The 251322-nt window shown below is 37.4% G+C and overlaps 1 protein-coding gene, 1 long non-coding RNA gene and 1 pseudogene across 10 annotated transcripts; 2 read left to right on the forward strand and 1 right to left on the reverse strand.

The window, feature by feature from the left end:
- Window positions 1–44359: 44359 nt before the first annotated feature.
- LOC131912826 (nuclear receptor coactivator 3-like) lies at window positions 44360–47972 on the forward strand (annotated as a pseudogene).
- Window positions 47973–59326: 11354 nt separating this feature from the next.
- Bltp1 (bridge-like lipid transfer protein family member 1) lies at window positions 59327–239165 on the forward strand. Of its 7 annotated transcripts, none has more exons than XM_059265243.1 (88): window positions 59327–59499; window positions 60559–60641; window positions 66123–66249; window positions 70879–70995; window positions 72355–72433; window positions 73713–73777; window positions 78530–78716; window positions 80442–80523; window positions 80915–81108; window positions 82903–82982; window positions 85259–85409; window positions 91866–92022; window positions 92428–92506; window positions 96361–96452; window positions 98637–98754; window positions 102882–103037; window positions 103703–103800; window positions 105151–105329; window positions 105469–105575; window positions 106508–106716; window positions 113934–114161; window positions 115368–115505; window positions 118480–118659; window positions 119867–119995; window positions 122032–122151; window positions 123563–123843; window positions 124547–124797; window positions 129008–129266; window positions 130749–131586; window positions 133109–133179; window positions 133741–133914; window positions 135981–136101; window positions 137122–137268; window positions 139820–139947; window positions 140167–140366; window positions 142459–142656; window positions 143350–143561; window positions 145861–146012; window positions 146460–146610; window positions 146782–146934; window positions 149419–149659; window positions 150760–150902; window positions 154537–154756; window positions 155660–155818; window positions 157162–157337; window positions 159316–159491; window positions 161965–162671; window positions 163071–163316; window positions 165552–165645; window positions 168015–168065; window positions 170679–170885; window positions 171870–172108; window positions 174114–174358; window positions 177767–177872; window positions 180104–180201; window positions 181359–181544; window positions 182463–182631; window positions 184441–184652; window positions 185817–186015; window positions 189114–189173; window positions 190326–190552; window positions 191227–191427; window positions 191619–191749; window positions 193351–193474; window positions 200396–200505; window positions 201398–201488; window positions 202000–202062; window positions 204974–205227; window positions 209191–209406; window positions 211059–211239; window positions 211759–211960; window positions 213637–213798; window positions 214292–214431; window positions 215792–215993; window positions 217098–217298; window positions 217988–218167; window positions 218936–219073; window positions 219770–220027; window positions 221212–221362; window positions 221891–222048; window positions 222174–222366; window positions 222585–222802; window positions 225696–225947; window positions 227331–227534; window positions 229399–229593; window positions 230543–230677; window positions 234179–234344; window positions 238468–239165. In XM_059265243.1, exons 3-88 carry the CDS (start codon window positions 66153–66155, stop codon window positions 238682–238684), a joined length of 15282 nt encoding a protein of 5093 aa, XP_059121226.1. In that variant the 5' UTR covers window positions 59327–59499; window positions 60559–60641; window positions 66123–66152; the 3' UTR covers window positions 238685–239165. The 7 variants fall into 7 exon arrangements, with proteins under 7 accessions (XP_059121226.1, XP_059121227.1, XP_059121230.1 ...); XM_059265244.1 differs by having other exon boundaries at window positions 214295–214431; XM_059265247.1 differs by having other exon boundaries at window positions 211759–211855.
- LOC131912952 (uncharacterized) lies at window positions 61113–114869 on the reverse strand. Of its 3 annotated transcripts, XR_009379762.1 has the most exons (5): window positions 114752–114869; window positions 113898–114033; window positions 98721–98793; window positions 89403–89606; window positions 61113–61239 (listed from the first exon to the last, which is right to left on the reverse strand). It is a non-coding gene; the product is annotated as an uncharacterized LOC131912952 (long non-coding RNA). The 3 variants fall into 3 exon arrangements; XR_009379763.1 differs by lacking the exon at window positions 89403–89606; XR_009379764.1 differs by lacking the exons at window positions 61113–61239; window positions 89403–89606; window positions 98721–98793 and adding an exon at window positions 107091–107902.
- Window positions 239166–251322: the final 12157 nt, after the last annotated feature.

Below are 251322 nucleotides of genomic sequence, written 5' to 3' on the forward strand. Positions count from 1 at the left end.
TGCTCCAGAGGGCAGACAGACGTCAGCAGCCACGTAATTCATTTTATGAAACGTATTACTCACAAAAACAGCTCTCAGAGAAACAATAAGTTTATATTGTTGATGGATACAGATAAAAAAATATGTAATTGTTAGTAAGTATTAACTTATGAAGTGTTAAAAATAAGGTTATGTCTTTAAACAATTGAACAGGAAGAGTTTGCCTTGGGAATACCCTAGAAACCCTGTGACCCTGTAGAACTCCATCAAGAGACTGTGAATCTTTAGGTTGGTTCAAAAGGAGCTTAAAAATGGTTTATTAAATTCAATACCCATTTATGAAATAAACTCTTATGCAAGCAGAAACCACCTTTAATTTGGTAAAGATTGGCTCCACCGCTGGCATTAACACTGTACTTGATTATGAAACAAGCCATCAGAGTGAAGTCCTTACCTCCAACAGAATCCCAGGGACAGCTGGGTGTTGTGGCAGATGGAAGATGGAGCTGAGGCAGGAGGATCAGGAGTTCAAGGCTAGAGTGGGCTACAGAGTCAGGCCCTAAGCCAAAAAAAAAAAAAAAAAAAACCAACCAACCAAACAAAGCCCTTGACAAATAATATTTAACACAGTATTGTTTTAAAATCAACATTGATACATAAAACCCAAGATAGAATTAAAATATCACAACTTTAGATAAAGACATGTACCAGGTAAGCATACAAGCATACGGAAGCCTGAGCAAAAATAGAACTCTATGTTTCTGTTTAATACTCTTGGGTAGGTGCTTTTGTGCGTATGTGTATGTGTGTATATGTGTGTAAGCATTGTGGGTGTACATGTTGAGGTGCACGGCATATGTGTACACATGCATAGAGAGGTCTAAAGTTGGTGATGGATGCCTTATTTAATCACTCCCCACTTTATTTGTTGAGGCAAGGCCTCTCAGTTGAATCCAGAGCTCACTGATAAGCTTGACTAACTGGCCAGTTTACTTTAGGGACCCCTCATCTCTGTCTCTGAGTGCTGGGGTTGCAGGTGGCTGCCAGGGCTGTCTGGAATCCAAATTCTGGTCCTCATGCTTGCTCCACATACAACCTATCTGCTGACCCATCCCCCCAGTCCCTAATGCAAGCTACACATTTATATGTTTATATACAGAGAAATATCTGCATTTGTAATAAATTCGCACAACCTATTTTTAAAAATGAACAATCTGAATATGAACTTCATTCTGTCTTTATTCTACGGGTATGAGTTTGTGTGACAATATGCCCTTTCTTCCTTTCTTTCTTTTTGAAAAATGAGGTCTCACTATGCAGTCTTGGCTAATCTTGCAAAAATTCCACTTATAGAATTCATAAAGATCCATCTGCTTCTGCCTCCTGGGTGCTAGGATTAAAGGTATGTGCCACCACATCCAGCTAACTGTTATTTCTTTGGGAATTTTTTCTGATATTTCCTGAGACTTTGACTATCCAGATAAACAAAGTGGCTATATAAAGGTAATTTTCCGTATTTATATTTTCAGCATTTCATGATTACTCTGTGTACTAAGTGACATTTCTCCCACCTTCTTTCTCAGTGTGGGTTTCTAATCCAGCCACTAGTGGTGGTTTTCCAGATTTAGCAAATAAAAATATGGGATGGATGACCAAATAAACTCTAAAATATAGTAATATCAATTTTCATTTGCAAGATTTACAACAACCAGGAACTTTTCTAAGTACCTTCTCAGCATTGTTTCTCATTGCTAGAATTGAACAGGAATTACCAGGTAGGGATTACTATCATTATCCCAACTTTATACACCAAGGGAAGAGTGGAGGCCTAAATGTTAACTCGCTTGCTAGATCACAGATAAGAACAGTGGGGCCCAAATTCAAATAACTGTTAGCTCTTCTGCTCCAGAGCTACTAGCTGTGAAATCAATGGGCAGCACAGTGACACTTTGTCACACTAAGGGTTCACAGAGCATGAAGAAGCACGCTTGCCTCAGGCTGCCCTGCTTTCCTTTCCTCACATTATAGCCCAGGGAAATTGGGGTTCCATAGAGAATGGGTTCCCTGGGGACATGAGTGGGGTAGTAGGATAGAAAGTAGACTGGAAAGCCAAGAATTCTCTTTAAAAGCAAAGTGATCGGGATTGTATATATTAAAGGATAGAGTGTGACACGTCAACATACACATACACTGAACTGATTACTAGTTACGTTAGTATGTCTGTGTGTGTGTGTGTGTGTGTGTGTGTGTGTGTGTGTGTGTCGAGAGCACTTAAGCTCCCTCCTCTCTCACCTAGTAATTTTTTAGTAGAGTTTATATTGCTAATAAACCCTAATGCTGGTCATTGACCTCCAGAATGGCCTCATTCTGCACGACTTTGTGTCCTTTTGCCAAAACTTTTCTAAATTTGTGTTTCACACACTTAACAATATTTTTTAGTAAGTCACATGAAATCATGCAATATTGGGGACATATTTTTATTAAAGATTATTCACAGCCAGAAATGGCTCTTCGGTTAAGAGTGCTTGCTACTTTTCCAAAGGACCTGATTTTGGTTCCCAGTACCCTTGTTGGGCAGCTCACAGAATCCAAACGTTCTTCTGGCATGTGGCATATGCACACACATGTACACACACACAAAGAAAGGAAGTAAGAAGGAAAGAAAGATTAACAAAAGATTATTCATCATCAACAATTCTAAATTAACTAGGTATTCTGTATTTTATTTCCTAACCCTAGAGATAAGCTTAGCTTTTTTGTGGTTTTGGTTTTTGTTTGTTTTCAACTCTTGATGTAGAACCAGAGCTAGCCACAAAATGGAAGTCTTCCTATGCAAAGGAAATAGCTTTTGGCTATCACCCCTCCTTACACAAGAGGGCTAACATAACTAAGCTTTAGCAGTCCACATATAGACATTTTAAAATATAGATATGAGTCTGATAAAAATTTGGTTCTTGTTTATCAATTAGTAAACAGATCTATGACTTTAGCTACAAAAAGTAGATAGAATTTCATCAGAAACATTTCAGTCTGCATACCAATAACATGGCCCAAAGGACAGGAAGAGTTTCTTAAGGTACTTATCGAATATAAAATTTAAAATGTCCTTAGGTGATATAAAATGTTTATGTCTTAGCCATCAAGTTTTAACAGCTTGAGGGCCTTAGGATTCATTTAGAAATTTCAATAATCATTCATTTGGGGTGGGAGAGTCTTCCCTAAACATAAAATTAGCTCCGAATATATACTCCACGAGGGTTAAGGGAACGAGTATAAGTTTTCACTATATTAAGACCTAAATTCAGACCCATGTTCACTACTCCCTGATATGGTTTTCAATACATTTACTTTTTATTTTGCAAATTTTCAAATCCACTGGGAGGTTGAATGAATGCACAAAAAATTCAATACTCAGTTCTATTTACTGTATCTGCATCTTGCCACATATGTACTCATGAACACACACACACACACACACACACACACACACACACACACACACACAAACTTCCCTTTTGATTACAGACCACAGATGTCATAACGTTTCATCTCTAGACCAAAAACACCCTAGAAATCACAACACTGTCACTGCTTCTAAAATTTCAACATGCATTCAACAGCACCTCAGCTTATAGCACATAGTCAAATTTCCCTAATTATCTAAACCATGACCATTATAGCCCCATCCATTAAAACAGAACTTTTCTTTGGTTTTGTTACATTTCCACCATCTAGATGTTTTTCTCACTCTTTTGGTTTTTCATACACTTTTGAGTTCTTTAGAGTCCACACCAGCTGCCCTAGGAGGTTGTATCTCATCTTGGCTTCTGGTTCCTTATAGAAAAATTCTAGTGTAAGCAGTGTGGTAGTGATGTTCTGAGTTCCCCATGGAGCCATGAATCTTGGAATACTACACGTCAGCCTGCCTCCCACCACTGGAATCTTCATATAAAGATACATCTCCCTTTGGTAATTAGTAAATAATTTGTTGATGATCTGTAACCCACTGTTTAATCATTCACTAAAAATCCATTCCTGAATCAGTTATTGTAGTGCATGTTACAAAATGATGATTTGTGTAGCTGGAGTTTCCTCTATGGTCCTGCCAAACCCCGGCAGTCCGACAGCCCACTTATAAAATAAACACCAAATGACTCAACCTTCCACTTACCCGAATTCTTCTCCTCTTTGTCCTGCCTATACTTCCTCCTGCCTGGCTACTGGCCAATCAGTGTTTTATTTATTAACCAATCAGAGCAACACATTTGACATACAGAACATCCCACAGCAGATTTGGGCATCAAATCATTCCTTCTAGAGCTGTGAGCTGTCATTCTTGTGGAAAGACTAGGTTTCCTTTTCTCCCCATCCTTCTTTCCTCATGATTGTCTATTCAGTGTCTCATAATCCATTACCATCATTTTCCTTTAGATGATGAAATCATGCTGGCCCATGGACCCTTCAGATGCAGTCACTTTAATCTTTAAATAGTTCATTGTTTTCTGGTACAAGGTGTTCCAAGCTCACTTTGTACTTGAGCTTTCTTTGTCTCAGACCTCAGATCTCATGTTTCTTCTGAGGAGATAGATCTCCTAAGAAGAAAATGTTTCTTAGAAATCAAGATTTAGGTACAATTACTCCTGGAGCTGAACATCCTCTAGGCCCTGCTAAATCATGAGTTAATACCATTGTGTACAATTGACTCTCATATCATAGAATTTTCTTAGCCCCCTCTTTAGAATTAACTGAGGGTCCCAAAATGTTACCTTAAGCATTAATTCTACCCTAATAAATACACAAAACAGTTTTCAGAATTACAAGACCAATGCTTCTACCCTTTACAAACCTAGAAAATAACTGTAACATTATCTGTAATTCTGTGTATATACCATACACAGTTTATAGTTTAGAATGTTCTTAAACACTTTCTGAACCCATCTGTGTGGATGAGTTGCTAATTTCACATACTGTTGAAAAATTTTACATAAATTTTTTCTGATAAAAATCTTGTATGCTATTTATATATAAAAATCATACATATTAGGTCAGTCTTGCTTTAAATCCTCTCTACATTGTTCTTCTCACATCTGGAAATGCAGAAAGGTAAGTAAGCAGTATTTTTTGATGGTTATCTCTAGTTGGCTTTTTCTTGCACAGAGAATAGCATTTTATAAACTTTGTTTCCTTATCCCTGCTAACAATGTATCTTATAAATGAATATGTATTAGATATTGGTCTCATTCTTTTTATAGCTACTCTCACTCCATGATCAGCCAGCTATTTTCTAGATTGGTATTTAAATTGCAACCATGCATTGCTATACAATAGACAAACTTACTCATGGGTCATTTTTAATTGGTGGCTTTGCAAATTAAGGGTAGACTTCTAGTAGAATGTTCAGATTCTGAAGCAAATAGCTATATAGATTTCCAAATCCTCATTGATAAGAATCGTAACATTTCGCATTCATGGAAGCTCTGGACAGAAGCTTCCTCATTTCTCTAGTGCATGGCCAGTGGAGTATAGAGTCAAGTTGTCAAACTTACAGGCAAGCAGTAATACACTTCATAGTATTTTAAGTTTAGAAATACAATCACGAGCAACCCACTAAGTCTCTTTGTGCCTTCCTTCCCTAAAGATAAAAATGAACAGCTGGTTGTAGTGGCACACACTGGTAGGATATACTGAAGAAGCAGAGTCAAAGAATCATGAGGTTAAGCCTGGCCTACACCTTTTCCTTTATTTTTATTTTTTTACTTTTCCTCAGCTTATGAGGGGGTCTACCCAAACACAGACCCACAAACCTCATTGACTATGTTTACATCAACAACAATAGTCAGCATCCCCCCCAATGTACCCCACATGCCTCTCAACACGGCCTTCCCTGCTTCACTCTCCAGAACCAAGCCCTACTCACCCCTCAAATGCCCACCTTCAAAGGTTGCTTGGATGATCAAATATATACCATTTAAGGCATCTATTTAGTTTCATTCTGTTGCTATGAGAAATATCACCGCCTCAAGTAATTCAAGCGAGAAAAGATGTATTTGGCTTACATGTCCAGGTCACAGCCCAGCATTGAGGGAAGGAAGGGCAGGAACTGAAGCAGCCTTTAAACGAGATCTACTTAACACTCCTTGAAGAATTACCACTGGCCTAAGCAGGGATCATTCACAGCCAAGGAGGTGCATCAGGAACCATAGAGAAATGCTGCTTGCTGGCTCACTTTTTCATTCTTTGGTTGATTTAGTATCTATCCCAAGACTGCCTGCCTAGGAATGGTCCTGCTCAAAATGGGCTGGACCCTCTTTCATCAATTAATAAAGACAATCTCTCCCAGACATGTCCACAGGCAAATCTGATTTAGACAACTCCTCAGTTGAGGTTTTTCTTTCAAATGATTTGAGGCTGTACTGCATCCACAATTAGAGCTAGCTAGGACAGCTTCTCACTTGACATCCTTCTGCCCTATCCTCATGAGTACTGGGACTACAAGTGTACACCAGACCACTTGGTTTTGTGTGTGTGTGTGTGTGTGTGTGTGTGTGTGTGTGTGTGTGTGTGATGTAGTCCTCTTTGTCTAGAAGAAGTATTTAGTCTAACAAGCATATGGAGACAACAATGAAAATTGTAGCCAGAACAGATTAGCAAGGGGCTGCCTTGGGGTATTAAACTGTAGAGACAGCATTTGCATATTTCTGTGATTAGACGGCACAGTCCTTTATCAATTAAGTTCCTTTTTATAGAAGAAAGGTGAGCCTAGGGGCCAGAGAAGTAGAATAGTTTCTTGAGTTGAATTTAGATTTGGCTGATTTAATGAAAGTGGAAAATGGAGGAATAAATGGTTTTACAAATAGAGGGGGCAATCGCCAGGGTGTTACAGACATCTTATAGTCCACCAAAGTCATTGATTCTCTTGTTCTCAATGAGAGGGTTTGTGAGCAGAGCCCAGAAGCCAGTATTCACAGGATGGATAGCCACATCTCGGAAAGGGAAGGGTTACTGGAACAGCCCAGCTCAGAGGCAGAGTGAACAAACAACGTGGCAAGCATCCCTACAAAGCAATACATCAAGTGCAAATTAATAAACAGCTAGACTCATCGAGACATTACTTATCTGATGATCTCAACTCTGGACACAGCCTTAAATCATTGAATATGCAAATCAGTTTCTGAACAGTGAAAATACAAGTTAGAAAATATATGACTTTCCCAGATATAGTTTATTTATCACAATTCTGAATATTCTACAGACTTCAGCTTTTATTCTTGAGAGACAAGAGAAGGCATAGCAGAGTTCTGAGCAGAGGATTAATGGAAACCAGTTTGCATTCAAAGCATCCCCTTGTCACCATGTTGAGAACAGACAGAAACGGATAGCAAGGACAGCAACCAGAGGGTATTGCAACAACCCAGGCTGCAGATAATAGACATGCGGCTGAATGGAAGAGGTGGAGTCATCGAGAACTGGTGAGATTCTAGTGCATGCCTAAAGTAAATCCAAGAGGGTTTCCAATGAGAGAGAGAGAGAGAGAGAGAGAGAGAGAGAGAGAGAGAGAGAGAGAGAGCGAAAGAGGGGGGGCACAGACAGAGAGGGACACAGACAGAGAAAGAAGAGAGAGTTCAAACTTTTTGCTAGACAAGTGATATTTCTAAAAACTGAAATGGAAAAGATGATGAAATTAACAATTTGGACTGAAAGGCTGGTACTTTTAATGGCGATACAATGGCATCAAAAAGTTAGATTCAATGGACTTGGCTGTAAAAATCAGAACACATCAGCGACATATCATCACAGAAAATTTTCCTTTAAAATTAGTTTGTGTGACTAACCATTGACAACTCAAGAAAAAAGCTTAAAGATTTAAAATTTTCTATTTCATAGAACAGTTGTTGCCTCAAAAAGACAGAAAAAATAAGCATTAGGTTTCCTCAGGAGCTGAGGGGATGATTACTGGATAATGAGCTTTAATTTCAAGAGCTTGGGGAAGGTCTTCAGGAGTGGTTAAGTCTAATTCAGAAGAAAGGGTCGCTCGGGCGAGAGCAGAGCAGGCCTGTAGGGTCTTGTCTGGAATCTTAGAGATAAACAGATCACGGAGAACTCAGGAAGTCTCTAGTCAGTACTGTCTGTTGAATCAGTAGGTAGGAGAGACAGCAGAACTGTGGGGTGAACTGTGGGGTGAACTGTGGGGTCCTCCGAGAGAGGAGTTGAAATGAGCTGGAGAGTCCCAGGGTGAGAAGAGGAGTCACATTGAGATATCAGCAGCCCTGACTCTGCAGGGAAGTTGACCAGATTGTGTCAAAGGCACCTTTACGCCCCAGTTAAGATTCTAACTTCTAAGTGAGACTTCTTCTTCCAGCTTGGGAAGGGGCCATTGTTCAAAAGATATTAGCCAACTGTTCACCACCTCCAATAGGACCGAATGTGAGGACTGGATGTGGATCCGTTAATCCTATCAGAAGTTATTGACTGTTATGAAATCCCAGAGTGAGGTCTTGAGGACAATCTGCCACCAGATTAATCTCCTTAAAGACCAGGTTGATTGTGTCACTGGCCTTTGCCAAACTCCCACAGCTTTTTGTGGCTCCCAAATCTGGTCTCACCTACTTGGTGGTCTGTCTTCAAGGTGACTGGACAGAGTCACTGCTACCTTCCTATTCAGAGGCTTCATGGGGTGTTCACTGTCCTGTTTGTCCTTACCCCAACTCATTCAAAATCTTCAACGCCTTCCCAGATCACCACAGGCAAAGTGAACAGTTTAGTATTTGTCTGGCACTGCCATCATGCCATACAGCTGAGCAGTTGTGAACAAATGAGTGACCATCCCCCTCTCTCTTTAGAATGTGAGATAAGATGGCTTCATACAAGTTTAGAATCATATAAAGCCCTAGTTACAAAGGAAGACAAAGGTTAAAAATTGTCCATTTAATTGGTCTTCATCAGCTTCCACTTGTGCACTTTTGTTGGGTAGATTTAGGCTACCTGGAAACTATAGTTACTAAACTGCTACATTAACAATACACCATGTAAATAAAGATCATGCTGACTCATAAGTCATCTGAAACTAAGAAATGAGAGTCAAGGGGGAAGGAAAGACGAGGAGGAAAGGCATGGTGACAGAAAAAAAAAAACCAAGGAGCTTCTGGTAAAGTGAAGAAGTTTCGGTATCAGGTGATAAACACAAACCATGATTTGAAATATGAATGTATCCTTCAAATTTTAAGAGCTGTTGAATTAAGGTGTGAGAAACTGCTCTTATTTCACTCTGAGAAGCAAACATGCAAGAAGAACAGCCACAAAGCTGTCCTTCATTAGTGAATAGTTACCAAAGATGGAGATGTGGAATTTAAATCTGTCCCATAAGCAAAGTGATCCTGTTTATTGATTGTGGCAATATATGCCTCCATCTTCTCTGCAGTAAAGAATATTAAGTTAAATTCCATTTGCTGCAACTTTGGATCCCTACACGGAGAGATTTCTGGTCTCTACCCACTAGAACATTTGCATTTGGATGTTTTATGGCTCATTGCAGCCACTTACTTTTATGTTTCATTTATAATAATTCACTCAGGATGGATGGTTACTTGTTAAAATCTTCTCAAGAAAAAAAAATCCACTGTTATTAATGACCAGCTTCAATACCGTGGAGGAAACAATGCTACCATAAAATTCAAATCAGTGTTCCTCTCATTTGCCCAAGCTTAAAATCGCTGTTTAAAGGGCTCAGACCTTAGTTTTAGAAAAGTAGAGAGTGAAACACTCATACCTGACAGTTTTTAAAAAGTATTTTTTTCCAGCCTTTCTTTCTCGAACTGATTCAAAATAACTCTGATCAGGTCTGTTCCTTTGCAATAAAGTCTCACCCCACATTTAATGGTTCTCACATGGTCCCCCTTCAGTAGCAGCAGCACTTTGGAAACTCATCCTAAGGGCAAATTCTCAGGACTCATCCCAAATTCACTGAATGGCAGGTAGAGACGAAAGCTTTAATAAGGCTTTCAGATCACACTGAAATTGGCTAGTTGTGTCAATGGCATGTTCTCAGCAGTGTTTATTCTTTTGAAGTGTCACAGTGGTGACAAGGCATCCCTGACTACAGCGTTGGTAGTGGGTAGCTCTCAGGACAGGTCTAACTGGCCTAGCTACAGGGAAGAGCCTCAGGGTGTCCTGCAGAGTGAATAATATTGATTTTTTAAGTATAAGGTATTTAAACTGTATAAAGTATAGTTTTTAAATGCACAGAATAAAAAAGGTTCCAGCAATCATGGGCACAAACTCTTTAGATTTGGCCTAAATTAACCCAGATGTCTCTCTCTCTCTCTCTCTCTCTCTCTCTCTCTCTCTCTCTCTCTCTCTCTTTGAGTTTTTCTTGTGTTATTCTTAGACTCTGTGTTTTATCCTAGTAAGTTCTTAAAGCTCCTGGAGCTTAAGTGTGCTGCTCTAAAGCTCCCTGCCAAGACATTAGTACTAATGGCCATGCTGAAGAGTCTGTATTAAGATCACGTGCCTGACACTAGAGGCGTAGTCACCTTGCTCAAGATCCCTTAGCATGGGGCTCAGACAGAGGATGCTGAGATGGGAAAGTGCAGGAGTCTGAACTCTAACTTTCTAAACTGCTTTAGAATTTAGTCCAAATGGCCTATGCAGACAGCACACTGTGTTTTATGGGAACTGTTCAAAGTAAGTGCTATTGCCTGCTGGAGATTTATGTAGCACCTCCTAGAAGCATTCACACTGAAATTCTACCATCTGCAAAATTATAGAAATAAAATCACATTTCTTCACAGAGATGCCAAAAATCCCTAAGATCTTCTCAAAGACAAGTCACATCATTATATTCTTTTTGAAGTGTAACTTGGGTGCTCTTTTTAGGGTCTTCCCTTTGAGCTCCAATGAACCCTCCCAGGAAGCATGGCATAGGAAATTAGAGGGGCCAGAGGAAGCGAAACCCTCTCACAAAAAGAGTTCTGATTTGATAGAAACAGAAATGGTTCTGAACACAAACTTCCTGGTGGTTGGTGGGGTAGGCAGAATGGTGCTCCTGAAAAGATAGCCATTCTCAAATGTTAGGCAACATGGGACGAGGAGGGAAGATTGTTAACGAATGGGTTTAAATGAGAAACTAACACAGATTATCCAAATAGGCTCAAAGTAGTCACATGAATTCTTAAAATGGCAAGTTCTGGGGTGGAGGCAGGAGTATGAGCCGGCCAGCAGAAGGACTGCCTGAGGTTGCTGGCTCTGAAGATGTGTTGGGCCATCAGCCAATTAAGACAGGAAGCTTCTAGAAGCCATGGAAAAGAGAAAATGGAAAAGGAAGGCAGCTCACACACCTAAAGCGCAAATGAGATCGTTTTCAGATTTCAGCCTCTGGGACTATACAGTAGTAACTGTTGTTTGAAGCCAGCAAGTTTGTGGCAATTGGCTATCACAGCAACAAGACATGCGTAGGATGCTAACACTCTGCCTGGGAGGGAGAGGGATGTAATGTGGGGACCCCAGACTCTCTCAGGACCCCTCCTCTTTCTGCTGAGGCAGAGGCCTTAGAGGTCACTGTATCACGCTGGTCACATCCCTCTCATTTTCATCATGAAAAATTCAAGACAGAATTCTGGCCAAGGCCATACAGTCTGAACTTGGGCTTTGTCTGTGAAGGAGGCGACCATCCTGAAGGCCTCAAGAGAGGCGAAGTCTGTCTCTAAGTGCCCCGTGGAGGGAGAAGCATAAGCAGGTTTTGTCCCTGGCTCCTGGCACAGAGCTCCTAACTTTGGAATTTTTGATTCAAATTCCCACTTCTCCAGAAGTTAAGTGACAATCAAAGAGAACCTAGATGGCATGCACATGAGTGCTCACTATAAAACTGAGAAACTTGTGTTAAAATGTGGGAGGAAATTGAACTAAGGAGGTCACCACATTCCATCTGCTTTTAGAGAGTTTGTTATGACTGTTTTGTGGTTTGTTTGTGTTTGGGCCTACCCAGGTATCAACAGCTTGAGATGGCTTCAAATTCAGTCCTCCTGCCTCAGCCTCCCAAGTGCTGGGATCATAGGCATGCACCACCATGGCTAGCTCCTGGTCTGCCTAGTTTTCTATTGTGAAATGACTGGAAAAGTAAAAATTGCTAAAAGTAGGAGAGGTTGAAAGTGTGGTCCACTAAAACTTGCAGGGCTAGGACTGTGTGGGGCTAGCCAACTTTTCACTGTGTCTCATTGCCGGCTAGTGGCTCCGACTCGGCAAATTTTCCAAAGTCCCAGGGGCCCACAATTATTACAGAATGAATAATTGAATAAATGGGCAAACACAGTGGTTGTGTGTTCACATACTCCAGACCCACAGCCCAGTAGCTAGCTCTGCGTAGCCCATTGCCACACTGCTCATTGGTATTCCTTCACCTAAGCTTTTCCTGTCTTGGAGGGCAGGTAAAGTTGTCTTCAGGTGGGGGTGGGGTTGACTAAAATGTGTTTTGATGCAGAGAAATGGCTCAGCAGGTAAAGGTGCTTGCAACCAAACCTGATGACCTGAGTTTGATCCCTGGGACCCACATGGTGGAAATAAAACACTGACTCCAGCAAGGTTGTCTTTTGAGCTCTACATGTGCGCCATGCACTAATGAACCAACACACATACACACACATAGATAAATAAATAAACAAAAACATATTGCTTTGGCAGATTGTATCATGGGAAATGGAAAACTGGAAGTATATAATTTCAAACTTGTCTGTAACTTTCAGGATGGGGAGGGGGGACCCATTCAGATATTGCATTCTACCTGGGTAAGATAACCAAGTGAGCTTAACTGACCTAAGAGGTATAATATTTATACTGTATCTCACTGGACACACTCTGTGAATAACTTGTTCTTGTTTTAGGAGGGATGGGGTCCCATGCATCCAGGGTTAGCCTGGATTATATACCAGAGAAGGATCTTGAACTACTAACAATACTAGAAAGTATATTTAATATGTAATATTCACATCCATCCTGTAGAAGCAAAATTTTAAAATATGAGACAAATATAATTTCCATCCTCATGAATCAAACATCTAAAGTCCATGGACATTTCTAAAGAATAGCATAGATGGGGAGAAATAAACCAAATGAAAATGATGAAAATTAACAGCATAAAAGCATGATCTATACACATCTTACTCAAATCTTTTCTCACTAACTCATTTCCACTTAATCTGTTTGCGCAAGTATCCACGTTCTGGACATTGACTCGTGCCATGAATTTCTCTAAGTGGCATTTTGTTCAAGTGAATTGAGAGTGGATCTCTAAATATGCCGAAAACAAGAACAGACTCCATAACCTCTTCTTCTTCTAATTTCCCCACCATGTGGAACTAATGTGATATTTGAGCCTGACCTTGATGGAGCATTAGCAACAATGAGAAAACAGCCACATGGCTTCAGATGTGAGCTATTAGAGTATTTTTTTTTCATCTAACATCTTTCTTTATAAACAGAGCCTAGATAGGCTGGGGTGAATTGAAGCTCAGGGGTTGCATTGCGAGGCTCCAGGTTCAATTACCATCACTTAAAAATAATAATAATCAAGCCTGGAGATGTGGCTCAGGCTCGGCTGGTAGAATGTCTGCCTGACATGCACAAAGACCTGGGTTTCATCCCCAGCACCACACAAAACCTGGTGTGCCTTACACACATGTAATCACCCCACTTGGGAGATGGATGAGGAGCAGGTGGTTCAAGATCTTTCTCTGGTACATAAGAGTTTGAGGCTAGCCCTGGATGCATGGAACCCCATCCCTCCCAAAACAAAAACAAGTTATTCACAGAATGTGCCCAGTGAGATATAGTATAAATTTTATACCTCTTAGGTCAGTTAAGCTCACTTGGTTATCTTACCCAGGTAGAATGCAATATCTGAATGGGTCCCCCCTCCCCATCCTGAAAGTTACAGACAAGTTTGAAATTATATACTTCCAGCTTTCCATTTCCCATGATGCTGGAATATTACCCAGGAAACAAACATGACTGAGTCTGCTTATTTCCTAAAACCATGAGAAAAATGTGAACTGAATGCAGAGTCACACCCAGGGGACAAGGCTCATGCTGAGCTCTCTGACACTGTGGACGTGTCTGGTCACTTTTCTCAAGCGTCTGCTTCTCCTTGATGGCTTGGGAAGCCAGTGGTCTGCTGAGAACCAGCATCCTGTCCAAAGTCAACAGAATACAGGAAGGACTGAGTGCATTGGACCACACCAGTGTGCTACCATGGGGACCAAGATGCTGTACTCTACCTCTAGCTGTGACCTCCTGTGTAGGATCTGAGTTTAATATTTAAATACAATTTACTCTAGGACTTTCAACTTAATGGGAAAAAAACCCACAATGTCTTCTCCTACTCCCTAAACTGCCTTGTTTACAGCTGTGACCTCAGTTCTTGTAGAGAGCTTGGTTTAGCCTGTTTAGAGACAAGTTTATAAGTGGCAGACCCTCACAGGTTTGGGGCCAACTGCTATTGTGAGAAGGGGGGTTTGACAGACACCTGGAAGGGTGGGCAGCTCTGCTGGGTGGGAGGAAAGCAGGGGGAGGGAACCCCTAAAGGGAACCTGACAGGTGTGCAGCTCTTACAAGTGCCAGAACACAGAAGGCCCAGGGTGGGCCGGGAGACCAGCAGCTCCAACGGCCCGGATGCAGAGTTGCATGGCCCTTTCAGCTGGACGTCTTCCCATCTCATCTCACCGTTTCTCTCTCTCTCTCTCTCTCTCTCTCTCTCTCTCTCTCTCTCTCTCTCTCTCTCTCTCTCTCAGTTTTTCAAGACAGGATTTCTCTGTGTAGCTTTGGAGCCTATCCTGGAACTCACTCTGTAGCCCAGGCTGGCCTCAAACTCACAGAGATCCGCCTGCCTCTGCCTCCCAAGTCCTGGGAATAAAGGCGTGTGACACCACCGCCCTGCTCCGTGTCTCTTCTCTTGATCAGGTAGCCCCTGCCTGCCACATAGGATATTTCAGAGACTAAAGGTGAGATTAGGACAAATTGTGTCTGCTTAGCTTCCTTCAAGTTGCAATTATTCTGAACTTAATTTAGGGATCATTTATTAGTCAGCTCCTTGTAGCAACAGCTGGAAAGGCTAAGGCCCCAGCCTTCTAGACATCTAATTATTTATTTATCTATTTGTTTGTTTGTTTTTCATTTATTTATTTGCACAAGGTCTGTATGTCCCAGGATGGCCTCAGACTTGCCATGTGACTGAGAATGACCTTAAACTTCTAATTCTCCCACCTCTACCGTCCAAACACTGGGTTATAGGCTTGAACCACCATGCCTTGTTTATGCGATGCCAGGACTTGAACTCAGGCCTTCATTTGTGCTAGGCAGGCACTCTACCAACTGAGCCACATCTTCGGTCCCAGAGTTACAATTTAAAATTTTCAATAAAATGAAAGAGAAGGTGTCTAGCAGGTACTCTGATGGTGTGAAAATGATTTTGACCTAAAGGCATTTGAAAATGGGCTTTTTCCTCTGAAATCCCTCATATGACAGAACTCACCTGTCAGAACCTTTTCCTTGGGGACTTTAACCAGGAGGATTTATTCTTATCATTAGTGACCTAAACAGACCTTGTCACAGAGCTATCCTGTCTCCATCCATTCTCCTGAGGGCCCATTTACCCTTCTTAGGATAATCATCTGTTTTTCCCTAAATGTTCTGCTTTTTTCTTCTATTAAAATGATATACAGACCCAAATCCTACCACTTCCCGAGTTCCATCTTTCTGTAAATTCTTGTTTATTCCATATGTCTTCTTGCTAACTTGTTATTTTGATTTGCTGGATCCTAATCAGTCAACCTAAGAGGGTAGAGGAGAAGTTCCTCCTCTGAAAAGCAGGGAATTGATGAGTGTTCTGTATGCCTCCTCCCCACCAGACACCCTCAAGACACAGGTGGACTTTCCTCCTGCTTTTTCTTCTTGCAGACCCTTGCCTGGCTCCTTATTCGTGCTCCGTGTGTTCTTGTCAACTCTGGCTAGGAAACACAGTGTGTGTGTTAGCTCACAGCGTGTGTGTTAGCTCACAGCACAGGTGCAGAAGAGCACACACATGTGGGGCCAGGGTCAACATCACATGTCTTCCTCAGTCGCTTCTCCACACTAATTTCTGAGACGGATCTCTCATGAAACCTGGAGCTCGCAATAGCTGGCCAGCGAGCGCCAGGATCTCCCTATCTCCCCGGTGCTGGGAGAACGAGCATGAAGCTCCAGGTCGTGATTTTTATGCAGGTCCTGGAGATTGAACTCAGGTCCTCAGGATTGTGTGGCAAGCACTGTATCAGCTGAGCCATTTACCCAGCCTCCTATAATTTAAGCTCCTTGTAACTTAAGGTTTAGTACTGGGCTCTCTCCCCTCTCACGAGCTAGCAAATGCTGACAGTGAGACGTAACACCACTTTTCTGAGCACTTCACATGTTAGGCAGTGTTCCCAGTGCCCTGGGTTAGCAGTTACATAACTGGTGAAAGTCTATGTAGCCTGAGGGTAAGATGTCCAAGGCAGGCAACCTTAGGGCAGAGCTCATGCCCTTAATATCTACGCCTGGCTACACTTTCTCTCCCTTTCAGGGCCTATGTCTTTTTTTTTTTTTTAAACTTCCTTTTTATTTATTGTGTGGCTTTCACATCATGCAACTTGATCCCATTCATTTTCCTGTTCCTTCACATCTGTCCTCCACCCCTACAGTCTCCCTCTGCCCCAAATGAAACAAGAATTAAGTGAAAAAGAAAAAAAGGAGAAAAAGGAAACAAAATTTAAAATCTTATCATGGGAGCCATATGGACAAAGGAGTTTACTGTGTGACTCACTGTGTCACACTGCAGCTTCCATGACAGGGCCTATGTCTTAACAACACTAAATTACACATGTTTTGTGAGCCATGATTTACTGGTGAGAATGTACCCAACAAGAATCATTCACATTCAAATTTAAAAGCAGCATTTTTGCCAAATAAAACTATTAGTATATAAATTAGGAATCAGGACTGCTACAGGCTGCAAGTTTCAGTTTCTGGCTCACACTCAAAAGACCTGAATAAATACAGAATCAAGAGCTTCCTACAGCCTTTCTCTCCAGAGACCTAAAGCCAAAGAGCGGACGTGTGGTCTGACATTTCAAACCCTTAATTGTTCAAACTGAACTGAAATCCTGTGAACTCCCATGTCCTCAGAGTGAGCTGTCTTTCTGGTGTTCCTATCCCATTAAACTAATTTTTCCTTCTTTTTTTTTCCTGTCTATTCTGAATCAAATTTCTTTTTTAGCCTATCTCAAGCCATTTCCTCTCTCTATTGTAATAGACTAAGAGCTAGTCAGGTCTTATTCTTCCTGGCTAAACCATCCTTTTAAAACACACTGCTTCCAATTTCTGTCTTTCCCTAAAGTATAGTTTATCCTATCTGTATTAGTCAATCTTTTACTCCACTCCCCTGCTTTGAAACTTCAATTGTTCCTCTGCTAGATCTCATTCTAGAAGGTATTTTCTGGTGGCTGTAAAGCCTGGAAGGGCACCGTGTAATGACATAAGAGAGGATTTGAGCAAAGCCTATTAGAAGGGAATGGAGGTCAGCATGTCTCCGTGGCTGAGCTGACCTCTTCCTCCCTTTTCTACACGTCTCTGTCTCTTCGTGCCTTGGCCACATTGAACCCTGTTTCCTCAACAGCTGGGAATCTTATTCATAGCCTAAACTTATCCCAGACCAGGGTCACTTGATTGCCCAGGTTCAAGGCTCACCAGCACATGAAACAGCAGCAGTTTCACAACTTGAAAATCATGTCAATCTATTTATCTATTATTTCTTCCCAGCCTTTATATCCTATCTATCTATCTATCTATTGTAGTGGGTAGCCATTCCAGCTTTGTTCTGGAAGTTCCAACCCCCATTGAGACTTCGGCAACTGTCACGCCTACAAGGCGGGGCCAAGGGAGGCGCCTGGGGACCCGAGATCCGGATCGGCGAACGCTCTCTTGGTTCCAGGACGCTGGATGGTGGAGGTAGACAGAGGAGAGCTCCAGAGAACACCGCTGGACTGTGATACACCTTCCCCAGACCCCGCGACCTACCTATCCCTTAATTTGTAAGTTACGCCATTAAATAAATCTCCTTTTAACTACGTGGAGTGGCCTAAATAATTTCACCAATAATCTATCTATCTATCTATCTATCTATCTATCTATCTACCTACCTACTTACCTACCTACCTATCTAATCTATCTTCCCTTTTCTCCCCCTCCCCTTCTCTCTTTCTCTGTCTCTACCCCCCCCCCCCCCCGCCCCCTGCTTCTCTTTGTTTTTTTTTGCTCAGTAGTCCTGGATCTCCTAGAACTCACTACATAGACCAGGCTATTCTCAAACTCCCAACAATCTTGTCTCTCTCCTCCGAGTGCTGACACTGTAAATGTGCCCAGCTTCTTATGTCTTTAGGACATGTCCCTTTTTGCCTCCCTAAACTGGGAGCATATAGAAGTGAATACATCCAGATTTTTCTCTGTCCTTCACCTCCCCATTATCATGGGAGGCCTATACCCTGTCTCATTAGTGGGACCTGGCTTCCCTTAGCCATTTTGTCAATAGGAAGTATTAATGGGTTCCATAAACCATACGCAAACTCCCTTTTCTGTCTGCTCTCTTCCCCTTCCTCTTCCACTTTCTTTCCATTCCATTCTTCCTTCCTTCTCCCTCTTCTCTTTGGCTGCACTCAGGGATGTAGACTCACTTTATATCCAATTTCCGTGAAGTCAACATTCAAGCTCAGTTTCTACTCTTCAGATCCAGACTCCCATCAGAGGTGGTAATTCTCACTGTAGGCAAAGGTTCCCTCTGGCTTGAGATATAAGGACCTCTCTAACCCAGCTTCACAAGCAGCCTGGCTCTTGGAGAGTTACAGACCTCCACAGTAAAATGCTAATCTCATTGCATTTATTCTCAATTTATTAGAACACAGAGCAGAGAAGCCATTATGATTTTTCTCCCTTGCCTATAATGCAGTCCCTAGGCTAGCTAGCCCAGGATGTCCTTGAGCTGAGACAGCAGGTGTCTGGGTCATAATCTGGTGGCTGGGATGACCCTGCCTTCTGGCTTCCTGGGCAGAACCAGGTTTTGCCTCTTGACTTTCCACATCTATGACAACAGCCCTCTTCTCCTCAAAGTGGTATACCACTGGGAACAATATGGAGGCACTTTTCCATTAACAAGAGGTACTTGTCCTTAGATTCCACACAGGCAATTACCAATGTAAAATGTCTGCATTGCATTGTGTGCATGTGCGTGTGCGTTTATTTGAGACAAGGTCTCACTTTGTAGTCTAAACTGGCCTCAAACATGTGATCTCCCTGTCCTCACCTCTCCGGTGCATATGGCACCATACCTGCTTGATTTATAGCTCTCTCTGTTTGCCATTCAGGACCCTCCATAATGTCCTCCTAATTGCAGAACTCCATAACTCTTACACTTCAGCAAAGCTTATTTTTCTAGTACTGTGTGTAATTTCACTTCCTTCGTCTACCTACACAAACCATCAAGCACATGTGTGACCTGCCAAAGGTGTGCAGCTAGCTGGGCAGGCTCTCCTTGCTGAAGAGAACACACATCAGTGATAAGAACTCTGTGGTAGAGCAGTTACCCACCCAGGAGAGATCACCTCTCTCTACAATGTGGGTGTGGAGATGAAAGCCTGGATGGTGGAACTGGATACTTTGGTATAAGCCTTCATTTACTACCCAGATCAGGGCTTATCCATTGTGTTGCTATGATAAAACCTCATAGACTGGCTGATTATAAAGCACAGAATCTTTTTCCAGTTCTAGAGGAAAAGAAGTCAAGCATCTATGTGCCACCCTCCAGGGAGGGCCCCTTGCCATGCCTTCACTTGGCAGGAGGTAGAAGGTGGAGCTGACCAAAGGGCTCTCATTGACAGAGAATGAACAGTCACATGACCTGGTCACCTGTCACAGGTCCCTCCTCTTATACTAGTGCATGGACAGAAGGCACTTTCAAAGCAGAGCAGGGCTCAATCCTATTATTGAACTTCTCTGTGTTTCCATTTTGTCATATGAAAATCGTGTTAATAGTAATGCCTGCCTTCTTTGTGTTATTTACGCTTAAGTGAACCAGCACTTTAGAGAACTTAGCTTTGCTAATAAGCACCTAATGTTAAGCATCATGATCTTCATCTTCATAGATGATTTTAACTTTAGGACTTGAAAGTTTCCTAAAGTAGTCTTTACGAATTATCTTCCAGGAAGAAATTTCTGATTTATGGTATGATTCTTTTATAATGGTCTGTCCTCTCATCCAAGATATGGCAACTGTAGTGATGTGAAAGTGGACATTTTCTTTCACAGGGTACCATTCTATCAACTGACCCACCCAAACTTTACTATTTTATACTAGCCGTCTTTGCTCATAAGCGTCAGCTGTGCATGACATGTGTTCTGAAAGCAGCGGTGCTGACTGTTGCCATCAATTCTAAAAAAGCATTTTTGTGTCGCACAGTCATAGATATGTCCTGGATTCTGTAAACAAAAGGAAAGCTTTGATCTGGGATGAGAAAATACACCCGGTAAAAGTGTTGCATCGTGTATGCATTGAGCAGCATCTTGCACATACTTTCTCACTGATTACCACATGAAGTAAGAGAAGGAGGCCTTTCAAGTATGTTTCCAGACAAGGGTATTGGGGTACCACATCAGGGTTGGCTCCTCTGCTGTTTCAATGCAGCCTGCAAGCTAAGAAAGGTTTTCACATTTTTAATGGTTAAAGGGACAATCAAAATAGAATAATATTTCATGATGCAACAACTATATGAAATTCAAATTCAAGTTTTCATTGATGGAGTTTTATTGGAAGGCAGCTTTGTCCAATCCTGTAAGTATTGCCCATGGCTACTCTTATATTAAGATAGCATAGCTGAGTAGTTGCCCAATCCCGCAACACAGAAAGTATTTTCTAACTGGCTTTTTATAGCAAAGCTTTGCTGAGCCCTGCTCTAAGAGGTTAAATGACTTCTATAAATCACACTTGTAGGGGGAACTTTGAATCTCAAAGAACAGGCTCACAACTAGCTGTTCCTTTGTTTTATCGAAATAAAAAGCAATATTTTTATACTTTCGAAATCATTTTGGGGACTGGTGAGCTTTGAAGCCTCCATTTCAGTCATGAAAAGCTTCAATTATAGATGCATGAGAAGTCCCCTTCTGCAGATGTAACCTCTTGAGTGCAGCTGGCAGGAGCATCTCCTCTCAGCACTAATCAGAGAGTGTCATGCTTCTGCCCCAAGCCACCCTCAAAGCTGAAGTGTAACACCTGCACGAAACTCACTCGTCCCAATGGTGCACACTGAGATTTGCTCATGCCCTCCAAAATATCCACCAAGAGCAATACATCCCTTGGCAATCTAAGGACAATCAAAATAATACATCATCAGGAGAAAGGAAGATCTCTCTTACATAATGCCTTAGAAGTGGCTTCTTAACATCTTTTTGATGTTGAGTAACAATACCTTCTCTGTGTACTCAATATACAAAGAATGCTTTAAACACAAATACTGTGTCTGCTGCAAAATAGTTGGCTTACACTGAGCTCACAGTAATCTGGAAGACAGCCATCTATTCTCAACAGGGAGTGACTTGTCTGGAGGATTTAAACAGGAGCAAGATGGCCAATTTGGGCAGTTTCCCAAATATTATTTTGTTGACTGTTGATAGCCATTTTTTCTTATGAATTCTCAGAAAACTAAACAAATCTATATACGCACATAAATATTTTCAGATATGTAAAAATCCATATCATTTTTGAAACCCTTTAAATTTTGAAATAAGTGTTGGTGCTGAGAGCCAAGAATTGAATGTGTAATTTCTATCTAGAAAATACAGTTTTTAATGCTCTTCCCAATATTTCATACAGTAAATAGAAGACCAATTTTCCATTACCCATATGGCATTTAGGATGCCATATGCTATGATAGCTTATGTATATGACAGTGATTAATAAAAGTGTCAAGAAGGGTAAACCATACATATACTATAGTAAGAAAACTTCTTGGAAAAACAGTGGTAAGGTAGTTTACTTCATTCCTATTGACATTGTTACTAATAAAAACTATTGGAAATATATTAGGCTGTCAGGGTCACTTCAAACAGAGTGGTAATTAATATAGAACAGAAAGGGTGAGTAGGCAAAAGGGCTCTATTTGCCTTAGTTATATTTTTGCACTAGATAGGTAATAGCGACCACTGGATGCTCCAAAAGCAATTTGTAATTTATCCTGCTATTGCAGGGTTTAGCTTTTTTCAAGGTTTTAATGGTGAAATTATTTAAGATTTATAGAAAATTGCAAAAGTTTCCACAAACCCTTCACCCAGATTCTACAAAGTTAACATTTTATTGCTCCATCATTTTTGTAGATAGCTAAAGAGATAGATGAGGAGATGGGTGTAATCATGTTTTTGCACCACTTGAGAGTTTGTTAGAGGCATGATACTCAGGTATCATTCAATAACTCAGTACTTATTGCTGAAAACCAAGGTGTTCTCTTGCATAACCACAGCACAAATGGTCTAGGAATGTAGCTCAGTGACAGAGCACTCAACTAGCATGTGTAAAGCCCAGAATTCTATCCTCAGTAAAGAAAAAAATAAATTAATAACTGCTAATTGTCTGGGGAAGTATTTCAGATCCAGGATTCCATCTATGGTCACAAATTGCATTGAGTTTTCATTTATTTTTAGTTTGTTTTACTTTGGAATCTCCAACCTGGTGACCTTTGATAGTTTGGAAGAATCCAGGCCATTTATTTCAAAGAGCATATTTCTATTTGTAGCTTCTGACAGTTCATTGGCATTGATTCACCCTGTGTGCTGGGGATTTTGAGTGGATGTTTGACCCACTCTTAGTGCCTTGTATCAGAGGGACATGGCACCTCTTGGTTAGACCATGAATGATAATGGCCTTGCACATATGGTTAGGGTAGTGTCTGCAGGGCCTCTCTACTCCACAGATTCTAGATGTCGCTTTGTCATCAATACAAATCTTTTATGAGCTTCCATTGTGACTATATGACATTCCCTTTCTCTTCAAATTTTCAACCAGTAATTTTATCATATGTTGGTGGTTCTTGTACAGCTTGGGGATTAACCTAAGTGGTGTGGCCGAGAATGAAGAAACACACATACAGAAAAGCTGGAATTAGATGAGCCATGTACTTCGATTGAGACACATCAACAACAGCACCCAAAAACTCAGCTTATTTGTTTTACAGCTGACCAAGGAGGCAGGTTTAGCTAATCTCGGTAGAAGGTCTTTGCAGGGGAGCAATGCCAGGCTGTAAACACCCAAGAGGCAGCAGCTGTAACCAGCATTTTGCTCATGGGCCAGGGGAAGGTCTTACCATTTCCCTGAGCCTCATCTGAGGAAGGCATTGCCATTCCCATGTTCCTGAGGTACTGGGGTCCTTGGAATGGTTGTGCTCATGTCAACAACACACACTCACTCAGGACTCCATATGCTCCTCACACAAAGCAGTTATTATGAGAGAGGTTACCAGAGGTGATCTCTAATTGCATCACATCATCCATGTTCATTACTAAGGAAGTTTCCTTCTTGCTCACTCATTTATATATCTATTTATTTATGATAATACACTCACAAATATTTTATCAGGTGAATTTAAAACTAGAACTCTCCTTGTTTATTTTGATGTACACATAGTAGGAGTTTCATTGTGAATTTTTGAGTGGACAGAAAACAACCTGGACTGTTTTGTGGTGCCATTCTCATGGTAAAATGTATTTTACCAACAAAAGAAGTAAGATCTGGGACAACATCAGAGACGAGGAGAGCCTGGGCACAGGAAGGACCAAAGCAATTTTAGTGGCTGTAGGAAGGGGATAGCAATAGCATTAGTGTCTAAGGCTTTTTCTTTTGGGCCACCAACCAGCTCCCAAATCATGACATGGAGACTTACTATTAGTTATGAATGCTTGGCCTAGCTTAGGCTCGTTTCTGGCTTGCTCTTTTAACGTAAATGAACCTGTTTCTCTTTATCTACCTTTTGCCTCAGGGCCTTTTACTTTTCTTCCTTCTGCATATCTTACTTTCACTGCTTCTCATGTCTGGCTGGCGGCTGCCTGGCTTCTGGCTCCAGGTGTGTCCCTCTCGTTCTCCCTCATTCTCTTCTTCTTCTCTTCTTCTTTTTGAGCCTAGATTTCTCCTCCTATTTATTCTATCTGCCAGCCCTGCCAATCCCTCTCCAGCCCAGCTATTAGTCATTCAGAATTTTATTAGACCAATCAGGTGCCTCAGGCAGGCAAGGCAAAACAAATGCAACACATCTTTACATAATTAAACAAACGCTGGGTAAACAAAAGTAACACACCTTTACATCATTAACAAAGGCATGTTACATCGAAACAAATGTAACACGCCTTTGCCTAGTTAAAATAATATTCCACCACACATTGGCGTGAAGTATAAAGGTGAAGGAAGAAGAGGGTGGGCCTAAGGAACAGCTGCTGAAGAAGTGGAGAGCGCAGAGGCGGAGGGCAGAAGGCAAGGGAAGGCAAGGAGTCTATGTAGAGTGTCAGCACTTTAAAACAGACATGGAACTCAGAGAAAAACACAGCTAACAACTTGACTTGGGCATTGTCAAAGAATGAGGCTGTGGAACTGGGCAAACTTCCTTTGCAGGAGTGGAAAGACAAATGGAAGAGAACAGGACAACATCAGGGAATTTCTAAAATTAAAATGTCAGTTGCAGAGTAAGAGGAAGATGCTTACTCAATAATGGAATACCAAACTTTCTATCCAGGCATTGTGGTACATAACTGTAATCCCAGGTCCTGAGAGGCTGAGGCAGAAGGATTGCCATGAGTTCTGAGGCCAGTCTGGCCTACATAGTGAGTTTCAAGTCAGCCCTGAATAGAGAGTGAGATCTTGTCTCAAAAAAATAAAACAAAACCCATCCAATGGGTCAAACAAATAACACATACAAAGGAATAGTACATAGGACCTAATGACTTAGCTAGGAACCACCTAAGAAAGTGGGTTCACCTGAGATAACACACTCTTCCTTCCCAGAATTCCCACCTCCCAGTACAGTCCCTCCAAGCCACCACAGGGTTCTGTTGAGTCTGCCCATATTTCTGAGTCCTGACTTCAAATGATGTAACTTTTCATTCTTCTTCTCCTCTGTTGTTCTTCTGGGTGCTGACCAGAGCTGAAGTATGCTTTTTCTGGTGCTTTGGGTTTTCTTACTCTTTCTCTAAATATCCCCTTTTTCTCTGCTATGTGGTTAACCTCCATGTTGGCTTAACTCAATGGCATGGCTTTTTTCTTTCGATTCTTTCCATGAAGCTGCTGAGATTTACAGCTTGCCTGCCCTGTATGTTTTTCTTTTAAACTCTAGTGAAATTGTCTTCAAGCTTCCACTTGAAGTCCATCTTCAAATTCTTTTATGAACCCCAAGAAGGGACCCCAATGTCCCTAGAATCATGACACTGCTACTTCCACTAAATTAGCATATCTGTTGACTGGGTGTATGACTCATTGGAAGAATACATGCTCAACATGCATGATATTCTGAGATCAATATCCAGAATTACACATGTAATAATAATTACTAGAAACAAATGAGTCCACAGAAATAAATTATCCCTTCCATCAGCCTCCTCACAGCTTTCTTCCTGCATTACCCTCTGTCTCCCTATGTAAATTGGCTAATTCCAGGTCCTCAAAGCTGCTGTAATTTCATTTGATTAAGTTCCCACTATGCTCGCTTTCATCCAGTCTTCCATGGCCCATGGGTCTCTTCACACATCCATTTTACCCCAATGTTAGAACAGAATAGAGATCAGTTAATTCTTCCCAAGCCAACACTTTCAGAGCATTCAATGGGGACCCTTCCAAGAGAACCAGACTTTCAAAATTAGATTCATTACATGCTCACTATGGCAGCCACAGAAGCATGGCAAGTGACCAGCCATGAAGCAAATACTGTTAATAAGAACTCAAGGAAAACCTTGAAGCAGAAACCGTGGAGAAATGTTGTTTGCTGACTTTCAGGTTCATGCTAAGCTGGCTTTCTTATAAAGCTTAGGACCACCTTCGCATATAATGGTACAGCCCACAGTAGGGTGGGCCCTCTTACATCAGTTAAAAGTCAAGATACTCCTCCACAGACATGTTCACAGGCTATTTTGACCTGGGTCATCCTTTAGTTAAAACACCTCTCTCTGATAATTCTATATTGTATCAAATTGACAGTTAATGTGTCTCTGCTTGTGACCACTACTCAAAATCATTTCTACTCTTCCAAATTCTCAGTTCTCAACATTCCTAGTGCTGTGACACTTTAACACAGTTCCTCATGTTATGGTGACCACCAACCATAAATTATCTCCTTGATACTTCATAACTGTAATTTTGCTACTGTTATGAATTGTCATGTAAATATCTGATATGTAGGATATCTGATATGAGGCTCACAGGTTGAGAACCACTGCCTTAGAACTGACTCTTTCCCCTGTTCTCAGGCTCTTCTGAGAAGTCAGAGATGCTTAGCATGAACACAAGCTTCTCTTGTCAGCTGTTACTTTCCCTTCAGGACTCTTCTGTACTTGCACTGGTTCTTCTTTTCTGTATTCTAGGTAACATAGGATTTTCCGCCTTTGAATTCTTGATCTTGTCCCCATTTCTGTTCTTAGGCCAAAGCAATGGTTGAGTCCTCCATTCTAAGAAGAAAGCTTCTTTCAGAGCTTTGTTCTATCTTCATCTCACTGCTGAGCTTTGGAAAAGTGGAGACTGTATTCACTACATCACTCATCTCATCTTTCTTGTGGATAGATTTTGGTCTGTCAGTGGCCTGATCTGACCTGTTGAAAGGTTCTTGGAGTGAGGAGTGAGGAATGAAGAAGTATTAGGTAGAGATATAGATCTAGACAGAAAGACAGAGACACAAGATAGCTTTGGGACGGCCCTGGGTCAATACTCAGTCACCTCAACTTTATTCATGATGGGCTTTTTACACATCAGCAAGGGGAGGAGCAAAAGACCTCCCCTTTTCAAGGTCAAGGTATAAAGTACCAACAAGTGTAAATCCTTCAAAACACCTTATAACCATGCCCTTGGCCAAATCATTCCATTATGCAGTCCTGCTGGGCAAGGCAAGCTCAGACTTTCTGACCTTGAGTAAGGCCTTACTAGGGAGCCTCTTTGGGCCCCCACATCGGTCCACAGTACTTTATGGACATTGCTCTCTGAAAGACAATGCTGGCTTCTGACCTCTTTGCTGTCAAGCACTTGTTCACCCTTTGTCTTAAGGCAGCTTTAGGTTTACAGCAAAATTGAGAAGGATGTATGGAAAATCCCCCACATATGCCTTCCTCTGTAAGTATACAGACTCCCTCATTACCAATACCCCCTATGTGATACACCTGTTCACAATGAGAAACCTATATTAACCCATCATAACTCAAGCTTCACAGCTCACACTTGAGTTCACACTCAATGCCATGTATCTTGTGGGTTTGGACTTGTATGATAACATAGCTCCACCATTGGGGTTTCATATAGGCAGTTTCCTTGCCCTGAAGATTCTTTGTGCTCTGCCTTATTTTTTTTAATGCTTTCCAGCTTTTAATATTTCTTCACACTTTGGATGGCTTTGTGCTTTAAGTTAATAAGAGAAGTTGTATCCTGAGAGTTGACTAGAAATATTGACTAAAATATCCACAACCTCACTGAGTTCACATAAGTTTTAATACCAAATAGCATAATTATTGGAATCTTGCCAAAAAGTGGTCAGTTGGCAAGAGCTGCATGCAAAAGCCAGGCAGGAGGTAGACTAGGATGTTGCATATCCTTCCTTGCCTTGTTGGTCTTTCCAACAAAGTCTTGAAAACCTTACTTTAGGGTTTAGCTCAGTTTTTCCTTTATTTAAATGCTGCAAAAACAGTTCTGGCCAAGACACATGTGTTGTTAGAATTTTACTCTTTTTGGGGGGCCCACCACCCAGCTTTCAAATAAATCACACATGGAGACTTATTCTTAATTATGAATGCCCAGCCTTAGCTTGGCTTAGTTTCTAGCCAGCTTTTCTTGACTTTAAATTATCCCGACTACCTTTTGCCTCTGGGCTTTTCCCATTCTCTTACTTTTGTAAGTCCTTCTCTTACTCTGTGGCTTGCTGTGTAGTTGGGTGGCTGGCCTCTGGAATCCTCTTTCTCTAGCTCCTAGCTAGTTCTTTCCTCCCAGTTTTCTTCTATATATTCTCTCTACCTGCTGACCCTAACTATCCTTTCTCCTGCCTTGCTATTGGCCAGTTCTTTATTAGACCATCAGATGCTTTACACAGGCACAGTAACACAGCTTCACAGAGTTAAACAAATGCAACCTAAACAAAAGTAACACACCTTAAAATAATATTCTACTACACACATGCAATGGGGGAACACTGCCTGGAGTCTAGATACTTGATTGTGTTTCTATAATACAGGAAAACATTCACAGAGTTGTAGTTTGGTATGTCAAAGACCATTTTAATCGATGATTTCACCAGTGTACAGTAATCGTAAAAATAGCAGGTTTCATTGTGACATTTTTACATATATGTATCACATACTTTGTTCATAGTCCTGCCTTCCCCATTCACAGCTCTTACTTCTGTCCTTTCATACACCCCCTTGAACCCTTGTTCTTTCCTGTCATCCTCATTCCCCAGAGTCTGAGTGAAAGGAAACATGCAGCACTTTTCTGAGTATGGTTTATTTTTCTTCACACAATGAGCCAAAACTTGGTCAGTTCCTGTGGTGGTTTGAATAGGTATGGTCCCCATAGACTCATGTATTTGAACACTTGACCCATAAGGAGTGATACTATTAGGAGGTGTGGCCTTGTTGGAGGAAATGTGTCACTGTGGGTCAGGCTTTGAGGCATCCTATGCTCAAGCTATGCCCAGTGTGGCACACAATCTCCTTCTGCTGTCTGCGGGTCAAGATGTAGAACTCTCATCTCCTTCTCCAGCACCATGTCTGCCTGTATGCTGCCATGTTTCCTGCCATGCCTCTCACCATGACAATAATGGACTAAACCTCTGAAACTGTAAGCCAGCCTCAATTAAATGTTTTCCTTTATAAGACTTAATCATGGTGTCTCTTCACCACAATAGAAACCCAAACTAAGGCAGTTCCCAATTTTTCAGACTTACCATGTTGCCTAAGTAAAATTATTCATAAAGGTTGGAACTGACAAAGGACCATGATCCATTTTAGTACCATGTGTTCCAAATGGATGTGAAGACATGAGTTCAGTGACTAGCAGCAGTCTCCTGGGTCAGAACAATCTCAGCCTTGACTACATGCTACTCTGCTTCAAGGTACGAGCCATTGGGTAGGGCCAAGAGACCTCCATTTTTAGCTTATGAAATGTTGCTGTAGAAAAAAAATCTGTTTTGTTAACTCTGAGCTCCACAAAACCTTGCACTGGACTCATTTATTCTTATGTGCAGTGTTAATATGCTCAATAACTGAACAGCTCCCCATGGGAAAATGTCTCTATATGACCTTGTACCTACTGTGCACAGGGTTACATTCAAAGAGGCACTGCCCAGCAGTCACTTCTATGACCACTTTCCTTGGTGTCACACCTTTATGTTTTTAATAAGTGGGTTCAAACTCATTTGGTACTTTGTATTAGAAAAACATATTTTCCTTTAGAAAATTCAATTTTCAAATTTTTCAATTAGGTAGATAAATTTTTCAGATTTCAGATTATATATCATTTGGGTCATAAAATAGCATAACAATGGCAATGTTGATTTAGATCTGTTTTCAAAATTTTCCTTTTCAAAAGAGTTCTCTTCTCAGCCCTCTATATCATCTCTAGCATAGACAAGATTTTAAAAAATATTTTAAACGAATGATACCCTTGGGTATGACAAGTGTAGTTGTTTTAACCTTTTTAAGTGGCCAAAAATATGTTGTGCTAGGAGAAAGCAAAGGCGATCTCTTCTATATTCTTTTCATTTAGCCATGCTTTGGTTGTTTTGGTCTGGGGGAGCTGTAGTCAATCAGACACAGCTCCCTTGTGACCTGTTCCTGTGTGGCCTGAATTCATGTGACCCTGCTCTGGCCCTGTAGGCTCCTTCATGTTCAAACAGGTTGAATTTGGATATGCTGAAAGCAAGCAACTCATTGCTTCCATCTCCCCAGTGAGTCTTACTTTATGCTCAAGATACCAGGCCCAATAGGCCATCTCACAAACAGCATTCGGACACTCAAGCCAATCTCCACAGTAAATAGTTGTTTAGCTGATTTTCTTCATGCTTTCTTTGGACCCATCTTCATCCTGGAGACCTGTGTGAATTCCAACTATGAGTCACTCACTGCCTAACACATTAGGTGCTTCAAATCCGTCAGAGTGAATTCAAGTCAAGGCATTCAGATCCAAGATTCCCAGCTTTGCTTGCCAAGTCCTTGCACAGCCTCGGGATTGACCTGGCCTCAAGCAGATAAAGAATAGACAGGCTTACAGATACAGAAAAGCTGAGATAAGGTGGTCTGGGTTCTCTCACGGAGAAGCCACAGCACCTCGGAAGCTTAGCGTGTATCAAAGAGGCAGGTTTAGCAAATCTTGGTAGTGGGACTCTCTGTAGGGGTGTAGTTTCCAGGCTGTAAATATCTGGGGAAAGAGAGCTACAGCGGACATGTTCTGCACACTCTATTGGACATGTTCTGCACACTCTATTGACATTCACATTCAGAGTAGAGGAAGCCTTTGCCACCCTTCCAAGCCTCACTGCGGGAGAAGGCTTTTCCGATTTCCCATGTGTCAGAGGCTTTGGTCATGTCAGCAACACACATCCACTTAAGACTTCACATACTCAGCACTTCCTCTGCTCCCCACAATTTCTATCATTTCACAGCATGACTTTGAAGGATCATTTTGCTAATACATCCTCTGTCTCTTTATTGTACTGAATTCCAAACACTTCTCCATGGGCCAGGTATAGTGGTGCATGCATTTTTTTTGAATCCCAGCACTTGGTGGGCAGAAGCAGGCAGATCTCTGTGAGTTTAAAGCCAGTCAGGTCTACACAGTAAGTTCCAGGCTAGCCAAGCCTACATAGTGAAATGCTGTCTCAAAACACAAACAAAACCAAATGCTCTCCAATGAAGGAGAGGGTAGTAGGCAATAAGGCCTTAAAGAGAAGGGAAAAGAAAATTCTGTCCCACCACATTGTTGAGGTCTGGATTTCTCACATGCTCCTCATTTAGTTGTTATGGTGATCTGTTGCTGATCTTTTCCTGTGATTTCATAGACTGTTAGGTGCCACTTACTGTGTGCCATGCACATGCACTGACCCTTGCAAGGTTGACATTCTGTGCTTGATTCTAGGGTCTTGGTGAGAACCGCCTACCTTGGTCATTCCAAGATGATGTGCACATGCTCAAGTCTTCATTTGCCCCCATGTGAATGTGTCTGGCCCCCTCTTTGCTGGAACATAGTGGTAGCTTTAACTTATGAGACCAAAAGAGAGGAGATTTGTGAGGATTAGAAATAAACCACTCAAGGAAACCGATGGCACAGAAATGCTTCACACCATGAGAAGATGCAGCAATAGCGCTTGTGCTGTACACGATGCACACAGCTTGAGAGCAGCTATAAAAAACACCGGAGGAAAAAGTACATTTCTGAAAAACAGCTGAAAGGAAGCTCAAATTCCTCATGTGCAGAATAGAACTTCTGGAGAAGAGTCTCTGGGGCTAAGAGAAGGAACCCGCACTGCAGTTCAGACTTCGGATTCTGAACTAAGATTTCTGCAGGCCTCGTCCCTCTTACGGTATCCACAAAAGCTGTCTCAGTATAGCCAGTAGTTCCCTTGTCTGCCAGTTCCCACCAACTAGAGGGACAGGGAAAATGAGCAAGGCTCCCATGCCCATCCCCCAATCAGCTAATTACATAAAGCTGAATGCAGGCAATGAATAATCCAAATTCAGTCCTTAGTCTAAGATGCATATTTATGTCTTAACACAGCTCAAAGTAACTTGTGACTTATTGTGCATGTCTGTGATTAATCACAAACATTAAATTATCATATTGTCTTTGAAATATAAACCTACTTAAGACATGGCTATTTAGAATTAAGCAGAGTGAAAATAAAGTAATAAGCCCCTGCATTGATGCCAAGCAAGTTATCTGAGACAGTGTCATATTACCATTGGTAAGGTTAGAAACCCACATTTTACAGATAGGTTTACCTGACAGATTTAGAATTCCTCTTTGATATTGACAGAATAACCTTTCTTTATTGGGTCTATTAGTTACTTTCCATGTTGCTTTGATGAAATAGCTCACCAAAGCAACTAAAGACAGAAAATGGCTTACAGTTCCAGGGAATTTTTTTTTTCATTTTTCTTTATTAAGAAATCTTCCACTCACTCTATATACCACCCACAGATACCCACCTCCTCCCTCCTCCCACCCACCCCCAGCCCTCTCTCCCAAGCCGTCCCACATCCCCACATCTCCCAAATCAAGGTCTCTCATGGGGAGTCAGCAGAGCCCAGCACACTGAGCCTAGGCAGATCCAAGCCCCTTCCCACTGTACCAAGGCTGCACAAGGCATCACACCACAGGCACCAGATTCCCAAAAGCCTGCCCATGCACCAGGGATGGAGCCCAATCCCCCTGCCTGTGTGCCCCCAAAAAGTTCGAGCCAAACAACCATCCTCTGAATCCAGAGGGCCTAGTCCAGTCCCATGGGGGCTCCACAGCCACCAGTCTACAGTTCATGGGCTTCCAAAGGAATTATTTATGAGGTAGAAAGCATAGTGGCAGGAACAGGAAGCCAGCTGCTCACGTGGCATCCACACTCAGGAAGCAACAAGAGCGAATATGGAGTGGATGGGGCCATAAAATGTTAAGGCTCTCTCTCAGTGATCTGCTTCTTCCAGAGACTCCACCTCCTAAAGGTTTCATGACATTCCCACAGCACCACCAGATGGAGACCAAGGTTTCAAACATTGATTTGAAACATTTCACATTCCAATCACAGCATTCTTAGACTAATGTGAAACTTATTACACTCAGTCTCTTTTATAGTGGATATCTTGAGAGTATAAAGTCCTAGAGGGCAATGACTGCACATTTTTGTTGATTGATTGTATTAGTCCGGTTTCTATTGCTGCAATAAACATCATGACCAAAAGCAACTTTGAGAGGAAGGGTTTATTTCAGCTTACAGTTTATAGTCCATCATCCTGAGAAGTCAGGGCAGGACTTAAGAGCTGGAGGCAGACATTGATGGCACACCCACAGTGAGCTGAGCCCTCCCACATCAATCATCAACCAAGAAAATTGGCTTGCCTACAGGCCAATCTGATGGAGGCACTTGCTCAATTGAAGTTCCTCTACCTAAATAACTCTAGATTGTGTCAAGCTGACCAAAACTAACCAAGGCAGTGGTTTAAAATTTTGCCTAACTGGTATGGTATCACCAGGGATTTTTCTCTTTATCATTTATGATGCTTTCATCTGGAATTAACAGAAAATCCACTTCAAGCTGCCCAAGCAACTCATGATATGGCTTATACATGATATAGTAATAGACAAGTAACCCAGGCAGAGTTAGGGAATGTTGCCAAGGAGCTCACTACCATAACCAAAGTTTTTCCATCTTTCCAAAATGCTACTCATAGAATGTAACTTTGGCTAAGCGGACAACTTCTCCTGTGGATTAAAGACATGGCCTCCCATTCCAGACTTCATATGCTGATGTCTGGGTGTGATGAACACGCAGCTATTTTTTTTCCCCATGTATCTCTTTCTAGAGAGCAGCATTTTACAGGAACCCTTTGAGTTCTTTCTTGAGGAACAGAACAACACAACCACTGCAAAAACAATATCACTGGCAAAGCACGTATGATTAACAAAATCTGATTCTGAGGCTTAGCAGGGTAAGATGCACAACTATACCAATTAAGGTTCATTTGGCTGTTGTGTCACGGAGAATTAAACTAATTGAGGCTTAAAGAAGAAAGAAAATTTCCCACATGAAAATATGTCCTCTGTCATCCACAGATGACTCAAAACAGCAACCTTAGTTAGTTTGTAAATCTGAAGATAACTGAGGAACTCCTCTGAGCTAGACTTGCACGGTTAGTGGTTGACTCAGCTGCAGGTCATACTTCCTGGAAGTACTCAGTCTTTATCTACCCACACTCTCAATGGAGAGGCAGTCTGGTTCATTCTTATTCATACCTGAAGCTGACTAGGCTGAGGTCATTTTCAGAGAAGGGTCCTGAAGAGCAAGCAGAAACAAGCAGAACTTCCTGTTACTGAATAACAAGCCTCTCCATGTATCATTTGTCTGAGGAGGCAGATGTTAGCTTCTGTTTGCAGGTCACATTTTCACCTGCAGACAGGGAGCAGGTGAGTGACTGCTTCTGAGACTTGGCTGGCTCTCAGCTGGAGGAAGAGCGACAGAATTTTATACAGAGTAAAAACGTGACAAGAGATCAGAAGGTGACCCCTGGAGTCCTAATGCTCCCTGAGAGAGGACAGCCCCTTCTGGAACAGCCCTGCAGGACAGCACTGCGGTCTTCCTCTCCATATAGATGGTAAGAGTGCAAGTCCAAAAGCATCATGCTAGCACGTATGCCAAGGAGAGAGCACTGGGTGATTAACACCTTTGCTTCCTCTTCAGTCCTATCAATTTGACAGGAAATGGTTCTATTTATTTTATGTTAATGAGTGTCTTGCCTTTTTAATGTGTCTGTGAACTACCTTGATACAGTATCTTGGAGTACAGAAGAGGTTTTTGGAACTAGGGTTACAAATGGTTGTGACCTACCGTGTGAGTGCTGAGATTTGAACCCACCTTGTCTAGAAGAGCAGCCAGTGCTCTTAACTACTGAGTCATCTCTCCAGTCCTCAAATGGCTCTGTTCTTCAGTAAGCATTCTTGCCTTCTTCTCACCCAGAACTGCTTCTGCAGAGCCCACCCACTGTGAATAAGAACAACATAGCTTCTAAAGACACCTCTATACCCTACTCTCTTCAAGACCACGTGGCTTTGAATTTACCATTTGTTGAGTTTTATATTAATGCTTTTGCTCTTCTCTATGCCCATATGCAACTGACATGGACTCTAAACTCCAGCAGAGCAGAGAATGAGACTGAGTGTCTGTCACATCAAACATTCAGGTAAAGAAGTCATTGGGCACAATTACATACATCCTGGATTTAAAAGATAACTACAAAAAGACCCTGAAATTGGAAGCATAAAGTCATAATAAGTATTTCTATAAACCAGGATTCATTTGTGTTTAATACTTAAATATGGTTAAATTGACACATAGTAACTACACTTATTCATGGTGTGGGAATTGGGATTCTTTATCTGGGATTAATACATTTAGGTGTGAAATAATGACACATTTTTCCAAATTCCACCTGAAATTTAATAATTTCTTCAATTAATAATGCAAACAAGATAGAAATACATGGGGCTTTGTTATCAGTGAAGATTACTGACATTTCACAACATCTTTATTGTTTTAGAAAATGTAATGTTTTGATTCACCTATAATTCAAAATTACAGGGGATTTGGTATATAATTTATATAGCAACTGCTGGGCTAGTGTTTGACTAAATGCAGTGCTCCAGCCTAGCCACGCTGATACTGGAACCATCCCCTTCTCCCAGTGTGTTCTTGCTTTTCCTATTTCCTTAGCCTGAAAATCTCTACTTTCTGGTCCCTGCTTCTCATCATTCATCATTGAGGTATTTTTCAAAAATCTGCTAAATGAACAAAGCAGTGAATCTCCCAACTCAGGTGTCTCCAGTGCCCTGGACCTTGGCAAACCGAGGTAGCCGTGGCCTCCCAAATGTCCTAAAGTGCCGTATTAGGAGCTAAATTCATGTGCTCTTTCTGTGAACTGAGCAGGTTAGCCTTTCAGCCTTTTAGCCACTATAGGAGGAATCTCGGGGTATTCTCCCCCCTCTTTCACACTCTGGACTATGTGTAAAAGGTAGGGTAGGTTTGGAGTCTGACTGGGCTTCTCATAGCAGAATCATCTTTCCTGAAGAGCCAGTTCATACCACGAGGTTGTTTCTCTATCTGCATTCATTTACCACTTTTGGCTGAAGTTGGGGGAGGTGGGACTGGTTTTGTTCCCTTCTGTAGCTCCTGAACCTCAAACAGTATCTGTTGTACCATAGGAGCTTAATATCCACTGCCTGATGTTTGGACTAAATTTTTTTGTATATTTATTGCTATTATTTTTATATTTTCTTTTTATTTTAAGTGTGTAAGTATTCTGCCTGCTTGTATGTATATGCACCATGTTCAAGGTCAGGTCCTACAGAGTCCAGAAAACGTTGTCTGATCCCCTGGAAATGAGTTACCAGTGGTCGTAGCCACAATATAGATGCTGGGAACCAAATCCAAGTCCTCTACAAGAGCAGTAAGTGCTCTTAACCACTGAGCCATCTCTCCAGACCCAGGCTAAACTTTTGTTCATTCCATTAGCTGTTAGAGGAAGAAGATCTTATGATTCTGCTTTGTTCTACTATTTTTACTTCTCTTGCTTCCATATTCAGAAATGTAATTGCTAAAAGATGTGTTTTATTTTAAATTATGTATATGTGTGTCTCTGTGTAGTGCATACATGAGAATGCAGATGCCTGCAGAGGCCAGGTGCAGTGGATCCCCTCTGGAGCTGGAGTTATAAACAGTTATGAACCACCAAATGTGGTTACTGGGACCCAAATCACATTATATCGGTACACAAAGATGTTTTTAATCATCGTCATCCTTCTTCATCTTTTTCTTCTCTTCTTCCTCCTTCTCTGTCTTATTTTCGTCTGCTTTATGTATGTACTATGTGTATATACTATAGTTTATTTTATTAACCCATCATCTGTGATGGGCATTGAGATCTGCCCCCAATATTTTACCAGTACAAATAATGCTCCACAGAATTATTTGTTGTGTTTTTTCATATTTTTGCATCTTCAGGGTCAATTGCTTGGGTTGGGAATTCTTGATCTAAATACATGTGTGGTTTTTATAGGTACTCTATATCCCTTGATGGGAACTATGCCCTTCTTTACTTCCTCAGAGACTCTGAGAGCGCTTGTTTTTGCACAGTCCCACCAATCATGTGCCTTAATCAGTCTTTGGAATGTTTGATAATCTAATAAGACAGAAACAATCTAGTTAACTTGTTCTCAACTTGTAGATCATGACCCCTTAGGAGACAGCATATCAAATATTTACATTACAATTCATAACAGTAGCAAAATTACAGTTATGATGTAGCAATGGAAATAATTTTACCACAACATGAGGGACTGTATTAAATGTTCACATGTTGTGGAATATTACTTTAAGATGTGTTACATTCATTTATGCTGTGGAATATTTGTTTAATGATGTGAAGATAAAGATGTGTTGCCTTCTTTTATGTTGAATTTGCTTAACTTTGTAAAGCTGTGTTACTTTGTTTGTCTAAAACACCTGACTGGTCTAATAAAGAGCTGAATGGCCCATAGCTAGACAGAAGAAAGGATAGGCAGAGATGCCAAGCAGAGAGAATAAATAGGAGGAGAAATCTAGGCTCAGGGGAAGAAGAGTGAGGAGCGAGAAAAGGAGAAGAGGAGGATGCCAGGAGCCAGCCATCCAGCCACACAACCAATCACGGAGTAAGAAGGAAAGAAAGATATATAGAATAGAGAAAGGTAAAAAGCCCAGAGGCAAAATGTAGTTAAAGAGAAACAGAATAATTTGTTAGAAAATCTGGCTAGAAACAAGCCAAGCTAAGGCCGGACATTCATAAATAAGAATAAATCTCTGTATTTATTTGGGAGCTGGGTGGTGGGTCCCCAAGAGAACAACAACAACAAAAACCCAATTACAGCCACAGCGTTAGGAAGGCTGAGAACCTGGTCTAATGCTTAGTGAAGGTTTGCTCTCTTATTTGGCTCATCTGTCAGCTGTCACCTCTTCTGTGGATTCTTGCTTTGTATAATTACAGAAGATAAGTTGACCATTTTCACCTCTATATTCATTGCATATGGTGTTCCCACCAGCTCATCCCCTTCCTTCCACTGAGCTGTGATAATGTTGGCTTCTTGCTCCTTGAACTCCAGAAATCAGCTAGGCTTCTGCAAAGAAGCAGAGTCCATGCAATATTCATCTTGACAGCAACTACAAGATGGCCTTCAGAAGTAAATGTATTGCATGGGATCTATATAGATACATTGATCATTATATAAATATGGAACTTATTAATGTCAACATTTCTATATCTCTATAAATCTACATGCGTACTATAATATCTACATCTTTCATTCTATATTTATCAGTCAGTTGATTGGTAGATATATTCATAGACAAAAATTTTATTTTGAGAATTTGGTTTATGCTGCTGTGAGCTGGGAAGTCTGAAATCCCCAATCAGGCTTGCAGTTGGAAATTTCAGCAGGATCATTAATGCTGCAGTCTGGAGGCAGAATTTCATTTTCTTGAGAAAACCTGGCTTTGTTCTTATATAATAGCATGAGGCCCATCTACAGTATAAATGATAATCTTCAGTCATCTGATTAAGGGTGTTAATCTACAAGTACCACAAAATCCTAAGAGATACATGGAATAAAAAGGACAGATGAAGCCGGGCGGTGGTGGCGCATGCCTTTAATTCCAGCACTCGGGAGGCAGAGCCAGGTGGATCTCTGTGAGTTTGAGGCCAGCCTGGGCTACCAAGTGAGTTCCAGGAAAGGCGCAAAGCTACACAGAGAAACCCTGTCTCGAAAAACAAAAACAAAAACAAACAAACAAAAAAGGACAGATGAATATAAATAAAATGCTAACTTTTACATAAGAAAGAAGGGAGAATAAAAATGTGTGGTTATTAAAAAGCAGGAACTGAGAAAGGGATCTGGACAGAAGTATATTCTGCATTGAACCTGATCAGATCCAGATAGCATGTAGCATGTAGCATATACAAATAACCCAGCATCCCCCAGTACCCACCGTCATTGCCCATGCCGTGCCCCCCCACCCCACTTCCAGGGAGAGGGTAATGAAAAAGACTCTTCTTGGTTTATATACAGGTCGGCTGGAGTAAGCTGGGGTGGATGGCAGCTGCACACAGGCTCATTCAGAGGTAGTCTTATCAGTGATAAGGGACAAGTGTCTCAGGGGGCTGAGCCCTCAGAGATTGGGAGGTCTGGAACATACATGATGCACACTAAGTGACAATGCTTTTTTTTTTTTTTAAATCACTGGTTAGTGACCAATAGAGAGTATTTGGCGAAGAAGACAATCAGATAAACAGAGTGATTTGACCAGGAGTTGCCTCCTGGCCTTTTGTACCTTCTAGCTAAAACTGGTACAATAGCACAAACGTGTGTGTACAGTTATGATATAAAAATATGTTGGGGATGGGCACATAGCCCAGTGATAGAGAGCACATGCCTAGCATGTGTGAGACTCTGGGTTTGACCTATGGCACTAAAAAAATAGTTGAAGAATTATGAATGAAAATGTCTATTTCCTATTTACAATGACTGAAATTAGCTTTTAACTATCAACTTGACAACAACTTATCAACAGCCTCAAATCAACTGAAGAAATTTTACTTGAGTAATTGTCTTTATCAAGTTGGTCACTGAGCATTTATGTGAGGGACTGTCTGGTGGTTTGAATGAGAACGCCCCCATAGGCTTATATGTTTGAATACTTAGTCACCAGTGGGTGGAACTGTTTGGGGAGGATTAGGTGGTGTTGCTTTATTAGAGGAGGCATGTTGTGGAACAAAGCCACAAAGCAGGATGCAAGAGTAAGGCTTTAAAAGTTTCCTATGGTCCTTTGTGCACTCTGCTTCCTGTTTGGGGATCTAGACGTGAGTGCCCAGCCACTGCTCTGGCACCATACCTGTCTGCCTGCTGCCTGCTCTCTACCATGATGGTGATAGACTCCTATCTCTCTGTAATAGTAAGCCCCAAATAAATCTTTTCTTTTATAAGTTGCCTTGGTCATGGTGCTTTTTCATAGCAGTAGAAACGATATACTGTCATGATTGTTAAATGAAGGACAGTGCAATCCACTGGGGGTGGTGCCTGAGCAGATAGCCCTGGGCTGCATAAGAAAGCTAGTTAAGCATGAGGCCAAGTGAGCCATCAAAAGGTGTTCTTCCATGGTTTCTGCTTCAAGTTTCTACATGGATTCTTACTCCAACTTCCCTATATGATGGACTGCAACCTTTAAGATGAAATAAACTCTCCCCTAAGTTGCTTTTTGTCTAGAAGAAATTATGTTTCTGCAAGGAGCACACCTATTTCCCAGATTTTGATCTTTAAAATATAAATCTCCATTAGAAGGACCAGGGTTCCTTATGGAACTAGATGAGACTGAAACGAGATTTCTTTATTGCAAGAAAGAATTCAAAATATCATCTTTAAGGAGTTCCTACCAATCAACTTGGGACAATTTGAGTATCAAAATGAATATCAATACAAAAACATTACAGCACATTGAATAAAAAGACTTACTTACCCTCTATTAGCCTCCCTGAATACCCAAATACATCCCTCTGAAGTGCCTTGGCCATACGGTCACAGTGTCATTATTAGAAACTTAACTAACACATGTTTTTAACTCAGATACAATACTTAATTTTCTCTACTTCATATTCAAAACATATCTCTTGTTGCTTTACCTTGGCTTTCATCCAGGATCCCATGGAGGATAATGTATCACATGAGTTGGTAGTCACAGCTTTTTAGTCTGCTTTGTGCTCACGTGTATGAAGGAGAACATGTGAGTGTTCGCCTTTTGCCTGAGTTCAATACCCAGGACCTACGTTAAGCTAGACGTCTCTATATCACTTTCAATGAGGAAACACTATTATACAGATACCAAGATGACATCACATGATGCAGAAACATAAGATAAAAAAAAAGACAATCATATCTGGGTGTAGTAGCTCATACCTGTGATTCTAGAACTTAGGAGGCAGAGACAGGAGGATTGCTGTGACTTTGAAGCTAGCCTTGGCTACATAGTGAGTTTGAATCCAGATTGAGCTAAAGATTGAGGCCTTTCCTCAAATCACCACCATCACTGCCACCATCATCAATAGGTCCACTGCAGCCTTTAAAATAAAATGTGCATTATGTGGATGTGTGTACATGATGTGTGTGTGTGTGTGTGTGTGTGTGTGTGTGTGTGTGTGCGTGCATGTGTGTGTGTGTGTGTAGGGGGAGGGCTTGCACGTGTGCCCACAGCATGTGCCATCGCATGCGTGCCGAGACCAGAGAACAATTTGTGGAGTCCATTCTCCCCTCCCTTCGCGTGGGTTCTGAGGGTCAAACTCGGGGTGTCAGGCTTGTGTGGCAAGCGCCTCTTCCTGCTGTGCCACCTCACCCGCTCTGTAGAGGAATTCCAGCAGAGTGATACAGTAGAAGTGATAAACAGGAAAATTATCACTGCAGCCACTTACAGGTGAAACTCCTGAACATATGCTGAACAGTGGACACAGTGTTACTGGGGAAATCTGATATTCACTTAATTTCCAAACACCAGCTCACAGATCACTCATTTATTATAAAGGGATTTAGAAGCATGCGTTTTTATACTGGGGTGATCTGGTCGTCACCATCATAACCAAGTGACAAAACTTTCCCTCCTCAGTGACAGAGCATTGTTTTTGTTCTCTTCTCTTTTTTGTGATGAACTGGGGAGACACTACCTAGGCTATGCTCTTGCCAGAATGTTCAGGCTGAATCTACAATTAGGAAATGATAAGATAAGTGTAGATTATATGGTAAGTTTCACTATAATAAGCTTTCCAAAAAGTCATACAAAGTCAAATAAAAGATAAGGAAACTCTTCTAGATTAAAGAAGACTAAAGAGTTCTGGGGCGTGGATCAGTTGGTGAAGCACAAACATGACTGCCTGGGTTCAATACCCAGGACCTACGTAAAGCTAGACGTCTCTGTATCACTTTCAATGAGGAGACACTATTCTACAGATACCAAGATGACTTCACACGATGCAGAAATATAATAAAATCTTTTTAAAAAGACAGATTAAAACACTTCACAGAAATTCTGGCAAGAAAATGTGCACTTGTTACCCTAGACATGGGGAGGTAAAGACAGGAAACTTCTTGGGGCTCACTGGCTAGCCAGCCTAGCCTACTTAATAAGTTTTAGGTCCCAGTGAAAGACCATGTCTCAAATACCAAGATGGATGTCTTGAAAAGGACAAATGAGGTTGTTTTCTGCCCCTCTGCCCCACCCCCCTCACCTGTTCTCCTTCACACACGTGAGCACAAAGCAGACTAAAGAGCTGTGACCACCAACCCATGTGATACACCGTCCTCCATGGGATCCTGGATGAAAGCCAAGGTGAAGCAACAAGAGATACATTTTGAGTATGAAGTAGAGAAAATTAAGTATTGTATCTGAGTTAAAAACATGTGTTAGTTAAGTTTCTGTGTATAATAATGACATTACGACCATGTGGCCTAGGTACTTCAGAGGGATGTATTTGGGTATTCAGGGATGCTGATAGAGGGTATCAGGTTGAAGCATAGCTGGATTAATTAGGTATATAATTAATTTTAGTATTTCTCTAACTTTCTATAGATTTGAAGTTATTTCAAAGTAAGGGTTGTTGGCATAACATTTTCAGAAAGAATGCGCTATATTCACACGCATTGAAAAAGCAATTTTGTGCCAGCAGAACACAAAATAGAGCCATTTCAAAAGCCAAAATTAATTAGTTGTAGTGGGAAGACAAGACTGACAGATGACTGGCAGGCAAGAGAAGCTGACAATAACGCTGGTGAGTACACTGGGGTGGGAGTGGCAAGAAGCTGCACACTGGGGTGGGGGGAGGAATGCAATGTATAGAAATGGTCTCCATAGGGCTGTCTTCCCAGGAAAAACGGAAACTTTACTACAGTGGAGGGTGAGGGTTTCCGAAGGCGAAGGGAAGGAGCAGGCACAGGGAGGAGCGTTCAGTCATCCTATCAGCATTCTCTGTTTCTCCTACTAGTTTGTGTAACTGCAGGAAATAGGACACAATCATACCCTAACATAAATCCCATTGTGCTTCATTGGTAACAGGGCTGGATTCCAGAACACATCATTGTTTTGTCTTTTTTTTTTTCCCTGCTCCATAACTGATAGTTTCAACCACAGGGCCACCAGAGGGCATAGGATCACAGTTATTTTCCTTAGATTTATGACAAAGTCCTTCTTCCACAAGCCCCGAGGGAAAGCTCAGAGATATGAGCCGTGCATGAACTGAATGTTGAAATGCAGTATTTCCTGAACAGTGGGTGCATCATTTCCTAAGCAGAGGGTTAACTTTTACAAATGCGTAGGGCTTTGTGCAGACAGGAAAGTAAAGACACTGCTTTCAATGTCTCATTTGCTTTTCTTCCTGTTGCCCAAACATTTCCTCACCATCTGCATTTCCTAATAAACCAGGCTGAAGCCAGCAGCATAACCCTCTACATTTGCAAGCTCCAGGGGCCAGGGTTTAAGTCACTATTGCTGTTCTCTTCAGGGAATCACATGCTTTCATACAAAAGTGCAAAGCCCTTTATGGCTTCTCAACTGCCTCCCTAGTTTTCTATAGATATTTTTTTTGCATATTTACATGTTGACACGTGTACCCTCTTTTGGACTTCTTTATTGGAATTTAATGATGTTGCTTAATGTTTAAATCTTGTTATTGACGGTTTTCTCCAATATTACAAGAGGAGATATGCTGGCAAATCCTAAACACATGCAGCAGTCATGACTTATCTGGACCTATATCTTGAGGTAGTCTTCTTGATGTTTTTGGTTGTACCTGGGCTGACAATTCGTGCTGAACTTTGTTGTTCAAATTTTCTAAAGGTTTTATAAATAAAAGACCTGGTACCAGATATTGAGGTAAATGCTGAAAGATCAAAGAGACAAAGGAACAAGCCACAGCCACCATGTCTTACCCCACCAACTCCTCAGCCTGAAAAACCCTCTAGTTCCTATCTTCTCACACCTTATATACCTTTCTCTGCCCAGCCATCATGTCCTGGGGTTAAAGGCATGTGTGCTTCCCAAGCAAAGGCATGAGATCTCAAGTGCTGAGTTTAAAGGCGTGTGACCCCCAAGTATTGGGATTAAAGGTGTGTGCCACCACTGCCTGGCTCTGTTTCTTTCCTAGACTGAGTCAATCTCATGTAGTCCAGGATGGCTTTGAGTTCACTGAGATCCAGACGGATCTCTGCCTCCCAAGTGCTAAGATTAAAGGTGTGTGCCACCACTGCCTGGCCTCTATGTTTAGTCTAGTGGCTTGTTCTGTTCTCTGATCTTCCTACCAGAATAGCAGCTATGGGCTCAACATGAGCAGCTCCCCCAACCCCATGACAGTCCTGGTCTTGGCCCCGACCAACAAAACATCATGATTTCTCCTCATAATCATGGGCGCCCAAAGATAGCATCACATCAGTTCTCTCCTGTTGCAGGTGTGCACTCTCCCATGGGATCTGCTGGCACTGCAGGGGGTCACAACTTTTCCAGAAGTTCCCTCCAGTGTCTTACAAGCCATCAGTGAGGGTGTGGGCACTTCTTTCTTAACCACTATCTTTACCAGGCCCCAAACTGGATAACTGTTCCAATATGACTGGAAATCAGCCAAGTAAAGTGAGCAGGCAGGACTCTAAGAGCCCCCTAGGCTTGTACTGTGAACAGAATGCAGTGGAGAGTTCAGTGTGTCAGTCAAACAGCAGAGAGCACCCCGGTGACAAGGAGAGCAGTGGGGAGGGGCCGGAGACTCAGAGGGGTCCTGTAGCTAGATTTTTCCTGCCTGGCCCACAGTCAGGACAAATCTCTCTCACCTGCCAGTCCCACAGCCGCTCAGACCCGACCAAGTAAACACAGAGACTTATATTGGTTACAAACTGTATGGCCGTGGCAGGCTTCTTGTTAACTGTTCTTACAGCTTAAATTAATCCATTTCTGTAAATCTGTACCTTGCCACATGGCTCATGGCTTACCGGCATCTTCACATGCTGCTTGTCCTGGTGGCGGCTGGCAGTGTCTCTCTGCCTCAGCCTTCCACTTCCCAGCTTTATTCTCCTCCTTGTCCCGCCTATACTTCCTGCCTGGCCACTGGCCAATCAGTGATTTATTTATTGACCAATCAGCAACACACTTGACATACAGACCATCCCACAGCAGGGTCCCCTGGAAAGCAAAGGCCACAAGAAACTGCTGCAGCTACACACATGTTCCTCTGATGGCTGAGGCCATTCCTCCTTGACCAACTCCCCCTGGATTCAAATTGCAAAGACTCTTCCATTAGTGCCTCCAGCCCCTCTTGAGTGTCCCCCTCCACATCAGGAGCAGGGGCTCTGCTGCAAGAGAAGCACCGGATTTTGCACAAGCTGCTGCAGAATGGCAACTCACCAGCAGAAGCCACCAACATCACAGCAGAAGCCACTGGGAAAGACACTAGCAGTACTGCTTCCTGTGGAGAAGGGAGTGCCAGGCAGGAGCAGCTGAGTCCTAATAAGAAGGAGAACAATGCCCTTCTCAGATACCTGCTGGACAGGGACGACCTCAGTGTTGCCCTTGCCAAAGAGCTGCAGCCCCAAGCAGACCCAGCGACAGTAGGCTGAGTCAGTGCAGCAGCCCCACCAATCCCAGCTCCAGCCAAGACAAAGACTCCAAAGTTAAGACAGATGAGGGAGGAGGTATCTGGAGACCTGGATAATCTAGACACTATTCTTGATGATTTGACTAGTTCTGTGTTTTACAACAATCCTGAATCTATAAATGGCAGTCATCCAAGGACCAAACAGTAGATATTTGCAGGACCAAGTTCTCTGGGGTTGTGAAGTCCACAGCCTGTGCAGCCTGTTAGTCCTCCATATAACTGAGCCGTGTCTCTAGATAGCCCTGTTTCTGTTGGCTCAGGTCCTCCAGTGAAGAAGGGCAGTGCTTTCCCCGTGTTACCAAAACAGCCCACACTGCCTGGGAATCAAGAATGATGGATAGTCAGGAGAATTAAGGTGCCAATATGATATTTTATTTGTGCTCTAATAAATAAAGCTTACCTAGGGATCAAAGGAAAAAGCCAGTTACTATATTAAACATAGAGACCAAGCAGTGGCAGCATACACCTTTAATCCCAGCATTCAGGAGGCAGAGATTCATCCACATCTCTGTAAGTTCAAGGCCACACTGGGAACAGAGCCAGGCATGGTGGCACATGCCTTTAATCTCAGCACTAGTTAACCACAGAGGTCTGGAGGTCTGTACAGACAGACAGAAAGTGATATAGCTGGGCTGAGAGAGGAAGTAAGATGGCAGGGCACAGAAAGGTATATAAGGAGTGAGTATACAGGAAGTAGCTCTCTTGGGCTGATGATTTCCTGGTGGTAAGAACTTGTGGCTGGCTTGTTCTATTGCTCTGATCTCTCAGCTTTCACCCCAACATCTGGCTCCAGGTTTTTTTATTAATAAGACCATTGAGCAATTCATGTTACATGAGGACCCAACAAATGTTGCTGTGAATCAGACTTCTTCCTCAGGAGAGTGGGTATTAGCTAACACAAAGGCCAGCAGAATGGAACCTATGGGATCAAGTCCCTTGGGAAGAGCAGAAGATTACACTGCAACTTTGCCAAGACCTGCTATGGGGGACTCAGTGCCCACCTTGCCTCTTCATTCTAATAGAATACTAGGTGCAAGACCAACATTGCAACAGCAGCAGCAGCAGCAGCAGCAGCAGCAGCAGCAATAACAACAGCAGATGCTTCAAATGAGAGCTGTTGAGATTCCCATGGGAGTGCAAGTCAACCCCTATGGCCAAGCTGCACCATCTAATCAGCCAGGCTCCTGGCCCGAGGGTATGCTGTCTATGGAACAAGGTCTTCATGAGACTCAAAATAGAAATTCTCTAGATGGTCTGCTTGGGCTGCCTTCTAACCCAGAAGGCCAGAGTGATGAAAGAGCTCTGCTGGACCAGCCGTACACACTCCTGAGCAATACAGATGTCACAGGCCTGGAGGAAATTGACAGGGCCTTGGGCATCCCTGAGCTTGTGAATCAGGGGCAAGCTTTGGAGGCCAAATAAGACATTTTTCAAGGCCAAGAAGCAGCAGTGATGATGGACCAGAAAGCAGCACTATATGGACAGACGTTCCCAGGCCAGGGTCTTCCAATGCAAGGAGGCTTTAACCTTCAGGTACAGTCGCCATCTTTTAACTCTATGATGAATCAGATTAGCAAGGGAGCTCTCCTCTCCAAGGGAAGCATCCCAGAGCCAGCACCGTGAGACCAAGGACAAACACCCCAAAGCAGCTATGATTGCAGCTTCAGCAGAGGCTGCAGGGCCAGCGGGTTTTGAATCAGAGCCGGCAGGCACTTGAAATGAAAATGGAAAACCCTCCTGGTGGTGCTGCTGTCATGAGGTCCATGATGCAGTCCCAGCAGGCTTTCCTTAACGCTTAAATGGCTGCCCAGCAAAAAATGAGAGCTGATGAACCATCACCTGCAGCAGCAGAGAATGGCAATGATGATGTCACAGCCTCAGGCCTTCAGTCCACCTCCCAATGTCACCACTTCCCCTAGCATGGATGGGGTTTTGTTAGGATCAGCAATGCCACAAGCTGCCATCCCCCTCCCGCTCCCCACCCCCGCAGCAGTTTCTATATCTAACAAATTATGGAATGGGACAACCACCAGATCCAGCCTTTGGGCAAGTATCCAGTCCTCCCAATGCAATGATGTCATTGAGAATGGGGCTTTCCCAGAATTCCATGGTGCAGCATCCTCAGACTGCACCCCTGTAACAGTCCTCAGAAATGAAGGGGTGGCCATCAGGGAACCTGGCCAGAAGCCTTTCCCCAGCAGCGGTTTGCTCCCCAGGGGAACCCTGCAGCATGCAGCATGGTGCACATGAACAACAGGAGTTGACTGGTCTACACAGGTTTGGTGTATCAGTCTGCAGAGCTAAACATCCTTTTCCCCTTTCAATGCTTCTTTCTACTTTTTAACTTCTCCGTTACTCTTCTGTGAATTGAGAGACAAGTCAGAGCTTAGCAAGGTTAAATTATCTAGATTTTTTGATGAAATTGTCTTTGATGCCAGAAATACTATGAAAGTGTAAAAACAAGCCAGGTGATGAAGCACAGGTTTTCTTCCATATAAAAATAAAACACAATCAGGCAATCTTGAAAGTAAGCTTTCCCCCACTACATCAATCTGTTATCTATCTAGCTGCCTACTTATCTATTATATATCTATTTGTCATGTATGTATCTATCTATCCATCTATCTGCTTATTTATCATCTATCATGTATCACTCATTAATATATCTGCCTATTTATCATCTATTATATATCTATCAATCTGTTTCCTATCATATCTATCTATCCATCTGTCCACCCATCCGTCCATCTGTCTGTCTGTCATCTATCTTTCTATCCATCAATCAATCATCTACCAATCTATCTTTATCAATCATCTATCTAGTCATCTGTCAATCATCTATCTGGAGTATTCAATGTATATATATATATATTTATTTATTTATTTTTTTGGTTTTTCGAGACAGGGTTTCTCTGTGTAGCTTTGCGCCTTTTCTGGAACTCACTTGGTAGCCCAGGCTGGCCTCGAACTCACAGAGATCCGCCTGGCTCTGCCTCCCGAGTGCTGGGATTAAAGGCGTGCACCACCACCGCCCGGCTTCCAATGTATATTTTTTAATGGTGTGCATCTATCATGTTTTAGATATTCATTCCTCTGGTCTTAGCTCCTTATGATCAGTAGTGGTAATAATGAATTTTTTCACAGTCAATCAAGACCTGTAAAAACATTTTCCTGGAATAGAATCACTGTGTGACAGGGAAACACATACTAATTACTTTGAACATCATCAGGTGGTTTTTAGACTGGACGTCTCACAACCAGTGCACTATCATCCAAATTTGATATATTTATCCTTATAATTTTTGTCATCTGATAAGTTCATTTTTTGTTATGGTAAATTAGAGCATCTTATAGTATACTTATGGGACATTGGTCCTTCTTACCTTTGACTCTCTATTCACGTGTTATGCCTGTTTTTCAACTGTTTTCTTACTTCAATGATATCTCTGCTTTTACTTATATTTATTTGTTTTCTTTCAGGATATTTTGATGACTTGTTTTCTGGTGCTGGAAATGAATACAGATTCTTATCCATGATAAGCGTGTACTCTATTTTCCATGGAGTCGTGTCCCAGTTTTAATATGGAAGTATCTTCCTTCTCTTTCCAGTTACTTGTCTCATAATGCTACTGGTGATGTCTTACCCTGAGCAGAAATTATGGCTATTTTCACTTAATTTTTATGTAGTCAACATCCAGTTTTCATCTTCCAGCTTTGCCTTTAGGGTTTTGTTTAGAAAGCCTTTGCTTAACTATATAGTACAAACATACTCTTTTTTTATCATGTTTTATAGACTCTCTTGTTTACCTGTTGCCCACCTGTTTGTCTTGTTTATATGGTATTCGTTAGAGACATAATTAAGTGCCTCTAATGAGCCAATTAGATATTCGAACACCCTGACAATAGATCCTTTCAGTTTGCCATTGTTTGGGGCTGGAAACTTTAAATATCGGTTTTCAGCACATATCCATATACAACATCATTTTTTGTTTTTATATTTATCTATTCTTGCTTCAAAAAATAATATTGGTTTGTTTTTTCACTAACAGTTTCCCTACCTTCTTTCCTTCCTTTATTCCCTCCATCTCTCCCCCCCTTCCTTTTTTCTTCCTTCTTTTTGTTCATTGAAACAGGGCCACATGTAACCCATATTAGCCTAAAATTTGCTATATACTCCAGGATGGCCTTGAACTCCTGATTCTTGTACTGCCAACTGGAGAAATAGAATTATAGACTTTGTTTAATTTTTTTCTTAATACCTACTAAAGTAAGTCCCTTTTCTTTTGTTTACTGAAATAATTGACTTACTGCTTTTGAAGCAAGTTCTTTCATGTAATAAATTCAAATTTGCAAAAAAAAAAAGCCTTTTTAAAATCACAGCTTGTGGGTGCACCTGTCTCCACCGCTAGAAATCTCATGCCCAATTCTGTTTTATTGCATCCTCTCTGTTCAGAATCACCACTTCAGTTTGCCCTTCCCCACCACTAAAGACAGTGTATTGATTCTTCCAAGAGGCTTACCACCAGGGGGATAAAATGGATCCCTTGAAGAAAGAACTGAATAACTAGTGGTTTATCTACTCAATGCCTTTACTTCAGTTTCAAATCTAGGACGCAGAAGTAACATCAGGCCTTCACTGGTCATTTTCATACCAGCAACAGAGAAGCTGAGCACTGCCCATCCTGAATGAGATGCAGTGCAGCCTGCCAGAATCTTACACGTTCACAAGGGAAGGGCTTGAAGAGGTTGTTAAAGATGAGCAAGGAAATGTGAGCCTTGGAACTTCTCTGGAATAATCTCAGTTTTCTTACTTAAACTTAAGTTTTACTTCTAGCTCCTTTGTTTTATAAAATCCTCAGTATATGTACATGTTAAAAGAATGACTGTACATAGAGATAGTTCTAAAATGAAAAAAAAAATAAAAAAAAGAACTAAATAGATCATGCTGTTAGACTGGAGTGTAGCTCCATGGTAAAGTGCATGCTTAGAATGGGAAAGACTTTGGATTTGATCACCAAAACAAACACACACACACACACACACACACACACACACACACACACACACACACACCAAAAACAAAAACAACCCAACAACAATAACAACAAAAAACCACATACACAAAAAAAACCACAGGCTCTTCTTTGAGAACAAAAATGCTAAGCAATCTTGCATAACCATTATATATAGTCAAAGTTTAACTTTCCTTCAGAGTTTTCTCAAGTCTAATACTCTTTAACTCAAAATAAAAGGACTTTCAAGGTATTTTCAGGCCCAAAAGTACACAGACCGATTTTCAGAATTTTACCAATTCTGCTAAGGGGACAATTAGTTTATATAAAACAAGATGAATAATGTAATAGTTTGTTTTGATTTTGAATGAATTACAGTTTAAGTAAAAAATGGCAGTGGATTGTTTATGATTTCTGAATGAGTGAGGCAATAATTTAATTATATGTTATTGCAGTGTGAGTTTATGGAAGTGAAATACGATTACTTTTTAAAAAAGAGTTACACTAGGGAATTATATCCTTGTGTATACAGACAAATAAACACACTGTAATATTTTCTTTTGATGAAGACACCAAGATTTTGATTTAGGACACTGATATGATATTACTGGGTGCCATAAAAACTGCTGTAGAGAATTTTATCTATTGCTGAAAATCTTTAGCACTGGTTCAATGACAGCATGTCTAGCATTTGAAACAGTGGCAACATTTTAGTACTAGGGTATGTTTACTAACTGAAATTATATATATATATTTTTTTTTTCCGAGACAGGGTTTCTCTGTATAGCTTTGCGCCTTTCCTGGAACTCGCTTTGGAGACCAGGCTGGCCTCGAACTCACAGAGATCCACCTGCCTCTGCCTCCCGAGTGCTGGGATTAAAGGCGTGCGCCACCACCGCCCGGCTGAAATTATATTTTTGTGCCATTTGTACAGAAAAGAATGTTGGGAACCTTGATTGCTCCTTAACTCATCTTGATTTTGATAAGTAAAAATGATGGAATATCAAGTCAAATTTATGAGGTTTATAGTTCAGTTTTCACATTGACTAGTTCACTCCAAATAGAATCAATACTATGAATTTTTCTGTCTATATTAGCTATTTCCCAAAGTTCCTGCCTTCAAAATATCTATTTTGCCCAAAGTTACACTTTTACACAAATAAATCTTTTTCCTATTTCCTCTGTTTTATCAAGTTGTTGATGTTTGATGAAAAGTTTATCTTTTAGTTTTGATTGCAGTTTTTAGTTTTGACTATGGAGCATGGCTCCATGTTGAGGCTTTTTTTTTTTTCTTTTATGGCTTCAAAAATAAAATGACATCAAATAGTGAAAAGTATGTTTTAATTTAAATACACAAAGGATTGTAAATGAATTAAATTAAGAGAGGAAAAATTCTCATATGCACAGGTAGAAAACTGAATCTTTTTTTCCATGTGAGAACAATTTGTTACACAGTAGAGGGGCAAACAACACACTCACTGCAGACAGTTTTTTTTTTCTGGGATAAGGAGGAGTCATAACCATGTGAGATGTAAACCTTATCATTTTCCATTCAAAATATACATTTTTAGTACACACAAAGGGCCGTGCAATAATCAGCGTATTCTAATTTTAGCACATATTTTCCTTCTGTAAAAGAAATCCACACATGTCTTCAGTGAATCCCCAACTGTCTTAGTTTCTTTTCTACAGCTATGAAGAGACACAGTGACCAAGGCAACTTATAGAAGGAGTTTAATTGGGCTTGTGGTTTCAGAGGGTGAGTCCATGACCATCATGTTAGGGAGCTTGGCAGCAGGCATGGGAAGGGAGGGCGCTCTAACTGGGAATAGTGTGGGCTTTTGAAACATAAAAAGCTATTCCCAGTGACACACCTCCTCCAACAAAGACATGCCTCCCAATCCTCAAATGTTTCCACCACCTGGGGACCAAGCATTTAAACACATGAGTCTAAGGTGGTCATTCTTATTCAAACCACTACACTGACTCCTAAACCCAACTCTTTTCCCTGAGACCCAGGCAATTTGCTAATTCACTTTCTCTATCACTGAATTTTCTTATTCTAAATATTTCATATAAATGGAATTATGAAATATAAAGTCTTAAGATAAGCTTCTTTTACTTATAATATTTTCAAAGTTCACCCATGCATGTTCTCCCCTTGCTTTTTGAGACTGAACCTAGAGCTCACCAATTTGTCAGGACTAGCCAGCTAGCAAGACCCAGGGACTCCCTGCCCTCAATCTCCACCTCCCCAGTGCTGAGATTACAAGTGTTCTGCTATGGCCAGCTTTTGAAATGGGCGATAAACTTAGGTCCTGATACTGGTGTGGCAAGCCCTTTACCATCTCCTTGGCCTCATTTCATGTGTTTTTGTTTCTAAATAAGATGCCATGGAATGGACATGTGACATTTTGTTTATCACTCATGGATTGGTGCCTAACCGGATTGTCATCAGATCAATGGCGGTGATGGACGTTGAGTTGTTTCATTTTTTTGTTTGCTTTTTTTTGTTTATGTATGTGTGTATGTATGTATTTTTACAACCTGACCACAGTTTTCTCTCTCCTCTCCTCTCCTCTCAATCCTTCCCCTACACCTGCTCGCCCCCCCATCCACTCCTCCTCCTCCCTTTCTCTTCAGAAAAGGGTAGGCCTTCCATGGATATCAACCAGCCAGGGTATATCAAGTTGCAGTGAGTCTAGGCACCTCCTCTCTTATTAAGGCTGGATAAGGTAACCCAGTAGGAGGAAAGGGTCTCAAAAACAGGTAACAGAGTCAAAGGCAGCCCCTGCCTCCACTGTTAAGAGACTCACAAGACCAAGCTACACAACTGTAGCATAGATGCAGAGAGCCTAGGTCAGTCCCATGCAGGCTCCCTGGTTGTTGGTTCAGTCTCTGAGGCCCTATGAGCCCTGCTTAGTTGATTCTCTGGGTTTTCTTGTGGTGTCCTTGATCCCTCTGATCCTACAATTCTTCTTCTCCATCTTTTGCAGGAATCCCTGAGCTCTGAGCTCAACCTAATGTTTGGCTGTGGGTCTCTGTGTCTATTTTCACCAATTGCTGGATGATGCCTCTCTGATGACAATCAGGCTAGGCACCAATCTATGAGTATAGCAGAATATCATTAGGAATCACTTCATTGACTTTTTTTCCCCAGTAATATTTGGTTCTATCCTGGGTCTCTGGTCTATCCTGCCTCTGGGTCCTGGCCCTCTAGGCAGTGGCAGAGGTGAGCTCCCTTTCATGGTATGGGTCTCAAGCTGGGCCAACCATTGGTTTGCCACTCCCACAAATTCTGGGCCACCTTTACCCCAGCACATCCTGTAGGCAGGACAAATTGTTGACGGTTGTGTGGCTGGGTTGTTGCCTCAAACCCTGCACTGGAAGTCTTACCTTGTTATAGGAGATGGCCAGTTCAGGCTATGTATACCCTATTGCTAGGAATCTTACCTAGGGTCACCCTTGTAAAATTCTAGGAGTTTCCATTGCTCTAGATTTTTAGCTCATCCCAGATTGTCCTCTCATTCCAGGTGTTTCTCCCAGTACTCTCTCCTCCATCCTCCCCTCAGCCTGATCCCTCCTGCTCCTATCCCCACTCCCCCATCTAGATCTGTCCCCCACCATCCATACCAGCGATGTCTATCCTATTTCCCCTTCACAGTGAAATTCATGCATCCCCCTCTTGAGACCTCCTTGTTACTTACCCTCTCTGGGTCTGTGGATTGTAGCATGATTATCCTTTCCTTAACAGCTACTGTCCACTTATAAGTGAGTACATACCATGCTTGTCTGTTATATCCCCCTTTTCATTACAGATTTTATTAATTTAAATATTCTCTCTCTGCCTTTTGGTTAGTTTGGATAAGGGTTTGCCTATCTTGTTGATTTTCTCAAAGAACCAACTCTTTTGTTTCATTGATTCTTTACATTGTTCTCTTTGTTTCTATTTTATTGATTTCAGTTCTGAGTTTGATTATTTCCTGTGTTCTTGGGTGAGTTTGCTTCTTTTGGTTCTAGAGTTTTCAGGAATGCTGTCAAGTCACTATATGAAATCTCTCTAATTTCTTTATTAAGGCACTTAGTGCTATAAACTTTACTCTTAGCACCGCTTCATTGACTTCCATAGTTTTGCGTATGTTGTACATTCATTTTCATTGAATTCTGGGAAGTCTTTGACTTCCTTCCTTCCTTCCTTCCTTCCTTCCTTCCTTCCTTCCTTCCTTCTTTCCTTCCTTTTTTGACTCAGTGGTAATTCAGTAGAGTTAATTGTTCAACTTCCATGAGTTTGTAAGCTTTATGTTGTTTCTATAGTTGAAATACAACTTTAATCCTTGGTGATCTGATTAGATACAGGGGGTTATTTCAATTTTTTTTTTTTATATCCGTTAGAACTTGCTTTGTGACTGAGGATATGGTCAGTTTTGGAGAAGGTTTCATGATGTTCATTTTGTGTTTGGGTGAAATGTTCTGTAGATATCTGTTGGGTCCATTTGAGTCATAACATCTGTTAGTTCCATTATTTCTCTGTTCAGTTTCTGGCTGGATAACCTGTCCATTGATGAGAATGGGGTACTGAGGTCTCCCATAATCAATGTGTGGGGTTCAATGTGTGACTTAAGCTTTAGTAGTGTTTCTTTTACAAATGTGGGTACCCTTGCATTTGGAGCATAGATGTTCAGAATTGAGACTTCATCTTGGTGGATTTTTCCTTTAATGTCCTCCTTTATTGTCCTCCATCTCTTTTGATTAATTTTGGTTTGAAGTCTATTCTGTTAGATATTAGGATAGCTACACCAGCATATTTCTTAGGTCCATTTGATTGGAAAGTCTTTTCCCAACCCTTTACTCTGAGGTAATGTCTGTTCTTGAAGTTGAGGTGTGTTTCTAGTATGCAGGATCCTGTTGCATCCATCCTGTTAGCCTGTGTCTTTTTATAGGCGAATTGAGTTCATTGATATTAAGGGATATTAATGACCAGTGATTGTTAGTTTCTGTTATTTTGCTGCTGCTGCTGCTGCTGCTGCTGCTGCTGCTGGTGGTAGTGTATGTTGTGTGTGTGTGTGTGTGTGTGTGTGTGTGTGTGTGTGTGTGTGTTTGTATTTTGCTGGTGTGAGATTATCTATCGCCTGTTTTTGTGGGTGTAGTTAACTTCCTTGGATTGGAGTTTTCCTTCTAGTACCTTCTGTAGTGCTGGATCTGTGAATAGATATTGTTTAAATTTGACTTTGTCATGAAATATCTTGTTTTCTCCATCTATGGTGATTGAAAGTTTTTCTGGGTATAGTAGTCTAGGCTGGCACCCATGGTCTCTTACAGTCTGCAGCACATCTATCTGTACAAGCCCTTTTGGCTTTAGAGTCTCCTTTAAGGAGTTGAGTTTAATTCTAATATGTCTGTCTTTATATGCTACCTGGCCTTTTTTCTCTTGCAGCTTTTAATATTCTTTCTTTGTTCTGATGTTTAGTGTTTTGATTATTATGTGACATAGGGACTTCTTTTCTGATCCAACCCATTTGGTGTGCTGTAAGCTTCTTCTATCTTTATAGGCATGTCCTTTAGGTTAGGAAATTTTTCTTCTATGATTTTGTTAAATATATTTTCTAGGTTTTTGAGTTGGGATTCTTCTCCTTCTTCTATTCCTATTATTCTTAGGTTTGGTCTTTTCATAGTGTCCCAGATTTCCTGGATGGTTTGTGTCAGAAAATTTTTAGATTTAACATTTTCTTTGACTGATAATTCTATTTCTTCTATTGTATCTTCAATGGCTGAGATTATCTCTTCTGTCTCTTGTATTCTATTGGTGATGCTTTCACTGTAGTTTGTTCAATTACCTAGATTTTCCATTTCCAGAATTTCCTCAGTTTGTGTTTTCTTTATTGCTTCTATTTTGATTCTCCAGTCTTGAATAGTTTCCTTAACCTGCCCCCCCCCCACTTTCTTTGCATTCTTTAAGGGATTTATTGATTTCTTCCAATTTTTTGTTTTTTTCCTCAATTCCTTTAAGGGAATTTTAAATTTCCTCTTTAAGGGCTTCTATTATTTTCATAAAATCATTTTTAAGGTTGTTTTCTTGTGTGTTGGCTGCGTTGGGGTATTCAGGTCTTGCTGTTGTAGGATAGCTTGGCTCTGGTGGTGCCATATTGCCCTGGCTCTTGTTGATTCTATTCTTACACTGGCGTTTAGGCATCTGGGTTTGGGATGATTAGGACTAGGTCCTGATTTCTGAGTTTGTCCTTGTTGGGTGTATGTTTTGTTCCTTGGTTTTTGTTTCCTCTTTGGTCTTTTAGTCTTTGTTGCCTGGATTTCTGATGGCCAGTGTGACCTCTGTTCTGGTAGGGAGTCTCTTTCTAAGTTGTGAGCTGGCCTTCTGGTGCTTAGCTTGGCCTTTGGTGCAGCAATGGGGGATGGGGGGGCCTCTGTTCTTCTGACTGGTGTGGCCTGCACCTGTGGAGTTGGGGGGAAGGGCTGGCCACAGGGAAGATGATGAGGTGTGAGGGCTTGAGCACTGGAATGGGAGCTGTTTCACTTCTTAGGCTAGTGTGAACAAATAATGATACAGTGAATATTCATTCTATGTGAACATAGTGTTCTCAGTTCTCTTGGACATACACTTAAGAGTGGAATTGCTGGGTTACTTGACAGCTCTATGTTTAACACCATGAAGAAGTGTCAAACTGTTTTCCATGGTGGCTACATGGCTTTGCATTCCTACCAGCAACATAAGAAGCCAGTTTCTCCATATCCTCTCCAACATATATTTTTTTCCATAACCTTTTAAACCTATTGAATTGTGGTTTCTGGAAATGGGGTCTTGTCATGTTTCCCAGATCAGGCTAAACAATACTCTTGCTTCAGGTTCCCAAATGGCTGGGTTTACAGGCCTCTACCATTATTCTCAGATGTTTTTCTTCTATTAGAGTCACTAGAGTGGATGTGAAGAGACATTAACTGACATACTGATTTGTATTTCCCTGTTGATGAAAGATTTTAAACAACTTTTCTTGTGCATATTCATTTTTATAGACTTTTGACAAATATCTATTCAAATATCTTGTTTATATTTTCATATATCATTTCAAGCTTTATTATTAGGTAGAAATTTCTCACCCCCATTCCCATCCCTCATCTCTTCCTTCTTCTCTCTTTCCTTCCTTTAAAAATTTGTGTAGTTTACCAACTAGCAGGTTACCTGATGGTGTTTTCATCTTACTGAATTTTGATCAGCCCTGCTCTTGCATGGTGCCAGGTTTGGGTGGAGTGCAGAGACAGGATCTGACTTTGCAGTATAAACTAGTCTGAAGTTGACTTTGTAGCCCAGACTGACCTTGATCTCCCAACAATCATCCTGCCTCAAGCTTCTATTTAATAACAATTTGTTGCAGTACCTCATTTTGTTTTTGTTTTTCTTCATATCTGTTTAAGAGTAGACACTACTACCCTCTTGCAGAAATATTGAGATGACCTGTTCTCTCAGAACCAGAGGCTTAGATATTGACAAGTAGTATAAAGAATGAACAAGGCGGGGTGGTGGTGGCTCATGCCTTTAATCCCAGCACTCGGGAGGCAGAGGCAGGTGTATCTCTGTGAGTTCCAGGCCAGCCTGGGCTACAGAGTGAGTTCCAGGACAGGATCCAAAGCTACACAGAGAAACCCTGTCTTGAAAAACCAAAACCAAAACCAAACCAAACCAAAAACAAAACAAAACAAAACAAAAATGAACAGGAAACGATGGTGCTTGGGTTCAAATCCTAGCTCTCTAGACTGGCAATGTATTTCAACTCTCTAAGCCTTAGGTTTCCAATTTTTGAATTGGAGAAAAATGGCGATAAGACTATTCTTTGCAGAACTTAGGGAGGATAAACGAGCACATAAGTCCTGCTCAACAGTTCGCTCTTGCTGTTCCCATTTCAAGTTTTATGAGCACTTTTCCACTCTGCTCCAAGCACTCTGAAATCTTGCACTCACCCAAGGCTGTTTAACGTTTTGCTTTACACTATTTGTGCATAAGAAACACACAGGTTAATTGTGTGTCCTAACAGAAAGTTGTTAGCCTTGGCTCATTTGCTAAATCATATTCAGGGTGGCGAGCACAAACCACTTTCATTATTAGAATAATAATGTATTTGGTTGATTCGCTGTGTCAGTGTTTTACACAATCAAGTACATTTGGCCTCCTTTTCCTATGTTGACTATACCATCCACATTATCAGGACTTATCCCCATTTCCAATCTGGAGCAAGGTAGTTTCATATCTTCTGTGATTTGTGCCCCTCACACCAGGCTTCGCCCTGTGGACACGGCCAGGTCCCTTCACTCAGGCTGTGTCCCTTGTCGAGGCACAATTCCTTGGCCCTGGCCCCGCCCCTAGGCACAGGTTTCGCCTTGAGTCCACGGTTAGGTCCCACAGCTCAGGGCCCGCCCCTCGGCCTACGCCTTATCCCAGGAGCCTAAGCCCCGCCCCTCCACCCAGGGCCGAGTCCTAGGCCCATGCCCCGCCCCTCTGCCCAGGCCCGTGTTTTCGGCTCCGCCCCCGGCCCGTGAGGGGTGGGGCCCATTCGGTCCTTGGGCGGGGCCATTGTGGCGTGCCCTGAGGCGCTGACGCCCTGACGTGAGACGCTGCCGGTTGACGTAGCCGCAGTGCCGCTGGCCTCCGCTCCTGCCCGGGCTCTGCTCCTCCGCCCCATGGGCGTCCGAGGCTGCCGGCGGAGCTGGACCTGCGCAGGCTGAGGGTGTAGGCATCGACGGAGGTCCCGGCTTGGGGCTGCCGCGCTGTCAGGTGAGAGGAGCTCGTGAGGCTGCGTGCCGTGAGGGCTTGGGCGGTCGGGAGGTGGGCAGCGCCTTTCGGGGCGAGTCCGGGAGGTTTGCGGGGTCGCGGCTGTGGCGCGGGCCCGGGACGCGGGGTCGGAGGTCGGAGGTCGCGGTCGAGGCCTCGCGGGCGCTGACAGCCGGGGGCCGGGGTTCGTGGCGGGCGCGCCTCCGGCGGAGCGGGCCGGGCCGAGCCTCCCGGGATGGCCCGGCGTCGCTGACGCGGGAAGCCTCGTCCAGGAGGGCACACCTCACAGACACCTCTGCGGCCAGAGGAAGGTCCAGAACGGTTATCTTCCTTCCGGGGAGTGTTAGTTATCTTCCTTCTTCGCCCCGTGGGTTCCTGTGTTGACAGTCGGGTGTCTATTAAAGGGAACGGATTCTTGTAAATTTCCTCTGAGGAAGTCATGGGTTCTGGAACTGAGAGGTAGGTTTCAGCTGGTTTCGTGTTGCTCTTTTCATCCCATGCGTGACAATGGAGCACATTTAGTCTGACAAGTATAAAGGATGAATTAGAAAATTTGGCTTTATCAGCACTGACTCTAATTTGTACCAGTACTATTAAGTGAAGTCTGTTCACACTTTGTGGCTGAGAACCTTGAAACAGAACTGTTTCGAACCTGGCAGTCTTACTTCTTTATAGCCCCTCAGTCAACATGCCACCCAATAGTGTTTGCAAGGCGATTGTCATTTTATAAACAGTGTGCCAGATGTCCAGAGTAGAAAGGAAACTAAGGCACACTAAACTGTTTCAAGGGCGCACTTTGAAGTGTGTCTTACAGGTAGAACTTGACCGTCAGTGTCCTGACTCCTACCTCAATGACTCCTATGTCACATTCTTTTCATATGTAGAGTGGTTTTGAAAATTTTAGTTTTATTTGAGGTCTAGGAGTTCTTGTTACAAGGGAATGTAATATTGGACCAAAACCGAAGAGTTTTCTGGTATGTTTAAATAATTTAATTTGAAAGGGTTACCCTGCTAACAAAGTTAGGATACCTTTTATAATTGGTTATATGCTGTTCTTTTCAGACTTGTTAAGATGAAACGCTACAGAAGGGCCTTCAGCAGAGGAAAGGTAAACAACATTGAAGATTAAAAAAAAAATACCTTGTGTAAGTATTTTTGCCTAAGATTAAAAAAAAAAATTGAATTTTTTATTAAAGGCCAGATAGAGAAAAGTTGACTTTATGTTTCTTTGTGTTTCAGTACATCTGTGACCCCCAAATCATTTTGTCTGAATTTTGGACTGCTGATGCATGACTAATAATTAACTCAAGTGCTTAGCTTTTGCATTGGCAGAAGAAAGCCCAGAGAATCCCTTGCTTCATTACCAAGTTCTAGTATGCTTGTCTTTTGCTTGCTCTGTTATCTGCTCATGTTTATAAAAGGTTTAAAAAAGAATATTTATATGTCTGTTTGTTTGTTATCATTGTAGTAGTTTGTTTTTTGAGCCCAAATCTCCAAAGTCAAGGCTTGCCTAGAACTAGAGATCCTCTTGCCTCAGTTTCTTGGTATAGGCTTGCAAAAATTACCAAAACTTAGAGTGTTTTCTCCTCCCCCTCCCCCTCCTCCTCCTTCTCCTCCTCCTCTTCTTCTTCTTTCTTCTTCTTCTTCTTCTTCTTCTTCTTCTTCTTCTTCTTCTTCTTCTTCTTTTTGTGTTTTCTCTTCTTCCTCTTCCTCCTTCTCCTCTTCTTCTTCTAATTATAGGTTCTATAGAGAGTAATAAAAGATATGGGTAAACATGATTAAAAGCAATGTAATTCATTTAATAGGTATTTATAGACTACTATATAACAGGCATCATTTTGAGCTTCTGGTAAGAGGTTGAACTGTTCAGGATGGTAGAAGAAGAGGAAAGAGCCACTTTTGTTTCTCCCGAATCATTTACTGTATGAAGATTATGCAGTAGGTTCTTATATTAGCTTCTAGCTCCTCTTCATTAAGCAGTTGATGTACCATGAGATGTGGCTGAGCTGTAGATCCTAGTGGATACCCTGTTGCCTTGATCCTTATGCCAGAATACTTTGTTCTTACTCAAAGGTTGAATTAGTTTCTTTGCTGTTGTTATGATAAGACACTGTGACCAAGGCAACTTAATTTAGCTTATGGTTCCAAAGGGTTAGAGTCTGTGATGATAGAGTAAAGGCATGGTGCCAGATGACTGTAGCAACAAAGAGCTTACATCTTAATTCATAAGCAGGAGGCAGAGAGCAAACTAAGAATGGCACTAGTTTTTGAACCTTAAAGCCTGCCAATAGTGACATAACCTACTCCAAGCCATACCTCCTAATCCTTCCCAGTTTCACCAACTGGGACTAAATATTCAAACATGTGAGCCGATGGAGGTCATATTCTCATTCAAACCACCACATTTCACTCCCAGGCACCATTGACTTGTGCATCATCAGAATACAAATTTAGTTCAACTTCAAAAATCCCCATAGTCTTTCAGTCTCAATACTATTGAAAAATAAGAAGTTTAAAGTATCTCCTGAGACTCAAGACAATCTCTTCATTGTAGGCCCTTATAAAATGAAACAGCACATTAAATACTTTCAATATACAATGGTTTAGAATATGAATTACTATTCTAAAGGAGAAGAGTTGGGACATAGTAATGAAATACTGGCTTAAAAGAAGATGGAAACCCAACAGGAAAAAATCTCTGAGCTCCATATCTAATGTCAAAGGGCTTAGATGGCTCTTCCCTTTCAGCTCCTCTGCCTGCAACATACATCTCATTCTTGGGCTAATTCCACTCTGTATTCAGCTCTCCCTGGCAGATATCTTGTGTCTCTGACATCTCTAACAACTTGGGGTCTCCACACAACTCAGCTTCATTTCCACTATTGTCCTTAACCACTGAGGAAGATTCTATAACCTCTTTACTCTTTTATCCTCCATGACTCTAAAGCCAGAACCCTGTGGAAAACACTACGTTCTGCTGCTCACTTGGAATGGAGCCTGGTCTCACATTTACTGCATCTTTAGTTTGTTGTTGCTTTTAAATTCCTTAGGCCTTTTTTTTTTTTTTTTTTTTCAAGTTGGAGGCTTAGTTGGCTGGGGTCTTTCCCTTAGTGTACCCCTCCCTTTATTCCAGTACAGATCAGGCCTAGCCTTGATCTTACGTCTTTCAGAACAAGCCTTGATTCCAACACTAAATTTCCTGGTGTTCATTTTCTCTTCAAGCTGTACATTTTGTATTTCTATTTACCCTACTTGCTTTTATTCATTGTAGATGTACGTGCATAACAGTGATTACTAATAACTGGATGACAGAATCAATATTAGGCTGTCTTGAGATTTCCACTGCCAAAGAAATTTAGCCTCAGACAAAGTTTTAGGATAAGGGTAGAGGGCAGCTATATTCTTTGCCAAAATATCACGAAAATGGTGTGATAATATTGTTCCCACCTGAAACCTCTTGATCTTGGCCTTCATAGTCTACATTGCTCTCAGTCTTCTGTCTTCTAGGCCCTTACTAGGATGGCCTCTTAGGCTCAGCTTACAGCATCCAACTGCTTTTCTAGTCCAGAGTCCCAAAGTCTTCCACATTTTCCCAAAACAACAACAAAAACAGCATGGTCAGGTCTGTGACAGCAATAGTCCACTTCCTGATATCAACTATTGTATTAGTTTCTATTGCTGTGATAAAGATAAATATACTATGACCAAGGCAACTTATAAAAGAAAGTGTTTAATTTGACTTATGGTTCCAGAGCATTTTTTATGATGGCAGAGCAAAGGCATACTAACAAATGGCTGGAGCAGCAGCTGAGAGCATTGATCCACAAGTGGGAGGCAGAGAGGGACACACTGGCAATGATGAGTATTTTGAAACCACAAAGCCTTCCCCAGTAACATACTTCTTCCAACAAAGTCACACCTCATAATCTTTCACAAAGAATTCCACCAACTGGGAACCAAGTATTTAAACATATGAGCCTATGCACGTCCTTCTCATTCAAACTACCACAAAGTAGTTTCTTTCTTCTGTACTTGCTCAAGATGTGTTTTTAACATTGGGTTTTTGTCTGATGGTTTTTCTTAAATGTTTTGCATTCATCATTGGCGAGAATGTTGGTAGATACTGATCCTATAGATTTATGCAGCTTCAACACCCTCTTTCTTCATTCCTTTGATAAGAATAATAAGTTGTTATAGTGGTAAATGGTGGTGATTTTGGATGAGGAGTCTATTTTTTTTTTTTTTTTGTGGATGGGTCCCACTTTTTGGATTTGATTAGAAACATTATCTTTTTTGTGTGGAGACTGGAATGCCAGAACATATCCCTCAGTTAACCTTGTCTCCTTCAGTATATACTCATTGACATCTCTAAGATGATAAAAAATAAGCATAAGATAGGTACATGCCATTTTATCACATGTAATTTATTATAAATAAATTATAAATTACAAATAAATATATGTAGATATTTATTTGTATCTACTTTTTGATACGGATTTTACTGGGCTTAAATTTGTGATTTTCGCAAAATAAAAAAAAAAGAATAAAAAAAAATTTGTGATTTTCTAGGTTTAGCCCCTTGAGGAACTGAGATTATAGGAGTAATTATATTAATATTAATTATGTTAATATACTAATTACAGGAGTTACTCGGTCTGGCTAAGTATGTTCTTGGCATTCTTTGTCTCCTTCTGTCTTTTGGTATTGGGTATCAAATGTGTGTTCTCATATTTGTTTTTTTTAACTATGGGTCTTTTCAAAGTGTTTCTCCCATTGAAATAAAAAAATGGTGAACAAAAAAGGACAAAAGAGAATGTTCATGGGTTATAAAGTGATCCCTTCCTTCAAAAATTTAGGCTGGTGATTGATAGGTCTTTCAGTGCTTTGAGAAATATGAGAACCTGTCTTGCCTTACTCAGTTTGTAAACAATGGGAAAAAATGTAAAAGTAGAAACATTTTTCCATTTTTTTCTCTAGCTTTTTTGCTGTTTAATGGTATTGTTATTGTCTGTTGTTGCACATGCCCCCTTTTACTTTTAAGAGATGTTTTGTTTTCTTTTTCATGTTATACTAAGATTTCAGTGTGTGTGTGTGTGTGTGTGTGTGTGTGTGTATGTGTATATAAGAAAATTATGATCTATTATGATCCCCTAAGTGAGAGCCATGGCGAAAAAACAAAAATATATTTAGAAAGTTGACAAGTCATATTCATTGAATTTCAGTGAAAAACTTGTCATCATACATTCTTTGTGCATCCTGAAAAATTTACTGTTATTATTTTTTCTCCCCCAAAACTTATCTGTGCTACTTGATCAAAAGGAATATTAATGGTACAGTTCTCCATGTGATTCCTTACCCCTTTTTTGAGTTTTTTTTTTTAAATTTGTATTGTAACTGGATACTTTTTGTTGTAAATGGATTGGGTTAATTATATTAATACTGTACTAAAGGGAAATACTTTTTTAATTATAAGAACTTTATTTTTTATTTTTAATTAATTCTTTATATATAAAAATAACCATAATCATGTTACTTGTCTATCTGTGTATGTGTTATATATACTGTCTTGTCACTGTTCTATTGCTGTGAAGAGACACCGTGACCAAGGCAGCTCTTTATTAAAGAAAGCATTTAATTGGGGGCTTGCTTACAGTTTCAGAGGCTTAGTCTGTTGTCATCATGGTGGGGAGCATGGTGGAAGGCATGATGCTGGAAAAGTAGTTGAGAGCTACATCCTGATCCACAGGCAGAGAGGGAGGGAAGGAAGGAAGGAGACTGGGCCTGACATGGGTTTTTGACACCTCAAAGTCCACCCCCAGTGACATACTTCTTCAATAAGGCTACACCTCCTAATCCTTTTAATCCTATCAAAGAGTTCCACTCCTTGGTGACTAACCATTCAAATATATGAGCTTATGGGTCCATCTTATTCAAACCAGTACACATACATATCTATATACATATTTATCTATACAGTTGGCCATACTATTGACATTTTATTATAATTTATCCCGAACATGTGATGGCAAGAGATCATTTAACTTTTCACATGCTACCCAGAGTGGATTTGACTAGGAAGATTATTACCTTGTCGAATATTGGTGACTACATAGAGGTGATGGTAATTATGAAGATTTATTTAATATATAAATGTAATATGAAGTGCTAAATTTTGAGAAAAAAATCTAGGTGGATAATTATATAGATGATTAGAACTCCTTATTAAAATACATTTTCACTATGGTCTTTAATAGTAATCATGCTTCTCTTAGTAACTACTTTATTTTATTTTATTTTTATTTTTATTTTTTTATTTTTTTGAGACAGAGTATCCCTATTTAACCCTGGCTACCCTGGAACTTGCTATGTTGACCATATGTAGGCCTGGAACTCACAGAGATTTGACTACCTTGATTGATAAAATCATGACATTACTAATGTGAACCATGGCCTTCTATTTAGATAGAAATATGTATATATTTCATTTGTTGTTTACTTGCATTCCCAGTGAAAGATATAGAAAGTGACTTAAAAAACGTTGTTAATTCACCTTTTACTCCTTTACATGATTTCTATTGGAGTTTTATGAATCTTGGATTCTAAGTTTAACTGTTGATCTCTTTTAGGCCTTTAAATGTTCTGGAAAAATATCAGAAATGGATCAAAGGAAAAATGACAGCATTGTCCCCAGTATCACTCAATTAGAAGATTTTCTTACAGAACACAATTCCAATGTTGTTTGGCTTCTTGTTGGTAAGTAGGATATATTTTTTAAAAATATTTTGTTGTGATTTTTGCATGTATTAACTACTGTCAGATTTTAGGCAGTGGTTGACTTGACCTGGAATGCTCCAGTAGCATTCATTTATCTCTGGGAAAGGAGATTTTATACATGTCTTTTGAATATTTGCTCTGGAAACTGCTCTGTATTGTTTCTCTTTTTCTTAGGCAGCCTAGTTATTTGACTTATGAGATTGTGTATCTGACATAGATTGTATTGAGCTTATTTTTTCTATTTTAAATTACCTTCCTCACCCCTACTCCAACACATACACAAATATTTTTATTATAAACATAATAAATGTCCATGGTAAATATATTTTATAGTGAGATAACATTTATTTAATACTTTACTTTAATTTCTTTGTTTCCCAGTGAGGGAAAATGGTAGTGGTTTATGCTGTTTATAACTTTTTTGTATAATGGTCTAGAAGTTTTCTAGGTATATACAAATAGTTCAAAATAGTGCATAATTAAATGGTAGAGAAAGGAGAGGGAGGGGAGAAATGAGTGAATGAATATGAAGGATAAAAGGAAGAAGTGTAAAATAATACTAGTGAAAAGAGATTATTGAAACTGTTACTGCTGCACAAGTTGATGTGAAATTGTGCTGTTTGAGTTGGATTTTGTTGTAGGAACTTGAAATGTAGAAGGGAAATTAGGAAGGGTAGTAAGGAAAAGGGGACATACTGATATTTTTTCAACATATTTGGTATACAGAATACAATAGGAAGCTTGCATGTGTTGTTTCAGTGCTCAAAGGAGTTTTATGAAGATAGCCTTTAATTTTCCCATTTTGATAGTAGCATGGATTACATAGCAATTTTTCCTAAGTACTTGCTTTTGCCTCTTTTATTACTTGATGCCATATGCTATAAAGCAGGAATATGGGTAGAGGTGACGAGTATACAGTAGCCAGAGTTTTTCTGTGTCCCGCCTGGCCCACGGTCAGAACAAATCTCTCTCACCCGCTAGTCCTGCAGCCGCTTGGACCCAAATAAATACACAGAGGCTTATATTAATTAAAACTGTTCAGCCATTAGCTCAGGCCTACCACTGACCAGTTCTTACACTTAAACTCAGCCCATTTCTGTTAATCTATATGTCGCTGTGTGTTCAGTGGCTTTACCTGTGTGCCATTACATGCTGCTCCCTGGCAGCGGGCTGGCGTCTCCTGACTCAGCCCTCCTCTTCCCAGTTATTCTCCTTGTTTGCTTATCCTCAGCCTTCCTCTTCCCAGTATTCTCCTTGTTTGCTTATCCTGCCTATACTTCCTGCCTGGCTACTGGCCAATCAGTGTTTTATTAAACCAGTGTACAAAAGCATTATCCCACAGCAGTATACCAAAGGAATAACAATGCTTCATAATATATAGGTAGGATTGAATTACAATTTAGACTTGGAGTTCTATATTTACTCTTTGACAAAAGAAAACTACTATAAATTATTAATAAAAGCCCCCCTCCCCAAATGAAACAAAGCTACTGCTTTGTTTTTAAAAACTCTGTAGCATTATTTTGAACAAAGTGACGATTTTACTGTGATGTTGCTAGGTCACATCTTAACCTGCTGCACATTACTTTTTCCTTATTTAGAAAGTAGTTATACATTTAAAAGAAAAGGGAATTCATTATCAAAACAATGGTTTTTGTGTTTTTTCTTTTGTGTATTCATGAACAAGGTGTTTAAAAAATATAAATTTTGTAGATGACAACTTTTCATGACTATGATTTATTCTACCATAGTGACATTCTTCAAAAGTAGGTTATTGTCATAACAGTTACTACAAATATTTAGGAGAGGGCAGCGTCTTAGTTAGGGTTTCCATTGCTGTGAAGAGTCAGGGCAGCTCTCATAAAGGAAAACATTTAATTGGGGCTGGCTTACAGTCTTAAAGGTTTAGATTACTATCATCATGGCATGAAGCATGGCAGCATACAGGCAGACCTGGTGCTGGGGAAGGAGTTGAGAGTTCTACATCTTGATCTGAAGGCAGCATGAAGTGAACTAAGACACATTTCTTCCAGTAATGCCACACCTACTCCAACAAGGCTACACCTCCTAATAGTATTACTCCCTGTGAGCCTATGGGGAGCCAATTATATTCAGACTTCCACAGGTAGCCTATTTAATGTTCCTTTGACAAAATTTCCTTTTCTTTGTGTTTATGGACATGTTTGTGTTGGTGTATATATGTGTGATGTACATATGTTTGTGGAGACTAGAGGTTGATATTGGGTACCTTCCACAGTGTCTCTCCACCTTACATTTTGAGACAGTCTTTCAATAAACTTGGAGCTCATTGCTTCCATGAAGTTAACTGGCCAATGAACTCTGGGGATCCTCCTGTCTCTGGTTCCCTAGTTCTTTTTAATACTTGCATGTGCCATGCCTGTCTTTTATATGGGTGCTGGGGATCCAAATTCAGGTCTTCATGCAAGCACTGACTGTACCAACTGAGCCATTTCCCCAGCTCCTGTTACTTTTTAAAAAGTAGAGATTGTTGATTAAAAAACAATAATTTTTCTCTTTAAGTTGAAAAAAAAAATCATTCAGAGCCATGGCTGAGGTAGTAGCTCTGGTATCTGTGGCCTAACCAGGAATGATATGATTGTGGTGGCAGCAGCTCTTAAGCTGCTTACCCACCTGTCCTTAGACCTGAGCCACTTGTTCCTTAACTGGCTCATTGCACCAGACTTCCACTGGGCAGGGCAGTGCACGACTGGGAGGAGTGAAGCTGCGTAGACTTAGAATCTTTGGGGAATAAACTGGGTATAGATGGAATGCAGCTATCCAATAAGCTGGGGTAAGAGAACAACACTGGGTTCAATACTGAAGGGACAAAAGAAATTTGGAAACAGAAATCGTTGGGATTGTGCAGAGTGGGAGGTGGCACTGTGCTCTGGGCATTGTGAGTGACTGCCTAGGGGAAGATCAGGCTCTTGTGAGAAGCCACGCACAGACTTTGTACCCCACCTATTTCTCTTTCCTTCATGTTTATATTTCATTTAATTCAATCGAATTGGACCAGTTTTGTTGTGCTCTGTTCTTTTCCCTCTTATTTTTGGCTTTCTTTAAGAACACAGATTGGCCAGGATTTGTGGGTCTTCTTGCTTCAGTCTCTCAAGTGTTCGGGTGGTTTTAGGGTGTTTGTGTTTCTTTACATTTTTCTCTTTCCATTTTACTATTAAATGGAGCTGCCTTATCTCCTCCCTTTATCTTTACTGTTACATCCTTCTATTCATTTTTCCTTTCATTTTCTGTGTGCTACTCTAATACTAATCACTAGTTTTACTTTCTTTCCATCATTGTACTTAGTCACTAATACCTTGTTGCACACTGTGTGTTTGTATTTGTCCAAAATTATTAGGGTTGGGGCAGTTATTTTTATTGAAGATTATTCTGTTTTCATAATAGACTTGTCCCGAAGTTAGTAGTGGTTTGCTGTCAGAGATGAGTCAAGTCCATTGGGGGAAAATGACACCTTAACCATATTATAACTTAGTTCCACTTGAACACTGCATATATTTGCACTGAAAAAAAATATGGATGATTAAAAAAAAGTCTAGCCAGTGACTCATCCAAGATGCTTAAATCCCAACACAGAAATGCAAAAAAACCAAAAAACAAAAAAGCAAGGCTGCACTATGCACTTGAAAGTTCCTAATTCCGTAGTAATAATGAGAGCAAATTGGATGAAATATCATGGAAGTCAAAAGAATAATATAAGAATGTTCAATGAAAGAAAGAGGACATGAATAAAATGAATGAATTCAAAGAGAACAAACAGTTGAATGAAGTAAGTCAAACAGAGAGATAGAGGAATTCAATAGAGACATACAAGTGCTGAAAATAAATCAGTTTGAAATTTTGGAAATGAAAATGTCAATAAATAAAAATAAAAAAGTTAGAGAAAAACCTCATTAATAAAATAGATTAAGTGAAAATTGAATTCCAGGGCTTAAAGACATGATAGACAAATTAAAATATTCAGAGAATAATCAGGGTGAAATAGTAAAAACAGAACATGCAGGATTTGTGGAATACCATTGGAAGGACAAATTTGGGAATCATGATCAGAGAAGAGGGAGTAGAACAGTATATAGAACAAAGAAAGAATGTTGAAGGCTCTAGGAGTGAGGCACCAATTTACATGTAAGGGCAAAAAACTAGTTTTCTTAACCAAAACTGAAGGCAGAGGCATGGAGCAGCAATACCTTTCAAGTTCTTGAAGCATTGAACTTTATCTGATTAGAATCTACACTTTTAAATTTGATTTTAGGCAAGCTGGGCGGTGGTGGCGCACGCCTTTAATTCCAGCACTTGGGAGGCAGAGGCAGGTGGATCTCTGTGAGTTAGAGGCCAGCCTGGTCTACAGAGTGAGCTCCAGGAAAGGCGCCAAAGCTACACAGAGAAACCCTGTCTCGAAAAAACAAACAAACAAACAAACAAAAATTTTTATTTTAGGCAAATAACTGAAGAAAAAAGAAAGTTATATAAGAAAGGAAGAACCTATGATTTTAAAATTGCCAGTATTTAATTGTCAGAATATAGATTACTATATGGAAGTAAATCTTTGCTGATTTGTTTTCCTCTCACCAGCTACCATTTTGTCTTGTGGATGGATTATTTATCTCACATACTATAATTCTCGGAATGTTGGTCTTATTTTAACACTGGTCCTTAACAGATTGTATAAGCATGGCTATATCCATATTGGTAAGTCTGTGTAACACTATTTTTCTTTCTTTCACATTATCATGAGATACTATATTATGAATTTATATTTTGTAAACAGATAGTAGCTTTAGAACATCATTTTTGGTTCAAAAGTTTGAAGTAATCAATCTGTCTGGCCTTCCTTGTAACATTCCTTAGACAGTAATGAACTGCCATTTGGTTACTTTTACCCTATTCTCATTGCTGAAAGTGTTTCTATAGTAACTTTTTTGGCTTTTTTTTTCCTTAAAAAAGATGCTTATAAAAATATTTGAGAAACTTAAAATACTTAAATTGAATTTCCTTAGAGTTTGCCTTGAATTTGAATATTCAATATAGGCTTTCCCCCTTTTTATAAAGTTGATATTTTAAAAATCTGTAAGTTGAGATAATTTTGTGTATTTTGTTTTGTGGCCAGTTTTAGTCAGTTTCTTACTACCAGGAGAAATTTTGCAAGAGGATGGGAATTTACATTAGGAAACCTTGTTCCATGGGAAGCCCAATGGTTATTGGGTGGAATGGGAGGAGAGGTGGCTGGATAGAGCCACTCCAGCTTTCCTCATATTCAAATACTTCTTGATGAGTACAAGTAAATCTTCTCTGAAGCATAATGTGTAGCTAGAGTTTTCCTGCCTGGCCCACAGTCAGGACAAATCTCTCTCACCTGCCAGTCCCACAGCCGCTCAGACCCAACCAAGTAAACACAGAGACTTATATTGGTTATAAACTGTATGGCCGTGGCAGGCTTCTTGCTAACTGTTCTTACAGCTTAAATTAATCCATTTCCATAAATCTATACCTTGCCACATGGCTCGTGGCTTACCGGCATCTTCACATGCTGTTTCTCATCATGGTGGCTGGCAGTGTCTCTCTGCCTCAGCCTTCCACTTCCCAGCTTTATTCTCCTCCTTGTCCCGCCTACACTTCCTGCCTAGCCAATGGCCAATCAGTTATTTATTGACTAATCAGCAACACATTTGCCATACAGAACATCCCACAGCAATAATGTCTTCTATTAATTGGAGAAAATGACTGATGCAGACAAGGTAATGGAGAAAAAGGCTGAACTAGATATTGTTTGTGTATGTGTAGTGGCCCTTTGTAATTAAAGGATTTACCTAAATGGAGTACTTACATAAATGGTTATTTAGTAGTCCAGTCCATAGTGATATTTTGGCCCTTTTTATTTCATTGGGAAAGAGAAATGAGAGATTTATAAGACTTGCGAGTATATGGAGAAGAGAATAGAAAAAGATGAATTATTTATTAATTTAAAGGCTAAGATTAGTCTAAGCTCTAAATGCTTTACTATGCATTAAAAGAATTATTGTAGTTACCATTGTCTTTTCTCTGTAACAGGTTCCTTCTCTTTCTCTGTTCTTTCTGGCAAAGTCATGGTTCGTGAAATATATTACATTACAGAAGACATGTCTATTAGGTAACAAAAAATGAAGAGACCCAAACAAATATGAAATATTATAAAAATGTTCTTAATATGGTTTTATTTAATATGACGTGTTTATTCAGTAAGCCATAAATCAAAAGTTGTTTATTCAGTAATTTTTAAAATTGTTTATTTAGACCAGCAAAAAGTTTCTTAGCTATTAGTTTATAGAAATAAGTAATTTCATTTGATTTGTGGCTGGAAAATTGAACCATTGAGTTCACTGAGCATTTCAGTGGTTGTTACATGAAATAAGTGTTAGGGATATTGGTATTATCATTAATTCGCTCCTTATTCAAGGTAGCATGCAAGTATTGAACATGTGTTAGCAACTATTATTTTGCTGTGAGAATGTAAAACTAATATGAATATAAGAGGAAAAAATAACATGGTTAAAGTCTTTTCTGTAACCTTTGAAGAAAAACTATTTTTGTGTGTTTTTTCAAAATTTGTGACTTAGAAAAAATTTTGGATTAATTTAGAGCTACTATGAATTGGCATTGCTTGTACTTCATTTAAAACTGGGAAACAACTTCTGTGGTAGCCTATAATTATTTCTAAATCAAAGTAAAAATCATAATTATAAAGCTGAGAGTTGATCATTTTAAGGTATGAAGTCATAGATCATTAAAAGATAGGAAGGAACATCTTAGAAATTTTTCTCTGAGTTTATTAACACCTTCTTTAAGATTTGACTTTTTTCAAGACAGCGTTTCTCTGTGTAACAGTCCTGGTTGTCCTGGAACTTGCTTTGTAGACCAGGCTAGCCTCAAACTCACAGAGATTCACCTGCCTCTGCCTCCCATGTGCTAGGGTTAAAGGTGTGTGCCACCATAGCCTGGCAATATTTGACTTTTTAAATATAAATTTTATACTTAAAAATGTTATTTAAAATACAATTTTTTTCTGCACTTCATTTTCCTGTAAATATATTTTAGCATTATGTTTTACCTAATTAGAAAAGTTGAATAATTTTTATATGTTATACATAATAAATCTGTACAATTTTTATCAATTAAAAATAAACATTACTTCTTAATTTGGAGTTAGGCAATTTCTTTTTTCACTGAAAGATGCGGAAACAAGAATGAGTTAAGTAAAGCTGGGTGTGGTGGGGAATGCCCTAATCCCAACACCTGGAGGTGGAGACAGGATGATCTGAAAGAAGTTCAAGGTCGTCTTTGGCTTCACAGCAAGTTTGAGGTCAGCCTGGGTTTAAAAAATGAGTTCAGTAAATTGTTTTCTTGTTTTTTTGTAATCTGCCTTCCCTCAGGATTCAAGATGGATTTATTATTTTTCGGTGGTGGAAAATGTACAACCCAAAGCAGAAACAACATGGTAAGTTCTCCTTTTTATATGTTTCAAAGGTATTTAATCATATAATCAGATTTTCCTTTATATGTATTAAATATTTAACATAATAGTTTTTAATAACTTGGAATTTACAAAGCTCTTATTTTATCTGTTGCTTAATCCTTCATTTTGCCGTATTATCCAGTCATGTCCTCAGTATGCTCTCTCCCTGTTTCTATCATCTGTTGAATATGTGGACCTAATCATATAATCATAAAATGGCCTCCTAGCACTCTAATCTTTCTAAGACATCCACATTCTTCAACTTATCTTTATTCATACTTGCTGTTACCCAGCTTGGTCTCAACCTCGTGGATGCCAAGAGATCTTTGTGCTTCAGCTTTTCTAGTAACTGGGCCTATAAGTATGTGCCACCACGCTGCATATGATTAATGGTGTTAATTACATGTCTGTTAGCATTCGTATGGCTTCTTTTGAGAAATGTTAGCTCTCTTGTTCATTTCTAACTAGTTGTTTTCTTCCTGTAGAGTTGTTTGAGTTCCTTATATATTTTGTGTACAGTCTTTATCAAAGAACTTCTTTATCAGTTATGTGGTTTGAAAATATTTGCTCCCAATGAATAGTTTATACCTTGTTAATTATTTCCTTTGTTATGAATATACTTTTATTTTGACATAATCTCATTGGTTTTTGTTTGTTTGTCTTTGGGATCAAGTCTAAATATCAGTACCTGGACCCAGGGTGGTATTTAGTTATTACTTTGTTGACGTTATCATTTTTTTCTAGTAGTTTTATGATTTGGGGTTTTACAAGTCCTCAGGCCATTTTCAGTTGAATTTTGTATATGGTTTAAAGATGAGGTCCTGCATATGGATTTACAGTTATCAATACCATTTATTAAAGAGATTTGTTTTCCCATTGTATGTTTTTGTCACTTTTGTTGTACTGTAGGTTCTTGGGTTCATTAATAGACTCTTGTGTTCTGTTGGCCTATATGTCTCCTTTTACACCAGTATTGTGCTGTTTTAGTGGCGATCACTTTGTATATAGTTTAACATGGACTATTTGAGCCATCCCTAGCTTTGTTTTTGTGCTCATGATTTCCTTGGCAGTTTGAGTTCTTCTGTAGTTCCACATGAACTTTAGGATTATTTTCCCTTTAGCTGTTATCTTGATCAGTGTTCTATTGCTTTCAACATGACCACCATGACAACTCTTAAAAAGGGAAGCATTTAATTGGGGCTGGCTTACAGTTTCAGCGATTTAGACCATTGTCATCATGGTAGGAAGCATGGTGGCATGCAGGAAGACATAGTGCTAGAGTAGTAGCTGAGAGTTCTACATCCAGATCTGCAGGCAGCAGGAAGAGAGACCTGGGCTTGGAATGAGCTTTTTGAAACCTCAAAGCCAGTGATGTATTTTCTTCAACAAGGCCCACCTCCTAATCCTTTCAAATAGTGTTACTCCCTAGTGACCAAGTATTCAAATTTCTGAGCCTTTGGGGGCCATTCTCATTCAAACCATCACAGCTGTGAAAAATGATACTGGAATTTTGAGGCGATTACATCGACTCTGTAGATAGCTTTCATTAGTAAAATTTTAATAGTATTCTTCTTACCTATGAATATGGAATATGTTTTCTCTTGATACTCAACTTCTTTCTTTCATGTTTTACAGTTTTAAGTGTCTAGGACTTTAACTCCTTTGGTTAATTTAATCTTAAATACTTTATGTTTTTATTTCTGGTAATTTGTTGAGATTGTTCTCTTAAAAACTTGCTGTCAGTGTGAAGAAAAGTAAACGATTTTCATATGTTGATTATCTCCACTCTTGTAACTTTGCTGAGTTCTTTTTTGTCTTTTCAGCTTTAACAGTTTTTTGGTGAAATATTGAGGATTTTCTAACAAGACCATGTTGTTGGCAAGCAACAGTTCAATGTCTTCCTTTCCTATTGATATCTCGTTTATTTCTCTTGGATTATTGCTTGGACAAGGAACTACAACAATTTTGAAAAGACATGAGGGTGGATATTCTTGTGTTCATTGAATCTTAGAGGAAAGAGTTCCACTTTTCACTATTGAGTTAATGTTAGCTATGAGCTTATTATTCCTCGCACTTTTAAAGGGAATTCTCTATTATGGGAGTTGATGTTCTTAGCAGTGTGCTTATAATCATACCTGTCAAAAGTAAAGATGTGAAATAGCAAGGTAGAATGCACGGTTCAATCTATACGTATTGCTAGTCTTTCATGATTTGGGATCAGAGTTTTAGAATAAAGTACATAGAGTAGTGAATAGGCTGGAACTTAACACTGACAAAATCCAAGCGCTATTAGTAAATTATGTAATTATTTTTAACATATAATATTATAATAGTGAATTATATTCTCTAGTAGGACTTTATAGCTAATATATTATTTTTTGTTGATTTAAGGGCAGATTCATGTGCTTTGACAATTATCCAATCAGTATAGATGGTTGACATTCCTTGATGGAAATCTTAGAAGTCTAGCTGGAGTGTGGACCTGAAAACAGTAGAAGCTACACAGACTTCCAAGGAGGTGAATTAAAGACTACCTCTTGGTAGGGCCAAAATTTTCATTAGAAATTAGAGTTGTTTAATTCGAAGAGAAGAGTGGTGTTCAGGTCCACAAATTCTTTTTTATTTTTAACTTTCTTTTTATTTATTCTTTGTGTCTTTCATGTCATACATATCAGTCCCATTCACTTCCCCATCCCTTCGTATCCACCCTCTGCCCTTGCAACCCCCCCCCCCCCAATAAAGTAAGATAAAATTTAAGAGAAAAAAGAACACACACACAAAAAGAAAAAAATCAGTCTAGTCATGGAAGCTGTCGTGAGACACAGTGAGTCATGCAGTAAACCCTTTTACCCATATATTTACTTGCAAGTGTTCATTGCAAAGAGTCATTGGTCTGGTTTGAGGTTTCTGTTATTAATGCTGTGCCTTTATTGGGACTCTTGGATATCCTGTTATTGCCCTGTGTTGTGGCGATCCTTTGGGTCTGCAGGATCGGTCCTTTCATGTGTTCCAGCAGATCATAGACTCGGTGGATGTTGGGGTGGGCCAACTCATGACTCTTGTCTGGGCCTGGGTAGTTGCAGGGTTGGTCAGCAGCCCAGCTCTCCCCTGTCCTCACCACCAGAGTGAGCTCTCCAACATTGCCCTGGCTAATTCACTCCTTACAAGGGACAATACCACCACTAGACTAGTTTACTTGGAGTTGGGGTAGAAAGCAGGATTACCAGGTGACATTGTGGACTTTGTAGAACTTACATATTATTTTTCTGGATGAGATAGGAAGATTAGAAAATTTAGGAATAGAGGATGAGATGATCTTGAGATTTAAATAATCTGTTCACTATGTTAAGCACAGGCATGAGGAAGAACAGAACAAAAGCAGAGACTAGTTAGGAGACAGAAAAAGTGGAAAGAGATGGTGACTTGAGCCTGAGCATTCAAAAGTTTGGATTCTGAATGTTGTAAGAAAAGCTGTTAGGATTGTCTGATTATTTCTGGGACATGAAACAGCAGTCAAAACTTTTGAGCTTTAGCAATGGAAAAGACAGACTTTCTGTTGATGAGGAATATTGTATATTAGGTTTAGGTAGGGAAATCAGGTGTTGGTTAAGTCTTGTTTCAGAAAAGTTGGAGACATTGAGTGCATGCTGCCCACTTGCTCTTTGACCTTGGAGTCTGGGGTGCACCATTGTTGATTACTAAGCAAAGGTTTAATCCTGATGCATGATAAGAGTTTGATTTACTTGTTTAAAATGGGTAATTATACTTACTGGTTTCAAGAATTGTACTTTATGCATATGAATAAAAAATTACCTGTTTATCTGTCTGCTTTAAGAATTTGATATGCAGTAAGAAAGAATGATGGAATGATTGATGTAATAGGTATTGTCTTAGCTCTTAGTCATGTGGTAAAACTGGAGAAACAGCAGAGAATCTAGGTCAAAGAACTACATAAATGGCAGGAAAGATACAGCTCATAGCCATCAAGTATTTGGAGTTAATATTACTTTTCTTTATTTTTACTACCATAGATTTTGTTTTTTAAGAACTGAATTTACCCCCCTTCTACCAGTTGTCCTAGAAAATACCTTAATTGAAGTAACATGATTACTATGTGAAAAATATATGTTTATGATTTGTTTTCTTATTTTTTTTTAATGTGAGTGGCAGTGTATTTTGTTAGTTAAAAATCTATATTTGCTTACAGGTTTCAACATTACATTCTTTTTTTTTTGCAAGAAGCATGAAGAATTGGTGATATTTGGTGTCTTCATGAAGGGTAGATAGATACCTCTTGTTTAAATTATAGCTTCATCTACTAAGATGAAAGTTAATAAATTTTTTCACTCATTTTTAAAAGCTAAGGTTATTTTTTAAACTGATTATCTAATTTTAAAGAATATTCAATAGACTCTGTTAGATAGAAGTGAAAAAATAGACTAAGATTACAAAAAATGTTACAAAAATGTAACATTTTATTTTAGAACAAAAGAAATCAAAGGTAAATTTCTTCTGCTATGGTTAACATGAGATTGATGACTTGCAACTTCCTCTGTAGAAGCAAATGTCCTCTTTCTTCTAAGTAAGTTTGTTTTACTTTGTGAAACAAGACTGGACAAAAAAATATTTTGATTAAAATTCTTGAAAAGTTGACTGAAACCTTTCTTTTCATTACTCCCTTTCTTGCTTTTATTCATTCATTCAATTTTTTTTTTTTGTAACTTGTTTCTTTAGATCCAAAGGCAGAAACCAGATTATATATCACAGTTAATGACTTTGAATTTCATGTCTACAATCGTTCGGATCTTTATGGGCACCTTCAAGAGTTGTTTGGTTTGGAACCAACTATAATTCCACCCAAGAAAGATGATGATAAAACCCGGGAAAATGGAAGAACAAGAACTCAATCCAAAATTGAAAGGTTCAATGTCAAACTTGAATTTTAGTAATTTCTAATATTTAAACTTTTTAGTAGAATATTATTAACAGTGTTCACCTAAACAGAATCTAATCTCTTAGTTTTATATAGGTATATAATCTTTTAAAAATTAAAGTAATGTAAGATTAATTTATATAAAAAGTCCCATCTCTTAACTTGTCCATATTCATAGACTGTTATTAATTTGCCCTTTATCTTTTTAATATGTGTACATAAATGTACATCATGTTTATATATTCAAAATACACATGTAAATATTGTATTCTTTGTGTTTCTGAAAATCACCTGTGGCTTCTTGTTGTAATGTGACTTCTTTCTGTTGTTGTTTTTTTTCTTTTGGTGGTACTAGGGATTGAGCCCAGGCCTTGCCCATTCTAAGTGAGCACTCTACCACTGAGCTAATCCCCAACTCTGTAATCTGCTATTCATTTGGAAATATATGTTAAAATTTTTCTATATCTGTATACTTTAAATATATAACAATTTTGCAAAGGAAAATAGAATAAGCTCTTGCCATACAAATATGTATCACTGTCACTCATCTCTTTTTATATATGTTGTTGAAAGGCCAAGGGACAGAACAGGAACACATAAATAAAAGGAAATCTATTCTAGAAAGACAGAAATATTTTTAAGGAGGCACTTATAAAGTAATAGAGAGTCAGCTCGATGTTCAGTGCATAGTAATTTAGTATGAGTCTTGGAAAATAAGCCACAATTAGTGATTAGGAAATGAAATGACTCATGTACCCTTTCTAGAGAAATTAAAGTTACTTAAATTAATAATTTTATTCAGGAATTTTTTTTATCAAACTATTGTTTTCAAATGAAGCTTACTTTAATTTTAACTTACTGTTACATTTCAGACACAGCTTTTCCTTTTATTTATATTTTTCTTTTATCTGAAAATGGTTCCATTGGATGAAATATTATTCAGCTTTTTTAAAAAAGAAAATCTTGTTATTTGCAGCAAAATAGATAATATAAGATAAGCCAAACCAAGAAAGGCAAATATAACATAATTTTATTTATATGTGGAGTTTAAAAAAAATTGAACTCAGCTGGGCTTGAGGACAAATGTGATTTGAGATCAGCTACATAGTAAGACCTTTTCTCAAAAAAAAAAGGAAATTTTCAAAGAATTAATGAAAATACTCTTAAAAATAAGTTTAAAAAAATTAAAAGAAACCAACAACACAGGTCCCCTCTCCCACAATCTTAAACTCAAAGAAATAGAGTGGAATTGTGGTGACAAGGGGCTAGTGATGAGAGAATTGTGATGAGAATTTATATATATATATATATATATATATATATATATATATATATATATATATATCTGACTTATATACCTTGATGGCATAAATCACCTGGCTGATTAACTTTGTTGTATTATAAAGTGGGGTGATATAATGGGTATCACAGTACAATAATGATGTCATATTCTACTCAAGAGTTGTATTATAGATAGATGGTTTTTCATTATAGCTTGTTTAAAAAAAAAGAAAAAAATAGTATGAAAAAGTACATGCCAAGAGATACTTTTAGGAATATTACCATGTCTTCACATGATTGTTGTTTTATTTACTTGAATACTCATTAGATGTATTTGGAAAATGCAGCTGGCATTAATGATGTGATTTATGAAGAAGTTTAATTTTTATACCCTTAAGTTTTTCTTCATATCAGTTTTATTTTTCTCGTCAGAGTTAAAGTAAAAACAGAATCTCAAGACCCCACATCTTCATGGAGATCACTTATCCCAGTCATTAAGGTCAATGTGAGCACAGTAAGTAAATTATGTTCGAGGTAATGTTTGGCACATTAACCTATAGAACTTTTTTTTTTCAAATACAAAGTCCATGTAAGAAAAGAAAACAATTTTCTGCATATTTTAGTTCCTATTTCTGTAGGGTGTGAAATGAACTGTTTTAATACCAGCTCTGTATTTGGATGCTTATTAAAACTGAAAGGCTATTTACAAGTGCTTAAGTTACTCTAAACTTATCTTTAGATGTCTTTAAATACTGGTTTAAATAAATGATAATGATTTTAAATAATGATTTAGATAGCATATACAGCTAAAATAGAATCATTTAATTCTTGCTTGAAAATGTTGGTTATTAGGTCAGCTAAGGAAAAACAATGACTAAAACAATGTATCTCTTTTATGTTTTTAGGGACGTTTGGCCTTTGGGAATCATTACCAACCTCAGACTCTATGTATCAATTTTGATGATGCTTTCTTAACTTATACTACAAAACCACCTTCAAGTCATCTTGACCAATTCATGCACATTGTGAAAGGAAAGCTTGAAAATGTTCGAGTCATGCTTGTTCCTAGTCCAAGATATGTTGGTCTACAAAATGATGAGTAAGAAAACATAAAAATAGTAACTTCTCTATAGCTAATATAAGTACCAACTGGATGGAACCTGTAGCATCTTTCTCATTTCTATGGTAGAAGTTGTACAGCAATCACATATATTTTTCAGTCTGTTAAAGCCTTTGTGCTAAAAATGATAGGTATACTTTTCAATGTGTTTCTGTGTGATTATAATGATAATTTTTTTATATCCTCTTCTCACTTATTTTGGCTTAAATTAAGCTCTAATGTTATGTTAGGACTTGCCCATTAAAGGTGTATTTTTCTATCTGGAAGGCTAGGATAAGTAATAAATTGAAGTTGAAAGCCAATCAAACTTTCTCTTGGAAAAAATGCTTGAGTTAGAATAGTCCAATTTTGAGATAACTGCTTGATTTTTTTCTTTGAGCTCCAAAGAATTTTTCTATCTAGCATTCCAACTTTTCCCCCTGTGCTGAAATAGCTGTTTTATTTAGAAGATATGTTACATTAGACTCACCAGTATGATGAGGTGCTTGTGCAGGAATGGACCAGACCTGGAGGAGACAACCCTTATTAACTCCTGCCAGACACTAGGTCATGTATTTTTGGAATAAGAGTCCCTAATCTTTTTTCTTTTTCTTTTCTTTTCTCTCTCTCTCTTTTTTTTTTTTTTTTTTTTTTTGGTGAGGAAAAGGGTTTTTATTTGGCTGCTATATTCTGGGCCTCAGTCGTTTTGGAAAACCAAGGCAGGAACTCAAGGAAGTAATTAAAGCAGAAGCCATGGAGGATTCCTGCATACTGCTTGCTCTGCATAGTTTGCTCAGCCTGCTATCTTTCATTTTTCACTTATTTCATATACCAACCAGTTTCCCCTCCCTCTTTCCTCCTGTCCCCTCTCCCACCTCCCATCTATTTCTCCCTCCATCCACTCCTCCTCCCTTCAGAAAGGGGCAGGCCTCCCATGGCAGTCAACAAAGCATGTGATCTAACATTGAGGCAGGACCAATCTCCTCCTCCTGCATCAAGGCTGGGAAGTTTCAGGCCATAGGCTACATGAAATTATGTTTTTTTTTTTTTTAAAAAGCAGATTAGCTTAATTTTTGTGGTTTAAAACATATTTAGAAGAAAATTATTGCATTTTGGTATGCTGTTATCTAATGAGAAATATATTTTTATGTAGAAGACAGTGCTATATGGCAGAGAAGTTGTTAACTCTAAAGAGTAAGAGGATACATTGATGCCAGCTTTTAAGTTTAGGATGTTTGCTCTACATTTATTTTAAGTTAATTAATCAGCAAAATATTCTCAGAGGAAAAGTAAATTGTTACAGATAAAAATGACAATTCTTTTATTATTTCTGAATGATTATACTTTATTATGCTGGTAGATAGTAGTAATTAAATATTACTTAGGATTATAATAGAAATCATTTAAATTTGGTCATAAAAGCAAAATTTGATTATTATATTTCAGTAATTGTTGTTGTAGTTAACCTCTGTTTTAAATAGATTTATCTCATTCAAAACCTAAAGTGAGGACTATAAGCCATTTCTTTTCTTATTGAACTAATTTACCAGTAAAATTTCAGGGTCATTTTATCACTTAACCTGATATAATATAAAACTGGAGTAACTTGTTACATTTATTACTGTGTTTGTCTGTGTGAAAGATGTTCTTTTTTTTTTTTTTAAGATATAACCTGTCATGTGCTTTGTAGTTTTTTTCCCCTTTGTCTCTTCACTCTTTAACTACTGTTCACTAGAGTGCTGAGCATTTTGTAGTCTAAGATGTATTTATTGTGCCTCACACGTGTTCTCATAGACCACCAAGACTAATGGGAGAAGGTTTTGTGGTGATGCAGTCAAATGATGTTGACATCTACTATTACATGGATGAACCAGGTATGTCCTCTTTGAAAGTATGTCACACAGGAATGATTCTGTTTCTTCTATAAAATGCTATTGTCTCCATATTTCAAATCTTCTGAAAGTTAGCATCAGTAAGTGTTAAATGTTACTATGAGAGTATCTAATTTCTAAAACAAATAAAAGATGTCATGTCTTAAGAGTTGAGTATTACATTACTATTTTGTAGACTAATCTTTTCTGCAAATTGCATTTCGTAAGTGTGCCTCAAAAATTGAGGATGCAAATAATTCATCCATTTGCCTGCAAACCTCATGATGTCATTGTTTTTCTCTGCTTAGTAGTACTCCATTGTGTATATGTACCACATTTTGTTTATCCATTCTTCAGTTGAAGGGCATCTAGGTTGTTTCCAGGTTCTGGCTATTACAAACAATGCTGCTATGAACATAGCTGAGCATGTGTCCTTGTGGTATGATTGAGCATTCCTTGGGTATATGCCCAAGAGTGGTGTAGCTGGGTCTTGGGGGAGATTGATTCTCATTTTTCTAAGAAAGCGCCATATTGATTTCCAAAGTGGCTGTACAAGTTTGTGTTCCCACCACCAGTGGAGGAGAGTTCCTCTTGCTCCACATCCTCTCCAGCATAAGCTGTCTTCAGTGTTTTTGATCTTAGCCATTCTGACGAGTGTAAGGTGGTATCTCAGAGTCGTTTTGATTTGCATTTCCCTGATGATTAGGGACGTTGAGCAATTCCTTAAATACCTTTCAGCCATTTGAGCTTCCTAAGAAAAATCCTTAGGGTGCATGGTAACAGGGTGGTTTGTTTTAACTTAGAGGGGGAAAAAAATCACAATTTGTTGCACTTGAACTTCAAACTTAAAAATTGAGACTTAGCTATTTTCAGTGTTTGATAGCTTCCATTTGAGAAAAGTCACTAATATTGGATTGTTTCAGCTCTTTTATCATGCTTTGGTTCTTTTTGCCTCCTGGTGGTTTGTGTGGTCACAGTATTTTCAGTATAGGACCAGGATTTTACTTGTCTTTTTGTCATGACATTGTAGAAGCAGTAGTATTCAGGAGTCACTGCCACACATTTGTGGTTTAATAGAAAATGTCATATCTCAAAAGAATTCTTTGATGAAACCATAAGAATTTCAATTTTATCACCTTTTGAGGCATAAGTAGAGTCGTTGCATTTGGTATGATGAACTGGGAAGGAAGTACACATGGAACATGAACACTTGTGCTGTGAGCCAGAGTGCTCCAGTGAGTTCAGAAAAAGCACTCACTTGATTGAGTCACAAGCCTTTTTGCTTTTTTTCATGGAGCACTAATTTTACTTGAAGAATAATTCAAAACAAACCATATATTTTTGCATGTGAAAATTAGAATTTTGCAAATTTGGTGTTGTTTGACAGCATCTCAGTATTAACAGCTTTTCTAATGAAACTGTTAGTGATATTAATGTGGTTTTAGGAAAAGTTTAATAATAAATTTACCAGTATTTATAAAAATGAACATAACTCAATTAACCAGTGTTTTCCAAATGACCAGTACATAATACAGAGTCGTGCATGGATAAAAGATAGATTCAGAATACAAGAGAGAGCAGTGGATTTTAACATGAGAGAGTTTGAAAAATTGAGTAATGGGTTTCAGGGTCTACACTGTAATCTTTTTGAAGTGCCACTTGTTGAATTTTGCTCTAGTATCACAGAATATCATCCAACTTTATATATGAAAGGCTATTGAAATGTCTCTTCCCTTTCTATCTATACCTAAGGCCAGACTGCCTCAGATCCTTTAACAATAGATAAGTGCAGAGTAACTATGAGAATCTGCCTATTTTCTGTTTGGCTGGACACTGATACCTGTTGATTTAAAAAGCAATACAAACACTTCTCATTAAATTGTTTTGGAAAATATAGTTTTTCAAAAATTTTTTCTTGTGATGAAAACATAATTTTTATTAGTTACTTTTTATTTTATCTTATACTTTAAAAAAGTTTAAATAACTTTAAGTAAATAGTGTTTATTATTTAAATGAAACCTTTTTAAAATCATGGAATTTTAATTTGAACATAGTAAATTTGATGTATAACATACAAACAAAACAAAAACACCAATCTCTCTGGGACTCTTAAATTTTTAAGTGTAAGGTTACCTGAAACTGAAACATTTGAACTGCTAATATAAGGAAGTATATTTATTTACTATATATATTTATTTATATTTAAGTATATATATTTAGTAAAACCTCCTTCTTAATGGAGGTTTTAACTAATTGCCTTTCTATATTTTGAAATGTAGGACTTGTTCCAGAAGAAACAGAAGAGAGTGTAGAAGGAGAAGTAAGCAGTGAAGATTGCAAATTACAAGATTTACCTCCCTGCTGGGGACTAGATATCGTTTGTGGTAAAGGAACAGATTTTAATTATGGACCCTGGGCTGACAGGCAGAGGTACTTGAGTGAATTATATTTCTAATAGTCTTTCAAGTATTTTGAGATTTTATTTCTTATTGAATACTAGCTTAATATTTAAAAATATTTTTTATTATTTTCAATTATGTATATTCATGTGTATTTGTATTCATATGTATCCATATGTATTCAGGTATGTGCACCTGAGCTCAGGTACCCATGGAGGCCAGAGGATCTTCTGGAGTTATAATCAGTTGTGAGATGGAGTTATAATCAGTTGTGAGATGCCTGGTATGGATGCTGAGAACCAAACTCAGGTCCTCTGGAAGAGCAGCAAGTGCTCTTAATAGCTTAGCCATCATTCTAGCCCCCATTGCTTAATTTTAGTAAACTATTATGTTGTGGCAAAGTAAGTTTTCACTAAACACTTTGATCCAGATAGTAACTTGTTTGTGGAGAAACCACAGGCAAACTCCAATGAGCAGCCTACTTATTGGCTCCATTATTTTATTTTGTATTTAATTGATGATTTATTTACTGACCTTCTGTGAGTTGGGGATTTTGGGGATATATAGATTCAGAAATGAAAAGCTACAATAGCTTTAGTGAAGCCATAATAAATGGGGAAGGGTCTTGATGACAGGCTCAGAAAGACAGTAGTGGTTTCTGACTAAATAGCTAAGTATTGCTGAGATATAGCTTCAGCAGCAGAAACTTGTTTAATCAAGTTCTGGATTTCAAGAGTTTCACTTGGAAGTGTTAGCAATGTTGGTTCCTTGTGAGCATCATGAGAGGAGGATGTGTCCCAGGCCCCTTCTTGAAGCTAAGGCAACATGTATTGTCTCTTCTTTTGACATGCCCTGTCCTAGAGTATGTTGATTCCTTACTTAAGGAGAACACCAGCCATACAGGGCTAGGGTATACTCTGATGACCCTGTGCAAACTTTATCATCTCTAAAATCTGTGTCACCAAATACAGTCATGTACTAAAGGATTTAAACTTAAGATTTAAACATGAATTTTTAGGATACAGTTTAGCTTGTAACAAGCTACTTGCATTAAAGGTTAGTACAGTGAAAAAAGAAGGCCTTATTAGGCAGTGTGAGTATAGTTTATGAAAGATAAGTAGAGGTTTGCTAGGGGAAGAAAGGGGTGTGACTAATCAAGGAAAAATGAGTAAGGACAGTAGAAAATTGCCCTGAGGGTCTTGTAGGTAGTTCAGAGTTCTGTAATAAAGAAACATGGCCAGCCAGATACAGTGAATCATGCCTGTCATTTCAGCATTCCAGAGGGGGCCTATGTAGGAGAATTGTGAGGTAGGGGCCAGCCTGAGCTATGAAGTAAGACCCCCAACTCAGAAAGCCAGGGGCTGAGGCTTGCCTATCTAATGTGCAAGGCCTAAAGAAAAGAAATAAATTAGTAGTAAGTGCATGTATAGGAGTATCTGAATGGCTTTGTTTGCATGTGTGTTTGTTTTGAGGTGGGGCTCTTGTTCAACCTGGCCTTAAACTCTGGGTTCAAGTAATCCTTTTGCTTTAGTCTCCTGAGTATCTGGAACTACATGTAGTTTTGACTATCATACCTGTCTACCTGGAAGGTTTTTTTAAAACTAGGCTTATATTAATTTTAAAGTAACTTTTATTCATAATATATTATGACCAATTTCTTACTGCTGAAGATTTTAGGAGACATTTAGTACTGATGATTAGGAAGCGTTGAGAAATTAGAATAGATATTGCTTAAAATTAGTCTAGTTTTGTAGTCATGGTCTAGTTTTCTTGAAAATAGAGAGATAAGCCAACTTCTTCAGTGAATCAGGTGATATTAACCTGTTGATGAAGGAGTGGTGAAATTAACTCTTGATACATTGGCTCTTTTTATACTTTTTACTTTCAAAACTCCCTATTTTGCATTATTGGAATAATTACACACTGTCAAGTAATATGGTCTCTTTTTAAAAAATGTTATTAGAGATAAAACCAGGACCCTACATATTCTAGGCAAGTATTCTCAGTATTTTTTTGTTTATTTATTTTCCACTTTTATTGATTCTTTGTGGATTTCACATCCTATATTCCAGTTCCACCCATCTTCCCATCTCCTGGAATATGCTTTCTGCTCTTGCATACTTCCCCCAAAAACAAAACCAAATTTAGAAGAAAAACCAAAAATCAGACAAAACAAAGGAACAAAACAAAAACAAAAACAAAATAAAAAAAAAAGAGAAGAATCTTGTGGAAGCTGTAGTGTGGTCTGTTGAGTCACACAGTGTACCCTTTAGTCCATTGATCTTTACTTGCAAGTGTTTATTGCCAAGGGTCATTGGTCTGGCTTGAGGCCTCTGGCTTCTGCTATCTTACCGATAATGGGCTCTCACTGGGGCTCCTTTTGGATATTCTGTTGTTGTCCTGTGTCATGGAGATCCTTCTGTTCATCCCCTTCATATGTACCAGCAGTTCATAGATGAGGTGGATGTTGGCGTGGGCCAACTCATAGCTCTGGTTCTGGGCCTGGGTGGTAGCTCTGTTGGTGAGCTCGATAGCTTTCCCTCATCATCACTACCTGGGTGAGCTCTCTATCACTGCCTCAGCTAGCTCACCCAGTGTAGCCTTCATCAAGGAGCAGGGCCAGTTCTCCTCTTCTCAGGTTCCTCATATTCATCTCACCCACACTCACAGCACCAGGGCCAGCTCTACTGTTTGCCCAGGTGAAGGGCAGGGCACCTCAATTGCTGTAGAGGGTACACAAGGAGCGAGGTCAGCTCTTCTGCTCTCACGCCTTCAGGGTTGACTCACCTGCCTCCCAATTCCCAACAGCAGGGTCAACTCTAATGTGCTTCCCCAGGCTGGGTGCAGGGTCAGCTATCCCAGGGCCAGTGAAGAGTGGGGTTGGCTTAGCACAGCATGGTTCCAGGGACCCCCTGTGCTAATGTTGCCACGGACATTATTACAGACCCCAGCTGCAGCAGGACCATGGACTAAGACATGGCCCTTGGCAGCAACTTGGGCCCAGGTGTCACCGTGGCCCCAGTGGCAACACATGCCACCCTGATCAGTATGTCCCCAGCGGCAGCATGGCTATTGGGCACCAACATGATCTCAGGTGGCTGACTAGACCTTGGGCACTTGCAGAACCCTCAGTGGTAACAGAAGCCATGGACATCACCCTAGACCCTGATGCTATAGGGCCACAGGCCCACACATGGCCATAGGCAGTGGCCTGGGCCCAGATGCCTCTATGGCCCCAAGTTGCAGAACCAGCTACCCGGTATAGATAGCCCTGGCAGCGGCATGGTCCTGGGACATCGATATAGTCTAAGATGGCTGGCTAGCCCCCTGGCATTGGCATGGCCTTCAATGGCATCAGGAGCCACAGATATCAACTCAGACCATGTCTGCTGAAGAGCCACAGACCCAGACATGGCCCTCAGCAGCAACTCTGTCCTGGACAGTACCATGGCCCCAGGTGACAGCACTGGCCACTCAAATCAGCTTGGCCCTAGTGGCAGCACAGGCCTCAGACAGCAACATGGTTGCAGGTTTTGGCCTAGAACCTGGGTATCTGTGTGCCGTTTGATGGCAACATGGTGAGGAATATTAATACAGACACCAGCTGTGATAGGACCATAGATTCAGACATGGTCCTCAGAAGCAACCTGGACCAGGAAGTCACCATGGCCCCAGGTGGCAGCGCAGGCCACTTAGATTGGCATGGCTCCTGTGGCAGCATGCCTCTCAAATACCAAATGGCCCTAGGTGGCAGCCTAGACTATAGGCCTCTTCACGGCCTTCAGTGGTAACTGGAGCCACAGATACTAACAGGCCCCCTTCAAGCTGCTTCAGGGCCTCAGACTAAGACCTGGCCTTTGGTAATAGCCCAGGCCCAGATATCACCTTGGCCTTGGGTGGCTAACAGACCATTCATGTCAACCTGTTCCTCACCACCCTTACCTCTTTAGATTCATCTCTAACCATAGCCCATTGAACCGTTGTGCCTCTCCCTCTCTCTTCCATTTCCTCACCCTGTACCCACCATCCACTCTCTGCCAGTGCTCTTGGTTGGGTCACAGGTGGCGCTTGGTTGAGTCTTGCCCACCCCAGCCACAAGGCATGGTACGGAGCTGTTGCTTTTCTTCTCTCATGAACACAGGCGTAGAACCCTCGGGCAGTGCTTGGTATAATGGTACCTGACCAAGTAGTCTGGTGGGAGCCGTCTGTGTCCTCTGCCGGCTCAGGCCTGGAAAGGGCAGAACAGCTCCTGATTGATGTTCAGTATGTTCTTTTAATGTTAGTAGTTCAGGTATATTGAAATAACATGCCTCAATAAGTAATAGTTTAACAGTTGTTCAAAAACTGGAATAAGGTTTTTAAAAACCTTTGAAATATGTTATGACAATTACTAAGTTCTGTGTTTATTTATTAAGCTTGAACATGGAGCTTAAAATTTCAGGTTAAAAAGCAAAGATTCTGTATGTTAATTAGATTTTAATTTTCCTTTTATAGTATTTTTTTCTTTTTCTTTTTTAATTTAATGATGCTTATAGTCAATGGCATCAGTTGAAAAATGAGATGTTTCTACTAAGTAATGCAATAACTCCATTTGAACTGTATTCAGAAATCATAGTAGAAAATAGCCTTTGTTTTAGGGAAGGGGGTATACTGGTGAACAGTTATATTAAGAAAAAAAAAACATGAAATGGGTTTCTCTGTGAAAGAGTCCTGGTGCTCCTGGACTCGCTCTGTAGACAAGGCTGGCCTCGAACTCACAGACATCCACCTACCTCTATCTTCTGAGTGCTGAGATTAAAGGCATGCACCACCACTGCCCAGGTTCAAGTTAAATTTTTACAATAAGTTTTTGATTTTTGAGACAGGGTCTCTTTACACAGCCCTGACTGTCCTCCTGGACCTCACTATGTAGACTAGGTTGGCTTCAGACTTAAAAAGATCTACCTGTTCTTCCTAAGTGCTGGGATTAAAGGCATGCACCACCATGCCTGACACAAAAATCCATCCTAGAGACTGACCAATCTTAGTAGTAGTATTTTGAGAATTGATACTGCATTTCTGTGCATTAGAACTTCACTTTCACAACCCTCTCTATCAGCTTTTCCTCTGCTGAGAGAATACTCCAGTGTATTTTTTATTTAGATTTAGAACTTACTGAATAACAAGGTTTATTCAATCTCATTAAATCAAAAGTTTTATTTTTCAGTGTGCTTTGTTCATGTGGTTAGCGTTAGCTTCCTTACTCTCTTGGAAAGATGGCTGTGTGATTTTGGGAAGGTATTGAAACCACAGCAGTAAGAGCCAGGGTTCAGATCAGCCCTTCCTATCCAGTGTTCTTTCTATTACAGCCCATTCATTGCCTGTCCTGCCTGGTGTGCTGTATTTTTTGTCTTGTTTTAGTATGTTGTGAGTTTCAGATCATTTGCAGAATTTCTTTTGTGTATTTTCATTTAATGATGGCAAGTTGAACTCTGTGAACCTCAGTTTTCAGATTTTGTTCTGTTCATCTACTTTTTTTCCAAGTCTGTTTTAAGTAGTCTTTTCTGTCACTGTTGACTCTGTCTTCAACCCTATTATTTAAAAAACATGCACTGCTACCTTCTCTGAACATTATACTAAACTAATGTTTGCTCCTGTAGAAGACTCCGAGTTGAATATTTCTTAAGTTCTTTCATCCTTGTCAAATGATATTATAGGGAGACATACACTAGGCTCAGCAACTAAATACTTATTTACTTTTTAGAATATATTGCTCTTTGTCCTTTCATTGATATTATGCTGATTAAAAGTGATTGTGGGGAATTGAAGAGATGGTTTGGTGGTTAAGAGCACTGGTTAGTCTTGGTGGTTAAGAGCACTGGTTAGTCTTTGCAGAGTACATGGGAATACCAGCACCCAACTGGTGGCTTACAACTGTTTATAACTCTTATCTCGGGATCTTACACCCTCTTTTATCCCTCACACACATTGTATCCATGAAGTGCACAGATACAAGTGTAGGCAAAATACCCATACACATAAAATAAAAATAAAGGTTAATTTTTTGAGTGATTGTGAAAATAATACAAAAATTCTTCCATGTGTCACACACTGTTAAGTATTTTTATTTAATCCTCAGTGTCAGTCCCTGAGATTAATTATTCTTACAGACAAGGAAGCTGATCTTTCTTCAGAAAAATTTAATTCACTTGCTGAGGGAGAAATGATGAATTAAGATACTCTTTAAGTTCTTGGTCATTTGCACAATTGATGTACTTGTAGCATGTTTTTGGAACTCACATAACACTTAGATTGGGGCCTGCCCATGTCTCACTCGGTAATAGTGTATTAGGTGTTCAAAGCTTATTGATATCTAGAAGTATGAGATAATGGAAAAATAGTTTGTTAAGTGAGATAGCAATGATAGGTTAAATATGATTTTGGCCCCTTATTAAAGATGATTGATTGTGTTTGACTAACATGCCAACTCCTTTTCTTTATTATGTAGAGATTGTTTATGGAAGTTTTTCTTTCCACCTGATTATCAAGTTCTGAAAGTTTCTGAGGTTGCACAGCCTGGAAGACCAAGACAGATCCTTGCATTTGAACTACGAATGAATATTATTGCAGATGCTACCATTGACTTGCTGTTTACTAAAAACAGGGTATTTATTATAAGATAGTAGAAAATATTATTTAAAATTTGAAAATTAATTTTCAGAGTATTTTTGTGGGTCATAATTATATGCTTAGCTTTATTTCTCTGAGCTCCCTATACCTCCTTAAGTAATCTTGTACATTTTACATTTATAATACTTTATTAAATGCAAATAATGGAAAGAAATTAATAATGATTAATAGTAATAACAATGGACTTTTAAGTTACCTTCTGGTTTCTCCTTTGTATTTTGTTAAAATATTTTAATATAATTTTGGTACAAATTAGAATCTTGGTTTTTCCAAATTTTTAATACTTCATATTATTAATTATATTTCTTTGATAATTTAAAATAAAATGATATAACTAAATATAATAAATCTCATGTACATTAATCTTGTTCTTTTGGTAGGAAACAAATGCTGTACATGTAAATGTAGGGGCTGGCTCGTATTTAGAAATTAATATTCCAATGACAGTTGAAGAAAATGGTAAGTTATTATTTTGCCTGAAATGATTAGTGACATGATTAGTATGCTAATGTAGTTTGTTAGTCCTTTCAAATTAACATTAGTGATGCTTTAATTTTTTGTCTTTTAATTTAAATATAATTTAGTTTTTCACTGATACATAAAATTGTACCTATTAATGGGGTGCCATGAGATGTTTGAACCCATGTATGTAGACTTACAATGTTCAAGTCAAAATAAACATGTGTTTCTACATTTATAACTTCTATGTGGTAAAAGAATTTAAAATCCTTTTGTTTAGCTTTGCACTTAATTATTTTTTTGAGACAGCATGTCACTGTGTAGCCCATGCTGACCAAGGACTTGCTATGTAGCTTAATCTTGTCCCTCCCTTGAGATACTCTTGCTTCAGACTCCCAAGTGCTGTGATCACAGGTTGGAACCACCATGCTGTCAGGCTTTCCTTGAGCTTTTTGAAGTATACAACATGTTCTCATTATCTGAGGGTCAGCATATAATTCTTGTCTATATAACTTAGTAGTAATTGTTCACCTACTCCCAACCCTTCCTTTCTCCTTATTCTCCTCAGCCTGAGTAACTACTCATTCTACTCTCAACTTCTGTAAGCTCGGTATTTATTTTTTATTCTTTTAGGTTGCATACATTAATGAGATCACTAATAAGATCACATCATTTTTGTGTCTTGCTTATTTCCCTTGACATAATGACTTTCATTTTGAGCCGTTTTGTCACAGATGATAGGATTTCATCTTTTTTTTTTTAACATTTCACATATGTATCACATTTTTTTGTCCATTAATCAGTTAATGGATACCATATTTAGTTTGTTTTCATATCATGACTTTTGTGAATGGTGCTACAGTGAACATGGGCACTCAGATGGCTCTTCAGCATACGTATTTCATTGTCTTTGGAGATATACCCAATAATGGGGTTGCTGGATCATGTGATGGTTCTATTTGTAATTTTTTTTTGACGTATTCATGAGCAGATGAGAGCATAGTTTTAAATTTTAATGTACCTGTAGCTTAAGTTATTACATAATTATTTGAGTATCTAGACAGAACAATTTTTGACTTGTTAGATGTTGTAACTCTGTATTTTTATTGTGTTGTGTACATCTCTTGTAGGACTAAACATAATTTGCTTAATATTTTTCTAGTTAGATTTTGGTACTGTGAGAGTAGTAGATGCTGTATCATTCACAAGTCTAGTACTGACCTTGACTCCTGTGATTTCAACAGTAATTGTTTGATAAATAGGCTTAAATTTTTTAGGGTATAATGTTAGTAGATTTTTTTTTCATAGAATAAAATGAGTACTTAGAACAGTGTAATTGTGAGAAAGAAAAAAAAACAGTGCATACTGAAAATATTAAATAATTCTCTTACAGCTTCAATTTCTTCTGAGCTACTATAAATCATTGCATATTTGAAATCTGGGCAGTTAATCAGTAACATGAATAAATGCTTTTGGTTAAATTTTGCTTTTTTATTCCCATCTTAGTATATTTGTGACTGAGGAGAGTTAAGATAAAATTGTGGTGTACTTAGTCACTTTCTTGAGAGTAAGGAGAATAGTAATGTACTCTTATGTTAAGATTATTAAATGGCAATGATAACTGTCCTTAATTTTATTTATTCATATTTTATTTAGCTCTCCTATCTTGTTTCTGTCACCTTTATTGGTGCTACTATATAAAGAGAGAACAAGAGATTGACTTGTTTCTTATATTTACATAAACGTATCTGGACTTTCCTGTTTAAATAATTCATTGAAACAGTAACAGAGGATGGCATAATACATACCCCCGCCCAACTCTAGGTCCTTTTTTTGTGAAGATCTAACTATTACATTAGCTAGCTTTAAAATAATAATCATGTGAGGCCATGAAAGAGAGAGCTGAGATTCTCTAGCACTGCCTGATTCATAGGAGTTATTTCGTAAGAAAAGTCTGTTAGAAGTATCTTAATTACAATGTATCACAGGGGAGAAAGGAAGTTGGAGGTGGTACAAAATTAATAATGGTTCAAATATGGGAATGCTTCAGCCTTTTACATTGATATTACAGGGGCTAGAGAGATGGCTCCACAGTTAAAAGCACTTGTTGTCCCTGTTTTGGTTCCCAGTACCACATGGTGGCTTACAAGTATCTATAACACTCTCTCTGGCTTCTGAGGGCACCATGCACACTTGTGGTATGCATACATACAGACAGGCAAAATACTTCCAAAATAAAATCTTTAAGTTGATAGTCTTAGAGTTTCTATTGCTGCAATGAAACACGATGACCAGAAAGAAAACTGGGGAAGAAAGGGTTTAATTGGCTTACATTTCCATATTGCTAAGGAAGTCAGGACAGGAACTCAAACAGGGTAGGAATCTGGAGGCAGGAGCTTGATGGAGGGGCCTTGGAAGAGTGCTGCTTACTGGCTTGCTCCCTGTGGCTTTTGCTCAGCTTGCTTTCTTATAAGAACACAGGACCACAGCCCAGGGATGGCACCACCCACAGTGGGCTGGGCCCTCCCACATCAATTGCTAATTAAGAAAATACCTTACAGCTGGATCTTATGGAGGCATTTTTCTCAATTGGGGTTCTCCTTTCAGATAACTCTAGCTTGTGTCAAATTGACATAAGAGTAGCCTGCACAGTAATGCACATAGTAAGCATTCTTATGTAATTTTACAGTGCATAACTATTGTTCAAATGTTGGCACATTGAGATAAGTGGACCACCTGAGGACTGAGGAATCAGTATCCCAGGCACTCATATGGTAGAAAGAGAGAACTAATTCTCCCAGGTTATCCTCTGACCTCCACACAGGCATATACCCAAATGAATAAAATGTAATAAAATTTGTCAAAAGGATTTGGTGGATTTTAAGATGACTTTGTGGAGCTACAAATGGATTTATGCATCATGAAAAAAACAATGCATGACTCCAGACACACAGAAGCCTAAAATATTTTTCAAATTCAGATGTTTGGGATGGGAAAGAAAGCCTATAGCAGAGTGTGTGGTGGACTAGCTATAAAACCTTTAGAATAATAGCATACAGCTAGTGTTCTTACAAAAAGGAGCCCATTAAGAAAGGAAATGACATTTTAAACGTTCCTACTTGTGCTGAGAATGGTCTTTATTGATGTGAAAGTGTCATTCATTAAAGGAGAAATAGATGATATTTGGCAACTGTCCTTATACAGGGAGTAGTTGAAAAAAGTGATGAAAAAATACATACTTGAGTCAGTGGATAAATAAAAAGTATGGGACTTGTGTTAATAGTTGAAAAGCATTACTTAGAGCATAAGCATATGCAGCTAATCCTCATGTCCATGGGCTTTGCAGCCATAATCTCAAGCAACTGCTATATGAAAATATTTAAGTAAAGTTGAGTTTGTACTGTATACTTTTTCCTTGTCATTTCCTAAACAATACTATTTAATGGTTATTACATAGTGTTTACTTTGTATTAAATATTAATTATAAGTAATGTGGGATAATTTGACATATGTGGAGGATATATGAAATAATGTGAAATACTTTGACATTTCACATAAAGGTCTTGAGCTTCATAGATTTTGGTCTAAGTGTGGGATTTTGGAACCATCCCATATGGATACTGAGAGACCTCTGTGGGTTCACACTCAAAATCAAACCAGAGTAGATAACATATGGTGATCATGTTTACTCAAGGTTGCCTAATCTGAAAAGGATCCTTGTTATATTAGCAAGCTCTCTTTCACTGAAGTATACCTAAACTGTTTCTCAGGGATTTCTTTTTTGAGTAGTTCTACAAAAACCTAATTGTATAGTTTTTATTCTGGTTCTTATATTTTATATTTTTATTTACTAGGTTATACCCCTGCAATTAAAGGACAACTATTACATGTTGATGCTACTACCAGCATGCAATATCGGACCCTTCTAGAAGCAGAAATGTTAGCAGTAAGCCTAAATATATGATATGCATTCTTTTAGTAGATATAGATTTGGTTTTAATTTTCCAGTATAAAATTAAAAAATAATTATCTGTTTTCTTATTTAAGAACTGCCAAGTAAGTACTCTAGTGATACCATACTTGGGAAAAGAAGTAGATTCCCAATGGTGTGTACTGCCTGTGTGATTCCTTTATTGCTCTGCTTCTTTCTTTTTTTTTTTTCTCTTTCTTTTCTTTTCTTTTTTTTTTTTTTTGAGACAAGGTTTCTCTGTGTAACAGCCTTGGCTGTCCTGGAACTTGCTTTGTAGACCAGGCTGGCCTCGAACTCACAGAGAACCGCCTTCCTCTACCTCCCAAGTACTGGGATTAAAGGTGTGCGTCACCACTGCCCCCTGCCCAGCTTATTGCTCTGGTTCTAATATGTAGGAAGTAAGTAGAAGGCCCCAAAAGTTGTTAGAATGTTATTTTTAAACTACATGTGTTTTTCCTAAATTATAAGTAATAATTTGTGAGTGCATGTTCTGGCCCTATTGGATTTTCTTTCAGAGCTTAACTAATTTTGTCTTTTGTCTAAGTCAGTGACTCAAGTTTAAAGGAAAAAAAAATCTTGATGGTACCCTGGATTTCTTGACAGTGCTTATAGTTTAAATTTCAGATTAAGATACTCGTTAATCTGGCACTTAAAAACCAACAACAACAAAACCCACTATGTAGACTGGTTGGTAGTCACAGAAAATTCCTTTATATAAGATGATGTCATAAGGTTCTTAATTACTTGTCTTAAGTCAACATTGTACATATAACCTACAAGTAAATTAAGAAAATTTCACAATTACTAAGAAAAACCCATATATGTATATTGATTATAATCCTCTGTGACAGCATTCACAAATAGTCAGATATGTTGGTTTAGCCTGAGAGTCTCTGTGTAGTCTTTCCTGTTGGTATGAGTTAAGTTGATGCCATCATAGTTGGAAAAGAAACAAAACTTATTTTTTGGAGCATTCATATTTCATAACTAAAAATGTGAATAATATAAAAGTACTACAGAAAATTTTTTATTACATAAAATGTAGTACTAAAATCTATCAAAATCAGTATTACTTACAGTTCAGCACTCGTTAGAATTCTCAAGCTATTGCTGATAAATGAGGCCATGTTAAAACATTGCTGCTCCTAGGCAGACAGTTTTTTCCTTTGCAGAAATTCCAGGATCAGGTTGTATGATGGTATGCATGATATTTCACCCTCCTTCTATTATCAGAGGAGGAATTAGGTAGTTTGCTGGTGTGTGTTGCTGAAACTAAAGCATGAGTCTTTGTTCTCAGAGAATTTTGACCCTATCAAAGCTTAGTATTTCAAAGATCTGAGTATTGACCAGGAATACTGATATTTTGCTACAGCAGTTTTTTTTTTTAATTTACTTTTCATTTTCTCCCTCATATATTACATCCCATCCAAAGTTTCCACTCCCTCTTCTCCTCCAAGTTCCTTCCCTGCAACCCACATTTCCTCCATTTCCCTTCAGAAAAGGGCAAGCCTCCCAAGAACATCAACCAAACATGGTATAACAAGTTGCAATAAGAGTAGGCACATCCCCTCAATATTAAGGCTGGATGAGGCAACCCATTAGGAGGAAAAGGATTCCAAAAGCAGGCAAAAAAGTCAGAGACAGCTCCTGCTCCCATTGTTAGGAGTGCCATAAGAACAGCAAGCTACTCAACCTAACATATGCAGAGGACCTAGCTCAGACCCATATAGGCTCCCTGATTGTCATTTCAGTCTCAGTGAGCCCCTATAAGCCCTGTTTGGTTGATTCTGTGGGCTGTTTTCTTGTGTCTTGAATCTTCTGGCTTGTGCAATCCTTCTTTGCCCTGTTCTGCAGGATTCCCCAAGCTCCGCCTAAGGTTTGGCTGTGGGTCTCTGCATCTGCTCCCATCAGTTGCTGGATGAAGCGTCTCTGATGACAGTTTTGCTAGGCTCTGGTTTAGAAATATAGTAGAGTATCATTTGAATCATTTCATTGACTTTTTTTCTCATTTTTATTTTGCTGCTTGTGCTATAGCAGTATTAAGACACCTTCTGTTCAGCTCAGTGGGAAAATAAGTTTTAATTACTCATGAGTGTGTGTGACTTCATTTCCAATGCTGCTAGCATTATCACATTTTAAGCTCTAACATTTATTTTGCAGTTTCACATCAATGCCAGCTACCCCAGAATTTGGAACATGCCACAGACATGGCAGTGTGAATTAGAGGTTTATAAAGCCACCTACCACTTCATCTTTGCACAGAAGAACTTCTTTACAGGTATTTTCTGGACAGCTCTTGCTCCCATTGTTAGGAATCCTGCAAGTAGACCAAGTTACACAACTGTCACATATATGTAGAGGGCTTAGGTTGGTCCCATGTAGGCTCCTTGGTTGTCAGTTCAGACTCTGTGAGCTCCTGAATCCAGCAGTGATTCTTACACCTTTTATAACAAGATAAAATAGTTCTTCAGAGATTTAGATGTGGGGCAGAGCTTTATCATAAATACAATGCTCCAAGAGTAAAAGCTGACAAACAAAGGTGGAAACTGAAGCCTCTTGTAGAAATAATTAAATTGGCTTATATTGTTATGATGGGGGGAGAGGAAGACAATAATGGAATGATACAAAGCTCTAATACCAACTGATTGACATTTTATAGGATGTTACATAACAGCTTAGTTCCAAAGTAAGTTATTGATGTGTTTTTTCAGATTAATTTTTAACTTACTGTCTTTAAAATTTTTAAATTCCTTGCACAAATGAAGAAGGTTATAAAGAAAGTGCTTCATTTTTCTAATCACAGTATTTGATAAGACCATATCTGGTAATGTGAGCAGCTTTTGATCTAAGGAAAAAATGCTATTAAAATACAAGCGCTTGTTGCAGATATTAATAAAATATATTTGGCAATCACTATTGTACCATAGTCTTCTATAAGACAGAGTTGCTTCTTGCTGTGTGACTGCTAACATTCACAGTAGATCACTTGCTGTAGCAGTCTTCCTTGTCTGTCTTACAACCACTGTGGTGGTAGGTGATGTCATAGGGCCTTTTGAGTAAGTATTTAATTTTCATCTTTCGTGGATCCATTTGACCTCTCATTTGAACAGAGATTTCTGTTAAACAGTTTGAAGTTATTGTCTCTTGTAGTGGAAACTTAATAATTAAGTTTCTGTTATGTATGTAAAAATATTTTTCACCCCAATTCTTAATATTTATCAGTAAAGATATCATAGGAGCTGGTGTGGAGACAATATTACATGATATTATAAAATTTCAAGTAAGGTTTTAAAATCTAAGATTTATTAAAGTAGAAATGAGCTATTTGTACCATTTCAGTTACTACTGAAGAAAAACTTACAGTAAGATTTGTTAAAAATTGGCAAATTTATTTAGAAGCTACATTCATTTCCTGAGATATTAGACCATTCACATTTCTGTTTTATACCAATTTCATTTTAGGCTTTTAACCAATGTAAGTATATGATAGATAAATGCTTCTACTAGACATTCCAAGCCTCATAATAATTTAAAACTAATACTAAATATGATTTCTGCCCACAGAGCACTTATGGACATATCACTTATGGTTTTTGTCTTGTTTGGAATTACTAATCTCAAGTACATTGATAGACACACTAGACATAAAATGAAACAATGCCAAACAGTATTTATGTTCAGGTAGAGTAAACTGTGGTGCTAGCACTGCATCTAAGACGGAAGGACATCAGAAATCTAGTCCATCTGAAGCCATTCGGAGAAAATAAGGAAGGGTTATTAATGGTGGAAATGGCCTTTATAGAATGAGCCTTGGTGTAATATGTTCAGTATGAGTTACATAACATTTCGGCATGTACAAAGCACATTAATTTCTATCTTCTTCACACAACTATAAAAAGTAATAGTATTATTTGTCTCTGAGTTAACAATTAGAAACTTGTAGCATAGAATTATTGAAGCATATGTAGATGAGACATTTAAGATTAGTGTTTAGACTTCAGACTTCTTGTTTTCTGTAGTACCTGCCTTTAAAAATGGTTGTTTTCCTTCCACAGAAAGGATATGAATGACAGTTTAGTCATTACTTGATATCCATAGGTCATTGGTTTCTTGTGGATACAAAATCTGTAGATGCTCAATGCCTTCTATGAAATGGTATGGTTCTAGCATATAGATTGTATATCCTCCTGTGTACTTCCATTCATCTGCAAGTTCCTTAAAATACTTATCACAGTATGGATATTTCATAAAAAATGACTTGTATATTTAAAAAATAATAACAGGAAAATGTGTGCATGTTTAGTTCTTACACAAAGAAAAACATTTTTAACCCATGGTTGATTTAATCTATGGTTATGGAGACATGACTATATTAGTTTCAGACAGGATATGTAGTTTGAGTAGGAATGCTGAATTTATTAATGAGAAAAATGAAGTCAGCTTAGAAATGATGAATTATATTGTGAAATTGATTACTTTCAGGGATGAATTTTGAAGGAATAAAACTTAAAGAAAAGAACAGAGTCAGGCTCCTTCAAGAGGCTGGGATTTAGAACTGAAGTTTAAGTATCTCCTTGAATATTTTCCCTGCATAATTCTGTTTTTGAGGACAATATTTACTTTTGTAAAACAGGGAAGAAGAAAACTGTTTGGGAATGGGGATGGAAGTGGAGATGTTTGTATGTATCCAGCCACAATGAAGTTTGTGCATGGGATGTTTGCATCTGTAGTTTTGGTATAATCACTTCCTTTGTTAGAAAATAAAACATTGAGTGTATGTGTACGTTTTGATGGCAAGCATAGGTATGATAAGAGGTGGCTACCCACTGTAATGTTTAAATGAAATAAAGGTATATTTAAAGTAAATTTTATACACTAGAATTTTCTTTTTCTATTAATAGGAAAAGTTACTACTTATATACCTTTTATTTTATTTTTACATCTTATTAAGGAAATTACAGTTAAGATTGCCATTTATTAAGTCAGAATTTTATCTCTTTAATATATGTGGATTGCAGCTAATTTTTAAATGAACTTATATGCTACATTTATGACTGCTTTCTGTATTTATTCTGACTCATATTTTTTCAGTTTAAAGATCCTTTTTAAAAACAAAATGACATTAAATTTCCTTAGATTATCCTCAATGATAAATGCATTCTATGGAGTGTTTACTTAGTGTCATTTAGTTTTTAAAATGTCACATAAATCATCTCAATTCTCCTAAAAAGTTAGGCAAATTGTTTTACATTTAAATTATATTTTCAAAATCATATTGCTAATAAAATAAAACCAAAATTTAAAGTTATTATGATCTGATTTCAAAGTCAAACATGTATACCTAATTTCATATACGTGGTACCAGGCTTCTTTGTACTATAAATGTACATAGATGAATTTGACACCTCTAAGAAAGATGTTGATGGCTATATACATTGCAAACAAATAATAGGAAGACAAAAGAAAAAGTTGTGAGAACTACTGTACAACAGAGCTAGAATTATCATATAGAGAACATTTACTTCTTAAGTTTAAAAGAAAATTAAGATAACAGAGAGAAACAGACTAAATGTATAAACACAAACTTAAAAGCAGCAATTAGGGACTGATGCAGTGCTTCCACATGCTGCATAAGTTTGATAATCTGAGTTTGAATCCTGTAACCTGTGTAAAGGTGAGAGGAGAAAACTGACTCCACAAACTTATCCTCATATGTACACTACAGCATGCTTATGGCCTGACACCTATATCACACACAATAGTAATAATAAATAAAAAATTTTAAAGCACCTTTTAAAAGCAACAATTCAAGCATAACACATAAACAGTGACGATTGTTTCTAACTTTTAAGATGACTGCATCTGTTTATTTCATTGCAGTCCCATGGTCTAGAACAGAGACTGTCATCTAATAGGTACTCAGCAGATATTTATTTCATGAACAAATATGAAAAATGTTCATCTGTATTTAAAATTAGTGGTGTTTTTTTTCTTTTTTTCTTTCTGTTTATTTATTTATTTTTCCTATTTTTAAGACAAGGTCTCACTATGCACCTTGGCTGGCCTGGAACTCACCTGCCTTGACCTCCTGAAAAGGGGTTCACCACCGTGCTTAGCTGTATTTGTTATTAAGAAAGTTTATTAAAGTGAGATATTTTTCACTTATAGCAAGCCCCTCATGCCTCCCAATTAACAGATAGGTAGAAATAAACATAATAAGAAGAGGATTCAAAGAAGTAAGTTTGCAGATATAAAGATTCTTTTTTTTTTAATTTACAAAATAATTTATTTTTGATTAACTAGGATGTGTGTGTGTGTGTGTGTGTGTGTGTGTATGTATGTATGTATGTGTGTGTGTATACAATGTAATACATGTTAATTTTACTTTTTGTTCTCTATTTTTAGATCTGATTCAAGACTGGTCTAGTGATAATGCTCCAGATATTTTTTCATTTGTTCCATACACATGGAATTTTAAAATCATGTTTCATCAATTTGAAATGATTTGGGCTGCCAATCAACATAACTGGATTGATTGTTCCACTAAACAGCAGGAAAATGGTAAGAATACTACAAGTTTGGTCAATCTACTCACTAAGATGTGCCAACAAAAATAAATGTTAAAATACAGTGGATTTCCTCCCTCCCTTCTTTCCTGTTTACTAAAAATCAGGCAGTGTGCCTTTACAGTCTGTCTCTTAAGACAAAAATTTGATAGGTGTCTGTGGTGAGCACTCAAGCTTTTGCAGAAAAAGTAAGCTCCCTTCTAGCTACAAGATAAATTTATTGTCCCGTTAGTGCCTGCCTCCTCAGTAGGTAGGTCAGACCAAATTATATAAGTGGTGCAGAGGTTTCCTACCCCCTAAAAATTTATGAGTGAAAAACTCCCTTTGTTTTTAGTATTGAAAGCTCTTTTCTTCACCCTGATATACTCATCCCCATCCCAGTGCTACACATGGTGAATATTTCTCCTAGGGTAATTCTGTCTTCAGGTCCACAACTCCTAGTTATCTCATGACAACCCTTTATCCATGAATCTGCTTCTCTTTTCTTTCCCTTATAACAACTGGAGTTGATTTTCCTATATTATCTTCTGAGACGATTTCATAATTGCTTTTAGATTTTTATGTTTACATACAGTTCATTTTATTTAGGTATACGTTTGGTGTAGTTTTGCCATTTAAATTTCGTTGACATTAAAGTATATTTACTATTTCTTTTTATAGTATATTTGGCAGCCTGTGGGGAAACATTGAACATTGACTTTTCTTTGCCTTTTACGGACTTTGTTCCAGCTACATGCAATACCAGATTCTCCTTAAGAGTACGTATAATTGGATGTATTGTTTATTCCAGAGGTTTGATGTCCCAGAGCTTCTGTGGGTTCTTGTCCATCCCACTGCTCCCATGAGAGTGAAGCATCCTTCAGTGACTAGTAGTTTTAGTGTCAGTGTTCCTCCTCTGTCCATCTTGACAGCCCCAAGAAATTGACCCGAGAAAATGACAAATTATTTTCTTAGAATTCATTTCTAATCTCTTTAATCTTTTTTTTGTTTGAACTCCTTCCACCTGTAACATACAGTAAACATATTTTATGCTTTCTTGTACTTGATTCCTAGGTAAACCATAAACTCAGAGATTAGCCTTAAGTGCTTTCCTTCACTATATCTAAAAGGTAGCAATTACGTACTTCTAAGCTCAAAATTTTGTGATATATCTAATATTAAATTATGGGTAATCATTACCAATCATAATATTATTTGAATCATAGTAACAAGAATGGCAGTAATAAAAGGAGCAGCTAACACCTTTTAATCCCTTTTAAATGTACCGCTGTTTTGAGTGCTATATGCATAGTAACTCACTTAGTTCTCAAAAAGCCTTCTTGATGTAGTCACCTGCATTTGTATCTTAGAAAACTGAAATGTATTTGGGCATGATGCCTGTAATTCTAGTATTCAGGACCGAGAAGCAGGAAGATCAAAATTTGAGGAGAATCTGAGCTACTTAGACCCATCCCAGGGAAACTAGGAGGAAGGATGCAAAAGAATTGGGAAGCAGCTTATGTAAAATTTCATGTGGCTAGTGAATTGCCAAGTTGGATTTTGAACTCTGCCAATGTAGTTTTGGGTGCAGCATTTTTTTAACCACTGTATTCTACTATGTTATTTGCTGAGAAACTAAGCATTGAAATAAGTGAAGAATAGAGGATCCATACAAAAAAGTGAAACCCAACCAGTGTCTAGTGGTTAAGCTATTTTTAACAAGGGAATCTGTGGCTGATATGTAGAACTGAATTGTATTGCAAAATAAAAATTAAAAAAAAAAAGTTACAAAATTGTAGAAGCTATTCTCCTGATCCCGTATTAGAGTTTTGATTTTCTTAAATTGAGTATCATGTAATATCCATAAACAACTATTAAAGATAGTCTTTTTATTGTTACTTGGAAACTGTGCACTACTTTCTGTAATATCTGTTTTGTACTTTTCAATAAGGATTTAATTTTAGTCATTGTATAATCTTATTCCAGTTATCTGTCTGACTTTTCAGTGTGAAATACGCTATTTAAAATTTATCATTTTCAGTTTGTTTTTAAGATCGTATAAATAGATTTAAGTGTAGATAGTGTGCTAGCATATTTATGTACTGATTTTTATTATTATTTTTTTTTAGGGAGAAGATGTTGATCTTCATTTATTTCTACCAGATTGCCACCCTAGTAAATATTCATTATTTATGCTGGTAAAGAATTGTCACCCAAATAAAATGGTTCCTGAAACTGGTATTCCTGCTGAGTGTCAGAGTGGCCAGAAAACAGTTAAACCAAAATGGCGCAACATTACTCAGGAAAAGTAAGGCCATAAAATAGTGGTCTGAGTATTTTGTGCTTGTAGGTAGAGAAGTTACTTTCAAATAATAAGCATCTACTGTTTTTATACAATTAAAGATTAAGTGTTTAAACAGATTTTTTTTGTTGTTTATATTTGGAAGGGCTGGTTGGGTTGAATGCTGGACTGTCCCAAGTGTCATGCTTACCATTGATTATACCTGGCATCCAATTTATCCACAAAAAGCAGATGAACAGCTAAAACAGTCATGTAAGTGTCTTGAATATCATTTGGGTTTTGAAACAGCTGCTGTTTTAGTTGATACTTATCGAAGAAAGAAAAGATAAAATTAATCGACAGGCATATATTATCAAATACATATTAATTTTATTCTTTTAACTATTTTGGAATAATTATATAATTTTTATTGAGCATTTACTCTATATCAGAAACTGAATCAAGTTACTTTACCTTGATTACATACTTACATTACCCCATTTAATCCTTATTAGCACTCTGATACAGGTAATATACTTATATTTATTTTAGAGTTAAAGAGATATATTTTTTCCAAGGTCTACCAAAGTAAAAACAACAAAGCTGGACTACAAAGTACAGTGCGGTATATAGTGTATTTATGACACTAATTGAATGAAATGTTAGTTTTTAACGCAATTTTACAACTATCATGTATTCCTGGATTGTCAAAGCTAATTTGCTACATTTCTCAGTATGAAAAAGAACTCAAGAATTAAGTGATTTTACTTTTGTATTTTTCAATTTGTTACATATCAAAGAACAGTTTTCATAGTTATTCATACTTACAAAATCTAATGTCACACATATTTAAATAGCTATTTATGTGAAAACAACTTTAATGCCTTGATATAGTTAGTGCCTAAAAGTGACCTCAATTTATATTTTAGGGATTTATAATGTTTTATGTAATGGGAGCTTTTCATTTATTCTTCTCATAAATTTTAATTTATGCATTTCTTTCCATATCTCAGTGAAATTCTTTACTTTCTTCATTATTGGTCTTTCAGGTTTGTTTTTTGTTAAATATTGCAGATACAATATTATGATTATTTGATTTTTATATAAGCATAATGAAATTTCTTACGATTTTCTTGAACTTCTAAAAAGTCATTTTATTTTTTCCTGGCATACTTAACCTTACCACCTCGATCAATTTATTCCAGTGTCAGAAATGGAAGAAACAATGCTATCTGTATTAAGGCCGGCTCAGAAAACATCAGAGAGAGTTGTTTCTTCTCCATCTACTTCACCACGCCCTCCTGTTGATCCCTCAGAACTTCCACCTGATAAACTTCATGTAGAAATGGAACTGTCCCCAGATTCTCAGATAACTCTTTATGGACCTCTGTTAAATGCCTTTTTGTGTATAAAGGTATTAAGAAAAAATTTTAAACATGTGCTAAGCAGTGCTAATAGAAAATTAGGGCCATAAGAAACAGCTAGTTGGATGATTTAAATTGTTGTTGAGGTATTATGTTTGTTACTAGACTTTTTTCCCCAATCCTAGGTTTTTTATTAAAATATTTTTTCTATGTTTGCCCTCCCTGAACTCCTCCTAGATCCTTCCTACCTTCCTACAATCCCTACTTTATATTCTTTCTTTCTCTCTCTCTCTTTCAAAAAAAACAAATGAACAAAACTAGAAACAAACAACAACAACAAAAAAGACACACAGCTGACTACTATTCTGTTGTGTAAATTTATCAGATTTTTATTATTCATTCAACATTTTATGGATAGCTATGCTTTTCCAATTTCTTGCTTTTATTAATAGAGCAGCAGTGGCCATGAATGAACAAGTGTCTCTGTAGAAAGATGTTGAGCCCTTTGGGTATATGCTCAAGAGTAGTATAGCTGGATCTTGAGGTAGATCTGTTCACAGCTTATGAGTAACCACCATGCTGATTTCCATAGTGATTGTACAAATTTGCACTTCCACCAGCAATGGATGGTTGTTCCCCTTATCTCATATCCTCACCAGCATGAGCTGTTATTTGTTTTATTGATTTTGGTCATTCTGACTGCAATAAGATGAAATCTCAAATAATTTTAATTTGCATTTCCCTGATGGCTGAGAATGTTGAACATGTTTAAAGTGTTTCTCAGCCATTGTGTTTCATCCTGTGAAAATTGTTTAGTTTTGTACCTCATCTTTAAATTGAGTTGTTTTCTTGATTTACAGCTTTTATAGTTCTTTATAATCTAGACACTAAGCTTCTATCATGTTTATAATTGTTAAAGATCTTTTTCTATTCTCTTGCCTCCCAGTTTGTCTGAATGATGGTCTCCTTTGTCATACAGAAGCTTTTCAGTTTCATAAAGTTCCATTTATTAATTGTTGGTCTTAGTGCCTGTGCTACCAGTGTCCTGTTCAGAAAATTTTTTCCTTTAAAAATGAGTATCCTACTTTGTCTTCTATTAGATTCAGGATATCTGGCCTTATGTTGAGGTCCTTGATCATTTGGAGTTGAGTTTTGTGCAGAGTGGTAGATGTGAATCTATTTGCATTCTTCTACATGCAGCCATCCAGTTAGTAGTAGTTGCTAGAGGCATAGAAGCTAAAGGAATAAGTTGAAGGGGAGACAGATCTATGGATAGGTTTTAATATATTTAACTAATATAACAGAAGTATCACTCAATACTTAAGCACAATTGACTAAGATTTCTTTGGAGCTATATTCTATAAACAAACTAATTTATCTCAGAGTAAACAAAATAAGTTTTAAGTAAATGTACATTGTATTCTGGAAAGAAAAATAAATTCAGGGATGCTTCCTTTTGGCATAACTTTTTCACTAATGTTTAACTGCACAGTTGGATACCATTTCTAGATGCCTGTAGGATAATTATTCACATAATATTCCAGGGGCTATTTTTGGAAAAAAGTTATTTTTACTCTTTTTATATTCAGATCACGTTTTAAAAATGGCTCCTACAAGTCATAATCAAATCTAATTATCTCTAATAAATGCTATAACTTGTCAGATCCTATTGTACAACTAATAGTGTTGTTTATGATTAGAGCAGCTTTCTAACATCAGTTGTATGAATTCCATGAAACTGCTTTTTCTCAGGAGATTGCAACCTTGTTTTGCTCCCCTATCTCCCATTTATTTTTCTGTTGGATGTAAACTGTATCTGATAATCAAAGAGATATTCTCTTTAACAGCAGTAGCGTTACTTGGGACAAAGATATTTTGTGGATCTAATTTTATAGTGCTCCCCTCCCCCCTTTTCAGTTTTACAACTGCAGAGATTTGGTTATTGAATATTTAGTTAAATGGGAATTTCTTAAATGACTTTTTCTAGGGAGACAATGAAGCTATTGCCTTCAGATAGAAAGGGCACCAAAAGATCAAAGATTGCATCTAGCTCTGGCTTGGTGTATCAGTGTACTGGGATTACTTAACAGAAGCATGGGGAACTCAGAGGTAGCTACACCACTGTGAAGTCCCACCTCTAGCATTTTTAGTTATGAACAGCTACACTACTAACTGTTCCCCACTCTTAATCAACCTGCTACATCCTATATTCTATAGCACCCTCCAGAACCATGTGCAGCTGGGCCAGAGTCTTAGCCGAGGGTCTTGTAACGACCCTCACCCTTCCACTGTGAATGCTAGTAGCCTCATTACTATTACCACAGGCATATCTATGAACTGTATCCTGCTTATTTGGTTGCTTTGGCTATATGCCAAGATCTTTTGTAGGTCACTATAGCCACTCTGTCATGAGTGCATGCCTTCGTCAGGCCCAAAGAAGTAGCTGCACAGGCCACAGTTTCCTATGACACATTACTTCTAGTCAGTAAGCAGAGGGAGATGGATGCTACCCACATTCAGGGTAGGTCTTTTCTGTCCAGTTAAACTTTCCTGGAAATACCCTCATAGATGAACCCAAAGGTATATATTTCCATTATATTTATAAGTCTCATCAGGTAGAAATGAAGATTAACCATCACAGGTGGCTTCCAAAATTTTAAGGAGCTACTAGGAACGTCAGTGAGACCTGAGGTAGTTTCCAAGTTGCCTTAGATCTGATTGCAACTGATAAGATAAAACCATAGGTGACAAGGGTTGTGCATAGTGTTTAGATAAACAAAACAATACTGTAGAAAGTTTATAGTCCTGTTTGTGAAATGCCTATAAAATTAAAATTGCAGGTTTACTTATAGGAAATAAGTAAGGCAGTATATGCTTAGGCATCAAGCATAGAGAGAGCATTGCTCTATTAACATTCTTATTTGAAATATCTCTGTGTCAGGGAATGTTTCTATGTAGTTAATTGTGCTGGCATTCCTGACTCTCAGGTGAGAGGTTTCAGACACTCTCCAGGATGGTGGGTCCCCTTTTCCCTCCCTTGTCTCTGTAGTTTTCTCATTATTTGCTGCCTCAGTGTTTGAATATGACTAAAACAAACAAAAATACAGACAAATTAGTGTATGATTTAATATCATACTTTATAACTTCTCTAAAATTTTGTCCTGTTGCTATTTTGTGTTTTGATACAGATTTTTTTTTTTTGTGGTACCAAAAGTTTGTTTTGCACTAAAAATTGTTGTAGAATTTGAATTCATCTAATAACTTAGAGCTTGTTTTAAATATCTAAAAGAGATTATAAAATGCATAATTTGATATTAAATATACATTTAATATTTTAGGCAAAAATGTCTCTAGTCCAGTGAACTCAGTGCTTTTTTGTAGTAATTCTTTAAGTTTCTGTCTTTTGTGAACTAGAAAGCATAGTATCATGCTGATAAGATGATGTTCTGTCTTAATATCTTTACCTTATTTTTTTTAATGTGTAATCTGTTCTGTTGGTGTCTTGTCTATGTTAAAACTTTAAAACTTTTTAAATTATATATATATAAATGATACAGATATAAATTTTATCTATATCATTTATATATCAAACATCAAATTCACATATATAGATGAAAAGTATAAAGATTCATTTAACTGAGATTTTTTTCTTAGTTATACAAATTAACTATCAAAGAAATTATAAATAATATATACAAAAGCCTCTATATTTGATTATGTTTGAAAAGCTGATGTCACATCTACAAAAAACACTGGTCCTAGCTTTATCACATGACAAGGAAGTCTAAGAAGAACGTATAGGATGCATGCTTTAAAGTCTCTAAAGCTACTTAATAGAGTAAGGAAGTTGGAAAGCATAACTGCGTCAGCCCAAAGTTATTTTAATCATTGAATCTTCACATCTGTGTGAAGACTTAATTTCTTCTGTCAAGGCATAAGGTTGGCTAATAATACTAGTAATAAACTTAGCTTGATTTACTTTTTTGTTTTTCATTAATGAAGAAGACAGTCTTATTCTTTATAGTCATGTTAGTAGTAGCAAATAGTAATTGTGGATGAAAGTTTTATGTGATATATATGTTCCTTATTTAAAATATTTTTAATAGAATTGGGCAGAAGTTTGTGAATCACTTTTACCATTTGCTTGTTATCTTTGTTTTGGCAGGGGAGGGACTTTTGTTTGTTTTTGTGAGACAAAGCCTTCTGTAGCCCAGGCTGGCCTGGAACTCATCTTGTAGCCTAAGCTGTCTTTGAACTCACAGAAGTCCTCCTGCCTCAGTCTCCTAAGTACTTAAGATTACTAGATGAGCCAGCATAGCTGACTTTTCTCTCTGTCTCTCTCTCTCTTTTGAGATTATAATTACAACATTTGTACCTTTCCTTTTCTCTCTACAACCCCTTCTAGTACTACTCCTAGTTTTTCAAATTCGTGTCTTATTTCAACAATTGTTATTGTATGCATATATGTGTATGTATATACATATACATTCCTAAATATGACCAATTGGTGTGCCCTTCCCTGGAGAAGACTATTTCTTCTGTTCTTAGCATTCCTCAGTTGCCTGTAGATCTTTTTGTGAGGTTGAGGCCTCATGGGCTTTTTTTGTTTACTTTGGCCTGTTCATTGGTGTTGTCCTTGTTTAGCTCATGTTTAGGCAGTCAAGTTTGTGAGACTTCTTGGGTGTGGTTTCTGACATTACCAGGAGACACAGTCTCACAGCAGATTCCCTGATATTTTTCCCTTAACCTTAGGTGTGGTAATGTTTTGCAGATGTATTTATTGGGACTGGACTTCACAACTCTATATTTTGATCAGTTATGGTTTTCTGTAGTGGTCTCTATCTGTTGCAAAGTCAAGTTTCCTTGATGAAGGGTGAAGACTACACTTATCTCTGGGCATAAGGACAAATGTTTAGAATGTTAGGGATTATGTTGGTTTCATAGTGGTTGTAGATTTTCTTCTAATATCCATGACTTCACAACACTAAATAATTAGCTAGGTTTCCAGTACTAGGCATGGTTTTCCTCTTGTTGAGTAGGTCTTACGTCTAGTTAGAGTGCTCTTGGTTACCACTGAGATATACATGCCACTACTGCATCCTTAGAGTTACTGTGCCATGCTGGTAGTTTTTGTGGTTCATATGTGTCATAACTGGGTAAAATGGTTGGTTGTTGGTTTGTAGGAAGGTGGGCCTCAGATGTTTGGGTCAAAATACCATTTACAGATAAAATCACTTGAAGGAATTTTATCTGCTACATACTTGTCTGGATTCCATGCCTGCCACGTACCTGCTGAACCTGTCTCCAAGACTGGGATGGTATGTGTTTTAAAAACAGAAAAATAATGGTTTGAATTGAGTTTGATCAGTAAACACATTCAGTTTTTATAAATTTAATATTATAGAGCCCCGGAAAATGGCTCGGTGGGTGAAAGTACTTGCTATGCAAGCATGAGCACCTGAGTGGAACCTTGAGCATCATATAAAGAGCCATGTGCGATTGTATATGCCTGTAACACTAGCGTGTGGGTCAGAGACAAGTGGATCTGGGAAACATATTGGCCAACCAGCCTGGTTGAATGGTGATTCTGCAGTTCAGTGGGGTTGTGTTCTCAAAGGATAAGAAGAGCAGTTAAGGAAGACACCTGACATCCTCCTCTGGCCTCTGAATGTATATGCACCATATATTTATATACTACGCACATGTAGCATACATGCATACACAGGAAATTTAATGTTGAAATTAAGATATAACACAGTGTTTATCTTTTTATTTATGCTTCAGTTTGTTTCTGTTTTTGTTTTATAAGGACAGTTACCAAGGTTTTAGACTGTATCTGTATTATTTAGAGGTGGACAGCACTAGAAAATAGAGGGAAAGGTACTAGTTGAGTCAGTAGCAGTGGAATTTTAATTTTAGTCTTCCTATTTTATATGAGCTTAAAGAGTATCCTTTCCTGGGAAAAGGTGCTGTGGCAAAATACTGACTTGGTTCTCACATTTAACAATATAACTGTGATAATACTTAACAGCTTTTCTTTCATACTCACAGATCAAATAGGCAAAATGAAACTTTATAGTCGGAAAAAAGAACTTCATTCAAAACTAAATTTGTTTCTTAAGACAATTTTTATTTGCAAATGTAAGGAAATCAGAATAATAATGCTTGTGTATAAAATAAAAATCAATGAACTATGTGAAAAGAAATTGGTTAATTGTTGGTAAAGCATGTTTGCATTTCAATAACAGCACAAGCTAGATATATTTTTTTTAATTTAAGAAAATTTTGTTTTCACTTTACATGCCAATCATAGATCCCTCTCCTCTCTCCTCCTGCTCCTACCCCCACCCCATCTTCCCCCTCTCTGCCCACCCCTCATCCCCTCCTCCAAAAGGGTAAGGGCTCCCATGGGGAGTCAGTAAAGCCTGGTATATTCAGTTGAGAAAGGACCAAGGCCCTTCCCCCTACATGAAGACTGGGCAAGGCTTCCCACTGTAGGTAATGGGTTCCAGAGAGCCAGCTAATGCACCAGGTATAGATCCTAACCCCGTTGCCACCAGACTAAGCTACACAACTGTCCCTTATATGCAGAGAGCCTAGTCCGGTCCCATGCAGGTTCCAGAGCTGTCGGTCTAAAGTTCATGAGATCCTAGAGTTTGGTTCAGTTGTCTCTGTACATTTCCCCATCATGATCTTGACGCCTTTCCTTGCTCATAGAATCCCTCTTCCCTCTCTGACTGGACTCCTAGAGCTCGGCCTGGTGCTTGGCTGTGGATCTCTGCATCTACAAGCTGGATATTCTTAAGAGCTTTTGAATATTTCTGATAAATATTACAACTGGAATGTATAATTATATATTTATCTAATTGGACTTAGCCAAACTAATTTTCAGTGACTAGATCTGCCTTGCTCAAAACTTTTCCCTGGCATTGTCTCATAACTCTGAGAAGCAAAGATTGAAAACCATTGAGCCCTTCATACCTTCAGAGGTCTCTTTGAGGATGTACATTTTAGTTAGTTGTCAAAGAGCTTTACTATATTGCATATTTTGATGTAGAATATTTATTTACTAAAAGAAAAATACTTTTTCATATGCTGTAAGTAGACCTGATGCTTTTAATTAAATACAGCAGTTTAGAGAGATACATATTATCTAAAAGTAGGGCTCATAAGTATGTCTCTTATTAATGATAGCTTGTTTAAAAATATTTATAGAAAATTTATTACATACCTTTTAAGTGGTAGCTTGTTTTTAAAATATTTACAGGAAAACTACTTTGGAGAAGATGACATGTATATGGATTTTGAAGAGGTTATTTCAAGCCCTGTTTTGTCACTGTCAACATCCTCCAGTTCTGGGTGGACTGCTGTTGGAGTGGACAATGACAAAAAAGAAAATGAAAGTTCAGCCAAGTCCATTCATCCACTTGCCTTACGTCCCTGGGATATTACAGTTCTTGTTAATTTGTATAAAGTTCATGGGCGTCTTCCTGTGGTAAGTGTTTAATATTAAAATGATCTGGGGTATATTATGTTATCTGTGTATTACAGGAAACTGTATATTTGTGCTTTGGTATACCCACATAAGAAAAAACTTAAATTCAAAAGCTTCTGAAGTTATCTCTTTACGTTTTTCTTCATTATATAATTATTTGGTCATCAGTGATTTCATTTTTTTTTTTTTTTTGCTGTTTGTTTATTTTCTTTTAAGTTCTTCCTTCCTTGTGCTGTATAACTTTAGAATATTTTGCTATGACATGTGTTGTGGTAATCTAGTGGATATTCTAGAACTTTACATTGTCTTAGCTTTTATCATGAGTCCACAAACCAATTTAGGGCATTCTGGCTGCATAGGACCCCCACTCCCAAAGAAGGTTCAGGCTTGACTCTGGTGTTGTTGGTTGTTTTTTTGGTTCTTTTGAGGGGCCCACCACCCAGCTCCCAAATAAATCACACAGAGAGGCTTATTCTTAATTATAAATACCTGGCCTTATCTTGTCTTAGTTTCTAGCCAGCTTTTCTTAACTTATTCCATCTACCTTTTGACTTTGGACTTTTCTAGTATCTTAATTCTATAAATCTTACTCTTTTTCTGTAGCTGGGTGGCTGGCCCCTGGGTCCTCCTCCTTCTCTGGCTCCTTTCTCTTCTCTCTTCCCCTCCCAGATTTCTCCTTCTATTTTCTCTGCCTGCCAGCCTCGCCTGTTTCTCTCTCCTGCCTTGCTATTGGCCGTTCAGTTCTTTATTAGATCATCAGGTGTTTTAGACAGGCACAGTAACACAGCTTCATAGAGTTAAACAAATGCAACATAAACAAAATAACACACCTTAAAATAATATTCCCCAACACTCTGGAGGTGGAATTGTGTTGTAGGTTTGGTTCTGCTTCACTTGAAGCTTGTCCTTAAGCCTGTTGAAGCTGACTGGGCCTGACATACTATTCTGAGGAGCCATGGGCTTCAGACCAGGGCCATACAGGGAATAGGGGACTCTCGAGCATTGTGTTGCAGACTGACTCCAGGTCATATACCACCATTGCATAGCAGAAGTCACTTCTAGTTCTTACGTTGTTAAAAGAGGGGCAGAATAGCTAGCTTGGTTAGTAGTGCTGATTGTTCCTTTTGAAGAATCAAATTCTCTTAATCATGGTAAATGTTATTTTTGAAGTTTGTGTTTTGATGGTGATGTTTTGTTTAACTGTAGCATGGAACTACTGATGGTCCTGAGTGCCCAACAGCATTCTTGGAAAGACTGTGTTTTGAAATGAAAAAAGGATTCAGGGAGACCATGCTGCAACTTGTCTTGTCACCCCTGAATGTGTTTATCAGTGATAACTATCAGGTAATGTCAAAGTGACATATGGTAAAGACTTAAGAGATTTATTACTAATACTTATGGGATCAAAACAGTGTTGGCTTCCATATGTAGTTTTTTTTTTTTAAAGTTAGATTTTTATTTTCACTGTAGCAGTTTTGTATGAATGTGGACATTTAAGAGTTGTTTGAAGAGTCCGTATTTTTTCTTTTGTGCAATTCTCTATTTATGTGAACCTAATTATGTTTTACTTCTTTTGCTTTTAGAAATGGAGCGGAATAGTTCATGACTTTCTGATATGTTTATAGAAGGGAAATAAATTCTGTTAACCAGTACCATAAAATTTTAAAACACGTGTATATATCCCCTTCCACCCAAATTCTTTCATAGTATAAGACTTTTACATAATCGTATTTCAGTCTGAGACAGTACATAGGTATGTGCTCATAGTTTGGCATCATTTCATCACATGTGTATTCATGTGAACACCACCAAAAGGAAGAGACAGAACTGTCATCACAGAGATCTCATTTGCATAAAGCTTTAACTTGTCACAGAATTTGAAGAAAACATTGCCCCTCTTTTCTGTGATCAGTGGGTTACTACGGATGGTTTATTTATGGGGTAAGTCTGTGGAAAGGAAAGGAAGGCCATCTCAGTTTCTTGTTAGCCTTGAAGAAATTAATAAAAGGGGAAACAAATCTCTTAGGGTGAATTCTACGAATCTTAGATGAATTTCTAGTTTCTTTGGAGTACCAAATCATCCTTCAGCTTTTAATTATCTCATTCATAAAAGGCTTTATCAGATACAAAAAACCATTCTGGTGAGTTTATTATGAAGGTTTACATTTACCTGTATTATTGAAGTACAGCAAATTTATAGAGAAATGAAATTATAAAATATAATTTGAGAATTAGAAAAATAGTTCATGGGAAGGAGATGTGAAAGCAGTTGTAGAAGTCCTGTTGGTGTTCTGTTTTCTAAATTATTTGAACTTGCTCTTTCTTCCCAAAGGCAAGGGTGTCATGTACATCCTCTTGGAATTTACTTACCTATTTATCTTGTTCACATTCTGTTAGAGTAAGAAAGCTCTTTTTTGTTTGTCTAGACTGTTTAATGTGCTTTTGTGATAGGAAGCTTCACAATGTAACTCTCCCCAAGGCTCACAGATGAACCAGTCAAACTGCCATTATTTACTCCTGGTAACATTACTCTTAACTCAGTGCTTTCAAGTAAAGGATCTGAAGTGAAATACTGGTTGCTATGTACAATTATAAAGCAACACACCTTTTTACTTTATGGTAATTTCAGGGCTGTGAACCTATCTTTTTAGGAATTATGATTCAATTCAATACAGTGTAATGCAAAGCACAACATTCAAAATATAGTACTTATTTTGATGAATCAGATAAGTTGAAAATTCTGAAGTTTTTTGCAGAAGAGACTTTTATTGATTATTCTTTTGCATTTTTTTCTGATAAAAGGAGTTAAGGCATAGAGAATAGATACATTTTATATAAAGTCATACAGTTCATGTAAAATTGAGATTGTAGGAAAAAAGCATCTAGTTATTGCAGTCATAATTTGAAATTTCTTGTAGAAAACTTACAGATTTAGCCCTTGTCTTTAAATTTTTTTTTTTTTTTTTTTTTGGTTTTTTGAGAAAGGGTTTCTCTGTGTAGCTTTGCGCCTTTTCCTGGATCTCGCTCTGTAGACCTTGAACTCACAAAGATCCACCTGCCTCTGCCTCCCGAGTGCTGGGATTAAAGGCGTGCGCCACCACCGCCCGGCCTAAAAAATGTTTTAAAAAGTACATTTTCATAAATGTATTTCAAGGCAGGGACACTAAATTCATGATAGGACCTACACACATACACAAAAGTAAAACCATAGTAGTAATAGTTTACTAAATATTTGTGAACTGTCTTAACATATATTGATTGTTGAAGGCCCCAACAAAAGAGATCTGTCTAGCTAGTTAGTAGCTTCCACTTTTTGTGTTACATTGTTAAATAAAGTGAGGTTCTTAGGGAACAAAACAGACTTGATCATTATCCAAGTGATTTTGGTGGAGAAATAATATGGAAAATTTGAAATTAAAATAATTTCAAGTATAAAAAGTATACAGATGTATATAGTGCTTTGGTAGCATGTAATAAGTTCTGGAGGCAAGAATATGATCATATTTGCATTTTTGAAAGATAAGTTTGGTTATTGGTAGAGTAGGAGCAAAAAGATAAAATACATATTGGAAGGCTGTGTGAAGTTCTTACAGGAGGTAATAATAAATGAACAAAGATGATAGAAAAGATGGGAAAATGTCCATGTGTTTATGGACAGTGTGTGTGTGTGTGTGTGTGTGTGTTAGTAGGGATCAAACTGAGGGCTTTGTGTATGCTAGGCAAAATTCTGTCACTGGACTAGAATACATCTAGACCTATATGTATTCTTAATAATGTTTTTTGAAGCCAATGTATCAAAGAACACTTTGTTTTAGGATATATCCTTTGTTTTTCTAACTATATCTTAGACACTTAATCTTAGATAAAAGACTTATAAACAATTCTGAATGTCTTAGATTTCTCTCTGAAAGACTTGTGTTTGGTAGTAAGTCTATAAAGTCCTCAAAATCTGTGTAGATCTTGGTCCTCCTTCCATTCCCCATCTTCTTGATTATATAGTCTTTCCTCAGTTTTCTTCTTCGTTTGAGTATTTTAATATCATGATTCCTAGTCCACAAGATTGACCTCTTACATTTCATGTCAGAGTACTAAATTGTTATCATTCATGTACCAGCCTGAGAGCTGCATACTTTCAGGATTTAGTACCTTTCCTTGTGGTGGGCTCCATAGATGTGTAGATGCTGTACCATATCAGCTGAACACAAAATGCCCAAGGTTAATTTTGAAGTCAGCATAATTTTGTTAATATCTGGGGGGTGGGGATAAAGCAACTAGAAATTACAGTGTGTTTTCTTAGACTTCTTATTGTTGTTTTCAGCAGCGACCACCTGTGGATGAAGTACTCAGAGAAGGTCACATCAATTTGTCAGGTCTCCAGCTGAGAGCACATGCTATGTTCTCAGCGGAAGGTCTTCCCTTAGGAAGTGACTCTTTAGAATATGCATGGTTGATTGATGTGCAGGCTGGAAACCTTACAGCTAAAGTCACAGCACCACAGGTAGGTTCTCACACTGCCGTCTACATAGGTTCATTCTCACAGTACTGTCTTCTGCCATCTTCTTTGTTTTCTTACTCACCTTCTTAAGAATCACTGTATGCCAGCCTGATTCCAGTAATGCCGTTCTAATGGTAGTCATTCTTGACACTCAGAATTTAGCAGCAGATAAGTCATTGACAAGTTTTACTTTTCTGAGCCATATATAATTGACTAATATGAATTCTGTTTAATACATGAGTTTTAGACTTCATTTGGGGGGGGAAAGATGCTCCAGTATTGGAAGGCCAACTAATTTAGCTTTAGTAATACATTTCTTATAGAACAGTTCTCATCAACTTGTGTTTTTCTCATCTCATATGTTATATGGAACCATATTACTTTAACCCGTAGATAATTTTATGTTTATTGTATTCTTTGTTTTAAATGTAAAGTCCATATAGCCTAATTTCTGATATTATGTATTTTGGAATGATATGTTTGTAACCATCTCTCAATGTGTTTATTGTTAACAGCTCTTGTGAATTATAATATCAGGGGTATTTTTAGTCAGAATCTGAATAATTAATTCTATTCACTTAAGCTATTCAGTGCTTTATTTATTTATTTTATTGTATTTTAACTTTTGGTTTTTCGAGACACGGTTTCTCTGTGTAGCTTTGCGCCTTTCCTGGAACTCACTCTGTAGCCCATGCTGGCCTCAAACTCACGGAGATATGCCTGGCTCTGCCTCTCAAGTGCTGGGATTAAAGGCATGCACCACCACCGCCTGGCTCAATGCTTTAATCTTAAAAGTGCCTAGTTTTTTAAAACTGTAACTCAGTGTTATCATAGGCAATTAGATTTTTCAAGCTTAAATCTTAATTATAGGGTTTTAGGTACCTTTTTCTTCAGTTACCTATACAATGGATCTAGTTAGCTTTAGACAGATAAAGGTGTAACTCTTAATTTAAAAAGTATTTACTTTAGAAGTTGCTAGGGGAGAATTTCTAGTTGAAATTGGTTTTCGTTTAACAATGTATTGACATTCACAAATGAAAAGTAGCAAGCTTACAAATAATATTAAGATAGAAAATTATTGGCTAACCCGTATTTATTAAGTAGCAGTTACACACTTTTGAGTTCTTTCAGGTCATGTTAGACTTCATAAGCTTTTGAGTACTGAACACTTCTTTAGAATGCTAATAGTATTGTCACCTGTTATTTATAGTTGGCATGTCTCTTAGAATGGGGGCAGACGTTTGTTTTTCATGTGGTATGTCGGGAGTATGAACTGGAAAGACCAAAGTCAGTGATAATATGCCAGCATGGAATTGATCGTCGGCTCTGTGAATCCAAGGTATGTTAACAAGCATACTGGTGATGTTATTATCCATTCATGCCTTTTAAAAATGAAAGTTTGAGGCTTAGCTTTAAATCAAATGAACATAACCATGAAGTTAATAGCTCATTAATTTCAGTGAATGATTTTGTAAATTCTTAGCCAGTTGCTTAGTTGTATCTAAAATGAGGCCACATGAAAATAGTTCACAAATACAGATATTATAAGAGTTTTGTATTACTTTGCATTTTTACTGTTAAAAATTCCCATCTTACTGTACTATGATCCTATCCATTTGTAGTTTAACTGTGCATATATAGATTTAGAAATTGAAGCAATAAGGCCAAATAAATGCCTTGTGTAACTTGATTCACACACCATCCTGAAACTTACTTTTAGTATTGACATTTGTCAGATTTCTGACTCCACAGATTGTATGTTCTGTTCAGAATATGGAGCTACCTTCAGTTACGATTATTTTAGCACCTCCACAAGGGTCATAGAGTATAGATGGGAGCCTCTACAAACTGTTTACGTAGCCAGTGAAGTGCACAGTGTTACTGTCACTCCATGCCCTGTGTAGGTTTTAGAGGGCCATTTGCACCCTGTTTTGGAAGTATGCACACTTCAGAAAACTGAGAAATCATGGCAGTTTTCAAACCATAGTTTTGTGGCAGATAAGATGTTAACAGCTGAATCTTTCTTTTCCTAATAGTGCCTCCCTTTATGTTCTTTTGCCATGCAAATTGTATTTGTTACATCACTAAAATTTTATGTTAAAAAGGCATCAGTGCCCCTACAAAAATCAAACAGCAAAATGTTTGTGTTGTTGTTAAAGTTTTTATTAGTCAGGCTTATTGAGACATAATTTACATGTGATACATTTACTCTTTTTAAGTTGTACAATGTAAGTTTTACAAATGCTGTATACATGTGTATAGCCATTAGCACCAGTGCAGATACAGAACATTTTATACGTTGGAAAATTTGTTTTCTTATTTCAATCAGCTCTTGCCGTACACAACTACTGATCTGCCTCTTTTGTCACTTCATGTTGTTTTGCTTAGCTCTATTGTATACAGTTTATTATTATTGTATGTATGTGTATTGGATACATGTACATGGGTGCTCATGTGCCTCAGTACTTATGTAATGGTCAGAGGATGACTTTGTGGAGTCGGTTTCTCTCTTTCTTTTTTTTTTTTTTGGTTTTTTGAGACAGGGTTTCTCTGTGTAGCTTTGCGCCTTTTCCTGGATCTCGCTCTGTAGACCGGGCTGGCCTCGAACTCACAAAGATCCACCTGCCTCTGCCTCCCAAGTGCTGGGATTAAAGGTGTGTGCCACCACCGCCCGGCTCTCTTTCTATCTTAATGTGAGTACTGGAGAGTGAATTTATGTCAGGAGGCTTGCATTGACAAGTGCTCTTTCCTGCTGAGCCATCTTGAAAGCCCTTCCTTCTAATTTTTTTTAGAGGAAATCCATTAGTATAGGGCATTGATTGCCCTGAAAAGCAACTATTTCTTCTTGTGGCTATGCCATTAGTGTTCCTCATATGCTCTTCGGTTTGTCTGTATTATCCTAAGTATGAAAATATTCATAGTTTATTTACCCATATATGGTAGGAAAACATGCATATGTGACATGTGTGCCTGTGCATGTGATTTTCATAAGGAAACCTTACACCTGTAAAATGCTGTGCAGCTTTATATTAAGCTTGTGATGTATTTACTTCATCAATTTACTCTGACATATTTTTAGTCTCAATAATAAGTATTATATATACAATATAATATATGCTATATAATATATACATATGTATAATGTAGTCAGAGAAAGATTGAGAGATTTGCCACTTTTGAAATTGGTACATGGTTACATAAGACTGAGTTTCTAGTTGGTTAATTTGATTTCTGATTATTTCAGTTATCATTATAAAAGAATGAAACTTAATTGAGTAAAAAATGAGCATGTAAGAAGAATTTTACTTAAATAATGAGATTTGCTTAAGTGTCAAAATAATGAATTAATAGTTGGACTATCCTTTTTTATTTTAGTTAAGTTGTATTCCTGGGCCTTGTCCACCATCAGATGATTTAAAATATACCATGACTCGTTTAGCAGTAGATGGAGCTGATATTTATATTGTGGAACATGGTTGTGCTACAAATATAAAGGTAACCATTTGTTTATATCCTAGCCAAGGTAATTCTTTTGCTTTTTGCTAAATCAAGTCTCCATATCTTGAAACATTTGTACTGTGTCATCTCATAGACTATTCATACTGTTTGCTGTATGTTCTCTTGAAGTATTGTTTCTGTTAGTATGTCTACCACTTTCTCACTATGAATTACTATAACATTGATTCAAATAGCGGGTTGCAGTTATGCCCACGGTATAGTAATTTTTAAAAAGGATAATACTTTGAGTCACTTAAAAAGCTGGATGCCACGGCACACATCTATACTCCCAGTACTCCTATGGTAAGGTGGGAGGCAGAGACAGGAGGACTGCCTGGACACTTGCAAGCCAGTTAGAATTTCAGAGTGGTAGCAGAAACGGGAAACTCTGCTTCAACAGGTGGAAGGAGAGAACCAACTTCTGAAAGTTGTCTTCTAACTTCCACATGTATTTCACAACACAAGGTAGTAGTGTGTCTTCCCTCCCCTCCCTCCTTCCTTCCCTTCTTTCCTCCCTCTCTCTTTCCCTCCTTCTCTCCCTCTCCCCTTCTCTCTCTCACTCACTCACTCAATCAATAAATAATAATTATAAAAAGTTTGTTTTGAATATCTATTGGTTTTACCCATATATATTTTCTCTTTACCTTCTGAAAGCATTTGCTTACCCCCTCTGCTTTATGAATTGCTTTTATTTTTTTTTTAAATCATGCCCTGCTATGTTCCTGGGGTTTCATTACTTAATACACCCAATACTCTACCTTCTCTTGTTCTTTTGTAGTTATGCTCCTTTATGTGCATCTGCCCTTTAGAAATCACTTACCTATTTAGATGTGTGGGAGGCATATAAATGCTACGTGTGGAGGTCAGAGGAAAACTAGTAAGAGGTGTTCTCTTCTTTGACCATAGGGTTTCTGGGATCCAACTCCAGGCCTGCCAGCATGTGTTTCTTCCCCCACTTTGCCAGTCTTGCCAGTTCTGCTTTAAATAGCATTGTTCTTACATTCTATTATTTATTTATTTAGTGTGTGTGCTAGAGTGTACATACCTGTTGAGTGCCTAGTTGCTTATATTGAAAATCAGAGGACAACTTGGAGGATTTAGTTCTTTCCATATACCATTTGGTTGTAGGGATCCAACTCAGATGGTTATGATTGGTGACAAGCTCCCTTACCCATTGAACCACTTCACTGACCCTTCCTGCTTATTTTTTATTGCATGTCTACTTTTCATATATTATTGAGTTGTACTTTTCCTTTGCTAATTTCCCCTTTTCTCCCTTATTCTTTCTTTTTGTTTCTTCCTCCTATCTTTTACTTTATTTCAAGTAGTCACCTGTTCTGTAGTTTCTGCTAAGATGCTTAAAAATACTGAAATTACAGCTTTGTTTCATTTTCTAATTGAACTTTAGATGGGTGCAATTCGGGTTGCAAACTGTAACCTCCACAATCAGTCAGTTGGGGAAGGAATAAGTGCTGCAATTCAGGACTTTCAAGTGAGACAGTATATTGAACAATTAAATAACTGCAGAATTGGACTTCAACCAGCAGTGCTACGGAGAGCCTACTGGCTAGAAGCTGGGTCAGCTAACTTAGGTCTTATAACAGTTGATATTGCCTTAGCTGCTGATCATCATTCTAAACATGAGGCTCAAAGACATTTCTTGGAAACTCACGACGCCAGAACTAAAAGGTAGGTGAAAGTCTTTTAAGAGTGATGGTATCAGCTTCCATTGAAAATTACTTGATAATTTTAGAGGAAATTCTACAGTTGGAGTGGATTAAAAATATTTTAAATAAAGATTTACTGTGATTGTGTTCCTGTACTTTGGTTAATGCATGAAGACCTGATATTTATAAGTAAATGTATCATTTGAGGTTCTGTAGTGATGGTGTGGTTTTGGAAATAACACTATTTTTTTTTTATGTTTTCCAAGTCTATACTATGTATTTTAACATCAATACAATTTAAATTATGATTTCCAGATAACATTTTATGAGACACTACTCTTTCTCTCAGCTCTGTGCTTCTAATTCATCACCCCTAGAAAGCATCACACCATTATGTACTGCACAAAAGTCTTCTGGCAGGCCTTCAAAACTTGAAGGAGGAGTAGGAACAACTACACCTGGGTTCATTAGCTTTTAAGGAATGATTATACCTTTTCAAACAATTGCCAGAGCCCATTATTATTATTACTTACTTTCATCTTCCTTGCTGTAGTACAGCTGTGTTTTTTTTTGAAAGGTGAACTGATTAAATAGATATACTGCAGTATTAAGTGGTTGATTGTATTTACTTTGATTTTGATATATATATTAACAATTGAGTTATACTTGATTAATGAGTTTTCTTCTATGTTGTTTTTGTTTATTGTATTTTGGGTTCTGTTTAGGTTGTGGTTTTTGTGGCCAGATGATACCTTGAAGAATAAGAGGTGCAGAAACAAGTGTGGCTGTCTTGGTGGTTGCAGATTCTTTGGTGGCACAGTAACTGGCCTAGATTTTTTCAAACTTGAAGAGCTGACACCTTCCAGTAGCTCTGCATTTTCAAGCATAAGTGCGGAATCTGATATGTATTATGGCCAGTCTTTGCTACAGCCTGGAGAGTGGATCATTACTAAAGAAATCCCTAAAACTGTAGATGGTAATAAAAATGTGTCGTATGTCTGGAGCTAATCTCTTCCCTCTGTCCCTATGCCATTCTGAGAGAAATGTTGTTACTTTATTCAATATACTTGATTCTTTTGAGTAGTGTTAGAGATAGGGCTTAGAATAATCTATATTCATTTTGCAACTAACTTAAAGCCAGGTAAATGTAGTATTTTTTTTTTTTTTTGAGGGTGGTGACATGTGGTCAAATTAGGTGTACTATTCAGACTTCCTACTGTTGATAATGGGCAGCTTTCCCTGCAAAGCTTAGTCTAAGCCTGTCTTCATATATACCATTTCTCTGAAGCTCATTTTAGTTTGCTTTTACAGAATAACTTATCACCGGTAACATTTCATTAATGCCCTATCTTACCAACTAATTTTCCAAGATATTTTTCTTACCAGTAAAATTGAACATGTCAAGAGAGACATCTTACCTTCTCTGAGTGTATTTGGGATGGTGTTATAGATAAATAGGGTTGGCTTGAGCAGTGCAACTGTGACTTTTTGATGTGCTAGATTTAGATTTCATGGTGTTGTTTCTCCAAAGAACTCCAAATGAGTTTTCTTTTGGGCGTCTTAGTTCTACATTTCTACAGTTAAGTTTAATCTTTACTGCTTAAAGTTGCCACATTACATAGATATGAAATATAAAAAAAACTTGATGTTTTATCAATATCCAATATTTAGTATTTTCCCCTTAGGGCTACTTAAAAAAAGACTTAGTTCTTTTTTTTTTTTTTTTGGTATATTTTTAAAATAAAAGTAGTTTTAAGAGTTTTTATCAGATTGATTTTCTATACATAGAAGGTTTTGAAGGAGACAGCTAGGCTGCTGTGCTAAATCCTTGTTTAATGATAATGCAAACGTGTGTATTTGTTATTTAGGGACATTTTATTTCAGGAATGTTACTATCATATAAAACTTACAAGTAAGTTAAATTTCTTGGGCTTTAAAAAATAAAATGGATATTAGCATATGGCTGTTTTTTGTAACCTTCTAGGTGAATAATGTTTATTTCAGAGTGTTAATCCTGACATTATTCTCATTTCTTCCTCAAGCTATCATGTGCATTATATGTTATTCATTTAGTATTTTTGAAACATGCTCTTTCTATACAGTTGGCCTCAAAAATCACAATTCTCCTGCCATGAAGGTTATAAGCTTTTTTTGTGCCAACATACCTGGTTTATCCCTGCTCTACATGGTAGAAAATGAAGGGTTTTTTGAGACTAAGTTGTATCAAATCATACAGCTGCCAACTCTATGGCTGAGTAGAAGTTAGAATCCAGGTCACTAAAGATGCTTTGATGTTCTTTCCGCTATCCTAAAGTTGGCACTAACAGTGAGGACTGCTTGATTTTCGGACTTGCAGATTAAAACCTAACCATCACAAACTCAAGGAAGACTATGTATGGGAAATTTAAACATGGGGCAAAGAGGGGGAAAGATAGCAATTTCTAATGTAAACAGATCAAGGGCAAAGTTAATTATAATTTTTACAGCGTTTAATCTCCTTTGGGATTCCTGAGAGCAGGTTATAGATACTAAATTACCCAGGATTCATTTGTAAGGGACATCACAATTAGTGCCTACAGTATGTGGTTTCTGACTGTTGAGTCTTCCTGGAGCTAAGTGTAGATTTGTAGTGTCAGGATGGAATAAACAAGTTTATACTGGTAGAATTAAGGATTCACTTAGTGTCTGTCATGTGGAAATGAGTCAAACTTGATTTTCGTTTGACTTTCAATGTACTATTTTGCTTTGTTAAATCCATAAATCTTTTTTTTAACCTTTATTCTTTTATCATACATTATAGCCCAACTCATAATTCCCTCCCTCCAATCTTCCCAGTCCTTCCCTGTACCTCCCCTCCCCCAGATCAGTTCCTCCTGTTTCCACTCAAAAAAGAAAGAAAGGAAGGAAGGAGCGAGTGAGCAGCCCTCCCCAGAATATCCACCAAACATGGCCTAACAAGATACAATAAGACTGGGCACAAACTTATATCACAGCTGGATGAGGCCCTAGGAGGAAAAGGGTCCCAAGCACAGGCAGTAGAGTTAGAGACACCCCTGACTCCCATTTTTAGGAGTCCCACAAGAACACCAAGCTACATAACCATAACATATATGCAGAGGACCTAGCTCAGACTCAAACAGGGTCCATATTTGTCGCTTTAGTATCTGTGAGCTCTATAAGCTCTGCTTAGTTGACTCAGTGGTTTGTGTTCTTGTAGTGTCCTTGACCCCTCTGGCTCCTACAATCCTTCCTCTTCCTCTTCTGAGGCTTTCCCCTGGCTCAGCTTAGTGTTTGGCTGTGAGTCTCTGTATCTGCTCTCATCAGTTGCTGGATAACTCCTCTCTGATGATAATTTGGCTAGGCACCAATATATGAATAAAGCAGACTATCATTAGTAGTAATCATTCCATTGATTTTTTTTCTGTTCCCCCCCCCCCCAGTTGTGTTTGGTTCTATCCTGGGTCTCTTGACTGTCCTGCCTCTGGTTTATGGTCAACTGGCAATGTCAGGCATGGGCTTCCTCTCATGGCATGGGCTAGCTACAAGTTGGATCAGTTATGAGTTGGCCACTCCCATAGTTCTGTGCCCCATTGCCCCAGCAGTCTTGCAGGCAGGAAAGTTTATAGATCAAAGGTTTTGTGGCTATGTTGATGTCCTAGTCCTACTGCAAGGAGCCTTGCCTGGTTATAAAAAATGGCCAGTTCAGGGTCCATAGCTCCCATTACTAGGAGAGTTTGCTAGGGTCACTCTCATAGATTCCAGGAAGTTTCCATTGAACTAGGTTTCTACATCATCCCCCACCCCAGTTCCAGTCATCTCTCCCAGTACACTCTCCCTCTATCTCTCCCACTCCCCACCCTACCCCTCCTGTTCCCATCCCCACCTGTCTCCAGTCTACCCATAAAATCCGTTCTATTTCCCCTTGCCAGGGAGATCCATATGTCCCCTCTTGAGCCTGCCTTGTTACTTAGCCTCTCTGGGTTGTAGCGTGATTTTACATTACTTAACAGCTAATGTCCACATAAAAATTAGTATATACCATGTTTGTCTTTCTGGGTCTGGGTTACTTCACTCAGGATGATCTTTTCTAGTTCCTCCCATTTGTCTTCAAATTTTATGATGTCATTGTTTTTAACAGCTGAGTAATACTCCATTGTGTAAATGTCCCTCGTCGTCTTTATCTGTTCTTTGGTTGAGGGACATCTAGGGTGTTTTTTTTCCAGTTTCTGGCTATTATGAATAAAGCTGCTTTCAACATGGTTGAACAAATGTCCTTGTGGTAGGATGGAGTGTCCTTTGGGTATATGCCCAGGAGTGGTATAGTTGGGTCTTGAGGTAGATCAATTCTCAATTTTCTGAGGAACTGCCATACTGATTTCCATAGTGTCTCTGCTATCTTTGCCCTCCTTGAATTTCACCTGGAACTGTATTTTCTTAGAGAGTATGTTTTCTGTTTATCAGCAGAGGTCCCTTTTCTTGAGTAGTTCAGGAATGGGTGGTTGAAAGGGGAAATTGAGCAAATTTTATGATATAGGGGCTCTGGGCAGCTAAAGAGCTATCCTTTTATCTGTAAGTGCTTGCTCCTTAATTTTCGTAGCACATTAAAGGGCTCTTAGGAAACTGAGTAGGGTTGATGTATTCTAGCTGTGGATTCATTATTTATACATCCATTTATTGCTTTGTGTTTAAGGTTGTTCTAGACACTGAAAATATATTAGTGAATAGAAGATGATACAATCTCTGCTCCTATTCAACTTTTACAGCAAATATGGAAAAATGTTTAAAACAAATGAATTTAAATGGAATACATAATGCTTGTATATTAAAGTTGTCTGTTAAATATGAATTGTGTGCATAAGTGTGCACACATGCACATACATGCAGGGGATCGAACTGCTGGTTTCCATATCCTGAGCACATTCTCTACTACTGATCTACCTTAGTCTTCAAAATCTCTAAATGAAAGATTAAAGAAGAAAAAGCAAAAGTTTACATATTATAGAGTGTGGATCCAGAATTTTGTAGACAACTCTTTGTAGTGTGTAACATGTTACTATGTGAAGTTAAATACTTGTGCTTTTAAACAGAGGACAATACTTTTAATGTAGTTATATTAAATTGCCATATTTTCCATATATTCCTTCAAAAACATTTACAGTCACTTAACCCACATTTTATTTGTTTAGGTAATGTGAATGGTATGAAGAGGAAAGAATGGGAAAACAAATCAGTGGGAATAGAAGTAGAGAGAAAAACTCAGCACCTTAGTCTTCAGGTGCCCTTACGGTCTCACAGTTCATCCTCTTCCTCGGAGGAGAATAGCAGCTCCAGTGCTGCGCAGCCATTACTGGCTGGTGAGAAGGAAAGCCCCTCTTCTGTTGCTGATGACCACTTGGTTCAGAAAGATTTCTTACATGGTACCAAAAGAGATGATGGCCAAGCAAGGTCAGTATTCAGTTAGACTTAGAAACTTGATGATAACTGGATTATAATTACTTAAAATAGTAGCACAAGAAATTTCTTTCCATTCCTTCATTTTAGATTTATTCCTTGAACCTGAACATATATATCAATTTGTCTTTCCAAATGAAATTAATGTAATCTTTGCAGATATTAGAAAATGCAAAGATATATTTATAATGGATATATGTATCCTACCACTCAGTTAATTTTTGTTACTTTCATATACTATCCTACTTTGTTGAACATTTTTTTGGTCTTCTTAACATATTAACAGTTGAACACTCCCTTCTTTTGAATTACCCTTGCTTGACAAGATGTGACCCTTTTCACAGTTTGCTCCCACCTTCTTCTCTGTATCGTCTGTCTCCATTACCAGGCTCCACTTTGCTTTCTTTCCTTTTCCTCTTCCTATAGCCTGGCATTTGTTGAGTGGTGGCATTCCTTTGAATTATGTTCTGATCCTTTCTCCATTCATTCTATACAATTTCTCTAGCCAGTCTCAGTAGCTACTTAGCTTATTATGACTGTAGCTAACATCTTTCAAATGTAAAAACTACAGTCAAAACCTTTGTCCCTCCAGCCGAGGTACACGAAGACCTTCAATTCAGTGTCATTAAAATGATTGTTTTCGTATAGTTCTTTAGAGCAGTGGTTTTCAATTTTTCTAATGTTGTGACCCTTTAATACAGTTCTTCATGTTGTAGTGACCCTCAACTGCAAAATGCCACTTCATTACTATAATTTTGCACTGTTATGGATCGTAATGTAAATATTTTTGGAGATAGAGGTTTTCCAGAGGTTTGCAACCCACAGGTCGAGAACTACTGCTCTAGAGGAACAGAGCTGATAAAGTGGGCAGGTGTGTGTGTACGCGTGCGTGCGTACGTTGTATGTGTGTGTGTGTGTGTGTGTGTGTGTGTGTGTGTGTGTGTGTGTGTGTTTGCCTGTGTGAGTTTTTATGTACCATATCTGTGTAGTAGCCCCTGGAGTCCAGAAAAGGGCACCAAATCCTCTGAAACTTGAGTTACAGGCAATTGTTAGCTGCCAAGTGGGTGCTGGGTCCTCTGTAAGAGCAGTAAGTGTTCTTAACCCCTGAGCCATCTCTCTAGCCCTCAGTCCTTCACTTGTCCTTAGTCAAACACCGCAAGTGTATATTGCTAGATGAGCTTTTAGAGGATGTGGAAAGAAAAAACCATATAAATGTGCTAGTGTTCCTGAATTTCTTTAAATTTTTGTGATGTTTAAAATGATTGGTTTTTGTTTTGTGGTTCTTTTTTTTTTTTTAGCTTTATGGGTAATATGAACTCATGTAATGTTTTGCTATTTTGAATCAACATTATATTATAAAATTCTAGTTTTCTTTTATTTTAAGAAGATCAAATTACTAAAATGATTTTTATAAGTACTTTATGTTTAAATTATGTGATGTGCTGAAAATATAAACAGTTTTCCTCTCTGTTTTAGTGTTCCTACAGAAATTTCAGGAACCAGTCCTGTGTCTCCTAACACCCAAGACAAGTCAGTAGGACAGTCTCCTCTCAGATCTCCTTTGAAGCGGCAAGCCTCTGTGTGTTCCACCCGACTTGGTAGTACTAAGAGTCTCACTGCTGCTTTTTATGGAGACAAACAGCCTGTTACAGTTGGAGTCCAGTTTAGTAGTGATGTCTCTCGAAGTGATGAAAATGTACTAGACTCACCAAAACAGAGGAGAAGTTTTGGTTCATTCCCATACACACCATCAGCTGACTCTAATTCATTTCATCAGTATCGGTCAATGGATTCCAGTATGTCAATGGCTGATAGTGAAGCCTACTTCTCTGCAGCTGAAGAGTTTGAGCCCATTAGCAGTGATGAAGGCCCTGGAACTTATCCCGGTAGAAAAAAGAAGAAAAAGCAAATGCAACAGATTGACTACAGTAGGGGCTCCATATATCACAGTATAGAAGGACCCCTTACTGTCCATGGAGAAAGCATAACAGATCCCCGGACTCTTCCATTCAAAACTCATCCTTCCCAGGCATCCTTTGTTTCTGCATTAGGTGGTGAAGATGAAGTCATAGAACATCTGTATGTTGTGGAAGGCGAGAAAACAGTAGAGACTGAGCAGATCACCTCTCAACAGCCTGTGATGAGTTGCTATCAGACTTACCTTACTCAGTATCAGGTAATTAACTGGTCAGTTAAGCATCCTACCAACAAAAGAACCTCCAAGTCCTCATTGCATCGCCCCCTTGACCTAGATACTCCAACCAGTGAAGAAAGCTCTTCATCATTTGAACAGCTCTCTGTTCCAACATTTAAGGTATAAATCAAATCATTATTTTCCACTAAAATACTTATATAGTAAAACTGTTTTTTAAGTTGTTTTCTGAACTATGAGTCATTTTAGCTATCTTTCTGAAATAGAGACTTTGTATTGTATATGACTCCATGTACAACAGTTAGGTTATAGGGTTATTCATGAGTATTACAAATTTAAACAAATTGAATATGGCTTAAGGTTTCATTGTGTTACTGTAGTAAAGTAGCATGTAGCCTAATCTATATTTTTAGGACTCCTAAGTTTAGGATCAAATTTCCTTTGTGAGTTCAGGTTTCCTGTGTCTTAAAAATAAGATTTTGGAGGCTAGAGAGATGGTTTAGTGGTTAAGAGCACATAATGTTTTTCTAGAGGACTGGAGTTCCATTTTCATCACCCGTGGTTGGCTTACAACCACCTGTAACTCCAGCTCTTGGGGATTCAGGTCTCTCTTGGCCTCCATAGTCACCTGTACTCATGTACACATACCCACAGTCACTGGTATACACATAATTAAAAATAAAAAGATATTGGAATTATTTTGAATAAATAATTTTCTTTCTATTGGTCCTTAACTGCTTCCAGCATATCAAGTTCAACTCAGTTAATGAATGAACTATTATAATTTAATGTGAATGTGGTTTCTGTAAATGACTTTAGAAAAGCCAAAAACATTTCAGAATATATTTAGTGATAATAGCCAGTATGAGAATTCTTATCTTTAAAACAATGAATAAGACAAAGTTTTATCATGTCTTAATGTTTAACTTAAACATTAAGATATATAAAGTCTATGTACCTAATGAACAGTGTTTGGGAATCTTTTTCTAGAGTGTGTTTGTATGTATGTGTATTACATTACTCTCTATCTTATTTTTGATGGTGGAAGTTTCACTTGGAGATTGCTTTTCTGGATAGACTAGTTGGCCATTGAACTCCCAGGATCTACCTATCTTGTACTACCCTCATTATTAGGGTTATAAGCACATGATTTCATGCCCGTCTTTTACATGGGTGCTAGAGATACAAACTCAAGTCATTGTGTTTATACAAGCACTTTACCTACAGAACCATATTCCCCAGCCCAGGGTATAGTATTTAACTGAAAGTTGAAGAAGGAGGAGTCATTGAGGATAAGAATCAGACCTAGGGCCTCTGGATTACAGGTAAAGGCAATGGTCATCTAGGCTTTCATGTATATAGTTGATGCTTCTTTGTGGTTATACTAGGAGAAGACTGAAATCAGCTTCAGAAAAACTAACTCAGTGTGAAAAAGAACTCATGGAAGAAAGACATTTGAAATTCCTGTTTCATTCATGTGTTACTCTCATTCCACCCTCACAACTTTGTCACTTACTTGAATAAAGCATGGTTACCCATTGAATATTTTCTGTTAAATATTTTTTATTGAATGTATTAAGATCATAATAGCAAGGTTACTTTGGGTATTCACAAATATTGTTTATCATAACAATAAGAAATAATAAAAATTTTAGACCGTAAACAATATTTTATCCTATTCTAGGTCATCAAACAGGGACTCACTGCTAATTCTTTGCTAGACAGAGGGATGCAACTTTCAGGATCAACTTCAAAGTAAGAATTTACACTCTTATTTTTTATTTTTTAGACATAAGATCTTACTATGTTGCCGGGCTTGACCTTGAATTTTGGAGCTAAAAGAATCTTCCTGCCTCTGTCTTCAAAGCAGCTAGGGTAGAAGTGCCTTAAAATTGCATTTTTAAAGTTCAGAGTCATAGTCCTTCTTGATTATGGGATTCGTAGGGTTTATTCTGAGTAATAACCATTTTGTACTTGATTTTAGGCACTTATGTTAAGAATAAATTACCCCAAATAATTTTTTGTGTAGGAGTAGATAAACATGTTTGCACATTTTAAGACGGGCTTATCAAGTAAATAAATACATGAAAAATATTTTTTGTCATGTAATAAAATTGACATGTTTGACCAAATTGCATTTTAGTACCTCATTTGGCCTGGTTTTGAGAAGTGTTTAGACTTGAAGTGTTAGTTTCCGTGAGATTTTTTTCACTGAAATAATTGTAGTTTAAATTTTTAGTTACTTTAAGGAAGTTGCACCTTACTATTCTTGTTTATAGTCTTTTAAATACATGCTTTTCTGATTAAACTATATAGCACACCATATACTCCATTAGACAAGAAAATGGTTGATAATACAGATGATGAAACATTAACAGAAGAGTGGACCCTGGACCAGCCTGTTGCTCAGACCAAGACAACAGCCATTGTTGAAGTGAAAGGAACTGTTGATGTTGTTCTGACTCCACTGGTGGCTGAAGCCTTAGACAGGTATTAACTTTGTCTAAAAATATAACTACTTCTTTATAAAGTGACATGTTTTACATGACATAAGTAAATGTGAAAGAGTGTTCATTTAAGAGTTTATTAACTAGTTGTTTTGAGTAGAATTAGACATAGATTTTAAAGAGGTCATGTTACTTTTTCAAACTAAATATATTATAATGTTATAATAGTTATATTTTTGTCTTTTACATTTGGACTAACAAGCATAAAATGATCAAATACTTCGGAAGTAATTATTTCATATTCTTCCTAGCTAATTGAAGAGATAAATAGTTATTCTGTCCTGCAAGGTATATGTAATCTATTGAAGGAGATAAAATTGACATAAGTAAGAAGCCAAAGTGAAACAAAATGGAATGCAAATTGTGTAGAAAATGAAGAAATTCAGAAAAGACAAGACTCAATGAGGACCAGTTTTCATGAAAATATTCCTTTTACTGGAAGGGTACATAGTTTTTTTTCTGATAAACTGTCAAGATTCTTGTAAGGAATCATACTAATGAAGAATGTAGGAAATTGTCTTTAGGAGATTCTAAAAGACTTACTCATTTAAAAATCAACTTAAAAGCCAGATATGATGGCACATGTCTTTATGCCTAGCACTTGGGAGGCTGAAGGAGAGCCCTGAGCTTGATGTCAACCTGGGTTGCTACAAAGCAAGACCCTGTCTCAGAAAACAAAAATGTCAACTCAGAATGTATTAACAACTTAAGTAGAATACCTGCAATGTTAAACTACCACATGCACGGGCACACACACACAAAATGGACAGTGGAGACACTTCAGGACATTAAAATGTACAAGAATTCTTCATTTTTTTTGGAGGGATTGGGTGGGGATGTAAAATCATAGCAAAAAATAATTAGAATAGATAAATGGTATTCCAACAAATTAAAATTTTTAGCAGACACAAGACATAGTTCACAGGATGGGAGAAAATATTTTTAAACCAAACATTTGACAAAGGGTGGATATTTAAAATATATTAGGAATGCCAAAAATCTAATAGCAGATTTAAGTAGACATTTCTCATTATTGATGTACAAATGCTAACAGGTATATGAAAAAATTACTAATCACTGGGGAAATGCCAATTAAAACTATAGTGATATATTACCTCACCCCAGCAAGAATGACCATTATAAAAAGGGAAAGGGACTGTTGTGTATTGTCTATAGTAATGTAAGTTAATACAGCCCCATATTGAGTTTCTTCACAAAACAAAAGATATAACTACTATATTTCAGCAACCTTATTAGTGGGTATATATGCAAAGAAAATGAAAGTAGTATGTTGAAGAAACATCTTCCTTCCACGTGCACCAGCACTATTTACAGTAACTAAGAAATGGAATGACCCATGTCCACCAACTGACAAAATTGGATACATTTACCTGGTGGAATACCGTTTAGCCATATGACAATTAATCCTGTAATTTGTAACAATATGGATGGAACTGAAGGTCAGTCAGTAGGTTAAGTCAAATAAGGAAGGCACAGGTAAGTTGTACGTGAATCACTTCTTATGGAATCTGAAACAGTTTGATCTCAGAATTTTAATGGTAGAATAGTGATTACCAGAGTCCAGCAAGAGTCGGATAGAGAAAAGGCAGAAGAATGTTGATCGACTGGTACTGAGTTACAGTTAGAAGCTCTGATGTGCACAGAAGAAAGGGTTTTCAAAGTTTTCAACTTAAATAAATGACATTCATAATATCTACATGGTACTTTGTTAGTATGTACAATCCTAATGTTTTTATGTGTCAGGTAAAAATAAATTAAAAAACAAAGATTCAGTTATCAATGTAAGGTGGAAGTCTGTAGAAAATTTTGAAAATTATTCGTTTGTGGTAGGGGCAAATGTTCCTGCCCAATCTCAGGGTTTTAGGGGTGATAGTAGGTAATTTCAGTAATGTTTTCCCTGTAAAGTTTCTAAAGATGTAATTTAGGATTTTGCATTTCAGTATTGAAGAACTGTGAATATTGAGATGGTGGTAAGGACATAGTATTAAATGAAAATTTAATTTTTCATTTTCCTTTTTTTTTCATTAGATATATTGAAGCTATGGTTCACCGTGCTAGTACTCGGCACCCAGCTACAATTGTAGATGATCTTCACACTAAAGTCCTTAGAGAAGCAGTCCAGAATAGCAAGACTACCTTCTCAGAAAATGTAAGAAGTTTTTGGTTCAATGGCATAGCAAGTTGAGTATTCACCATGTGTAAGAACATCCAAACTTGAAAAACTCAAATGTATCAAAATTTTATCCATAAGTTAAATTGAAATCTAGCACAAATAACTACTGTGGATTAAGTAGTACTACTTAAAAATCATAGCTTTATTTTTTTCTTTTATTTTGAAAGTAGCTTAGGTCAAAGCCCTTTCTAACAAGCCTTGTCCTTAAGTGATGAAAACAACTTTAAAATTTATTTTATTTTAAATTTATGATACTCTGAAAGAGCAGTATATACTTTTAAATGCTGAGCGTTTCTTCATCCCTATAATGAACATTCTTTAGAATTACTATTTTAGTCTTTAAGAACCAAAGGTATACATATTTTTAACTTCCTTTTATTTTTATGTAGTTTCTTTTTCACCTCAGTGATTGAGTAACTCCCTTTCCTATAGCACAGTTGCTTAGCAGCCATAGTCTAGTGCTCTTTTGATTTTTCAAGTTTATCTGTATCACATTTAGATTAGTACCAAAGTAGAGGTGAAAAGAAGCCTGAGTCTTTCTGGTAAGCCAGTTATTAACTCATCCTGTGTTGACCTTTCATGTGCTACATTCAGGTAGTTAGAGTAGAGCAGTATGAAAAAAGGAAATTTGAATTATTCCCAGCCAATAAGAAGTCAGTTGTCAGAAATGAAGTCAGCCTTCAAGACTGTAGAGTCCAGTTTGCCTAAAATTAATAATAATAATAATAATAATAATAATAATAATATAATATCTTATAAAAGTATACTATTACCATCTTTTCTCTATAGGCAGATTTCATTTTAGTATATAGTACTTTTTCAGACTGGCAAGCTGGTCTATTTGCCAGCTTTTGCTTGAATTTCAAGGTTGAGTGTTAGGATAGTTGATGTCATGTAGACTTGGGGAGGGGTAACAATACAGTGAATACACATGGTGGTGTGGCTGATGTAGAACTTATGAAATGTCTGGAGAATAATTCCATTCAATCCTTTCAGTTGTCCCCTAAGCAAGATGTTCGAGGACCAAAAACTGAGCATCCTGTGATAGGAACAACTAACCAGGGACAAATTCAGACAAATGTCACAACGAAGCAAGATAATGTGACAATTAAAGGTCTACAGGCTAATGTGAGCATACCAAAGGTAATGTTAAACTTTTCAGAAACATTTTCCTGATACAGGAGAGCATATTTAGTTTGTTTTACCTTTTACATTCACCAAAGGGAATGTTAGTGAACAGTTTGCAATATCAAAAGATATATTCCATTCTCTTGATGATTTAATGTACATTTATTATAAGTAGCTCACTACAGCAGACTATTAGTAAATATTTAGTAAAATGTTACATATCCATTCAATAAAAGTTTAATTGTGCCCTTTTTCTGTTTGAGAATTTCCTGCATGCATATAGTGTGTTTTGATCAAGTCCTCCCCAATTCCGTCCTCTAAACTCCTCCCCTATCCCTCACTGCCACTTTTCCCTCCCAATTTCATGTGTGTACTCTTTTTTCTAAATCCACTGAGTCAAGAGTTAGTTCTGCCAGTGTGTGCTTGGCAATCAGGGGCTACATTCCTGAAGAAAACTGACTCCCATGGCAACCATCAATTAACTAGAGCCCCTTAGATGGGATTAGGACTTTGGTGAGCACCTGTTTATGCTGGGATTTTGGCTAGTTTGATTTTTGTTGTTGTTGTTTCTTAGTATTATTTTTTTATTGGAAAAATCTTTTTCATACATATCTTTTGATCACTTTTTTTTCATTTCCCCAATTTATCCCAGATTATTCCCACCACCCTAACTACCCAATTTTATGTCTCTTTTTTCTTCTCTCTCTTTAAGATATAAGGAAAGAAACATGTAAAAAGAAAAAAAAAGGAAATAAAAATAAACAAGCAAAGTCCAAAAAGTCAAAAAATGCCTAACCTAAAGCAAAATGAGTCAAAAAGTCCATAAACACACCATTGAGTACATTTTGTGTTGGCCAACTACTAGGCATGGAGCCTGACCTAAAATGTGGTTAATATACCCAGTGAAACTCCATTGGAGAAAACCGATTTTTCCTTTGCTAGTGGATATCAGTTACAGATAGCTTTTTAGTTACAGGTGGGAGCTCATGTCCACTTCCCCCTCTCAATGTTAGGACCACATCTGCTTCAACTTGTATGGGTCTTCTTGTGCATGGTGTCACTGTGAGTTCATATGTCCATCAATCTTGCTGTGCCTGGAAGACCATGTTTCCTTGGAGTCAACCATCACCTCTGGCTCTTACCATCTTTCCACCTCCTCCTTCACATAGAACCTTGATCCTTGAGGAGAAGGGGTCATTGAAGATATCCCATTTAGGACCTTGTGCTTCAAAGTCTCTTGACTCTTTACACATTGTCCAGTTTCAGGTTTCTGTGTTAATCACCATCAACTACAAGAAGCAGCTTCTCTGAGAGGGGTTAAGTGGCTCTGACCTATGGATATAGCAATATGTCATTAGGAATCATTTTCTTTTTGAAGCTCCAATTTATGGGCATAGCAGTATGTCATAAGGAGCTATTTTATTGCTATGTTCCTTTAGCAGAATAATAGTAGTAGGTTTTTCCTGTAGTCCCATGACTAGTCCTTTTCTAGTTTCAGGTTCTTGGTCCTTTTTACATTATCAGGTATGGGTTCTATCTCATGGAGTGGGCTTTAAATGCAATCAGAAAGTGGTTGGTTACTCCCATAACATGTGTGCCACTATTGTAGCAGTTCATCTTGCAGGCATATCATTGTTGTAGGTTGCCTAGAGATAATGATGATTGCCTTTCTCCAGTAGTGTGCAGAGTACCTGCCAGCATCATAAATGCTAGAGTTGACTTGGTCTTGTGCGAATCTTGTGCATGAAGTCATATCCTTTGTTAGTTGTGTGCAGTGTCTGGTTATATCTAGAAAACATAGTTTCACAACAGTTATCTACCATTTTGGGCTTTTTTTCCCTCATTGATTCCTAAGACTTGGGAATGAGAGTAAGATACAGATGTTCTATTTCTGAATGAGCACTCTTATTCTCTACATGCTGACAAATTGTGAGTTTCTTTATTGCCATCTACTACAAAAAGAAATGTCTCTGAATTTTTCTTTAAAAGTGTAGTTGTCCATACTCAGTGGGAGAACATTTATCCACTAGTATTTGAGCAGCACAGATTGGTCTTGAAGGATCTAAAAAAAAGGCACAAAATTGGGTGGTTAGGGAAGGAAAGGATGGATCTGGAAAGAGTTGGGGAAGAGGAAGAATATGATCAAAACTCTCAACTAATCAAAAAGCAAGAGAGAGAAACAGTTCTTTAATGAGTAAAACATTAGTACTGTGTCCATTTAGCAGAACAATATTAGTAGGTTTTTCCCAGATTCTGTGACCTACCCAGCCACTGGTTCTTGGCCCAGTTAACAATTCCAGGTATGAATTCTGACTTGATCAGGCCTTAAATCCAGTCAGAAAGTGTTGATTACTCCCATAACATTTTTGCCACTATTGCACTAGTGGGCATTTCTTTGGCAGGAATTATGACTATTTTGAGAACTTTTAAGTTTCTTCTTCATTACCCTCAGATATATCTATATACTCTTAATAGTAGGTTTTTTTTTTCATTTTTGTTTGTGATTTAGGTATAAAGTGCACCTTTTAACTTTTCAATTCTGAAATCTGTGACATTTGTGTCTTAGGTTAACTTATGCTTGTTACAAGCCTCAGTGGAAGAATCTCCAGCCACAGTTCCTAATAGAAGTGTGACTCATGTTTCCTTGGTGGCTTTGTGTTTTGACAGAATTGCTACGCAAGTTCGTATGAACAGGTAAAAAATTTTTAATAATTTAAGCCATGATTGTTCGTTGGATGTGAAAAGTCCTAATTACCTTAATTGTTCATAATTATTTTCAAGAAACACTTAGGTAATGTTATTAATATTGGTTTAGTTTAGACAGTGTTTCCTTTTAAACAACTTAGTTAAATGTTTTTATTGGACTGCATTATTTAAATGTTAACTATTGTGTATTTTTCTGTTTTAATTAAGAGGTGTGGTTGAAGAGACTTCAAATAATGTAGACCCTAGTAAAATATCAAATTTTGATAGATATGTTCATGCCAGCAAGATGCAGCCTCAGTCATCTGGGTCACTTAGATCAAATGCTGGAGCAGAGAAAGGCAAAGAAATTGCTGCCAAGTTAAATATCCATCGAGTCCATGGGCAACTTAGAGGTCTTGATACTACAGGTAGGCTTCAAAATATTTCTGTTTCTTTGGCATTTGTAAATGTGAAATTTTCCAAAATAGAACATTTTTCTTTGACTAGTACAGCAATTTGACATTATAAGGAAGAGAAAGTACTTGTACAGTGGGGCATTTAACTATCCCATACTTATATTCTGTACAGAATGGAAAATAAGTTTTAGGTCCCAAATTTGGAATTACTTCATCTGCTTTGGTTTTTTTTTTTTTTTTTTAATTTCTAGTTCTTGCTCATAGAACAGAGAACATCATATATAGAGCTTTTTAAAAAAGAAAATTGTGTTATTAAAAACTAATTGTAATATTAATCTAGATAGATGTTTTTTCTTTCTCTTTTTTTTAAATCAGAAAAATCCTTTTTTTTTTTGATATTTTTTCTTAATATCCCTAGTAAACTGAAAGAGAAAAGTAGAACTGTTAGATACCATTTTAGTATATGTGGTTTTGTTTTATTTTGGTTTGGTTTTGGTTTTTTTTTTTTTTTGTTGTTTCTGGAACTCTAGTGCTTTTTAGAAACTGAAAAGATCTCAGAATGTCAGATTGAATTTAAAAAATTTTGTTTGTTAGTCTTATTTGGGATGATTGTTCCCCAAAATCTGTATATTGAGCATGTAACCAATCCCAAATGAACAAATGGTTTTTTAATCTGCTCCCTGTCTTGTGGGTTCTGTAGGCATCATAGTTCCTAACTGTGCTCTAGGTCAGTGTAACTGCTGTGCCTATCTCAGGGTTTGTCTTAGTTAGGGTTTCTATTACTGTGATGAAGTACTATTGATGAAAAAGAAAATTAGGGAAGAAAGGGTTTATTTGCTTTACTTTTTCACATCACAGTTCATCATCAAAGGAAGCCAGAACAAGAACTCAAGCAGGGCAGAAACCTGGAGGCAGGAGCTGATGTAGAAGCCATGGAGGAGTACTGCTTACTGGCTTGCTCTTCATGACTCACCTACAACTGGTCTTATGGAGATATTTTCTTAATTGAGGTTCCCTCCTCTCAGATAACTTTAGCTTGTGTCAAGCTGGCATAAAAGTATCTAGCAAAGGGCTTATTTGTGTCTAACTTCACAGCATCCGACCTGTGGCTTTCAAGAGATGTTTTTTATAACTACCTGCAAACTATAGCCCTAAAACTGGGGCAAAACACGGTAGTTTGAGTTGTAAAATGTCTGTAGATTGCAGTGGTGACCAGTTTGCACTTAAGCATTATGCCAGATCATAAGCATTGTATCATATAACTTGAAACTCACTGTCCAGAATAAACACTCATTACAAACAAAACTCTCCATGAATTTCTAAGATATATTTGCATAATAATGCAGAACAAATGTAAATGTTTATACATATGTTTGAGATTCTCAGTCTCATGGCATTTGAGAGCCACAGACAGATGAGGTAGGTTTCTGAGTGCAGTGTTCTGGGCTTTCCATTGGGTATGCCTTCATATCTATGGGAGTAGATTACTCATGAAATTAAATGAATTTCTCACTGGGTGTAGATTACTCATGAAATTAAATAAATTTCTCCCCTTATACCCATATTAAAAGTAAGTTCAAGAAATTTAAAGAGAAATGCAAGTTATTAAATAATCATAAAAGTTTGGGAAAATAGAGGTACATTTTACTACATTGCATCTGTAAACAGTGGATTCATAACAATGTCTAATAAATTGCAATTATATAAAACGTTGTTATAAGGCAGTCTTTTAATAAAAGTTACACTTTTCCTAGGAAACAGTGTTTTTCCTTCAGCCACATAATTGAAATAATTTTATTGTAAATGATGAAAGCTTTTTAAAGTACTTTACCACAAAGCTGGATTATTTAGGAGTTCATTACCTTTGTTGACAGAATACTCTGATCTTTCAAAAACAAATTGATAAATTCATTGTTAACTTTGGAATTTTCTTTACTTCTTTGTAGACAGCATTTTTTTTAAGTGTTTTATTTATTTTATTTTTCTGTCTTTGCAGAATATTAAGATACTTTTTTTAGGACAACCATTGTGAGTGATTTATTTTCTCAAATATTAACATCTGGTTTTTTTCTTAAAAAAGTTCATTGTGCTCTCTTAATAATAGACATCGGGACCTGTGCCATCACTGCCATTCCCTTTGAGAAGTCCAAAGTTTTATTTACTCTTGAAGAGTTGGATGAATTTACTTTTGTAGATGAGACAGATCAGCAAACTATCCCAGATGTAACACGGATAGGTCCCAGTCAAGAAAAATGGGGCTGGATAATGTTTGAATGTGGACTTGAAAATTTAACTATAAAAGGTAAGCTTCTTTTTAACCCTGAGTTCTGCTTAAGTGGAGACAGTTCTGTCCAACATTGCTGAAATGTGTTTAACAGTTGTTACTTGTAGCAACCTGGATCAACATAATACAACAGAAATTGTGGTACCTGGTGGATAGCAATCCCAGTTATACCAGTGATATTTCCTTCCACATCTAGACAGTCCTTCCACATCTAGACAGTCCTTCTGTCCCAAACCTTGGGGCATCACAGAACAGCAGGGTTTAGAAATTCCTGAGTTCACTGGAGCATCCCATTCTTTTCAGAGTTTAGAGCTTTGCCATATAACAAGTAAATATTTCATGTAAATTATTCATTTAATGAAAACTACTTATTTATACTTATTTCTTATATAAGACAGAGGCGGGGAGAAAAGGAGGAAGGTAAGTCTTTTACCATTATGAGTAATACTTTAAAGTAGCAAATTTCAATTGTTATAAGGCTTTCAGGTTTAGTCTTACATGACTCGATTAAATACTTAAAATACTAGTGGCTGTCTGTATGTCTATATCTTTTGACCTAGTAAGTCAGACAGGCATAATGCTTTTAGATAAGGGCAAAAGCTAGTGACTAAAAACTTGGTCTTGATGAAGTTATATACAGATATTTTAGAGTACAGCAGTAAAACACATATCTACTCTTTTTCTAACAGATTACTCCTTTCATTTTAATAGGAGGAAGACAATCTGGTGCAGTTTTATATAACAGTTTTGGAATTATGGGTAAGGCTAGTGTCACAGAAAGGGGTGGAGTGCTGACATCCAATAATTCTTCTGATTCTCCTACGGGCAGCGGCTACAATACTGATGTCTCTGATGATAACCTTCCATGTGACCGAATCAGTCCTTCTTCTGACATAAATGGAAACTCAGTCTCAGATGAACAAGTTGGTGAATTTCTAATGATACTAATAGTTTGGAATTAGGAAACTACACAATTCAAAATGAGTTTCTAAGGCATATCTCCTTGTCATTTCCTCTTCGAGAGTTGTTGTAACTTATTGTTGAATATACTATGACTAGATATTTTCTGAATATGTATATGATGCATATTCCTGCCCAATATAGTATTTAGCATAATACCCTGCTTATGTATGCACTTAATAAATATTTGTTAAATAAATGAATTTATAGAACTTAAGAAAAGCAAGCTTGATTAATTAATTAGGTTTTGATTAATTTAGAAGTCATTAGTAATATTTTATGTAGATAATATTTTTATCAATATCTGCTTATTTTAGATACCATTTTAAGTAATACCTTATATTCAGTTAATTATTTTTTAATTTAATTTTATTTTACATACAATTCAGTTCTACATGTCAGCCACGGATTCCCTTGTTCTCCCCCCTCCCGCCCCAGTTAATTATTTTTATTGTAGTAGAATTTAATTGTGATGGATATGGTAACAGTAAAAATATTTAAAATTCTGTATTGTAGAGAAGTTGGGTCACTAACTGCTTGGTGACCTTGGACTAACAAGTTTTTTAGCTTTTTCTGTTTTTTTTTGTTTTTGTTTTTTTTTTCAGTTATAATAGTGTAGTAAGTAATGTCATTGTCTCTACAGAGTTTTGAAGACTGAAACAGATACCATATATGAAAAACTTTACTCAATGTCTAGTACAAGCAAGAATTTAGTGAATGTATATAGATACACTTAAACTTCTGAAAGTAAACAGAAAAAGCTTAAGAAAGCACCCTTTCATTAAGAAATACATTGTGGGCACCTAGTATTCATGGTTATACTCACCTCTGAACCCCATTTCCTGAGGATTATTGATTTTTATTTCTCTGTTGTGAGAAACAGATGTCAGTGTGTTGGTCTAGGTATGCTGTATGTAGCCTGTATGTGGAGATCAGAGACAGCCTCTGATTATTAGCCCTCACCTTCTCCTTGAGACAGGTTTCTTCAATGCTGTGTAAGCCAGATTGGCTGGTATTAGAGCATCCTGAGATTCTCCTTCACCACCTCTCATTCATTCCCCTGTTGGAACACACTGAAATTATAGACGTGTAGTACTGCCTGGGGAGTATTTGTTTGTTTGTTTGTTTTAATGTGGGTTCTGATGATTCGAACTCAGGTTGTCAGGCTTGCTGGGCAAATGCTGTTACCCATCAAGCCATATCCCCAGCCCCTGGGGATTTATTTTTATTTGGTCCATAGTTGTAGTGTTAATCAATCCAGAACAGCCTGATGGCTCAGCAGGTAGAACCAATTGCCAGGTAGCTTGCTTAGCAACCAAAATTTGATCTCCTGAATCTTCATAAAAATAGTAGGAGAAAACTGACTCTACAGAGTTGTCATCTGATCTTCATATTTGTACCATGGCACTCTTGTACCGACACTTACACTTAATATTCACACCTCTACACTATAGTAATAAATAACATTTTAAGTTAATCAGTTTCCTTATTAGTTCTTTAGAAGTGCTTGGAGGATTGAGTTAGAATTTTAATGAAGGGAATGAAGACAGACACATGTGGCTGTGAACTGAACAAGAGTTCTTTCAGTGTTCTTTCCCTCTCACCTATTGACCATGCATATTGCTGCAGTAATAATGCATAAGTCTCCCTCCTTTTTTTAAATGTCAAGTTCTGTGTTTTAATACACCCAAGTGCCTGGCTCATAGCTCCTTGAAAAAGCAACGTTTCAAATTTAATTATGTTTTGTGATGCTAAGGATTAAACTCAGGACCTTGTAACATGCTTTGCAAGAGCTAGCCCTACCACTTAGCTGCCTCCCCAGCCATAGAGGTTTCTTTTTTTTTGTTGCTGTTTTGTTTCTGTTTTTTCAGAGACAGTCTTGCTATGTTGCCTAGACTAGTATTGACCTCCTGGGCTTTTAAAAGATCCTCTTGTCTAAGCCTCCAGAATATCTAGGACTACAGGTTTAGATTTCTTTCTCAAAGAAAAGTATATGGGGTCTAGTAAGATGGCTCAGCAAGCAAAGGCATTTGCTGCGTTGTTGCCAAACCTGATGGATGCCCTGGGTTTAGATCTCAAGCAGAAGGTTACTTTGAGCAGTAGCCATAGTTCAAGGTTTTATGTAAAGGTATACTCTGTTGAACCTGATCAATGAAAAGGTTTTGTGCTTTAAGCCTGTGCTAGTAAGCCTGTGTTGTGGTTCTGCAAGATGAATACATTATTAAGTTGTTGGCTTTTTTTTTTTTTTTTTTTTTTAAATAGGATGAAGGAGTTGAATCTGATGATTTGAAAAAAGATCTACCTCTAATGCCACCACCTCCAGATTCATGTAGCATGAAGTTGACCATTAAAGAAATTTGGTTTAGTTTTGCAGCTCCCACCAATGTGAGATCTCCTACGCATGCATTTTCTAGGTAAAAAATTTCAAAATGTAGTTTTGTCCATTGACAGTTTGTCCTTATTTCAGACAGTATACTGTTCTTTTACATTTACTTCCTGAAATATTTTTCTGACATCTAATACTCTGTGAGTGCTAAGGTGGCTATTCTTCCTGTCTTTCTCATTGGATACTCTCTGTAGACATTACATATTTTCTACTTAGCCCAATTTCTTTCCAGTATTTTAGCTGTATTTACTTGTCTTGCTGTCGTAAAACTTTTGTTTTATTCTTCATTTCAGACATATTTGCCCCTGTTTCCTTTCCAAGTGTCCATTTCTTATTTATATGTTCATAATTTGTTAATGACCAAACAGAAAAATATTGCCTCAGTAAAATAATAGTAATTGCTATAGATATAGGAGATTGTTTGAAATACAAAGCTTAATCTTACATTTTTTTTTTTTTATTTTTATTTTAAAAGGCAACTGAACCTTTTAAGCACTGCAACCCCAGCTGTTGGTGCATGGCTGGTTCCCATTGATCAACTCAAGTCATCTTTAAACAAATTAGAGACTGAGGGAACCCTGAGAATTTGTGCTGTTATGGGATGTATAATGACAGAAGCATTAGAGGTGTGTCTTTTAATCATACAAGGTATCAGACACTGGTTACTGAAAATGATTCACTATTATAATAGTTATTGGAAGATACCAGATCTACAAGTTCTTAATTACTAGATATCTTTGATTATAGGATCTCTTATACATATAATTTTAAGTCTTTTGTTTTTATTTGGTTTTCAGAATAAAAGTGTACATTTTCCTCTAAGAAGTAAATACAATAGACTTACAAAAGTTGCTCGCTTTCTCCAAGAAAATCCTTCATGTTTACTATGTAATATTCTACATCACTACCTCCACCAAGCAAATTACTCCATCATTGATGATGCCACAATGGTTAGTACTAGATTTTTTTTTTTGTTTTTTGATAGAGGGTTTCTTTGTATAGCTCCTGAAACTCACTTTGTAGACTAGGCTGGCCTCGAACTCACAGATCCTACCTATCTCTGCCTCCTGATTGCTGGGATTAAAGGCCTTCACCACCACATGTGATTGGTAAGTATTAGCCTAAGGAAGCTGCTATTCTGTAGCAGTAGTACTGATGGACAGGATGAGAAATTTGGTCAGAAATACAGGTCAGTAGATAGCATTGTGCTCTGATTGACATTCTCAGAGTGACCTGTATAAAGGTGTTAGTAGAAGCTGTCAGCATAAATAGGATTTCTCAGCATGATAGATTAAATGAGAAACAGTCAAAGGTGAATTCTGAAAAAATGCCTAACTTCAAGAAGGTTAGAGAGGTTGGATAAAGCTAAACTGAATGCTAAGAAGGGAAGTAAAGAGATAGGAGAACTGAGACAGTTGTATCCTAGAAGCTAAAAGCGTGTAAGTTTCTTTTTTTTTTTTTTTTTTTTTTTTTGGTTTTTCGAGACAGGGTTTCTCTGTGTAGCTTTGCGCCTTTCCTGGAACTCACTTGGTAGACCAGGCTGGCCTCGAACTCACAGAGATCCGCCTGGCTCTGCCTCCCGAGTGCTGGGATTAAAGGCGTGCGCCACCACCGCCCAGCGCATGTAAGTTTCAAGCCAGGAAATAATCCCTGGAGTCATAATGGTTTAGTAAAATAAAGTGTGATTAATAGAGGGGAGACTATATAATTGCACAACTCATCCCTGCCCCTAGGAAAGCAAATAGCAAATTGTGATTGGAGTTTTAGAAGTTTGAGAACATTGCTTGTCTTCTCCAGGTTTCTGGGTAGTAGAGCATACACAACAATATTTAGTCAGATTAGGCACCTATGTATCAGTACTATTAATGGCCAACCATACCTTTCACTAGGCAAGTAAAGAGTCTATGATAAGTGGTGGGTTTTAAAAAGATGTTTATATCTAAGACTGAAATAGTTTTTACTTTCTGGAAATTTAAGACAAAGTTGTACATTGTAAGCCTGACATGCCCATCCTAGTTGTGGTCTGAGAAACTAGAACAGAGAAACTTGAGGCATTAACCCTGAGGGGATGTTCTACAAGATGTAAAAGGAAGAAAGAGGTACAGATGGCACTGTGTCGAGGCAGGAAAGAGAAGACCTGATGTTCCTTAGAAAGTGGGTGTGCTTTCCCACCCTGTTATAAATGGAGCTCTTTGGCCAAAGTGACCATTTATGTCATTGTGAGAAATTGCAGTAAAGAAGAGTTGAGGAGAATTCACAATTTTCTTTTTAGACTGAAATAGGAAAGTAACCAAAGTTTCTTCCTGTAATCATCTTCATTGTTAACTTTCAAGATAGTTACAAATCCATTTATACCCAGGATTTATTTAATTTGCAGCAATACATTTTAATATTTAAAAGTAGAGATACATGATAGATTACTAATCTTTGCAGTGAATAATTTTATTTCTTCTAAACTTAGTGAATCATCTAAGTAGCTCAAAAGTAATTTCGAATCTTCATTTGGGCCAAAAAAGTAAAGTCAATTAAATGGTTCTTAAAATAACGAAAACAAAGGCGACTTTGTACCCAGTGTTTAGTGTCATGTTTACCTGAAGTAGCTGTGGTGTTTTATGATGAAATTATATAATGCTGTATTTAGAGTTTGGGTTCTGTATCAGGTATTTTCTGTTACTCTAATCAAATACTTTGGGCTGGTAATTTATGAACAAAGGACATTTGTACAGTTCTCAAGTACCCAGAACATATCACTGGCATCAGTGTGGCTCTGCTGGGGACCAGAATCCCTTGGCAGTGGCTTCATGGTGTGTGTGTGTGTGTGTGTGTGTGTGTGTGTGTGTGTGTGTGTGAGAGAGAGAGAGAGAGAGAGAGAGAGAGAGAGAGAGAGAGAGAGAGAGAGGAGAGAGGGGGGGAGAGGGGGGGGGAGGGGGGGAGAGAGAGGGGGGAGAGGGGAGAGGGGGGAGAGAGAGAGGGGGAGAGGGGGGGAGAGAGAGAGGGGGGAGAGGGGAGAGAGGGGGGAGAGGGGGGGAGAGAGAAAAAAAAAAGAAAGGAGAGATATCACAATGCCAAGACAGGAAGCCAGAAGCAGGTGAAGTAGTGGCCTTGCTCTTTAATAACAGCCCATGTACAGACTAATCAGGTCTCACCATAACTGCTGTAATGACTTCTAAGACCACTGTCCTCAGTGATCTCCATTAGATTCCCTCTTAAAGATTCCTCCCCTTTCCAAAAACATAGCCACACTGGGACCCAAACTTTTAAAGTCCATAAACCCTCTAGGGACATTTGCAATGTATGTGTAGCTGTAGGAAGTTTTATTGTCAATTTGAAATCCTAGATATTGTTGAACAAATTATTTAAAATCTAAATTTTAGTTTCTTCATCTCGTAAGTGGGCATTTGGAGATTTAATTAAATTCTTCATTGTTACCGTAGAGTGATGGACTCCCTGCATTGGTAACTTTAAAGAAAGGATTAGTTGCTTTGGCACGGCAGTGGATGAAGTTCATTGTGGTGACACCTGCCTTCAAAGGAGTTAGCTTACACCGACCAGCTCAGCCACTGAAACCTCCAGCTGCTATGGACCAGGAGCATGAAGATGGACTTGGCCTGGATAATGGAGGTGGTCTTCAAAGTGATACCAGTGCTGATGGCGCAGAGTTTGAGTTTGATGCAGGTACCTTTAGACTAGGGTACTTTTCTGCTTCTCTTTTCTCAGTGTAATCTTTTTTTTTTTTTTTTTGGTAGTGTGGGGTTGGGTATGTGCCTCTTGTAGGAATAGCTTCATATTAATAATATACCTCTTTAAAAGATACCAATGAAGACCTTTTTCCTGTAGCTATTAGTGAATTATTAGAAGCAAATCCTAGCTGTTGCATAGTTGATCACATGGTATTCAATAATTTCAATTTTTTGTCTCAAATTCGAAAATGCTGTGGTTTAACTGTGCAGTTGTAAATTTTATAAATTCACATTCACAAATGACTTTGGAATCTTTTTATTGAACAAATTTTATAATTTGGCTTTGTGAAATACATTAGATTTCGGATCTATCCAGTAGAGACAATTTCTATAGCAAACTCATTTAAAAAAAAACAAAAAACCTGCCTTTTAAAATTGTATTTGCCCCATTTATCTATTTTTAAAGGAGTTTTATCTTGTCATCTGTTACATATATTTGATATTTAAGTAAATTTAGAAGCCTGAGCTTAGCATACAATTCTGTAAATAAAATGTGTTATATATGAAGTTTTTGAAATGTATGTTTGTACTTTAACTTTTTATTATGATGATAGACTATCTTAAAGTGTTTTGAAAAAGAATTAAAAGTAGGGGGAAAGGGTAGTCCTAAAATTACAGCTTTCAGAACATTTGTGTAGCATAATTTTTAAAACTTTACTTTTAATAAACATATTATTAAAAGTAGCCTGAATTTTATTGCTTATTATCCAGAATTTAGTATGCACAGAATTTAGTAATCACAGAGGTTGATTAGTTCAGTGACTTCCCTTCTAATTGTTCTTAGTACCTGTATTCATTTGTGGCACACTGCATATTCTAGAGGGTAATTGAATTGGATTTTGGTCACTATATTGGTAGATGATGTAAACTCAGATTAAGGTTGGAGAGTAAGGAAACAAAAATATGAAGATTATAAAAATTTATATTTTTCAGTTTGAAAAGATGAATTTTAATTATACAGATCAGAATGCTACTTGATTTGTCAAGAAAATATATAGTCATATATCTAACTTATACTTTTTTTAACAATTTTAGCCACAGTTAGTGAACACACAATGCTTCTAGAAGGAACAGCTAACCGGCCACCACCTGGTAGCTCTGGACCTGTCACTGGAGCTGAAATAATGAGGAAGCTTTCTAAAACTCACACCCATAGTGACTCTGCATTAAAAATAAAGGTATGGTATTACTGGTGGTTTTTTTTTTTTTTTTTTTTTTTTTTTGGTTTTTGGTTTTTTTCGAGACAGGGTTTCTCTGTGTAGCTTTGCGCCTTTCCTGGAACTGGCTTTGGAGGCCAGGCTGGCCTCGAACTCACAGAGATCCGCCTGCCTCTGCCTCCCAAGTGCTGGGATTAAAGGCGTGCGCCACCACCGCCCGGCTATTACTGGTTTTGATTAAAATTTAAAACTTACATTGTCGACCTAATTTTTTTTATTTCAATATTAAATGTATTAAATGCCTACTCTAAATATTCCACTAGTTTATATTGAAATTAATTTGGTTAATAACTTTTGGTGTATATATTTCCATGAAAATTGTATCATCAGTGATTAATAATTAAAGACTATTCAACCTTTGTGGGGTTTTTAAAATCTTATTGAATATTATATATAATAAAATTCAGTATTGAAAATGTTGATAATCTTGTCATTTCAGTTTTAGTGAGAAGCCTTTTAGGCTGTATGTTATCAATTACAAAGCTTAGGTTGGGATTTTATAAATTATGATCTTAATTTACACTCCATTATTTTAATAAGTTTAAAGAATGCTCGGTAAGAGGGACAGTATAGTCAGGTGAGTAGACTAGCATATAGAGCAATACCCTCATTTTAATCCTGCTCTGTAACTTGAAAAATTACTGACTAATTTGTGCATCCTTATTTGTAAGGTAGGTATTTTGATAGCAACCTCCTTTGGAGGATTATGGTGAGAAATAACTGAGTTAAGACATGTAAATGTATATATTACTTTGTATTATTATGGGTTTTTTGTTGTTAGTTTGCTTTCCTAAGAACTGAAAATATTAGTTAATAGTTTTATTTTCACTCGAAGTCTGCATGTAGATTTACAGTAATAGAATAATTTTGACATTAAAATATTAAATTTATAAATAAAACTTATAAATAAAATACACATGAAAAAGGGCTACCAAATAAACAACAGCAACAAAAGTTTTTTCCTAATCATTAAGAAAAAGACAAGATACTAAAAAGAAAAGTTAAAAAAATGGATAAAGGCATAAAATACGTCATAAAAACATGCATACACATATGCAGATGTGTTCTCTTATAAAGAAATATAAAATAAAATGACATTTCCATTTTTATCTAAAGGTTAGCATACTAAAACTTTTGGTATTTATAGATGTAACCAACCGTCTTATTAAATAAGAAACACAGAACCAATGCAAAGAAGAAAGTCAAGAGGTCAGAGCTAAGAGCTAAAACCTTGCCCTTCCTCCTGCAGTGGTCCTACCTCTCCGAAAGAGAGCTACTTCCTGTGTTAAAAGTCTCTATATAGACTTTCTGTTCTGCCTTCTCATTGGTTGTAAACCCAACCACATGACCGCCTCATCACTGCATGTCTGTATAGACTTCCAGGTCTTCTATGGTTGGTATTGAGATTAAGGCTTGTGTATCCAATGTTGACTGTATCCCTGAACACACAGAGACTTACCTAGCTCTGCCTACCAAATGCTGGGATTGCAAGTGTACACCACCACTGCCCGGCTTTACTATGGCTTGCTAATAGCTCTGACCCCTGGGCAACTTTATTTATTGACATACAAATAACATTTTAACACAAATAAAATATTACTATAGATATTATATATTATAGGTGAAGATTTAAGAAAACAGTCATTCTCCTACAATATTAGAATATTGTTATGTGATAAACCTTGTCCTGGGGAGATCCTACACACATGGCTACTCACCCCAAATAGAGAACGTATGACATACCAAAGTACAGATACTACCAGAGTCCAACCTGGAGAAGCAGTGAGTTTTATTGGGTTACTTTCAGGAATAAGAATGGAATGTTTCAATCTGGGAGGACACAGTTGCACAAGAAGTGAACACGGTCCTGACTTTCGAAGGACAGTATGGCAATTATATGTGAAAGTTAAAATCTTTTCATGTCAAGGACTACTCATTCTAGAAGTGACCATAATGATCAGATAGATTCTAGAACTTTCTTGGCAATACTAAATGGGAAAATAATGAACATGATATAAAATAATTAAACATTAGAGGGTTAATAAATTATGTACAATTATAAATGCCTACCACAAAGCCTTTCCAAAAAGGGGTTAGGTCTGTGTGCAGCTATGGATGTCATGAGTTACATGGATTGAATTAATAGCAGAATATAGGTGTGTGTGTGTGTGTGTGTGTGTGTGTGTGTGTGTGTGTGTGTATGTATGTATGTGTGTGTGTATGTTTTAGTTTTCTACTGCTGTGAAAAAACACCCTGACCAAGGCAACTTATAAAAGAAAGCATTTAAATGGGGACTTACAGTTTCAAAGGATTAGAATCTATGACTATCTTTGTGAAAAGTATGGAGGCAGGCAGGCATGGTAATGGAGCAGTAGCTGAGAGCTTACTTGTTAAGACAAATATGAGGCAGAAAAGAGAGCTAACTGGGAATGGCATGGGCTTTTGAAACTTCAAAGCCACCCCCAACACACCTCTTCCAACAAGGCCACACCTCCTAATCCTTCCCAAATTGTTCCACCAACTGCAGAACAAAGCAATCAAATATGTGAGCCTATGGTGGCTATTCTTATTCAAACCACCACAGTGTGTATGCTTTTATAGCACATAAATAATACAGAAAGATGAAAAACATTGGGAAAGGGATCTAGAAAATTAGAACACAGAACTTTCTACTAACGTTTCTTATGCTTTTAAAGTTTTTATTTTGTGTACATATTGCCTTTTAAATTAATTTATTTGTTAAAGTGGTAATTTTAAAACATACACAGTAATGGATTGATGCACTCTTTGTTATTATTAAAGTGCTAGAAGGGTGAGTATTCTCATTTCATTTTTGTTGCTATGACAGATGCTCTTAAGCAACACAGAAAGGAAAGGGTTTGTTTTTTTTGTTTTTTTGTTTTGTTTTTTACTTATAATTTACGTGATAGTCCATCACTTCAGAGAAGTCAGGACAGGAACTCAAGCACCTAGTCATATCTTATTGACTGTCAAGAAAGAAAAGAGAATATCCTTGCTTGTTTGCACTCAGCTAATCTTTGTCCTCTTTTATACTGTGCAGGACCCCTTTTCTAGGGAGTGGTGCCACTTGCAGCAGGCTGTGTTCCCATGTCTTTCAGCAGTTAAAACAGTCTTCCACAGATAGGGCCATAGGCCAGCCCAGTCTTGACAGTGCCCCATTAGACTGTCTTCCCAACTTGACTGTGTCAAGTTGACAGTCAAAACCAATAAGCAAAGACTTGCTTAAGTCCTGATGCTCTGATTACTGGCCCCTTAGATATTTACAAGCATTTTATTTCCTGTATTCTGTTTGAGATTCTGTTCTATGACTCTTGTTCAACTGTAGAAACTGATTAGTGATTCATTGTTAAAATACTTCAAGGAATATACTTGAATATGATGTGTAGCCCTTAGTATTGTACTGCAGAGTTATAGAAAATGCTTTTTTATATTTGACACTCAACAATCCTAGTAGACAGAATCACTATATTAAAGGGTAGGATAGCTAGCAGCAATAGCAACTGTCAGAGAGGTTGTAATTATCAGGAGTCAGTTTTACATATGTTAGAAAAAAATCCTGTGTTCATTTTTTAGGGCATTCATCCGTATCATTCTCTGAGTTACACCAGTGGAGACACTGCTACAGATTCTCCAGTCCATGTTGGACGCAGTGGGATGCCAGTAAAGGAGAGTCCAAGGAAGGAGAGCCTTCTCAGCTATCTGACTGGAAGCTTCCCAAGCCTGCACAACCTTCTGGAAGGCACTCCTCAGAGAAGTAGTGCAGCTGTGAAAAGTAGCTCCCTAACAAGAACAGGTATCTAGCTCCAGTGGATCCTGGTCTCACCTCTGGACTCACATATATGTGTGCGCACACACACACACACACACACACACACACAATTAAAAATAAAACAATTTTTTCGGCTGGGCAGTGGTGGCGCACGCCTTTAATCCCAGCACTCGGGAGGCAGAGCCAGGTGGATCTCTGTGAGTTCAAGACCAGCCTGGTCTACAGAGTGAGATCCAGGACAGGCACCAAAGCTACACAAAGAAACCCTGTCTTGAAAAAAAAAAAAAGAAAAACAAAAAACCAATTCTTTCAATTAATTTTCTAATGTGGAGAATTAGAAAAAAGTTTATGATATACTTTGGTTGCATGACTAATCTTTTTAGTATACTTTGTTTTTGAAAAAATATTTTAGAATAAAAGTATAACTTTCTCTTCATGCCTTTCACTTTTTGTTTTCAAATAAGTGCTGACTAATGCCAAACTACACATGCTGAGACTAAAGAATATAGAATCATCACCCTATGATAATAAAAATGAATTCTGTACTAATGCTTTAGAACCCACCTAACAACCTCATGAAGTGAGAGTTAAAAATGCCTGGAGAGATGGCTCAATAGTTAAGAGCACTAGCCGCTGTTGCAGAGGGACCCGTGTTTGCTCCCAGTGTCCACATGGCCGGTGACAACCATCGTAACTCCAGTTCCAGTGGATCCTGATGCCTTCCCTCTTCTGGCTCCCACAGGCACTGCATGCACTTCGTACACAGACACACTTAGGCAGAACACCTATATGCATAAAATAAAAGTAAAGGGATCTTTAAAAAAATATTTACAAAGACATTTTTATCTGACTTTCTGAAAATATGTAAGTGGCATTCTCTGTGTTATAGTATATGGTAATTTTATTCTCAGTAAACTTTGTTTTCAGGAAATACAGTGGCCACTGACATGTTGTCTGAACATCCTTTGTTATCTGAGCCATCGTCTGTGAGTTTTTATAATTGGATGTCAAATGCTGTGGGTAATCGTGGAAGTGTGGTACAGGAATCTCCTGTTACAAAGTCAGGACATAACAGTCTTCCAACAGGTATTACGATTGTTGTTTTTATCTTAACTGTCTTAAGTGGCACGCATAGTTATAGCAAAATCTTGTTTCTCAGAGGATAATTAAATTGTCAGATGTTTAAGTGATATTTGGTAGAAATTGGACTCTTTCAGAAAATGGTAAATTAAACTATCACTTGGTAATCTTGCTATATCAAATACAAGATTTAAAGAATTTAAAACTTCCATTTTATGTGGTTGGTTAAACATTCATAACACCAAAGGAGGCAGGTTAAAAAACATAAAGTGTAGTTACAACATGGTGTATCTATAGTATAGAAAATATTTTGAATTTGTCTAGCTCTCTCTGAGACGTCATAACTATTAATTCACATACTCTTTGTAGTTACTTAACAAATACATAATCAGATCTGTGGGAACAGTAAAGTAAGATTTTTTTCCCCAAGGAGAGAGATAAATGAGGCCCATTTATTAATTTTAAAAGAATGTGCATGTGTAGGAAGAAAACTGACAGGATGTTCCCCTAAGAAAGTAATGGCTATATCCAGTGTAAGTATATTAGCCTTCCTTTTCCTATATTTCCAAGTTAATAAATATTGAAGTAAACTTTGGTACTGATTACTAAAGGCCACTAAAATGAATCTTTAAAACAGCTGTCTGAACCATGTGAATTCTTTCCATATAGAAATTATTTTCTATAATAGTTGATTTGTGAGTGCTTACTGAGCTCTTTCTCTTGTTGGTGTGGCCCACCTCAGTCTTGAAGTCGTCTGATAGCTTCATGCTAGGTCTTTGCATTGACTCTAGACTGAAGACAATAGAAAGATGCCACCCTGCAGTTATTGGCATCTTTTCTGGTTCTCAATTTCACTATTGTTCTGAGTGGCTATAATTTAAATTACCAGAGAACTGGAATGGAACCGTTCTCTCTCTCTCAAGGGTCCTTTGTCTGGAAACTTACATGATAAAGAACATGAGGGGAGGGGGGAGCCTTAGTTCATTTGGTTTTGTTTATCCTCAGGAAAGCCTGGGTGTGGTTCTGTTAACTAACACTGTGGCTTTTGCCCTGCTACATTTACTTTTCAAAGATTTTTCCAGTCATAAAATTCTACATTTTGTACTGACTGGCTTGAGTACCTGGATAAAGATCACTAGTATTTTCTGAATATTTATTTTCATTTTTTAATTAATAAATTACATCTATAAAATTTTACTATTACATATTATTAGTTTTTCTTTTCCTTATCAATGGTCTAGTAAGGGTACTACAACATAGATTGTTTTTAAATTTGACTTGTTATGCTCTTTTATGGTTTTCCTGTTTCCAAATGGAGTCACATTTTACTCTTGAAATTTTGATGCTAGGAGTTGCACCCAATCTTCCTACAATACCGTCAGCCTCAGATTTCAACACCGTCTTGTCTAGTGATCAGAATACTCTGGATGGGACACATTCTCAGCACAGTACTAGTCAAGATGATGTAGCAGGTGTGGAAGAAGCAAACCAAGGTTTTCCTGCTGTTCAGCTTGCTGATGCACAGGTGAGCTTGCCTGTTTTACTTGATACTGATGTCACCTCCTGCAGCAGGGCTTAGAGCAGGAACCATTAAGCAGTAGGTACCTGAAGTTCAAATGAACTCTATTCTGTGCCGGTGGTAAAAGCCTTCATGCAGAACAGGAACAGCTTTTAAAAAGTAGACAGGTGGATCTATGTGAGTTCGAGGCCAGCCTGGGCTACCAAGTGAATTCCAGGAAAGGCGCAAAGCTACACAGAGAAACCCTGTCTCGAAAAACCAAAAAAAAAAAAAAAAAAAGTACATTGATTAATCATGAATGCAGATTAGCCAATAGGTTATCAAATTGATAGTCTGATTATGATATTCTTGTTATATGTTAAAAATTGTAACATGACTAGAAAGTTAAATTTTATCATATCCCACAGTCTTTATTAATAGGCATCTCAGCCATTTGTCCCAGGGTTTGACACTTATCATAGACAAATAGTGTGAAATCATTTAGAATATCTTTTTTAAGTTTGAATGAATAGAAGGCAAATTGGAGAGTAGGACATAGGGATTAAGAACTGTCAGAGTAAAAGAGGCTTGAATGTAAATATGTACTTATGAGGAGTTCAGAAGGCCACCCACAAAAGAAAGAAGGGTTGGGATGGAATGACATTTGTACACAAATGAGAAATAATGACATAATATGTATTTTTACTCTAAAAATTTTGGGGAAAGGAGATTTGTAAATTATTAGCTTCCTTTTCTTCTGTGTCACATATACCACATTTGCTTACTTTATGTGTTGGAGTAGTTTTTAGGACTTCTTTTTTAAATGGGAGAGTAGGGAAATCTTTTTAGCTCCTGATTCAAGTTCATTGTGCATATTTGAATCCACTGGGAAACACAAAGACTTAGACTCAATTCAAATGTAGATTCAGTGAATTTATTCTTACTGCTAGCAAAAGGACTGTAACCTTAGAGCCAAAGGGCATGCTGGAAGCAGGGTAAGGTGATTTTGAAGGCAGACATCAGAAAGGTGTGTATTAACAACTATCCATGGAATTGAATCCACAGAGGGGCGGTTGATAGAGTATTATGGTATTCTACTATTAGACATATATAGTTGCTTCTGTGACATTGAGTTAGCTGGAGATTTGACCAGAGTAATGCATATCTATAAGCATTTAGAGAAGGAATCTTTAAAATATATGTGCTAAAACATATTAAATAACTGAAATGGCCAAGTAATATCATTTAAAATGGGATAAATGTTCATAATACAACATGTAAACTATTTTTATGTTATTACAAGAAGTGTTAAACTTTATTAGTGAACCTTATATATTGGTTTTGGGTTGTTTTGTTTTTGTTTCCATTCCTGGAGATTGAACTCATAGCATCTCTCATGCTAGGCAAGTGTCTATTACTGAGCTATAGCCCCATCCCCCTTTAAAAAGTTATTTTGAGATAAGATCTCACTAAGTTGCCCAGCCTGGCCTTGAACTCACTCTGTAGCCCAGGCTTTGAATTCTCATTCATTTTGACTAGCTTCTCTATTAGCTGTGATAGTAGGCTTGTACCACAAGGCCTAGTACCAGTTTTGTTTAATAGAAACACACATAGAATTTTGTTTTGTTTTGTTTTGTTTTTTTGGTTTTTTTTTGTTTTTCGAGACAGGGTTTCTCTGTTTAGCTTTGCGCCTTTCCTGGAACTCACTTGGTAGTCTAGGCTGGCCTCGAACTCACAGAGATCCGCCTGGCTCTGCCTCCCGAGTGCTGGGATTAAAGGCGTGCGCCACCACCGCCCGGCAGAATTTTTAAAAAGCATGAGTGAGTGTAATTTAAATGATTTTACTTTCAGGAAAGTTATAGGTAATCTTTGTTTTCATTAAAACCATTATGATGTCCTTTGGTTTTGTTTCATTTAGTGATAATAGATGCTATGTGCTAGAATAAGAACAGAAGTAAACAATGAACAGTTAATTATGTTAATAAGGTTGTTTGATGCCTTCCAGGTTGTTTTTAAACCTCTTCTGAGTCATACTGGAATCCAGTCACAGGACACAATGCCCCTCTGTTACCGGATGTACTTTGGAGAACACCTTTCATTTTCAGGAACTTTGGACTGCCTCAGAGCAGATATTGTAGATTCAGACACAGCTAAAGACAGGAAAGGCAAAAGAGCAAGAAGGTATTTTTTCTAGTGTATAAAATTTTATTCGAGAATTATAATTAGTTTTAGTAACAAAACATAATTTCTACTTAGTAAATGCAGTAATCATATTTTGTTATAAATAATTTGTTGATTTTATTAATGAATCAAGCAGTCGATTTTAGGCATATTTTTGTAGCATGTACATGGGGTATTCTAAAGTATATCTATTGATAAATGCACTTAGCATTTATATGCTAAGCTTCAGTAGTAGAGATTTTTTGGTTCTTTGGTTTTAATCTTTGTAATTACAACTTATTCCTAACTTACCTTTTGAGTAGACTTTTAGCAGATTTGTGTAGTTATGGATATATCTATATATGTATGCATGTGTCTGTGTGATTGTATGCACACTTGTATGTTTAAGGGTGGAATGTATACGTGCACAGAGACCAGAAGATGTTGGGTATTGTAACAAGAGCCTCAGTGGTGTGTGTGTGTGTGTGTGTGTGTGTGTGTGTGTGTGTGTGTGTGTGTGTGTGTATATATATATATATATATATATATATATATATATTTACTAAGTATATATTTACTAAGGGGTTCTATGGGGAAAACAGACTCACTGATACACAGGATAAGGTAAATCCAATTACAGAGTCCTTGGAAAGCTGGAGACTGATAAACACGCTGCTTCACACTGCCTGATCTGGTCTTCACCACCCAAGATAGTGCAGCTCCCTTCCCCCCCCCCTTTTTTTTAGAAAGAGATTGCATTTATAATCAATCCCCTTTAAATAAAAACAAACATTCATAAACAGTGTTTTGGGAATTTGGGCATAGCTTTTCATACTACTTCCTGCTGATTGGGTTTATCTGGCTACAAGGTATTCTCTAACATTTTTTATCTGTTCATATGAGACAGAGTCTCTCCTCACCTGAGGATAATATTTTGTTGGCTAGGCTAGAAACTAGCAAGCCCTAGAAATTTTCCTATTTCCTAAACCCTTAGAGCTGGGTTTATAGGTGTTCATGGGATGCTTGGCTTGTTAAATGAATGCTGAAGTCTGGATGCCAGTCCTCATGCTTGCAGAGCATGCACTCTTAGTCAGAGCTACTCTCCAGCCCCTCAAACAGTATTTTGTATCAGGAATAGAGTAAAATTCATACTGAGAGCATAGCCATCAGAAACAAACATACAGGAAGACAAATTTTTTTTAGCATGTGTGCAGTAAAGGCAGGAGCTATCTGTTACTGCCATTCTGTATTTTCATGAGTACTTCTTCCATTTACTTACTGCTTGAGTAGGCAGTTTTTTTATCTACTAATAGGTTTTACTGTTCTTTTTTTATAAGTAGAAATTTTACTTTGGGTATACTCTTAATACCTTGTAAAACTACAAAGAAAACCTAAATATGTTACAAAAACATTATCAGAAATGCCACCTTTGACCTTATTGCCAGTCCTTAACTCACCTGGCTGCTTTTGTCCTAAGTGACTGTGTCAGCATGTATCCAGAATTCTTTTCTTCTTTTCTCAACTGTTTTTCCTTTTGGTCATCTTTATATATTTCAGATTTTTTGGTTTGTTGTTTATTTTTTTCTCAGAGATTTGTCATCCCCCCCTCAGTTTTGGATTATTTTCCTATTTTTTTAGTCTTCTGTTCTAGTTCTTAGTGTCCAGTGTTTCCTTTTGTAACCGCATGCAGAGCTTCTTGTGACTGCCTGCATTTTTACATAGTATAACTATAATGTGACATACTTTTTATTAATAAATGTTATTACTTAGTAAGGAATTACATGTTCTGGTTATCAGCTCATAGTTAAATTAGTTTCTGATTTTTTTTAAAATAGAAAATAGTCTCTGTTTAATTTGCCCTGTGTGGCAGTGTATGGAAAAAGAGAGGAAATGAGATTTATTGTTATTGTTGATAGAACTTGAATGGCTTTTAAAAATAAAATGTTTAAGATGACTGTAATTCTTACACAAAAGTTTTTAGACAAGTGAAGGATTTAACAATAATTTTTGTGTAAGACTTCAGGTATTTTTAGTGTGATTTTGTTTCAGTTAGTTTTCATTTCCACTTGCAATTTGGCAAACCAAGCTGTGAGGATTTTCTTTTCAATAACAAATAAAATTATGTTTGAAAATTCAATTCATCATTTAGTATTGAGGGACTGGTTCTAATTGATCTCTTTGTTAACTCTAAATTTTCATATTGTTGGGTATTGTTGGATGTGCTCTTGGATAGCAAGAAAAAGAGAGTTTCATTATTTTATTGAAACTTTTAAAATTGAAGAGTAAATTTTAGAGTAAAATAAACAAGAAAAACTAAAGGCTATCTGCTAGCTCCTGAAAAGACTAAACTAGTTCAAACACATAATGTATTGAATCTCTTGCTTAATGGTACATTTTACCTTGGAGGTTATGTTGTGTATAAAGCTGTAAGAATTTGCTGTGCTGGTCTTCAAAAAATGAAGTAGCAGCTTTGATTTTCTTTTGAACATTTTAGGCAAGGCCATGTGAATCTTCCCCCGCTTGAGTTCAAGCCAGCATTAATGTTGGAGACCTTCAGCATCAGTGCTGTTGTGATGGAAAAATCCGTGTGTACTCCTCAGAACTCCACTAGTGCCCTTTCCTTTCACGATCTCAATAAGCGCTATTACAATACCTTCCACTGCAACTTCACTATTTCCTGTCAGTCGATAAGTCAACATGTGGATATGGCTTTGGTTCGTCTTATCCATCAGTTCAGTACAATGATAGATGACATCAAAGCAACTCAGACAGACATTAAACTTAGTAGATACACAGCTGGATCAGCTTCCCCTACACCTACTTTCAAAACCAGAAAACACCGGGATTTCCGTTCATCTGACTTCAGCCGCAGTTCTAGAGGAAGTCTCAATGGTGGCAACAGAGTAAATAATGCCAAGAACAAACGGGCCAACAATGAGAACAACAAAAAAGAATCCCGAAACAAAAACTCACTAGGAAGATCTGAAAGAAGAACTTCAAAAGTATCTAGGAAAGGTTCAAAAGATGTGGTGGATCACATGACCATTCATATGGATGACTCTGATTCCATTACAGTGTCAGAACAAAGTGAGCCTTCTGCTGAGTGCTGGCAGAATATGTATAAATTGCTTAACTTCTATTCACTTATCTCAGATCCAACAGGAATATTGGAAAAATCTTCAGAAACATTTGGACCAGCAGGTAACACGCATTTTTATGATTTTAAAATTTCTGTTTAGGAATGCTAAAGTAGATGGTAAATTGTTTACCATATTAATGGTATAAATTATTGAAATGCAGAGAAGCTGGTAGTCACCAAGGAGAGAAAATCAAGCTGATATCCAAATATTCTATCAGCATACTTCCCATCTTCCCTGACTCTAACATGGACTACTCTTTAAAAGATTCAGACAGACTTAATTTCAAATATCCTTACTCCAGTAGATACTAGGGAAGATGTTGAAAAAAATAGCTACATCATTTAGAGAAGGAAGAGGTCTAGTTTAGAATTTGAAACCAAGAAAGCTAATACAGTATTTAGAATGTTCTTTATGTTGCATTTTTCAAATCTTGAACCATATACTTCTATTTAATAAAAAGGTGTTCGGAGTCCTACAGAGCCAACATGTAGAGTAGTGTTTGAGAATGAACAAGACAACAACAGTTTGACTAAAACACAGAGGAAACGAAGTCTGGTAACCTCTGAACCTCAGCATGTTACTTTAATCGTGTTTGGGATTGGCATGGTGAACCGCACACACCTAGAGGCAGATATTGGTGGGCTGACAATGGAATCAGAACTGAAGAGGATCCATGGCAGTTTCACTCTTAAGGAAAAAATGAAAGGTATAATGCTTTTCTAGTATGGTAATGTTGCTTTGCTGAAAAAAGTAAATGCCACCACATTGGAGAAATTCCCACTTATCAGGCTTTCTTCAGAAATTGAAACTTGCCAAAATTCTGCAAGTTAGTCAAGATTAGTGAGTAGAGGGAGCTTTGATACCTAGCAGAAGTCCTTGGGCATGGGCTCATTAATGTCTGATGCTGAGTGGTACCTATTCACTACCTTGTCTTTGAATGTCAACTACTAAAATGTTTCTGATGTCTGAAAATTCAAGAAAAAAATGAAATTCGTAAAATATTTGTTTTCTTTATTATTACTATAGAAATCTCATAATCTAAAACTCATTTTTAGTTTCTTTATAAAAGTTAAGAACTTTATAAAAATTCTGTTAGTGGATAGAAAAGTTCCCCTCTAGTAATGAAAATGTGCCATTCATCTAAAAATTGATCACAGAAAGTATAATACTTCATTAAATATAGGAGAACATCTGTTTAAATAATGCTCCAATAACTCTATCACAAAGAAAATAATTCCACCAGATGTAATCAGTTGTAAAATGTAGCTCAGTTTCAGAAATTGTTGTATTACATAAGAAAAGAAAATTATGAATGACCATATGTTTTATTTATTATTTAATGACTACCCAATAAATAGTCTAAATTTTGCATTAAATACTCGTCTTTAAATATTTTGTTTCATACCCTGATTATGAATCAAAAGTTAATCAAACACTGATTTTACATGAAAATTTATGAGATTAAAGAAAATTATTGAAGAAATGAAAGATTATAAATTGCTGAGAGACATGGAAACACATTAATTCTCAAATACAAGGTAAAGGATGTGTAGTGCATATACTTCAGATGGCTACATTAAAGTAAAAATTTTTTTAACTTTAGTGGTTTTCAAACTAGTTTCTTTATTGTTTTTTTTTTCTTTTTTTTTTTTATTTATCATTTTGCAATACAATTCAGTTCTACATATCAGCCACGGATTCCCTTGTTCTCCCCCCCATTCCACCTCCTCCAGGGCAAAGCCTCCCCCGAGGACTGAGATCAACCTGGTAGACTCAGTCCAGGCAGGTCCAGTCCCCTCCTCCCAGGCCGAGCCAAGTGACCCTGCATAGGTCCCAGGTTTCAAATAGCCAACTCATGCACTGAGCACAGGACCCGGTCCCAGTGCCTGGATGCCTCCCAAACAGATCAAGCCAATCAACTGTCTCACCCATTCAGAGGGCCTGATCCAGTTGGGGACCCCTCAGCCATTGGTTCATAGTTCATGTGTTTCCATTCGTTTGGCTATTTGTCCCTGTGCTTTATCCAACCTTGGTCTCAACAATTCTCGCTCATATAAACCCTCCTCATTCTCGCTAATTGGACTCCCAGAGCTCCATCCGTGGGCCTAGCCATGGATCTCTGCATCCAGATCCCTCAGTCTTTGAATGGGGTTTCTAGCACGACAATTAGGGTGTTTGGCCATCCCATCACCAGAGTAGGTCAGTTCAGGCTGTCTTTATTGTTTTAGTAAACATTAAGAGTTATATTGGTACTTTTGGTTAGAATCTGGGAAATGGACATTCACTTCTAAATCAATTGATTTAACTTTCCCAAAGTTTAATAGGTTTTATCAATAGTCTTTAAACTATATTTATTCTTTGGCCTAGCAATTCTAGTTCTTAGAAACCTAGAAAGAGCAAGAAATCATAATTGTGAGAAAATGACAGATGTTAAAGACTTGATTGTTATTTTTATAGACAGTTTAAGGTTTATCCATTACAAATTGTATGAACGGATTTATTTAAATGAAAACAAATGCTAAAATAGAAAATCAAGCAAAAAGACATGTTTGTTTTATTTCATTTTGTAAATAATAAATATATTAAAATCATAGGAATTACATGAAGCAAGAGTAGTAGTTTATTTGATTTCCTTTTTTTTCCTTTCAAAGTACATCTGTGATATAGACCATTTAATACCAGTACATTATTTAATTTATGAAGGCATGTTAAAGTACATTTTTATATAATTCCAGTTTTCATGTATACTCTGTATGCATATATGAATACAAAAAAGTAAGCTGAGGAAGTTTTCTTAAGGCATTTGACAATAATTGATCACATTTTATTATAATTTACAGTTATCATTTTTCACCAAATATATTGTGAATAAAATAATTTTAATATAAGATACAGTGATCTTATTTCCAGAATTCATATTACTTTTTTTCTCATATTTAAGATGTTTTACATCAAAAGATGACTGAGACATGTGCTACTGCTCACATTGGTGGGGTTAATATTGTGCTACTTGAAGGGATCACACCAAATATACAGTAAGTGTGTTTACTTTTACTGTTTTCTTATACTTCTTTGTTACAGTTTATAGAACACTTGGAATTCCTTGAATGAACTCATACTTGATGAATTTTGAGGTTTTTTTTTACAGTGTTTCTAGATACTGTCATTAAGAATATCACCTAATAGGATATGAGGGCAATCTGGCTGCAACATCTGTCACCCTGTTTGTCTACATAGTTGATTTGGCTGATTAGCTGGCTAAGCGGGCCCTTCTTCATTCACCTCTAATAGAGGAGGACCAGTTTTTAGTGTACAACTAGCTACGTTCCTCTACTAGAACCTCCAAACATGCTCCCAAGAGTATCACCTAATAAATTATTTTTGGAAAAAATAATTGATTTTGCTATCCCTTTCTACCTTAAATTCACCTCTGTTTAAAAATAAGAAAGAATGAAAAAGAAAAGCCCAATTTTTAGTACTTTGTGAGATTGTCTTGAAAAAATGATCACAGCACAGATTTCTGTTTAGCATGTAGATTGTAAATTTTCCTGTCATTTAAATAGTTAATTAAAATTACAAGAATACAAACTCTTAATTTTATATTAAGTAACCATTACTTACTTTTAAGTAACATTACTTTTATTAAGTAAGTAATCATTACTCATATTCACCTAGACTTCAAATTTGTAATTTTGCATTTAACAAACTAACAGTTAAATCTTTTGAAATCTGTTACAGTATAAATTAAAACTTTTTAAAAGAGCATATCAAGCCAGTGTGGTAGCTCACACTTATAATTACAGTACTTGGGAGATTGAGACAGGACAGTTACTACAAATTAGAGGCCAGCTTTGTATCCCAGGCTACCCTGGATTATGTGAGAACCTGTTTAAAGAAAAAGAAACAACAACAAAACCAAATAAAACCCATATTTTGCACTTTAACTCCTCTTTGTTTTTTTTTTGTTGTTGTTGTTTTTTTTTCCCTGTAAGTTCTGTTCTTGGGTCTGTTCAAAATTATTCTGATATTGGTAACATTTACTCATGGTTTGCTAACACTTGTTATGAAGAATGCATTTAACCATATGACATGTTTATATCTTTGGCAATATTTGCCTTAATTTCTAATTTGTTTTCAGTGGATCAGTTTTGCATTATAACTAAAAGTGTTTTAATAGCTAAGGTCATATTTTGAGAATTTGTTCTTCTTTGATGGTATAACTCGTGTTATGCTAATGTTGTCCTGCAATATAGTCCTCAGGCTAGATAATCACTAAATAGAAAATTTGGCTCCTACTGTAAAACTTATTAATAGATCAACTAGAAAAAATAATCAGTTACAGTTCTAGTCACAGTGTTTTGGAAATCTGGATAATGCAAAACCTGTCTTGGGCAGCATTTCAAGTAGATATTGATAAACAGGCCAGAGACTGGTAGAAGAGATCTCTTGCCCAAGTAGCTTAGACCTGTTACCTGGAATCATTGACAGTTTATTTCATAGGAGCTTCCCAGGGCCCAGATCCCATTTACTAAGCAGTCTTAAAAAAAAGAAGAAGAAGAAGAAGAAAAGAAGACGAGGAGGAGGAGGAGGAGGAGGAGGAGGAGGAGGAGGAGGAGGAAATTCCATGGTTAAAACAGATTTCTCTCCATTCATTGTAGAAGAGCAGCAGATGTAATATTTACTGTATTCTGTAACCCCTGCTGTGTGCCAGGAACCAAATATCAGTTCATTTTCTAATCCTCACTGTAATTCTGTGAGCTGAGGTGATTTTATCTCCACTTTATAGGGTAAAAAGAAGTTCAGATTTAGAAAGATCAAAATATCAGCATAAACTTTTTAAAATGGTCCAATCAGAAGAGCCCAGAGCTGCACTGCTTCTGTCTTCCTCACTCATCTGCAGCAAGTCATCACAGAAAGCACACTTCATGATTGTTATTGACTCTGAGCCATGTTTACTTTAGCCTCTTCCAAAAGCAAGCCAGGTTCTCTAAGATGTCCTGAGTTCCAGCTTTATCTGGGTCTCATTGTCTGTACTATCTCTCAAGAGAATGCCTTCAGTCTCTTCAGCTTGTAAAACTTAATATTTATAAAATAAGGTTCTTATCTGTCCCTTTATCAGTTTTATTTGAAATACAGAGGTTCCTTCATTTGTTACTGCCAACCTCTTAGAATTAAGACTTTTTGTTAACACTTTTTGAATTTATTCTTCAGCATTTCATTTTCAACTGCAATTGAAAGGAAATAGAATGGGAAAAAGTAGTTTCAAAAGTTATTTGAAGGAAAATTTTAAGAGCTGGACGTTAGTAAAGTTTCCTGATGTGCAGTCCTGTTGTAACTAACTTACATATGAATGCTGATTTGCTTCCTTTTGTTTTCCTGCTTTCTCTTGAATCTGCATCTGTAGATTGGAGGATTTTCCTACATCTCCTACAAGTACAGCCAAACAAGAGTTTCTGTATGTCATACTATTTTTCATGGCTTGTGATTAATATAATATTGTATAATGTTTATATTATCTTTGTGGGATGTGTATCGTTAGTTACCATTTCAGAGCTTTACCATAGACACCAATAGATTAAAACATGTTAATAGTCCATCACAGCCTAAGTGAGGGCTGTCTCCTAGGTAAGACAGACTTTGTTTTAGTGTGTATTGATTGTGCTTATGTAGACATGTTATTGTTTAGTGCTATAACAGAAACCAAAAAACTTAACTTGGTGTGTTTTTGTTGATTACAAAGTAATTTTTAAAAACTAACAGCACATCTGCATGTTTCAGCTTTATAATTGTGTTTTTAATAGGAAGATTTTAATTTCTGATTATCAAGTTTTATCTATGGCTGTTACTACGTATACATTTATGTTTTGAGTATCTTAATTTTAACCATTGTGTATATGATATTTTGTTTGCAGTCAGCTATATTTGAGGCATATGTATCAATGTTCATCACATGAGTCTGTCATCATGTTACCTAGTATTAGTTACGTCTTTGGACATTTTTTATAAATTTTAAATATGTTGAATAGGTAGGTAGGTGATCTATAAATTATGTTCCCTGCTGATAAGATTATCATATTTTATGAAATTTGTTTCATTATTGATAACAAGCCATAGACAAAACATCAGTTAAAAGTCATTTGTTAAGATTATTATGTTCTGTTTCACTTCATGGGCCATTTAAAGTATTAAAAAGTAAATTTTATTTCTGGAAAATATCTTGTGTAACATTAGTGTCTTTTATGTCTTTTGCTTTTACAGAAAAACAAACAGAACCACATTTAATTCCACTCAGACAGTACCTAGAGATTTTTTTCTTTTTATTCACTTTCTCTGGATATTTAACAACAACAAAAATCAATATTGACTTTGGAGATAATACTTTTTTAGTGGCCAAAGATCACATCTGTGAAGAAATTTTTTATGGACTTGGATATTATGTACTAGAAAGGCTCCAGGAAGGCAGTAATGGAAAAGCAAAAGGTGGTCTTTGTTGTGATATTATCACGTTAGGCCACCCTTTTCCATTCTCGGGTTTTCTGCTGAGAGAGACAATCATTTATAACCCAGTTTCTAAGTTGGAAAGACTTTCTGGCTTTAATCATTGACTAGATAGCATGTAGTCACTTCACACACTCCACATTTCTATTGTAGAAAATTGCAAGCAAACTGGTTTGAGATAGCACAGGCCGAGTTATGTAAAATAATATCCTCTGCCTTCCTTCCCTTTTTAAGTTTCAAGGAGGCAGGCCCTGGAGGGAGGTATAGAGATTAAGATAGAGCTACAAGGTTGGTGTAGGGCTGATAAGATTACAGTGTAAGAAAGACCCTTTACTGTTGAAGAAGACATATCTTCAAGTCTTTGACATCAAAATTTCCACTGAACACCTTAGTAGAGTCTGCAACCTCAGTCAGCCCTATGAGCTTTCTATTCTAAATCTTGGTTTAAATTAAGAATTAAATTTTGTATGTTTGCTTATAAAATCTTAAGTGATACTTAGGCAGGCTAATACAGATTATAAAGGTAGATATGAAAAACAATGAAGATACATTGATTTATTTTCAACTTTTACTGTATGGTAAAGAACTAATAAAAGTTCAGTGCACACTGGGCAAAGCTGTTGCTCTTAGATAAGCATCAGTAAGCTTTATGGTGGAGATAAAGGCATTCCACAGAGTTAAACAGCATGATGATCCTGCATTGATCAATTTAAACTGGACATTGTAAAGGATGCTCTTGTCAGCCTTGAAAGAGATGTAGAGAGACCTGGACTACAAGTTAGTTTATAGGTTGTTAATATGAGTCATCTGTTTGCAGTTTTGTTATTATTGAAAAGACTTACCACCTAGTTTAAGCTACACAACGAATATCTCTCAAGTTTTATTCAAGGAAGAAATGGTCAAGGTCTTCCTAAAAAATGACTCAAAATTTGTAGGATGCTTGGTATGCCCGCTATATCTATGAAAAGTTCCTAGCAGATGTCCAGAAAGACTGGTTAAAAATTCATGGATAGTGAAGTTTACAGAGTTCTGCCAGATCTATTACTCTTGGCCTCAACTACCTTTGTGCTTCATCACACCAGGGCCTATTCTTACTTCCTTTTCCTAAGTTCAAGCAGCAGGCCGCCTGCCTTTAATTTCTTTTAACAGAGAAGATGATTGTTAGATAATTTGTTTGTTCTCTGATAACATTTTAGAAGCATAGTAAGTATTTTTTCTTTTTGTATTCAGTGTCTTATCTCTTTAGATTCCAAAAGTAAATTGGAGGAAAAAAGAGAGTTCTGAGTGAGGAAAAAAAATCAAAGGGGGATTTTTTTTGTGTGTGTATACATAAGTTAACGGTGTGCTAATGTTTGTGCTTTTACTTACATGTTAGTATATAATAAAGAAATAATAGACTTTTCTATGCAGTATAAAATGAGTGTATTTTAATATCTTTTAAAATAACTTTTCAGACTGTTTTGACACATGAATGATCTCATTCTAACTCATTGAGTAAGAGTATATTATTGATATTTTTCTAAATTTTTCATTTGGCTATGTTTTAATAGTTTTTTTCATCTGTTGCTAGAACCGTGGTGAAATGTAGTATTGCCAAGTCCCAAGCCCTCTACAGTGCCCAGAGAGGGCTGAAGACAAACAATGCTGCTGTATTCAAAGTAGGAGCTATCAGCATCAACATCCCTCAGCATCCTGCTACCTTGCACAGCATGATGGTTCGAAGTTCTCACCAACTATCCAAACAAATCTCAGACCTTATTAGACAGCCTTCTACAGCGTGAGTTATTTCATTTTGTATATATTCTGTGACTACACAATTAAATATACCTTTTATTTTTGTTGTGATAACAAGTTTGTGGGAATACGAACAGTTCCTATAAATATTGACTACTTTTTGAGCTAGTGGCAAGTATTCAAATGACATCATGGGAGAATCATAGTGCATATCATTAAAGTATTACATCATAATGACCGTGTCATTGTCTCATGCTTAATAGGGAGCATAAACATAAAATTTGAGAGATCCTAGAGATTTTTATTGGCATCACAAGAAATACCAATAAAAAGCAAATTAATGAATTCTAGAACTGTTAACCCTTGTTTAATTTTAAGAAATTGCAGTGGTCATTTATACTATGCATGCTTTTGGGTGTTCCTTTATTATGAAATTACTGTTTATGATTGAAGACAGATTACAATGCCATATAGCATTTTAAAAAGCAGTGAAATCAGACCTTTTCACAGTAACTTTTATTCCCTTTGCATGTTGCCACTATTCATAGTATCTGCTTTTCTGATCTTTCTCTCTCTCACCTCTCCTCTCCGCTTCTCCCTCCTCTTCTCTTCTCTCCCATCCTCTCCTCTACCCTCTCCTACCCTCCGCACCCCTACCCTACCCTCCTCTCTGTTTGTGTGTGTGTGTGCATGTGCACATGCATGCTTACCTTTCCCTGTCCTATAAAGTCTGTGTGTATGTGTGTGTACACATGCATGTGTCTGTGCATGCATGCTTCTCCCCATCCTATAAAGTGATGAAATAGCATATCTTTTGATAGTCTCAATGGCTTTTTTCTACAACTTTTTTATCTAGGTCTTTAGTTCTCATGTTAATAAATAATGGCACAAGTTATTACTCTGTCTGCATTTGTAGATCTTAGTTCTTTATTAACTGTTTTTCTACTGAGAAATCCAGTAATTTTATTCAATAAAATAATAGCTGCTAATAGTTTTATTGGGGGGGGGGTTGTATTTTGGTTTATAGCCCACAGCCTATGAAAGAAGATATTGCAACCCCACTGCCTTCTGAAAAAACTCCAACAAGTGTTAATCAAACTCCTATTGAAACAAATGAATTTCCTCAACTCCCAGAAGGCTTAGAGAAGAAGCCTATTGTTCTCAAATTTAGTGCCATGTTAGATGGCATAGCCATTGGAGCAGCACTCTTACCATCACTGAAAGCAGAGTACAAGATGGGGAGAATGAGAAGCCATGGAATGACAGGTACCATTGAATTTTGAGTCTAACCATGTAAAACTGATTGTAATTTTGAAAAGAAAGTAATATTTTGATGAAAAGGTAAAATTCTTAAAAATATGATACTAAAAAATCTAAATAGCCAGGCATGGTGGTGCACCCTTTAATCTAAGCACTAGAGAATCAGGGACAAGTGGATATCTGTGAGTTTGAGACCAGCCTGGTCTAAGTAGTAAGTTCAGAGCAACATAGTTAGAGACTCTCTCAAAAAGCAAAAACCAAAACCAAAAATTAAATTATTGGATAATTTAAATTTCAATAATGGTATTTTTATTAACTTTCTTCATCTAGCCTTTTATAATTTCATTCATGATTACAGTGTATTTTGATCTTTCCCACTTCCCTCATCCCCAGCTTCTCCCAGAAACCTCCAAATCACCCTTCAACATCTTATCTTCTTTTTTCCCCGTTTATAAAACGTTTGAATCTTCTTTGTCGTTTTTGCCTTCTCTCAATTCCAGTTTTTAAGGTATAATAACACTTTACTAATGAGGCTGCTGTGTTTTTCATAGGTTTCCTTTGTCATTTTAACGAAAAGGATTTCTTTTCCTACTGTGCTATGAAATTTCTGTAAAGAATAATTGGTGACTATATACAGATACGTTATTCTGTGACATAAAAATGTCTCTTCCTTTTTTTCTTGTTTTAACATAATAAATTACCATTAACTTTTAAAGCACTAATAAATCGGTTTCAACATAGATAGGTTACATTAAGGATATCTATCTTACTACTCCTTATATTTTGGAGTTTGTCTGTTAAGAGAGTTTTCTGATCATTTCAACCTTTGTATTACCAAAAATAGAAGCCCTCTAAGGTGAGCACTTTTGGATTTGGCAAAGTTAGAAGGCATGGGCTTTCAACTGTCAGAGGCCAGTCCTCTCAGTAGTACATTGGCTTATTCGTTCATGTATTCATGTCATCTGGAATCCATAGGTTAAGTGGAAAGAGCAAGCCCGATAGGCAGTCTAGAACTTAAAAAGTAGAAATATTTAAGAACAGAGTGAACACCTTGAATATATCCATACAAGTAAGAACCTAGAATTCTGTAAGAGAAGAAAAAGGATAGAACCATTAAAAGAATGACACATTTGTGATTATAGATGTGTGATAACTGAGGCCTAGGGTTACTTTAATCTGCATGATTTTTATTTAGTGATGCTGGTTGGAGAGATAATAGGAGACAAACCCTACTTGTAGCTTGCAGAGCTAGTCAGAGATATACTTGGTTGTAGCAGTTGTATAAGAGGAGTCATGAACTGTGTAGTCATGAACTCTGTGGCCATCTCAAAGATACTGCAGTTGGAGAATGGCATTCTTCTGTTTATGAGAGGAACATGGGTGTGTATATACTACCTAAGTCCTGAGCAATGATAGAGTTGATGATGGCAATGCAGTTTCTACCAATTCTTCATGCCCACATAGACAACTAAACAGTATTGGCAAAATAATGGAATTGACTATACATTAATATTTTGCTTGAACAACTCTGCCAGACAGAAGACTTAAAAAATTTAACACAATATTGAACTAAAGTTTGTAGCTTATTATTCGACCTCTGAATAGTTGTTAAGGCTAAAGGAATATGTGCTTAACATTTCAGAATTTGGGACTTGTTTTTAGCTTGAGTTGTTGTAGTGTAGCTCCACTATGTGAAGGGCAGTGCCTTTCTGTTCTCCCTTTTATGATACGCAGAATTTGTAAGTGTCTCTCTGCATCAGATACAATGCTAAGTACCCAATAGGCTTCATAAATACTGCTGGCTTAAAGTACTTGCTGACTAATTCTTTAAAATGAGTGTACTTGTTTAAAGGTAGGGAGTATCTCATACACAAATTTTAAATACTACTTTTATGTATATCAGCATAAATTGTGGGATAACAAAACATTTTTCTTAGACACCATTTTTTTAAAAGTGAAAATATTAATGCATGCTTGTAATGACTATAATATAGTTCCTTACTTCTTACAGGTGCACAGACAAGGTTTACATTTGAGTTACCAAATCACAGATTGCGTTTTACTTCAAAAGTTTCTGCAACAGATATGTCAACTATTCCTCCTTCTGCAAGTCTTAACCTTCCACCTGTTACTATGTCAGGGAAATATATCATGGAAGAACATGATAGTTATTCAGATCAAGTGTGGAGTATTGATGAACTGCCTTCTAAACAGGGCTACTATTTACAAGGGAATTATCTACGTTGTGTGGCAGAAGTAAGTTTACTTTCAAAGTTACTTTTCTGCAGTTTTCAAGTTTTCATGATTTTGATACCAAAATATATAGTGATCCAAACTTTCAAGGTTAAATGTTAAATTGTTTGTTTCTACAGAAGAGCAATCTGTTGAATTTCAAGAGAATGGGGATGTGTCTGTCTCCGTCTCCTCTCCCGCCATGTTTTGTTGAAACATGCTTTTTAAAACAATATACTAGTCATCTATTAATTTATATTTTATATGTTAAATTTCACATCCATCATGGCAATATTTTTTTTAAAGCTGGAAATAATCATTCATTAATCAATAGTAATAATTAATAAATAATTGTCAATCACAGGTATGAATCATATGCTTATCATTTGACAGGTTCTAGACAGCCATTATTCATATTAAACAAGTCCAAAAGGCTTTACTTTTATGAAGCTACAAAACAACAGAAAATTAGTGTCTCCTCCTGGTGATCACTTTCACTCTTCTCTCTGGTGTATCTTGCAAACACACACACACACACACACACACACACACACACACACACATATCACATGTCATTTCCCACTTAAGACTCTCAATGGCTATCTATGTCCAAATCCATGACATAGATGTTCTTTTTTTCTGCCTGTTGTATAACTATTTCCTTTTTTTATTTTTATTTATTTATTTTTTATTTTGCAATACAGTTCAGTTCTACATATCAGCCATGGATTCCCTTGTTCTCCCCCCTCCCGCCCCCCTCACCTTCCCCCCAGCCCACCCCCCATTCCCACCTCCTCCAGGATAAAGCCTCCCCCGAGGACTGAGATCAACCTGGTAGACTCAGTCCAGGCAGGTCCAGTCCCCTCCTCCCAGGCCAAGCCAAGTGACCCTGCATAGGCCCCAGGTTTCAAACAGCCGACTCATGCACTGAGCACAGGACCCGGTCCCAGTGCCTGGATGCCTCCCAAACAGATCAAGCCAGTCAACTGTCTCACCCATTCTGAGGGCCTGATCCAGTTGGGGACCCCTCAGCCATTGGTTCATAGTTCATGTGTTTCCATTCGTTTGGCTATTTGTCCCTGTGCTTTATCTAACCTTGGTCTCAACAATTCTCGCTCATATAAACCCTCCTCTTTCCCGCATTGCGTTGGTGGTATAGTGGTGAGCATAGCTGCCTTCCATGGCAATATTTTTATGGCTTACTTGATTATAAAAAGAGAATAACAGCTAACATCAAAAGCTTTATATGTTGTAGCTGGAGTTTTCCTGGTCCTGCCTGGCCCACAGTCAGGACAAATCTCTCTCACCCGCCAGTCCCGCAGCTGCTCAGACCCAACCAAGTAAACACACAGAGACTTATATTACTTATAAACTGTATGGCCGTGGCAGGCTTCTTGCTATCTGCTCTTCTATCTTAAATTAACACATTTCTATTAGTCTATAAGTTGTCACGTGGCTCATGGCTTACTGGTATCTTAACATGTTGCTTCTCATCACAGCAACTGGCAGCGTCTCTCTGCCTCAGCCTTCCACTTTCCAGAATTCTCCTCTCTGCTTGTCCCGCCTATACTTCCTGCCTGGCTACTGGCCAATCAGTGTTTTATTTATTAACCAACCAGAACAACACATTTAACATACACAATATCCCACAGCAATATGTTAACTCCTGTGGTCCTTTAATTACCTTTGAGATAAACATACTTGTTCTCTTTTTTTAAGTTGGAGCAAAACTGATTTTTAATATTTGTTAGTTATATGATTTAAAACATAATTATTAAGTCATGATCTAAAGGTCATATGGAAAGGTAAAATAAATTAACAGACTCATGTATTATTTAAGATAATGTTAAAAGCTGGTACTCCTGACTACCTCATTATTTTTTTCACCTCTATATATTACTGTTAAAAACTTAAAAAGCATGACATACTTGTTTCATTTGTTTTGAAGATCTATAAAAAAACTCTTTGAGTTTTTTGATAGAAATACTATAATTGGAAAAGACACATTTAAGTCTGATATTCATTTTCTAAACTGGACCTTCGCACTTGAGAGTTGGGATTTCTTTTAGTTTTTAAGTGTGTGTGTGTGTGTGTGTGTGTGTGTGTGTGTGTGTGTCTGTCTATGATATGTGGTTGAAAGTGGGATGTCACAGTACACATATAGAGATCAGACGACACCTTTGTGGAGTCTGTTCTTTGCTTCTATTTCACCTAGGTTGTGGGGATAAAAGTCAGATCTCCAGTTTTTATGCCAAGCTCCTTTGCCCAATAATCCACCTACCCAGGGCAAGGGGCAAGAGTTGAGATATTTGTATTTGAAAAACAAATGTATCCAAACGTACACAGGATTCTAAGAAGCCACAGATTGAATTAGGAAATTTTATATGGCATGTATGCTTTTCACATAGAAAAATAAATGGCCCAAACTAGTTGAGCAGTGCTGTTAATAATGCTTCATTTCAAAGAAAGTAAATCTAAAGCATTGTATTGTATAATTCCATGTTAATGTTCGATACTAAAAAGAAAGAATTTAGGGAAAAAAAGTCACAATCCTAGATTTACCAAAAAGGAAAGGAAAATAAATTAATTTCAAAGCAACTCAAGTTGTACCTTATTTCAAAATTGCCTAATTTATTGTGGCCTAAAATAAACACACTGAAACTCATCTTTGTCCTATCTATACTATTTTGTGCAAGATAAAGTGCCTGGTGCACAGTTGGAGGGATACTCAGTGGTTAAGAACATGTACTGCTCTGCTAGAGGGCATGAATTCTGCTCACGACACTTACATCAAGCAGGTCCATAGGAATATCACCCCTCTGGCCTGTGTGAACACCTGAATTCATGTGCACAATCCCACATGCAGACAAGACATATAATTTAAAAATAAAAAAAATTAAGTGCCCCCGGTACACTTAAGCTTTTTGTGATTTCTCATCAAAGATGACAAATCTATTTTACTCTTTTAATTTTTGATCAAAATATAAACCATATCACAATGATAAAGTATTTGCTTTATTCATAAGAGTGCTTGAATCTGTGTTTTTTGTAATGGTCACTTAATTAGAAGCTGTTCTACTTCATCTGTTTATTGAATAACAGCTGTCAGAAACCAGTGCTTTGTACTAATCGCAAGACACATGTTAGTATGAGTAGATTAGGTATCTCTGATTGATAATTCACTCTCATATAATTCTGAGATCTATAGTATGCTGTTTTGGAGTTTTTGTTTTTAATCACTATATCTTTAGCATTTAATACAAATAGAGTTGATCGTTGGGACTGAATACTTTAAGCCCCTTTCCAGTGCATTGTTCTCATATAGTATGTAGATAATTATATAATTTTCCTAAGTTTTTTGGCTTCATGGAAAAGCAGTATAGAGCTCACATACTCAGTAGTACAGTCTCACACTCTGATTTTGTTTGGCAGGTTGGTTCCTTTGAGCACAATCTCACAACAGATCTTTTAAACCACTTGGTGTTTGTACAGAAAGTGTTCATGAAGGAAGTGAATGAAGTAATACAGAAGGTGTCTGGTAAGACTATCTGGGACCTACCAATGCAAGTTTCTGTTCTCATTTGTCATGTGAGACTTCAGGATCTGAAAACTGAAGTGGCAAAAATTATGTTGATAACTAGTGTGTGTGTGTGTTAGACAGACAGAGAGAAAGGTGAGAGAGAGGATACATACCTGGAGAACAAAAAGAGAGTGTCAGTTAGCTTCATTTACTTGTCTTCATCTTATTCCCTTAAGCTGGGGTCTTTCATTGAACCTGGAGCTCGCCCTTTGTTATTTGTGAGTGTAGAGACCTTTATTTCAAGAAAGAAAACCTGAAGGGGGAGTCTCTTTAAGAATCAAAGCCCACCATTCACTTACAAGCTTGGGCAGTTACAGAGTAGACATGAGGGGAAGCAGGAAAGGAGGATGAAAAGTTTCCTTTGGGATCAAAGATGGGCTCTTTCTGGGAGTGGCCAAAGAAATTTAGTGAGTGAAAGAAGGTCAGGTGATAGGTAGACATCTCTTATTATAGTTGTTAAGATCGGCAGAACTGTGTGTGGCAGAAATCTAGGTGATTATCGGGGGTAGAGGTAGGAGTTCAAAATGCCATGACCTTGATTAACATTCTTGACTTTTGTTTGTATGGATAGATGGAGAAGGGGCATATTTGTTGTTCATGTAGCTCTTTCCTGCTGTCAAGGTCAGCATCCTCATTGTGGTTTGAGGTTTCTGGTGTTGGGAACTTTGGAAGAGGATACCATAAGGGTAGAGTCCTTCCTCAGTGGCTTCCAAGCCTGCTAGTACCTACCTAGCTAGCTAACATTCTTACCTCATGAGTTGAGGTCCTGAAACCATTTAGAAGATGGATGTTAAATAAGTCTGACTGCTTCCAGCTAAAATTGGAAGAATACAGGGGTTTAGAGTCTTCATTCTTGCTGACTTTCAAGCACTGGAGAACAGCCAAAGGGACCCAGAGTCAGATTATCTTAGGACCTTCTGAACACAGAATAACTGTAAATGAGTGTAGACAAAATTAAGACACTGGTTGAATGTACAAAATCTAGAAAATAGCATTCCCATTAAGATTATAATAGATTTCAGCCGGGCGTTGGTGGCGCACGCCTTTAATCCCAGCACTCGGGAGGCAGAGCCAGGCGGATCTCTGTGAGTTCGAGGCCAGCCTGGGCTACCAAGTGAGTTCCAGGAAAAGGCGCGAAGCTACACAGAGAAACCCTGTCTCGATAAACCAAAAAAAAAAAAAAAAAAAAAAAAAAAAGATTATAATAGATTTAACCTGTTTTTACTATAAAGTTCCAGAGATCCAGTTGTAAAGCTAATCACCAATGAGTATTCACCTGGTAGTCTTTGGCATGGTTTTATAGATCTTGTAAAACAAAGGAAACATAAGCAGAATTATCAGAAATATATAAATAAAAGTATGTCCGTGGTATGGAGAAACATGTGAGTCCTTTAATTTGACTAAGGACTTTAATTTGATTAAAAACATTTGTTTTATATTATTATCAATTATTGGTTATACTTTCCTGCTGTGTGCTTAAGAATTTGCCGATGACCAAAATTAATTTTTTTTTTTTTTTTAACTGTCATGGACATTTAGGCTCTGGTCCTCAGGGATTACTTGCACTTGGGAGGAGCCTCTGGCTTCATTAGCCTTGCTTAGCTGTCCCATCTATTTGAGGATAAGTCAAAGGCCTTGCTTGACCATAACTTCATCTGGAAACATTTTTCCTCTGTGTTAACCTTCTTCTTTGTAGAATGGATATTAGTTGCTGTCTACCTGGTGAGGTCTTAATGGCATCCCTGAAAAACAGGCAGATTTGACTCACCAGGGCTACACTAGGAGTTGATCTTGGAAGGCAAAGAACAAAAATACTGTGCTTCTTAATCCCTCTGTCCACATTAGTTTAGCCATCCAAGTAGTAACTAAACACCCAGAAGATTTGTTAGCAACAGTTGAGTACTTTAACTACTGTGTAATAGATAAAGTTTGGGCAAAAACTAAGCACTTTTAAATAAACCTTGATTAGATACACATTTTGTTCTTTTAAGTCAGTGCTTATGTTACCAAGAACAGATAAATACGATAACACTTAGAAATGTATATGTATATATAAAATCTCTTAAGTCTCATCTTCTATATGTCTTAATTCTTTTTACTGGCTGTTTTCTTTTTAATGTACAAAATACAGTCTCATTTTTTTCTGATAAGGATGCTTCTCTAATTCTTCAGTATTTAACCTCTTCTAGGTGGGGAGCAGCCTATTCCTCTCTGGAATGAACATGATGGAACAACAGATGGTGATAAGCCAAAAATTCTCCTCTATTCCCTGAATTTACAGTTTAAGGTAAAATTTCCATAACAGAGATAACTTTTAGGACCATCTTTCTAATTAAGTAGTCTGTGTATGTTGTGGGATATTTGTATAGTACATAAATTACAAAATAGAAAGTAAAAATAAACTATAATCTTGTTTACTCAGGGAAAACCTTTTTCATTTTAACACTGCTTGGCTTTGAGCCTGGGGTCTTACAAATAGACAGCAGGCTCTCTCTCACTGAGTTGCAGCCTCAGTCCTTTTTTTAAGGGCAGGCACCAAGCTTCCTGGAGCTACCAGCTCGCTACCTTCCTTCCTTCCTTCCTTCCCTCCCTCCCCCCTCATTCCTTCTTTCCTTCCTTTCTTTCCTCCTTCCTTCTTTCCTTCCCTTTTTTTTCTTTTGACAGTCTCAATTATGTAGCCTGACTAGCCTGCTAGAACTTACCATATAGATTATTAGGCTGGCCTTGAACTCAGAGATCCACCTACCTCCAACTCATAAGTGGAGAGATTAAAGGTGTGTGCTACCATGCCTGGACCTTCTGTTATTATTATATATGCATGTATTTATCTATTTGGAGATACTTTTGTATCTTTCTATATCAGATTATTGCAGCTTTTTCTTCCTGAAAGCTGTATTATATTATATAGTTGAAACAGTTTATTTTGCTACATTCTGGTGAACATTTGATATTTCTAATTACTTCTTTTATAATTTACTCTGCAAGAATATGTTGGATATTTGCTCAGTTAATAATAATATTTTAGGGGCTGTGGTAGAGCACTTGCCCACATGTGCAGTTATCTGAATGAAACAGTCTATCCTCAGCACCAAAGGTGGGAGAACAGGGCATGGCTAAAAGCAAAGCAGAAAACTGTAATAATACTTTAAACCTTAATTATCTCCTATAAAAATACTATTGTTTATTAAAGTTCAAAATATTTACCTAGTGACCATTTAGTTATAATTAATATATTTAACCTATACTTTGAATTTTAAGTAAAAATATTAAAATGAAATTTATTAACTATAAAGTCCTATTAATATAACTGAATTAAATATTCCCCTCATATATATCCTACATATGTTTTAAACATGACTTTTTATCATATTTCAAAAGATTGCATTTGAGTGAGTCTATAATTGGTTTATTTTCTTATTTTCCTTATAATATGTAACCTGCTAGGGCATTCAGGTAACAGCCACCACCCCTTCAATGAGAGCTGTAAGATTTGAAACTGGACTGATTGAATTGGAACTTTCAAACCGACTTCAAACCAAAGCTTCACCAGGAAATAGCAGCTATCTGAAACTATTTGGTAAATGCCAAGTAGACTTAAATCTGGCATTAGGGCAAATTGTCAAACATCAGGTTTGTACAGAATATGTTGGTACTGTCACTATTGTCTTTAAATTAATTTATGTGTTACAATTTCAGAAATATTTAAGTTCCTAAAATGTATATTATAAATTCTGGTGAAAACTTACTTAGGCCTCTACAATGTTACTTTGCCATTTCATTACAATTTTTTATTGTATTCTGTCTACTACAGGTTAGTGCAATGGCAATCTCATGAGACTTTATCCAGAATCTGCATAAACATTTGCTTGTAATTTTTCAGTTTGTTATTATTTTTATTTCACTATCTCATGCTTTCATTAGTTAATATCTAAAGTGTTAAGTTTATATCTTCTCTGTAGAATATTTGAAAATTTCACATATAATGAATGTTAATTATTTAAAGTTTTAAGAAAAAGACAGTAGCTAGTATAGTTCCCCAATAAACAAAGTTTTACTGCTTATCAGAGATCTTTTTTGTTTGTTTTAATTTTGCTTATATGCCCCACCTAATTTTGATTTGAAGAGTCGTTTTTTAAATACCAGTTACAGTTTAAAAATTGATGGCTACATTAACTATTTTAAATTGTTACCTGTGGAAAAACTAATTTTTCAAATGGATACAAATTTTGAGAGTAAATAAATAAATCTTCTATATATTTTGAAAGATTTAATACATTGCCACGCTTACCTCTGTTGGGTTCACTCAGCTTGCTAGCTCTCTACCACAGAGCCACAGCCCAGCTCCAAGTTTACCTTTTATATAGTTCTTTACAGTTTATATTAATTTAACCATTTATGGTACAGAATGTAAGAAATACACCATTTAATCATTGAATTAGGAGACGTATACTATATGTAGGTCTTTTGTAGAACAATACTATTAATAATGTTTAAATTGTTCTGGAAAAAATTTTCCATTATTTGATTATGTTATGCTTTTTATTTTAGGTTTATGAGGAAGCTGGTTCTGATTTTCATCAAGTTGCCTATTTTAAAACTAGAATTGGATTAAGGAATGCCCTTCGAGAAGAAATCAGTGGTTCTTCAGATAGGGAAGCTGTGCTTATTACCTTGAATAGACCAATTGTTTATGCACAACCTGTGGCCTTTGATAGAGGTAAGATTCAATTGGCCATTACTTTCTTCTGGGTGGTGGGCATGCTCTGGATACATCTGTTTAGCTTTCTAGTGCAGATGTTTGACAGCTAAATGCCTCTTAAATCTGAAATGTGAGCACCTAAAACAAGTCTTGCTAACTCTAGTTTTTAAAATCATTTCATATTTTACAATTATTTTACTTTTGACATAAATATGATTATTTCATTCCAAATTTCAATCTAGATGCTAAATTTTTTGTTTGGATTATCTACCCATTTGTGGTTTTGCCATGGGTTGATTCATTTATTCTGAAAAGGTTTACTGTGTGCTGGCTAAATGTGGGATATAAAAATGAATAACAGGATCAGGATCCCTTCCCTCAAGGAATGTAGTCTGCTGAAAAAGAGTTCAGGTAGACTTCTAAATGGAGTCAGAAATATTTGTTCTAGATTTGAAAGAGTCTGTAACTTCCTGTTCTTTTTAGAGGAGAAACAAATTTTTCAGTTTCATCTTTGAATGTAAAGTTTAGCAAGGATATAAGCAGATGAGATCATCTGTTACTTACTTTTCCATCCTAGGGCCTAGAACAGTACTACATACTAACTAAACATTTGTCAAGTGAGAGAAGCAAGTGAGTGTTTATAAGCACATCAGCTTTCAGAAAAGAAGAGTGGTATAGAAGGCTGACTAGATGGGCAAACTAATGTTTAAATTATTTTTCAGAGGCAATATTTCTGAATCCCTGTAAAATTTCAGTCTGCAGTGGTCTTAGATCTGCCATTAAAAAAACTTCCCTCTTAGCAATGCTACCATAGCACTTTGTTTGCTGAACCCTTTGCTCCTGCTATGCATCTTCCATTTCACCAGCCTTTCATTGTTCTTCACTAGGCCCTTAAAACACTCCCAACTGGTGCATAACACCATTCTTGGTTTTCCTCTTCTGTTGTCTCTCCATTTTTATCTTCCTAAACTTCCACACTCTGTTATGAGATGAATATTTTCCTTGGGGGGAGTGTTTCTTACTAACAAACTCAAATGACTTTGACCTTTCCAAATCATCCTAAAATATATGCCTTACACTGTGTCTACATCCTTAAAAATATTTCAGAGCAGTAAGAGGGTATATTAGTTGAATTTCTTTTGGTATGATAAAATACTATGAACAAAGGCAACTTGTAGATGCGGAGTTTATTTGGGCTTAGGGATCCAGAGGGAAAATGTCTGTAGAAGCATGACAGTAGGTAGCCCGAGCAAGAAGTTAAGAAATATCTCAGCCACACAAAGGAAGTCCAGAGTAAACTATCATGGGCAGCGCTATAAACTCTCACCTACCTCCATTGCCTATTTTCTGCAGCAAGGCTCTGGTCCTAAAATTTCCATAACCTCCCAAATAACCATCAACTGGGAACCAAGTATTTAAATACATGGGCTTAAGGGGGACATTTCTTGGTCAAACCAACACAAAAGATAAACTGTACAGTTAAGGTCAAGGGTCATGTTTGTTTGCATTTATTATTCCACCCAGGACCAAATGTGTAATAGGAGTTCTACAATATTGAATGGATAAATGGACCTGTGTTTTCTTTCTGTTGCCATTAGGCAATTGCTTGCTTTCTGCTTCATTTTTTTTTTTACTTGTCCATGTAAAGTATTGACTATATCATTTAATTTCATTACAATTGTAGTATCATAATTTTCTAGGAGTAATTTTTATTCATAATTATTATTAATCATCAGGATTCTGTAGTAGTTGAAATTTACTAATTGCAATAAATCACTTACATTATTGACTTTAGTTTTCTTTCTGCCTGTTCTTAATTTGCAAAAGCTGTGCTGTTTTGGTTGAATTATAAGGCTGCCTATGACAACTGGAATGAGCAACGAATGGCTTTACATAAGGATATTCATATGGCTACAAAGGAAGTGGTAGACATGCTCCCTGGTATCCAGCAAACATCAGCCCAGGCCTTTGGGACTCTCTTCCTCCAGCTGACTGTGAATGATCTAGGAATTTGCCTTCCTATAACAAATACTGCACAGGTACAGAAAAATCAAGACATGGGAGTCTTTATTCCAAGATTAGAGTATAACAATTTTAAGTAGAACAGTTTATAACTTGAACAAGAACTCTTAATTCTTGCTTTTATGATTAAGCTTCAGAATCTTATTTTTTTTAAGCAAAGAAGTCTTTATATTAACCTTTGTATTAAAGTGGAAACGAAGGGATATTTCAGAATGCATTTTAATAATGCCATCTGTAATATGGCAGGGAATTTCAGTTTGCTTACAAACTGTATTAAGTATGAATGTTAAATAATGATAAGGAAACTTGCAAGTTATATATGTAATTGGATAGGCAAGGATGCTGTCTTCATAGTTTAGGCCCAGTTTTCAGGAAGGTATATGTACTTGAACATGTGGTTAAGCAAGAAAATGCTGTGAGCCCCTGTCAGACCAAGGAGAAATAGCCCTAACAATCACATGCTAAGATCTGTCTTGTTGTTACAGTTTCCCTTAAGTGTCACTTTTAATACTTTAAATGTTATGGCAGAGATAAGCCTGTGAATGGGATGAATTCATATTTAGGGTTCTATTTGGCAGAACACTGCTAAGAGAAACTTGGAGTTGAAGAGGGGCAGTGTTGTTTATATCTAAAGAGTTGAAACATGGAGGCTTTTTGATGACATGATGAGAGGCTTCAGGAAAGCTACACACACAAGAACTGGTTGTCATAGTGAGAGTGTTCCCCATTATTTAAACAGAGGCTAGAAAAACAGATAATTAGCCTTTTGCATATTAAAAAGGGAAACACACAAGCAAAATTTTTGTTTGAGTAATGTTTAAAACTTATTTTTCTAAGTTGCTTTGTTTTGAGAATTTCTAGATTTGACTTTTTCTAGATTCTTATTCTTATGAATGTGAAGATTTCTAAATTTCAGAAGTCATCTGGTCTAGAGAAATGGCTCTTGTTGTTCTTGCAGAGAACCTGATTTTAATTCTCAGCACCCATGTGATGGCTTGCAACCATCTGTAACTCTAGTTCAGTGTATCTGAAGTCCTCTTTTGACTTCTGTGGGCACCACACACTCATGTGATGCACATACTTAAGGACAGGCAAAACATTCATACACATAAATTAAGTCTTTTTTTAAAAAAAATGTTTAACTCACCTTTTGCCTCTATTTTCCTGTGGTATTTCTTCAGTCTAATCACACTGGAGACCTTGACACTGGCTCTGCTCTAGTGCTAACCATTGAAAGTACACTCATCACTGCATGTTCCTCAGAGTCTCTGGTTAGCAAAGGCCATTTCAAGAACTTTTGTATCCGTTTTGCTGATGGCTTTGAGACATCGTGGGATGACTGGAAACCAGAAATCCGTGGAGATCTAGTAATGAATGCTTGTGAGTTTTGTTTATTTTCTACTTATGAGGCTTATAATTATAAAAAATTAAAATGTCTGTTGATAACTAAAGGAAGTTCAGATATAGGAATGCTTTTAGAAATGAAGTAAGGGCTATTTATAGCCATTACTATTAAAGGTAACAAAATACATTTGTAAAAACCTATAACTTCTACCTTCTAGTGAGGCAGAGAAACTTCTATACATTTGAGGCTTTGATCTCTCCCTGTTTTTTCCTGTAGTCAAACCATGAATGACCAGATAAACCATCTTTGTTCCATAGATCCTGAAAGAAAGTAATAACTGCAAGATCCAATTCATTAAAAATAAGGAATCCGTAATTCTAGCTTTAATTACTGGTGATACAAGGAATAACCTAATAACATGGCCCAAGTTTCTAGGATTTGAGAATATCGTTGGATATTCTTCCAATTCTACTATTTTCATGTATGTGCTGATTTCAAAGTAGAAATGTTTGTTTGTATCACTTTTAATATCTTTAAGTATCAAAGCAGAGATACTACAGTATTATCATTCTTTATAATGAAGAAGTCCACGTATAGAAGCTAAAAGATGATGAAACTGAAATCTTCAGCCAATCCTATGATCCAAATACTCTTTAGAAGGCGGTTTGACATCATTTATGAAACTTCTCCTTTCTAAAAATTCACTGTAACTTAATATTTTTCCAAAGTAAGGGTAAAAACTAATTTAAACCTGATTTGTGTCAAATGTTATCTGTGCACTACTTAAAATAAATACACTGTGGATGGAAAGGAAATAAACCATTTTCCTAATAAATAAGGAATTTTATCTTATATAAGAAATAGACCTTAGGTTCAGAATCAAAAACATATTATTAAAATGAATACATAATTATTCAGTACCCCAGTAGGCTCAGAATTAAAAACATATTATTAAAATGAATACATAATTATTCAGTACCTCAGTATATATTCTTATAGCGATAAAGAACCTTTCCATTCTGATCTCTGTGGTATTCAAAATAACTGGATTTAGACTTTGGAGAGCATTTACTTTTGTAGCTCACTCATTTCTGGGGAAGAAAATTGGAGGGAGGGTGAACAGAGTAATTGTTTTATTGATATGTTATATGAATTCAAAATGATAAAATGATCAAATTGATTTAATAGTTTATAGTGGGAGGGATGCTATTATGTAATTTTTATATTTGTTGGAGAAAAGAAATGATGTTCAAGTTTTAAAGTTTTTATTGTGTAGTATTCTTGAATTTGAAAGGCTAGTAATATAGGCTTTGTTCTAACTTGTAACATTGACAAAAGGTAATCAGAGCACATCTTTATCTGAAGCCACATCTTGCCTTGTTTATCGTAATTCAGAACTGACAAGGTAGACATCCATACTTTATGGTTGAAAAGTATAAATTTTTTAACAGTTACTGCATTATCTTTTTAAGAAGATAATAGGGCTGGGGATTAGCTCAGTTGGTAGAGTACTTGCCTACTATCAGGATGCCCTGGGTCAGATAGATCTCTAGCACCACATAAAACAGGCCATGATAGACATGCCTGTGATCACAGACTTCCACACAAAGAGGCCAAAGGATCTTAACTTCAAGGTCAACCTACTAATCCTCAAGTATATAGCAAAAGTTTGAAGCCAGTGTGCAATGCACTACACCATGAGGCCCCGAGGATCTGTCTCAAAAAGAAGAAGAAAAAAAGAATTGATCCTTCCTCACAAAGGATAGTGTACCTAAGTTGGGAATATTTTTTTTCTCTTCTTTTCATTTCTTTTTTTCTTTTTTAGTTTTTCGAGACAGGGTTTCTCTGTGTAGCTTTGGTTCCTGTACTGAATCTCACTCTGTAGACCAGTCTGGCCTCGAACTTACAGAGATCTGCCTGGCTCTGCCTCCTGAGTGCAGGGATTAAAGGCGTGTGCTACCACCACCTGGTGAATATTTTTCTTTTTAGAAAATGTTCAAGGAAAGACAAACTTAATGTCAAAGTACCTAGAAAAGGGAAGTCACTCCAACTTTAAGTAACGTGAATACCAATTTAGGATTCACACAAAGTTATAAAAAGACATTTATTTCACTTAGTACTGTAATCAAATTTAGATTGATTGATATTTTATTTCCGTTAAGGTTTACTGAAGGTGACCTTAATTCTTTCTTTACAACTTACTCTGTTTAGAGATGATTTCAAAGATAGCATATTCTTCACTGATTAAGTTTAAGGTATCAAGTTAAAGCCAGATGGTAGTACCAGTTTGTAGTTAAAAGGAAATATGCTTCTAGGCTTAGATCCAAGATCATGAGATTGACAAATTGGAAAGGAGATGACAAAAGTGACAGATTATTTCTAACCTAATATGGTAATTCTAAATTGTCAGTTCTTTTTCAATGACTTCCATTCTTAAAATATTCATACATGGAGCTGTCCAGATGGCTCAGCCAGTAAAGGCACTTGCCACTAAGGTTAGTTCAATCTCCTGCACCCACAGGGTAGGAGGAGAGAGAACTAACTCCTGCTCTTTAATCATGTCATGGCACTTGCACATGCTCACACACATAATAAAGAAATGTAAATTTTTTTAATTAAAAAAATATTTTCACCAAAATTTAGTGCCTCCTCTGTAATCCTGGTACTCAGAAGCCTGAGACTGGATTGTGAGTTCAGGGTCAAGCCAAGCTGCATAACAAGAGCCTGTCATCAAAAACAAAACCAGCAACAACAATGTGTGTGCGTGTGTGTGTGTGTGTGTGTGTGTGTGTGTGTGTGTGTTGTGTATACACGAAGTCACAAATTATCATAGAATCCTAGAGGTTGGTAGAAAGCCATCTAGAAGTGACCAAGTAGTGTGATTCTAATAACTACATGCTATAAGTAAAGCCAAAACTCTAGGTAAGTTGTTAAAATCATAAAATAAAATGCTACACTTCGTAGAACAGGGCTGAGTCCAAAGATTCTCCTTTTGTGGGGAGGAATTGAAGCATAGCAGAACTAAAAATCCTGTTTACATTTAGGCGATTATCTTTGGGAGAAAACATGTGGTATTGCGTTTAATTACAAGCATACTTTTATTGATAATTGTATTGGGGTCATTCTTGTGCAGGTGTAGTTCCAGATGGCACCTATGAAGTTTGTTCAAGGACTACAGGGCAAGCTGCAGCTGGTAGGTTCACTGTTCATTTTGACTAAAACAGAGTTAGGTGAAAATAAGATAGGAAGTTTCAAATGCCAAATTCAGGAGTTGATTTGTTAATGAATAGGGAGGCTATTAAATATTTTTGAGCAACAAGTCAAATGGTGATACATCAAAGGAATACCTCAAGACAGTAAGGCATAGGAAACAGTTGGACAGTAACTTGTGGGAGTGTGGAGGTGTCGCAGCTAAAAAGATTACAGGGTCAACTATTAATTTCTCGAGTAATAAAAGTTATCAGGGTGCATAAAGTAGACATTTACTGAAAGGCCCTTGGGGTATTTAGAGGCATAGACTGATCGAAGCCAGTAATGTTTCTAGTGATCTTTTCTTTTCTCAATATTCCTTGACACTCTTCCAACTTTACCCTTAGTGTTCATCCTGAATAGCTATCTCAAGAGGCACCTGCCATCCCCAGCAACAAAGGATTAAAAAGTTAAGACAGTTTCCAGCAGCCCTGCTAGGAGGCTAGAGACTGAGCAAACATATCTTTTGTGAGAAGACACATGTCTTTACCAGGACTGTCTGTTTATACAACCTACTCAAGCCTGCTTAACAAGAAGCAAGGTCTTGTCCCAGAATATTTGAAGATGATGTTAAATTTAAGAATGGTGTGTCAGGGAAGGGAGGAGACAACTGGAACCAGTATCTGTCACCAGGGCCTGTTCAACTCTGGCTTTTGTTCCTCTCTCACTGCCTCTTCTATTTTGGATCCTTTTTTGTTTGTTTGCTTTGCTTTAATTGATGACATCACATGGATGGAAAGAGCCCATGGCCTCATTTCCACTCTCATTTAAAATAGACCAACCTTAATAGTACAGAGAAAGATTTTTGTTTTTATAGCTTTGATGTTTACTTTGACCAGTTATTTAGTTACTTGTAGCTGATGGATGAGTTTATAATGGTTCATTCTAGTCTCATGGGCAGGGAGATCTGTTGAGCTCAGAGGGAACATGTAGTCCTTGAGATACAGAAGAGGTAGATGCACACTGTACACTTGGAAACCAGTTCACTGTCTGGTGTTTCAGACAGCTCTTGCTGTGAAAGGCCATCATACAATTCAGAATTTCTTATACTCCTATTCCTAGGATTTTTTTTAATACCACTTCTTTATTTAAACAGAAAGTAGTAGTGCTGGAACATGGACTCTCAATGTATTGTGGAAAATGTGTGGGATTGATGTCCACATGGACCCTAACATTGGCAAAAGGCTTAATGCTCTGGGCAACACTCTTACAACACTGACAGGCGAGGAAGACATAGATGACATTGCTGACCTCAATTCAGTAAACATAGCTGACCTATCAGATGAAGATGAAGTTGATACTATGTCTCCCACAATCCATAATGTAAGTGCAGGAATTTCAAGACTGGTTTTCTTGAAACAAATACCTGATAATTCAATGTTATTTTGTGTGTTGTGGTTGCTATTTGTGGAGGAAGGGAAGAAGGTGGTGGTTTCTGGATCTGCATTTTACAGTGCTGTTGTGTATTTCATAATAATGCCATTATGAAATGTGCCTTACCTTAATGTAATGTAAAACATTGAAAGTGGAGTAAGATAAATCAAAACATAGAAAGTAGATCAGTGGGTCCTCAGTCTGGAGGGTGATGAGGTTTGAGAACAGAGATGGAAAGGCCTGCGACAAAGAAGGGTGCTTTCCTGGGTGATGCTGAGAGTGTGGTGGTGACTGTAGAGTTCTAGATAGCCCAAAACCATGGAGTGTACATGCTAAATAGATGGGTCTTATGGTCTGTAAACCATGGCTCAGGAAAGAGTTTTATAAATAAGTCTTTTAAAAGCAGAGTGCTTACACTGTGACATATACATTTAAAATGTGTCTTTCCAGCTATACTGCTTACTGTAGTATCAAGTTATTTAGTAGTCAAAAAGAAAGTGACTTTCAGATTTCATCCTGGTTTTGATTTGTAAAGAGATTTTTAAATATATTTATCTGTTGTATCATGAAATAGTTTTGTCTTTTAAAGTAATTTTAAATTAATAATACTGTTTATTATTTAGAGTTCAGATGGAAGTACAGTAAGTGGAGATGGCCACAAACTCACCTTTGGGCAGCGACTTGTAAATCACCTACTAGGCCTGGCTCCCCCAAATCAGCGCTATTCTGTTCCTGCAGAGTATCTGTGTGATTCAGAGATGCGGGGCTCCCCTCAGTCTAGCCAGTCCCATTTGAAAGCATGCAGAGCACACTCATGGGGAAACGTAGGTAGCAACTCAATAGGTTTCTTATGAAATGAGGGGATTTGAATCAGTGGAGACCTGCAATCATCTTACTTGCTGTAGATGGCTTTGATTCCTTGCATGCTTCCTTTGATCTGAGGCATTAATTTTGTAGTATAGATTGTCTGTATGAACTGAAAGTGGTATTAACATATATACTTTCAATTTTTTAGGAAGCTATAGATTATCGACGACAAGGAGCATCTTCTAGCCAGCCAGGAGAACCCAGAGGAAGAAAGATTGTGAAGCGTTTAGTGGACATCAGAGAACTGAATGAACAAGCCAAAGTAATAGATGATCTTAAGTATGTCATTGGTTTTTAACTTAATATAGCATTCTGTAGTAATAGAAAAATAGGATGCTAAAGATGAAGGAAACCTCTTAGTTTATCAATGAAGTAATCAGTGCTCCAAGAAGTACAGTAATTTTTCTGAGCTCATTAATAATAAAGTTAAGCTTGGAATCCTAGTTTTCTGTCTTTACAGCTCCTCATCTCTCTGAAGTGAATGGCTTACTTTATATCACATATACACAACTCTTTGTGCACGTCTATGTTTGCATGTATTCACATGCATAGTTGAGTATGTTTATTGGTTTGCTAACCTTGTTTCTGAAAGTGTTTTTGAGGAGTTAAGAATCAGCATTTATGGGTGCCTGTTCTGGTGTGACATGCTGTCTAACAGTAAACCTCACAGTATGGTTGTGAAGTTAAATAGCATTTTCCAAATGTACTGATGAGAAAACTATCTCAGAGTAAAAAACTGAGGTTTTTACTTGTATAAATATGAATTCAAAGTCTTGGGGCTTTTTGTTAAGTCTTGCCTGTTGATATTAACAGTTCTTTAGAACACAAATAGAGGTAAGGCAGTAAGCATCAGTAACCTTTTTTTTTTTTTTTTGCCTAATGTATTGTAATTTTACTTAGTACCTTCTGTGCAAGGATAAATATTGTTCTTGCTAAACTTTGAAACTTTGATTTTCTCAAAGTTGGTGGCCATGCTTCCTCTTTCCTAATCTTCAAATACTTGCACCTGTGGGGATTTTGTTGTTGTTCAATCAGGACTTCCCACAAATACAGGAATTTTGAAAAGTGAAAGACCTTAGAACTCGCCTATAAATTATTGTGTAATGATTCATATTTTCCATCAATTTGAGTTTTATCCTCAGGGAGAAAAATTACTTGAAGCAAAATATATTAGTCTTCCAAAATCATATATATATTTTTCTGCAGAGTGAGTGTTTGGTTTGCATGGGATTGCTAGCACCTTTTGCTACATCAATGGATAGAGAGTGTAAAGCCTTTCCTCAGATGTTAGTGGGTATAGATGGATTTTTTTGGGGGGCCGCCAGCTCACAAATAATGCCATGGAGACTTATTATTAATTGTGAAAGGTTGGCTTTAGCTTAGCTTTTCCCCAACTAGCTCTTATAATTTAATTAACCCATATTTTTTAATCTGCGTTCTGCCTAGTGGCTCAGTTACCTCTGTTCTGTACCATATATCCAACTTCTTTAGAGTCACACTGGCATCTCTCACTGGCCTCAATTTTTCCTCCTCTTTCTTTCTCTCCCTGGAAATCTAACCTATACTTCCTGCCTAGCTATTAGCTGTTCAGCTTTTTATTATACCATTCACAACAAATATATCTTCACACAGTGTACAAATATCCCACAACAAGTGGGTCTTTTTAACTTTCCAGATATTAGTGTTAAAGTTGCAGGTGTGCCCATCCAGATACTGTCCTTTGCTTCCCTACAAGTGAGAGAACTGAAAATGAGCAGTTAAAAATCAGTTTTACTTCCTTCTTTACAATAACCTCTCTTCACTTTGGTGGGATTTTGTTGTTGTTGTTATTGTTGTTTTGATTTTCTTTTTCTTTGGGGTTTTGTTTTGTTTTCCTTTAGAAAATTAGGTGCAAGTGAAGGAACCATAAACCAGGAAATTCAGCGTTACCAACAGCTGGAGTCTGTGGCTGTGAATGACATCCGAAGAGATGTTCGTAAAAAGTTACGGAGATCCAGTATGCGAGTGAGTACATCTTAAAAATTTCAGAAGATTATTTTTAAATGCTTACTTTTTGACACCTAACAGTGATAATATGTTCTTGTTTATGCTGGTAATAATACCACCTGGTTTCTGAAAAGCAGACCTGTGTACCAGAAACTCTTTTAAACACTTTACATTTAACCAACCATAAATGTCCACAATAATTCTCTGAAGTAGCCTTTTCTTCCATTTTAAAAATGAGAAAACAGGCCCAGAGAGGTCAAGTAATTGACCAAGTTTATATAGCCAGCAGTGCTGATGGAATCAAGTTTCAAAGCCAGGCAATGGAACTCTGCAGTTCAGCCCAAGCCACTGTGGTGTTTCTATCATTCATGAACTCACACTGGCTTTTTAACCTCTAATGTGTGCTCTCAGAAATGTGCAATCTTTTTTCATGTTTTTGCTTCCAATTTTTCAATATTTACCTCTAAGCTACAATTTCTCTCTTTCCTGCTTTATTTCTTTAATAAAACACAATTTTTAGAGCAACTTTAAGCTCCTAACAAAATTCTGAAGAATGTACAGAGATTTCCCTGCACACATATATTGTACCAGCCACTGTTAATATTCTCCTTGAGAGGATTGCACTTGCCACAGCTGATGCACCTACATGTACACAATTCCTAAGGCTGAGTGGTTTAGGACAAACTTATTCTTTGATGTAACGTATACAATAATTTCACTGCCCTAAAAACACACTATGCTCCCTTCTTATTCCTTATCCTTAAACAGTATTATACTTGACAATACTGAATGTCAAGAATCTCTCCAGTTTTTAAGTTCTGTGATTTCTGTCATCAGTTTTATAGTTTCTTCATATAATAGTTCTTGTACACATTTTATAAGATATATACTTAAATATTTTACTTTTGGTTGGACAAGTATAAATTACATTACATGGCCAGGCCCCAGGTGGAGCTCTGGGAGTCCAATTGGCAAGAAAGAGGAGGGTTTATATGAGCGAGAATTGTCGAGACCAAGGGACAAATAGCCAAATAAATGGAAACACATGAACTATGAACCAATGGCTGAGGGGCCCCCAAGTGGATCAGGCCCTCTGAATTGGTGAGACAGTTAATTGGCTTGATCTGTTTGGGAGGCATCCAGGCACTGGGACCGGGTCCTGTGCTCAGTGCATGAGTTGGCTGTTGGAAACCTGGGGTTTATACAGGGTCGCTTGGCTCGGCCTGGGAGGAGGGGACTGGACCTACCTGGACTGAGTCTACCAGGTTGATCTCAGTCCTCAGGGGAGCTTTGCCCTGGAGGAGGTGGGAATAGGGGTGGACTGGGGGGAAGGTAAGGGGGCGGGAGCGGGGAGAACGAGGGAATCCATGGCTGATATGTAGAATTAAATTATATTGTAAAATAAAATAAAATAAATATATTATGTTTCAAATTTCACATTTTCTTTGTTCATTGCAGGTATTTAGGAAAGCAAATTGACATTTATATATCAATTTTATAACCTGTAATCTTGATATATTTGTTTATAAGTTCAAGGACAATTTTTATCCATTCTGTATTTCCTACATAGACCATTGTATTATATCTTTGAGCAGAGGGAGCTTTAATTCTTCTTTCCTAATCTGTATTCCTTTTAGGGCAGTGTTGAAAAGAAGTGGTGAGAGGGAATTTGTTAGTTGACTTTCCTTTACTCTGATAAAATGCCTGAACTGATCAACAGAAGAAAAGGAAACATGGAACTTGGCTCATGGCTTCAGTCTATGACATGTGACCCTGTTCTGTGTTTATGGTGGTACTGTGATAGAAGAGGTATAGCAGAGACGGGTTCATTTCATGGTAGCCAGGAAGAGGTGAGAGAGGAAGAGAGATAGATTGGGTGGGAGGATCATGAAGGGTGGAAGAAAAGCAGAAACAGCCACATGAGGGTCTCAGTATCCATGTCATGTTCACAGTTACCTAACTTGCCAGCTATGCTTCACCTCTTAAAGTTTCAACTACCTCCTAGTTCTGTTGTGGGCTGGAACAAAGCCTTTCAACACATGCCTTTGGGGGATATTCTAGATTCAAAGGGGACTTCTTGTCTTGTTTCTGTCTTAATGGGTAAGTTTGGAGTTTTTGGCTACTTAATATGTTAGCTGTACAGTTTTCTGTATTTTTTTTTTCCATTACCCAATTAAAACCACTCCCCTTGGGGCTGGGGAGATGGTTTAGTGGATAAAGTGAATTTGCTATCCAAGCATAAACAACTGAGTTCAGGTCTCTACTACCCACTTACAAAAACAGGTATGGCACTGTGCTCCTGAACTTACCCCAACCACTGGGCAGGTGGAGACATGCTAGCCAGCCAGTCTACCCAGTTGGTGAAACAGGTTTCCTAAGGGACCCTGCCTCAGAAGTAAGAAAACACCTGACATTGACTTCTAGCCTACATGCACAAAAGAAAGCTCCTCTCACAGTCGGAGATTACTTATTTTTTGTTTTGTTTTGTTTTGTTTTTTTATTTAAGAAATTTTTTCATTTATTTTACATACCAACCACAGATCCCCTTTTCATCCCTTCTCCCGCTCCCCTCCAGCTTTCTCTCCCCCTCTACCCACCCCCCCCCCATCTTCTCCTCCAAAAGGGTAAGGTCTCCCATAAGGAGTCAGCAAAGCCTGATACATTCAGTTGAGACAGGACCAAGCCCCTCCCCTCTACATCAAGGCTGAGCAAGGCATCCCACCATAGGCAGTGGGTTCCAGAAAGCCAGCTCGTGCACCGGGGATAGATTCTAATTCCATTGCCAGGGGCCCCTCAAACAGACCAAGCAACTCTCCTGTATGCAGAGAGCCTAGTCCAGTCCCATGCAGGTTCCACAGCTGTTGGTCTAAAGTTCGTGAGTTCCTACATAGGGATTTTCTGTGTGTACTGGGTCTGTCCATTTCTGATAAAAGGTCTCCAACCATGATAGTGAAACCATCCATTTTACTTTGCAATTCTGTTACTTTTTGTCTTGCATAGTTTAAACCATTGATGTTCAAACTATTATTGATAATATTGGATTAAACATCTACCTGCTTTTGTTCTCTATTCATACCTTTGTCTTCTAGTTTTTGTTTTTGTTTTGTTTTGTTTTCTTTTATAGTTTTAACTGAACATTTTATATGATTCCATTTTCTCTTCTTTAAAAGTGGTTATAGTTTAATACAATTTTAGTGGTGGTTTTTAAGTCTACAATACACATGTACAACTAAATCCAAGTCTGCTTTCCGATAACACTCTACTACTTCATATGTAACATGAGTACTATAGCAATAAAGTAATCCCTCTTGCCATGATGGTCATTAATTTCTTATGTGTAAGCATGGGTTTGAGTGTGATGTATATATATACTTAAGATATGTAATATAAGTAAGTGTGTGTATAAGTACTATATAAGCATGTTTATATTGTAATACATGTAAGCACACATAACATAGCATTAGTGTTACTTATTTTGAACAAATTATCTGTTAGATCAATTAAGAATAGAAAAATGAGTTTTTATTTACCTTCACTTGATTCTTTGATGGTCTTCTTTATAGAGATCCATGTTTCTAGCCTGTATCATTTTCCATCTCTGTAGAACTCTTATACTTGCTTGCAAAGTAATTCTGTAGACAACAGTTCCTTATTTTTTGTTTGCTTGAGGAAGTTTTACTTTTCCTTCACCTATGAAGGGTAGTAGTTTCTTGTTTGGAGGTTTTGTTTTCTCAACACTTTAAGTATTTTCTTCACTTTCTATGTATTCCATTCCGACCACAGTTTCTCCTCCCTCCTATCCTCCCAGCCCCCACCCTCAGATCCACTCCTCCTCTGTTTCCCTTCAGAAAAGGAAAGGCCTCTCAGGGATATCAACCAAACATGGCATATCATGTTGCAATAAGACTAGGCACATCCCCTCATATTAAGGCTGAATAAGGCAACTAAGTAGGAGGGAAAGGGTCCCAACAGCAGGCAAAAGATTCAGAAACAGTCCCTGCTCCCACTGATAGGAATCCCATAAGAACACCATGCTGCACAACCATAACATATGTAGAGGACCTAGGTCAGACCCATGCAGGCCCCTGATTGCCAGTTCAGTGTCTATGGGCCCTGGTTAGTTGATTCTGTGGGCCATTTTCTTGCTCTTCACTCTTTTCTTACTGGTATGATTTTTTAGGAGAAACTGGGTGTCATTTTTATTCTTTGTTTCTCAATGATTGAGATACTCAGGTTTTTTTTAAGGGGATTTTTTTTTATATTGATCTTTTTGTTGCTTGAAAACAGTATGCTTATGTGTAGTTTTCTTGGTATTTATACTATTTGGTTCCTCAGTTTTTTGTATCTGTGGTTTGATATCTTACATTGCTAAAGAAATCTTAGTCACTGACAGTTCAGTTACAGAGTTAGAACCATTGAGTTGCTTGATGGCTAAGCAACAGGGAAGAGCACCCACTGGGAGTGTAGATCTGCCACTCATAATGGAGGAGATACTGGAATGAGGTCACCTCCCCTCAGGTGCCGTCCCTGACTGCCCCAGTCCACAGAGAACTCTGATTGTAGAGGCCAATGCTCTCTTTCCTCTCCCTCTGGTATTGCCATTGCACATCTCTATGCATTTTGTAGTTTTCCCTCAAGTCATAGATATTCTGTTGGGATCTTGTTTGAGTTTTTGTTTGTTTGGTTGCTTGGTTTGGTCTCTGTTGTCTTTACTTTTCACTTTCTGAAGTTTCTGTGAATCTACTTCAATCTCAGTGTGATTCTTTCCTCAGTATGTCCAGCCTGTTAATAAGCTCATCAAATGATCATTTCAGTTAGTGTATTTATCTCTACTGTTTTTTTGTTGTTGTTGTTGTTCCTTCTTAGAATGTCCACTTCTGGTTATATTGTCCAGCTGTTCTTACGATCTTTCTTTTTATCCATGAGGACCATAACATGCTAATTAAAACTGCCTTTAATACTCTGATCTGCTGGTTCCAGCACTCTTGTCATGCTTGCTTCTGACTTTTTTTTTTCTTTTTGGCTTCAGATCTTACTTCAGTTTTGCCTTTAGTATGTTTTGTAATTTTCTTTCTTGATAGCTACACATGATGTACCAGGTGAGAGAAACTGCTGTGAAACTTCCTTCAGGGTTGCAGTGCTATAGTGACTTGTGATTAGATCTTTGACTTCACAGACGTTTGTCCTTTCTTCACCCTTCCCAGTGTGGAATTGCTGGGTATTGCTGATTAGACCTCAGTGTCTCCCTTTTCTTTGTTGGTATGCGATGACAATATCACTCAGATCAGGTTGGGTTCTTGGTAGCTAGTTTCTGTCAAGGACAGGCCACATAAAAACTTCGCAGTTGCCACTTTGTATTTGTGGGTTCCACATTCCTGAACTCAGTCAGCCACAGATCAAAAGTATTTAGTACTGAACTTGTACTGACTTTTTCCTTGTTGTTCTCTAAACAACATACTGTAACAACTGTTTACCTTGTATTTGTTATCACACTAGGTATTATAAGTAACCTAGTTTAGACTATACAAGAAGTTGGTTCTTGTTGGTTATATACAAGTACTAACACATTTTAAATAAGGGACTTGCACATGTGAAAATTTGCCATCCTCAGTACAACTATAATCTGGTGATTTTCAAAACATTCCTTTCCCCCTTCCTTTTATTGAAAGCTTGAAGAGCTTCTTCCTCTGGTATTTATTGAAGGAATCTTGTCAAACTCCTGAGGAAAATCTCACTTTTTACCAGGTAGCATTTTTAACTGTCAGAGTGGTTTACACTGAGCTTTAGGTTTCCCTACCCAGCACTGTCCTTATGGCGTTCTCTACTTGTGAATTCTGTTCTTACCAGCTGAAACTCCTGTGTTTACCTGCTTCTCTAAATCCTTAGGACAGCATTTTGCCCTTCTCTTACAGCTCAGGAAGGATTATTGATTTCTATATGCTCAGATTTTTGTGGAACTAGAAACCAGAAATATAAAATAAATTGAAAACTCCAAAAGAAGAGAATTTTTTTTAATTAGAAGATTCCTTTTTTATTTTTTGCCAGAATGAAGATTTGATAACACATCCATACATTAAAGGGTAGGGGGGGAAATTGTATGTGATCCCTCAGTCACCTCTAACTCCCAGAGAACCTTCTTCAAGTTCTACTCTAAATTATGTGAAGATAAAATTCATTTTAATTTATACATTGCTATTCTCTGAGAGTAATAGACTTTGATAAGGGACAGTGCATAGTTATACATTTAACATTATGCTAAAAGTCATACACTAAAATAATGCATCTGTGCTTTTTCTAAGGTAGTTTATCTGGTAGTAGGTTTCTAAAAATAAAACATGATAGAGATGATTAAAGATACCATTGAAATTTCATCTGCAGTCATAATACTTGTCTCACTCAACATTTCCCTTTAATCTCTACCATTTCATGAGTCCTCAGCTGTATCAGAATCTTTTTAGCACCCAGCACCTCAGCACATTGGAATGTTCCCGTCTCTTGCTTTCCTCTGTTACAGTGAAGTAGAGATCTGCAGCAGGGGTGTGCAATTAGAATGGTCCTTGAAATGATAAAGTGGTCTCTTCCCCAACACATACCTAGCTTTTCCCCAGAATCTTTGCTCATTTTCTTTTTCCATTCTTTTCTTCTAATTAGTTCCTTTATTCTCACCTTGTTTCTGTACTCCTCTTCCTTTCTCTAATCTTTTCCTTTTCTGTTGAGTTAGCCAGTGGCTCTTATTTCCATTGTATAGTCCTCCTAAGTGATATTACGACATCAGGATACCTGATTGCTGTGGCACTTCGATTCATCTATGCTGAATGTCATTGAAACTCACCTGGAGGTATAGGAACTAACATCATTTTTATTTTAGCTGTAGTGAAATACCACATCAGTATACAATTGCCTTGAGTCACTTTTTTTTTTCCTTTACCATTTTATTAGGCTGCTTCCCTCAAGGATAAGTGGGGTTTAGGTTACAAACCAAGTTACAGCCGATCAAAGAGCATTTCGGCTTCTGGAAGACCACCTCTTAAGAGAATGGAAAGAGCAAGGTAATACATATTTCAACCATTGAGGCAAATTATAAAATTGCTGACTTCAAACCAACTAAGATTCAGTACTTTTTTTTACTGTGTTTCAATTGGATAGTAAAAAAATCACCCTCATTAGTAAAATAGTAATCACTAATTACTTACTGTCATACATCATTTGTTTGAGGAAAGCTCTACTGGGTTTATTCCGCAGTGCAGTAAGAAAGTTTTAGTAAAGCAAATTTATTTAGATATGATTTATGTATAAGCTTACAAATAATCCAAAAAAAAGAAAATTTGCATACTGATGGTTGCTTTCTAAATAGTCAATTTAGAAAAGATGATTGTGCACATTAAAAACTTGTTTTAGTATTAAGTCAGCACTATAAAAATAAAATATATAAATTCCTGAGGTGTGTATATAAATATATAAAGGAACACGGTTGGTAGAGTGCTTGCCTGGCATACATGAAGCCCTGGGTTCAGTCCCTAGTACCACATAAATTGGGTGGTTTATGCCTTGTATTGGTAGCTCTTAGAACATACAGGCAAGGGGATGAGCATTCTCTCTCAGCTACATAGTGGTTTTGAGGCCAGCCTGGGACACATGAGATCCTATCTCCAAAAAACTAAAAAATAAAAAAGCATAATCCTTTTTATATGATTTAGTTTTAGAAAATGTGAAGTTAATTGAAACATCGACGCTTTTTCACAGATATTGAAGATTAATACATGGAATGCCAAAAATTAAATCATCTGATAAGATCAATATTTAGACATAGAATGTTAATGTTACTAATATTAATAAGACTTCTATAAAGCCAAGTGTTTTTAAAACGAGACTATTGGTGTTTTATATTTTATATTTGTGTTACATATTTATGCTTATTTCATAACTACGTTTTACTTATAGTTCTCGAATAGGAGAAACTGATGAGCTCCCAGAAATCCGTGTGGATGCGGCATCTCCTGGACCCAGAGTAACTTTTAACATCCAGGATACAGTAAGAGAGACAGTACTTGTTAGAAATTCCTGTTCCTAAGTAGTTTAAAAAATTGCAGACTTGCAATATTATACAGTTTAAAAATACGAATTGTTGCCTACGATGAAAGTGAGGGTTGTCATAGCTGAAGTATCTGTACCACCTGCAAGCAGACGCTGATAATAGCAACACTGCAGAAGACCAAGTGTGTGTACAGTAAAAAGCCCTTAGCTGCTTCCTTTTACATGGGGTGGTTTTGTTGAGCAGTTTTTCTTAGTAAATGAGGGCCCACGTTAAACTGTGTCTTTTACACAGTTGTTAATGTGAAATACATACTCATTTATGTATTTATGTATGTAGTGTATTTATGTATGTAGTGTATAAATAGTAGAAGCCATAAGGAAGGCCAGCTTTAGAATTGTACACTGTAGCACTTGAAAATTTATGTTAAAATGTTTATTTGGGAAGTATTTGTTTACATTGTCTTTATTTTTCATGAGTTTTATTTTCTTTTCTTATTATTTTAATTAAGTTGAAAAACACAGTGTGGGGAAGTTCACCACAGTCCAGCTCTCCAGGGGAAGGGTACTTTCAGGTACTTATGAAAACAACATAAAATTTTACTTTAAAACTAATTGCCCTGAAAATTTGCTTTCAAAATGTCTTCTTTTCAAGCTAAGCTGAGGCCTCAGAAATACTTTATGTAAAGATTTATGATTGTTGGAATTCTTTTTTTTTAATGTGTATTTTATAATACCTCATTTTGGTTTTATATTTACATGTAGTTTAATTTTACTTGATCTTTAAAAGAAAGAAACTTTAATCAGCTTATCAAATCAGCTGAACCAGATTTTAAACTCTGAAACTGCAATTTACTAAATCAATTATTATTAATTTGTTAACCCTGAAATCAATCTTTTTTCCTTACATTTAACTACAAAGTGGGTCTTTTTTAAGTCAACAATCTTTGTTAAGTGCTTCAAACGCAAGTCATATCTAACTCCAAACAGTAAACTGATTGATCATTGACTATCAATTCTTTGAAGTCACTGTGATACACTAGTGTTTATTAAATGTTATATTCAGAGCCAAATGTGATGACACATGCATGCCTGTAATTTTAGCTTCTTGACAGGCTGAGGCAAAAGAACAGGAAGCTCAAGGCCAGACTGAATAACTTACTTTTGTTTCAGTTTTTCAGGCAGGGTCTCATGTAGCCTAGGCTGGCTTTAAACTCACTACGTCGCTGAAGATTGCCTTGAACTCCTGATCCTTCTGCCTCTGCCTCCAAATGCTCTTATTATAGTCATGTGCCACTGCTCCTGTTCTCAGCCTGAGCAACTAGTGAGACCCGGTCTCTAAACCGAAACAGGACTAGAGATAATGTTCACTAGTAGAATAGTTGCCATCATGCATAAAACCCTGAATTTGATCTCTAGCACCAAAAAATAAAAAGATTCATTTAAAAATTGGTTGCTGTATTCAGAGAGTGTGAAAATGTGCTACATAATACTTAACATTTTAAGCCAAATTTTCCTCTGAATGTGTCATTAAACTAAATACCAATATTATATATATGTACACACACACATTGATATATATAAAATCCCACATACAACACCAGACATTTAATCTTGCCTAGAGTTTTCTTTCAAATTTCAACTTTTTAAAAAAGAAAATTGGCAATCCCTCCAAATGTTTCCTTGTCTTTATTCTTTCAGACTTGAGTCTCAACATACATCCCATAGTTATACTGTGTTTAATCAAACTGTATTTGATCTCAAAGCAATTACAATGTAATACAGGGGCTGGGGACATGGCTCAGCAGTTAAGAGCACTTGCTACTCTTGCAGAAGATCTGGGTTCAGTTCCCAGCACCCACATGGTGCCTCACAACCACCCATATAACTCCAGTTCCAGAGAATCTGATGTCTTCTTCTGACCTCTGTATTCTGCACACATATGGTGCATATACATCTGCTCAGACACATACACATAAAAGAAAATTAATATTTTTCACACTGTTTTATTTATTTTTTTCAAGACAAGGTTTCTCTGTGTATTCCTGGCTATCCTGAAGCTTGCCTTTTAGACCAGGCTGGCCTCAAACTCACAGGTCCTCTTGCCTCTGCCTCCCATGTGCTGGGATCAAAGGTGTGCCACTACCACCCAGCTTAATTTTTTTTTTTAAATGAATGATATAGTAAGTTTGACAAAGATTTACCCATGGCACATGTATGCTGCCGCCCACCCCACCCCACCGCACCCCCAGAACACACAAATTAAATATAAAAATAATTGAAGGTAATTTAAGTCCTATTTTTAAATAATAGTATACCCCATTTATATTTTAAAAACTTAAGTTAGAGAACATGAGATTGGATATTAGACTTGGCAGTTATAAATTAAAAAATAGATTATAAAGGTATGATTCCATATAAAATAAGTATCAAGCAAAGAGATCTTCTACAGAAATTTATCAACTTTAAAAATTGAGATATGTTCTAAAAATTTTATTTACTCTATGACACCTTCATTTTTTTAAGTGAAGAACACCTGATTTCTACAAATGTTTGATATTCTGATTATATGATTTTACTATGAATCTTACAGTAGCATCTACTTTTTAATAATAAATTACATTACCTTGCTAGTTGCACTGTATTGGGCTAACCATTTTCAGATGACACTAGAGCAGCACTCTTTAGCTGGAAAACTGAAATCAGTGCAGAGCAAGCTTTGCTGGGGTTTTGGACACTTAAAAACTGTGACCTCAGCCGGGCGGTGGTGGCTCACGCCTTTAATCCCAGCTCTCGGGAGGCAGAGCCAGGCGGATCTCTGTGAGTTCGAGGCCAGCCTGGGCTACCAAGTGAGTTCCAGGAAAGGCACGAAGCTACACAGAGAAAACCTGTCTCGAAAAAACAAAAAAAAAAAAAAAAAAAAAAACTGTGGCCTCCAGTAAAATCCCAAGTTAGAGATCAGTATTTAAACAAGTTATTTACTTAAAATACAACATTGCTAGGTTTGAGTAGTTGATACATGTTTTATTACTCAACTGTTTACACATCTTCCATCAATCCATGAAGGTTTCATTTTAAAGATTTGTCCCCAGAAACTCCTTTAGAAAATATCTGTACTCACAGTCCCTGTGCTCATCATGAGCTGTTCTTCCATCCTGATTTATATTCGATTTTTTTTCTTTCCACATAATCTGCTTCTACTCATTGTGCACTAATTAAATATGATCCTTTATGTTCCTCTAAAATAAAATTTCACTGTGATTTTCAAGTGTCAGTGGTGACTGTCTGTGGTTTGACCTGTTTCCTTCCTTGGTGTGCCATTTCATATGTTCCTGAGTCTGACCTGCCTTTCACTTCAGAATGAGGGAATTGAACTCAGAGATTCTCAAGTGTTTAGACTTACATCTTTCATATTTTTAGTTTCTCTCTTTTTGAGAAAGAACTTGAAAAACAAATCTGATTTGTCTTTACTGTTTTTGTAATCAGTTTCCAGAGGAGACAGAACTGGATCTTTTGTCAGTTACTATTGAAGGTCCATCACATTACTCATCAAACAGTGAAGGATCATGTTCGGTGTTCAGCTCTCCCAAAGCTACAGGAGGCTTTTCACCAAGTGTTCCTTTCCAATCCGAAGATGGACGACGGGATGACAGTCTGTCTTCTACCAGTGAAGACTCTGAGAAGGATGAAAAAGATGAAGATCGTGAGAGGGAGAGATTCTATATTTACAGGAAACCCTCGTGAGTAACCTTTTATTTTAAGATCTTTAGGTGGTATGTCAGAATCTAGACGTAACTTAAGGCATTTTATCTAGTCTAATATTTAGCAAGCCAAGCATGATGTCACATGCCTATAATTCCAGCAGTGGGATCAGGAGTTAAGATCCTCCTGGACTACCTAGCAAGCTCTACTCCAGCCTGGGCTACATTTGACTCTGTCTCAAAAATACAAAGTCATAACAATAATAAGTTATCAAAAAGTGTTAATTTTTTGAGTAATTCTAAGATACATATTCATAATTTCTAATGTAATTTAACTTTATATGATACTGTTTTCTTCTTAATTTAATGGGTTTATTTAAATTACTTCAGTTATTTCTCCATGATAATACCTGTCAATAAAATGGAAACAGAGATAAGGTTATAGGTTTAATAAAGGTGAAAGCAATATTTCTCCTGGGCTTAGTAAAAATAAAAGGAAACACTGAAAAGTATCATTAGTTGAGAAAAATAATAAATAGTAAAGGGAAGTATGTAGCAGTGGATGAAGATTTCAAATCATTCTTGAAAGAAATGAGATAAGGTAGTGTTGATAAAATAAAAGGTATGTATGTATGAAGTCTTACTGAGAATGTGCCCTCATGAGGAGTTAGAAGGATCTTTAAAATCCACCCACCTTTAAAGCTGCACTGCAGCTATGACAATAAGAGAAGAGTTTCCACTGTGCCCATCATCGTCCTACTGAGCTAAGATGATTCTTTCCCCTTTCTCACAGTGGAGCTACTAGCTCTGGAATCTTTTGTATTAGTGTATTTTGGCCTATTTCTTCACTTACTGGAATATAGCTTCAAATAACCTAAGAAGAATCACAATTCAAATCTGCTTTCTTAAAGTTGTAAAAATATAAAATAAGCTTAATGTGCTCAGGTTTGATTATTGGATTAAGTATAGAATTCTAAGAATTAATATTTCTTCTAAGAAAATCTGTTTCCTTTTCTTCCAACATCAGTGTTTAGTGTTTGTTGTTTGTAATCCTCTCAATACTGTCAGTGTGGATTGCTCTGTTTTCTAAGTGTTTATCTGTACTTGGGCATTTTAAGGGTTTTTGAGATGTTGCCTCTTAATTTTGCAGTGGTGTGTCCAGGTTTCCTTTCCAAATAAATTTTCATTTATTTTGGTAATTCTTAAAATACAAAAGTGTACTTGGGCTTTTAGGGAAACACTTTTTTAGACTTGTTTAGGTATATTCTTTGCTTTATATAGTTCCATTTTTATTTTTCTATTTTAGGTGTATGATGTTTTACCTGTATGTATGTGTGTACAGTGCCTGGAGGTGCCAGAAGTAGGCATTAGATCCCCTGGAACTAAAGTTTCACATGATTGTGAGCTGCCATGTGGGTGCTGGGAATTGACCCCAGGTCATTTGGAAGAGCAACCAGTGCTTTTAACTGCTGAGCCATCTCTCCAGCCCCTATTTTCTTTTTTAATAGTAGACTTCTGAGTCAGATAATTGCTTCCTGTGTACACGATATGTAGTTATTTTATTTGTTTTTATGCTTCCTTTTTTTTTTTACTGGTTTAATAATCTTTTCCAGGTGTCCAGCTTGATCATATTTATGTTTTCTTTTGGCAAGAACACTCAGCATGAATTGTTCCAGTATGTAGTACAGCACCATTCTTCTGTGGCCTGTGCAGCATAGCAGGTTTTCTAGAATCTCTCCTGAGTAAATGAGACAATGCTGTTTGCTGGCAGTTCCCTGTGGCACCTATCATTCCTTTCCTTATTTCTGTGGTTTTGACTATTTTAAAGAGGAATCTGTACTATCTTTTCCTCTTTGACTGGAGTTTCTTTTGCTTCATGTAATGACCTCAAGTTCATTTGTGTTACTGCTTATTGCTGCATTTCTTTCAAGGCAGAATATTTACATATATCCCTTTGTTTCCTCCTAGGAGTTTTACCATCATAGGTCTTATATTTAAGTTTTTAATAGATATCTATATTTTTTACCCTTTTGACAGACATATCTTATTCCACATCTTAGCTGTTGTGGAAAAATGGCACAGTGAACATGGAAATGCTATCTCTTCAAGATCCTGGTTTTAGTTCTTTTGGATAAATACCCAGAAATGGATCCTGCAGTAACTGTATTTGTAATTTTTTTGAGGAGCCAGTTTCCTCTAATTGTTAGATATTTTACATTCTTACTACCAATGGAGAAGGATCTAGTTTCTGTAAATTCTGGCCTACTATTGTTAATAGTCATTTTAACAGTCTGTTCTATTATGTTTGCTTTTATACCATACTGTAGGTTGGTTTGCTTTTCTTTGATGGTTAGTGTGAACACCATTCATAATGCCTGTATGTGTCTGTGTTGAATACTGTTACGTCATCTTGAGGAAATGTCTGTTTAAGCTATAAGCTCTTTTTTTTTGTTGTTTTGTTTTCGAAACAGGGTTGGTGTAGAGTATTATTTTAACTAGGCAAAGATGTGTTACATTTGTTTATGCTGTGGAATATTACTTTAACTGTATAAAGGTGTGTTACTTTTGTTTATGCTGCATTTGTTTAACTATGTAAAGATGTGTTGTATTTGTTCCACCTCACCTGCCTAAGGCACCTGACTGGTCTAATAAAGAGCTGAACAGCCACTAGGTAGGCAGGAGAAAGGATAGGTGGGGCTGGCAGGTGGAGAGAATAGATAGGAGGAGAACTCTGGGGAAGAGAGTAAGGAGTGAGAAAAGGAGAAGGAAAGAATGGGGGGCACGCACGGGGCCAGAAGCCAGGCAGACATGAGAAGCAGTGAAAGTAAGATAAACAGAAGGAAGAAAGGGAATAAGCCCGAGGCAAAGGGTAGATAAAGAAAAACAGGTTCATTTAAGTTAAAAGAGCTAGCCAGAAATGTGCCAAAGATAGGCCGAGCATTCAGAACTAAAAATAAGTCTCTGTGTGGGGTAGCCCAAAAGAAAAGGCCTGGTACACAGGGTTTCTCTGTGTTTCAGCCCTGGCCATCCTGGAACTCACTCTGTAGACCAGGCTGGCCTTGAACTCACAGAGATCCACCTGCCTCTGGATTAGCCTGGCACAGCTCTTTTTATAATTGGGTTTTTTGGTTGTTTTGATTTTTTTCTGTTTAGCTCTGTAAGTCTCTTTTAGAAATTAACATCTTGTCTTAATTCATATGCTGCGTTTCACTCTGCTGATTATTTCCTTTGCTCTGGAGACACAGCGCTTATTTGGTGTGATATAATTTTGTCTGGTTTTGCTTTTATTTTCCTGTGCTTTTCAAATTGTGGTATCTGTGAAATTATTGTCAAGATCAGTGTCATGGAAATTTTTCCTTTTGTTTCCTCCTAGGAGTTTTATCATCATAAGTCTTTTAAGTCTTTAATCTAGTTGGAGGGTTTTGGGGGTTGTTTTGTTTTACTTTTTTTTCTCAGGGATAAATTCCTGCTTTGTAGTCAGTCTGCCCTGGAACTTGCAATCTTCTTGCCTCTCAGTCTCCTGAGTGCTGGGATACCAGCATGAATGAATTTATGGAGCAACATCAGGATCAATATCATCACCAGTTGTGTGTGGTATTTAGTTCCACCACATGTCAAAGATCTTTGCCATTTTTTTTCTTTCTTTCCCTGTTCTTCTGTCTTTTAATAACAACAGGAAGGCAGCATTTAGATTTCATAATTTGTAGAAATGATACCTCTACCAACATAGAGTACAGTTCATACACTGGTATCCACATTCATTAATAGTTGTGATTATGCCTGTGTCTTCCTCACCTAGCACCTATTAGCAGATAATGGTCAATTCATAATTATGGATCCATTAAACCTAGAAAAAAAATTCAGTTAGTATTAACTAGTTGAATAATTTCTGTTATTTTATAAAATAATAAAATTTCTTTACAGACTGTTACTCACATAACATTGAGAAATAGTTCATTAGGAAGACTTCAATTTACTATAATGATTCCTTGTTTTCTGCAGACATACCTCTCGGAAGAAAGCAACAGGCTTTGCTGCTGTTCATCAGCTGCTTACTGAACGCTGGCCTACAACACCAGTCAACCGAAGTCTTAGTGGTACAGCTACTGAGAGAAACATTGACTTTGAACTTGATATACGGGTTGAAATTGACAGTGGGAAATGTGTCCTCCACCCAACCACACTTTTGCAGGAGCATGATGATATAAGTTTAAGAAGGTAAGAGACTAGCTAGAAAAGTTACATGGAATTCATTAGTTAGAAACACTGTTTATATATCATAAATTATCACAAACTTTCTCCTGTCCAAAACTGCAAATTTTAAAAGTAACTGGTTGTAGTTACAGTGGTCATTTTCATAATATGCAATTTTTTAGAACAAATACATATTTTCTGGCAATTAGAAGTGAATATCTGATTTAGAGACTGGTAAATTTGTTAATTATAGCTCTTTAGACTGAGGATTTTAGCTCAGTGGTAGAATGTGTACCTGTTGAGTGAGCACAGGATTTAATCCCGAGTAGCACACACTACACACATATAGATGTAAGTAAAGAATTCTTTGGAATTCTTTCGACAAGCCTGAATTTCTGTCTTGCCTTTGTATTGAATACATTTCTGTCTTAAAAAAGAATTAATGCAGGACTCTTCATTAAGAATTTTGATGTGTTTACAAACAAAAAAAGACTGGAAGTAGTTATGCAAATAGGGCCTAACTAAATGGAAATATTATGGATATAATTGCAAGATTACCATTTATTTCTATCATTAACTAAATGATGATATAAACAGATTTAGCATTAGATTATGTTTCTTTGGAGGGGTGTGTATGTGCATGTTCGTGTATGGATGTATGGGTGTGCTTTTGTGTGTGGAGGTCAGAATCAACCTGAGATATTGCTCCTCAGATGCCATTCACTCTGTGTTTTGAGACAGGGTCTTTCACCAGCCAACAGCTCACCAAGTAGGCTAAGCTGACTGGCCAGAGAACCCAAAGGATCTTCCTGTCTGTACCTGCACAGCACTGGCATTATGAGTGTGTGTCACCATGATTTATTTTCTGAGCTATGAGGCTTAATCTCAGGTCCTCATAGTTGCTATTGGAAATGCTTTCCTGGCTAAGACATTTCCTCAGCTCTTTCTTTGAATTTTTCTTTTTCTTTCCTGGTCAAAAAATTAATTATGAAAGTAAAGTAACAGTTACTAGTAAGTGAGAGGGTAAAAATGTAAATAAGAATGGCAGAATGCTAACAGCTGTTGAAACAGGTAATAAAGATTCTCTACTCCATTCCCTTTATTTTTTATATGTCTGAAAAAAAAGATTTTAATGGTCCATCAAATGAAATTTTTACAAAATAAGAGTATAAAAAAACACTGTAGACAATTACAGTATCTCATAAATGTAGTAATGGTGATTGAAGAATAACTGGTAGGCCCATTTTAATTGAACCATAAAAGACTGTTAATATTTAGCTACATTTAGTTCATCCTATTATGTTTAAATGATACAATTGTGAACTTAGCAAAGCATAAAGGTAATTGTGTACTCCTGTACACACTTGTAATTCCAGCATTCAGAAGGTGGAGGCAGGAAAATGCCTGGTCTTAACCATGACCCTGTCACAAACAAACAATACATGCATACATACATACATACATACATTCATACATAGAGATAGCTAGCTTTAAAACATGAACATTTTCTTTTTTCTAAGACAATAACTAATCTAACTAGAAGTTCTAATCTTTCCTTTTTCTACTTTTTGAATTACTACTTTCCCTTTATTGTATAAATAAAAGTTAGCTTTGAAACAAAAGAAAAGAAAATAGTTTTTTAAAAAATAACACCCCTCCCCCCCTTTTTTTTGTAGAAGTTATGATCGAAGTTCTAGGAGTTTAGATCAAGATTCGCCTTCAAAAAAGAAAAAGTTTCAAACTAATTATGCTTCTACTACCCATTTAATGACGGGCAAGAAAGTGCCATCCTCTCTACAGACAAAGACCAGTGACTTAGAAACAACAGTGTTTTATATTCCTGGAGTGGATGTAAAGGTAAAAACCTGATTGTCTGGAATAAGAGACTAGACAATTAATAGCAGTGTTTATTTTCTACCATATATTTTTCTTTTGCTTATTTTATTAAAACATGAAACTTTCTGACTTAGCTAATGTAGCCATAGTCTAAACATGAGAGTGTCTAAATTGTGGCTTACCATTTTGCTCATACATCTTTTCCTATGAAAGTTTGGCAGAAAGAAGTGATACCGATATTCATACTAGGCTTGCTAAACTTTACCAAGTGTAATTTCATCAAATAATAATGTTTTTAATTTCTAAAATTATTGAATCTAGACTGTTAAGCCCAAAAGAACTTTAAAGATGATCTGGATTGAGCTCTTTGATTTAAAAAAAAAAAAAAAAGGCAAGTAGTTTCCAGAACCTTAAAGCTACCTTACAAAGCTGGAGCTAAGTTTTCAGGCTTCTGAACCAGTGTTCCCCTGAACTACATCTTCTATATTTCACGCTATTTCCTTATCTGCAAAATGTTTATTTTGATTTTTTTTAATACAGTTGCATTACAATTCTAAGACATTAAAGACTGAATCACCTAATGCCTCCAGAGGATCTTCCTTGCCTAGAACACTCTCCAAAGAGTCCAAGTTGTATGGTATGAAAGATAACGCAGCATCTCCTTCTTCTCCTCCTTTACCTTGCACTGTCCAGACCAAGACTAACACCTTACTTCCTCCCCAACCCCCACCTATTCCCTCAGGTATTTGAGACTGCACTGTATTATGTCATGTTTTTCATAAATTTTTAGTTGTTCTTCTTGCTCTGTTGAGACTTTTTAATTCCTTTGTTTAAGAAAGGATATAGACTTATCAGTAGTGACTGTATAAAATCTGCCTGTGGAAGTACAAAACAACTACTTTAGACTCTCTCTTGATAATAATAATCTTCATAAACAAACCACACTTTTAGAACAATGTATATTTACCAAAGGGTAGTTCATGTGGTTTAAGTTTAGGAGCTATAGTCAGCCAGGGATCTAATTTACAAATTTATGAGTACATTGCAATTACTTGCAATTATTAATTATCTGTTGTGACACAACAGGTTACCCAAAACTTATAACCTTAATCACAGTGCTCTATTGATGAAAAAAAAAAAAAAAAACCCAAGTGGAATTTGGCTTGATAAATTTCAACTCACAGTCTTAAATGAGGTTGAAGTCAAGATGCTGGCTAGGTCACCTGAATACTTGACTAAACTAAAAAGATTTTCCATCCTGTCCTAGTCATGTGACTGGCTGACTGGTGCCCAGTGGGGCATCACAACTGAGATGAGAGTATTTTTATGATACTGCAGTTAACATCCTTTGAGTAGAGTGATAGAAAGAAAAGCTGACGAACCTGCAATGCTTAATAGCTTAGCTATAAAAGTCACAGAGTACTACATTTACAGTTTCTTACTGATTATACAGACCATTGAGGATGGGAACTAGAACTTGAAAGCCAGCAAGGAACCTTGAAAGCCATCTTGGAAATGGCTATCATAGTATATAAATGATACTTTACACATGCATATATATTTTTTTCTATTATTCTATATATTATATATATTCATATATAAATTCATGTATATAATTCATATATACATTCATATATATGATAGAATCTCTAATATAGGGACTGTTAGAGCTGACAATAATTATTAAAGAAGTTTCATTTGGAAATTTCACATGATATACAAACCCTTTAAAATAGTAATGAATCCTGATGATAATACCTAGTGCTTACCACTTCTCAGTTGACAAAGTATAGCTAGATTCATTAAGAATGAGGCAGATACTAGTATTCCATTTTATAAATGGAGAAAGTGAGGATTTATAGATTTGGGGCATTTTCCTGTATTTATACAACTAATGTTTAAATTGAGTATTAGAGACAAAGTTAGCTAAGACTTTGTTAGATATTTTTATGCATTTTATGAAGCAGAAATACTTGATTAAGAAGAAAGAGACATGGTATCCTATGTAGAGAAGTATTGTCAATATGTATATACTAAGCATAAGAAATCCAAAAGCTGTGATATTTTTCCTTCCACTAAATCACATTAGTCAAGATTTGCTATCTTTTCAAGTGAACAAATGGACTAACACCAGCCAAAAACTTACCAAAAGTATAAAGTTGAAAATTTGGAACATACTCTGTAACCTAGCATAACCAAGAATAAACATAGTATTATAAATCATTAATGATATGTGTAGTCTACCATTAATATATCATTTCTATCAGTCTATTTTTATTGTTTTCTCATGTAGTCTTAGGTAAAGTACTTCATTTAATTAAGTTGTCATACAATTCTAATTTCTCATTAACTTGCCATGTTTTGTTGGGACATTTTCTTGAATTCATTCAATGTACCTCATATTTACTGACATTCTAGCCAAAGGAAAAGGAAGTGGAGGAGTAAAAACAGCCAAGCTATATGCCTGGGTAGCGCTTCAGTCATTACCAGAAGAAATGGTTATTAGCCCTTGTTTATTGGACTTTCTGGAAAAGGCTCTGGAAACTATCCCAATTACACCAATTGAAAGGAATTATACAGGTAAGTGTTCTCCTCATATGCTTTGTAATTTTAGGTCTTGTTTCATAGACTTTCTCAGTGCTATTATACATTGTTATATATTCCATTATAAAACAAGTTATAGAATTGGAGAAGAGCCAGAGAGGTCATCTCATTCTCATTTGCAAGTAGAGAACCCAAGCTGTGGTGAAGCTTTATGATTTTTTTTTTTTCAAGGAAACAGCTAGATAGTGACAACATTAATGATTGTGGATCCTATGTTCGTGTGTTTCTTGCAGTGGATTCTCTTTGTAGGCAAGACATAAATGCTGTTTTCTGTGTATAGTGTGTGATGTGGGAGAATTTAATTTTGGGAAATGAACATGAGATTTGAGTAGGCAGGGATATGTAAACAGACAGACTTCAAAGCCACTTCTGGTGTTGATATGTCTATGTCAATACTAGTTAGAGATAGGGATCTTCCAATAGTTTGCCCTTGATGTGATCTAAAACTTGAAACTAAATATTTTAACAGCAGTCAGCTCACAAGATGAAGATATGGGGCATTTTGAAATCCCAGATCCTATGGAAGAATCAACAACATCCCTAGTGTCATCATCAACGTCTGCCTACTCTTCCTTCCCTGTAGATGTTGTGGTTTATGTTCGAGTTCAGGTGATGTGTGTCATTTCTTCAAAAAGAAAATATTCTACTCGAAATTTCAACATTATTTCCCTTCAAATTTTTCTGCGTCACAGTTTCACGAATGTTTGATATGTCTACAATGGCTTAAAAGTTTGATAAATCCCAAGAAGTGCATGTAAAACTGTATGTATATACTTAGTATTCTGAGCAGTTTCATAGATTAGGATTTTCCATTTTTGAATCTCAATTTTTTATGAAACAAGATTAAAATATGTAAGTTTAAACTTTTTGAAAGCATTTCATCTCCGTATTAGTGTGGTACTCTTAGCTCTCACCATTACACTTCTTTCTGAGCAGATCTACAGTATAATTAAGACACAACAGTACCTTTTATGGAATTTGTGTAACAGTTAATGTAGTTTAAAATATTTTATTCTTTAATGCACTCTTATCAATACATCCTTTGATTCAATCCATGTGTTAAAGAGAATTAGAAAGATGCTTGTATCCAAACTTCAAGTTCAGTTTACCATTCAGTTAAAATTTTAAAATCAATCTGTAAGAAAAAGAAAAGTGCTGGTGTCCGTCTGTTGCAAGGATTTCCTACAGTAACTATTTGACCAAAAGATCTCCAGTCTGACACTCTGGAGTTTTGTTAAAGGTCTGATGAAAATATACTAAGTACTTGAAGGTTTGTAAACCTTTGTTACTAACACAAAAGTGTTTTCAATATTTATTTTTTTTTTGGGGGGGGGGCGTTGAGACAGGGTTTCTCTGTGTAGCTTTGATGCCTGTCCTGGAGCTCGCTCTGTAGACCAGACCGGTCTCAAACTCACAGAGATCCGCCTGCCTCTGCCTCCCAGTGCTGGGATTAAAGGTGTGTGCCACTGCTGCCCAGCGTGTTTTCAGTATTTTAATACGGGATTGCTTCCTTTAAAAGATTTGCAAAAATAGTGTGGGCATAAATATGTTTAAGGTTCTGAATTATCCAAATGTCAGTGAATCTTCAAATACTTAGCTTGCTTTATATAAGATCTTAACTCTGTAGCCCAGGCTGGCATGTACTGTAGATTGGCCTTGAACTTGCAGTAATCCTTCTTCCCCAGACCCCCTGAGAGCTGGGCTTAGAATGAGCCTCTGTGCCTAGAATATTTAGATTCATAAAGATTATACCATTCTGTTAATATATTTTGGTTTATATGCCATCCTTCTGTTTTTATAAGTTGTGGCATTAAATTTAATTTCTTTTAAATGTCAGATGATTCAACGTAATATATTTGGTATATGTATGTTAAAATGGAAATTACATATAACTTTTAGAATCCAATATGAAATTGTTTTAACCATGCAGTTCCTAGAAATCTTTTTTCTCCTGCTTCCTATTCTTTAGCCTTCACAAATCAAATTTAGTTGCTTGCCAGTATCAAGAGTAGAATGCATGCTGAAGCTACCATCTCTGGACTTGGTGTTTTCTTCAAACCGAGGAGAACTGGACACTTTGGGGACTACATACCCTGCAGAGACCTTATCCCCTGGTGGTAATGCTCCACAGAGTGGAACAAAGACCTCTGCTAGCAAAGCTGGAATACCAGGTATAGAAACACTAAGTCACCTGATAAAAATCCAAGTACTATTTTTAAATAAATTTTAACAGTTATTCATCTGTATTTAAAATAGATTTAGGAAAGCAGAGTATTAGAGAATTGTGACATTTGTAGGAAAAAACCTGTAGTAGACCAAAGTTGTAAGTATATTTCATGTGTTAGTAGAATATGAATCCCCTTTGATATATATTTGTAGCTCAACGATAGTTAGATAGCATTGTTGTTGCAGCTTGAGTGCTACTTGAAGCACTATGATAAGAATACTTATAATCTACACATCCATGTGCTTTTGAATGTTTTGTATCATGTTGGAGTTTACCCTTTGGGAGCAATGGGGTTTGCAAATGGCAAATAAGCGATATGCTTTTATAAAGATGTGTTCTTATAAAAATTTTACCAAGTAGCACTTGTATTTTTAATAGTAAATTTTGCTCTCTACCTCATTTGTTTCATGAAAGGTTTTATTGTAAATTACAGTTGAGGATTTATTAATGAGGTAACACTCCTTCCTCACTAAAAGTTCTGTGCCCATAATTCATATAGAAATATAAATATAAACAATAGCAATATTATCTAGTTTAAGTGGGAATTAACAGTAGAATTGAAATGTCATTAAAATAGCAGTTCTTAACCAAGGGCAGCAGTTGCCTTCCAGTATTGGGATTTCACAACTGAGACTTTAACTGGAAACTTATGGGGAAGCCAGGGACACTGTGCAAACAACCTGCCAATCTGAAAATCCTTCTTTCTGAAAAGAATTATTTGGTCTAAAATGCTAGAAGGTTGAACTTACTAAAGCAAAATATGAATGAAATCCTTAACTCCAGTTTCAAGAGAAGCATAAAAGCTGTTGAAGAGAACTCAGCCTTCATATTTGGAAGGAATCACTCAGGTCCTTTTTTTTTTTTTTTTTTTTTTTTTTTTTGTGGTTATCTTGAATTCAGAATCTTACCCAAATAGCCTCATGTTTGGCTTTTGAGAGCATGGTAGTGCTTGTAGACTTACTTGTGACTGATGATGTTGAGATGTCTCCTATTTATAGGCTCATCAGGATTTTGTGACTAATGATGTTGGGATATCTCCTCTTTACAGGCTCATCAGGATTAGGCAGCCCGCTTGGCCGAAGTCGACACAGCAGCAGTCAGTCAGATCTGACTGGCTCCAGCAGCAGCTCATCTGGCCTGAGCTTCACTGCATGCATGTCTGACTTTTCCCTGTATGTGTTTCACCCCTATGGTGCAGGGAAGCAGAAGTCCACTGTTTCTGGCCTCACATCCGGATCAGGAGGACTGGGTATATTTACTTGTTTGTGCCTTTTGTTATGTTTTTTTAAAGCTTTCTATTCTTAGACTATGTTACCTTAAATAATGGGTATAAACAACATAAAAGCTTGTGTTTTTCCCTTTTGATAATACCTATTTTATCCCTATAAGTAAAAATACAAAACAAGATATTCAGATAAACTGATTTTACAAGGATTTAAAACTTAAGAATGCTTGTTAAATGATATATATAGCATAATTGCTAAAGATACAAAAGTTTTCTTATAATACATATTTAAATATATTATCAAATTACTTTGCATAAAATTTTAGTCCATAAAAAGTAAAATTTTAAAGTATGTAGGTTATGCTTGATAACAAGCCATCATTTAGTAAAATGAAATCTGCATTTTAAAGCTCAGGCCTCATAAATGAATATTTCTTACATTTATACAAGTAAATTCTAGCTTTTGTTGTTGGAGTGAGCTTGCTAAATTTGCCACCTCTGTATACAGGCTTCAACCTACCTAAACTGCTATGAAGAATGCAAATGCTCATTAGACTATTCTGTCTAAATTTTCCCTAATTTAACCTCTTTTGATTGGTGACATGTTACTGTATGCTGGATAATTTTCGTTAACTAGTTGTCTGCATACGCACACATCTCTTTGTGCATATGCATACATGTGAACATTTTTCTTATTTTGGTTTTATTCTTAGGGAATGTAGATGAAGAACCTACTTCAGTCACTGGTCGAAAAGACTCATTAAGTATAAATCTTGAGTTTGTAAAAGTGAGCTTGTCTCGGATAAGGCGCTCAGGGGGTGCCTCATTCTTTGAAAGTCAGTCTGTAAGCAAGTCTACAAGCAAAATGGACACTACATTAATCAATATCTCTGGTATTCTATTTTATAACTTTTAATTAAAATATTCTTGTTATAAAGAATTAAACAATGGCCTCTGTTTTTAAGGTGGCTTTGAGCTTAGATGATTTGATGGTGGTGGGGGTTGTTTAAACCATTAACTTAGATAACTATAAACCAAACTAAAATGAGAATGGTTATAGACCTATCAGTGGGTCAGCTGGCCACCAAGTCTGGGAGTATGGGCTCAGGCACTTGCACTAGAAGTCACTGACATATCAATCTAAAGAAGCTGTGGAAGAGGAACGGAAAAGATGCAGAAGGGGAATGATGCCAGAACAGAACCCCTGAAGGTGGCCATAAGGGTGCTTTTCATGTGAAAGTTTTTACCCTGGAACAAAGAGAGAAATAAGTACTCCTTTGCAGTACTTGGTTTTGGTTTGCAGTTCTTTTTGTGCAAGTTCATATTGTAGCACATACTGTTGATTTATTTTCCATATTTGAGAGGAGCCCTGTGTTAAACTGAAAGCTTGCCATATAGTTAATCTCTAGAACCTCTCTGGTAACTGTGGCAGAGCCCTAACTTGCCACCTCCCCAAGAAAAGGACACAGAGCTAATGATCTTACAATGCCCTATTTGTGTAATTTGAAGAAAGACATAAAATCACTTGTTAGATACAATGTATCTTAGTATTTTATGGGTTAGAACAGTAGGTATAGTACTCTGTCTGATAACTACCATGTAAAGTGTTAAAAGTTCTGGATGTTTGTTCTGAGCTCTAACAAACTTTATTTCTGTATCAGCTGTTTGTGATATAGGGTCTGCTTCATTTAAGTATGATATGCGCCGACTCAGTGAAATCCTAGCATTTCCAAGAGCCTGGTATAGGAGAAGTATTGCAAGGCGCCTGTTCCTTGGAGACCAAACTGTAAATTTGCCAAGTAAGCTTGTTATCATAATTAGATTTCTTTTAATTTGGGTTAAAGTAAACAAGATCCATGATTGATAACACAAATTTTGACTTACTTTGTAAGCTATACCATGTAATTCATTAATTTGTTCTAAGAATGTCTAATGAGTCCCTCTAATGGCAAGCACTAGGTATTCCAAACAAATAAATGCCTTACCCTCTTGAAGATTACCTCCTAACTAACATTTTATTCTATAATAATTTACTCTGTAATCTTCGTAAAATTGCAGGTGCAAGTATACATTTAACTATCCAAGTTAATCATAGATATGCATGGGAAAATGAAAATATTAGAGATATACTACCATGCTGCCTTTGTCTCTTTCTTGATCTTAGAAGTTATGTTGAGCTGAAGAGGTTGTGGAAGTGAAGAATACAGTTGGCCTGATGCAGTAGAAAAATGTAAAAAAGCCTCTTGAGTGGGTCTATTTTTCCACCTGTAATGGGACCAAAATATCTGTTTTGCCCTTCTCATTCAGTTTCTGCCAGAATTAAATAAAGTACAGGATTGTTCTTTGCAAATTGTTTACTGCCATACAGTTGCAAAATACAGAAGTGGAAAGAATACGTAATATAGTTAGAAAAGGTGTCTGGGTCAAAGGACTTTTATCAATTAATGTTCTTACCTGTGACTTTTATTTTGTTTTATTTTCTACTGTTGTACCAGCATCTGGTCCAGGGACTCCTGATTCCATTGAAGGGGTGAGCCAGCACCTTTCTCCTGAGTCATCAAGGAAAGCCTACTGCAGGACCTGGGATCAGCCAAGTCAGTCAGCCTCTTTCACTCATATGCCTCAGTCACCTAACGTGTTCAATGAGCACATGACCAACAGTACCATGTCACCGGGGACAGCAGCACAGAGCCTCAAGTCCCCAGCTTCCATAAGATCAAGGAGTGTGTCAGACTCTTCAGTTCCTCGAAGAGGTAACACTGCTTTTTTTGTTATCAATAGCCCTCCAGGATTCCTAAGATAAAAATCTTAATCACTGGGAAAAGAAAGCAACAACACAAAAACAGCAAATACCAAACACTTCAAAGTACTGCATGTGGAAGAGTTCTATGGATATCTGTTAACTTCACAGAGCCATAGGAATTGAGGAGTTGCCATATTGTCACTGTACTCTGTAAGGACAGATGCTTTTAAAAACATTCCAGTAATGTTGTGAATGTAACAAAAGAAGGTCTGATATTGAAGAAATGAGTCTTTATATTGGTTCAGTTGTCCATTTATTTAGTCAGTGTTTTTTCAACTCATGAGTGCTGGTGTTATCTGCTGTGGGATGTTCCATATGTCAAATGTGTTGCTCTGATTGGTTAATAAATAAAACACTGATTGGCCAGTAGCCAGGCAGGAAGTATAGGTGGGACAAGCAGAGAAGAGAATTTTGGGAAGTGGAAGGCTGAGGCGGAGAGACGCTGCCAACCACCGCCATGATAAGTGAGATGTAAGGTACTGGCTGGTAAGCCACGAGCCACGTGGCAAAGTATAGTTTTATAGAAATGGGTTAATTTAAGATAGAAGAACTAGATAACAAGAAGCCTGCTGCAGCCATACAGTTTGTAAACAATATAAGTCTCTGTGTGTTTACTTGGTTGGGTCTGAGCTGCTGCAGGACTGGCGGGTGAGAGAGATTTGTCCTGACCGTGGGCCAGGCAGGAAAACTCTAGCTACAGTTATCTTTGTGCTTGTGTCTGAATGTATCAAAATGAAGGATATAGTTCTTCACACAACTAAGAATAAAATATAATGAGCAAAGTCAGTACTTCATTTGTACACTGAGTCCATTAGATAAGTGCCAGGTACCCAGCCAATGCTGCATTTCAGAATTGTCCCTACCTTTGAGTCTTCTAGTTGACTGAAACACTTCCGAGTTTTCCCTTTTATGAAGAAAATCCTAGGTGATGAAATAACTGTGTAGCTATATCCCATACATACCAAAATTCCCTCATCTCACCCGTTTTAGTAGCCATATGGCAACTATTAGACATTTGGTCTGATGCAAGAAGCTCTGTTCACCTTGTGGATTATGGAAAACAGTGGGTTTTGCTTTATAATAAACTTTGCTTTGTGTGAATAAGTGCACATTTAATTTTTTTTCTACCTTCAGATTCAATTTCAAAAACATCAACTCCTGTTAACAAATCAAACAAAGCAGCAAGCCAGCAGGGGACTCCGTGGGAGACACTTGTTGTATTCGCTATCAACTTGAAACAACTAAATGTTCAGATGAATATGAGTAATGTCATGGGAAATACAACGTAAGCTATTTAGATACAAGAAAATATATTTAATAAAATTTAAATTTTCTTATAATGTTATAAAGCAGTTCAAACCCTTTTAAATGTAAAAATCTTTGAGACAGTGAATATAGTGGATAAAAAGTTATAAACTTTTTATTTTGAAAATGGCTTAATTGTAAGGATACTGTAGTGCAAACAACATAAAACACATTCCCAAAAGGAAAATTATAAGGAAATAGGATAATTTTCTAGCTAGGAAGCTTCATTAGTTTTAATATTCAAACATCTACCACGTAGTTCTTAGTTAAGTTCTGTGTTGAGCTGGGTATGGTGGATGTATGCCACTCATCCCAGCACTCTTAGATTAGAGAATCTTGAGTTTCAGTATTCAGGATCAGCTTCAACAACACTGTGAGGTCCAGACTCAGAAAAAGGAAGAAATAGTTCGTTGTCAAATTGGATCTTCTACTTAATAATCTGATTTAGGTACTGTTTTTAATTTATGACAACCAACCACTTATATAACAATCTTTTCCTTCTTTTTAGTTGGACAACTAGTGGTTTGAAAAGCCAAGGCCGGCTTTCTGTAGGAAGTAACCGTGATCGAGAGATTAGCATGTCTGTCGGTCTGGGAAGGTCACAGTTAGATTCCAAAGGAGGAGTAGTTGGTGGGACCATCGATGTTAATGCTTTGGAGATGGTTGGTATGTTGAAATTTTACAGTAACATATCCTCAAACATTATATTGGAAAAAAATAAGTTTTAGAAAGTTGAATTTGGTAAGTTTTTCTATGAATTTCTATGGAAAGTAATTATTGTTTTTATTTAGCTCATATTTCTGAACATCCAAATCAGCAACCCAGCCACAAAATACAGATTACCATGGGTTCTACTGAATCTCGGGTTGATTACATGGGCTCAAGTATCCTCATGGGTATCTTCAGCAATGCTGATCTTAAGCTTCAGGATGAATGGAAAGTAAACTTATATAACACCCTGGATTCAAGCATGACTGATAAAAGGTATTTATTAGGATGCCCCCTTCTGAAAACTTTATGTGACTACCTTTAACATTTTTTTAACATTCAGGATGGGAGGGATAGTTCATTTTTTTTCTAAAGATTAATTTTATATTATACAACTAATTAGAAATGAAAAGCTGGGCAGGGAGGATAATTATTCTTGTGTTATTTATTGTCTTCTGTGAAACTTATGATACAGCTTCTGTTTCATACTCTAGTGAGATATTTGTGCATGGAGATTTGAAGTGGGATATTTTCCAAGTAATGATATCAAGATCAACCACACCAGACCTGATAAAAATAGGAATGAAGCTCCAGGAATTTTTCACACAACAGTTTGATACCAGCAAACGAGCTCTGTCAACCTGGGGACCTGTTCCTTATCTTCCACCCAAGACAATGACTAACAACCTGGAGAAAAATTCACAAGAACAATGTAAGAATTAGAATTCAATATTGATGTATTCTTATCTTCCCTGTATGTATATTCTTAAGTAACACATTTATATGCCACACTTGAAAATACCCTTTGGGCTCTCCATCCCATCTACTCAGCACTGACTATGCTCCAGGTAATGGCATCAGCTGCCCTTTGGGAAGGTATTACTTTTGACCACTCCACCACAGTTCACCTGCAGCATGCCTGCTATGTGACAGTATTGTATTCTGATTTGTAGAATGGGCTGTGGAGTCAGAATAACTGAGTCTGTCTATTAACTTTGATACTAGACAGGTTGTTATTGTTCACTTAGTAATTCAGAAATTAGTTTGTATTTATTAAGCAACAACCATATGCTTTGGTACTTCTCTAGATACAAGAGTTGCAACATAATGACCATCCCTACCTCATGAACCTTATGTTCAAATAGGAGGGGGAGACTATAATTAAATGCATAAATGACATGATTTTAGGTAGATAGGATTATTTAAAAACAAAGCAAGGGGAGGATATAAAGAAGGCTAAGGTGGAAGAATGGCTATTTCAGAAAAGATGATTGGGAAGCCTTTTCTGAAGTGACATGTTGGTAGAAATGAGTTAGTGGTTGAAAGAACTGAGATAAGATGTGGGGAAAAGTTCTAGGCAGAGGGCCATGGAGGTGTGAGACCCCTATTGTTCCTCACGAAGTTGGCTTATTTGAGAATCATTGCTGGACCTAGTAGCACAGTTCTCTAATCTCAACTACTTGGGAAATTGAAGCAAGAGGATCACAAGTTCGAGGCCTGCCTAAGCTACAGAGCAAGTTCAAGTCCAGTTTGGACAACTTAATGTAAGACCCTTTCTCAAAAAAAATGGTCACAGTGGTCTGGGGGTGTAATTCAGTGTAGGGCCCTTGCCCGGCATGTTCTCATGGTGGCTTGGGGGTTGGGGGAAATGAGAATCATTAAAATAACTGATGACCAGAGCAGAATTATCAGTAAGAAAAATATTGGACATTAATTTGGATACAGGTCATAAATAGAGTTTTTAATATGATGAGTAAGTATTGTAGAATCTTTAAGAGATTTGGTATTATTTGGTTTGCCTTGTCTTAAAATATTCCTTTTTAAGTTTCAAAACATCACCATAGCTAACTGTGTACAGAACAGACTATATAGGCAGTTAGGAATGGACACAAAGAGGACATTGTGAGAATCCCTTAACTAGGGTGACAGTGGTAAATGTGATGAATAGTAGGCAAAATGATGAAAACTCTTAATTGGTTTGTTTATTTGTGGTTTAGATTTTTTTTTTGTTTGTTTGTTAGACAAGGTCTCTCTACATAGCCATAGCTGACCTGGAACTAAGAGTGTAGACCAAGCTGGCTTCAAACTCAAATTCAGCTGCATCAGCCTCCCAAGTGTTAGGATTGAAGACATGCACTACTATGCCTAGCCTAACTCCTTAATTAATTTTTTTAATCACAGAAATAATGTGTGTACATTGAAAGAAAACTAGAAAGTATAAACAACAATAAAATGTCATATTCCTTCCTTAAAATCATCACTATGAAACAGCTTAGAGCTTATATATGGATACTTTTCTACATATTTGCACTTTTTTTCAGCCAAAGTGTTGCCTACCCTTTCCTACACTCCAGCTTTCTATTTTGCCAGTTAGTTATCTCCTCTGGCTTCCAGGGCATATTCAAACTTCATGGCTGACCCATAAATATCAAGTAATTTGTCCAAACCATGTTCAAAGCTTAAATCTGCTTGTTACCTATCTTTTCTCCCCTTTAGTTTGGCGTATTTTCTTTTTTATGACTGCACTCATTAAACAGACATGGCCAATTGTCTCCAGGACATCCTCCTCTTTTCAGTGACTTCTTTGTAGTGTTATTTCTTATTTCTGTAGGCCTTTATATTCCTTTTAAACAGTATTGTTTGCAAGCATGTGTAAATTGCAGTTCTGTACAAAGTATATGGTTTACTTTCTTTTGAAAAGTCCTTGTCAAGAGAAGCAGTCACCAGATTTCAAGAATTGTTTTAAAGAAAATGTGCCAGTTAAACACAAAGCATGATCCTTGGTAGTGCTGAGATAAGAATGGTAAACAGCCAAAAAGGACATTACTGTAATGAGTGGGGGGAAAAACTCTGAATTCTGTGATCAACAGTACTTCTCAAATATTAATGTGCATCTATAACCTGGAAATCTATATTTTGACAGTGCTAAGGAATGAACTCAGGGGCTTGTACATGCCAAGCAAATTCCTTCAAAAAGCATATCTGATACAGCAGATAGTGGGACTTAAGAATACAGAATTCTGACAAGCTCCTAGTGTGCTGCTGGACCTCTGACCTCACTTTACTAGAAAGCACATAGGAGAGGAAAATATTCTTCTCATTCCTTTTGTTTATCTATGAAGAGTTGTTAAGCCTGATTGATAATTGCTTGTTATTGTTGTGTAGAAATTGTGTAAAATGCCATATGAGCTCTTTGTAAGTCAGTCAGCATTATAGACATTGTACGAGCTGTGAACAATAGAAAGCTAATACCTGCCGGGTGGTGTTGGCGCATGCCTTTAATCTCAGCACTCGGAAGGCAGAGGCAGGTGGATCTCTGTGAGTTCGAGGCCAGCCTGGTCTACAAAGTGAGCTCCAAGAAAGGTGCAAAGCTACACAGAGAAACCCTGTCTTGAAAAAAAAAAAGAAAGAAAAAGAAAAAAGCAAATACCTTCCCAAACTCTGTCCATCCTTATGCAACATCTTTCCCCACTGTATATTTAGCAATTGCTTAACATCTCCCATTATTTCCACTCATTTTCTGAGTCACTGTAGAATGTACCCACCTCTGCCCTGCTCAGATGCTTGAGACAATTTATGACAAATGTTTCTTGGTTCTCTTGTAGTGCTTGATGCAGCGCACCATCGACATTGGCCTGGGGTGTTGAAGGTGGTATCTGGATGCCATATATCCTTATTTCAGATTCCATTACCAGAAGATGGGATGCAGTTTGGAGGATCCATGAGCTTACATGGAAATCACATGACCCTGGCTTGTTTTCATGGTCCAAATTTCCGTTCAAAATCCTGGGCCCTTTTTCATTTAGAAGAACCAAATATCGCCTTTTGGACTGAAGCTCAGAAAATCTGGGAAGATGGTAAACTGACACATTTCCAGCTTTCATTCCTTGCTATCTTCTGGCATGATCATAAATGACTTATGTAATTTTTCTTTCCTAGATCTTTTATAAATTAATTTTTGAGGGTGTGTATGTGTCTGTGTGTATGGTGTATGTGTTTTTATATGATGTGTTTGAGTGAAGGCATGCTCATGCACAGTATGCTTGTGGAAGTAAGAGGACAACCCTGGGTATCAGTCCTCACCCTCCACCCTGTTTGAGACTAGGCTAGCTGACTCAGACTAACAGGGATTCTCCTGTGTCCACCTCCCATCTCACTGTAGGAGCCCTTGGGATTAGTGACACACTTTACTGTATCCAGCTTTACACTGAATCTGGGGATACAAGCTCAGGACCTCATACTTGCACAGCAAATGCTTTACACTCTGAGCCATCTCTCTGACTCCTTTGTGCTTTTGTTTGTTTACAGTTATTTATTTTGAGGACACATTTGTGCTGTAGCACACGTGTGAAAGTCAGAGAACAGCTTGAGGAGCTGGGTCTTTGGGGTTAAAATCAGGTTGTCAGGCTTGATAGCAAGTGCCTTTATCCTCTGGACCATTTCCTCCGCCCCTTTTGAGTTTTTATTGGAGAAATTATCTCTTATGCTGTACCTAACATCAGGGGGTGAATTCATTGCCAGTGAATCAGCATCTGTAAAGTCTGGACTTGTTAAAGAAATAGCTAAGCATACTTCTCAACTTGCTGTCTTACTCCCTGTTACTTAAATTTAGTGCCTCTGTGACTGGCCTTAGTATGAAATGTAGAAATATTCCTTGTAAAAGCATGAAGACAGTAGCAGTTTGAGGAGATTCTCTGTCAAACAAGAGTGCGTCATAAAACTTGAGGGCAGTTGTAACACGAATTGCTACAGTGATAAAACCCTGGAAGGCCACATCTCCAAGAATATTTTGGCAGCACAATTTGGTCTAGGTGGTTTTTTTAAAAAAGGACACCAAAACATGTACAAAATCCTCAAAGAACTAATGAAAATATTTACAAAGACCAGTTCCTTTGAGCAGTTTCCTATTCAGTATTTCGTTTTGTTTGGCTTTTTGATAATGCCTTACTCTTTAGCCTGGGTTGTCCTGTAAGTCATAATCCCCCCTGTCTCTGCTTCCTGAGTGCTGGTATTGCAAGTGTGCACCACTGCCTGACCCACTCAGTGGTTTCTTAACAAAATGGTTGATGTCCTTCATCTCACTGGGATAAATCCAGTTAACTAAAATAACTATTTGTGGGCTTTCTCATTTATTTAGCCTTCTTACCCTATCTGTGTATAGCTTTGCTAAAGCCACGGTTATTTTTTTAGGTATAAATACAATTTATCACTTTTAGAAACATATTTTTCTTGTGCTCTAGGCTCTAGTGATCATTCTACATACATTGTTCAAACACTGGATTTTCATCTGGGTCATAATACCATGGTTACCAAACCATGTGGTGCTCTGGAAAGTCCCATGGCAACAATAACCAAGATAACAAGGCGTCGCCACGAAAACCCACCTCATGGAGTAGCAAGTGTAAAAGAATGGTTCAACTATGTCACTGCCACAAGGAATGAAGGTTAAATATTTAGCTTTTGTTGGGCTTATTTTGTTTTTCTATTTTGAACTCTGTCAGCTGTTTAGAATATAAGTAGAGGTCAATTTGTCATGTCTTGATACAGTTTTCATTTTACTTCTGTTGATACATGAAGTGATTATTTAATACAAGAATCACCAGCCTGATAGTACAGCATTTTATAGGCTTAAATTAGATATAACTGAAACCATCCTAAATAAATTGGTTTTAAACAAACAAATTAAATCTGTTATATTTCAGAATATTTGGGAAATATTTTAGGTATTATTGGGAAATGTTTTATAGTTATTCTAAAAATTGAGAATTTGAGAAATTTATTATATGGCTAACAGAATGTCAAAAATGTAAGGTTCTGCTTACCTGGGATAAAATTTCAGTAATATTATTCCGGTCAAGTCATAATTTTAAAGAGAATGCTTTGGATGGATTTTTTTTATCTACTAGACCAGTTCTATGGTAATCTGCCAGGTGATTCTTTGATTTCTTGGGTTTGTGTGTACAACATGGCTTTTATCAATCATCTGGTGTTTGGAAAACTGAATAAATTAAGGTATGTTAGGATTTTAATGTTTTACTTAAAAATGACCTTTCTAAATGAAAAAAGATTAGTTGTACCATGTGATTTTAGAGTAGCTTTCAAGAAATAGGCAGACACATGGGATGAGTAAAAATAAGTTAAGAATAAAAGAGGGCTCAGTGGTGGTGCACACCTTTAATAGCAGCAGGAAGGCAGAGGCAGATGGATCTCTGTGAGTTCAAGGCCACTCTGGGATGCACAAGATTGATCCAGTCTAAAAGAGAAACAGCCAGGCAGTGGTGGCACATACCTTTGATCCCACCTCTTGGGATCTCACGCCTTTAATCCCAGAACTAGGGAGGTGGAGACAGGAAGTGATATGGCTGGGTGGAGAGAAGAATATAAGGCAGGGGGAGACAGGAACTCTGTGCCCTTTCAGGCTGAGGATTAGGTAAAGACTAGAAGTCTTTCTAGTTCTGCTTCTCTAATCATTGAGCATTTACCCCGGTATCTGGCCCCGGATTTTATTATTAAGACCAATTAGGATTCGTAATACACAACCTGGTCTACAGAGCTAGTTCCAGGACAGCCAGGGCTACACAGAGAAACCCTGTCTCAAAAAACAAAAAAGAATAAAAGAGGATGAGAGAAAATTAGAAGATTTATGGCCTATTTTGACTATTATATTTTTGGAATAGTTTTTTGTTGTTGTTGAAAAGATTCTCTTTTAACTAGAATGTTAAATATACTGTATCTACAGCAATAAACTTTACAAATAATGTCATATGTTCTGAAAAATAAGGACTTCTACATAATTTCAAGGGTCGGGACAATATTTAGTGTTCAGTCTGTGTAGACGATTGGGTTTAATAAAATCCAGCTTCAGACATGATTAAAATTGAGGGTGATAGTCGCATTAAAACTGAAGAAACCAAAACTAGTAAGTATTGTGTTTATCCAAACTTCACATTGCAGATTGTGGCTTTGATAACAAGTAAGTATATGTGCACATCTCTTTTTAAGAATATGATTATTTCCAACTTGTAAAGTGATAAGTTTAATATATTATAGTGTCTTTAAAGCCATACTTTGTACAGCTTAGCTAAATCTATTACTCAAAGGCCACAATTATTTGCCTGGATCTAAATACAGTTTATCACTTTAAGCAACAAATGTTTTGCTTTTGTTTTTGTTCTTTAGGTTTTTGGTTTTTTGGTGGTTTTGTTTTGTTTTGTCCATAGGCTCTAGGGATCATTCTACATTGTTTAAATACAGTGTGTTGACAGTGCCCTTTGGTTTAACTTAACCGTTACTGTTTTATGTGTGTAGAGCTAAACTTACTTCGTAATGTTGATGCTAATAACATGGAGAACAGTACTACTGTGAAGAATTCTAGTTTGTTGAGTGGATTCAGGGGAGGTTCTAGCTACAATCATGAAACAGAGACTATCTTTGCATTACCAAGGATGCAGCTTGAATTTAAATCAATTCATGTTCAAGAACCACAGGAGCCTTCATTACAAGGTATGTAGAGAAAGAATCTCTAGTCTTAACAGTACTAAGAAAATTCTAAAGAAATTTCAGATTACTGCTTTCTTACCACAGGTTATTTTGGTATATTAATTAATAAAACTGATGATATAAGTCAATTTTATGTTCTTACCAGATATTCATGGCCTCTGGTAAATTATTTAGCCTATTTGTGCCTTTTCTTCCAAGTACTGGTAATAATAATTGGACTTAATTAAAAAGAACAATGACACATTGTAGGAATTTTTAATAGATGTGGTGATATACTGTATCCCCCAATATAAAACTTATATGGGGTCAGAGAACAGAACAGCCACTAGATTAGACATAGAGGCCAGACAGTGGTGGCACATACACCTTTAATCCTATTACTAAGGAGGCAGAAATCTGTCTGGATCTCTGAGTTCAAGGCCACACTGGAAACAGAGCCAGGCAGTGGTGGCACACACCCTTAATCCTAGGACTTGAGATCTCAAGTCTTGCTTGGGAAAGACACATGCCTTTAATCCCAGGAACTGATGGCAGGAAGCAGAAAGGTATATAAGGCATGAGGACCAGAAACTAGAGGCTTTTAAGTTTTTAGACTTTTTAGCAGCAGTGCAGCTGAGATCCTTTCAGGTGAGGACTCAGAGGCTTCCAGTCTGAGGAAACAGGGTTGGCTGAGGAGTTGGCGAGGTGAGATTGGCTGTGGCTTGTTCTCTCTCTCTGATCTCTCAGCTGTCACCCCAATATCTGGTTTTTTTATTAATAAGATCTTTTAAGATTCCTGTTACAAATAGATTATCTAAGGATAGTCTGTAAATCATGTGCATATAGCAATTGCTGATTTCTTTATAGTTGCATTTCTTTATAGTTGCATATACATGGATCTATGTAAATCTTTATTAATGGGAAGAGGCCTTGTTCTGAAATTTTTTATTATAAAAGAACTTCATCATTGCAGATGCCAACTTGAAACCCAAGGTGGAATGCAGTGTGGTGACAGAGTTTACTGACCACATTTGTGTGACTATGGATGCGGAGCTCATCATGTTTCTCCATGATCTTGTGTCAGCATATCTGAAAGAGAAAGAAAAGGGTGTGTTGCATATTTTTATTTTCTTCTTTTCAATTTACAGGAAAGGCAGGTATCAATGAATTATCATGGAGTGTGTTTTTGTGGCCTAGTGACAGAATGAATGGAGCATGTCTTTTTTCTCTGTGGGCTGCAAATGTCAAGAAATAACATTACTAAGACTAAATGACAGATTTCCTGAGTATCTGCTGGATACATGGCACTCTTAATTTTTTTTTTTTACATTTATTTATTTTGATTTTGGTGGGGGTACATCATGGCATACATATAGAGGTCAGAGGACAGCTTACAGGAGTCAGTTCTGTCCTTCCACTGTGGTGTTGGTGAAAATCAGATTCAGGTCATCAGACTTGGTGGCAGGCACCTTTACCGGCCTAGCCATCTGACTAGCCTACAATGGTACTCTTTTTAATCATTGTTTCTTTGTTTTGTTTTTAATAGAGACTGGAAAGATGGCTCAGTGCTTAAGTGTTCTTGCTTGTCTTCCAGAAGGCCTGTGTTTAGATCCTAGCACCCAAGTCAGGTGGCTCACAACAATGTATAGTTCCTGCTCCAGGACATCAAACACCCTCTTCTGGCCCCTGCCAGTACAGTGTATACACACACACATACACACACACACACACACACACACACACACACACACACACACACACCATACATACACATAAATAAAAATAAATGTTTTCTTCGAAGTTTCTAAAAATAAGGAAGTCTGCAGTTTACCCTTATAGATGATTTTTACAAAGTGGGGAATGGAGGAGATACTACAATTTAAGTAAAATGACTGAAGAAATAGCTACCTAATAAAGTAGCATTGTTTTATGCATAGCATATAGTTGGAGAAACTAAATTTAGTAAGGAGATAAATCTGTGCAGAGAACATTTTAGTTTTATAAATAAATTACTTAGACTTTAGTGGCCCAGTTTTGATTTCATGATCTAGATAATATTTGTTTCTTTACTGGCACATAAATGTTGACTCATTAAGAAACATACAGTGACCCTAATAATCTATTTGGAATTGGTTCAATGTATTGTAGTCCTCTATAGCTATTGATGAAGTAAGGGTCTTTGAAATGGTAAAGAATATCCTCCCAAACATGATCATTTATTCCATTCAGTATTTATTGCACAGCTGTTCTGTATTTATGAAATATAAAGTTATGGTGGATTAAATATCAGATGTGTTTGTTTTTCCCAGTGCTGACACCTATGGCCTCATGTGTGGGTAGCAGACACTCCACCACTGAGCTATGTACACATACCTACTTTTTACCTTTTGTTGTTGCTGGTGTTAGTGTTGAAGCAGGCTCTCCCTAAGTTGCCCAAGCTGACTTTGAGCTCACTCACATCCAAAGCAGGCCTTGAACTTTTGATCCTCCTGTCTCCACCTCCCACATAGGTCTGGGATTACAGGGCTACACTGCCTGGCCCAGTTCTACATGTGGTTCTTACTAAATGTAGCTTGGAAAAGATAACTTGTTCAGAGCACGCTATAATACTATTTTGTTTTTTCATGAAGAAAAATGTTAAATTTACCTTTCAGATAAATCAAAACTAAAAGATTATCAAAAAGACTATGTTGAAAGAGTACTAAGTTAACATAACCTAGATTGGAGTACTCATTACTGTTCATCAGAAATGTGCCAAAAATTGAGTGAGGGTAAAATCTATAGTGGTGGTGGGAAGAATAATCAAGCCTCAGTTCAAACTCCTGCATATCTCACACCTTACCCTAGAAAGCACTGTGTGTTGTGCCTACCCAAAGCATGAACGTAGCACTGAAGTGTAGTAGCCACTAGTTGCCCTGCTCTGTGCAAACCAACATTCAAGCTTCATTTCCAGTTTGCCCATGTGTGAAAGCCTGTACTTATTTCTCTCAAATGTTATATAAGACATTTGACATTTTATGAAATACTGTCTTGGTCATAGTCTGCCTCAAACGAGTCTACTTCTAAAGCAAAAATCTCTTAATTTAAACTGTTATAGTCAGGTGTGCAGCATAGGATTATAATCCCAATGACTTAAGAGGATTTCAAGTTCTAGACCAACCCAGGCAACTTAGTGAGAGTCTCTCATAGGGAAAAAAAAAAATTAAAGGGATTAGAGATATATGTCTTAGTGGTAAGGCACTTGTATAGCATCCGGTAGGCTTAGACTCAAACCCCAGTACTGCATAAACAGTTATAAGACATTTGAATGGGAAAAGTTTTGTTGTCTGTGAGGCTTTAGTTATAAAGATAGTATAATAGCTACTTAAGTATAGCTCATTATTACAAATTTAGGCCAGAATAAACATAAACATCTCTGAGAAAGTTTTTACCATCATATAAGACTAGAGCAAAATCAATAATTTCTAGAACATGAAGATACATTATAGCAATGTAACTACCACCAATAATAAAAGCCCAGCAAGTACAGCAGAACTTGCAGGGATCTGTGTTCTGACAGTGTGGTACTGCCTCGCTCATTACCTAAATCAAGTTGCAATAAGAACTGCACATTGAACATCATCTTTAATTGTTTTAATCTACTTTGTGTCTTGAAACCTGTACTTCAAGAGAACCACTGTATTTATTCAGTAAGATCACATAAAAAGCTATGTGTGTCACAGATGTGGTCATTCATGTATTTACAGTAGCCAATTTTTTTTTGTTTTGTTTTTTGTTTTTTGTTTTTTTTCCAAGACAGGGTTTCTCTGTGTAGTTTTGCGCCTTTCCTGGAACTCACTTGGTAGTCCAGGCTGGCCTCGAACTCACAGAGATCCACCTGGCTCTGCCTCCCGAGTGCTGGGATTAAAGGCGTGCGCCACCACCGCCCGGCTACAGTAGCCAATTTTAAAAAGACTTGTCTTTTATAAGGCATAATTGAGCACCATGAAGAAAAGATTTTTACACAAAATGCTATTTATTGACACTGTTTTCATAACTATACAACCATTAACATACAAAAAGCACTGATTAAAGTATGTACTTTAAATGAATTTTATGGTATATAAATAACAGTCCAATTAAGTCATCAAGTTACAACCTTTTTTTTTTTTCCATGCTGAAGTTTAGACTCAATGCATGCTAAGAAAGTATTTTACCATGGAATTAATAACCCCTGGCCCTTTTTAAAATTTCTATTTTGAGTCAAAGTCTCACTAAATTTTAGGCTGGCTTGAAACTGGCAGTCTTCTCAGTCTCCTAGTCAGCTGTGGTTACAGATGTGACCAGCATACCTAGCTGCTAGTCATTGATTAGTGCCACCTCTTTTGATTACAATGCCCTATACCTGCTGTCACATATGTGCTCTCTACAGTCTACCACAGTGGCAACCTTGCTTTTCTCAGAAATACTAAAGATTGGTATTTTCTCTTGGCTTATTTTAAGATACCTTTTAATAAGTGTAATTAAATGAGGCTTGGCATGGTAATAGATAAAATGATAGAGCCAATGGTGATTCTTAAGATGGTTTAAAAGTTATAAGATCTGGTTTTATTTATTTTTTTCATTGTAGCCATTTTTCCACCTCGAATTCTATCTACTCGACCAGGACAAAAAAGTTCAATTATTATGCATGATGATAATTCCTCTGACAGAGATAGAGAAGACAGCATCACTTACACCACTGTGGACTGGAGAGACTTTATGTGCAACACATGGCATCTGGAGCCCACTCTTAGGTAAGAAGTAGGTGTGCACACCTCAGCATGTCCAGAGTTATTGCACTAGTTGTTATTCCCATTGCTGTGACCAAATGCTTGACAAGAGGCTGAAGGGCTTATAGTTTAAGAGGGATACAGTCCATCCTGGTGGCACAACATGAGACAGCTGGTAACAGTGTATCACAATCAGAACTAGAGAAGTGACAGGAAGTGGGGCCAGTCTGTAACACCTCAAAGCCTGCCCCTAGTGACCCACACTTTCTAAAGGTTCCACAACCTTCAGCAGTGCCACCAACTGGGTACCAAGCCCATGGAGACATTCACCTTCAAAAGTTTTCATACTCCCAACCCTATTTTTTTTTTTAATTTTTATTTTGCAATACAATTCAGTTCTACATATCAGCCATGGATTCCCTTGTTCTCCCCCCTCCTGCCCCCCTCACCTTCCCCCCAGCCCACCCCCCCTTGCCATCTCCTCCAGGGCAAAGCCTTCCCCACAGACTGAGATCAACCTGGTAGACTCAGTCCAGGCAGGTCCAGTCCCCTCCTCCCAGGCCGAGCCAAGCGATCCTGCATAGGCCCCAGGTTTCAAACAGCCGACTCATGCAATGAGCACAGGACTCGGTCCCACTGCCTGGATGCCTCCCAAACAGATCAGGCCAATCAACTGTCTCACCCACTCAGAGGGCCTGATCCAGTTGGTGACCCCTCAGCCATTGGTTCATATTTCATGTGTTTCCGTTTGTTTGGCTATTTGTCCCTGTGCTTTATCCAACCTTGGTCCCAACAATATTTAATAGTCCAAAAATCTCTTGAGAATTAAGGCAGTCTCTTAACTGTGAACCACTGTACAATCAAAAAACAAGTTGATACTTCCATTATACAATGACACAGAGTAAACCTTCCCCATTACATATGGAGGGATGGGGACATAACAAGGAAAGATTGGGCCAAAACAGTACTGAAACCCAGCAGGGCAGAAATCAGGTCTCCAAAGGTCTTCAGTGGCTCTACTTTTTCAGCTCGGCCTCCTACAACACATGTACCCTCTTTCTTGGGCCAGTTCTCCATGCCTACAGCTTTGCTCAGGAGACATCTCATGATCCTGGCATCTCCATTATCCAGGCTTTCCTTCTCTACTTGTACTCTACTTTCACAGCTTCATGCAGTAAGTTCTTGGTGCTTCTAGGCAGAGCCTCTGATACTGCTACATTTTGTCTGGCTTCAGTAGCCTCAGGAACCTTGGCACAAACCTCTATGATCCCCCATCTTTGTATCATGCTTACCCATAAAACCAATACAATGTAGACAGTACTACCAAGTTCTGCTGCAAGCTGAAAATGTAGCCTACCGCTTTGGACAGGAATCAGGCTCTGTGTACTGGTCCATTGAGAAACATCCTAGGCAGTTGTTCTCCTACTAGGGAGCCCCTTTGGCAACATTCTCAGTTGGAGCTCTCTCCTTATGAATGAATTTGCATTTTCATAAGATGGAACTTCTGATGGGTGAGGTCTTGCCAGGGTGCCTTTCCAATTACGCCATTGCAGACCACAATAGTGTTAATCTCTTTACAGCCATTTTCGTAACACTAGTCTTAGTACAGTTTTAAACTTACTTCTTTCTCTATCAAACTGGTGATTTCTCTTTTCTTCTCCATTTGTTGCTTACTCTTACAATAGACCTGGTAAGAGTAGCCTGAATACTATTCTGCTATAATATTTCCTCCATCAAACAAAAAAAGCCTACCCACAGCCCCCATATCCCAGCTTCATTCCTAAAGGTTTCATAGTCTCCCTAAACAGTGCCACCATCTGGGGACTGAGTGTTGAAACACATGAGCCTATGAGGAACATTTCATAGTCAAATTACAATAGATACTGTGAGGAAAGTTATGAGTATCTTATGTAGCTTGATTGTGGTTACCTAGAGTAAATTTACAGTCAGTCACAGGTAATTTTTCATCTTTGGCTGCTATTCTGCACTTCATTTTGCTTTCATAAGGTTCCCTGGGTGAAGCAAATACATTGAGAGCAGCTGCAGCCATGATCTGCCAGTGTTGTCATTTCTTGATCAATCACTAGATTAGAGTAACTCCTTATGCTGTTGTCTTTCTTCACCTTCTGGCGAGGACCTTGCTTTTAAGTTTAGACAGCCACAGTAACAAGACCCATTAGTTGTCTTAGTTAGGGTTTGTATTACTGCAGCAAAATACCATAACCAAAAAGCAAGTTGGGGAGGAAAGTGGTTATTTGGTTTACACTTCCACACTATTCATCACTGTTCATCACTGAAGGAAGTCAGGACAAGAACTCCAATAGGGCAGGATCCTGGAGGCAGGAGCCGATGCAGAGGCCATGGAGGGGAGCTGTTTACTGACTTGCTCCCTGTACCCTGCTCAGCCTGCTAATAGAACCCAGGACCAGCAGCCCAGGAATGGCACCACCCACTATGGGCTGGGCCCTCCCCCATTTGTTCACTAAATGAGAAAATGCCTTACAGCTGGATCTCATCAAGACATTTCCTCAGCTGATGACTCTAGCTTGTGTCAAATTGACACACAAAACCAGCCAGTACAGTAATCACACATCATTAATAAGGAGCCATCAGAGTTTCCTACAGGATATATGTTATGACAGTTTCACAGTGTCACTGTGTCTTCTTTTTGCACATTAAACAATATAAAACTATGCCTACAATACTGAACTTAATGCTATCAGATAGTAGTTTCTTTTCATTTTTTTTTAAATTAAAAATGGTCACATTTTTCCAGTCATGACATGTAAACTACTTTTCATATCAAATCTTCAAAAATATTTTCTAATATTCATTACAGTGGTTGTTATAATTAGTGGTACCTGCTTTGTATATTGTTGGTGATTAACATTCTTTCTGTTGTTTCTCATCTGCTTTGTTATTCAAAACTTTCCAAATCCTTGGATGGTATCCAAAAATGGACTCTAGCCCAATATTCTGCAGATAATATATTTAAATTAAGTGATTATTCAGACATATTTGTATCACAAAATAACTCCAAAACAACAAAATTTTACCTTGTACAGATATGGCTTGTTAGTAATGTATATTCAATAAAATTTACCTTAACCAAATCAACAGAACATTTTGTTATGAGAAATCTTAACATTGCTTTTACTTGGGCCAACGTAAGTATTTTTCAGAGGTACAAATGCCGTAAAATATCTGGAAGATACATTTTAGATTTGTAAATCTAAATTATAATGGAACTAAATGTCTTTACAGTGTATTTAAATTGACTATAAATGAAATTTCAAGTGAATATAAAGTTACTATAATCTGTTTTCAACAGACTCATGACTAAAGGATGAATAGTATAGAATACTAAAGAATATTGTCACCAGCTCTGGCTCCAAGCTTGGCTTTACCACAGAGCAATTCAGTAATCAAGTCCAAAAGACCTTCCTTCTTTTCCTTCTTTAGTTTCCTCATGAAACTTTTGAAAAAATGGTACTACCTACCTGTGTACTCACCTAGCTGTAGGCCTGGGAATAACCTTTTTCAAGCCCTTGAAATGAGGCAGGAACAGACCAATATGAGTAGCCTCCCCCCGCCCCCCCCAAAAAAAAATTAGGAAGTACTTAATATACCACTCAGTTCTTCTATTAACTTTACCAGTCAGATAAATCTTCAGTATAGACTGAAAGTCCAAGAAATGAGTCACCAGTAGCCTGTCCTCCTCATGAAAGGAAATGTCAAGATCAAGGAGAAAATGATTCTTTTTTCAAATATGTTCAGCACATAGCACTCAGTAAATTTTAACTTTTCTCTTATTACAACCACATGCTTATGAAATCTTTTAACCAGTTGTACTTTTAAATATTTAAAATGACCATGTAACAGGCCTGAAATAAAGTTAGCACACTGGAATTCCATCAATATTATTGCTGTATGTAGTATGTCAAAGACTTACCATCACCAATAAGTTATTTTTAGAAAACTATTACAGTGGGTCTGAGGCTTTTAGACTCAAGTATTCAAATATGTCTGCTGAAGTATTTACCCAGACTATATTAAAGGGAATGCAATAATGTTCATGGACCTACCCTCTGGACTATGCAATTGCATCATATGCCTTAACAATGACCATTTCTAATTACTATTTTAGATTAATTTCTTGGACTGGAAGAAAGATTGATCCAGTAGGTGTTGATTATATTCTTCAAAAATTGGGCTTTCACCATGCCAGGACCACTATTCCCAAATGGCTTCAGAGAGGAGTGATGGACCCACTGGACAAGGTGTTGTCCGTGCTCATCAAAAAACTTGGCACTGCACTGCAGGATGAAAAGGAAAAGAAAGGAAAAGACAAAGAAGAACACTAGAATAGTAGCTTGATCTGTGAAAAACCTGATTGTGTCCGTTAAGTTTTATTACACTGGATTTTTTTTTAGCATAACTTTAAATATTACTTTAAAATAATTCTAATTTTGTGGCCATTATTGTAACAGTTTGTAAGTTAATCTGTTTATTCTAGTTCTACCATTCTGTATACAATAAAGTATTGCATGAAAATATAAATTTTGTGGAAAATTACATTAAAATATACACATAAAATTTATGATTGTTTTATGTGCAATATGATTCTGCATTTAAAATATTTGCAGAGTAACTGTGAATTTTTTTGTTATTGGCCATAACTTTTAGAAAAAAAATCTTGTTGATAATGTGATTGGGGGGGGTCATTTATTTTTCTTATGTAGACTTGTATAAATATCTATTTGTATATAATTTGAGTAATTGTGATGATTGTATACCACAAAAATATTATTTGTAACTTGTAATAAAGTCACAATAATGGCTTCAGTCCATGGTTAGTTGTTTCTTATCTTTTTCTCATTTAATAGTGTGTTAATGTGTATGTGCTCCTTCTGTTTCACAGTTACCATATGTTTTTGTAGATAGTACGTGTAAAAAATTAAATGCATAAATGTACTTAATAAAAATAGTTACAGGGAAAAGGTTTCAGAGGTTTCAGAGCCATTCTATATTGTTCTTCTCTGCTGGTGAGTACACAGATGCTCATTTTTATCATTATGCTTTATTTAATCATTATGTGTATGTATGTAACCCTTTATGCTTATAAGGTATAAATGTTAAATTTAATATGCATGTATGTCTAATGTACATTTGTGAAAAACACTAGTACATGTGTAGGCATACTAAAAATAATTTAAAAGAATTATAGTATCTAAAATAATCCTCCAGTCCTCAGTGTATCTAAATAAATATTCAAAAGTAGGTATATTGTTGATTACTCAGGTTGGAAATTTGGCCAAGTCAGGACAGTCTAAAGGTTAGGCATACAGCAGAACTGAAGAAACTGCAAGGAAACTTCTGGCAGGCCTTTACATAAAGATGAGTGTTAATAATAGAACAAACCTCCAGTAAAGCCACATGCTCACTCACAGGACTATGTCTAGTAAACAGTGATAAAGGGGAACTAACTGTTGGCATCAGTTCTTTATTCTTTTGCCATCTCATTGTGTAACTGGCTTGGCAGAAATGAAGATACTCAGAAATGACACTTGTGCTCCTCAATTTGGCTCACTCACTATTGAAAAGATAGATCTCAGGGAATTGGAATTTCTCCAGAAAAATCTCATGTTGAGAGAAATCCTAAAGCCTGAGATAGACAGAAAGGAAACTTCTCCTGGAAAGAGATTTTCAACTTGACAGACCCCCTTGCAGGAGGATAGAGCCAAATGATTGGTCCAGGACTGTTTAGCCACACTTCAGGACCCAGAAGGTATACTTGGGGGTGTGGTTGGATCTTTGTCCCCCTTCCCTCTGTAACTACATGGAATAAAATTGCCTTTTCTTTCTTTTCACTGTTGATTTGGGTCTTTTAATCAGCTTATCAAGGACAGGTAGCCAGACATGGCTTGTTGGGGCACAGGCTGTTGACACTAAATCCAGTAACAGTCTGTCATATGTCAACCTCTGAATCCTCTCTAGTACCCCCAACAACTGGTCCCCAGAGGTATCTTTGAAATATTATTTCATTAATCAAGCTTACCAGAGAAGCACGTTATGTACCTATTTTGGTTATAAAGACTAAGAAAATACTACCAGAAAGTTAAATCTAAACAACAACAACAAAAATCAACTAGTTTCCTATTTGATCCCATTTTAAATACTTATATATAGTTTAGGTTTAAATAGAGGGCAAGAGTTATATCTCTCTAAAGAGTTCTGGGAAAAGTGTAGTCCCTCTTATCATTGACCCATCATCTTTCCTGAAAGATGATATGACAAGTTATCTTGGCACTGAAATCCCAGTCCCTTTCCACTCTTTGTCCTAGCATGATTCCTAGGGGAGATTCCAGTTTCCTGGGTACCTTGTTTTACATTCTGATGGGAGGTTCACAAATATCCTTTTGGAATAAGAAAGTCCTCACAACTCCCAGATGTTGGGAGATGTTTCTGTTTTTAGTAAAGTGCTATTGAAAAGCACCCAAAAGAACAATTGCTGTCAATGTGACAACCCCTGTATCTCTGTGGGAGAAGTGCTAGAAAGTGGCAGCTACAAAGTTTGAACTCAGAATAAATGCAAGTTCAAAGGGGAATGTTGTTTTTTCTATCTAGTGCTGCTGGCTAGAGTGTTTAGTATTGTGCTAAACATTCATTTCTGATGTTTTGCTAGCATATATTTTTCTTCTATAGTGTGTAAAAGATTTTCATTATTACTGATATCAAGGTCATAAGTTATAAAATTAACACACATGCACACACACACACATATAGTCAGCGGTGACAGAAGCCCATCTCCATGCTGTCACCTGCAGCCTAAGGTGTTCCCTTGCCTTTTAGGGACCTAAACTCAGATAAAAGTTACTTCTGCTGTACCTATCACCTCTTCAGGAGACCACCCTTGAATCCTGATTCACCTGAATTCGTGGGTAGGAGATAGGAGGAATAATTATCTAATGAAGTAATATACTTGACCTTCCCAGAAACTGCTGCCATACAGTTCCTTCCAGAGCTGCCTCTATATAGCTCTGCTAATCCTGCCTGCTTTCAGAGTTACCCAGGAAGTATAAGTTTTCTTTCTCTTCTTTTTCTCTTCAATATTCATCAGCATGCTTTCTTGGACAGTGGGCTTTCTCTTTTCTGAAGCTAACAGTGCTCTTCCCTTTCTGCCATGCCATCATGTGTCTACTTGATGACCTCCATTTCCTGTTTTTCTTAAACTACTAAGATTGCCCCCAAACTTCCTTCTGAGTCCATTTTATTAAATTATTAACAAACTAAGAACTTGTGAAAGGGAACCCCAGTTTCCTCGATAACATCTAGCATCCAACATGGGGCTTTCCCAAAGTTTCCTGTAACATTGCAACCCAGATGGAATCTTAAAAGTTCTGAGGACAGAACATGTGAGCATATTCCAAGATTCTGGACTCCCACTTCTTTCATACATCACTGCTATTCTCTCAGTTCTGTGGAGACCTTGGATCATCCTGTTTAGGGAAAGAAAGGAGAGCAAAGCATCTTGGCATTGTTAGGCCTGCAGGTCCTTGGTCAAAATAGTGCCAGTGAGAGGCAAGACAGTGCAGAGGTTTCTTCATCTTGTCATGCTGGAGCCATTTTAGATTTAACTAAAATTTGATCTTGATGGAAAATCCAGTGAGAGATTACCCAACTGTATTCTAGGAGCCCGAGATCCAGATGATCCAGTTAACTTAGCTTCTGTTGTACAGACCATCCCCTTTAGCTAACTGCTTATCTTAGCTTCTGTTAAACTGCTTCCTTGCCCAAAACTTCCCCTTGCAGCTGCCAAGCAAGATTACCAGATGGGGATTTTGCCTTCAAAACCCCTGTATCCTAAACACTTAGGGCAACAGTTAGGTCCTGTATACCTGGGTGTAGTCCCAGCCAGCTGGAATAAAGACTTTCAGTTGGCTACAAACATGTCTGAGTGGTCATCTCTGGTGAGCTCCCTGTAACACCAGCACTTACCCAGTGGTTCTCAGCCTTCCTAATGCTGTGACCATTAATATAGTTCTTCATGTTATGGTGACCCCAACCATAAAATTACTTCATTGCTACTTTGTAACTGTAATCTTACTACTGTTTTGACTGGTAAAGTAAATATTTAATATACAGGATATCTGATATGCAACCCCCAAAGGGGTTGTGACCCACAGGTTGAAAACCCACTGACTTAGACCTTAAATTATGTGGTCTCTAGTCAGTTGATAATCTAAGCGGGTAGATGTACACACAAGGCTACTGAAACTTTGTAAGGTTTAACTCTTTCTAACATGTTGGTTTCTAAGGGACTGAAATGCCTGCTAACACAGAAAGTGAAAGATACTGCCTCAGCCCACACTATCCGTGAGATAGTTACTGATGGCCATGCTGATTAAACCAATTAAAAGTTTTGAGTCCTTTTTTATTAATGGCGAGACCAAGAGTGGGCTCATCACTCTGAAAAGTCTCTTGGTACCCAAGTTCAGAGGTACCATGTTTTTAAAGAAAAAAACATAATTGCATCACTGCCTAGGGGTATATCATGTTAGTGGGGAATTTAGAGAAGCCTCTTAACATTTGCTTTCCTTGCACACTCAGAGGAATCTTCCAGACATTACATAAATACATTTGGACCATGGTCAAGGTCATAGACAGTCCCTGAAGTATTCCCAAGGCAGAAATATCTGTTGGGGGGTGGAAGGCTGAGAGGTGACCAGGCAGACATGAAGTTGGGACAGGATGGCATTACCTTGATTATTTCATTTGGATGGAACAGAATGGTAGCATGGAATGCTTTCTCCTTCTAAGTTTTTCTGTGTGATACAAAAGTAACAGTGCCAACAGGTGCCCAATTGCCCACCCCAACTCTTTCATGGTCTCTTGTTCCAGATGACTCAGGAGTCATAGAGCAAACAAGATCCAATGACATACTTCAGTATTTTCAGTTACCACTGATGGTAAGGCATATGGACCCCCTTCCTTGGATTGAGACCATGGTGTCCCTTGCTCTTTTCTGTCTCCTCTATTTCCTTAGTTTGCTGTTTTGGGACTTCATACCTCAGGGTCATGTTCCCAGTTCCATATGTAATTCCTGCTATATCTGTGGAAAGCTAACTCCAGTGCTCATTTTTTTGTGGTGTTTGTTTTTGTTGTTTGTTTAAAGGTAGGGTGCAATCATGTTTCCTGGGTGTCCCTATTGTCATGTGATACAGTCATTACATTTCCTGTATCAGACAAAGAGCCAATACCATATGTACAAGCTGGATTCTTTTGGTTTCTGAGACAATTTATACAGTGTACCAACTGGTCTCTTGAAGGGAAGTTGTTTTCTCATGCCTTAAACATGTCTTGTCAAAATAGGCAGTTCTTACTTTTGGGTTCCCCTTCTGATCATCCCAAAAAGAATCACAAGATCTGAGAGAGGCAATCATACCCTTTTTATGGGGGAAAAAAGAGAATAAAAGCTTGATCACTGCAAATCAAGGCACCCTACATGTCAGGAAGCTTAGTCCCTGGTGACTAAGGTATCTTCAAAATTACCCTGACTCCCTGTAAACCTTTGTGTCTTGGGTCTCTTCTGTCAACCAAAGAAACTCTGGAATTAAGTGGTGCATGCTACAGCTGATTCCTAGGTCTAATGATTGTCCCTGATGTTTATTCCACATTTTTCTACCACTTATTTAAAGTTAACTAGACAAAATACAAGAAGCATTAATCATAGGGTGGGAAGGACACATTGGTTAGGGCCTTTTTTCTCATACCTGCTCATGAGGAAAAGATAAAGAAGAAACCAAAAGAAACATCTTTGACCATACAGATAAGCAGCTGCCCCATCCTTTGACTTGATATTTTTCTGCATTTGAGCCTGGACTAAGCATAAACTGGAAGATGAAAAAAGTGACCTCCAGTGGGAAATATCAAAATATATATTTTTTGTAGGATTGAGGGCACTCACTAAGTTTCTCAGGTTGTTTACACATGTTGATTGTGGATATAGGCTCTAAAACAATTAGTCTCCCCCAACCCCAAGTCTAACAGGAAGAATCTTACATTAGACACAGGTAAAGGCAGATTTTTGTATTGGCTTGATCCTATTTGATCATGGATGCTGGATGCCATATGCCCATAAAATTTAAAGATGTTAGGGGGTGACTCTGGACAAGCTATTACAAGAGTTGTGAGTTTATTAAAATGCATTTTTAGTATAGACTTTAAGCTCAGAGATTAATAGAAACTCAAAGAAAGCATGAGACATACCTAGCTGTTGATATAGGATTCTCAAAAAAAAATATATCATTAAGTATCTTTACAATGGTTATATGAGAATCCTGGACCCATCCTCTGAGACTGCAGCTGCTCCTTGAGACACAGACTACCAGCTCTAATGGATAAAGAGGTGAGTCTTTGTTCTCCTAGCCGATCAACCCAGCCTCTAGGCTTTAGGCCCAGGGGCACAACCAGTGCCCCCATACCCCCACCCATTGCAGCCCCAGTTGCAAGCCAGCAGGCAGGATTCCTGCAGGCAGGCCTGACCACCACCACCCCACTGGACCCTGTAACCTACAAGCCCCATTCCACCCCCAAACCCATTCATCCTCCAAAACTGCAGCTGCTCCTTGAGACATGGACTCTGCCAGCTCCAATTGGACCAAGAGTGGCTCCTTGAGACACAGACACTATTTGCACCAATTGGAGGAAGAGATGGGTAGGTGCCAGTGCAAGAATACATTCAACAACATAAAGAGCAATATGGCACCACCAGAACCTAGTGGTTCTACATCACCAAGACCTGGACATCCCAATGTAGAAGCAGAAGAAGATGACCTTAAAAATGACTTTAAGATGATAGAGGCCTTTAAAGAGAAAATGAAAAATTCCATTAAAGAAATTGAGAAAAAGACAAAAAAAATTGGAAGAAATCAATAAATCCCTTAAAGAAAGCCAAAACAAAACAAAACAAAAAAAAAAAAAAAAACAAGAAAAAGCAAACAAACAAGTGAAGGAAACAGTTCAACTTGAAAACTGAAGTACAATAAAGGAGACACAAACTGAGGGAATGCTGGAAATGGAAAATCTGAGTAAATGAAGAGGAACTACAGATGCAAACATAACCAACAGATGCAAGAGATGGAAGAGAGGATCTCTGGCATTGAAGATACAATAGAGGAAATAGATTTGTCAGTCAAAGAAAACATTAAAGCCAACAAAGTCATAACACAAAACATCCAGAAAATCTGGGACACCATGAAAAGACCAAACTTAAGAATAATAGGGATAGAAGAAGGAGAAGAATAACAGTTCAAAGGCACAGAGAATACATTCAACAAAATCATAGAAAACTTTCCCAACCTAAAGAAGGAAATTCCTATAAAGATACAAGAAGCTTACAGAACACCAAATAGACTGAAGCCAAAAAAGAAGTCCCCTTGCCACATAATAATCAATTTACTAAACATACAGAATAAAGGAAAAGTATTAAGATCTGCAATGGAAAAAAGTCAAGTAACATATAAAGGCAGACCCATCAGAATAACACCTGACTTCTCAATGGAAACTCTGAAAGCCACAAGGTCCTAGACAGATGTTATGCAGACACTAAGAGACCACGAATGCCAGTCAAGACTATTATACCCAGCAAAACTCTCAATCGCTATAGAAGGAATAAAAATATTCCATGATAAAACCAGATTTAAAGAATACCTATCCACAAATCCAGCACTACAGAGAGCACTAGAAGGAAAAATCCAACCCAAGGAAGTTAGATGCACCCGTGAAAACACAGGCAATAGATAGTCCCACACTAACAAATCCCAAAGAAGGGAAACACAATGCTATCACCAAAAAAAAAAAAAAACCACACAAAAAAACCCACAAAAAACCCAGTAATTAACAATTGCTAGTCATTAATATCTCTTAATATCAATGGACTCAATTTGCCTATTAAAAGAGACAGGCTAACAGAATGGATATGAAAAAGAATCCATCTTTCTGCTGCATACAAGAAACACACCTCAACTTCAGAGACAGATACTATCTCAGAGTTAAGTCCATTCCAGTCAAATGGACTTAAGAAGCAAGCTGGTGTAGCTATCCTAATAACTAACAAAATAGACTTCAAACTAAAATTCATCAAAAAACATCAGGAAGGATACTATATATTCATCACAGAAAAAATACAGCAAGATTTTTGTGTGGATAAAATCCCAATTCTAAACATTTACGCCCCAAATACAAGGGCACCCACATATGTAAAAGAAACATACTGAAGTTTAAATTGCACATCAAACCCCACACACTAATAGTGGGAGACTCCAACTCCCCACTCTCACCAATGGATAGGTCTACCAGACAGAAACTTAACAGAGAAATAAGGGAACTAACAGATGTTATGACTCAAATGTACTTAATAGACATCTACAGAACATTCCATCCAACTGCAAGTGAATATACCTTCTTCTCAGCACCCCATGGAACCCTCTCTAAAATTGATCACATACTCAGTCACAAAGAAAATCTCTACATATTAAAAAAAAAAACCTCCTGTATTTTATCAGACCACCATCAGAAGATCAAGAGGATACAAATTGGAAAGGAAGAAGTCAAACTTTTGCTATTTGCAGATGACATGATAATCTACATAAGTGACCTCAAAAATTCGACCAGGGAACTCCTACAACTGATAAACACCTTCAGTAATACAACAGGATATAAGATTAACTCAAAAAAATCAGTAGCCCTCTTATACACAAATGATAAATGAGCCGAGAAAGAAATCAGAGAAACATCACCCTTTAGAATAGCCACAAATAATATACAATACCTAGGGATAACTCTAACCAAACAAGTGAAAGACCTGTATGACAAGAACTTTAATTCTTTGAAGAAAAAAATTGAGAATAGCAGAAAATGGAAAGATCTCGCATGTTCATGGATAGGTAGGATTAACATAGTAAAAATGGCAATCTTACCAAAAGCAATCTACAGATTCAATCCAATCCCCATCAAAATACCAACACACTTCTTCACAGACCTTGAAAGAACAATACTCAACTTCATATGGAAAAACAGAAAACCTAGGATATCTAAAACAATCCTTTACAATAAAGCAACTTCTGGAAGCATCACCATCCCTGAATTCAAGCTCTACTATAGAGCTATAGTAATAAAACAGCTTGGTATTGGAACCGACATGTGGATCAATGGAATCGAATTGAAGATCCTGATAATCCACACACCTATGAGCACCTGATTTTTGTCAAAGAAACCAAAATTATACAGTAGAAAAAAGAAAGCATCTTCAACAAATGGTGCTGGCATAACTGAATGTCAACATGTAGAAGACTTCAAGTAGATCCATATCTATCACCATGTACAAAACTCAAATCCAAGTGGATCGAAGACCTCAACATAAATCCAGCTACACTAAACCTGATAGAGGAGAAAGTAGGTAGTAGCCTAGGACACATTGGCACAAAAGACCACTTCTTAAATATAGCACCAGTAGCATAGACACTGAGAACAATAATTAATAAATTGGACCTCCTGAAAATGAGAAGCTTCTGTAATGTAAAGGACACAGTAAATAAGACAAAATGACAGCCTACAGAATGGGAAAAGATCTTCACCACCCCCACATCTGACAGAGAGCTGATCTCCAAAATATATTAAGAACTCAAGAAACTAGACAGCAAAATACCCAAGAATCCAATTAAAAAATGGGCTGCAGCTCTAAACAGAGAATTCTCAACAAAAGAATCCCAAATGGCTGAAAGACATTTAAGGAATTGCTGAACATCCTTAGTCATCAGGGAAATGCAAATCAAAAGGACTCTGAGATACCATCTTACACCTGTCAGAATGGCTATGATCAAAAACAATGATGGCAGCTTATGTTGAAGAGGATATGGAACAAGGGGAACACTCCTCCACTGTTTGTGGGACTGTAAACTTGTACAGCCACTTTGGAAATCAATATGGCAGTTTCTCAGAAAATTGGGAATTAATCTACCTCATGACCCAATGATACCACTCTATGGCATATACCCAAGGAATGCTCAATCATACCACAAGGACACTTGCTCAACTATGTTCATAGCAGCATTATTTGTAATAGCCAAAACCTGGAAGCAACTTGGATGCCCCTCAACTAAAGAACGGATAAAGAAAATGTAGTACATAGACACAATGGAATATTACCCAGATGTAAAAAACAATGACATCATGAAATTTGCAGGCAAATGAATGGAACTAGAAAATATCATCCTGAGTGAGGTAACCCAGACTCAGAAAGACAAAAATGGTATGTACTCACTCGTAAGTGGATACTTGAGGTAAAGTGAAGGATAATCAGACTACAACTCACAGCTCCAGAAAAGATAGGAAACAAGAAGGATCACCTTGGGAAGGGGAAAAAGAGGAGATACCCATGATTAAACTGGGGATAAGGGGGAGCAATAGAGGGGAGAGCATGGGGGATGAGAACATGAGGGAACAGGATGGTTGAGCTTGGAGCGGGACAGAGTGGGAGAGAGCAATGAAAGAGATATCTTGATAGAGGGAGACAGGGTAAGGGAGAAACCAGGTGCTAGGGAAATTCCCAGGAATCCTCAAGAACGACCCCAGATTAGACTACTGGCAATAGTGGAGAGGGTATCTGAACTGGCCTACCCCAGTAATTAGATTAGTGAATACTCTAACTGTCATCATAGAGCCTTCATCAAGTAACAGATGGAAGCAGATACAGAGATCCACAACCAAACACCAGGCCGAACTCCAGGAGTCCAGTTGAAGAGGGAAGAGGGATTATATGAGCAAGGGGAGTCAAGATCATGATGGGGAAACCTACAGAGACAACTGAACCAAGCTCAAAGGAACTCACGAACTTTGGACCAATAGCTGTGGAACCTGCATGGGGACTGGATCCTCTTCATACAGGAAACAGTGATGTAGCTGGGTCTGTTTGAGGGGCCCCTGGCGGTGTGATCAGGATCTATCCTTGGTTGCATAAGCTGGTTTTCAGGATCCCATTACCTATGGTCGGACACCTTGCTCACCCTTGATGCAGTGAGGAGAGGCTTGGTCCTGCTCCAGCTGAATGTACCAGGCTTAGCTGTCCCCCCATGGGAGAACTCACCCTGTTGGAGGAGGGAATGAGAGATTGGGGGAAAGATGGGGGGGGCAGGAGAAGGGATAAGAGGATAATGTGATTGGCATGTAAAATGAATTTTAAACAATTTTAAAAAAGAATCCTGTGAGTTATTTTTAAGTTGCATTGCTCAAGAGTAAAATTTATAAGTTTTAAAAATTAAAGAATTTCCTTTCATTTAAAACAAAAGTTGTAAGTTGGATTTATGAGAGATATGGTTTAGACTTGGGAATGAGAGAAACTGTTAATCCCATTGTGGGAAAGTAAGACCACTACCACAATTTTTGAGCCAAATTTGAAGCAAGCATTATTAAATACTGGCCAGGATGATGGACATTGGCCAGGTCTGTACCTTAGATTCCCAGAGTATGGTGGGGAAATTACACTAGTCAGAGGCTTATAATGGCAAAACCCACAAGGCTAAGTACTTCCTGCCTTCATCCAATCATGGGCAAGCATACACCCTGACATACTTCTTGCCTAAATACCTCCCACTTACATGTGATAAAGCATAGCCTGTGCAACTGGGGCAACCAGCCTTGTTACAGAAGTGGAAACACTGGCCTTGTTATCGTACACGCCAACAGCCCCCAGCATTCCAGGAAGTGATCTATCCTTCGGTTAACCATGGGGCTAACAGGTTAGAGGCATTTCTGTTTTATAAATCTCTTAAGCACACAATTTAAACTTAAAACATAATTTATCCCTTAAAAATGTGTTAAAATTCATGGTTATAAACCATTTTGGACCTAAGTAAACATCATTATTTTTGTTAACATTTTGAGATATCTTCTCTGTGGTTATTTTGGCTTTATGAGAGGTGTCCAAAGTTTCTTGACAACAGGAAAAGCAAAATAGACTCCTGGATGAGAGAGATCTTTTTTTTTTTTTTTTTTTTTTTTTTTTTTTTTTTTTTTTTTTTTTTCGAGACAGGGTTTCTCTGTGTAGTTTTGGTGCCTGTCCTGGAGCTCGCTCTATAGACCAGGCTGGTGTCGAACACACAGAGATCCGCCTGGCTCTGCCTCCCAAGTGCTGGGATTAAAGGCATGCGCCACCACCGCCCGCCAAGAGAGATCTCTTTTCCTTTCCTTCCCATACCCCTTCATTTTCTTTCTATTCTTGCAAAGCAGCATGGCAATAACATATAAGTTTAAAATGTTTGGTAATACAGAATATATTTTATCATCTAGGAATTTTTTAGAAATTCCATTTCCACAGTTTGTTTGTTTGTTTGTTTGTTTCACACCATTAGGGCTTACCTCACTCCTTCCAAAAGACCACCGCCAGGCTACAATCTCACTATGTTGTTAGGAATATCCTCAAACAATTGCACTCTGATGGTGCTACTGCCTCAGCTCCAAAGCATGGGCTTTAAAGCCATGTGTCATCAAGATTTTTTTTTAAAATTTTTATTTTGCAATACAATTAAGTTCTACATATCAGCCACAGATTCCCTTGTTCTCCCCCCCCCCCCGCCCCCCTCACCTTCCCCCTAGCCCGCCCCCCATTCCAATCTCCTCCAGGGCAAAGCCTTCCCCACAGACTGAGATCAACCTGGTGGACTCAGTCCAGGTAGGTCCAGTCCCCTCCTCCCAGGCCGAGCCAAGGGACCCTGCATAGGCCCCAGGTTTCAAACAGCCGACTCATGCAATGAGCACAGGACCCGGTGCCACTGCCTGGATGCCTCCCAAACAGATCAGGCCAATCAACTGTCTCACCCACTCAGAGGGCCTGATCCAGTTGGTGACCCCTCAGCCATTGGTTCATATTTCATGTGTTTCCGTTTGTTTGGCTATTTGTCTCTGTGCTTTATCCGACCTTGGTCTCAACAATTCTCTCTCATAT

This window comes from Peromyscus eremicus, chromosome 6, assembly GCF_949786415.1.
Source record: "Peromyscus eremicus chromosome 6, PerEre_H2_v1, whole genome shotgun sequence".
Lineage (NCBI taxonomy): Eukaryota > Metazoa > Chordata > Mammalia > Rodentia > Cricetidae > Peromyscus > Peromyscus eremicus.

Bases quoted from the DNA above. Each gene is read 5' to 3' on its own strand.
- Bltp1 (XM_059265243.1), top strand. From the start codon at position 66,153: ATGGATCAAAGGAAAAATGACAGCATTGTCCCCAGTATCACTCAATTA. The intron at 181,545-182,462 runs GTTTGTACAGAA...TTTTTATTTTAG, and splicing joins GGCAAATTGTCAAACATCAG to GTTTATGAGGAAGCTGGTTC. The intron at 205,228-209,190 runs GTGAGTAACCTT...TGTTTTCTGCAG, and splicing joins TATATTTACAGGAAACCCTC to ACATACCTCTCGGAAGAAAG.